Below are 253,885 nucleotides of genomic sequence, written 5' to 3'. Positions count from 1 at the left end.
GCGGCGAGCGGGTGCCACTCTTCATCGCGGTGCGCGGCCCTCTCACTATCGCAGCCTCTCTTGTTGCGGAGCATAGGCTCCAGGCGCGCAGGCTCAGTAGTTGTGGCTCACGGGCCTAGTTGCTCCGCGGCATGTGGGATCCTCCCAGACCAGGGCTCGAACCCGTGTCCCATGCATCAGCAGGCAGATTCTCAACCACTGTGCCACGAGGGAAGCCCGGTGTTATGTATTTCTGTTGCATCCCAAGGAGGCACCTAATGTCTGTCCCACTTCTAGTGTTTTTAAGATTGATCAGTGGGTTCAGCTTTTGTCAGCCTGATCCCCCCAATGAAAAGTTCTCTATCAGCCTTTCACCTAATTATCTTAGTAGCTGTTGATCATTGTCTATACCTACTATTTCATTAAGGATTAATCGCCCATCTCTATCATTTTTTCTGCATTTATTACCCGTGACTCTTCTAAAAAGAACTTTCCCTCATTGACTTTGCCCTAAAATGAGTCTGAATTGGAAAGACAGAATCAGTGCTTGATTCCTTTTATTCATCAATTAGCCTATTAAGAGTTGGTGTCTGAGCAACCTCCAAAGATCGAAGATGACCAGTGACATTATTTTTTTTAAGTATCATTATGAACTCTTTGGCTTTTTGTACATTTGATTGTTTGCATCCATTGTGTTCAAACTTTCGATGGTTGGCTTGTTTGGGGATGCCCCGGCTGTGTTAGGGGCCCCCACTAAGTCGTGGGGTGTTGATGAGGTTTGGGGCTATTAGAGTTGCAAAAAGTGCTTGAATAAACAGAAAAGAGGAAAAGGAGATGAGTGTGCTGTCAGAAACCCACATGAAGAAAGTGTTTCAAGCAGGACGGACTGGTCAGCTGGGTCATTTTTGATGCAACAGGAGGGAAGTTCTCATGAGCAGCCATTGATGTAGCAACTGGAAGATCACCGGTGATCTTGATAAGAGGGATGTCAAGAGTGAAACATTGGAGTGGGTGTGGGAACAACTGGGGGGAAAGAAATTGTAATGAGTATGAATCGTTGTTTCAAAGAATGTTAGTGTAAAGGGAAGGAAAAAGATGGGATGGTAACTGGAAAGGGAAATGGGGTCAAGAGAACTCCATTTTTTAAAACTCATTAAAAAAAAATTTTATTGAAGTATACTTGATTTACAATGTTGTATTAATTTCTGCTGTACAGCAAAGTGATTCAGTTATACATATATGTATTCTTTTTCACATTCTTTTCCATTGTGGCTTATCACAGGATATTGAATATAGTTCCCTGTTCTGTACAGTAGGACCTCGTTGTGGATCCATCCTATATATAATAGTTTGCACCTGCTAACCCCAAACTCCCAATCCATCCCTCCCCCACACCCCCCCTTGGCAACCACAGGTCTGTTCTCTATGTTGTGTTTCTGTTTCGTAGATGTGTTCATTTGTGTAGTATTTTAGATTCCACATATAAATGATATCATACGATATTTGTCTTTTCCTGTCAACTTCACTTAGTATAATAATCTCTAGGTCCATCCATGTTGCTGCAAACAACATTCTTTTTTATGGCTGAGTAGTATTCCATTGTATATATGTACCACATCTTCTTTATCCATTCCTCTGTCGATGGACACTTAGGTTGTTTCCATGTCTTGGCTATTGTGAATAGTGCTGCTATGAATATAGGGGTGCATGTATCTTTTTGAATTATGGTTTTCTCCGGATATATTCCCAGGAGTGGGATTGCTGGATCATATGGTAACTGTTTTTAGTTTTTTGAGGAACCTCCATACTGTTCTTCATAGTGGCTGCACCAATCTACATTCCCACCAACAGAATAATAGGGTTCCCTTTTCTCCACACCCTCTCCAGCATTTATTGTTTGTAGACTTTTTAATGATGGCCATTCTGACCAATGTGACATGGTACCTCATTGTAGTTTTGATTAGCAATGACAAGTGTCTTTTCATGTGTCTATTTGCCATCTGTATGTCTTCTACGGAGAAATGTCTATTTATGTCTTCTGCCCATTTTTCAATTGGATTGTTTGTGTTTTTGTTATTGAAATGTATGAGCTGTTTGTGTAATTTGGAAATTAATCCCTTGTTGGTAGCATCGTTTGCAAATCTTTTCTCCCAGTCTGTAGGTTGTCTTTTTGTTTTCTTTATGGTTTCCTTTGCTGTGCAAAAGCTTTTAAGTTTAATTAGGTCCCATTTGTTTATTTTTGCTTCTATTTCTATTGCCTTGGGAGACTGACCTAAGAAAACATTGGTACGATTTATGTCAGAGAATGTTTTGCTTATGTTCTCCTTCTAGGAGTTTTATGGTGTTATGTCTTACATTTAAGCCATTTTGAGTTTTTGTGTATGGTGTGAAGGTGTGTTCTAACTTCATTGATTTACATGCAGCTGTCCTACCTTCCCAACACCACTTGCTAAAGGGACTGTCTTTTTCCCATTGTATATTGGTGTGTGAGTTTATATCTGGGCTCTCTATTTTGTTCCATTGAGCCATACGTCTGTTTTTGTGCCAATACCATGCAGTTTTGATTACTGTAGCTTTATAGTGTTGTCTGAAATCAGGTTGTGCCTCCTGATTTGTTCTTTATCTTCAGGATTGCTTTGTCAATTCTGGTCTTTAATGGTTCCATATAAGTTTTAGGATTATTTGTCCTAGTTTTGTGAAAAATGTCATGGGTAATTTGATAGGGATCGCATTAAACCTGTACATTGCTTTGGGTAGTATGGCCATTTTAATTTAATTTTAACAATATTAATTCTTCTAATCCAAGAACATTTACTCATTTTTTAATGTTTGTTTTTTAAACTTTATTTTGAAATAAGTTTAGATTTATAGAAGAGTTACAAAGATAGTACAGAGTTCCCATACAACCTTTTCCCAGCTTCCCCGAGTGGCAGCATCTTACATATACATGGTATGTTTATCAAAACTAAGGAATCAAAAGCACAGTTAAATTGGTACAGTACTATTAACTAAACCAAACTCTGAAAGAATCATTTAGTGGGAGTCCAGGTAGCTTTTTCTAGAGGATGCTAAATTAGTTAACTGTTATTTTCTGAGCACCTACTATGTGCAGTCACTGTCTAGAAATTCAAGATAAGAAAGTATAAGACAAAGTCTCTTTTGAGGAGCAAGTTTAATACTTTGGAAAACTTTTTTTATGATTGAAAGTGGAAACGCTTTGGGGAAAAATGTTTTTTTGCAACTCTGCTTGAAAGAGAGGTGTAGAATGTGGCTGCCTGCATGAATCACTGGAGTGATGAGGAGGTGGGAGGGGGCAGTGGGGAAGGTTGTACCCATTCTGGTGACAGTGCTCTGGAGAATTTTTACTACGCGATGCAGAGCTGCAAGTGGGTACATGTGCGTGTGCAGGTACCAGTGTGTGGACACATGCACTGATTGTCAAACAGCATCCAGTCTCACGTGCCTCCGTCTGAGATTTTTTTTAACTTTCTGAATGGAGAACAGCAATTTCCTTCATTCCTGCTTATTGTAGATGATCATATCCTGATAATTCAACCTGAGAGCTGTTATTTCATTTTATTTTAAATGAAACTCAAGGAAGTATACTGCTCTCATCTTAGAGAAGTAGTGAGATGTCTTGTCTTTAATATTACTCTTTCCTAATATGCACATATGCAGCAGCATGGAGATGACATTTAAAGATACCTCCTAACCCACCATCAAATCAAGGCGTGCGTTTTAAAATGCTTTGTGCTTAGGAACCCAGACTGCCCTGGATGTTGAGTAGCTTGATCCAATCTGAGCTCTTACAAACCCTGCAGGGGCCCGTTAGCCTAAGCTGGTCTCTTCCATCTCATCCCCGTGTCTCATTTTGCTGTGCTCGAGTGTACCAAGATTCTGTCCATTTCTTTTTAATCAATATGATTGTGAAAAATCAAATAACACAAAAGCATGTAAAATAAAAAGCTGAAGTCCCCACCACCACCTCCCCGTGCCACTCCCTCACCTAGAACGAACTTCTGTGTAAAAATCTTGCTGGGTATTCTTTTAGACAGTTTACAGTGCATGAACATGGAATACATATGAAATATGTGTGCTTGTGGATTTCATTCTTTTAACACACTTCAAGTTATGGATATATATCAGAATGTACTTTACCATATGTCTATGAATGACATCTAGATTGTTCCCAGTTTGGGGCTGTTACAATTTGCAGTGAACAAACTTGTTCATTTGGTTTTTATGCACATAATCCTGTACAATTGCTAGAATTGTCATTTCTGGATCAAAAGTTGACTGGTATGGTCAAACTGCTTTATAAAATTCCTAATCGATTTATAGTCTAATGGAGTATGAAAGTACCCATTCCCCTACCTTCTGGCTAATACTAGATATTCTAAGTCTTTAAACTGTTTTTCCTAGTCAGTTAGGTGAAAGTTGCTTTTTTTTTAAACTTATTTCCTGATTGCTCTCTAGCATTTTTTTTCTCCTTGAGTGTTTTAGCTACTTCTCTTTCTTCTTTGGAGAATGGTGTGTTCACGTTTTCTGTCCATCTTGATATCTGATTTGTAACTCCTTATAGAATGAATGTTAATCCTTTGTTACGTGTATTGCAGATATTTTTCCCAGTCTATTACTTGTCCCTGAATTCTGTTTTTTATAATTTATACCAGAATTTTAAATTTATATATAATCAAATATGTCAGTCTTTTCCCTTGGTTTTTGTGGATATACTTTCTTCTGATACTTTTGCAGGTCTTTAATCCACTGGGAATTAATTTTGTGCTGGATGAGGGATAGGGGTCTGACTTTTTCCATATGGCTCTCCAGTTGCTCAGCACCGTTCATCACACTTTTCCCCTTGATTTGAAATGCCTCCTTTATCACATACTGAGTCCCCTCACTACTGTTTCCTAAGTCTACTTATTTGTTCCTGCTCTGAAATCACACTGTTTTCATTACTCAAGCTTTTTACTATATTCTGTCATTTCTTTACCACATCTTTTTCATCTTCAGGTTATTTAAACACAAATAGGTTTTATCCATAGCAATATAACTTCAGTTTCACAGGTAAAGTTATAAAGGGGGAGTGACGGGGAGTGGAAGCTCTGGGGTTAACCTGAATTCTATGGTGGTCTGGATTTTGGTGGGCGCTCCAGTATCAACTGAACACTACAGAAGTACTTGGCATTTGACAAGTAGTTTGTTTTGTCTCAGTAAATTACAACATTTCTGTGAAGTAGGCAGTGTGAACAATGCTGTCCCATTTACCTACAGGGGAAGTGAGGGAGAGTGGTTAGATGGCTTGCCCGTGGCTGGGAGTGACAAAGCCAGACGTGTGGGACTCAGCCTCCTTCCTCTCCTCTTGGAGGACTTTCCTCTCCACAGACTCCACCTTGGGCTTTTTCCCAAATCCTCCCTGCCGCTAAAGAGTGGGCTCTCCTCCATCTTTTGAGAGAGACTCAACTAACCAGAACACCCCATCACCAGAGCATTCCAGTTGGTGAGTTTTTTTATTATTATTATTTTTTTTTGCGGTACACAGGCCTCTCACTGTTGTGGCCTCTCCCGTTGCGGAGCACAGGCTCCGGATGCGCAGGCTCAGTGGCCAGGGCTCACAGGCCTAGCCGCTCCGCGGCACCTGGGATCCTCCCGGACCGGGGCACGAACCCGTGTCGCCTGCATCGGCAGACGGACTCTCAACCACTGTGCCACCAGGGAAGCCCCTCAGTTGGTGAGATTTTTAAATCCTGCTAAGCCTCTCTGTTGTAAGGCGCCTAGAGAGAAGAAACACAGGATGAGAGTGTGGTTGGCTGTGTGGTCTAATGGAAAGAACATGGTGCCCGGCATCCGGAGACCTTGCTTCCTGCGTGACTCACCCCACCTTTCTCCGTAACCTGCTCTTGTCTGTCAAGTAGGTAGGAATGTGCAGCTTAAGTCCCTTTCAGCTTTACCATCCTACAATTTCATGATGGAAAAACAGGCCTTAGGGATCAAGGGGCGGTTGAGGTTGGCCATTCTGATGAGCGATGAGCAAGGAGTGTCTTAACTGTCTTCAGATATTTGATTAATTGTTGCAGTGACTATTGTTTGCATCTCCAGTGTTGACAGAAGGAAAAGAAATTGCCTTGGACTGAAGCAAGGGAAAAGTTTGGTTTGATGTAGAGGGCTTTTGCACTCTACCGGTGATTAAATTCTGGAGTTGGGGCTCAAGAGAAATGGTGGAATCACCATTAATAAGAAAGAAAACTGACAACATTTGCCTATTGGGGCTCCAGATGGGCTGGACTGAGACAGGGGGTGAATTGATAGTTCCCTAGCTTCAAGAAAGGGAAGTTTTAGACAGTTAGCAACTTAGGCGTTTTGTGGATCCAGAAACTGGCAAGCTTGCTGGTTGTCTTTCCTTCCAAGATGAGTTTCTTGTTATTTTCGTTGAAAAGTCAACAAGATAGATGGTAGCTAGCACTGAAGGTTCACGGACACAGGTCCATTACAAGAAGCATTTTAATTCTCACTCTGAAAAGTGAAGTCTGTTTCTTACCATCACCGAGCCTTTATGTTACTTAGAGGCAGCAGAAAAATCCAAAGCCATATTGGGTTTGATGACTAGTGAGCAACACAGTTAACTATGGAAGTGTAGATTTGACTGCATTAGTTAGAGGGTGGAATACTTTTCTTCTTTCACCAGTCAGCCAACATGGGGTCTGTGTTTTTAAACCATCTTTGGATTGAATGAATCCCTTTACCCCATTTCTAAGACACAGTTGCCAGCCATGGCTGTAATTGCCAGCATCACCATTAGAATCGTTTCGGGGCAGAACTTAGGCTCTGCCCCCAGACCCAGGATAAATAGTTCCCGTTATGCAACCACACCCCTCACCTGTGACGTCTCCCCAGCCAGCTGCTTCTGGTTCCCAACAACTCCTCTCTCCCCAGATTAAAGATATGTTCTCTGGGTCTTAAGGAAAGGATCAAGATTTACATTTCAATGACTTTGTAGAATAATGTTGAGATTAGTGGTTCAAATCCTGAAAACGAATCCATGAAAGAGGTTCTAGGAAGGTCCTAAACAGGACAGGGCAGGATCCCCGGAGTGTTCATTATTCTTTTTTTGTTTTTAAAGAAGATGTTGGAGGTAGGAGTTTATTAATTAATTAATTTATTTTGGCTGTGTTGGGTCTTCGTTTCTGTGTGAGGGCTTTCTCTAGTTGCGGTGAGCGGGGGCCACTCTTCATCACGGTGCGCGGGCCTCTCACTGTCGTGGCCTCTCGTTGCGGAGCACAGGCTCAGTAGTTGTGGCTCACGGGCCCAGTTGCTCCGCAGCATGTGGGATCCTCCCAGACCAGGGCTCGAACCCGTGTCCCCTGCATTGGCAGGCGGACTTTCAACCACTGCGCCACCAGGGAAGCCCCGGAGTGTTCATTATTCTGAGGAAATGCCTTTGACAATGACAATGCTTGCTTGGTTCCGGTGTGACTGGTAGTTTCAGCCCCTCTTCATTCTCCAGTCCACTGCAGTCTTCAGAGCCCGCCCTCAGACTCCTCCTCCACACTAACATTTATGTAGCATCTACTGTGTGCCAGCCAGTCTCCAAGCACTTTGCATGCATTCGTTTGATTCTCACAGCTATCATCCCCATATTACACAGGGGTAAGTAACTTGCCCAAGGCCTCATGCCTGGGACTGGGGTCAGGCTTCTAGCCAGCAGCATGGCCCCAGCATCCATGCCCTTAGCCACCAGGCACGCTGCCTCCCCGGGGACAGCTCCCCCGACCTTGGCCTTCAGGTCTCAGCCTCAACGCTGACCTCCTCCGCAAAGCCTCCCCAGCCGGCTGCACCCTCCGCCCCACGCCCGCCTTCATGGCCCCCTGAGCTTCTCCACGGCCCATGTTAGTGCAGTTACCACTCCTGCGCAACTGCTGGGCGTCTGCTGTGAGCTCCAAGGGAGCCAGGATTGGCTCCGTCTCCCCAGCACCCAGCACAGTGGATAGGAGCTAAAGCCACAGGTCTGGGGAGTGAGAGATCTGGCCCCTCGTGCCCACGTGAACGCACAGGGGCTGGGGAAGCCAGCGCCTGCCGGGTGCAGGGCCCAGTGGCCTATGGCCCGTGAGCTTTGGTCTGGCTGCAGAAGCGACGCCAGGCAACAGGAACCCGTGGGGAATACCACCTTACTTCCTCTTCTGGGGACAGCTACCTCAGAAACCCAGGCGAAGGTTCGTTGGGTCCTGACCTTGGATCTGACGGGATGCCGTCACTCTGGGGCAGGTACGGGAAACCCGGACTCCCCTGGGAGGCCGTCCCGTGCTGCCCACGTGGTGCCAGCACCTGCAGCAGGGCTGCGGGAAGCAGGAGTCATGCCCAGCTGCCTCCAGCCCGTCCCCTCACCAGCCCTCTCACGTCATCTTTAATCCCATCTGCTGCTCTCGGCCTGCTCAGGGGAGCCCAGTAGGACAGTCCTCAGGGCCAGCACGGCCCTGCACTGGGTGTGGGTGGTGAGCTTTGCGTCAGCGTATTCCTACTATTAATAATAGCCCACTGATTGCTTTGAGAGCTCGTCCTGAACTAGGATGATTTGTGGTTTAGAATGGGCCGTGATTAATACGTTTAGATTACAGATAAAACATGCTTCATAAGAAATGAATTAGAATGTCTCCTTCTCATGTTTTCTTGAAGCCAGTCCCATCAAGCATAACTCTAAAGTAGGATCCAGTTAGAAGTCTGAAAAAATTCAGACAAGGATTGGACTGATGGTCAGTGTTTTGTTACTTACAGGCCACTAACTTTAAGACTCTAAACGTTATTACAATGTTTCTGTTAGGATGGGGTCCGCTATGCTTTATAACAGCCCATTGGGCTGCACAGTGGTGGCCACAGTGCCTAGGGCAGCTACTTGGGTCCCCACCTCCATAACCTAATCACCCTGAAAACGCCCCATTCCTTCCAGACCCACTGTGACAGCTGCAGCCCCAGAGACTAATAACCACATGCACAAGCCTCACGCCAAACCCTGCAAGTCTTTGCAACTTTGGTCACCGGGGCCTTGTCAGTGCCAACGATAGCCTTTTTCCCCATTGGCAACCACAGCAAAGTAAAATTTCCTTCAGGAATCCCCACACTTAAAAGGGACATGCAGGATGTAGGGACTGGGATTTAGGGGCTTATTTATGTTTTGTAACAAGCATCTCATTTCACACGGAACAAGCTGTGATTCGACTCATGGCTGTCCTGCGGCCGTGGGTCTCACCCTTGGCTGCACCGTAGAATTCTGGGGGGTTTTACAAATCCCAAGGCCCAGGCCACTCCCCAGGGAAACCACCCACAGTCTGCTTATTGAAAAATATATCCAGCTCTGGGTGATGCAAGGCATCCACCTGAAGGGTGCAGCTGGGATTCTGTGCTTTTCAGAGTTGAGAGATGGGCGTGGTTCTTGTCCCAGCCTGCTGCTGTGGAGCCTGTTTTTCAAGCGTCATGATCCTTTAAGATATGGGCTAAGAGGTAATATTTGTATTAAATCAAAATACTATATAGATGTTTCTGAGTATAATTGTGGAAAATGTCATTTTAAAATAACTTTAAAAAAACCATCTTCTTTAAAACTATTTTTTAAAAACTGTCTTAAAATACCTAGAAATAAACCTGCCTAAGGAGGCAAAAGACCTGTACTTGGAAAACTATAAGATGCTGATGAAAGAAACTGAAAATGACACAAACAGATGGAAAGATATACTGTGTTCTTAGATTGGAAGAATCAATATTGTCAAAATAACCATACTACTCAAGCCAATCTACAGATTCAACACAATCCCTATCAAATTACAGAACTAGAACAAAATTTTTTTTTAATTTGTATGAAAACATATGTACATATTCCTTTACCTTCTCAAAGCAATCTTGAGAAAGAAAAGCAGAGCTGGAGGAACAAGGCTTTCTGACTTCAGACTATACTACAAAGCTACAGTCATCAAAACAGTGTGGTACTGGCACAAAAACAAATATAGATCAATGGAACAGGACTAAAATAAACCCATTCACCTATGGTCAATTAATCTACCACAAAGGAGGCAAGAATATACAATGGAGAAAAGACAGTCTCTTCGAAAAGTGGTGCTGGGAAAACTGGACAGCTACATGTAAAAGAATGAAATTAGAACATTCTTTAACACCATGCACAAAAATAAACTCAAAATGGATTAAAGACCTAAATAAGACCAGATACTATAAAACTCCTAGCAGAAAACATAGGCAGGACCCCCTTTGACATAAATCGCAGCAATATCTTTTTGGATCCGTCTCCTAGCGTAATGGAAATAAAAACAAAAATAAACAAATGGGACCTAATTAAACTTAAAAGCTTTTACACAGCAAAGGAAACCATAAATAAAATGAAAAGACAACCTACAGAATGGGAGAAAATATTTGCAAATGATGCTACTGACAAGGGATTCATTTCCAAAATAAACAGACAGCTCATACAGCTCAATATCAAAAAAAACAACCAAACAACCCAACTAAAAGTATGAGCAGACCTAAACAGACAGTTCTCCAAAGAAGACATACAGATGGCCAAATGCACATGAAAAGATGCTCAATGTCGCTAATTATTAGAGAAAGCCAAACCCAAACTACAATGAGGTATCACCTCACGCCAGTCAGAATGGCCATCATCAAAAAGTCTACAAATAAATGCTGGAGCGGGTGTGGAGAAGAAGGAACCCTCCTACACTGTTCATGGGAAAGTAAATTGGTACAGCCGCTATGAGGAACAGTATGGAGGTCCCTTAAAAAACTAAAAATAAGGCTACCATATGATCCTGCAATCCCACTCCTGGCATATATCTGGAGAAAACCATAATACGAAAGGATACGTGTACCCCAATGTTCATTGCAGCACTATTTACAATAGCCAGGACATGGAAGCAACCTAAATGTCCACTGACAGATGAATGGATCAAGAAAATATGGTACATATATACAATGGAATACTACTCAACCATAAAAAAGAATAAAATAATGCCATTTGCAGCAACATGGATGGACCTAGAGATTATCATACTAAATGAGGTAGGTCAGATAGAGAAAAACAAATATCATATGATACCGCTTATATGTGGACTCTTTTTAAAAATGATACAAATAAACTTATATACAAAGCAGAAGTAGACCCACGTAGAAAACAAACTTAGGGCTACTGAAGGGGAAGGAGGAAGGGAGGGATCAATTAGGAGTTTGGGATTAACATATACACACTACTATGTATAAAATAGATAACCAACGAGCTCCTACTGTATAGTACAGGGAACTACTCAATATTTTGTAATAATCTATAAGGAAAAAGAATCTGAAAAATACATATACATGTATAACTGGAAAAAAAAAAAAACCCTATCTTCTTTTCGAACAGAGCCTTCAGCCTTTCTGTAAGCTCTGGGGCTTGGGTGTGAAGTTTGCTCAAAAATCAAAAGGAAAACGACTGTACAATGTGGCTGTGTAAGGGTTTTCAATTCTGCCCTATAAAAATATATTAAAATGTGTTTTATTTTAGCAAATTTGCAAGCAGGTAAAAGACTTACCTCATTAAATAATTTACTTAAAAGCTTGGAGACATGCTTAGAAATTGACATGGGGCTTCTTATTTGTTTTAAAAAGGTACTTGTCTCCACCACCCCGGGGTGATGGGAGATGGCCGTGCCCTGACTTACCTGGTGGCACCTGAATCCTGCTTTTTGTCTTCTTTCTACAAATGACGAGAAAGCAGAGCATGCTCAGCTGGCTCTGCTGCTTCCACAGAAGCTTTGATCTCTACTCCAAAGTCATCCAGCTGCTGCCAGGAGTTAGAAACTTAGGAAGCGTGAATAGGGGACACGAGGCTATAGGACTTGTCGCTGCAACATGATAAATACTCAATACTCACAGTGCACTAAACTCATAGATGATTTATTGCTTTAAGTAACTAAACAAGAAAGAGAAGAGACAGGATGTTGGTCAAGACGGTTGACACTCTCTCCAAGGTTTGCCAGCTGCATCTACTTAAAGCCACATTCTGGACGATATAAACACATAATAGCATACATGGGAAGTGACTTGGCTAATGACACATGATTAAAATAGCACGTAACAAGGGCTCGCCGCCAGTCGGTTTGCCTTGAAATGACAGAAAGAACGTGTGTTCATGTGATGTGCTGAATACAAAATCTTTAAAAAAATTTTTGGCATTAACACTAACACAGAATACTTTCTTGGACATTCTGCAAGAGTGGGTACACACACAGAATTACCTCTTCATTTTCAGATTACCAGTATCTATGGGAACACTTGGAGAAAAGCCAGGAGGTGGGGCACCTCCCCTCCCAATGTTATTTTCTTTGCCAAAGCAGCAAGGTCCGGGTGGGGGTTAGATGGAGAAAGGCAGCCCGACTGGGCACCAGGGGTTGTTACAATCACCAAGTAGCTGCAGCAGACAGCACGGGCTGGACACGGCCATCTTGGGGTGTGGGGATGAACAACTCAGCCTTGACTTGTAGACAGGGAGGCCCGGGGATTTGGCCCGAAGGCCCCCTGGAGGCTCTGGGTGGGGGTGGGCACAGGCACTGGATGGCCCAGCCCCTCCCTGGAGGAGTGGTGTGGAGCCGGGGCTGGGCCTCCAGCCCGCATGTCTGGAAGTAACCTGTCCTCTTGTGTTCTAACACCAGGGCCTTATGACACATTTCAAATGGATGTGCAGAAACCAACACTGTCAGGGAGCCAGCTCTTCCTCGGAGGGCTCAGGTAAGCTCGCAAGGAGAGGTCAAGCCAAGCCGAAGGGTAACACGTGACACCAGGGCACATCAGCCCCCAGCTCAGCTGGCACCGTGCCCCAGGTCTGCCAGCTCGTCACGCCTCAGCACCACCTGCTGAGCCTCAGTTGTCCTCTGCTGCTGCGGGCTCTGCAGCCACCTCCTCAGCATCCCCCTCCCCGGCATCCTCTCTAGGATCAGGACTGGGGTGCCCAGTGCAGCCCCCTGCCGGGGCGGGGCTGTGGCCGAAGGGACCGTTCTGCACGGCCCCAGCCTCCACCCAGAGCCGGCCGTCAGGACACAGCTTTTCTCCCGGGACCTCCGCCTGCACAGGGACCTTCACCCCGACGGAGGCCCAGTCCTCCTGCTGCAGCCCCGGCACATGGTTTTCCACGTCTCCGGCTTCGGGGAGCTGGTCTTCTGGATTCCTCTCATTTTCCTCTGCCTGCTGCTTTTCTCTGGCACCGAGTTTACCTCTGGATTTCCTCATCTGCCTGTTGTGCATTTCGTCTCGGGAGAATCGCCACTGAAACTAGAAACCAGAGACGATGGGGATAAATACATGCATCCTCGGTGAATCTAGAGCTTCCCCTGGATGTCTGTTTGCATTCACGCCCACGTCACTTCTGGCAGCAATACGCCATGCCCGGTGTTCCCGGAGCAGGGCATTCCTGGCACCAAACCCAATCACAGCCCAAACGTCACACCCACCCAGAGCCCGCCGATCCTGCCGTGGCCTGTATTTTAGATGTGGATTCCAGGGTTTTGTAGGGGACGAGGGGTATTTCTTTCAGCTGGCCCCATACCAAAAGAAGGTGCTGAAATCCTATCGTTTGGAGGACAAGGATGGGTGAGGGGACACGGGCCTGTTCTTCCTAAGTGCCATGGCTCCGGCCACTCCTTTCCACTCTGAGCAGCTACAGATACCACGCACTGGTCACCGCCTCATCAGATCACCCCAGCCAGAAGGGCACTGAACCCGGGTGCTCAGGTCCCCCTGTAGGATGGGCAGGCTGACAGCCCCCAGCCAAGCTCCTCTCTGAGTCCGGCCACCTCCCCAAAGGTCTCACTCCCTTCTGGGGGCAAGCTACGACCAATGACTGGTCCAGGCATGGACAACGGCCCATCCTCCTGTTTCCAACTCTGGGCAACTCTAAAAGACCATCCCTGCTCCAGAGCTACGATCACAGCCCAACATCTCCCTCTGCCCACTCCTGCGCCCTCCTTCCCCAACAGGTGTTATTCCCAAGGGCACTCCCCCTAAAACCGCATCCAAATCCATCTCAGATGCTGCTTCCCAGGGAGCCCCACCTGCATTTCCCTGTGTGACAGGGAAGTCTATGGAGCTCAGAGAGGATCAAGCGCACAGTCAGCAACAGAGCTGGGCAAGGACGGGGTCACATCAAAGCCGTGGAGGGAGACCGCCCATGTGAAGCGTCCACCGCCCCCGCCCCAGACTGGCCTGTGTTCTCATCTATACAATGGGGGGAGTAACCCTAACTTAAATCAGGGTCGATAACTTTTTCTGTACAGAGGCAGGTAATAACTATTTCAGGCTTTGCAGCCTTATGTTCTCTGTTGCAGCCATTCAACTCTGCCATAGCACAAAAGCAGTCATGGGTAACACGTGAGCAAACGGGCATGACTGTGTTCCAATAAAGCTTTATCTACAAAAACAGGCAGTGGGCCGGATTCGGCCTGAGAGCCGTAGTTTGCCAAACTCTGCCTTAGAGGGTATTTATTTCGATTCAATGATGCAATAATCCACACAGCAGGCTTAGCACTGTGCCCAGCACACAATACACCAGTGTGTCTGCCGTTACCATTACTGACACAAGATGTGAGTCCAGAAGGTCAGGGATGCCATCTGTCCCTCTGCACCCCTGCATCCCTGGGATACAGCATGGAGCCTGGCACAGAGAAGGTGCTCAAAACCTTTTGTGAGATGGATGAATGGAAGGACGGCAGAGCCCGGCCAAGTTGGCCAAGCTCCCTGTTTCAGGGGAGCCAGTCCTGGAATTTTAAGAGTCAAAACACAGCTTGGGGCTCAGTGAGGAGTTACTGGTGCATCCACACATCAGGTCTGGCTGATCTCCAGAAAGAGAAATTAATTTGAGGGAGAAAAGAGGGGGAAAAATTCAAAGTCCTGCTGAGTCTGCTGACAGCAGGAGCTGCTCTGGAGGAAGACAGTTTGGGAGCCTGTGTGCTTGGAATAAATCCGGGCGAATGAGCCGCAGCAGACACAGAAACGTGAAGGGTAGTAAAGGAAGACTCGGAGAAATGGGTCCTTGTGTTTACAAAAGAGGGATGCACTCCTGGGTAACAACGCAGCGAGAACTGTGGCCTTCTTCCACTCCCCAAACGTAAGGGGTCCCCCAGTCTTCCTGAGCAAAGGCCCCTCTGAGCCCTGCCATCCTGGGGCCCCGGTCCCCGGTGCTCAGAGTCAGAGGCCGGGAGCTGCGTGCTGCACACCTGGGGTGACACCAGCCACAGGGTCCTGGGGACGTGCCAGGCCCAGCTGTGAGAGGCACGGAGAACAAGAGCGAAGCCCCGAGAGTGCTGGGTGGGGGAGGACTGGAGTCAGGAGGCCCCGGGGAGAGACGGGTCTTGCTGGGAAGAGAATCGGGGGCCTGGACCCCGGGCAAGAGCCTCGGCCACCCCGCAGGTGCAGCTCCGGGCCCCAGGGACACGTGGTTGCGCTTGAAGTTCCACTTCTTTCTTTCGTTTCATTTCTTTCCACTTGAGTCGCAGCACACTGGTTTCACCAAATATGGACTTAAATCTAAGCCATTCTGTGACTGAAAGCAAGATAAAGGGAGCCGTCCGTTCGAATGACTTCTGGCGAGGCTAGAGAGGGGAGCCCAGGAGGGCAGCTGCACCATCAGTGGAAAACCATTTCCTAAGGCTTTACCATGCATAGATAAATCTGAGTACTTTGCTAGGAAGAAGCAAAAATGTGCTATGTAAATTCTTAAAAATCTGCCAACTCTGTGGCGTTTTCGGTGGTAGAAGCCTACTTCCTCAAATAAGACATCTGCCTAAACACACTCAGGGCTCCGAGGCTGAACACAACCTGGGCTTCATGTGTTGAGCCCCTTTTGGACAAGACTGGTAAATTTGAATATTCCATCAAAGAAGAGGAAAAAGAGTGAAGTGCGTGCTGAGGTTAGGATTTAACATTGATCCTGTCTTCCTCCACCCGCCCTCCCTGCAAATCCCAAATGAGTTCACCTACAGCGTTGGCTGGGTTTCCCCAGGGCACTCCTTTTTGGGGGTTCTCTTGTACGATGGCTGATGGACTTCCCTCTGGGGGTAGTTTGGGTTTCTTCCACCCAAGCCATGAGTTTGCAACAATGGACCCCCTCTGCAGGTGAAGTGGTGCCTCAGACCCCAACCCAAAGGCACCCACTTCAGTAGACACTGACAAGCAGGCATCTTGGGGCCCCCTAACCACCAGTGCAGGACCAGGACCTCTGACCTCAGCACAGATGCTGCAGCCTCCAGTGCCAGCCCTGCATGGCTCTTGGGTACCAGCTCTTGGGTACCACGCAATCATGCTTCATAACTGCTGCCTTGTTGTGTGCAGAAGCTGCTGCATTTTAATCCCAGCCCAAATGGAAGAGCCCTTTTTTTTTTTTTTTTAATGGATGTCTCCAAACAGACCCTCTGCATTTTGCATGTTCTTAGAAAAAGGCCAGTCAAACGGGCCTACATATAGCGATCTGAAAGGCAGTCAACTCTCAGAGAAGCTAGAGGAAGTTTTACTTTTGCCAGAAAACTGGGGAGATTGCTTCGGCCGAAAGGCCCTAAATGCTAAGACACCCAAGCGTTACACGTAGTGTGGTGGCTGAGACCCCGGTTCAAACCTCGGTTCTGGCATTCGTTAGCTGTCTGTCTTTGGGCAAGTTATTCATCTCCAAAAGAGCTGCCCCTGCCCCCAGGTCTGGGTGCACACCCCAGGGGCCAACCCACACCGTAGTGGATGGGCACAGCACCCTCTGCGGGTGGGCGGTGTATAGCTGTGCCCATTCTACCTGTACCAGACTCCATCCTGGACCCTGGCTATTTTCTAATGCAAACCCGATGTCCTCTCAGAGGCTGCTCTTGCTATAAATGAACAACAGACTCATGGTTCCCCGGGTACCTGGCCATATCCAGTTTCCTGTAGAGGACACTGCATTGATCTCCTGATATAATACGACAGAAGGACACAGACTGGAAAGGGCCTGTGGCGGGCACACCAGCCACTTTCTCCAGGACCCTGCCTGGGCTGCTGGGCAGAGAAAGATTTGGGACTGTCCATGCCGAGCTGGATGGGAACTACTCCAGCCCATGTTTTTCTGTCCTTCGGAGTCATCCCAGAAAAACCTGCCAGGCCAAATGTCTTCGAGGACTGCACCGTTTTCTGTGTCCTCAGATGGGGAGTGGTGATGTCACTGACTCCCCAAGCTGCCCGGGGTCCCCAAGCCACCACAGCTGTCCCGGTGCTGCAGCCAGGTCACCCGGAGGCTCTGGCTGGAGCCTTCTCCTTTCCTTCTCTCCTTTTGAAGGGAACATTCTCATGAAGCAGGGAAGTAGCAGTGGCCCAAACTCAGGGTCTATATAATCTAAAAGCTAAATGTTCTGAGTGTCTCACACTGGGACAAGCTTTCCCATTTCCCTGAATCCCCAAAGCGGTACTCTCATTAGGCATTGTTACCACCATTATTATGATAAGCAGGTAGAGGTTCAGAGGGGTTAAGTAACTTGCCCAAAGTCACAGTCACAGTCTTTATGGAACAACCAAAACTACACTTGGCCCTTGGACGATGCAGGTCCACTTACACGCGGATGGTTGGCAAGAGTAAAAACTACAGTGCTGTTCGGTCAGTGGTTGGTTGCATCCTCGGGTCAGTGAACCTTGGATACGGAGGGCCCACTACAAATTACACTCGGATTAACCTCCACGTTGTTCAAGGGTCGACTGTATTTCAGATCCGAGGCGGTAGAGCTTTCCGTGCGCAGGCTCTGAGGGGAGAACTGTAGCATGCACAGCCTGAGCAGTTCCAGGGTGAGTCTCTGAACCCAACCAGCAGCTGCAAGTTGAGCAGGGTGGATGGGCCTTCCTGAGCCGGGTGTGTGTGTGGCACGTGAGTGTACTGCCGGAACCTAAACAGAAAAACCCCGACTAGCGGTCCATGCCAGAAGTGCGTGCAGAAAAGGAAAAATCCTCCGCTTTACAGCAGCGTGTGTGTCCAGAGCTCCACGTCAGCAGGGCTGGTGATTTCATTCACACATTAAGAAACCATCCGTATCTGCCTCCACTTCAAGTAATTTAGTGGGAAGGCAGACTTCTCCCGTGTCGTAGAAATCACCTGTTACCTTCCAAGGAGGTTACTATTTGCTTTGAAAGCCACACTCAGAGGTACACAGAGAGGTTTCTTTCAAACGGTGAAAGGTCTTGACTGGAGGCTTTTGTCCACTTGGCTGATTGAAGAGGGCTAAATACGCTGCAGCCTTGGTGTTTGAATCTTGCAATCTCTTGTCTGAAATTTCAGTGCTAGACATACTGTGCATGTCCCGGGCTCAGAAGTTTGATTATTCACTCATTGATCCAGCAAGTATTTGTTGAGTACTAACTAAAAGCCAGGCACTGGGCATACAACAGTGAGGACCAAAAGGGTCTGTTCTCACAGAATGAACGTCTGATTCTACTGGTGGAGGATTGATCCCAAATAATTAGAAACGGAGAGGAGAGGAACGTGGCTCTTCCCAGTGAATCACAGAGGAGCCTGGCTTGGTCTAAAAGGAGAGAACACCATCCCCAAAAAATACAAAGGAAGAGAACATCTGGGGCAGAGGAACTGCCCAAGCAAAGGCCCTGTGGCAGCGAGGGGGCATGGACGCGCATGAAGGCCAGAGTGGCTGGAATGCAGAAGATGGGGGCCAGATCCCACAGGGCCGTGTGGGAAGCCGTACAGGCTTCCCTCTTTATCTTAAGAAAAACCCAAAGCTTTAGAACCATTTTAAGCAGTGGAGTGACACGATTCAATTTACTTTTTTTGAAAGTTCACTTTGGCTCTGAGTGGAGAACATATCTGAAGGGGACACCTATCATCAGGAGATCGGAGTAGTCCAGGCTGGTGGTGATGGAGAGAAGAGGGGGTTCCAGAGTGTCTAGGACCTAAAACAGATGTGCCTTAAGGACAGACTGAATATGGTGGGAAGGAGATGGAAGCACCGAGGGCGACCTCTAGGTGTGTGGGAGCCTCTGGGCCATGGAAGCGCTGTTCCTCTAAGGTCGGGGGGTGGGGTGACGGCCGGTGCGGGAAAGGGCAAGGTCACAAGTAGCCGCAGGGCAGGTGGAGCTGGGGTCCCAGGGGAGAAGCCAGGGCTGAACATGCAGAGGTAAGACTCGTTGACACAGAGGTGGTGAGTGAGATTTTCTCACTCTGGGGGTGGATGAGATTTTCTAAGGAAGAGGTGAGGGAAAATGGGGAGAAACGGGGCTAGAAATGAGGAACTAGGTGGGAAACCAGGCGAGTGGTGGGACAGCCGAGAGAAAACAGTGCTTCGAGCGATGGAGGGCATGAACGGTGTCAGTGACGCGGGGTCTAGGGCATGGTGAGGATGGAGCCATGGCCACGGGGCGGGGGGCACCGTCTCCTGGGAGCAGGACGATGACCCGTCAGCTGAGCGAGGAGTGGATGATGGGGGTGATGGGATGCTACAGTCCCCCCATCTGGGGCTGTAACAGTGAGGTGGCCTCCCCAGGTCACACAGAGGACAGTGCTTGTCACCCCAAGCCCTGGAATGAGCAGGTCTGCCCGGGTTCGTGCAGCTCACTGGGGGTGGACGTCTCTACCGCCCAGAAAAGGCTGACTCCCACCTCCCTGGATTTCCCCTGAGGCACGCTGTTCTACTTTCTTACAGCAGCCTTAGAGCTCTACCCCTAACGTCCCCCCGGCCTCGGGTTTCCACTGGCTTGTCCCCTGGGTGAGATGCGCAGCCTTCACCAGGATCAAGCCGCCTGTCTGTCCTTTGGGATCTGCTGGCACCGCAACCAGGACGCGCTGGCAGGAAAAGGCAGCACCACGCCCTCCTCGTCAGGGCAAAAGCTGGGCTTTGCCTGGCGTCTGGCGGGAGACCTCGGCGGTGCTGCTAGAATGTCCCTGCGTGAATGCACGCGGCTCCACAGCCCAGGCAAAGCCGTGGCTGGTGGCAGCCCGGGGCCATCCGTCTTCCAGCTGGTGGCTGGCTGCTCCTGGTGGGCAATGGTGGCTTCGGTGGCTGCCTCTGGTCCTCTGCTGCTGTCACCTGTCACACTGGCATCTCCGAGCTTGGAGAGCCCTTCCTCTGCACTGCACCCCAGCTGGCTCCGGAGCTACTTCCTTGGCGTTCCTCCCACCAGTGGCCGCCCCCCCCCTCGGATTTGTTGGCTGCAGAGGGGCTGCTCCAATCTGTTCACTGGCTTGGTGCTGCCGTCCGGGCTCCACGTCCCAAGAACATGAGGAACCGCGGGTGGGGAGCTCGGGGATGGTGCGCGGCGAGGGGACGGGCGGGTCCGGTGGGCTCTGCCCCACAGTGTGGCCTTGCCCGTCACAGGGGGAGCCAGCTGGCTCCAGGGGCTTGGCAGCTTCCCTCGACTCTTCCCGAGTGACCGTGAACACGGGGGTGTGAGGCATCGGAATCACGTCACACAAGGGGAGGACTTGGCCTCAGTCTCAGGAAACATGGGAAAAACTCTGAGAACGGCCACGTCTCTCAGTGCCACTGTGTTTCTGGGACAGTTCACGTGACGTCCAGGGAGAGGGGGAAGGCCCCTGGCCACCCCAGGACAGCCTGGCCTGAGGACTCACTCCACAGGGGAGATGACCTCTGTCTGTACCAGCCACTGCCACTCAGACCTGCAGGGCAGGGCCTGTGGGGAAGGTCGTCTGGCAGGTTCTCTCTGCCAAGCTCCTCAAACTTCTGATGTCCCAAGGGACCCACGGGCAGGGCAGGGCGTCAACCAGCTTGTAACGAGATTAAGAGATACAGAGAAGCTGGGCATGAGCTCAGCCGTCCCAGCCCGAGTCACGCTGCAGCTGCCTTCCCACTCCCCCTTCAGCCTCGTGAATGCTGGTGGCTTGGGCATCCTCGCAGGAGGAGACCAGCGACAAGGCCCTCCGGTGCCCTCCCTGCCCCGGATGTGACTCATGTCGTGAGGGGCTCAGGTGTCCCCAGGCTCTGGTGAGCAAAACAGAGCAAGCAAAACAAAGCAGCCAAGGTCACTCACCTTTGATTCCTTCTTCTTGATTTTCTGAGGTAGACACGGTCTCTGAAGAAAGACAATCTGCTTGGTGGATACGTTCCCCTCCCTGTAACACAGGCAGAGCTGAGAATGAGTCCTTTATACCTAGAGGAGCCCCGCACCTCACACGGAGGCCGCCGTCCTGAACTTCATCCAGGCCGGCTGCCCGTGGGAAGGAAGGTGGCCGCCCGAGAGTGAGAGGTCGGAGGTCAAGAAGCCCCCCACCTTCCCACCCCCAGGCCACCCACCCTTGCTTGCTATCGCAGGGGCCCAACTAAAGCTCTGTGTGCATCCTTGAAAGGCAGCTTCCTGGCTGAAAACCCCCTTTCCCATGATGTGAAATGACAGCTACCATCTTGGCCAAATGATGACAAAGTGGCCTCAGTGAATATCAGAGGGTGGAGGCCTCTTCCAAGTCTGGGAATGAGGCCGAGGAGGGACCTGGTTGGCCTGGAATGGGTGGCCAGTGAGGACCTGAGCGATTACAGGAGCTTGGGCAGAGGGCCTGGCTGTGCACGGGTCCCGGCCACCACCCTGAGTCACCCTGAGTCACCCTTGTGAGCAGCGGGAACTGGCATTAACGAACGGGCTGGGGCACTATTCATTTTTATGGCACAGGGGGTGCGCCTTCCTCCCAGGAAGGCAGGCTCTCAAGGAGCTGCCTTTAAAGGTGCTAGAAATATTGTGATGGAGATCATTGTTTTCTGGCCACCGCGAACCCCGCGCCTCCGGATCACTTTCTTAAACCTCTATTTGGCAAACGTCTTCTCTGCTGAGGTGATGTGTCACTACATGGGGTGCTGGAGGGAAAGGAGGTAGAGGACACTAGCATTTTCTATTTTGTGCTCCGGCCGGGCTGGGCGATTGCACCCGGCGCTCCAAACAATGGGACCCCTACTTCCACCAACGGGACAGGACAGGACAGCTCAGCTTGGTCGAGGAGCAGGCCAGGGGTCACACAGCGGGGATTCTGCCCGGTCCGTGTACTCTCCACTCCACCGCAAGGGTCATTTAAGGCCAGGAAGGTGGAGGATCATGGAGGCTTATTTAGAAGGTGGGACTGCTTGAGACAGAGAGACCGTCCCTACCCTCCGGGCTGCGAGCACAGAGCCAGCGGGGGCTTCACGTTCAAATACATTCTCAGGGGGGCTCTTGTCCTCTGGAACGGAAGGCAGGCAGCATTCTTAGTTGCACGGACTAGGAAACTGGCTCAAAGAAGCTACGTGGACTTGACCAAGGTAGACAGCAATCGGCTGACTCAGGACTTGGGTTCAAGCTCTGGGTCACAAACCCGGAGTTCCTTCCCCTCCACGGCACCACCCTGTGCCCACAGAAATCTTGGCCAAGAAGCAATACGGAAATCTCCCAGTGGCGCAGGGCCCAAGGGCGGCTGCAGACTGGCTCCTGCAGCTGCACAGACCCGGGGCATGGGGGACGTGATGAGGGCCCAGGAGAGGCAGTGATGGGCGCCCACACTCCCGCCTCTGTCTGTGCTCTGGGGCTGCACCGCCTGCTGTCGCCCGGGTCACTAGGCTTGCCTCAGGCCGTCCATCACCTGCGGGCGTGAGTATGCAGCAGGACTCAGGTAGCGTGGGGCTGAGGGCCATGGGAGGGGGCACCCCCAGAGGTCAGCAAAGTGGTGGCCCGTTGTAGACTGAGGGTCTAGTCGCGGGTTCTGCCACTTGCTGGCTGTGTGGCCTTGGGTATGTGATGGAGCCTCTCTGAGCCTCCGTTTCTTCATCTGTAAAATGGGAACCACATCTATGCTCACCACCCCACAGGTAGTTAGAAGGACCAGCTTGATAGCAAACCCAAAAGACAGATGGAAGGGCTTTTAGGGTTGGTAAGACTAGGATAAGCCCACGGGCTCAAGGGACGGCAGGCAGAGCTGAGGGTGGACAAACGACCATGAACGTGAAATCGTAGGGAGGGCCACAGCCGGGGCTGAGACTCCAGGGCCTCATGTCCCCTTGGTGGGGCTACTGACCAGCTCCATGACCTTGGGCTAGCGCTTCAACCTCCCCGGCCACACTTTCCTCAGCTATAAAATCGGTTAAATACAACCAAAAAAATCCCACCTCACCTCACAGGATTTTTTGAGGCCGAGATGAGACTTTGCATGCATGCCAGCAACGTGCCTGCCTAGCCCAGCTCCCCACGTGGGAAGAGGGGTGCTCTGGGTGGGGGAGTAGTTAAGACTCTGAAATCCTGACCCTGCCGTTTCCCAGGTAGAGGACTGATGTAACAGCCCCAGACTCACAGGGATTCAATAAGTTACGCAAGGAAGAGCTTATGGGGAACAGTGCAAGTGTTCAGTAACAGTAATGATGGTTATTGTTACCTCGTTGTCTTGACGACAGGAGTTGGCAGCACACAGGTGAGTTGCCAGCCGTAGGCGGCCAGAGAGTTCAGCAGGGGCACGTAGTCTGTCTGCACCTCGACACCCTGGGGAGAAAGGCCACAGTCAGGGCTGCAGCTGCCTCAAGCCAATGACGTCTGAGGGACGGAGAGGGGACCGTCCAATCCACCAACCCAACAAAGCAGAAAGGGGCGGGATGCCCTGTAGCCTGGGGCTCTACTCCAGCTCCGAAGATGCTTCAAGAGCTTGGAGCCCAACTGCCAACATGGGATTTCTTTCCAGCCCCGACTCAGTCTGTGCAGTTGGCAAAGAGACAGAGCCAAAGGGTTGATCCATTCATTTTGTTTTATTCTTGTCTGGACAAATAGCCTCCTGTGAGTTTCACTGAAGAAACACCATCACTTCTCCTCCAAGACGTACCTAAGCCCATGACAACACCCGCTGCTTGGATGGTTTCAGAGCATCTTGTGGGGATGATCGAGTCATCTGCATGCAGCCACAGCAGCAACACACACACACACACACACACACACACACACACACACACACACCCCCTGCACGTGCACACAAACAGGGCGCTTCACCTGTGTTACACATCCTGCCGTAAAGGAGTAGATGAAAGTTGTTTCATTTGGAATCAGGGAGGAGCGGGGGGAGGGGACTGACGTTTGCCTTTCAATTTAAAAACCCAGTCCTGCCCCCACAGGGAGACAATCCCATTGTGAAGCCGCCAGCCCGGGCCTCACATCCTGCTTTCTAACTTCCGACTCCAGCCCCCGCCCTCCCTGCGTAGACTCTGCACCCACTCTCTGCTCGGTCAGCTCCTGGTAATGGCTTCAAACACTGCTGACACGTGTGTAGAGTCCTTCCAGCGGAGGCCGCCACAGGACTCATTCAGCAAGTAACCTGGAGCCCAGGTGGGCTGGAGGTGAACGAAGGCACAGTCCTGCTGCTGGAGTTCAGTCCAGCAGAGGCCACGGCACAAACACGCATGTGACCGAAATACAAAACAGCCCACTGGCAGGGCCATGAGGCTGGACTGTTAGCAAAAAGATGGTGCGATTGTGGTCAGGGCGGGCTTCCTGGGGCTCAGGGGCTGGGTGGAGATGGACAGGCGGAGCTGGGGAAGAGGCATTCCAGGGGGGGGCCTCAGCACAGACAAATGGCAGACCGCGAGGGGCCTGGAGCGCTGAGAAGAGGATCCCCTGGGGAGCGGCGCTGCTCAGAGGGGACCGCCCACGGTGAGGGGTTATCCCGCTGGAGGCCTTTTGGGGACAGAACCAGGGGCCAGAAGAGAGATGAGGGAACAACCAGCCCTGCTTCTCCCAAAGGCTTTTAAAACTCCTATCACTGGGCATCCATCCCAGCGTGGTTACCGGGCAACCAACGTACTCTCGGGGAGCCTCAACTATATAAAGTCTTGGCCTATGTCAGTGGTTCTCAAAGTGTGGTCCCCGAGCCAGCAGCATCACCTGGGAACTTGTTAGAAATAGAGTCTTGGGACCCCACCCAGACCTGCACAATCAGAAACTCTGGGGGTGGGACCCATGGGTCTGTTTTTTTTTCTTTTCTTAATTGAAGTGCTGTTGAGTTACAATGTTATATTAATTTCAGGCATACCCCATAGTGATTCAATATTTTTATAGATTATACTCCATATAAAGTTATTATAAAATAATATTCCCTGTGCTGTACATTACATCCTTGTATCTTATCTATTTTATACATAGTAGTTTGTACCTCTTAATCCCCTTTACCTATCTTGCCCCTCCCCCCTTCCTTCTCCCCACTGATAACCATTAGTTTGTTCTCTATATCTGTGAGTCTGTTTCTGATTTGTTATATTCATTCATTTTATTTTTTAGATTTCATATATAAGTGGAAACATAAAGTATCTGTCTTTCTCTGTCTGACTTATTTCACTAATAAGCATAATACCCCCCAGGTCCATCCATGTTGCTGCAAATGGCATTATTTCATTCGTTTTATGGCTGCATAGTATTCCATTGTATATATGTACCACATCTTCTTTATCCATTCATCTATTGATGGACACTTGGGTTCCTTCTGTATCTTAGCAATGATAAATAATGCTGCTATGAACACTGGGGTGCATGTATCTTTTCTAATTGGTGTTTTCTTTTCTTCGGATACATACCCAGGAGTGGAACTGCTGGATAATACGGTAGCTCTATATTTTTTAAAGAGTGCTTCCAGTAGTTGAGATGCAGCTAAGTCTGAAAAGTACTGCCTAGATAATCAATTAGATTTCTACGGATGACAGAAAAGAGTCTGCAATTTTGTGGCCAGAAATGATCAGCTGTTAACTTTTGAATTTCCTCGAAAGGAAAGCTGTTACCTTTCCTTTCATCCTCCAGGAGGGGAGAAGTCGGGGGACTTTGAAAGGCTCTGCTCTGTTACTAATACTGGTTCAGCAGAAAGCAATGGAGGGGGGAAGGGGAGAAGGTGGGGGACAAAAGAAGGGGGGTGGGTGGGCAAGGGGCAAGGGAAGGAGGAGAGGAAGGGGAGTTAATGAAGGAGGAGAGCAGGAAGAAAAGGAAAAGAGAGGAGAGACAGGTACAAATACAACCAACTGACGGGAGAGGGACAGGCAACCCCACTCTGGCCCCGTCCCTGAAGCCCCCATTCAGGCCAGAGGCGGCAGCGGATGACCCAGCCACCCCTGTCTCTGCTGGTCCCCGGACACACGGGACCTCCCTTCCACCAGTTACGGCCAGTGTCCCTTGTGCTGGGCAGGGCCCTCACCACCTGCTGTGGCAGCTTTATCCTGAGAACCCGTGCCCCCATCCCTGCATTCCTGATTTAAAGAGAAGAGAGAGAAAATGGTCCATCCACACTCAAGCTCTGCAAGGTTAAGATTACTTGGGTCTGTCAAGAATAACCTTCCCACTTTATCAAGCACTCTGACAAACCAGCCACAGACAGTCGCCATGGCAACCAGGACAAGCGTGGTGCTCACAAAGCCCTGAGTGGCAGGATGGAGTCCTTTTATTGGTGCCTGTGCCCCGGCCGGGTTTTCTCCTCGGGTACCCAGCACGGCGGGACAATGGGCACCCCTGAGGCCGCCTGACCCGCCTGCCCAGACAGGCCTCGAAGGGCTGCTTCTGCTTTGCTCTATTTTATTCCCCTCATTCACCATCTTAAAGAGAAAGACGGCAGGATTTCTCCCCGACAGCTTTTCCCCTCAAGGTAGGGGATGTCAGCCAGAGGGTACAGAATCATAAAGACTAAAAGGAAGAAGCGAAAACACAGCAAAACATGACCCTGCTCGAGAGAGCTGAGAGTTCAATCACAAGTGTTCCCAGCCGGCTGTCACAGGACGGGTTGAAAAGTAAAATACAAATGGTAGGGGGTGAGGTGTTTCATTCTGCCAGACTCTCCCACTCCAACCCTCTGGGCTGGTCTTGATTTAATTAACGGTTAATGTGGTTTTCCACAAGCACCTATCAAAGCCGGTTTGCATATTATCAACACAGTCAGAAGACGACATTTCTAAAATATGACATGAACTCCATGCAGTCAGTGGAAGAGGCTTTCAAGTCCATTAGCTGAGAAAGGTGGTCGGAAACGCATCGGATGGAAGGCTCTCTTTGATCTGCTTTTCTGTGACACTCCAGTGAGGAGAGAAAAGCACAAACAGCACTCCAAAGCCAGCCCGCTTATCAAACGAAAAGACATTTCTTTCTGGGAACAGGTGCAAAAATTTTAATTAACTCTCCACTCTCCTGTGTGGATACGTAATCTCTGATCACACCTGGAGTGTTAAAAAAAAAAAATGAAGCATGTCCTGTGGTTCTTTGACTTGTATAAAAGGGATTCATTTGTATTTATGGCTCTTTTTCCTTTGTTCCCTGTAATTTCTCCGTGGTTGCAAATCCACTAAAGAAACAGGCATCCGACACAACTTTCCCTTACCCTCCCAAAACAGAACAACACGACGTAGAGTTTGCTAAGAAATGCGTGTGTCTTTTGATCCTTTCAAAGATCCTTTGTGCAGGGGAATATTAGGAGGTAACACATTGGTCCAGTGAGAAAGTTTGTATCCTGATGGCAGTGTGCTCTTCTTTTCTTCTCCTTGTTTCCATTCTGGAAGAATCTGGGAGAAAAACAGCTTAAAAGATGATACTTTGCTCCTTATTCATGACTGTGAATGAAGAGAGGAATTCAATTTCCATGTCTGAAAAGTATGCAGGACTTCTGGGCTGGTCTCCACACCTGAAACAATGATTGGAGACAAGCACCAGCTGGGTGCTTCCCTTCCTTTCCCTTCCCTTCGCGGAGAGGGCATGTGAAGCCAGAGGCCTGCAAGAGTCTTTTGTAAAATTGCTACCGAAGCACTAATGCCTAACACTAATTGGCAGGGCCTGTTTATATACGATTTCCTGACTTATCAATTTTAGGTATCTATTGATTTCCTACCATGGGAAATGAAGGCTTAGAGCTCCCATTCACATTTCTTACTTTCTCTTTCCTGATGCCCCAAATGGTTAGAATATAATTTTAATTAAATCAGAAGTCTGTGTTTGTGTTATTGCAAATATTGCTGGGTCAAGTAATGTACTGTGACCACACCTTCTTTTTTTAAAAAAATATATTTATTATTAATTTAAATATTAACATTTATTTAAATATATTTATATTAAATATTAAATATATTTATTATAATAATTAAATATAAAATAAATGTGTAAAATATAATAATTATTATTGTATTATAATTATAATATTATTTATATTAAATATTTAAATATATTTATTATTAAGTCCTTTATTTTTCCTGGAGTTAACTGTGGCCTCAGTTTATTTCATCTGTGTGGTGGTACATGAAACCATCACTAATTCATTCCACATGTTCCAACACTTCTTCCTGCCCATCAATAACTATCCCATGTACCTAAATATATTAGTTCTACTTTTTTCCACTTGGAGACATAATTTCTGGAACTTTCTGTACGCTTGCTTCAATCTGGTGTGGATGCCTCACAGGACTGTGTTCTCCCTCCACTACTGTCTATGGCTGGTGTCTTCTCTGTTTTGATTTCCTCCTCATTTTGCTGGAGCATATCCTCTAGTGGCTCCCTAGGAAACAATGCCCTGGAAGTTATTTGCATCCCCGAACTCCTAAAAATGTCTTTGTCTTCACTTTTAACTAAGTTTGGGTACAGAAGTGTAGGCTGAAATCTGTTTCTCCTTTAACACTTTAGAAGTATTGCTCCACTAGCTTCTAGATGTCAGTATTGCTATTGTGATATCTACTTGGATTACTAATACTTTGAGTGTAATCTGTTGTGCTGCTTTGGAAGATTTTAGGATATTTTTCCCCATGAAGTTCCAGAATTTCACAACATGCCTTCGTGTGTGTGTGTGTGTGTGTGTGTGTGTGTGTTTACTTAAAGGGCTGTACACTCAATGGCTTTGCACTCAAAGGATTCTTGTCCTTTGGCTCTGAAAAGTGTTTTGGTTTTCTTTTATGTTTTGATAATTTTTCTCTCTTCCATTTCTGTCTTCTTTCTTTCTGGACTTCCTATTAGTCGAAACGTAGGACTGATATGTTAATTTTATTACCTTTCTTTCCCCCTGTTTTCTTACTTTTTAAAAATTTTACCTTCTGAAAGATGTCCTTTATTTTGTTTTCCAGTCTTTTTGTATGTTTTAAAATGTTCTGGTGCCCTATTTTCAGACCCCAAAGCTCTTTCTTCTCTTTTGAGCATTTCTTTTTTATACCATCTTGGTTTTGTTTCACGGATACATATATTCTATAAGTCGTTTCGTCTGATCCTTGAATTATCTCCGCAGTCACCAGGTTGCACAAGACAGAGGTTGGAGCCAGGGATCTTACCACACTGTGTAAGGACTTCACCACAATGCCCCAGTTTTCAGCTCTGAAGTTCACCTCCCACCATCCTGCAATGATTTAGGCTTTGAAGACCAGAGCTTTCCTCAGGATCCCTTCTACACCCAGGTGCTGCTTCCTCGACTTTGCTAAATTAATCCGCCTTCCTCCACGCACCTTCCATCTTCTAAAAATCTGTTGAAATCACACATCTTCTACTTTCTCTTCTTCCAATCTTTTTGTTCTTGTGGGTATCTATCCATCCACCTATCTACATACCTATCTGTCTCTATGTCTCTATCTATCTATCATCTATCTTCCTATCCATCCATCCATCCACATACCTACTTACCTACCTACCTATGTCTCTATCCATCTATCTATCTATCATCTAAAGTCATTTTTCATTATTTGTTGGAGTTCTGTTCTATAATGTTGCCACAAACACTGAATTAGCAGATACTGAACCACTGTTCCTGGGGAAATACAGGGTTAGCTTCCTGTTAGCCTCAGGTCAGATTTGTAACTCACGCCTGAACAAAGCTTACCTAACACACATATTTGCCCCATAAGGCACATCTCAGCCTTCCTGTTCTTAGGAACACAGGACAGTACTGCACCACTATGCTTGGGGGCAACTTTATACAGTGAAATCACCAACAAAAAGCACAAGCATGTGAAAAATGTGGCACTAAGTGAAATGCGAACAAGACACTTGTTTACAGCATGACAGCTGAAATGAGAAAGCTTAGCTGGGAACATGCATGTCAGCAACATAATTTTTTTTTGCCACTAAGCATACATCTGCAAGTGACTGTGAAAGCACCAAGAGTACTGATTTGGGGATTACAAATAAATTTACAAATAAATCTATCATTCTTTTAGTATCAGTTCACTGGGATTTTTCAGAAGAGAGAAGAAATAGCTACCTATGTCCAACTCCCCACATTGAACACAGTTTTATTAATTTTTAAAGGGCCTACTGGAAGCCATTTCTAAACATCTTAGAATCCAGAAAACATAAAGAAAAAATCATAAATTTGGTGACATAAAACCCCTACTGCGTGACAAACGACGAGCTATGCAAAGGCAAGAGACAAATGACAAGATGGGAAACTATTTGTAGCTCAAATTACAGTCAAAAAAGTAGCTCCTAAAAATTGATAAGAAAAGAAATCCAGTAATCCAAATTTTAAGATGGGATGAGGCTAGGAAGAGAGTCACAGCAAAGGAAATTCTAATGGCCATAAACCAGAGGAAAACATACTAAATCTCACAATAAGAGAAGTGGAAATCAAAACTACCCTGTGATATCATAGTTTCACCTCTCATATTGGAAAAACCCCAAAGTTTGAGAACTACTTAGCTGACAAGGCTGTGGGGAGGCAAGTATTCTCATACATGGCTGGCAGGAGGACAGATTCAACCTCAGGGAGAACAATTTGACAGTATCTCTCAAAATTACAAATACATTTACCCTCTGACCCAACAACCGCACTTCTGGGAATGGATCCTGTATATAAAAAAATGACAAATGTACAGAGTTATTCACTGGAGAACTGTTCACAATGGCAAAACACTGGACACCACCTGTGTCAATCAGTGTTGGGCTTGTTAAATAAATAATGCTGCCTAACAACATAATGGGTAATGGCTGCTCATGTATTGAACCAAGGCATATGGGACAAGGACCACAATGAGAGGGAATGCTTCCTATGGTAGAAAGGAAAATGCCCACTCACTCCCCCCAAATATGTCTACGTCCTAAATCCTGGGGCCTGGGAAGAGGCTGTCTGCTATGGTAAAAGGGATCCGGCGGATTGATGAAGTTAAGGGTCATGGGATGGGGAGATGAACCAGGTGTGTTCAATGTGATCAAAAGGGTCCTTAGACGGGAGGCGGGAGGCGGGTCAGAGTCAGGTAAGGAGAGGTGAGGATGGGAACAGAGGGCAGGGTGCTTGGCCACCAGCAGGTTGGCCTCTAGAAGTTGAAAGAAAGGAACAGATTCTCCCAGAAAGAATGCAACTCTGCCAACCCCTTGATTATAATCCCTTACGACCCATTTTGGATTTTTGGCCTCCAGAACTGTTAAGAGAATAAATTTGTGCTGTTTTCAGTCACTAAGTTTGTAGTAATTTGTTACAGCAGCAACAGGGCACTCATACACAGTCTAAAGCCAGGGAAAGGTTAGATGAAAATGAAGACTTGGGGGCATTGGCCAATACGGGCGGAGAACAACTCAAGGAGGGGTGAGGCTGGCTGAGGACTGGGTCTCCTGGGGAGGGGAGAGCAGAAGATGATAAAGAGCCCTGAACTGGGAGGAACTGGCTGGAGGGCAGCCCAGGGTAGGAAACACGTTTAAGAAGAAAGATCCACACCATCTGATGTCTTGAGAGGGCAAGCATCACGGAGCCTGAAAAACCATCTCTGGATAGACCGGGAGGTCTCAGGAGACCACAGCCAGGATGCTTCAGGAGGGAAGTGGCTGGCACGTAAACATGTCCTCAGGAAACCTGGGGTCTGCCTTGACGTTGCCATGGCCAGCGGAGACCCTGGCCATGACGGCACACAGGGAAGATAAGAGTCATGCTCTCAGGTGATAGAAAGTAGAGATGCAAGGGCAGGGCAGAAGAGGGGAATGCCAAGCTGGAAAGAAGGAACATTTCATCTTCATTTAGCAACTGGAAAGTAGGGGCTGTAACACTGCGGCGGTCTTGCAGAAAACGCCACTGAGCCCTTCAGTATCGCCAAGGGCACGGCTATACCAGGTACCACTATTCACTTATGACTCTCCACATCCAGCCAACCTGGTTCTGTGCCACACACCTGGGAAGCGAAGATGTGTGAGCCTCTTCTCCTGCTGTAGGAGATCCCGGTCCAGGGGGTGGGGAGAGCAAACATACAGTCCCTCCCCAGGTGCAAGCCACCATGAGGTGTGCTGGAGGGAAGGAGAGAGGAAGGGAGGCTGTGCCACTCGTCCTCTCTGGGGAAAGGGCAAATCCATCTGAGGGCAGTGGCAGCTGCAGCAGCCCTGCCTTCCTGGCCCCCATCCCCCCACAGGCCTCCTGCAGGACCACTGCCTCTGCCAGCAGAGGGAGGGGCAAGGATGCTGGGGCCGGCTGGAGATGTTTTCCTCTTTGTTTTACACACAATGCCCCAGAAAAACATTTTGCTGATATGTAATTAGGCCAACATAATAGAGCCTAAGAAAGCCGTCCGTCTCATTTTAGACAACTTCGGCTTTCATAACGTTCAAAGAGAATACGTTTAAAAAAAAAAAGCTTAGCTCTCAGATATAGAAAAGGGGGCAGAGGAAAATACATGCAGTGTGTGGAAAGCTTCTTTTCTAGGACTATTTACCCACCCCTGCTGGTTAATTCACATCTTTGCCTGATTTTCTCTCCCATGCGAGAAAGGCAACAAACTCTGCAGCCCTATTGAGAGCCCAACAAAATAATAATAATGACTGTTATTATTATTTGAGATACACTGTTCGCAAAAAATGGCCTCAATGATTACTTCCCTGCCTCTAGGCCTCTTTACGGCATTCTGCAGCTCCTCCCATAAAGAGGCAGAGTCCACTTCTCCACCCCTTGAGTTCAGGCTGGGCTTGGGTCTTGCTCTGACCAACAGATATGGTAGATGTGACATCATAGTTCTAAGCCTAGGCCACGAGTGACCTTGCTGCTTCTACCTGCTCTCAGGGAACCAAGGACAAGCCCAGGCTGGCCTGTTGGATGACGAGAGTCATGTGGCCCAAGCAACTAGCAGACATGAGAGACGCCATCTTGGACCAGCGAGACGCCAGTCGACCAGCCAGTGACACAGAAGCAGAGTGAGGTTAGAGGAGCCCCGCTGAGGTTAGAGGAGCTTAGCCCAGATCAGCAGAATCACCCAGCTGACCTGTGCACTCACTACAACCATAAAGGCTGGTTATTTCAATTCGCTAAGCTTCGGGGTGCCTTATTCCACAGCAGAAGCTGATAGATTATGATTCTAGGGAGAGCCAAATAACCCAGCAAACCTCTAGGAGGGAAATCGGAGCGAAAGTCACCTAATCTGATTAGAGAGAAATAGAATGTAATAGCTACTACTGAATGGAGCTCGGGGTTTCTAATTTCTCACCGCTCTCAAAGCTGGCACACCACGCCCTCATCTCCTACATGCCAGATACACTGTGACCCGGCATGGCATCGCCGCCCTGAAGTCTCACTTACGACAAGCTACCGTGAGGCCCAACACTGCCACCAGCATACCCTGGGAGGGAGAGATTAAAAACCCACACAGGGGGAGAGCGTGCTCGCTCGAGATGCTGTCCGGGCTTCTCCCGGAGTACCACGCATGCCCAGCTGGCAGGAAAACCAAACCTGCAGTGCAAGATATCACTCTTCTAGATTCTAGGCCGGGTAGGTGATTTGGTCCTGGGATGTGCAGCTTCGGGAGAGGGGTTAGGGGTTATGGGGCGGAGGGACAGGAGATGCATGCACGCATCAGAGCTGCCTGCTGACAGGCGCCTGCTCGACAGAGAGAACCACGCCAGGTGCATGACAGCCAAGGGCTCCCAGATTACGCTGCAGGCAAAGATGCTGGACGTTTCAAGGTTAAGGGGGCACGGCGGGGGCAGACTCTGACCATTAGTAGGAGAAGATGCTGCTGCCGTGCTGAGCGCAAACAGTTAAGCGACTCAAAGCCGTGACATCCTGTGGGCTGCTCTGCGGGACCTCATAGTGGGAGAGCAGGAGCCTTGCAACCTCCAGAAGCTGACATTTCACACACACACTGAATGCATCGGGGTGAGCGCATCCTCTCCGGCAGGCAGACTTGGAAACAGCTTGGTCTGATAACAATTAAACAAGAAACATTTTCTCCATCCAGGGACTTGCCAAGTCCCTTCCGCTTGCTTTGAGGAGTGAGAGGAAATTAGACTTTCTGGGAATAAATGGGATCTGTCACTTTGTCTTTAGACAACAGGAGATGATCATAGTTTTAGCCTTTCTTATTTTTTCACCGTATCTACAACCTAGAAAAAAGAGGATTTAAAAGGAGCTTTCCCACAGTATATAATTAAAAGGGATTTACTCTGGAGTGGGGAGGGGGTGGGGACGTGTGTCAGCAAAAACTCTCGAACTTAAAACTACATCAAAGTTATCACCTTCCACTACAGTGGATTCCTGACTGCTTACCAATAATCATAAAGCGTTAGCCCAGATGATGTCCCTGAACAAAGGCTGCTTCAAAATCCTAGCAGAAGCGGCAATGGAAGTTAAGGGTTATCCCACTGTCGCTGGCCCAGCAGCACTCGGAGCCGCAAAGCACAGTCACTCAGAAAAGATAGTAACGTTGTAGAACATTCAGCACAACACATTTTCCCTCCCTGACTTTCTCCATCTGGTAAATTCAAGGGGCCACGGTCCCACTTCAGCGTTCGGTCAGTATTCTCTCTGGTCAATATTCTCTCGGTGGTGACCCAATTGTTAGCCTCTTGTTGCCATGGTTACCAGGATGCTAACTGGACCCTCTCCCTCAAGCCAAATTATGTTGCACGAGTCCCTCAGTGTGTCCTCTGAGGACCCTGCTCCTGGTAAGGGGACTTTTACTAGGGCTTCCGAGGTGCTGGGAACCATTAGCGGGAATATCCAGCCTTCAGGACACGTCAGGCCCCTGACTGTCAGCTCCCCTGTCACCAGGGTTCTTCCATTCTCTCTGGTTGCCTGCTCCACTACAGCCTGGAGATAGATGCACCAGAGCCTGTCACAGACGCACTGTTGGGTTTCCATCGGCATCTGGGTTGTGACTCACCAAAGGAGGAGCTGATGAACAGAAAACCAAGGTCAAGAAAATGAAAACGGCCTCAGTGAGATCAGCCAACTCTACGTGGGGTCTTGAAGAAACCCCCCCTATTTCCCCCTGTCCCCTGCACTATCACTTCATCATACTGATCACTTCTTAACACTGATTAGCTTATCTATTTACTACTATCTCCTTCACTGGAATGCATTCTCCACAAAGCAAGGGGTTTGTCTTATTCTCAATGAATCCCAAGCAACTAGGGAAGTGTCTGGCACAAAATGAGTCAATGAATGAATGCACCTTCCCTAGCATTTCTGGGGTAGGTTCTGCCACCGCTGTCTTATATGCTCAAAATCTTATCAAAATTGCTGTAAATCACATCCAACACTAATGAGACGTGAGTTTACCATTAAAAATGGGAGTTAATCTGTCAGGATGTTGTGGTACCATCCTTCTGACCTTTCTGTATGTGGAAGTTGGAAGTATATTCATGAATGAAAATTAAAAGCAGAACCACATTGGTCACCAACCACTAAGGCTACTGGATGCTTTAGCAAAGATTGGTAAAATTATTAAACTGGCCACACACAAATCCATCCCCATCCTGCATTCGTGCCTCTGCACTTTGGTGCAGATGGTCCTACCAGGAGATAATATCTATCTCACCACCTCTTGAATCTGAGCTTGGTTTTGTGACTTTCTTTGGCTATTAACAGGATATTAACAAATCAATAGGATATTAACAAATATGATGCAAACCAAAGCATGAAATAAGTAAGCTGTCACACTGGGGCTCTCAGGCACCCTGTGACTTTCCTCCTGTGAAGAAGTCTGGGCGAGCCTACTAGATGTTAAGATACACAGGCCCTTCTGGCCCCAGCCAACAGCCAGCCAACTGTCAGACACGTGAGCGAGGCCAACCCTGGATCCTCTGGCCGTCACCTGATGTATGAGAGAGCCCAGGAGAGGTCAGCTAAACTGCTTCAGAGCAGAAGAACTGCTTAGCTGACCCAAAGAATCATGAGCTCAATAAATAGTCATTTGAAGCTGTGAAGTTTGGAATGGTTTGTTATACAGCAAGAACTAACTGATACAGACTGGAAAACAAAACATCTATCATTTAATAGAGACAAGTCTACCTGCTTCTTTCAGTGTGACTTTGTCTTCATATGGGAGGGTGACTCTGCACAATTTTGTAGCCTAAATCGTTTTTTTTTTTTTTTTTTTTTTTTTTTGCGGTACATGGGCCTCTCACTATTGTGGCCTCTTCTGTTGCGGAGCACAAGCTCCGGACGCGCAGGCTCAGCGGCCATGGCTCACGGGCCCAGCCGCTCCGCGGCATGTGGGATCTTCCCAGACCGGGGCACGAACCTGTGTCCCCTGCATCGGCAGATGGACTCTCAACCACCGCGTCACCAGGGAAGCCCTAAATCGGTTTTAAATAGGGTGATGTCTTTGTGATGATCCTCACATTCTTGACCCATGTCCCCTTCTGGACAGCATCAAGCATTTTTAAGGTGAAATCAAAAGTAAAACTTGTTTCCATGGGATACAAAATAGCTATCTTTAAAAAGTATGGACTGTTAAGCCAAAATGTGATATGAAGCACAATGATGAAGCTAGAGAATATTCATGATGTACAAGAGCAAAAAATGGAAACCATCTAAAATCTACCAATAGAAAACTAATTAAATAAATTAAAATACGATGGCTCATATACCAATATTCTACAACCATTTAAAATGATGAGATAGAAAGAGTGTGAACAAAATAATCCCATTTTTAAAAAATATATGCAAATATATTTTTCTGTCTATATACAGACAGAATACATACTAGAATACACACCAATATGCGACTATCTTCTCAGTTATGATGAAAGTGGGATGATTTTTGCTTTCTTTTCCTTATTTGTATTTTCTAAACTGTCTTCAATTACATGTATTGTCTTCAATTACATGTATCAATTTTTAAAAACATCTTAAGAATAATTGACATATCTAAAAATTCACCTGTTTATATATAGTACACAATTCAATGGTTTTTAATATATTCACAGAGTTATGCAACCATCACCAAAGTACAAATTTAGAACGTTTTCATCACCTCCCCCCAAATTCTTGTCCCCATTAGCAGTCACTCTTTTTGCCCCCACCCTCACCCCTAGGCAACCACCAATCTACTTTCTATAGATGTGCCTAATCTGGACATTTCATATAAATGGAATCATACAATATGTTGTCTTTTGTACCTGGCTTCTTTCATTTTAACATAATGTTTTCAAGGTTCATCTGTGTTGTAGCATGTATTAGTACTCCATTCCTTTTTATTGCTGAATAATATTCCATTGTACATATTTTATTTATTCAACACTTGATGGGCATTCGGATTGTCTCTACTTTTTGGATATTATGAATAATGCTACTATTATTTCTCTTGGATATGTGCCTTAGAGTAAAATTACTGGGTTGGTCATATGGTACCTATGCTTAACATTTTGAGGAACTGTCCATGCATCACTTTTGCAATAAGAAAAAAAAGTTATAAAAATTTAAGAACAGATGTCTTGGCCTCATTAGACTAGCTTCTGAGCCTTCTTGTCTAATTTGCCAAGTGAATCCCCCCTTCCACCATAGCTGAAGAGGATGTTTAATAATTTTGCCTCAAAGAGGTCACTGACTTAAAAGCAATAGTTGACCCATGCGTCCCAGCTTATTAAAGCTGGAAGCAATCAGGGTGTTTCTCTGTTCAGTGGCTCCTGGTTGGATTTTTAACATGCAGATCCCTAATCTCCACCCCCAGACCTACTGACTGCCAGGGCTGGTGCTGGGGAATGTGTATTCATATCAAATCCCCAGGTGATTCTGAGGATCAACAAGGTTTGGGAAGCACTTTTCTAGTGCTTCCTGCCCAGAACAGGAAGGCCACCTCCATCACCCCTGAGAGATGGTAAACTGAACATGTGAATCACCCTGATACCTGGGAGTTGACAGCCTCATGCCCCACCTACTTCCACTGCCAGATGGTTCCACAAAACTCTCCAAAAGATCCTGGTTTTCCCCTTGCAACTAAGGAAAACAGAGTCTATCCCCTTTATCAGAGGTTTGCCCTTCGAAGATATGGAACCAGCTTCCTGATTGCCCTTGTTTGTTCCTCCTCCAAAATAAACACACCCACTTGTTTTCAACCATTTCCAGGCATGTCCTCCATCGCTGTCCACCCCCCAGTCCGTCTGTGTTTCTCGTCAAATACAGCAGTGTGGTAGACATAAGACTCCCAGTCAACCGGTATCACACTGGAAAACAGAAGATAAGCACCTCCTGTGTGCATTTCATACTATGGCCCGTTATCTTTTACCCATAGCAATAATCTCATGTTGTTTCATATCCACCCAACCAGTGTTTGATGAAACTGGTAACACGAAAGGAATTAATTTGGATCCAGGGAACATGAACATTAGAAACAGCTAGTCCCTGACTCGAGGAGTTCACAGAGCAATTAAAACATTAAATAACTCTAGGCCATAGGATCCAGCAATGCCACTCCTGGGCATACATCCAGACAAAACTATAATTTGAAAAGATATAGGCACCCCACTGTTCACAGCAGCACTATTTACAATAATTGCCAAGACATGGAAGCAACCTAAACGTCCACTGACAGATGAATGGATAAAGAAGAAGTGATATATATATATATATATGTGTATATATATATATATATATACACAATGGAATATTACTCAGCCATAAAAAAGAATGAAATAATGTCATTTGCAGCACCATGGATGGACCTAGAGATTATCATACTAAGTGCGGTAGGCCAGACATAGAAAGACAAGAATCTAAATTATGAAACAAATAAACATCTATGATACAAAAATAGACTCACAGACATAGAGAACAACAGACTTGTGGTTGCCAAGGGGGAGGGGGTAGGAAGGGAGGGATGGATTGGGAGTTTGGGGTTAGCAGATGCAACCTATTATATATAGAATGGATAGACAACAAGGTCCTATCGTATAGCACAGGGAACTATATTCAGTATCCTGTGATAAACCATAATGGAAAAGAATATGAAAAAGAGTAGACATATATATGTATAACTGAATCACTTTGCTGTACAGTAGAAAATCACACAACATTGTAAATCAACTATATTTCGATAAAATAAATTAAAAAAAATTGAATAGCTCTAAGGAAGGTGGAACATGGTGCCAAAAGTGCTGAAAGGAAGGGAGTGCAAATCCAGCCGACAGCATCAAAGATGATGTCACAAAGAGTTGGGCCAGGAAGGGCAAGGACCTCAAATGTCGAGGAGGGACTCAGCAGAGAGCAGGAGAGAACACAAATGGAGGGACAAGTAACCAGGGTGTGATCTGGAAAACCCCACTTGGTCACAGCTCAGAGCATTTGGAGTATTTGGAGAGGAGTAGTCGGTACACTGTTCACCTGAATTAAACTTATTCATTACAATTGCTTTCAAATCAGGTATTCTCCATGCTGTGTTATTGATTTTTTTGCACTTAAATACAATTGATTTTTTTATATTTAAATGTATCCCATTACATTTTATTGGGCTGGTTTTGACCTAACATTGATAAACTAGTAGATAATGAGATTGGAAGGAGTTTAAGAAATCAGGGAAACCTACTCAGAAAAGAAGCTGGATTAGATAAGTAATTTTCAAGGCTTCTTGTTTTGTTTCTTTTCTGTTTTTTAAAAAGTAGTGGGAGGTTTTCCACAAACATCAATGTAATCTGACTTAGAAGCCCAATATGTAAAAGCAGATAGATTCAGAAAAAGCAGCTCTGGTTCCCACTGATGTGGGTGGGTTGTCCAGAATCTTCCCCACTCCCCGCTCTCAACGATTCCCTCAATTCTTCCCTCCCCCACCCACACCATGCCCAACTGAAATGTTTTTGTGGAGCCCAAGAGCATCCCTGTTCTTTGGATCTTGACGGCCATCCAGTATACTCCACGGCCTCCCACAGGTCCCCCATCATCTAGGTCTCTTCACGAGGCACTGAAAATGACATGAAACAGGACAAGGCACAGGATGGCATCACAGGGCCCACGAAGAAAGACCCCCATCCAATTAAAGATGTTCATACTTAGTGTTAAGCAGTTCCAAAGGAACTACTTAAGCAGTTCCAAAGGAAGCAGGCCCTTCCTTTGCATTTCATCTTACTAAAGTTCTTGCCAAGTGAATTTAAAAAGGACAAATTCCAAGGAAGGGTGATGAATGATCACTTAACTACAAGAACATCCTCCAACCCTCCATACTCACTGATTTAATATACTAAGTTCTTGCAGAACCATTTGCCCTGTCCTCACCTGTGGCTCCCAGGCTGTCTATGCATTTAAAAAATTATTATAGGGGTCATGAGAAGGAATGCAGGCAGTTCTCAGGAGCAAAACCAGCCCTTGGCTGGCAGCCAGCAAGGAAGCAAGGACCTCAGTCCTGCAACCACAGGGAGTTGGATTTGGTCAACAACCTGGATGAGCTTGGGAGCAGATTCTTCCCCCAGAGCCTCCAATAAGGAACACAGCCCTGCCAAACCCTGATTTCAGCCTTATGAGACCCAAAGGAGAGGACCCAGTTGAGCTCACCCTGACTTCTGACCTCCAGAAACTGGAAGACAATAAATTGTGTGTGTGTGTTTAAAACTCTTATAGAATCATCCACCACCCTTCTAATCCCAAACACATTGGGAAAACCTAAAGATAAAGCCCTTCTTATCACATTGAGGGTTGCCTCTTTTTTGTCATGCACTGGATGTTTTAAAGCCTACTACTGTTTAAAAAATGCATTTGTCCCATGATTCTGAAAGCGTGATGATTTCCTTCACTCTCTCTTCCTCTGCAGCCAGGCTCTAAATTCGCCTTGCCCCATGGTCTTCACCAGACCACACACTTGCCTCTCCCCTCTCATCAGCCTTAAAAGGTTCCTGGTGATTTAGGGCCTCTCACCACCCCTCAGGAAGCCTGACAAGGAAGAGAAGTTATTTACGGGTGTGGAAAGACCAGGGGGTGAGCATTCATTTTTAATGACTGCACTTCTTCCCCCCAGTTAAAGGAATCCATTCCTTTATGTTTTCCATTCATTCATCATGTTTTCACAGTGGCTGACACACAGTAGGAACTCAATATTTATTTGTTGAATAAATTTTTAAAAGGCTTAACTTACTTGTATGACTAAATTTTGCATAGGAAGTGAAATATGGGAATCTGAGAAAACAGGACCACTGAGTTTATGGAAGAAAAAGAGTGCAGATAGAGAGTAAAAGTCAAATTCTTCCTTTGTCATCCCACTCTCTGAGCTGTCACCAAGTCCAAGTTTAGTCTTCCTTAAAATACTTCTAGGAGCATCCCTGCTTTCTGTTCCACTCAGTGGCCAACTGTTGGTTGCCAAGGCCAATAGCCCAGGTCCGCCTTCCTGGCTGACACCCTCTCCAGCCCAGCTCACCATGATCTTGACAGTGACGTGGGTCTGTGACCCAGCCAATGGGACAGAAGGGAAACTCTGCTTGGGAGTTCCTGGGAAAGGTCTTACTTGCTAATAATAAAGGGCACATGGCAGGAAATGCCCTCTTCTTTCCAACTGTCATTATGTTCCCATGAGATGCTTAGGAACTCTGCAGCCACCTTGGGATTAGGGTCCTGAGGGGAGACCTAGCAGACAAACTGAGGACCGGGATGCGGAAGGTGACAGTCCCCGGGTCCCTGGTGATGTCCTCAAGCCGCTGAAAAAGATGACGCTGCACCCCCCCACCTTCCTCCAGACTTGCTGCCTGGTGAGATGCGATGACAAATCCCTACTGTTCAAGCCACTGCCAGGTGGATACTCTGCCTTGACAGTGAAAAGCATGCTGATTGATACCCATGACCACCACATATGACATCACTTATATGTGGAATCTAAAAAATGATTCAAATGAACTTATTGACAAAACAGAAATAGACCCACAGACGTAGAAAACAAACTTACGGTTACCAAAGGGGAAAGTGGGGAAGGGATAAATGAAGAGTTTGGGATTAGCAGATACACATTACTATATATAAAATGGATAAACATCAAGGGCCTACTGTATAGCACAGGGAACTACATTCAATATCTTGTAATGACCTATGATGGAAAAGACTCTGAAAAAGAATATATATATAACTGAATCACTTTGCTGTACACCTAAAACATTGTAAATGAACTATACTTCAATAAAAAATTATGTTCAAAACAAGAAGTTGTATAAGAAAAAAAAAATGTGGAAGACAACAGAAAGTGGAATTACTCAACTCCTACTTTACTTTCTTTTCCACAAGGAGAAAATAAATACACCTAAAACCTAAGAGAAGAAAGGCTATGGGGAGACAGAACTAGCTATCATCTAAAAACTAACTTTTAATTACCCAAGTAAAATGAATATTTCTCTACATAAAAATGAAAATATTCCAGATAAAGCTGCCTTCCACCCTTCCATGCCAAGTCACATGTAGCCACCATCATCAGCTTGGTGGCCGCTCTTCCAGGCCTTTTTCTACATTTACATATTCCCACACAATATACATCATATTATTCTGTGAAGTTTTTTTCCCCATTAATGGCATCACACTGGTGAGGGTATCTCTGTACTGGTCAGGGTTCTCCTGAGAGAGAGAACCAACAGAATGGATAGAGAACAGAGAGACAGATTTTTAGACAGATAGATAGATAGCGACAAAGAGACAGAGACAGAGAGAGATTGATAGATAGATGGATTGATTTGGAGGAATTGACTCATGCGACTGGGGGGCTGGCAAGTTCAATGTCTGCAGGGCTGGCCCTCTCTTGATGTCTCAGCTGACTGGATGAAGCCCATTCGCATTATGGAGGGTTAGTCATCTGCTTTGCTCAAAGTCTACTGATTTGAATGTTAATCGCAACTAAAAAACACCTTCACTGCAACATCTAGACTGGTGTTTGACCAAACAACTGGGTATCACAGCCTGGCCAGGTTGTCCCATAAAATTAACCATCACGGTTCTTCTGCACCTTGTTTCCCCACTGGACAACATTTCATGGAGTTCCTTCCGTGTCAGTCTGTACAGAATGACTGCATGCATAGTAAGGATGCACCATCCACTATTTAACCCTTCTGCTACTGATGGACGCACACCTTGTTTCCTTTTTCCTGTTACTAATAATGCTGACACCATGTCCTGGCATCAGCATTCTTGTGAACATGCCTCTGTTTCTCCAAAAGAGATGGACGTGAGGTGTGGACTTGCGTAGGGGTGGGTAGGGGTGGGCATTGAACATTTTTCATGGAGGTTGGCAACCTGCCCTCCCAAGCAAACCTCAATTTTTTAAATGACGAATTTAAAATTCGTCGAGAAGAATTCCATTTTAAGGAAAAGGTGCTCAGCACACTGGCATGTCACTATCAAAGGTAGATGCAAGGAGGAACTTGATCAAAGTGAAAGCTGGGAGAATAGACATTCTGTTGTCCCAGCCACTGGCAGACTCATCTGAGCTGCGGTTTGCTCTGGGTCGGAAGGAGTGGCGTTACCACCTGGGAGGGCGGGCCTGGACCTTTCACAGAAGTGACCATCCATGGGAAAATCCTCTGTACCACAGGAACAAGGCAGAGACCTGCTATCTTTGGCACTAAAGGCTATGCTATCAGAACCAAAATAATTATCTTGGAGAAATTGTGGCAATGAAAAAAAATGCCAGATGGTTTAAAAGGAACAAATATTGGCTCCCTTGTAGGAGCAGAAGGTGGTGAATTCTAGTCACTGCAGACATTGACGTTACTCCCTGGCAGATCCCAGTGTGGACCGTTACGTGGATGGTCAGGAGTCCTTGGAAACAGAAGATTGATGCCCAGAAGGCTGCGGATGTCCATGCAGACAAAGAGGGACATACGAGTTGTTAGATAGGGTTGTGGGACAGGTGGGGTGGAGTGTACCCCAGAGTGGGTTCCAATTACAGAGATGCCTCTTACCAAGCCTCTCATAAGTCCTTCAGGGACAAGACGGTGACCGCTGGGTGGAATGACAGGGCCATCTGAAACCTCTGCAGACAGGGCTGGGGCCACATTAGGGCCTGAGGGAGAGATTCCCACAGCATGCCAAAGGACCGTGTCCTCCATCCACCCGTTGGACACTGGATCAGACAGAAGCAACCCTATGTAGGAAATGCTCAGAGAAGCCAGGGCTGGGACGATTCCCCCAGACGCAAGATGATACTGTCATGATCACAAATGTCTCAGCAGGCTGGAAAAATGGGCAGAAACCAATGGGAGGCGATTCAACAGCAGACTGAACACACAGGTGGAGGATGGAGACAACACCTGACAACAGCGCCTCACGGGATGAGAACTGTGGGTGTTCACAGGCTGTAACAGGTGCCCCCAAAGTTCATTCAATCTCCAGCTGCACTAGCAGAAGCCCAGGTCCAGCTGTAGCGAGACCAGGTCCTTGCAGGTAGTGGGCTGCTCTTCACGATGCCCTTCGGATCCCAGGATGCTGTGCAGGTGAGCACTTCCAGGGTAAGTCTTCCGTGCTCCCATACCTGTCCAGGTCAGTTAGACCCATGATCACAGCTACATGTCTTAATTTAAATTATTTAAAATGGATAGGAAGTGCAAAGAAGTTGTTTCTAGGAAAACTAGATAGAATGCTTTGAAGAGACCTGACAAAGGACAGTTGCTTAAAAATAACAACTGTGGCCACTGTCTGGCGGGGTGGAGGGGGCTGGAAAAGACCAGGAAAAAAAAGCATGAAAACAGAAGGATTCTGCAGTCAAATCCCTTTGCTACACTTTACAGACACTAACGCTGGCCATCAGCGACTGCACACTTTGGTTGATAAAAGAAGAATGAAGTGGGATTCTAATCAGCAGATGCCAAACTCAAAAAGATTGGCACATGGAATGTGTAATTACATATTTTATACTAAAATGTGTAAGATGTGAATATGCTTTTTTCTCTTTTTAAAAAATGTAATTGAAGTATAGTTGATGTACAGTGTTGTGTTAATTTCTGCTGTACAGCAAAGTGACTCAGTTATACATATGTATATTCTTTTCCATTATGGTTTATCACAGGATATTGAATATAGTTCCCTGGGTTATAAAGTAGGACCTTGTTGTTTATTCATCCTGTATATAATAGTTTGCATCTGAACTTGTGGTGAGGGATACCTTCAAGATGGTGGAGGAGTGAGACACAGAGATCACCTTCCTCCGCACAAATACATCAGAAATACATCTACACGTGGAACAACTCCTACAGAACACTTACTGAACACTGGCAGAAGAACTCAGACTTCCCAAAAGATATATATATTTTTTTCCTTTTCTCTTTTTGTGAGTGTGCATGTGTATGCTTCTTTGTGTGATTTTGTCTGTATAGCTTTGCTTTTACCATTTGTCTTAGGGTTCTGTCTGTATTTTTTTTTTAATTTTTTTTATTTTTGTATAGTTTTTAGTGCTTGTTATGGGTGGATTTGTTTTTTGGTGTGGTTGCTCTCTTCTTTCTTTTTTTATTACTTTTTAATTATTTTTAATGATTTATTTTTATTTTAATAACTTTATTTTTATTTTATTTCTTTTCTTTTTTTTTTCTTTCCTTCTTTTTTTCTCCCTTTTCTTCTGAGCCATGTGGCTGACAGGGTCTTGGTGCTCCAGCCAGGCGTCAGTCCTGTGCCTCTGAGGTGGGAGAGCCGAGTTCAGGACGTTGGTCCACCAGAGACCTCCCAGCTCCACACAATATCAAACAGTGAAAGCTCTCCCAGAGATCCCCATCTCAATGTTATGACCCAGCTCCACTCAACGACCAGCAAGCTACAGTGCGGGACACCCTATGCCAAACAACCAGCAAGACAGGAACCCAACCCCACCCATTAGCAGAGAGGCTGCCTAAAATCATAATAAGTCCACAGACACCCCAAAACACACCACCAGACGTGGACCTGCCCACCAGAAAGACAAGACCCAGCCTCATCCAGCAGAACACAGGCACCAGTTCCCTCCACCAGGAAGCCTACAAAACCCACTGAACCAACCTTAGCCACTGGGCAGGCACCAAAAACAACGGAAACTACAAACCTTCAGCCTGCAAAAAGGAGACCCCAAACACAGTAAGTTAAGCAAAATGAGAAGACAGAGAAACACACAGCAGACGAAGAAGCAGGGTAAAAACCCACCATACCAAACAAATGAAGAGGAAATAGGCAGTCTACCTGAAAAAGAATTCAGAGTAATGATAGTAAACATAATCCCAAATCTTGGAAACAGAACGGAGAAAATACAAGAAACGTTTAACAAGGACCAAGAAGAACTAAAGAGCAAACAAACAATGATGAACAACACCATAAAGGAAATTAAAAATACTCTAGGAGGAATCAATAGCAGAATAACTGAGGCAGAAGAACAGATAAGTGACCTGGAAGATAAAATAGTGGAAATAACTACCACAGAGCAAAATAAAGAAAAAAGAATGAAAAGAATTGAGGACAGTCTCAGAGACCTCTGGGGCAACATTAAATGCACCAACATTCGAATTATAGGGGTCCCAGAAGAAGAAGAGAAAAAGAAAGGGACTGAGAAAATATTTGAAGAGATTATAGTTGAAAACTTCCCTAATATGGGAAAGGAAATATTCAATCAAGTCCAGGAAGCACAGAGAATCCCATACAGCATAAATCCAAGGTGAAACATGCCAAGACACATATTGATCAAACTATCAAAAATTAAATACAAAGAAAAAATTAAAAGCATCAAGTGAAAAACAACAAATAACATACAAGGGAATCCCCATAAGGTTAACAGCTGATCTTTCCGCAGAAACTCTGCAAGCCAGAAGGGAGTGGCAGGACATATTTAAACTGATGAAAGGGAAAAACCTACAACCAAGATTACTCTACCCAGCAAGGATCTCATTAAGATTTGATGGACAAATTAAAACCTTTACAGAAAAGCAAAAGCTAAGAGAATTCAGCACCACCAAACCAGCTTTACAACAAATGCTAAAGAACTTCTCTAGGCAGGAAACACAAGAGAAGGAAAAGACCTACAATAACAAACCAAAACAATTAAGAAAACGGTAATAGGAACATACATATCCATAACTACCTTAAATGTAAATGGATTAAATGCTCCAACCAAAAGACACAGACTGGCTGAATGGATACAAAAACAAGACCCATATATTTGCTGTCTACAAGAGACCCACTTCAGACCTAGGGACACATACAGACTGAAAGTGAGGGGATGGAAAAAGTTATTCCATGCAAATGGAAATCAAAAGAAAGCTGGAGTGGCAATTCTCATATTAGACAAAATAGACTTTAAAATAAACACTATTAGAAGAGACAAAGAAGGACACTACATAATGATCAAGGGATCAATCCAAGAAGAAGATATAACAATTGTAAATATTTATGCAACCAACATAGGAGCACCTCAATACATAAGGCAAATGCTAACAGCCATAAAATGGGAAATCAACAGTAACACAATCATAGTAGGGGACTTTAACATCCCACTTACACCAAAGAACAGATCATCCAAAATGAAAACAAATAAGGAAACAAAACCTTTAAATGATACTTTATACAAGATGGACTTAATTGATATTTATAGGACATTCCATCCAAAAACAACAGAATACACTTTCTTCTCCAGTGCTAATGGAACATTCTCCAGGATAGATCATATCTTGGGTCACAAATCAAGCCTTGGTAAACTTAAGAAAATTGAAATCGTATCAAATATCTTTTCTGACCACAACGCTATGAGACTAGATATCAATTACAGGAAAAAATCTGTAAAAAATACAAAAACATGGAGGCTAAACAATACACTACTTAATAACCAAGTGATCACTGAAGAAATCAAAAAATGCCTAGAAACAAATGACAATGAAAGCATGATGACCCAAAACCTATGGGATGCAGCAAAAGCAGTTCTAAGAGGGAAGTTTATAGCAATACAATCCTACCTCAAGAAACAAGAAATATCTCAAATAAACAACCTAACCTTACACCTAAAGCAATTAGAGAGAGGAGAACAAAAAAACCCCAAAGTTAGCAGAAGGAAAGAAATCATAAAGATTAGATCAGAAATCAATGAAAAAGAACTGAAGGAAACAAAAGCCAAGATCAATAAAACTAAAACCTGGTTCTTTGAGAAGTTAAACAAAATTGATAATCCATTAGCCAGACTCATCACGAAAAAGAAAGAGAAGACTCAAATCAATAGAATTAGAAATGAAAAAGGAGAAGTAACAACTGACACTGCAGAAATACAAAGGATCATGAGAGGTTACTACAAGCAATTATATGCCAATAAAACAGACAACCTGGAAGAAATGGACAAATCCTTAGAAAAGCACAACCTTCGAGACTGAACCTTGAAGAAATAGAAAATATAAACAGACCAATCACAAGCACTAAAATTGAAACTGTGATTAAAAGTCTTCCAACAAACAAAAGCCCAGGACCAGATGGCTTCACAGGCGAATTCTATAAGACATTTAGAGAAGAGCTAACACCTTTCCTTCTCAAACTCTTCCAAAATATAGCAGACGGAAGAACACTTCCAAAATCATTCTACGAGGCCACCATCACCCTGATACCAAAACCAGACTAAGATGTCACAAAGAAAGAAAACTACAGGCCAATATCATAGATGAACATAGATGCACAAATCCTCAACAAAATACTAGCAAACAGAATCCAACAGCACATTAAAAGGATCATACACCATGATCAAGTGGGGTTTATCCCAGGAACGCAAGGATTCTTCAATATACACAAATCAATCAATGTGATACACCATATTATCAAATTGAAGGATAAAAACCATATGATCACTCAATAGATGCAGAAAAAGCTTTTGACAAAATTCAACACCGATTTATGATAAAAACTCTCCAGAAAGTAGGCATAGTGGGAACTTAGTTCAACATAATAAAGGCCATATATGACAAACCCACAGCCAACATCGTTCTCAATGGTGAAAAACTGAAACCATTCCTTCTAAGATCAGGAACAAGACAAGGTTGCACACTCTCACCACTATTATTCAACATAGTTTTGGAAGTTTTAGCCACAGAAATCAGAGAAGAAAAAGAAATAAAAGGAATCCAAATCAGAAAAGAAGAATTAAAGCTGTCACTGTTTGCAGATGACATGATATTATACATAGAGATTCCTAAAGTTGTTACCAGAAAACTACTAGAGCTAATCAATGAATTTGGTAAAGTAGCAGGATACAAAATGAATGCACAGAAATCTCTTGCATTCCTATACACTAATGATGAAAAATCTGAAAGAGAAATTAAGGAAACACTCCCATTTACCACTGAAACAAAAAGAATAAGATACATAGGCATAAAGCTACCAAAGGAGACAAAAGACCTATATGCAGAAAACTATAAGACACTGATGAAAGAAATTAAAGATGATTCAAACAGATGGAGAGATATACCATGTTCTTGGATTGGAAGAATCAACGTTGTGAAAATGACTATACTACCCAAAGCAATCTACAGATTCAGTGTAATCCCTATCAAACTACCAATGGCATTTTTCACAGAACTAGAACAAAAAAATTTCACAATTTGTATGGAAACACAAAAGACCCGAATAGCCAAAGCAATCTTGAGAAAGAAAAATGGAGCTGGAGGAATCAGGCTCCTGGACTTCAGACTATACTACAAAGCTACAGTAATCAAGACAGTATGGTACTGGCACAAAAACAGAAGTGTAGATCAATGGAACAGGATAGAGAGCCCAGAGATAAACCCACGCACATATGGTCACCTTATTTTTGATAAAGAAGGCAAGAATATACAGTGGAGAAAAGACAGTCTCTTCAACAAGTTGTGCTGGGAAAACTGGACAGCTACATGTAAAAGAATGAACTTAGAACACTCCCTAACACCATACACAAAAATAAACTTAAAATGGATTAAAGACCTAAATGTAAGGCTAGACACTATAAAACTCTTAGAGGAAAACATAGGCAGAACACTCTATGACATCAATCACAGCAAGATCCTTTTTGACCCACCTCCTAGAGAAATGGAAATAAAAACAAAAATAAACATATGGGACCTAGTGAAACTTAAAAGCTTTTGCACAGCAAAGGAAAGCAGAAATAAGACGAAAAGACAACCCTTGGAATGGGAGAAAATATTTGCAAATGAAGCAACTGACAGAGGATTAATCTCCAAAATTTATAAGCAACTCATGCAGCTCAATAACAAAAAAAAACAACCCAATCCAAAAATGGGCAGAAGGCCTAAATAGACATTTCTCCAAAGAAGATACACAGATTGCCAACAAACACATGAAAGGATGCTCAACATCACTAATCATTAGAGAAATGCAAATCAAAACTACAATGAGTTTTCACCTCACATCAGTCAGAATGGCCATCATCAAAAAATCTACAAACAATAAGTGCTGGAGAGGGTGTGGAGAAAAGGGAACACTCTTGTGCTGTTGGTAGGAAGGTAAATTGATACAGCCACTATGGAGAACAGTAGGAGGTTCCTTAAAAAACTAAAACTAGAACTACCATATGACCCAGTGATCCCACTACTGGGTATATACCCTGAGAAAACTATAATTCAAAAAGAGTCATGTACCACAATGTTCACTGCAGCTCTATTTACAAAAGCCAGGACATGGAAGCAACCTAAGTGCCCACTGACAGATGAATGGATAAAGAAGATATAGCACATATATACAATGGAATATTATGCAGCCATAAAAAGAAATGAAATTGAGTTGTAGTGAGGTGGATGGACCTAGAGCCTTTCATACAGAATGAAGTAAGTCAGAAAGAGAAAAACAAATACCATATGCTAACACATATGTATGGAATCTAAAAAAAAACAAAAAACAAAAAAGAAGGTTCTGAGGAACCTAGGGGCAGGACAGGAATAAAGATGCAGACGTAGAGAATGGACTTGAGGACACGGGGAGGGGGAAGGGTAAGCTGGGATGAAGTGAGAGAGTGGCATGGACATATATACACTACCAAATGTAAAATAGATAGCTAGTGGGAAACAGCCACATAGCACAGGGAGATCAGCTCGGTGCTTTGTGACCACCTAGCGGGGTGGGATAGGGAGGGTGGGAAGGAGACGCAAGAGGGAGGAGATATGGGGATATATGTATATGTAGAGCTGATTCACTTTGTTATAGAGCAGAAACTAACAGAAAAAAATATTTGGAGACTTGGAAAAATTATATATGTATTTGAAATTAAAAAAAAAAATAGTTTGCATATGCTAATCCCAAACTCCCAATCCTTCCCTCTGAATATGATTTTCTTTGGTTCTTTTTCACTGACTTTTTCAGTTAACCCACCAGCTCCCAAGACAACTGCATCTACTCAAAGCGCTTTCCCTACTGTCTTATGTTCAGTTCTGGTGGCAAATTTCACAGGAAGCACTTGTGAGCTAGAAGACAGTCCAGGGAGCGGGATGAGGATGGAGAGGCTCTATGGCTCACAAGCTCCTGGTGGCATCCTCCAAGTCCATTGCGCGGTCAGGCTGAGGGACGTGCAGACAGAGAGAAGAGGACGGTCCCTTTCTCTGCCTCTCTCTTCCTCTTCACCTATCCGTCTATGTAGCTTCCCCCTTTCATTTCAAAGAATCACCCTTTCTGGTCACACTCTAGATTGTAAGCTCATAGAGCATAAGCCAAATACCTGTCATAAATGCCCTATGGATGGACTTTCATCCCATTCACAACTGCCTTTAATTTTAGGCCATAGGTTTCCAACTGAGAAAAATGCAATTATTTGCACTTGACTCCACATGTTCCCTAGCCCAGCCTCCTCTGGGCTTTTGGAACAAGATCAATGCAATAGGCAGAGGATCTTTCCAATTGATGATCCTGGGTGACCGATACAAGAAAACAGTATTTACTTACTCTATGCCAAGTACGACATTCACAACTTTTAAATACATTATCTCTTTTCATTCTCATTGACTTCGAGAGGTTGTTACCCGTGTCTCCATTTATACAATTGAAAAATGGAAAAGCAAAGAGGGGGTGGTTTCCTTTTCATACACTCAGCAAGAAACAAGAGAGCAAGATGCCTACCCAGGCCAGATTCGAGAATCCACATTCTCTTTCCAACATACCGCACTGTCTGCCGAGGTGTAAAGAGCCAGGTAGGTTGTGTTGTGAAAGTGTGTGTGTCTGTATGTGTGCGTGTGGTCTGGGGTGTGGGGGGAGAGGAAAGCCAGGAAGATGTGGCCAAATTAGACTGGCACATCTGCACACAGAGCTTGAGGATATTAACGGGCAGAGGAGTAAAGGGGCAGAAAAGGGACAAGTCAGTCCCAACTGTGAGAAAAGACAAAAAGCTGGTCTGAGATACTTGGTGGTCAGAGCCCTGGGAGGCTCCGGGAGGAAAGTGGCTGCTAGAAAAGCAGGATCAACCACAAGCCAAGAGGGAGCTGCCCAGGGCTTGAACAGGAAAGGCCTTCCCCAGAGGCCATAAGGGTGGGGAGGAGAGGAAGGAGATGGTCTCGGGGATAGAGGTGAGGGAGGTAGATACCCCCCCGCACAGCCAGAGGCACGTGCAGAGGAGCAGCTGTCTGTGGGTCGGAGCAGGGGTCGGACAGAGCTCTTCCAATTGCTGGGCCAGGGGCAAGCCCACCCCAGACTGGACCCTGCTGGGCTGTGCTGGTAACAGCTGCATATACATGGCTCCTCTAAGGCAGGGATTGATTCTCACAGTGGGCTGAATAGGAAACTTGGGGGGAAAGCCTGGACGTGTGTCTTTTAAAAAGCTTTCCAGATAGACACAAGCTCGATTTGAACCGAAAGGCTTTCAACCCAATTCAGGAAGCATTTACTGGATGCCTTGGGAAACAAAGATGAACATCCATTGACAGATGAATGGATAAAGAAGACGTGGTGTATATATACAATGGAATATTACTCAGCCATAAAAAAGAATGAAGTAATGCCATTTGCAGCAACATGGATGGACCTAGAGATGATCATAGTAAGTGAGACAGAGAAAGACAAATATCGTATGATATCACTTACATGTAGAATCTTAAAAAAAGATATAAATAACTTTAAATACAAAACTGAAATAGACCCACAGACATAGACAACAAATTTATGGTTATCAAAGGGGAAAGGTGGGGAGGGATAAATTAGGAGTTTGCGATTAACATATACACACTACTATATATAAAATAAGTAACCAACAAGGACCTACTGTAGAGCACAGGGAACTATACGCAGTATTCTGTAGTAGCCTATAAGGGAGAAGAATATGAAAAAGAATATATAAAGTATGTAGAATATATATATATATATGTGTGTGTATATATATATATACATACTTTATATATTCTACATACTTTATATATATATATATATATATATATATAAAACGGAATCACTTTGATGTACACCTGAAACTAACACAACACTGTAAATCAACTATACTTCAATTTAAAAAAATAACAATTTAAAAAATTGACAGGGGCACAAAATGACAACTGTGTCCTTACTTGAGTTTGTAACCATTATCTCCCTCCTGCAGACATTTTATTTTCTAATATATTTATTTGTTTGGCTGTGCCGGGTCTTAGTTGCAGCACGCGGGATCTTTTTAGTTGCGGCATGCATGTGGGATCTAGTTCCCCAACCAGGGATGCAACCGGGGCCCCCTGCACTGGGAGTGCAGGGTCTTAGCCACTGGACCACCGGGGAATTCCCTCCCACAGACTTTTTAGATAGTAGGCGTTCCCTCCAGTTACGCATCAAGGTCACATTTTAAAATTTCAATATTTCAAAGGCTGAAGAAAGATGAATCATTGGGGTGCTTTTCCTATCACCCTTTTCATCAAATGTCACACGACCATAGACATCTGGGGAAAGTGGCATCTGTACCGTTCTTTCAGACACTAGTTCTTAAATCCGAGAAAGCTTCAGAACCACCTAGAGAGCCTGTTAAAACCCAGATGGCTGGGCCCACCCGCAGTGCTTCCCATTCAGTAGGTCCAGGGTGGGGCCCAAGCATCTGCATCTCTAACAACTTCCAGGTGCTGCTGCTACTGGTCCTGGGACCACACTTTGAGAACCACTTTCTCAGGCAATTTTGGATCATTGCCATCAAACCATCTTTATTGAGGAAACCACAAAGCCTGCCTTTCACAGCCACTTTAATGTGCAGACAGCAAGGGATTTTATACACATCCCCACGGCCCGTGGCCGATCGCATGTGCAAAATCACTCAACGTGTTTCTGGTGCAGCCACGCATCGCTTGCTGATACAGCCCTGTATCACAGAGCAAACCGAGTGCTGCAGCTCGTGGGTGCAGGGCAGCCAGCATGAGCTTGTCCGGACGGGGTCCTTGAGATCCTGCATCTACCACACGTGGCAGGCTGGGTGAACGGACCGCCCCATCTTACAGTTGTGGAAGTTTAGGGTCCCCAGGGGGGACATGACCTGCCCACATTGGACTCTGCATTTTCGACAGAGCCTCACTTCCTCTGCACCCCGTTTCCAGTTAGGGGCATGGAGGCTCACTGGGACCGATGGCGGGCGGGACTCACTGGCGGAGCCTGACGGGGAAGCAGGTCATCACCTACCTCCTTACCTTCCTCACTACTTATGCCTGCAGGACCCCTGGCCCCCAACCTAACTGGCCCTGGATGCTGTGATTTTGGAATTCCTGTTTCTGATTATTACAGTTTTTCTGTGGACTCTATTCTGTCACATTTGCAGGCAGCTATTTCCCATCCCTACTCAGATGCGGGCTGTCCCCCGCACCCCTGCTCCCCACCTCAGGCCTCCTCAGAACAGCTGAAGGCTCAGAGGCTAAGCAACGGTGCCCGTGGAGCGCTCCACCCCAGTTCCAGGTGGGGTACTGGCCACAGGCTGCAGTGCCAAAGGGCACAAGGGTGTGGCAGGTCCCAGTGCCCCGCACTCTGCACAAGAGCTGCTTCCTCATCTGTCCTCCTCTGGCACAGAGACCCCCCCTGTCTGGCAGGGCCCCTCAGAGTGACGCCAACCCTGTGTCCTTCTAGGGCCAACTTGAGAGCATTCAGAAATCAGTCCCCTATCTTCAAACATGCCGGATGCTGGGTGGACAAGAGACTGGTCTATAAAGTCCATGTTTCAACAGTTGCAGAAATGCCTTTAAAATACACACCAGCAAACCTCAGAAAGAAATCAGCTCTCCCCTTCCCAAATCCCAGCGCAACACAGCTTGAGGAATTCCTCTGCCCACAGCAATCTGGTGGCCTTGCGGGTCAATGCTTCTCAAAGACCGCCTTCTACACTTAATGGGCCAGGGTTCTAACCTCCCTGTGCCTCAGTTTCTTCATCTGTAAAATGGGAGCAATCACAGTACTCAGACTTATTGTGCAGGTTAAGAGAGCAGATGCATATAAATTTCTTCTGGCATATAAATTTCTATGGCCCCCTGTCAGAGGGGGCCATACAGTCTAGCTCCAATAACGACGATGCTCTAATTATTATGGGGGCCACAAACTATGCGTTTGACTCACTTATGTCACTTAGCGCTTTCAAATTAATGAGAGAAGAATCTTTTCTACCCGGCACACACAATGTGTTTTTTCTACAGAAAGGGAAAAGTGGGGCCCATCCCCCAACTGGGGGTGGCATAGGAGGGGCACCAAAGGACGAAAGGGGTCCTCACAGGGTGTATGGAGGTCCAACTGCCGTTCAGAGGAAAGCGACGTCCAGCAGCAGCCACACTCAGAGGAGCGAGCGGGTAAAACAATCACTGTCCAAACAAGAAAAGCACCACTGCCAATCCCAGCACTTACGTCCAGAACCGTCCATTGTTCCACTACAATAGCATCGTAGCCCTGCATGGTTTTGCTATCTTCTGTGGAAACTGCTTCAAAGATGAATACTCCATCTGTCAAGCCGTGTAAGGAATCTGTGGAAAAAGAAAAGGCGGGGTGGGGTGGAGGGAGGTTGCTGTAAACCGTCTGTGGCAGAAGCCTTACAAGCAGCAAAAATTTTCACTGCATTCATTAATAATCCCAATCAGAACATCTTTTCAGCATGTTAATTAAAGAAGGCATACACAACCACAGAGTCTAGCCCCATCAGAATGAATGAGACTAATTTACCTCGCAGTTTTGAATAATATCCTTGATTTTATGAGCCCAAATTTCATTGTTAGCAATCACCATTTGATTTCATGCGTTTACCTTCCTTTTCATGCTCCAACGTCAGAATGCACTGGGGAGAACTTATTCGGGGGAAATGCAGTCACTTAGAGACAGTTTTTAGAAGAAAACTATATTGAGGTGAGAGAAATTATTTTGAAGTGGGGATAGATGCAACGCAGCGCTCTGGGCTTGCAGACACAGTTCAGATGCGCTGATTCCTCGACATTTGTGTGACATGGGTGCAGTATATGGGACACTTCACGCAGCTCTTGTCAGGAGGTGAAATTTGGGGGAAGGGAGAATTTTTCAAAATGATTTACCATTGAAAATGTTTCCCTGGGCACTGCTATAGTTAATGGTAAAGGTCCGTATAATTCAACAAACCTACATCAAACATAGCATGATTCAGAACTGTCTCAGGCAATGAAGATGTCAAGAAAAACACAACAGGGTCCTTGCCCCTGAAGAAGACTTTCAAGGAGGCACTTTTTAAGTTAATACCCTAGATTCACTTAGATGAGGGACTGTGGAAACAGACGAATGGACTCAGAAGCAGGTGGTTTGGGCCCATGCTCTATCGGAAAAGGGATCTGACCCTTTGAGGGGTTTGGTTTCTTGTCTGTGAAAGGGGGTTGTAGACAGAGAATTCCTCCTGGTCAGTATTCTACAAATCACTGTTCAGTCGCACTGTGCTGGACTGAACTCTGTCCCCACCCCCCACCCCCGATTCATATGTTGAAACTCTAACCTCCAAAGTGAGTACATTTGGAAATAGATCCTTTCCAGGGGTAATTAAGGTTCAATGAGGTCATAAGGGTGGGCCCTAGTCCAACAGGACTGATGTCCTTACAAGAAGAGGAAGAGACACCAGAGCACCACCCACCCTAACCCCCTAACCTTGCACAGAGGAGAGCCCATAGGAGGACACAGAGAAGGTGGCCATCTGCAAGTCAGGAAAGGAGGCCTCACCAGAAACCGAATTTGCCAACTCCCTGATCATGGACGTCCAGCCTCCTGATCTATGAGAAAATAAATGTCTATTGTTCAAGCCAACCAGTCTGTGGTGTTTTGTTATGGCAACAGACATAAAAATATGTTTAGTGATATAAAGGACAATTCACACAATAATGTGATCTTTTCTTCATCAGGAAGGAAAGGGAGAAAAACACAGAAAGCCCCCTGAGTCACACTGGAGTTCAGGAACTGCCAGTGCTTTCCAGAAGTTACAAAAAGACAGACAGATGGAAACATATAGCAACCTTCAGCTTCTGTCTTCCAACAGACCTCACAAGCAAGTCAAAAAGCCGTCAGAATGAGAAAATTATTTGCAACAACAAAAATAAGTAATAAATAAATGGCTACGTTTAACACTCTTTATTGTATGTAAAAAGTTTCCAGGACTTCCCTGGTGGCGCAGTGGTTAAGAATCCGCCTGCCCATGCAGGGGACATGGGTTCGAACCCTGGTCCAGGAAGATCCCACATGCCGCGGAGCAACTAAGCCCATGCGCCACAACTGCTGTGCTCTAGAGCCCGCAAGCCACAACTACTGGGCCCGCATGCCACAACTACTGAAGCCCGCGTGCCTAGAGCCCGTGCTCCACAGCAAGAGAAGCCACCGCAATGAGAAGCCGTGCACCACAACGAAGAGTAGCCCCTGCTCGTCGCAACTAGAGAAAGCCCATGCGCAGCAACGAAGACCCAACATGGCCATAAATAAATAAATAAATAAATAAATAAATAAAAAGCTTCCAGGGCTGAAGGGAATTTTAACTGCACGACCTTTCCAGAGAACAACTTAACAATGTCTCAAAAGACTGAAACACAAAAGTCCATCCTCTTTGACTCAGAAACCCTACCTCTTTCAGTCTATTCTGAGCACCCTGGCACCCATTATGTGCCAGGTACTCTTGTGATCACTGGTGACAAATGAAGACCCCGCCCCCATGGAGCTTCCCCTGCCCTGCGGGGGGAGAAAACATAATGTCCCAGGGTATAAATGCTATGAGAATATAAAGTGGGCTGGGGCGGGGCGGGGTGTTGCATGGAGGTAGAGGCGATGGCATGGCTGTTTCTGAAAGAAGTGCTCAGGGTAGTTCCCCCCACTTTGAGTAGAGATTGAACTAACTGCAAGCCAGGTCTGCGGGGTTTGAGAGTTCAAGGTAGAGGACACAGCTTGAATAGAAATGAAGAGTGAATGAGGGGTCACCAAGGACCAGACAAGCAGCAGAATCATGAGAAGAAATTCAAGACTGACAATGGTGGGGAGATAAGCCAACCAGGGGCTTATCCATGTGACTCGCTTGGCCAGTGGGATCTTAGCGGGTGTGACACAAGCAGGAGCTTGCAAAGCACTGGCGTGGTTGAACTTGATCTCACATCTGCGCCACCACTTTGAGAGCACATGCCCCAGCTAGCCTGTTGGAACAGAGCTGCCCCGGTGGAGCTTAGCCTAGATCAGCTGATCCATAGACCTGAGAGTGGGCCCAGCTGCCTCAAAGAAGTTGCTCCAGGCAACCTACAAATATGAGAGAATAAATTATTACTGTTTTAAGCCAGTGAGCTCTGGAGTGGTTTGTTACACAGCATCATCCTGGCAATATCTGACTGTTACAATGCCCAAATGAAACTTAAGAAATCTGAGACCAGTGTACTTCACTTAGCCTGGGGAATATTCCTGATTATTCCAGAATGATAGAGGGGCCTGACCAGCTCAACAAACCACAGCTCTGAGGGGAATTCCTGGAGCACAGCAGCCTCATCCTGATATTCTTCCTACGGACAAGACAAAACTCCATTTTAAATAAGATCCCTGTGGGTTAATCAATACTATGCTCCTTTTTTGTATTTGTTTCCTATACCGAGAGTCTGTTACCCATCAGCCTTGGCAAAAGTGCTAAGCTTGCCTCTCTCATCCGCTCTGCTAAAAAGTTTCCCCCAAGTGTTTGTTCAATGTCCTCCTAAAAGACATTTTACTAAGGTGACCGAGGAAGGACAGAACTGCTCTCTGGCTGAACCACATTTAAATATTTTGGGCTCCAGGACAAGCACGGACTATAGTCCAGCTCACTTACCAAGTTCTGGGTAACACAGGTCCAGCTGGAGCCCCTGCCACAGTAGGGATGCCCTACGGAACCCCTTTGAATAAAGCTTTCCCAAGTCCTGACCTGGTGATGCTTGGGACCAGAAGATACTCACTGATCCTTCAGTAGCCTATGATCACAGCACACATTTCTTCAAGGCTTCTACAAAAATATGTTATTCCCCATTTCCAAAGTCTCTACCTACAGATCTCCTTACTGGTAAGCCTCTAAGCCCTTTCAACGCGCCTACCACATGCTCTAAGTATTAGAGTGCTCAGCACGATATAGATAGAGTTGAGGTCCACTTGGGGAAGGAGACAGTGCAGCTCATCCAACTTTCTTTCCTACCCCCTGCCTGGCATCCCCTCCTTCGCTCCAAGTCACAAGCTCGGGAGGAGGGCTGTGTGGTCCAGGCTTGGGGGCGTGAAGCAGGAACAAGCCAGGTCCTTATTTACCATCCTCCTAACTCAGTCCTGCCTGCAGCGTCTCAGCCCGCTGCTCAGCTCTTCGGAATCCATACTGCTGATTCACCCACTTCACTACACAGCAAGTTCAGGATGGCTGTCAAAATTTGGTCATCTGTAACAGCAAAAAAGTCAGTGAACCACAGCCAGCAGACAGCTGGGCTTTTAAAGAACCCCTTGTTTTGACGGCCTCATCCACCACCCGTCTCTTCATCACCTTCCTAGCTGAGCCTCGCTGCAGTGTGCTCCGAGCTGGTATAAATAGGTCTCTCTCAGAGTGCAGCTCCCCATGCAAAAAGGTTAAATCATCCTCCATCTATGGAAAACATTCCATTATCACTGCATTTTTTTATTAAAGTAAAGATGCTTCCCTACTGTGCACAGAAAGCTATTTGCCCTGGCATTGTATAAATATTTGATGCCGGTCTTTTGGCAAAAGGACACCTTAACTTTCCAAGTTTATGCTTTACAAGAAGGATGTGAGAAAAGGAGATTTGCCCTATTAGCCCAAGAGTAAATTCTATGCGAAAACTGCTCTTCCCCTGCAGCCTCTGGGACACGAAGACTCCATCTAGCAAGCTACCCTTCAGGCTCACCCTAGGTGCTGCACCTCTCCCAAGTCCAGCGTGAAATGCACACGCCATCGACATAAGGGGTCGATGCATGTGGTCTACTAGAAAATGTTACTGTTCTCCTTCTACAGGCTAGGATGGTTTAAATGCCCACACTGGCGTCACTGGCATAACAGATGTCCTTGGCCCCCTGAAACCCCTTTTCCCCACCAGCATGGCACTCACGGCACCACCTTGGCTCCAGGAGTGGCCTGTACCAACTGCATAGCCATAATCGCCCGTGTTATAGGGACGCGCAGCCGCACGCAACCAATCGGACAATGGTGTGTGCAGCTCCCCCATCACCCCACAGCTAATCTGCTGACATTATCAAGAGTGGAGCAGGCCTGCTGCTTCTCTTGCTTCTGCAGCCCTCACTTCTGCTCTCGGCCTGCCTGCCTTCCTGCAGTCCCTGTTTGAAGCAGTGAATAAGTTACAGTTAGGGGCAGCCTGCAACTTCAGTGTCATTTATCAGACCAGATGACCAGATGGGGAGGAAACGCCCTGATTCTGTGCTCGCCAGCTATGAGGCCCTCTGCCAGGCACATTCATGGCTTCTCATTGAATGCCTCCCCCCGTTGCAAGTTCTGCAAGGTTATCATTCCCTCTAAGTGGTGAGAAGATGGAAGGAAGCTATAGGCGTGAAACCATTTGTCCACATTCAAGCGCATACAAGGGCCTATCTCGACCTGAAATGTAGTTTGTGTGACTCCAAAGCCTATGCTCTTTCAACAGGTGACAGATATTTTATTTTGCTACCACGGGGATGTGCCAGGGGCTGTGCTCCAGCCGGGGGATGAGCAGCCTAGGCGCCCAGCCTCATGGAGCAGGCGTGCTCTGACCACTAGGCCGCTCTCCCTGCCCTCGTGTTTTGTGGCATCTCAGTGGGGTTGCAGTGGGATGGCCTTACAGCTTCTGTTTGGGGCCAAATCCGTGCAGAGGCCACGCCTTCCTGCATGGGGCAAAGAAAGAACAAAAATATGTGTGTCAATGGATAAGCTGTATCTATCAACACAAGGGACAGCACACAGCAGCGAGAAAAAAATGACCTGCAGTGACGTGTAAAAATGTGGACAAATCTAACAAGGAGAAGCCAAATGGAAAGAAGCCAAACAAGGGCAGACTCCACCCTCATAAAGCTCACGCCCCACCTGTGACGCTTCCAGTCAGGACTGTGGTCGCCCTGGGGAAGAGGCATTGTGAGGTCCTGAGTGGGACTCTGATGGGGCTGGGATGCTGTTTCTTGATCTGGCGCCGGTTACGTGGGTGTGCTCGCCTTGTGAAAACCCACTGAGCTGGACCCTTAGGAGCTGTCTTGGTTTCTGTACGTGTGCTATACTGCAGGAAAAAATTTACTTAAAAGACGTGCCACGGATAGAAGAGAAAATGCATTTCACGGTGTGAGTGAAATTTACCCCTTATGCTATTCAGCGGCTCCTCTGAAATAGAAGCTACGCCTGCAACCACTAGGCCAACGTGCCTGGAGCCTGCGGTCGGACAAGGGAGTGGCCGTGAACTTCCTGCAACCTCATCCTCCCTTGCTCCCCCAGTCTGCAGGGGCCTGGTGATGCACACCCCAACACCAGCTCCCCCCAGCACTGCGCATTACTGTGCAGCATCCGGAAACCTTTATTGGTCGCCTCCTGTATACAGTGCACGGTGGACAGACACTGGGACACTAAGAAGCATAGGAAGCAGGCCCTTGCCCAAGGGCCTGCAAACATGTCTGCCTAAAATATGTGTCCCTACGTGTATTTTATTTAAAATACGTACATGTTTTTTACCTATGTATTTTGCAAATACAAGGTAATCTGGTTTATGTCAGGCATCAAAAATGTGGTGTAAATACCAAATGTTATTTGGATGGACGTGAAGCTGGGGCATCAGAGAGAGTCTTCAGGAAAACCTAATCTTTAAAGAGGTAGGAAAGGAGGGACTCCTAGGTACAATGCGTCTCCTGATGTGACACAGCTCGTCAAACACAACAGCATCTGGAATGTATCCTAGACCTAAGGCCTTAGAACTAAATTCCAGTTTATAGGAAACAGAGGCTGGAGAAACAAGATAACATTATGAGGCCCTGGCCGGACAAATCCAGAACACAGGGCATTCTAAGAGGCTAATAGGTTTATTTCAAGCAGTCAGGGTCATGAAGAACGACTCTTCCAGGTACAGGAGCAGTAAGCACGTGGTCACCGTGCAGTGCCTGTTGCTGGACTGGATTCTGGTTTGCGCTACTTGCTGCAAAGGACATTTCGGAAACAGTGGAAGACCTGTGAACGTGGGCTGAATAGAGATCCTGCTGCCGGAGGCGGAAAGACTGCCCGGCTAGGAGAGGGGGAGGGTGGGGCGAGGGGAGGGGGAGGGCCAGGGGGCAGGGAGAGGGAGGGGGAGGGCTAGGACAGAGCCAAGGGCAGAGCAAGGTGGGGAAAGGAGGTGGGGGGCGGCAAAGGGTAGACCAAGAGGGATGGAGAGCAAGGACGGAGCCAGGGGGACAAGGGGGGTGAGAGCAGGGCAAAGACAGCTGGTGGTGGCCAGTGATGGCAGCAGGGACTCTGCAGGCCTGGAAACCCTTGGTGGGAAAACAAGCTTCAGAAGGTGGGCAGCCAGCTCCGCCTCGCCCTTACCCCAGACTCGTGGTACCCACCCGAGTCCTCAGCGGCAGCCGGCTCAGCAGAGGGTCTCCCTGCCCAGCCTTTCCCACCCTTGGGAAGCATAGATTCTGGCTTTCGTCTCACTGGCTGCAGTGTTTCCGTACGTCCATCCATCCTGCTGTCTGAGCATCCCCTGGGCTCTTCCACGCTGCTGGCTGCCACCAGGTCCTGCTACTTCCCTAAGGGTGACTTTCAGCTCTCCCCTCCCCAGGGGTCCAGCGGGAGGCCTAAACCTCCTTTCAAACCTCAAACCTCTTTTCTCTCCTCGAGTCCCTTTTCCCCACCCACACCCTTCTTTCTTCCAACCACTTTCTTGCCACTTAGCAGCTGGGCACCGTGGCAATGACTTCAGTGCTCTGTGTCTCGGTCTCCACAGACGTAACGACAGTACCCACCCCACTCAGCCATGGGGATCAGAGGAGTTGCTGTGTGAGCTGCTTGGCCGAGGACCAGCACACAGGAGCCGCTAGGGGCGTGTTCCCATCATTCTGCTGCCCTTTCACCTATGCCTGAAGTTTACCAGACCCCAAGGCCACAGCCTCCCCAGCCCAGGACACCTGGGCATCCTCAGGAGGGACACCCAGGAGGCCACGAGCAGAAGCCCGACTCGAGGATGGTACAAGCCTTTCCATGTCCTGGGAGGTAAAGACTCAAAACCAGAAGATGGAGTCTTAACTGGATTATTCGGGCTAAACATCACCTTGCTTATGGGACAAAGTTCTCATGCATTTTATGACCCTGTGGAAAATATTCGGAAGCACAAATGTCTAGTTAAGAAGACTGATGCTTTTCCAGATGGCAAACAGCTTAAAGATGTGCTCCTAGCTCTGCCAGGTTTATTTGTAAGGACACTAATTAACCTACTAGAAATAGGTTCTTTTTATAATGATGATTAGCTTGCTTTTTTTTTTTTTTAATTCTGGGAAAAGAACATATGCATGTTTCCTCCCTGCCAACGGAAAGCCTGGGCTTTCCTAGAGCAGAAACACGCTAACCCAGTAAGCCCTTCTCCCAGGTCACACGCTCCCTCCTATCAGAAACGTCAGGGTGGAATCGCATTTGAATTTTGAGTGGGTTCAGATGCATTTTGTTCTGAGGATTTTGCAGCCGTCACCGGGACAGGGATGTGCAGCCACGGGGCAGCCCGACGTGTGGGCAGCCCTGCTGTGGAGCCGTCACAGGCTCAGCGCAGGCTGCTCAGCTGCACTTGCCAGGGAAAATTTCATGTTCTGTCTTCAAGGCAGGAAGGCTGGATTTCATGCAGCTAAAGCCAAGGGAGGATATAACAGCATTTCCAACACTCCAGTCAAATCTGAAGCAAGACTGTACACATTATCTGTGTTTTTGGACTCAAGGTTGGAGAACGGGATTGGGGGAGGAGTGGAGGTGGTAACGGAGCCTTGGTTGCCAAAGGCAGAATGGCTAGACAGACGACGAACGGCAGCGTGAACTTTCAAGTTCAAGGTGTCCCCTCTTGGGGCTCAGCTCGCCTCTGACACGCGCAGGCAAGAGAGAAAACTTCCCCTTTGAAACCCCAGTTCTCCCAAGGTGGTGACATGACCCGTGGCTGCCTCGGTGGCTGCCATGTCCAGCGCCTCCCTACCTATCTTTAAGATGTTAGTGCAACTAACATCAGTTTCCCAGGGAGATATGCAGTCACAGGGAGGCCCTCTGGGCCCAAGAGGAGATAAAAGGAGCTGTTGTTGCCACACCCGAAGACGGGCAACGGGGTGTCCCTGCAGGAAGCAGGGGGTGGAGGGTTCCTCCCTGGCCCCCCTAATGCTAATGATGAGGGCTGTAAACATCTGGCCCTAGCACACACCCTGGTGTTGGACGGTGCATCTTCAATAGGCCGGGACGACCCCTGGCTTCCAAGAACTCTGCAGGCACCCAGGGAAAGCCTCCTGGAGCAGAGGGAGTTTACTGACCTTGCCGCCAGGGAGTGGAACTGACTCTTCCTTAGTTGTATTAATGAAAATATACTCTAGAACTGCACTGTCCAATACACTAGCTATGAGCTGCACGTGGGTATTGATATTTAAATTAATGAAAATTAAATAAAATAAAAATTAAGTTCCTCAGTCATACTTACCACATCTCCAGTGGTCAGTGGCCACCGATGGCTGGTGGCTACCATACCGGACAGCACACATACAGAACAGCCCCGTCGACACAGCGAGTGCTACGAGACCGCCCGTCACCTTTCTTATGTCCTTCACCCATCCACAAATAGTCGTGGCCCACGATACCGTACAATGCCTGCTGCTACTATATGAACATACTAACATTAGATATTGCTACTAAGATAGGGACAAGGGACTCGCACTGTACCATGTTCTAAGGTTTTGGATGATTGCACATATGTACGTTCAGAATTAAGACTGATGTCTCTTCCAAGGATGCTTGTTAGCATCTCAAGGGTCGCAAGTCATATAGCATCCAAACTCTGTTCCTGACGCTGCTAATTTTTAGAGAGAAAACTGCTCCACGACCAAGACGCAGGGCTGTCAGTGCCCCCTGCCACGTTTTGCTGGGATCATCGGATTTGGTGTTACTTTACGTTTCACTTACTTCGGGATCCTGCTGGCTGGCAGCCCTCAGCCTGCACACATGCTGGCAGGTTGGCCCTACTCCCCAAATTGTCTCCCGGTTTCGATGCCCCTAGCAACTCAACTTGCCTTCGTGTTAACTTGAAAACCCTTTCTTTGCCTGTGACACGTCTCCCCACTTTGGGCAAACTTTCTCTCTGCCTTAGAAAAGCTGACACCCATAGCGCTACCCATGCAGCAACCCCCCAGAGGGAATCCATTACTGGCAGGGCCACTGGGTGCCGAGAGACCCAGGAGCAGTGCGTATCCCCATGGAGCTTACAGAAACCAATTCGCTTCTCTGCAGTGAATTCCAAGATGCTGCTATGGTTGCTTCAAACTGTAACGGTGTCTACAAACAATTTGTACTTTGAGAGTGGCATGATCCTGGGGGTAATTAACAAACCCTGGGAAAACCTTTTGAAAAGGTTTTAAAAGCAACCTAGATGGAGGCCACCACATCATCAATGAAACAGAATTGCTCCCCCTTCTCTGTCATGTTAGAATAGACCTGGCTGACTCCTGCAGGGGTCGGCAGAACATGGCTGGTGAGCTTTACGGAAGATTCCTCTAGATGTGTTCATCAGAAATCAGACGCAGCATGCGGACCCGCCACAGAGCTTTCTGAATAGGGCAGGCTCTGAGGAAGAGGAAGCAGCAGAGTTCAGAAGGGCCCCCCGACGGGTAGGCTGTGCCTTCCCTACCGTGGACCAAGCCGAGGGAGAAGACCGAGTTCACCAGGACGCCGCCCTTCCGGAAGTGGTCGCTCATGTGCTCCAGCCAGTTGGCGTCCAAACTGCTCACCGTCTGGCCATTCCTGGAGACCCGGAGGGGAATGGTGACCGGATAGTATTGCCGGCACTTCTGATGGCCCTTCGGTTTGTTGAAAAGGGCGAAAATCTCCATTTCTGTTGGGATTTGTAAAGAGAGTAGGGAGAGAAGAGGTCAGATGGGGACATACTGCCTCACTGGGCCTGACGGGATCTCTCAGGAGCCTGAAGAAGCGATATCAAAGGCCAAAGTTCTGTTAGGCTGCACTGTTACCTAATAATAAAACCTGATTCCGGAGACTTCCCTGGTGGTCCAGTGGTTAAGACTCCGTGCATCCACTGCAGGGGGCGCGGGTTTGACCCCTGGCTGGGGAACTAAGATCCCACGTGCCACGTGGTGTGGCCAAAAAGAATTTCTTTTAATTAACAAAAACAAACAAAAAACCCCCAATTCTAAGCAGTAAGTTAGGGTGCCTTAAAAGTGACATGGACCTCAAAGGTTGAGTCCTAAGGTGACTGCCAACAAAAAAGTGGCACTTGTCATCTGCCTCTACAAGGATGAGGTCACTAGCCACTGCAGCCACCGACCTCAACACACCCTGAAAGGCGTTCAGCGTGGAGATCAGGAAGGAGGCCCTCTGTACTCTGAGAAAAACTGGCAGAGCAAGCCCTTAGATAGTCAGATATTTTCAGGAGAAGACACTATGAGCCCAATTCTTGCATCTCCTCGTATCTAGAAAAGCACTAAAATCATTAACAGTGACACCTGCTCTCGTGACTAGCAGCCAGCCTCTGCCAACATGTGTGCTCCACTGCAGGTCCCCCTTCACTAAAATCATGTCCAACACTGACCTTCTCCCCACCTCTCTGGAGCAGTTTCTCAGAACTATCTGAAACGCTGTCTCCCAGGCTACAGTCCTCATTTTGCCCCAAATAAAACGCACTAGCAACTCTCATGTTGTGCATTTTTTAGTCGACAGGACTTAGGTTTTGAATCTGGCATATAGCTGTTAGCTGGGATTCATTTGTACGGTTAGGTGTTTGAGAGAAGGACACAGTAGACATTTCCAGAAATTCATACAAAGGTGTGTTTTAGAAGAAAAAGCAGACATATTTTGGGGTGAGAGCTGGTCTTAAAAAAAAAAAAGTAAGTGCACAGAGGCACATAAAGACAAAAATACTGCTGTAATTCCTGGAACTTTGTACATCCCTGAACGGACTATTTATAAACCGCAGTGGTGTTTCCTGGGGCCGGACCCATAATACTTAATCAAGTCCATCAAAAATACATCATTGATATGTAAAAATAAATACATTCCAGTAAATGCAGGTTCCTGCCTGGAGTGGTAGGTCGCTCAAACAGCCAGGCAGGCCCTGAGAGTGAGGCTCTGCTTCCCGTGCCTTCATTTATAGCTCAGTTCTTTAAAAATCAATACTCACTACACCCGGCAGCTGACCCTCGCCTCCTGCGACACACGGTGCTGGCCGTGAGCGAGCGGTGTCAGCCTCCGGAAGCAAATACCTGGAATTTCAATCGAAATCTGGAGGTCTATTTTTGCGTTACTCATTTAGTCAAGCAATCAGAGTTCACCCAGTTTAAAAAGCTTTGCTTACACGGGCTAGTCAGGAATATGCTTTGGTTTCCAAAAATATCTATTTGGATAATAAGAAAGTCCCCACCCTTCTTCCGAAGAAATATTTTAAAGGTCATAAACAATGGTTAACATCAGCAAAAAGGACAAAGGACATTCCACGCTCCTTGCAGGAGATACCTCGCCTAGACTCACATTCTGGGACACTGCATCCCATATTTCGGTATTTCACAATTTTTCCAGGATCCGAGTACATTACTTTTTAAAATGGACTCACTCTGTTTTATCTAAATAAGTGCACTTAAACAGGAAACTCTGCTTCACGACCACAAGGGAAAACACTACCGTTTGCCGTAAACAGGAGTGAAAGATGAGGCACGTTCACACCAAGAATGTCCATCCACGTAGCACCTCAAATTATCTCACAGGGCGACTGTATTCTGGGACAAAGGAAGGCTTTTCACAGCCCCAACTGAGCAAGCACCAGCAGAGACCTCTGGGGAGCATTGCGGGGCCACAGACTTTGTCGTCAGCAACGGTGAAGCCGACAGGGAGGCCTTTTCAAGCTATCCATGGGGTAGAGCCAGTTAGGAAGGAGGGGTCCCCATCTTCACAAACGGCCACCTGGATCTTCAACAACCACCGCTGGCCTGTTCATCATCTCCAGCCCAAATTACCTTTCTGGGTCCGCTTACTTGACTCAGGGAGCCATCTACAATCCAGCCAGTAAGTGCTTTCGCAGGAGAAATTAGGTCTTGGTATATGGAGCTAGCAATCCCTAGACTATTTCGTGACTTTCAGATACACACTTTAGGAATGGGGTCATGCAGACAGCACAGAAGGTTTGTAAAGGAGGGAAATCAAGCAATGGATTAGAGCTGGGGGGGTGGGGGTGGGACAGGAAGTGATTGGGTGTTTTCCAGTCCAAGGTGCCAGTGGTTCAAATAAGACCTGCAGCTACTAAAGGCAAAAGAGGGTAAGTCATGCTTTAGCGAGTCCTTGACCGCATTTCAATTGCTTCAAAATCAGACCCTGTAAGCTTTTGGGTGCAAGTCGTTCATTTGGGAAGTAATCCCAGGAAACAGAGCGAGAGAGCAGGGACGAGAAACAGAAGAGCTGAAAGCCAAGGAAGGCTGCATTGATGAGCGGGTTACTGTCACGGCACCTGGGGACCTGATACACCATATACACACACCCCATATTGCTCTATGAGGGGCAAGGAAGTCGGGCATTTGTCCTCAGGGATGGAGGCCACTCCTGAGGTGTTCATTCCCTGGGACATCTGCCCAGGCAGAGGCTAGGAAAGCTGTCCTCAGGTGACCCCAAGATGGGCCAGAGCACCAGTCCCCATGGTCTGCTACGGTCAAGCACAAATGCATATGAATTATCAACAAAGAGAAAAAGAAATCACAGTCTCTGCACGGGAGGATGAGTGGGGAACTGAGAAGTGGCCCAAGTCCAAAACTACATGACAACACTTGATCACACAGAAGGATCCCCAGTCACATGGCAAGACAAAACCACAACTTTCCCACACGCATGATGAAACAGAACAAGGGAAGGCAGAAGGAGAAGAAGCATGCTTGGGGGCGGGGCAGGGCAGGGGGAGACAGAGCGGGGAGACAAAGGTGGATGGTGGGGTGCCGACAGCGCCCCCTGCCTTCCGTCTGGATCCTCCCCAGGGAGGAGGACCAAAGCCAGAGCCAGAAATAAATTTTTCAGGAAGGGAAAGGAAAGGCTGTTGGAATCGAGAGCCTCCAAAGCATGAGCAGCAGTGAAATATTGGAAGAAACCTGCTTCCAGATGCCCAAGCCTTCAGTAAACTCCTCTGTCCCGCTGCCTCCTTGGCCACAATCGTCTTTCTACTCACATGGAAACCAGCCAAGAAAAACTGTCCCCAAACGATGCCCTTTGATGTTTTAATATTCTGACTCTCCAATACATATCCTCACAGGAGCAGTCACCAGGGATTCCAAAAAGAAGACCAAATTTGTTTACATTTTCTTAGCTGCTCTGTGACTCTGCCATGACCCCAGCTGGAAGATTTTTCCAGACATGGGACAGAAAGTCCCAAAGGAGGGGGAAGGCATTGTTTCTGAGAATGGCCGCAGGACTGGCCTGGCAGGGCACCCAAGGAGCTTCGAGACTGTTCTGTCTTGCACTTCTATTTCTGTCTCGTTGTCTTGCTGTGTTCCCCTGACATGGGGTGGGGGTGGGGGCGCGGGGGGCTTGCCTTGTGTCATTTAGATCCTTTGTGTCCAGAAAAGGTGGTAGTCCAGAAGACATGGCAGGTGCCACACCTGTGTCTGCTGGATTGACCTGAGCCAGACAAGGGCAAGGAGCTAGGTGGACAGGGGGAGGAGGGCACGTGGGCCTGGAGGCGGGGCCAGCTGGGCGCTGCCGGCCTGCCAGCCAGGTCCGCTCAGGCCTTGCCAAGCTCCTCGGGAACAAGGAGGAAGAAGGTAGACGCCCGGTTCTGAGGCAGGTGCCAGGAAGTAGGGACTTAGGCACGGGACGGAAGCCTGCAGTCTGTCTGCAGCTGCAGCCCCAGAGCGGTGGTAACTTGCAGGTAGCAGGTGGGTCCTGGCATCCCAGGGGACCTCCAGGCTGCAGGAAAGAAAGGGTTCAGAGTCTGGCTGAAAGCATGGGGCTCCCAGGGCCAGAGTGCGAGAAGGAGGCTGGCAAGTTGGAAGGGACAAGTGGGCATCAGACTTGGCCTGGGAGCCGGGCTGGGTGGGACCTCGGGTCTGCTGAGGTCACGGCAGGGGAGCTAAGGTGAAAGGTGTCATTGCGAAGGCGAGGCTGTGGCTGTCTCTGGAGGAAGAGAGGGCGGAAGGGCCTCAGGCCTGGCCAGATCCCTGCATCTGGGAGGAGGCTGCTTCAGGCACCTCTGGGCCTGGGGGAGGCCTGCTTGCCAGGCCGAGTGTGGGACCCGCTGTCTGCACAGCAATCCACGGGGCCCACTTGTAAGGATGTCAGCGGCCCACAGGACGGGAATGTATTAATGAGGGCCATCACCACCGCCATCATCTCACATGACTCCAGCCTCCACGGGGGAACGGTGTCCCTTCTATGCCCAGAAGCCTTAAGTGGATCCCCAGAATCACAAGCTGGTAAGTGGCAAAGCCAAGACTCTTCCAAACCCCCAATGCTGGGCTGTGTCCCAAATCTAACACGAGGCTAATTTCATCGGCGCATGGAAACCGGGGGCTGACAATGACGGTGCGCATGTGGGGGGCGGGGGCGGGAGGGAGGTGTTCAAGAGCTATTTGTTAATGGACTGAGTGAAAGGCCAGGAAGATGGTGGCAGATTGGGGGTGGGGGACAGAACCACAGGGTAGAACTATTCTGGGGGCTCCGGGACGGGAGGACAAGGGCAGGCTCAGGGGGCATTCCCCCAGAAGAAGCTGCCTGCCAAGGAGGCCTGCTGAATAGAATCCCCCTCCAGAGAAGGTCACTGCAATCCCCGGCTTGGGTTCCTGGCTGCATCTGTAGGCATTTTAAGTGAGCAGGTGCAGGTAGGAAGGGCAACTCTTGGAAGATTTTGCATTATTATTTCGGTGCCAGTGAGAACCAGCTGACTTTGCGTGAACCTGTGTGGCCTCCTTGTTTCTCCTGCTCAAGTTTCAGCGACAGAGACAAGATGGGAATGCTGGAGGCCAGGAGAGAAGCGCCAGGGGTCCGTCCTGCGACACCTCCCTAACCTTGCCGTGCACTGGCCTGTCTGCGGGGAATGAAGGAAGCTGCCCCCCAGCACAGAAATGCATGGAGAACGTGGCATGGGAACGCGGTCCTGTCCTTCCCAGGTGCTCTGCATTTCACCAAGAGGCTGGGGCAAGCTAGATGTGAGAAGGGAAGCAGCTTGCAGCAAGGCTCAGGCGATGTCTGCACGGCCTGACCTCAAACCTACAGGAAATCCCCTAGGAGGAGCAGGAAGAAACCCAGGTGGGCATGGGGAGCAGAACCCCTGGACCAGAGCGGTCCCTGCAGCCCATGGGGAGGGGGAGGGGCGGCCTGCCCTGTTTCCAGATGAGAGCTCCCTGGCAGCCTCCGCCGCAACAGCTCCCCCAGGCTCCTATAAAGGAAACAAATTAAAGGAGGAAAGGGAGGGGGAAGGAGGGAGGCTCCCTCTGGATTTTTTTTTAATTGTCTTGCTGTGATTGCCTATTTAAGCCCACCTGGCAGAGAGAGGAGTAAAAACACTTCACCCTCCTTAGGGGGCCCTGAGAGAAAGGGAGGTGAAAGCTGAGTGAGCAGCGGGGAGGGGGCATTGGGGACAGGGTGGGTGATGGTGCACGGACTTCCCAGGGAAGGAAAGACTTCCCCGGAAAATGATTAGGAGAGAAGCTGGGGTCAGTTGAGGGCTATGAATGGGGACAGGGTCCCTGGACAGCCGGCCGGCCTTCTGGGAGGCTGAAACTATGGTTGCTCAACTAATGCTCCGACTAGGAGATAACATTTAACTCTATGAGGGCACGCCGGCGACTGTCCTTATCTGTGATACGGGGGTAGTAATAGCATCTTCTGTCACAAAGCTGTTGTGAAGCCTAGTCAAGACACACAGGGAGAGCTCAGAACAGTTCACTCAGAGGGCTGTCACCATGATGACTGTCCATCCCCTGCAAGGCCACGCCTGTGCGCTCGTAACCCCTGTGTGTTCACTGACTAATGGAAAAGACCCAAAGATTCATTTATTCCACCAAAAGAGAAATAAAGGGTAACAGTGAGACCTGTGGCCTCCTGCGCAGAGAGATCAGTGCCAGGCTCATGAGCAGACAACGGACACACACAGCTGTCTACCAAGCAAGACTGGGGGTTGGGCGGCACTATAAGCCCCTCACAGCTGGAGTTCTCATGCTCTGTTAGGCTGACCACTTCCAGACACACCCTAACCTGCTCTTCCTCAGCAGGAACTGATTTTCTCATAGAGAACAGGGACTTGAGGAAATGAGAAGCAGGCCAAGACACTTGGGGTATCACAGGGGGCGGGGGTGGTCTCTGTGTGCCCAGCGATGGGGGGAGTGTCTGAGTGATCGAGGGAACAGTCACAGGACAGCAGGAGGGACCTGGGGCGGAGGGTCCCAGGACAAGTCTCCCCAGTTAACTCAACCCCAGGAGGCAGGAAGTCTGGAAGGAATCTTGGAGAAAAGTGGATTCTGGAACAAGGAATATCTGAAAACTCCTGAGGGGACCCTCAGTACCAAGAGCCCCCTTTCTCCAAGGCAGGGTTCTGTGCAGAGGTGGGGGCAATGGTCAGGACGACAGAGCCTGTACCCCAGTCATAAGAACCGCCACTTAGGAGTGCTTTAAATGCATCTCTTCTTTCACCTTTCTACAAGAAACTTTTCTTTTTTTTTCTTTTTTTTTTTTTTACAGTACGCGGGCCTCTCACTGCTGTGGCCTCTCCCATTGTGGAGCACAGGCTCCGGATGCGCAGGCTCAGCGGCCATGGCTCACGGGCCCAGCCGCTCCGCGGCATGTGGGATCTTCCCGGACCGGGGCACGAACCCGTGTCCCCTGCATCGGCAGGCGGACTCTCAACCACTGCACCACCAGGGAAGCCCAAGAAACTTTCTTTTTTTAATCCCTATTGTACAGGGCAAGGAGCTGAGGCACAGGAGGGTATCTTGCTCGAGACGTGTGGTTCTTAAGCCCTCTGCTCCCTGCCCTCTCTCCTGGGGCCTGTGATGCCCTGACCCCTCACCCTCCCAGGGCCTGAGATGGTACAACAGAGGGGCTCCAAGGAGGCCAGTCCTCCTTCTTGGGATTCAGCCCGACAGCCATGCAGAGATGGGGGATTCTGAAATAAGACTGGGCTGTTCCTTGGGAGGCACCCACAGGACCCAAACGTGCTCTCAGCTACTCTGTGGGAGCAGAAGTCCCCCAGATGAGCCTCTACTTCAGCACATATTTAAGAAGGATCAAGGCTTTCATGAAACAGTCCTAATCTCTCTCAGAACTGAGGCTGCTGCCAACCCCCCCTCCAAGGTCAACTTTGCAAACAAGCCCCAGAATTAACCAGCCCACAATTTTCTTTCCAGGAACTACTGACATAACAAGAAAAACTATTTCACCCTCTTCTCTGGCTGCACCGCGCGGCCTGAGGGATCTCAGTTCCCCGACCAGGGATAGAACCTGCATCCCCCTGGAGCGGAAGCGCAGAGTCTTAACCACTGGACCGCCAGGGAAGCCCCTCACCCTCTTTTCTATTCTCAAAGTAGAAACAGTTCCTCGTCATTTCTAAGAGGCTAACTTCAAGAATTAGTACGTAAATAGTAACATTAACCAGGGAGATGATCCAGGAAGGCCTAAAGAGAAAGACTTCGTAAGACCTATGGCCACCTCCTGTCACTTGTCACCTCCCAAAGGCTAGAAGAGGCCACGCAGCTCACACGAGGGCCTGGCTCTCAGGAAATGGCTCGAGGCTAGATTTCCTGGAGAAGGAAGACGAAAGGGAATCACGGGGAAATGAAGAGAAACAGCTCCCTGTAGACTGAGGGCCTCAGTAAACCTTGTTCGTCTGTCTGAGTACCACACAGGAAAGACCAGGCGGAGAGAGGGCCTGGGCTCACACATCAGATCTATTTCCAGCCTGGGCAACAGATGGACTCTCTGAACCTCAGTTTACTCAGCTGTAAAATGGGCCATGATGCAAGAGCTCACCCACATCACAGGAAAAATGAAGAGATAGTCATAGGAAAGCTTGCTGACCCAGCGCCCGGTCCACAGGAAGTATTAATAAACGTTGGCTATCCTCATCCCTGTTGTGTTGCTAGTTGAAATCCCCAACCTAAGGGGCGTGCTCCGACGGCCGCTACAACGTGATTCAGCGGAGTCCCTTACTGGTGGCCTCTCCTTGGCAGTGTTCTTTCCACGGTGCTCATCTGTCAACTGTACAACTCCCTGAGATCTGGCTGTTTACAGCTGGGTGAGCTGAATCACCAGCTTCCTGCACAACTTGTCCTCAGCTGGCTTTCTTGATTTCCTTCTTCAGGCAGATATTCAAAACAAGGGGTCCAAAAATGGAGGCTGCTTTCTGCACTGGTGCCCAGCAAAGTTCACACTTCCTGTGTTCACACGGGGTAATTCAGGGGCAGTGCAAGAGCGTGCGGGAGAAACGACCTCCCGTTCTAGAATCTACTTCACACGTGACCATCTGGAGCAACTACGAGTCAACGTCATGTGGTTCTGCCCCCCTGCCCCGCCCCCCCTTCCCCTCCACACCCCTGGAAGTCACAGCTTCAGGCAGGAGACAGTCAGGAGGCCCAGAAAACAGCTTGACAGTTTCTCCTGTTTGATGGACCGCTCCCTCTACACTCTAGTTCCATTCGTTTTCCTAAAGTGCCAAGGGGATTACTGACAAGCCAGCAGCCTCTCTCTCAGCGGGTCAGAGTCCCAGCACTGACATACTTACTTCCCGAGAGCGGCTCTCCATGCCCTTCCAGTGCGTCCCCATCCGGTCCATCCAGAGTCTCGCTCACCCCGCATGGAGGGGATTCTGTGCCAACCCCGGCTCCCGAGGGCGAGCCGGGCTGCTGGGCGGTGGGCGCCTCCCCTCTCGGGCCCTGGCCGGGCTCTGGGCTTCTGTCCATCCCCACCGGAGCGTCGGCAGCCCCCAGGTTCTCTGTAGCCACACACCTGCCAGGCTCCTCTGTCGCATCCCGCCCATCCGCTGGGGGGCTGCCACCTGCCGAGTGCCCAGGGCAGTGGTACTGAGGTATGACCCCGACGAATTTCAGGCCCCGACTCGCAGCCTCCTGGATCTGTGAGGCAAACAGAACACAGGGAAACAAGTGAATGGGATGTCCTAGCAAAGGGGCAACGAAATACCTTAGGGAGGCCTTGGAGGACATTTCTGTTTGAACATGAAGTCTCTCGAGCTGGCAAAGGTTCCGTGTCTTCAAGGCAGCGCCCACACCCCAACCCTGGCCCAACTGGAGACAGAGAGTATGGGGCTTATTTTTTTTTAAACTATGGAAAAATAATGCATTTGGCTATGAAGGGGTGCGACGGCCTCTCTTTGAAACACTGTGTTAGTCCCGATTGACAATTGTTTTCTAAGAAGCTGGAAGAAGGTTCTAAAAGGATGAGCTGGAACAAAGAGTGGCTGAAAGAGGAAGTTCATTTTGGTAAGAGTTTATTTTCTTGTTATTTTTTTTTTTCTGATGAATCACCTACTTCCTGCTCATCAGGCTACTATATAACTCAATACGTCTATATAACCATACACTAACTACCAGATGACATTTTATGACCCAAAGAGCTTCCTCTCTGAAACAATTGTTTTGGCAGAGAAGGGCAGAGGTGGGGAGAATCACCACCGCGCAATAACTGACGCACGCAGCCCCGCAAGAGGGGACATCTGAGGATATCCGTCCACACCCAGCCCACGGGCATCACTTTGGGCCGACCCATGACTCTGCACCCACCATCCAGTCCAGGTAACAGGTGGCACCTTCTCACCTCCTAAGCCTCAAGATGGGGGACGGATGGCCACACTGAGCTCTGTACCCCGTGAACGCTGCCTTCCCTAAAATATACCCCAGGCAATTGAGTGTAACAGTCATAAGGGAAAAACAAACTGAAAGTAATAGCTGAATAAAATCAAGAAGAGCTGGCCAAAACTAGAAGATGGGCTTTAGGGGACTTTCTGGGCAAGAATGCTGAAGTCACTTTACAAATAAATCAGGAGGTGGAGACCTCAGAGCTCTGTGAGTCTTAGTCACCAACCCCCAAGTGAATGACCTCAGAAAATCTCGAGGCTTCTGCAGTGATCATCTCCTGTCATTTGAGAATTAGTAAGAAATACCAGCACGGAGCTACTCTCTAAAGGAGAAGCAAGCCTTGGCAGCCCTCCCCGGATGACCCACCCTAACTTAAAACAGGAGGTCATTTTAGTTCAACACTGGCCATTCTAGAAAATGGCCTGGAGCAGCTCCACGAATGTACAGCCCAGTCTTTCTGTAAGGTCTAGCCTGTGCTAGATGTAATGATAACAACAGTATTAATCGTCATCTATCACAGACCTACTATGTGTCAAGCCCTACACTATGCGCTTCATATAAATTGTTTTGCTTAACCCTTGAATGACCCTGCATGGTATCACGATCCTCATTTCAGATGAGGACACTGAGGCCCAGAGACATTAAAGTCATAAAGCAAGCTGTGGGTAGCCAGGTTCAAAGCCAGGTCTGGCTTGGGCCCAAGTTCATTCTCTTAAGTACAAGGTCAAGTGGATACATGTCAAAGCATCCAGTTCTTGGATATGTATGTGCCCACACAAATGCCCATGGTTGGCTCAATTCATGCTTCAAAACTTAAAAAAAAAACTTAAAGTCATCCTTTCCATCCTGAAAATTCATTTTTTACCCATTAATCTGTGATATCTATCTACTCTTAGAAATTGTTTTGGAAAGCTTCTAAAACAACACACAGGTCACAAAAGTTTTAAAAGAAAAGACTGAGGAGATAATTATACCAAAGAGCCTTAGGTTGAGGGAAGGTAATATGTACAAAGCATAGCCCTGAGCTTCCTGGCAGCACAAGCGAAAAGAGAAATGCAAGGAATTTCACAGTCCCAAACGAAATAAGGAAAGACTCCTGGTCAAGAAGAGAGAAGCGTAACGAGCTAGTAATTTGTCTGACATATAGGAGGTGATCAGTAAGTATCTGTTGAATGAATGAATGAATGAATACATTACATAATGAGTGGAAATGTGTCTCCTCTCCCAGAAGAGCTCCTAGAAGGTAGGGATGGAGACCAATTGATTTTTCAGCCCTAGACTCCAACAAACATTTATTAAGTCCCTATACTGGCTCAAACCAACATCACACTTAGGTTCTGGGGGATACAAAATAGGAGTCCTGACTCTCAAAAGATTCAGCCAATTATTGTAAACAGACTTTAAGAATATTACACTAACATGGCACAATAATGCTTATATTATAATGTTATGTAAAAAAATCAAGATTCTACACTTTTTAGACACAGTATGACAGCTGTATAATATTTGTGTGTAATTTTTCAAAATTTATCTAATAAGCATGCATATTACCTTTATAATTGAAAAAAGTAAATATTCCAGAAATTTCTCATAGAGGGTGCTAAGCACAATAATGAATAGAAAGGTATAGAAAGGTATAGATTACTTCTGCCTGAAGGGGACACTGAGACGTTTCTCACAGGTCAGGGCTGTAATAAACGAAATGGAGTAAGACTGCAATACAACTAGAAGACGTGAGGGGTGTGGCAGAGCTGGAATGTGCATGCCTCACCGACAACATTCAAATTCAATTTTTTCCCCAAAACATCGTGCTAAACAAATCCTATTAGGGGACCCAATCTGCGGGAGGCTTTGAAGGATGAATAGGAGTTCACCAGATGGGTGAAAAAAAGGGACAGGGCAGTGCAGGTAAAGAGATGGATGGATCATCACGGGCAAAGGCTTGATGGTGTGCAACAGCCTGAGTATTGAAGAAATTTCTAGAAACATTTCTGGAACATGACATGAGAAGCCAGGAGTGCGCAGAAATGAGGCTGGACTGGAAATCACAAGGGCCACACCATCGATGTCACAGAATACCAAGCCAACAAAGGCTCTGACTTCACCCCACAGCAACAGGTCCCTAACTTTCGCACCATAGTAACTCTTTTTTTTTTTTTTTTTTTTTTTTTGCGGTACACGGGCCTCTCACCGTTGTGGCCTCTCCCGCTGCGGGGCACAGGCTCCGGACGCGCAGGCCCAGCGGCCATGGCTCACGGGCCCAGCCGCTCCGCGGCATGTGGGATCCTCCCGGACCGGGGCACGAACCCGTGTCCCCTGCATTGGCAGGCGGACTCTCAACCACTGCGCCACCAGGGAAGCCCCATAGTAACTCTTGAGACAGAGGAGGTGAGGGTCGAGGGTCTGAGGGCAAAGCACAAGATTTCTTTGAATGCTCATCTTTTATCTTAAACATTAATGAAAATGTGGTATCCTGCACCTAGTACTGCACAGTATCAAAACTTAAAAAGATGCTCAAGTTAAATGGTAAAGATGCTCCCCCCTCCCCATTTCAAACCTTCCAGGGAAAGTGTGTCTCAAGAATATGAAACACCTTCATGCACAAATCTTTGTCTGCAGCTCTATTTACTTCCTTGGGGTGGATTCCTGGAAGTGGAATTAATGGGTCAAGGGATATCAGCTTTTCAAAGGCTTGGTACAGGCTGCCAAATTGTTTACGAGAAAGGGTGAGTAGTCTTTTTTAACTAGACGACCCGCATTTAGATTTTATAAAGATCAGTATTTGGCTAGACCCTCGGGGCCCTGACGCCTTTGGTTTTCTACCTTATCCTAGAACGGGGACTTTCTTTTCTTTTTCGTAATGTCACTTGACTGTGTTTGTCAAACTGAATCCTGTTTGTTTCTCGTTCACGCGTGTATTCATTTATTCATTCCTAACCTTCATTAAGCAAGTCTCACACACATCAGAAAGGTGGGCACTAGATGGTGTTCATCAGGGTTCATCCCTGGCCACCAGCTCTCCTCACCCCAAACTCCCCATGGGAACCTCCTCTACTCACCTGGACTTAGCCACTAGTCATATGTTAATAATTCCCAAATTTGGACTTTCCAGTCCTGACTTTCCTCTGGAGCTCAGACCTACATGACCAATGATCACAGCTGATGGGTCTACTGTGGACCTTGTCCCTCACACTGGAGTAAAGGCATCTTCTTCAGTTCCTCCCTTTCTGTAACCCTGTGTAACTGCTCACCACATCCTGCCAGATTTATCCCACGATGTCTCTGGAATCCCTCCCCCGTTCTCCAGACATCTCAGATCCCTTTACTTTCAGGGGCTCATCAGCGGCTGGACACCACCATGACTTCAAGCTACACCAGGTCTTCAAGATGGTGGAATCGAATCCATACAGAAGATCAAATCCTGAATATCCAAGCCACTTTGGGTAAGGAATTCCCCACAGACTGTCACACGCATGCCCAAAGAGTTTCTCTAACATCTGTGATTAGATCATGGCAAAGCCCAGATCTGACTCTGAGTGTCTTAATGCAAACTGGTACGCCCTCAGGACAGCGCTCTTCCACATTACACAATCCAACCTGTGCCAAGATGCCCAGTCGGATACGAGTTTAAACTGAAATACACCCTCATCCACCTTTTCTCATGTTTGCTGCATTTAAAAACCATCCCACCCCCAACACTTAAAGGAGTAACAATTGCTGGTTTAGGCATCAAAAATTAACGTTTTCAACTGACCCAAGACTTCATTCAACTGATCTATGATGAGTAAGAACAAATTCAATGGTAACTGTATTTTCCCAACCTAAAACCAGAGATCATGATGTGAAAAAGATTTATTTTTTCTTTTTGAAAACTTTATTTCTATAAAGGCTCAATGCATTGGCAAATGATGTCATCTTTGGTTATATATTTCAAGAATCATTTTGATTAAAGATAACAGCATGACATTGGGATAGTTCCTGATACTCTAGGACGTCCTGTCTGTTACCCTACTTTCAAAATGAATACCATGCTGCTGCGTCTGAGTGCAAATATATACTTTGTGTGGTCTTATACACATATTTGTTTAGAGTACATTTATCAACTAGGGTAAAACCAGTTAGGGAGAAATGGGACATGGGTTGAGTTTGGGAAAAATGAAAGACATAAGTAACACAGGAAAAGGAGCAGAAAAGACTCCTGCTGACGGGTCAGTAGGAACTGGACTACCCACAGGCCATATGAGATGGCACAGGTGAAGGGTTAGAGGGAGTCCAGGACAATCTGGTTTGAATCTAATGAAGAAGGTGTCATGGTTCATTTTATGTGTCAACCTGGATAAACTACGGTGACCAGTTGTGAACACTGGCCTAGAAATTGCAGTAAAGGTATTTTTAGATGTGATTAACATCTACAGTCCATTGACTTTAAAGCAAATCACCCTCTATAATGTGGGTAGGCCTCACCCAATCAGTTGAAGGCCTTAAGAGCAAAGAGTGAGATCTTCCAAAGAAGAAGGAATTCTGCCTCCAGACAATCTGCCTGAGTTTTCAACCTTCAGACTCAAGGCTGCAACATCACTCTCACCCGAACCTCTAGCCTGCCAAATGGCCCTGCAGATTTGGGACTGGCCAGCTCTCACAATCACATGAGCCAATTCCTTAAAAGAAATCAATCTCAATTCCAGTCTCATGATATAGACAGACAGACAGACAGATAGATAACCCTATGAGTTGTTTCTCTGGAGAAACGTCATAGAGGAGAAAAGCAGGTGAAGGGAGTGAGGGAAAGAAGACCACACAGGGCAGGCTGCTAGAGGTCTCCAAATTCCAAGCGGAGTGGGTGTGAAAGGAAGGCATGGCTAAGAGCTCCCAAAAGGCAGGGAGAGAAATGTGCTCCAAACAGGAACAAAGAAGGACTCAATCTGGTGTTGATTAAAGGTCCCAGGGAGAGGCGGAAGTGTACAAGAAGGTGGAGAGCAGTCACCATTGCCCAGGTGAAAGAAATCTCCCCACCATATTTTGAGGTGAAAGAATTAAATCTGTAACTGTTAGATTTAATTTCTATAAGTTATAAGCAGTTTCTAACTTTAGGATGAACTTACTGGAATCCCTATAAATAATGAGCTAATTAGTGCTAGGAATCAGAAACTTACTGACCTCTTAAAAATATGGAGCTATACTATCCAACGTGGTAGCCACTAGCCAAGTATGACTATTTAAACTTAAATTAATTCAAATAAAATTAAAAATTCAATTCCTCAGTCACACCAGCCACATTTCAAGTATTCGATAGCCTCTGTGGCTGGTGACTACAGTATTGGGTGCAAATATAGAACATTTGGTGCAAATATAGAACATTTCCATCGTCACAGAAAGTTCTACTGGATAGACAGTGCTGTTGTGGGGCATAATAAACCATATGAAATACTGAGCAATGGAAACAGAGCTTTCAGTAATGACTGCAGATGCATATAATATAGGGTCAAGACCAAGACACACACACAAACATCCCAAATGGACCCTAGACCAGACCAATGCCCACTGTGACCCTCCTCATAACTCATGGGCCACCATTTCATGACAGCTGACATTTTAAAGCCTTTGGGGATCCATGACATACACAGGGAACCTACAAACAGAGGCATGGACCGTATGTCAAGGACAGGTGGAAAAATGCTGTTCTGGGTTGCACGGTTACACATGAGTCTTTACGGTGAATATTTTATCACACACACACAACCCTTCTCATCTTCTGTCGCCTAAACTCTTGTACCAGCTTTCTGAAAACAGAGGTTCAAAAATAACATGGGTTTTAGCTCAAGTCTGAAGCTGCCTTTAGTTCTGACGTGTTAACAGTTTGCCTCAGGAATTGAAACTTTGACCAAGTGCTGCTGTGTGTTAGCTCCGTTATGAGGCCACAAGGAAAGATCATGTAGACCTCTGGTGTTGTGGTTTTCTCTTTCAGTGACTGAGAGGTCTCAGAATGAGCCCTAGACAAGAAGTCTGAGACCTAAAGCTTTGGACTCAACCCTGCCATTCACTAGCTATGTTACTGGTCAACTCAGTTGATTTATCTGAGCTTCAGTTTCCTAATCTATAAAATGGGGATAATAATACCTATTTACTCATTCACTAACTACTTACTCAATATTTACTATGTGCTGGGCACTAGGTGCTGGGGAGGCAAATAGGCACTATCCCTGACGCCTTGAGTTTAATATGTGTTGATCTAACTCAAGGGGCAACTCAGAGGCTCTGAAGAGTCCATGTGATCTCTCCTTCTCAACCTGCCTATGCTCAGTTTGAGGGACCACCGTTTGCCCCCTTAAGTCCCTGGCAAGGCTGAGGTTGAAGGAAGAGGTACTATTTTATTCTCCTCTGCTATTAGGAGTGATTTGGTGGGAAGCTTGGGAAATGATGGAAGAACTTGGAAAACTGTAAACTCCCTTAAAAGCAAAAGGAAGAGATGGGGTCCAACACTGGGGTAGGAGCAGAGAACAAATCCATCCTTTGGTGGTTCAGGGAAGGTAGTCCTGACAAAAGGAGTTTTACTGGCCTTCCTTACCTGTGTTAACTGATTCGGTTCTTTCACTCAGATTGTGCCTATAATTTCACTGTTCACTGAAAATGTAGTTCATGGGAAATCAATAGAACTAAGAGGGGGTATGCTGTTAAGCTCCCTCAAAGATCTTCAACTAATTTCTAAAGCCCCGTGAAAACCAACCCACCAGAAGATCCCAACCTAATGTCAAAAGTCTAAATCAGAGATGCAAAAGAGAGGTGAACAAGGAGAGACCTATCTGTGGGGAGCAATCCAATTGTGTCTCAAAGAGCAAGTGCCAGCAGGGTAGGGCCAGAGCAGGATCTTAGGAAGACCTGGGACCAGCATCTCCAGCACTGTCAGGAAACTTGCTCCAGGTTTTGTCCCTACTTTTCTTTATTTGTTAGCATCATTCTTCTTTCTCTTCCAGGACCAATTTTCTCCATGTGGCAGAAACTATGGCCATTGCCAACTTCTAAGTTTTTCTGCTCATAGCTTAGCCACTGGAGATAGAATGTCAAAACTTCCTGGCTACACACAAGTAAAAGATCTCAGGGAAGGGCTCTGATTGGCTCAGCTTAGGTCAGGTGTCCACTTCTGGGCCAATCAGCTCTGGTCATTGTTAGGGTAGCTCCTATGGAATTCACATAGCTGGATTGTGGGAACAAAGAAGCTTCCAGAAGAAAAGGAATTTCAGGGCAGAAGAAATACATATTTAATATCTGTCATGTAGACACATCATCTGATGGGAAATAAAATTTGAAATTTGTTCAGTACCCACGTGTACTAACGTGAAGAAGAGAATATAAGGTAACCGATACTTAAGCTGAGCAAAACTGAGCAAGTAAGGCCATACCGATCACAACAGTGTTGATATGTTTTGGTCAAAGTGGAACCTGTGTCAGTGCTCTAGGTTATTGTGTCTGCAGAGATGCAGCATTCTTCTCCTTTTCTCGGGCTATCTTTATCTCCATTAGGTCTGCTCAAGATTTCTTTTCTCAGCTTTACTGAGGTAAAATTGAAGATTATTTCTTAGGAATATTTTCTGGAGTCAGTGTCCAACCCCCAAGCTTTCCCCTACACAGAGCAGAGGCACCCAGATCAGGAGGACACAACAGAGAGTCATGAGCTGGGGCAGACAGGGGTCACCTCTGGCAGATTTGCACGATCCCTGCAAATCCCTAATCTCCCTCAATGTCTGCCCATCAGCAGAACTTTGCATGGACGTGCTCAGAAGAGGATCTTGGAGCAAAAGCAAAGACCGTGGCATCATCCAGGCAGGAAAACAGAGGGATCTTCAAGTCACAGGACCTCAGAAGGATCTGCATCTCCCACCAAGGCTACAAGATGCCCCCAGGCTTCCGCTAAGGCCAGTGCACACCCACAAAGAAAATGGAGAAATCAACCTCAAAAGCTTATGTCAGCAAAGCATTTAAAGAGACTTTCATCGGAGTCGCATGGGAAAGTCGAAGGCTGTGCAACAGACTTCACGGTTTGTCAGTCTTGTGGCTGCTGAAATCCGTGGTTGGTAAAATAACCTGACCCACAGGTAGCATATGTGCATACGGAATGGTTTGGGGGAAAGAATCCAAGAAGGAACAAGGCTAGCAAAGGCAAAGAGGTAAGAAAGCGTCCTAAGTTACGCAGAGAAGGACAAACGTCCTGCACCAAAAATCCATAATCACAGTAGCTTCCATCTACTGAGAGCTTACCATGTGCCAAAAGCCCTTCTAAGGGCTTTGCATGGATTAACTCATTTCATCCTTTTGTAACAATAACAGTAGATTTTCTTTCTTATCCCCATGTTACAGATCAGAAAACTGAGACACAGAGAGGTTGCACAGCTTGCCCAAGGGCACACAGCTAGCAAACGGCAGGTAGGATTCAAACCTAGTCAGCCTGGCTTCAGAGTCCATAGTCCCACCTGTTATACAGCGTGTATTTACTATAGTATGTCCTACACTCTAAGCTATACTGTGAAATACCAGGGCTTGATCTTGGAGAGTGTTGAATCTTTAGAGTCTGGACTTCTTTTCTGGAGGCAATGAGATGCCATCACGGTTTCTGGCAGCAGTGACATAATCAGCCCTTTTCCAAGCAAAATTAATCTTTCCACAGGATGTGGTATGGATGGGGGAGGAGGGTAAAAGGAGAGAGGCAAAGAGAGTGGCTGGGGGCCTGGGAGTCACCGCAGGGCTCGTGGGAGAGGCCAGAAGAGCTTACACCTGCCATGGGGAAGGATGGGCGAGGTAGACGGGAGACCCAGAGTAGACATGGCAGTCCAGGACTGAAAGGTGATACACCACGAGATTCCGGTGTGTTGAAACATTGGTAAACTGTCGTGCAAACTTTAAACAGTTTGACACTTTTGAAAGCAAAAGGTGAAGCTATCAATAATTAGTCTGTGACGACAGGCATGAGCTAGAACTGTCCAAGCTAACCCAGACACAGGGTCACTTCGTTACACGCGACCAGCAGTGAGGACCGAGAAAGCTGCTTTTAAAAAGTACCAAACACACGGGTGACAGCTCTCCTCACCCCTGCCTGTCCAGCATGGGACCCGCTCCCTCCGCCAGCCAACCTTCCTGCCCTTACATCCTTGGCTTTCTCTGGCTAGCCCCTCCCACAAAGGTCAAGTCCCTCCAGTCCACTCACGGTCACAAAAAGAACAGCTCAGGGTTTTCCATCTAGACCGGCAGTGGACTCGGCTGTCCTGCAGTCCTTCCGCCCCCTCTGCCAGCTCTCCTGTCCTGTCTTTCCCCGTGAGACCTACCCCACGCCTCCTTCACTTCCTCCTCCTTCGCTATTTTACACTCTAAGTCCGTTCCCATCTGAGGCCTCAGCATCTGCAGCTTCCTCTGTTTGGGATGCTGTTTCCCTCCCCTCCCCACAACTGGTTTCTCCTTGTCACCAGGGTGCCCTCTTCCCATATGGCCTTCACTGACATCCCAACCTAAAAAATGGTCACCCGGTCACTCTTCAGCACATCTCTTTGTTTAACTTTCATCGTATCACTCATTTCCACATTTCTAAACTATTGTCTGTCTTTCCCAGTTGAATGAGAGCTCCGTGAGGGCAGGAGTGTTGTCTGTGTTGTCCCCCGCTTTGTCCCCAGCATCTGAAACAGTTCCTGGTCCCTGGTAAGTACTCAGTAAATGTTTATGCAAGGACTGAATAGTCAGGAGATCAAATTTGCAGAATCTGAGGTTACTTCTGAAAGGAAACTTCTATGAGTCTACAGTTTCAGGAAATATCCATCTGGGGCCAATAATGTTTTACAAATACACTCATTTGAGATTGTGAAATGTGCACATTGTTCGCTACTTGTATCATTTTTAACAGTGAAGAAAACTGAGGCTGCAGGTACCTGGCAGTCCTTGGGTTTCCAGTTCATCTCGTAACAAACCAGGTCAATCTTCCCCTCAGGAGAAGGAAAATATGCAGAGGCAAACAATTTGTTAATATCAGTACTTGTCATCACAGTAAAAAAATGCCTCATAACTGGGCATTCCACTGGGCCTTCTTTCAAAAGGCACTGCCTAAGACAGTGCATTTCCAGAAAAGAAAAGAAAAGAAAAGAAAAGAAAAGAAAAGAGGAGGGAAGGGGGGAGGGGAGGGGAGGGGAGGGGAGGGGGGAGGGGGAGGGAGGGGGAGGGGGAGGGAGGGGGAGGGGGAGGAGAGGGGAGGGGGGAGGGGGAGGAGAGGGGAGGGGGGAGGGGGAGGGGAGGGAAGGAAAAGAAAAGGGAAGAAAAGAAAAGGGAAGGAAAGGAGAGGGGAGGGCAGGGGATAGCAGGGGAGGGGAGGGGAGGGGAGGGAAGGGAAGGGAACGGAAGGGAACGGAAGGGAAGGAAAAGAAAAAAGAGAAGAAAAGAAAAGAAAAGAAAAAAAGAACCAGCTAGAATCTAGAATCCTGGAACTGCTGATGCTGACAGCCCCAATTTTATCCTTTGGTAATAGCAGTGACCCTGGAATTATAAGCTTGGGGGCAAAGAACCTCAAGGGCTTATTAAGATTCCTGGTAATGTTCTGGAAAATGTGTTTGAGAGTCTTCATGGAACTCAAATCTCAGCACCACAGTTAAGTGACTGAGGCAAAAGAACCTGAGTTTAGAGAAGTTTAATCAGGAGCAGATGTTTCCCTTCACACCACATTGCTGCGTTAACATCCAGAATCCATGACTTTTTTTTTTCCCCCACCACTGCCTGACTTACACAGGCCTCCAGAACATTAATGAAAGGCACTTTAACAAAATGTTGAGCTGGCGCTGTTGGACCAATGCTGTCCTAGTTTTAACCCTTAGTTAAAAAAAAAAAAAACACCCCTTTTCTGTCCCCATGACTCCAGACCAGCAAAAATATAACACAGTCCTAATGGCATTTGAAACCCTCACAGTAAACAGAGCAGTGAAACTAAGTACTTGGGGATGGTTTCCATTACAGTGTGCTAAAGAAATGAATGTTTTATTGTTCTTTTTGTAAATACCCTGGAGAACCCTGGGATGGTTTTTCTAGAAGATGAAAATGATCTGAGAGTTTCAGATCTCGGGAAGATATGTGATCTCTTTGCGTAACAAATAGGGTGGTTGTTTTTGGGGGGAGAGGACTTTCCATTTACAACTGTTGAGAATTACACTTAAAGATGATTTCCAATACCCAATAACCCTTATATTCAATACTCAACTCCTTATTTCCACTTCTTGCCTTCATTTTTATTTTTTCTGTATTCCATATGAGCGCCAAATGGTCTCAAAGTTCTCCCCTAGTAAATGAACATAGCATGTCTGAATTCATGTCTGTGGCAGGTTGTATTTTCCAGATATCCTTCACCCCACATGACAGGCTGGAACCTTGTCACTCCTCCGACAAGAGGTGGAATCTATATGTGTCTCCTTGGACCAGTATGGCCCTTGACCAATGAGTAAAGTGAAAAGGAGACTATGCAACTTTTGAGGCCTGGTCATAAAATTTCCACGAACTTCCACCTTGTTTTGGGCGAAGAACCCAGCCATGTTTTGAGGAAGCCCAAGCAGTCTGTGGAGAGGCCTGTAGCCAGCAACTACTCGCCAGCAGTGTGGGTGCACCATCTTCTTCTTTTTTTTTTTTTTTTTGCGGTACGCGGGCCTCTCACTGTTGTGGCCTCTCCCGTTGCAGAGCACAGGCTCCGGATGCGCAGGCTCAGCGGCCATGGCTCATGGGCCCAGCCGCTCTGCGGCATGTGGGATCCTCCCAGACCGGGGCATGAACCCGTGTCCCCTGCATCGGCAGGCGGACTCTCAACCACTGAGCCACCAGGGAAGCCCTGGGTGCACCATCTTGCAAGTGGATTCCCCAGCCACTGACCAGAGGATACCATGTAGAGCAAAGATTAGCTGCCTTGCCAAGTCCTGCCCAAGTTGCACATTTGTGAGCAAAATCAATGAATGGTGTCACTGTAAACCACTATGTTTTGGGGTGGTTTGTTACACAGCAATAGACATTCTCTTAAAATACAGTAAGCCTCACTAATTCATACCTATGGGAAGATACCAGACTGCAGTACTTTCTTAAAGTAAAATCCACAATCTTTATAAAGGATGCTGCGAGGAGCGCTCTCTAACATGTGGAAATGTAAACAAGGATAACACAAACACTTCCAGGGAGTGGGCCTCTAGGGACCTGCTTTAATAAAGAGGTAAGAGTAATTTGTAATTAGCCTCTCAGTTTGTGATGATGCCTCTGAACTGGTGGCACAGGCGGGCTCCCAGAGGTGAGCACGGCCCCCGCAGCGTGCCTTACATTATTAACTGGCTGAGCAAAACCGTAGGCACACGGAGGCTCGGTTCTTGTTTATCACATGTTACAAACGCGCAGCACATGCATTAGTGATTATGTCTTACTATTTAGGAACGCCACAGGACGATGCCCACGTTCCCAGGCACCATCAGACTCAGAAAGAGTCACCGAGAAACCCTGTGCTTGAGGCTTCGGGAAAAAATCCATCTGCATTCTTAAGGTGTCATAAAGAGAATCTTCTCTTGCCCTCCAGGGAGTGTCTCAGAGGTCAGAGTGGCAACAGCATCTCTCATTCAAAATGGGAAGTCTTTGAAATAAAGTTTCCACCCCAACTGAACGATGAAGAGTTCCATCAAAAGCTAAATTTATTTCTACCACAAATATATTTAAACACTTTCTTTTAAAGTTTTTCCGTCTCTTCAGGTATACTGCGCTCAATAACGTCCTTATCACACCACCAATAACATCCTGACTATCCCCACCAATGGCATCCCTATCACTGCCAACGATAACGTCCCTACTTAAAGGAAGAGTGGTATGTGTGTGCAATGGAACATTATTCAACCATGAAAAAGAAGCCGATCCTGCCACTTGCAACAACATGGATGGACCTGGAAGGCATTGTGCTAAGTGAAATAAGTCAGACAAAGAAAGGCAAATACTGGATGATGTCACTCATATGTAGAATCTAAAAACGTCAAACTCAAAGACATGTAGAGTAGAATGGTGCTTACCAGGAGCTAGGGGGGCAGGGGAAATAGGGACATGTTGGTCAAAGGGTACGAACTTCCAGTTGTAAGATGAATACATTCTGAGGATGGAATGGACACCATGATGACTGGAGTTAACAATACTGTATGTGTTGTATAATTGAAATTTGCTAAAGGAGTAGATGGTAATATTTTCAGCACACATGGGAAATGGTAACTTTGGATTAACGTGGTAGTCATTTAACAATATCTCAAATCATCACGTTGTACACCTTAAACTTATGCAATGTTATTTGTCAATTATATCTCAATAAAGCTGGAAAAAAGCAAGCTCTCTACTACCGCACCAATAACATCCCTGCTATCCCAAACAATAACATCCCTACTAGCCATCCTCCACAGCGACCATTTCAGTACCCAGGAATGCTGCTATAAGGCTAACAGAATGGACACACAGACTGGGAAGTAATTAATTAGATGGGAAACCTTGGTTTAGCTTATTTTCTCTTATTGCTTAGGCTAGGTTTATAATAGTTATTAGACTATGTGGGCCATTGGTCCAAACATACCTCTATAGATTACAGCACCACTCACAAAATGGTCATCTATCTTATTTTTCAGTCTTTTAAACACTTAAGAAGTCATAAGTGAATCATTTAGATTTTCCTTACAACAGATTTTTCTTTCCATTGGAGTGTTAAAAGGCAATATTTACTTTTAGCTTTAAAAAAAGAAAATAATAGCTCTTGTACCGAACTCCAATCACAGTTATTAGTTAAGGGGGAAGACAAAAATCATTGTCAGTCAACAAACATTGATTTACTAGATGAAGAACACAGGGAATATTAAGATGTGCCCAGCAAGATTCACAAAATGAGGGCACGTGGCACTGAAATTCAGCACGCCACCATTAAAAACCAGAATTAATCAATCATTTTTTTTGATAATGAGGGAGAAATAATTTAAAAGTCAGGTTGACCACACAATCACAGAATATTCAAGATGACGGATGTGCAAAAACTCATTTGACACATAAGAGAACCAAAAATTTGAGAAATGATGTGTCCCTCCTAAATGCCGGCCCATGATTCGTTAAGCAGCAGGTTTCCTTTAGTGGAATCAGGGGACAATTCTGGAACTGGGCTTTTTTTTTTTTTTTTTTTTTTTTTTTTTTGCGGTACGCGGGCCTCTCACTGTTGTGGCCTCTCCCGTTGCGGAGCACAGGCTCCGGACGCACAGGCTCAGCGGCCACGGCTCACGGGTCCAGCCGCTCCGCGGCATGTGGGATCTTCGCGGACCGGGGCACGAACCCGCATCCCCTGCATCGGCAGGCGGACTCGCAACCACTGCGCCACCAGGGAATCCCTGGAACTAGGCTTTTAAAGTTCCAGATTTCTCCTGGAAGAGGCAAGTTGGTTTCAGGAATTGAGTACTTGGTAAGCAGCCCCTCCCTACCCCCTCCCCAAGCCATCCTCAACACTGCTAACTGGTCCTAATGGGATCGGGCTCTTTGAACGGGAATTCTCCCAAAAGCAGAAGAGGGGAAAACCTTACATGGGTTGTAACCCTGTCACACCGGCTCTCAAAACCCTCCGAAAAGATTCCACATAATCTCCAGCAATAAAATTGAAACCTTCCAGTTTGGGGGAAAGAGCCACCCGCCAGGATAAACTCCATCTCTCAGACGAGACGCTCCACCCTCCACGTGCCAAGAGGTCAGGCCCAATTCCCACACTCGCTATCTGCTAGATCCCAGACATAGCAGCAGACAGGAGGTCTCACTGAGCAGGGATGCTCAGAACCTCCGAACAACCCAGATGGGAAAGTTCAACCGGGCTGTAAACCCGTCAGCTACCACATGTGTTCACTGACAGCACATAATTAGCGCTCACAACATGTTCCCCTCCCATAAAAGATATATATTTTTTGCATGCCATACATGCCACTTTGGAAACTTCCCTGGTGAGAACAGCAAATTCCATATTTGTAAACACGTCTGGTGGGAAGAATGAAGGGGAATCGGGTGACATTATAACCCTCCCAAGTCACTTCCAGGGAGGGCTGACTCAACAAGTTTCGACCACCCCCCAAGCACAGACAAAAGCGACCGCAAGTGACAGGAAGGAGAAAACACGTGAGTGTCCGTCACCTTGGTGTTCCCTGCCTCACCTCCAAAAACCTCTGTCCCTATACAGTTCTGACACCTTTCAAGCCTTGGGAATCCACGGGGTCTCGCTCCGTCATTGCCTAAATATTCATTGCGCATCTACTATATCAGCGGTCCCCAACCTTTCTGGCACCAGGGGCCGGTTTCGTGGTGGGGGCGGGGGGAGGGATGGCTCAGGCGGTAATGCGAGCAATGGGGAGCAATGGGGAGCGGCAGATGAGGCTTCGCTCACTCGCCCAGGCGCTCACCTCCTTCTGTGCGGCACGGTTCCTAACCAGCTGCTGCCCCGGGGGTTGGGGACCCCTGTAATATATGACCCCCGCTCTTCCCGGCACGGAAAAAAAGACATGGAAAATAATAAACATAATAATTAAGTAAAAATAGTAAAGTATCTTCAGAGGCAAAAGAGGTACAGATACAAGAGAGAGAGAGTGAAGGGAATAACTAGGGTGGGGAGGGCAGGGGCTAAGGTGCTCTTTAAACAGATACACACTGCTATATATAAAATAGATAACCAACAAGGACCTACTGAACAGCACAGGGAACTATACTCAATATTTTATAATAACCTATATGGGAAAAGAATCTGAAAAAGAATATACATATATCTACATATATATATAACTGAATATATATAGTATATATTATATTCAGTTATATATATAACTGAATCACTTTGTTGTACACCTGAAACTAACACAATGTTGTAAATCAACTATACTTCAATAATAAATAAAATGATGGGCAGGGTGCTGAGAAAGCAAACTCGAGCGAAGATGTGAAGGAAGGGAGGGAGTAGGCACGCAAGTATCTCGGGGGGAAGATAGGTCATAAAAGTGATGTCCCCTGCCAAGGGTTAGACCAAATTCAATAACCACAACTTGGTGACCCGATTCACAGTGAACTGAAAGGGGAAATACACAGTGCATACAAAATCCCACGCTGCATCTCCAGGATGTAACCTGGATATCCCCTGGGTTTTACCCACCCCCCCCCCCCAAATATTATTTCTCAGGAAAGAGGGAGTTAGTTCACACATTTACAGACTTTTACAAAGTCTCTCACAAGGCAAGGACTCTCTGTCACTTTATTTTGAACAACAAATACCGACTGGGGAAAGCACACCAGTCAAAGTTTATTTGGGACGTTTACTGAAGTCATCTGATGCATTTGAGTTTTTAAAAGGAGGTAAATACATTCAGCAAAAGCTTAAAATAATTCCTATAGCGTGAAACAAAATTTGGGGGGAGCTGTAGTAAGCATGCTTCTTAAAGATCGCTTTTCAAAACACTGCAAGGAATTCTATGCACGAATGCAAATGTGCTACTGGGACCTGGATGAATCTCACAGACAGAGTGTTGAGCAAAAGACGCCATTTACAAAGATTACATTTACATAAAGTTCAAAACCCGGCTAAGCTAACCTTTGGTGTTAGAAACTAGACAGAGGCTACCTTTGGGGAGGAGAAGGAGGCGGGGTAATGGGAGTGGCCATTGGTGGTTCCCTGAGCTGTTCTGTTTCTTGACCTGGGTGCTGGTACCCAGGTGAGTACATTTTGTGCAAACTCACTTACGATTTATGCACTCACCTGTATTTATGTTATTTTTAATAAAGAGATTTTAAAAGAGCTACGCAGAGTAAGTGGTTGCATTATGGTGATTTCTCATTCACGTATGAGCTGGATAAGAAAAAACTATCCTAATGTCAAATGAATGGGCACTTAGGACTTAGGATAGAGTTTCCAGTGATAGCATCATTCATGAATTTTAAGAGTGCCAAATTCCACACAATTTGGATGAAAGTAAACACGATGATCTTGAAACCTGTGTTAGAAACTCCCAGAAGTCCCTCTGGTGATGACAGAGACACTAAGGGCAAAGATGCATGAAAAGGGTTGGAACAAAATTGTTTCACGAAATGTAAACATGGGGCGGGGAAAGCACTATTTCCAAATTTATGTGTTTTTAGATAATTTAAAGTATGCATGAAGAACTAAATTAATAATTAATATTCTAAAGGAGATGTATTTCAAATATATTCCTCAAAGGTTATATAGTAAAGTTGACCCCAACGTATTTTTTGGATCTTTCCATGAGGAAAATTTTCTTTCAGTTGTCTAATAAATGCTTCTTCTTGTGGCTGACAAGACTCAAAATCACACATATTTTCTGTCAATTTAGAAAACACGGAGAACTGAAAATTGTTTAAATAAATGAATCCTACAGAACTATGCTGTCCCAGACAGTAGCCACCAGCCACACATGGCCATCAAGCATGGGCAATGTGGGTGGTGCAACTAAGGAGCTGAATTCTTAATTGTATTGAATTTTAATGAATTTAAACTAAATTTAAAAACCGAAGCTGCATAAACTAGTTTTCTGTTAAACACAACTTTATTTTGTAGGCCACTTCACTTTACTGAAAATTTGGCATCCAAATGGAGACGTGATACAAGTATAAAATAGATACCACATTTCCAAGATTTTGTTGGTAAAGAAATAAAATAAAATATCTCATTACACATTGAAAACATAATATTTTGGATCCATTAGGTTAAACGAAGTATATTACTAAAATTAATTTCACCTTTGCTTTTATTTTTTTAACAGGGCTACTAGCGAATTTGAAATGACACAGGGGCTCAAATTATATTTTTATTGGACAGCGCAACTAAGGAATAAAATGCCACTTTTTAAAAGATTTTATTGAAGAATAGTTGATTTACAATGTTGTGCTAATTTCTGCTGTATAGCAGAGTGATTCAGTTATATAGACATATACATTCTTTTTATGTTCTTTTCCATTATGGTTTATCACAGGATATTGAACATAGTTCCCTATGCTCTACAGTAGGACCTTGTTGTTTATCCATTCTATATATAATAGTTTGAAAACGCCACTTTTGATTAGGGACCAAAGGGAAGAGATAAAAGAATGAGAATCAAAGCTGGAAAAGCCAATATATTTGAAGATCTGATTAACAACTATGGTAGAAGTCCAGGGCCAGGTTGGGGGAATGGGGAAAAGTAGAAAAGGGGAGTAAAAGTCCAAGAAACCAAGGTCAGATAAGCTGGAACTGACCCAGACAGCAGAGCAAACGCTATCGACGATTCCACAGCTGTCACCAGACCCAAGGACGTAGTTTTTGCTGACGATGTGTTAGGAGATTGCTATGTCTGTTATTAAAGGAGCAGAGGGATGACAGAGGTGCCAAGCACGTATCTTTCTGGGGTGACAAAAGAGAGGAGGGAGCTTTAATCGCCCTCCATTGGAGGTCTGGGTGAGGATTAGGAAACACAGTTACCCCAAGAGTCGGGACCGAAAGACTTGTTTTAGCGGAACCAAGAAAATACAGTCAAGTACTCCACTCATGTGGGCTTATGGCAATTCTGTGTGGTGGGGAGGCAATCAGTATTAGGGACCCACTGTAAAAAGGGAGAAGACGGCCCTGCCACCTGCTGACCACCTGTGATTGTCCATGGTTTGTAAGTGTTCCATGAGTTCCTCCTTGACTTGGTGCATTTTCCCCAGTATGCTCCACGATATAAACAGGTGTTTGGGGAGGAGAAGAGACAAGGGGAAAGTTCTTAAATGACCTTTGAGAAACGCTGAGCTAAGCTAAGTAAGCAGGCTTCTTACTGCAGACCTTGTCAGAGTCTTGACTCTTCTAAGGAGCATCATGACCGTCAAGAGGGCTTGCACCCTGCCTGTTTCCCAAACATTCTGGACTGCAGAACCTATTTTTATTTATTTATTTATGGCTGTGTTGGGTCTTCATTGCTAAATGCAGCCTTTCTCTAGTTGTGGCGAGTGGCAGCTACTCTTTGTTTCAGTGCACGGGCTTCTCATTGCAGTGGCTTCTCTTGTTTCAGAGCATGGGCTCTAGGCGCACAAGCTTCAGTAGTTGTGGCACGTAGGCTCAGTAGTTGTGGCTCGCGGGCTCTAGAGCACAGGCTCAGTAGTTGTGGCACACAGGCTTAGTTGCTCCGTGGCATGTGGGACCTTCCCAGACCAGGGATTGAACCCGTGTCCTCTGCATTGGCAGGCGGATTCTTAATCAAGTCCCCAGAACCTCTTTTTCCAAGGAACATTGCAGGAAGAGCACACATCAAGAAGTGCTGGCTTAGCAGGAAATCACTCAGATCTTCAGCCCTTTTGGCTTCACCCTCAGCCCAAAAGGAACACTGTCTGTTGTAAGCACAGTTCAGAGGCAACGGGAGCCAGAACCTGCTTTATCCCACCTTGTCTGTCGCAGACTCCCTCTGGGGCCTATTTCAGCAGCTATGGAAGCCAAGTACATCTCAGGTGCCCCCAGGCCACAGTGCTGTCCTGGAGAAGCAGACATCTGTCCCTCACCTACAGGAGCTCCCAGGCTGGCCTACAGCCCACCCAAACACCTGGCCTCAGGTGAAGTCACGTGAGCCCTGGCACCTCCAACCTCCCACCAACAAGTGGGGATGGAGGAGAGAGTAGCCTTCCCAAGGTGCCAAAAGCAACCCAGGAGGGTTGTCCTCCTGAGAGGACAGCCTGATGCCCAGGCCTAATTTCTCTCTAGAACATAGTGTTCTTGGGCACAGACCTGCCACCTCGCTCCGGTTTACTTTCTGTTTCCCCTCCAGTGTTTTGTCTTCTCCACCAGCCTCCAGAAGAGTTTCTGATTCCTTGGATTTGGGGCAATTTCTCTGCAGAGACCACAAAGGAAGGCAGGCTGACGGCCACAGGCTGCCCACAGACTCAGCAACAGGCCACTCTGTTCTGTGCGCATCTAAATGCCACTTTTAAAAATCCCAAGTTGATTTTTTGATAACAAGTTCTGTTATTTTATTTTATGTGACATGTGATCCAAATGCTAAAAATTACATAAAATCACAATGCTTTACATGGTCAAGTTCTAATCCTCAAGTCAGATATTAAAATTCAGTTGCTTAATAAAAAATTACATTAAGGAGAACAATGAAGATAATTCAGCAAGCCCGTGGAAAGAAAGAAAGAACAGCTTAAATTTAAAAGTAAAACAAACAAACGAAACAACAGTCTCAGAACCATCCTGGGCATAACACAGGAACACACGTGAGTTCTACAGGGTATAGGGCAGTGGTTTTTTTGTTTGTTTGTTTGTTTGTTTTGCGGTACGTGGGCCTCTCACTGCTGTGGCCTATCCCGTTGCGGAGCACAGGCTCCGGACGCGCAGGCTCAGCGGCCATGGCTCACGGGCACAGCCGCTCCGCGGCATGTGGGATCTTCCCGGACCGGGGCACAAACCCGTGTCCCCTGAATCGGCAGGCGGACTCTCAACCACTGCACCACCAGGGAGCTCAGGGCAGTGGTCTGGGCTGGAGATACCAGCTGGTAGATGGTGAACGATGCCATGGCCCTGATGAAATCACTTAGGAAGGAAGGGAGGGTGTGAAGGAAGAGGGCCTCCATCGGAACCCAGAGGAATTCCAGCATTCACTGCTGGGCAGAGAAAAGAGGCAGAAAGTGAGTGGCTGGAGAGGTCCAGGGGAAACTCGGGGAGGGCGGGTGACGGAAGCTGAGGGTGCTTCAGCAGGGGAGGGCTTGTCAACACTGTTGGTGCTTCTAAGACTAAAAATAAGAAATAGCCATTGGTGGGATGGCCATGAGGTCATTGGTGATCTCCATGGAAGCTATTGCTGTGGCCCCTCCCCTCCCGGTACATACTTTACAAGGCCTGATCCAAAAAGCCTTTGGGTTATAATTAAAAACCACTGCCCGGGGCTTCCCTGGTGGCGCAGTGGTTGAGAGTTTGCCTGCTGATGCAGGGGACACGGGTTTGTGCCCCGGTCCGGGAAGATCCCACATGCCGCGGAGCGGCTGTGCCCGTGAGCCATGGCCGCTGAGCCTGCGCGTCCGGAGCCTGTGCTCTGCAACGGGAGAGGCCACAGCAGTGAGAGGCCCCTGTGCCGCAAAAAAAAAAAAAAAAAAAAAAAAACAGCCTCCGTCCCGTTCCTCTGACGAAACATGCCCCCCCCCCACCTCCTGGCCTTTTTCCAAGTCCTTCCAGGTCCCACTACCTCCACTCTCTCTCACCTGTTTAACCCTCAGATCTCAGTGCAAACCCCACTTCTTAGTGCACCACCCTCTCCTCCCACTGCCTGCCTGGGTCAGGGCCCCTCACCATGTTCCACTCCGGAGCACATACCCTTTGTGATGAGACCTCCACCCTGTGACTACCTGCTCTCAGCTGGGCTGTAAGCCTCCTGTGACCAGGGACGGTACCTGGACTGGCTAAGCCCTCCCCAGACAACACCTCAAAGGTCTGGTCACAGAAACATGGGTGAACCTTGGCCACCAGTACTGGGTCTTAAGTTCACACACACGGCAAAAAACGAAGCATAAGAGTGTGTCTCGTTTTGGGCGGAGTGATCAAGACAAGCACACAACGCCCTCCCTCCCCTCAGGATCAAATTAACTTCAGCTAGCCTCTCAGGACAGAACAGGGAGCTCACAGGCCAGGGAAAAGAGCAGAAAAGGAACTTTATAAGCAAACAGGCCTCCAGGCAGCAGCTCCTGCATTGTTCCCTCCACTGTGAGCGTCTAAGCCTGTGAGGCCCTCCTGCCTCCTACCCCGGCCTCAAGGGAGAGGGTGTCCCATCCCACATGTGCAGATCACCCCACCCTGGACCTGCCTCTGCTTTTTTTTTTTTTTTTTTTTCCTGTACGCGGCCTCTCACTGTTGTGGTCTCTCCCGTTGCGAAGCACAGGCTCCGGACACGCAGGCTCAGCGGCCATGGCTCACGCGCCCAGCCGCTCCGCGGCATGTGGGATCTTCCCGGACCGGGGCACGAACCCGTGTCCCCTGCATCGGCAGGCGGACTCTCAACTATTGCACCACCAGGGAAGCCCCTGCCTCTGCTTTTTATCACCTCTAACTTCCGTTAACTTTTCCTTCTCTATCAGTACCTTTCAGCTTTTAAAGATGCTCAATTCTCCTATTCAAAACAAACTAACAAGAATTCCTTCGACCTGTACCCTGTCTTAGCCTCTATCTATACTTACGTATTCTCAAACCCAGAATGTGAGGGGTCTCTGCCTGCCCCATCCCTTAAAAATTGCTCTTGTGAGATTTATCAGTGGCCTCCAGTGGTCAAACCCAGTGGGCGACCTCCCACCCGCAGTGGGTTCCAACTTGACCTCTTTCCTGCTGTTACGGTATTCCCTGGTCTCTTCCCGCAGATTCTGGAACATCACGCTCTTCCCTTTCTCCCCGTGCTTCTTTTAAAAGCCATTTCTTTTTCTCCTTCTCTGGATCCTCCTCAGAGCTCTCTCCTCTCTCCCTCTGCAGGAATGAGTGAGCTCTCCCATCATGAGTTCATCCTGTCCACGTCTCCGCCATCTTAGCCAGGGGCTACTCAAAATGTGGTCCTCGGCCCACTGCTGGTCCACCAACTTTCTGTTACCAGTTTGTGACAAGATAGGTACACAAAACAAGAGAAAGCATTTATATACTTTTCTAGCTCTTCGACGTTGCCACCATGTTTCACTGTATTTTACAAAAGCATCCCTCCTTAATGAACTGGAAAAGAACAAAACAAACAAAATCTGGTCCTTCACCACAGAGAATCTGAGAATAAGAGAATCTGGTCTAGATCTTGCAGTTCTCTGATGGATCTATCTGCTTACATTGAGAAACCAAGACTTCCCAATAAGAAAGTAAAAAACGTTATCCACTTCTCTAGAACAAAGTCAGCCCACGAGCCAGCCAAGCAACAGAAGACCTTAGGATCCTGGGTCTGTATTTTCCACGAGGCAGCAATGGGCTGAGGCCCTTGAGATGGGCATGTGCCCCTCAGACAACCCCCTGAATCACTTCCGCACCATCTCACCTGCCCCTCAACTACGTCCCCATTCCCCGCCTCCTCCCAAGCTCCAGTGTAACCATACCTGCCTTCTGGAATGTTTCCCAGAGGGTCCCAGTGGCCCCTCGGTCCCAAACATGCCCGTCACCAGCCTCATCACCTCTTGCCCCCAAACGGCCCCTCGGGCTGTGTGTTTCTCCCCATCCTTGCAAATGACCCCGCCTGACACTTCAGTCCCCTGAGTGTCACGTTAGGCTCCCCTCCCTCCTCTGTGACACAAAGTCTTAATGATTCTTCCTCTGCATTTCTCTTTTAATTTGTTCAGTCACTCGACAAATATGTATTAAGTTCCGGAGACATAGCAGGGAACAGGACACCCCATCCCCCGGCAGTGCCTCAGCCCCTTCTCCGTCCAGCCCCAGCCCTGAGCCACTTCCCTCCACAACGAGGCTACCCTCACTGCTAGAACCACACTCCACTTTCCCTTAACCTCTCCCCCAGCCCTACCAGGGCAGCCTTTTAAAAAATGTCACGATTCCCTTGGTTTGAGAGTAGATGAGGGTGCAGTGAGGAAAGGGAAGCCTTTTTAACATAATTTCCCTTTCACTCTCAGTCGGCATCTCGCACTAATTAAAATTAGACCCTGCACAGCACTTGGAGAAATGAAGCCCCGAATACTCAACAATTAGCCGGAATAAACGATGAGTCATTTAGATACCACAGGCAAAGTTTCAGAATCCTGGGGATTTGAGATATTCTGTTTCATTAAAAGGAGCCATTGAGATTTGAAATACCTGTCGGGTTCTCTTCTTTAGGACAAGATGGAAGCAGCATCGTTTGGTTTTCTGAAGGGCAATGCCTGTAGTTTAATCCAGGCCACTGAGTTTCCGAGCTTCCCCACACAGAACCTCGCAGGGGTCTGCCTCGATGTCTTCATTCCCAAGGCTCCGTGGTCCAGTGAAAACCAAAACCTAGTGCTATGTAGGTCCTTCAGGTCCATCATAAAAGGAGTTAATCTGAGAAAGTGAGAGCCCAGAGCTGAGGGTCTGAAGGTGAGGCCCTGCAGTCTCGCCCAGACAATGGCAGGGGGGTGCGTGGCTTTCTCCCCTGGGCAGCCAGGCCTGGAGCCCCAGACTCCACTCAGGGGAGGCCTTGGACTTGCTCTGAAATCTGTCCCCACGTACCAGACACGGTTACACCCAACTGCCTCCCATGCCCAACCCGGCCTTCTGGCTTGGACGGCTCCCTCCCAGCTCCTGAGGGCTCCGCAGAAGTGGTGGCAGGGCCCAGTGGTCAGGAGTGCGGCCCCTGGACCAGACAGGCTGGGTTCCAACCCCAGTCCTCCCTGTCCCAGGTGTAACTTTGGGCAAACTGCATAGCTTCTCTGTGCCTCAGGTTCTTCACCTGTAAAATGGGGATAAGGCTTCAGAAGGCAGAGATGAGGGTTAAGAGTATAGTGCTTGTAACAGCCCTTCAGCACAGGGTCTGCCTGGCATCTAGAGGGATTCCCTCTGTGGAGTAAAATCCCATTTAAAATTCAAATTAACCTATATATGCATAAATAGGCGCCAACAGCACGTAATACAGACAGAGACCAAATCATCTTTTTTTTTTTTTTCTTGTATTCCTGCCCCAGGGGAATTCTTGCTCCTGGAGCTCCTGGAGCCTGAGACTCCAGGCCATTTCCTGCACCTTTAGAGGAAGGAACCTCACCCTCGATTCACCTGAGCTGGCTTGAGTAGGGCTCCCTTTCACGTAACCAAAAGAACGGTGCCCAGAACAGCCTTCCTCCTCCCACTGTCCATCCTAAACTCCAGCCAATCAGGACATGGCTCTTTCTCAGCCTTGAGCCTTTCCTCCATGCTCCTGTCCACACCAGAAACAGCACTGTCCACCAGGCCCCTCCACCTCCTCCAGCGCCCATCGCTCGCTGCTCAGAGCCCCCATCCTATAGCTCACGTCTCCACAGCCTTCCCAGGCCACAGACCCTCCCCAGACCCTCCACCCCAGCTCCACGGGCACCCGCTGGGGCCATCCCGCCCCCCCCGCACCCCATGGCAGGCCAGGCCAGGCCCCATCGCTCTGCAGTCGCAGCCCCTGGCAAAGCCCCCGTCCTCTCTGAGCTGTCTCCTCCGGTCTAGAAGGGAGACATCACTGCCAGCGTGGCCCCCGGAACGGAAATTCTGTGCGGCACCAACCAGAAAATGTGTGCCGTGACAGGGCAAACTTTAAAGTGCTTTCGAAACATCCAGACACTTTCCCAAGAAGCTCCAAAGAATGTAAAGTCATTCGAAGACGCACGTGTAGACTCTTCATTCTATATCACCCTGTCTTCTTTACAATCCTCTGGGAGCTCTGGAGAACAGAAATTCCAAAGGGTCCCACAAACACACCAGCCACGCGAAACAGGCTCTGGGAGTCACATGGCAGGCTGAACCTTTGTCTCAAAGGAACAGAGGCAGCACCGAAGTGCTCCCAGCCTTGCAACTGTCTCTCGAGCGTTCGGTTCTAGGGCTTGGAAAATGTATTCTCTCCAAGTCTGCCCATAAAACTGTATCTTAAATGTTCTGTGGGCCCTAATAAATAATTTCCATAAAGGGTCAGTTGGATGGAGCACAGCAGGATACCAGGGGGAAAAACACAGTGCAGTAGCCCAGGTTTAATTTGATCAGCCAGAGTGCTCAGAACATCATTAGGCCACACGGAAAGGAAGAGAGTCATCTTTTTTATACAGCTCCCTTCACCCTCCGTGTGAAATCGTGATGGAGGGGGGCTGTGAATTATGGCATAATTTTACATGACACAGATACAGATGATTTTATTTTTCCTCATTGTGGAAAATAATGAAATCTCCTTTCCCTCCCTCCAACCATGTCCTCTAACCAAAGGTTCTGCTAATTTAAAACATTTGGTGGCAAAACAACACTGAGGCATTGTTCTGAAGAAAAGAAAAATTCTAATCACTTTGAGTTTAATGCTACTGTGCAGAGAAGAATATGAGCTTATCCTGGATGTGACAAAATGAGTTAATTACCGTCTCACCGTAAGATGGATCTACTTGTCATAGGGACGGGAGCCATTATTTCACACAAAATAATGACCCAGATAAAAAAGGAATGGCTGTAGGCAGTAGCTGCAGTGACACAGCTTCATCTTGGTCTAAGTGAATGGCAATTAACAGGTGTCACCACTTGTTATACACACACACACACACACACACACACATATACACACATATATATAGGGACCAAGCTATTCATTAAATATTTACTAAAAATACACAAAATAATTTTTCCTGTCTTTCTTCCCAGCGAACTCCTGTAGTCTTCGACTCGTGGGATGACAGGAAAATGTACACACGTGTGCAATTCAGCCATCAGCTGCAACAGCTGTTGACCTTGCAGAGAGGCCCCCATTCCTCTCCTCTTTGCACCAGAGGTGGTATTTTCTCCAGAAATCATGTCCAACAACAGAAAAGGGGAGCAAAGGGAAGGGGGCCCGGTCCCAGCATTTTGTACCTCTTCTCCTGGTTGTCATGGCCACTGGCCTAGAACTAGAGCCACAGCCAGCAGTGACAGCCAGAAACACTAGATCCTCCCAGGTGGAGCCCCCGGCCACGGACCGACAGGGCAGGGCCACATGGCCAGGCCACCTCAACACCTGGGTTCTCCAGAGTGGGGAGCTTCCCTTCCGCTCTGCTGACCACAACCATGAACTATGTCTCTACTGAGAGAAAAAGAGGTGAGAGACTCCAAGATACACATCTGGAGACCAATTCTGGCTCAGAAATCTCAGTGCTACCTGAGTGTGCAAGTTATCTAGTCTGCCTGAACCCAGTCATTTGTATTTGAAAACCAGGGGGGCAGAGGCACCCTGTGCCTGCTTGCACAGGCAGAGGCAGGATGGTACAGTGGGCTTTAAACTGTATCCTCTTCAAAATGTTAAAAACAGAATCGCATGGAGACTATCATACTAAGTGAAGTCAGCCAGACAGAGAAAGATAAATATCATATGTCACTTATATGTTGAATCTAACCAAAAGATACAGGTGAACTTATTTCCAAAACAGAAATAGACCCACAGACACAGAAAACAAACTTATGGATACCAAAGGCAAAGAGAGGTTGGGAGAGGGATAAATTAAGAGTTTGGGAATAACATAAATACACTACTATACATGAAACAGATAAACAACAAGGACCAACTGTATAGCACAGGGAACTATCTCAATATTTTGTAATAATGTATAAAGGAAAAGCATATGAAAAAGAATACATGTGTGTGTGCATATATATGTATGCATGTATATATACATATACATATTTATAACTGAATTGCTGTGCTGTACACCTGAAACTAACACGACATTGTAAATCAACTATACCTCAATAAAAAAAATAATTTTTTTAATGTTAAAAACAGAATTCTTATACACACATAGAATGAGCAGGTGTCAATGATCGATTTAACCAATTATTGAATAAATCATGAGATACTGCCATGTGTACATACACACACACAATCAGTGGGGGGAAAAGAATGTTGGGATAAAAGTAAAAGTTAACACAAAAGTGGCTGATGTCCTTCAGGGCATATAAACCATAACTCTGAGGTTCTGTCCTCTGTGGGACAGACGCCCACCTGCACTGCAGGCACTGCAGACACATGGCATCTGAGTGTCCACTCAGCAGGCTGTTTACGACCTGATATGGCCACAAGGCAATGGGTCAGTCCCGCAGTGATCTGGTTTGGTTAAGACAAAAGCGCCAAATCACATGTTTTTAAAAGAGCCTGTTTGATAGTATGGCCAGAGCCATGCCCTCATCTTACCAACCCGCCCCTCAAATATTCCAAGCATCTGAGTCTAATTACAAAACCATTTCTACAACTATTTTCCCCCAGTGCTCAGATCACGGGGTAAATTCCACCTCTAGAATGCCCCTACCAAGTTTATGAGAACATTTTATTTGCAGCAATCCAAAGAAGATGGCCCTATTTATACAGACGTCCCTCTGAGTTATGAAAGCACCCATGTTCTCAGGCTTAGGCATGTGTGAACTGAAACTGCTTTTCCTCCCACTTCTTAAAAATGATCTGAATTCTACCATAGCAGAAAGAGTCTCCATGCCCACGTAAAATTACCCAAATGTCTGACCTAACAGGTCACCCGACTCCTGGGCTACGGGTCTCGGCTCCCATCATACCCGAGTGGTTATTCCCAGGGCCTTGTAGAGCCTGAACGCTCCACAAATGTTGAAGAGAGGGAGGCAGAGAGTGAACCAAAAAAAAAAAAAAATAGAATCACTGGTTGTTTAAAGGGACCATTCAATTCCACTTTTCTGCAGAACTTCTCTCCACGGCCTCCTGTTGCTTTCACAGCCGAGTCCTGGCCCTTCCTTCCACCCCTCATGGCCCCTTTCTTGCCAAAGGTCCTCTGACCTTCTTTTCATTCCCCTCAGGCCCTCACACATGCTGCTCCCTCTGTTCGGAGGGACCCCAACCCGCCCACTGCAGCCCCATCAGGCCTAATCCTCCTGTCTCAGCCCGAGGCGCCTCCCCGATTCCCACACCACACCCTGTCTGTCTGCTGCTTCCCTCCCAGTCATGCTCATGACTCGGGTTCAGAAGAGCCTTCACTGTGAGGACACGAGGGCAGGGACCACGGCTATTTTGTTCTCTGCGTGCCAGCACCTAGTACTATTTCTGGCCTGACAACAGCCAACAATATTTATTAAAGAATTCACTGATTGACTGGATTTCAGACAAACCACAATCACCTCTACATGATGGGGCGGGGGGAACTGCCAATTATTTTGGGAGACTGGGAAGGGGAGGACAAGGCAAGCATTAAGCGATGAACTTAGCCCCAGTTTGGGCAAGGACATTCCTCCGGCAGTAAACGTCAGCGTATTGAAACTCAGCTCACCCTGCAATTAGGCAGGAAACCTCATATGGCTCAAAGAGAAGTTCAAAACCAGACATATTTCAGGGCAGAAAATGAACCCCCTGCAACAAGGCAATTTTCCCTGCTATGATCGCATGCCAGTGGTCACCGGACTGTGGCACGCTCCCGCTCTAGGAAAGAAAGGGGGCTCGTGACAATGAAGACCCGCAGGGGGAGTGGAAGGTGGGATCTGAGGGGCTCACACCACCCTGAGGATTTGAAAGGGGTGCTGGCAGTGGGCCGGCAGGCCTGTCAGCTGTTAACACCACTCCAGCCCTAAAAACACAGGGTCTGCCATCCTGGGAGGAGGGGAAGCCACCTTGTTCCAGAGCCAAGGCCAGCCTGAGTGGGAATGGACTGCCCCCCACGAGGCCACCCAAAGTCCCAGGTCAGAACAGGCCTGGGGAGTGCAGCCCACCTGCCCCCAGCCAGCCCCCAGCCATTCACTCAGGCAAGCGCTCAGCGAGCCCGTTCAATTGCATCCTGACTGCAGCACTCACCTTCTTAATGAACTCTGGGATGATTTTTTGGTCTGTCAGGTGGTCTGGGGAAGAATAGCAATCTAATTCCAAAATGTAGCCTTCATTGTGAAGATCAGTGTTCTGAGATCTGAAAAGAGAAACACACACACACACAAGTTAAGATTTTGCACTATACACATATTAAAAAAAAAAAGAATCACTGGGTGTTGAACGAAATCCTAATTCCTTTCCTGAAAGTAACTGTCAAAAAGGCAGTTCTGAAAAAAATAATTTATGGTTAACAACTCAAATAATATAGAGGGACCTATTAATACTTCATGGAAAGACCTCCAAGACATATCATCAAGGAAAACACATCATCATAGAATGATGGGCTTAGTACAATAAGGTTTATACCTTAAACAACACACACACACACACACACACACACACACACACACTCCAGTAATGTATATTTCCCACTGGCAAACCAATAATAGCAGTGGCCTCTGGGGGGATGGTGAGGGCCAGTGTGGGAATCCGGCGGGGATGGTGCTGGTGATCAAAAGTGACTTTGGCTGTATCTCTAATTTTTTCACTTTTTTGGAAGAGAATATATTCATGTATCACTTAGAAAATTAAAAATTAATTTTTAAAAGACTTTTTTTTTTTTTTTTTTTTTTTTTTGGTCGGTACGCGGGCCTCTCACTGTTGCGGCCTCTCCCGTTGCGGAGCACAGGCCCCAGACGCGCAGGCTCAGCGGCCATGGCTCACGGGCCCAGCTGCTCCGCGGCATGTGGGATCTTCCCGGACCCATGAACCCGTGTCCCCTGCATCGGCAGGCGGACTCTCAACCTCTGCGCCACCAGGGAAGCCCTTAAAAGACTTTTAAAGGGTTCAACCCCTACAGAGGGCAATCCGGCAAAATCTATCAAAACTAAAGATGCATGAAGAAAAGAATATAAGGCAACTGAAGTAGAAATCCTGGGACGAGAGCGGACGTGAAGGGCTGTCTGAAGCAAACACCGAACACCTTGCGGTCGAGACGGAGGCGTCCAGCGTGCCCTGCCCCCCATCACTGCCCCCCGACCAGGGGGTGGAGCTGCTTCCCCATCCCCCTCATATAGATGTGCATGTGACTCAATGCTGGGTGCACTTGGGACAACCAGCAGCAAGTGGTCACCAGAAGGAAATCCCACCACTCCGTGTCACTCCTTTGAGGGACCCCTGGGTGACACTATGGGGCTGAGGGACTCCTGGGAGCCACATGGTTGTCAGAAATCGAAGGTGACTGGCTGACCCTGCCGGACGTCAGACAACAGGAAGTGGACATCAGTCAAGGGCCGGCAGACCGTGCCCTTTCCTCGTGGGAAGGGGGACTTGGAGACCAGGGTCGGGCTCTCCAGGGCTCACACCACGTGTACAGCAACTCTCCACTGCCGAGGGCAGAGCAGGGCCCTCCCAGCCAACTTAGGAGGGTCCCCACCGAGGAGGGGCCCCTGCAGCCCCTGTGAGAGCAGGTGTAGCCAGGACGGGTGCCTTCATACTGAATTCCTGAGACACGTATATCCCACCAAATAAATAGCTTCTGAATGCCTATTTGCTATAATATTTTAAAGATGAATTTCTAGGAGTCATATATCATTCAAAGCAATTTATGCTGCCATTAACCATCTGAGTATGATTCACACGAAATTCAAAAGTGGAAAAATTAAAGAGGATTTGGCTTTCCCCAGGTGTGCAACTGTGATTGGGTGAGCAAATGTCAATAATTTATTTTATTTTTCTCTCTAACATATCCTTTCAGGGGTAGGGACTGAGGTGCATACTTCTGAAATGTAAAAGAATCAACTGATTCCAAACTGGCCAAACTGGAATAAACTAATTCCAAAAGAATCAACCAATTCTGAACCTCAGCCTTCTCGCCTAAAAACTTCCTCAGAGATTAGACTCATGTTCTCCCTTTTTCCCCCATGTTCTTACTCTCTCCCCACCCTAAACAAAAGACATGCTAAGAGGAACTAAAGCAGAAGATTCCAGACTTTTGAAAGAGAAGACTTAGTCGAGATACTGTCATATGCATCGTGTGGCATCTCAAACAACAAAGACAGGAATAGAAAGAGGAAAATAGGATGTGAAATCCCCACTGCTCTCACACAGGGACTAACACCAGACTGTACAAGGTTATTTATAAATACCCACTGACATTTTATTTTATTTTTTTGTTTTGTTTTTTTATAAATGTATTTATTTATATTTGGCTGTGTTGGGTCTTCGTTGCTGCACACAGGCTTTCTGTATTTGTAGTGAGCGGGGGCTACTCTTTGTTGTGGTGCGCGGGCTCTAGGTATGCGGGCTTCAGTAGTTGTGGCTCGCGGGCTCAGTAGTTGTGGCTTGCTGGCTCTAGAGCGCAGGCTCAGTAGTTGTGGTGCATGGGCTTAGTTGCTCCGGGGCACAACATTATAAATCAACTGTACTTCAATTAAAAAAAAGAATCCTTCAATAAGAAACCACAACAATAAAATAAAATAAGTCAACACTGTATCCACTCTGTAAAACACCCATAAAATGAATGGAGGGAAGACGGGTCTGTCTTTAAACAACTCACAGGCCAAACTCGCTAGACGCACAAGGGATAATTGTTAGTACAGGATCTAATGACTCTCAGCTTTGCTTCTAGAACAAGAAGTACTCTGAGGAGGAAAGCAAGCTCTGGTTCATTTCATCAGATAATTAACTCAGTTAAATCTGAACTGAAAGAAGCACAAACGGTGGACAAAAATAGGCATTATTACAAATTTTCTAGATGAAACATGAACACTCACATCTTGGCCTATGGTCACTTGAAAGCAAAGCCATGCATATTGGAGGAACAGGTGAGTACCTAAAGGTCTCCCCTGCCTTACAGGAATTACCTCCACAGTTTAAAATGAAAGGGTTGGATCACTGAAGAGCGGCTGCAGGGGAGGGGTATGGCAAGGACCCCTGACTACTCCGAGGACAGATGCCCAAGCCCTCAAGTCAGCACTCTGTGAGGGGTGAGGCCAGAGCTGGGTGGGTGGCACAGTCACACAGAAAGTCCCTCCCTGCCAGCAGCCCTGTGAAAAACAGTATCAGATCCACAAAAGCTTGACGCTTGCCTACAGGGCTGCCAGGGGGAGCATCTGGGCTTCTCAGCACTGGGGGGAGGTTGGGTGGAGGGAGGGCAGTGACTGTGGTTGCTCTAAGGTGACCCCCAGTGACCTTCCTTTTCTGGTGTTCATGCCTTTGTAGAGTCTCTCCCCCTGAGTGGGGGCAGGGCCTGTGACGTGCTTCTAATCAAAAGAACCAGGCAAAGGGACAGGAGAGCCCTCTCGTGATGACGTGACACCATAAGACTCCACCTTAGCAGATGAGAGCTAGACCCTGCCCTTGTTGGCTGCCAGGCTGCCAGGGCACCGTGTGGGCAGTCCCTGGATGACAGCCATCAAGAAACAGAGATCTCAGCCCCAGGAGATGAATTCTGCCCACCACCAAATGGAGCTTGGGAGCAGACCTTTCCCCAGTCAAGCCCCTGATGAGACTGCAGCCCCAGCCAATACTTCCACCGCAGCCTGATGAGACCTGAAGCAGAGAGCCCAGAAAAGCTACAGAAACTGAGATCGTAAATGTATGTTGTTGGAACCAGTAAACTTGTGGTCATTTATTACAGAGAGTAGAAAACTCATGCAGTTACCGAGCAGGAAGACACGGCAGCTTCATGCTCAGACCAGGCCTCCTACTGGTGGCTGGGTCTAGGCTCAGGCCCCAAGATCCAGCCAGACACCTGAGAAGAGCCTCTGACGGATGATGAGTGTTTCATGTCCCAGAGGGCAAGGACCACCCTGGCATCAAGAAGCAGACATGCCATAGAAGTGAGTCCAGGAGCCATGGCCTGGCCCCCGAGGGACCACAGCACAGGGGAGTAGATGTCCTGCAGTCAGTCAAGTTCCTAAGAATCCTTAAGATGCGTCACCGGCTGAGCAGGGATCTGCACCCTCCTGTGGGATAGAGGAAACACCACTTATGTTTCCCCAAAGGACATGTCCTTGTGTTGTCCTGGAAAGGGATACTGGAAACCACCAAACATCCACCTGGACTGAAGCCCACTGGCTTCCACTTCCAGAAGGGACAGAAAGATCTGGGTCTAAACAATAAAAAAAAAGAGGGACACAGAATGCACTTCTGGAGATGTAGGATTAACTACCTGCCAAAGCCTCCCTTATCTAAAAATTAACAGTAAATACACTGAGATTAAATACAGACACTCTGAGAAGAGCATTGCTAACAATGAAATATGCTTCCCTGTCTCCCTGCATACCTCCCCTCCATAATTTCCTCTAGATTTATTAGTTAGAGGCTGCAGGTCCTAAACCTAACTAGAGGTGGATCATTTCCCAGCTGTGTGCCTTTGGACAATTTATTTAAACATTCTATGCCTCAGTTTCTTTCACGGTCAAATGGGAATGTTATGAGTAGCTATCCCTTGGCATCCTTGTAAGGATTAAATAAGACAAAAGCATAAAGCCCTTAGCATAGGGCATGGCAAGAAGTCCGGGCTCAACGAGTATTAGCAGCTGCTGATCTACTTCTATCGTCTGTATGTGCATTCCTAGCCCTTTTCATAGTTCCTAATTACTCATGCATTCAACGAATATTGATCACACTACTACCTTGTGCCAGACACTCTTCTTTAGCATCAAAAGAGACAAAATCTCTGCTCTCACGGAGCTCACAACCTGGTGGAGGGAGACAGGCAATAAACAAGAAATACTCAGCACAGAGAGTATGTTCAACGGTGGTAAGCGTTAAAGAAAAAAGAAACAGCAAGGTGTAGAGAATCACGAGTGGTGGGAAGCTGCAGTTTTTATGAGGGTGGTCAGGGCAGCCTCACTGAGAAGGTGACACTTGTAATAAAGATCTACGGGAGGTGACCGTGCTCACAGCCAGGAAAGAAGCTTCCAGGCAGAGGAACGGCCAGGGCAAAGGTCCTAAGGTAAGATGGTACAAAACAGCCCCGTGGCTGGAGCTCAGTGAACCAGGGGCAGGAGATGAGGTCGGAGAGCCAAAGGGGAGCCAGACAGTGTAGAACTTACAGGCCACGGTGAAGACAGTGGCTCTTACTCAGAACGATAGGGGAAGCCCTTGTTGAACAGAGAAGTGACACCATCTGATTTATTTTATTTTTATAGAAGTATAGTTGATTTACAATATTGTGTTAGTTTCAGGTGTATAGCACAGTGATTCAGTTATAATTATATATATATATATATAAATAACTTTTTCAGATTCTTTTCTCTTATAGGTTACTACAAAATATTGAGTAGAGTTCCCTGTGGTCCACAGTAGGTCCTTGTTGGTTATCCGTTTTATATATAGAAGTGGGTACATGTTTATTTTAAAAGGAGCCTTTTGGCTGTAGGGGGAAGCTAAGAGACTAACCCAGTGGTCCAGGCGGGAGGTGATGGTGACCCCAAGGGGGCTGGTAGCAGCGTAGCAGCGCTGGGAAGTGGTGGATTCTGGATACTTTCAAGGTAGAACCTTCAAGACTTCCTTATGAACAGAACAGGTTGTGAGGTGTGAAAGGAAGAAAGCAGATGAGGATGGCTCCAAGGATTTTTGCTCCAGCCACCGAGAGAGTGGATGATGTTGCCACAACTATGATGGGGAAGGCTGGGGCGGGAGTGGTCACAGGCTTGGGGAGAAGATCAGTAATTCGGCTTCCCAGGTACTGAGTTTGACATTATCCAGCAGATGGCCAAGGAGAGATATCTGGTAGAGAGCTGAATGTATATTCGGGTCTGGACTTCAGGAGAGAGGGCTGGAGATGTGAATCTGGGAGTCATCAGCTGCCACATGGTATTCAAAGCATGAGACTGAATGAGATCTCAATCAATATATAGAGAGAAGAGTCAAGGACTGAGCTTGGGGACCCTCCACCATGAAGACGGTGGGGAGAAAAGAGGAGAAAGCAGCCAAGGAGACAAAGAAAGAGCAACCATGGGGGAAGAGAGAAAACCAAGGGAACGTGCAGTCCTGGATCAAATCAAGGAAGCATGTCTAGGGGAGGGTAGGAGCCACCCTGTCCATTGCTTCAATTAACATATTTACAATCTTCCCCTCAATTTACTTATCCTCTTGAAATTCCAAGAGAGAAACTGGATTTAATCCACCCTACAGAAAAAGGTACGAAGAAATCAGTTCACATTTAATATTATATATGACTATCCTGTTACATGGGCTGACTGTCAAATCAATCTGCTGATTTGGGTTCCGAGTAGCTTGGCTCCTTGGAAAAAAACCATCTCCGTGCTGCTGGGTCATTTCTCAGAAATGGCCTGGAGGGAGCATTAACTAAAAAGATCTCTGATGTGTATGTTTTTTGGGTTTTTTTTTGTTTTTTTTGCGGTACGCGGGCCTCTCACTGCTGTGGCCTCTCTCATTGCGGAGCACAGGCTCCGGACGCGCAGGCTCAGCGGCCATGGCTCACGGGCCCAGCCGCCCCGCGGCATGTGGGATCCTCCCAGACCGGGGCACGAATCCGCGTCCCCTGCATCGGCAGGTGGACTCTCAACCACTGCGCCACCAGGGAAGCCCTGTTTGTTTGTTTTGATTCTGTAATATTTATTCTCAGAGTAAGTGTTTCTAGTCCTAAGCTACACCAACACCCCTGCCTGACTATACTGTTTATGTAAGAGACCCCTCAAATCACATGAAGGCAATGACTGAAATAATTGGGTTTGGGGGACAAAAGAATAATCTCCCTTGATGTGCCCTAACTTTAGGCACTAGACCAAGCCAACAAGCAAACCCTGGGCTCTGTGCATCAGACCGGGTGTCCCGTCAGGCATTCTCCACCCTGGCTGCATTCAACCTTGGAATCACTCGGTGAGCTCCCACAAATTTTGATTTAATTGGTCTGTGGTACGGCCTGGGCCAAGGGGCTCTAGAAACTCCCCAGTGATTCTAATGGGCAACCAGAGTGGAGAACGACAGTCTAGGTGGGCTGTGTTGCAGCGGCTGCTCTCCTGGAGATTTTCCTTGGCCGTAACTGAGCACGTCCAAGGAAAAGAGGAAACACGGAAAGAAGGACTTGCAGAGACCAACAATGTAGACTCCTAGCCCCTCAGAAGAAGACAAACCTCCCAGAAAAAGGACCAGACCTTAAGGAAATATAAGAATGGACAACTCTATCTGTGCCTCTTTTAGTTAGAAAAACTCAAAAATACTTCCCGCTTCTTGGTTTCCTCACTCTTCTTATGTTTTATTGTGCTAAGATATACATAACATACCATTGACCATTTTAGCCATTTCTAAGCATACACTCAGTGTCATTAAGTACATTCACAATGTTGTGCAAGCGTCACCACCAACCATCTCCGGAACTTCTTCATCATCCCAAACAGTCCTTGCTCCTGTGACACCATAGAAATGGGACTTGGGCCAAAACTGAACATGAACATGCAGGAAAATTTAGATAAAGCTTCTCAAACAAACACACGAGAGCCGATTCAGACGCTGAGCATTTGTGCACAAACCTTTCCTAACCGTAGGGCAGGGCAGCAAAGAGCCCACATGCCGAAGCACCTCAGCGGTCAACACGATTGGCCCCAGACATCAGAGCTGTTTAAGACCATAATAAAACACCACCTATTCCGTGTCACGTCGCCCTCATTACTCAGACACAAACACCAGCTGTCATAAAAACTGAGCACAAACTCCTCATGTCACCACTGCCACAGCTGCCAAGGGTTGCGTGGTCATTCCCCAGGCAGCTGGAGAGTCAGAAGGTCAAACCAAGGGAAGCAAACTCAAAGGTCCACAAACGCTGCGAGAAAGAGGGTATTTTTTGACCAAAAGACATAACCCGATCACTTTGTTCTCATATAAAAGATACAGAAATGGTCTTCATGTCCACCAAGAAATATGCTCTCTCCTATTTTTCTCCAAACACAGAGTCCTGTCTGACTCCCTTCCACATTCCCATGTCTGAGAGTGACGTGGCTACGGAGAAACTTGACCCACCAGGGGAAAAGTCCCAGTGCACAGGTGATGTCAAGTGGCATGGCCGAGTCACCCCCGTACTGGGGAGCCAATGGGAGCAGTGGAAACCATGGTGAGCTGGGCAGTTTCTATCCCAACCATTACTAGAAACTCCAGGCCGGGGTTGCCAAATCTTCTAACTTTTTTAAAGGAGTCATTACACCATGTTTTTTGGTGGCCGCAAATGTCTAATTTTGGCTCCAAACACTGTTTATTACTATTATGTAATCCAACATCTTTGGGACTGAATCTGACCTCTGGGCCATCAGTCCCTGGCCTCTGGGTTCCATACACAAGGCTCCAATGTGAGTCACAGAGGCTGGACGCCAGGCAAGAGATAAGAGCGAACAGATTATCCAACTGTATCATCATCAGAATAACTAACCCTAAACCCAAGTCCGATATTTCACCCATTGTAATGACCTGGCAGATTCTTCCCCTCCTCACTCCCCATGACCGTGGTCAGGACATCGACACTGACCCTGCCTGATCTCACAGTGGCTGGGACAGAACCCTTTTCTAAGCCATTAAAAAAACATGTTTGCAAGCAAACACTGTAATGCTTTATGAGTTACAGTCATGAAGGGTTAATCCTCAAATTATTCAGATGAAATGTCAAGCAGTAAGCTGAATACCTATTTTGGTCTCATGGACAGAGCTGAAATCAGGCCACTAAAAAGCAGATGCCTGTTTAGAGTCTACTATAAACTATCCTTTTAAACAATAAACATGTTAATAAAAACTATCATACACACTTCTTTTAAATAATAAACATGTAACAGATCTCACTCCAACTCATTAATCCCTTAGATAGCTTCAAAGATCATGAGTTGAAGCAACATCTTCTTTTTCCCAGGACACAAAGCACAGTCTGAACTTGAGTTATGAAAAGAAACGAGAGAGAATGTGCAGTTCATCAGTAGGGCTATTTTTGCTTCATTGAGGAACAATTAGAAAGAAATGGTGACAAACACAAACTTAGATTACTAGGCATTTCTCCAACAAGAGAAAAAAAATCACTAAATGTCAGTTGACAGAGCAAATCCTGTATCTCTGGGAAACAGGACGGAATTTTCAGATTTTTCCCTCAAGGCAACGCCAGGTTCAAGTAGAATGATCAGAATGGTGTGTTGTTGTTGTTGTTGTTTTAAAGGAGTAATAGGGAGGAAAATGAACTACACATCTGAGAAAGATCTGTCCATGAAAGGAAAAGAAGGCTTTTTCTAGTTTCATGAGCTTATCACTTGCTTGACCACTGACCACAGGAAGGGCTGGAGTTACATCCTCTCGAGAAACTTACAGTCTCATATTTTCCTTAGTGAAATGTCAAAGAAAAATACTGCATGTTATCGCTTAAATGTGGACTCTAAAAAATAAAACAAATTGGTGAATATAACAAAAAAGAAACAGACCCCCAGATATGGAGAACCAACTAGTGGTTACCAGTGGGGAGAGGGAAAGGGGGAGGGGCAACATAGGCAGAGGGGCTTCAGAGGTACAAACTGTTGGGTACAAAATAAGCTACAAGGAGTTATGGTACAACACAGGGAATATGGCCAATATTTTATAATAATTATAAATGGAGCATAACCTTTAATTAAAAATTGTGAATCACTACACTGTACACCCAAAACATATAATTTTGTAAATCAACTACACTTCAATAATAAAAAAAAAAAAGAAACTTAGAGTCTATGGGCATGTAACTACCCAACACTGCTATTTATTCTAACCATAGAGAAGAGCTATGAAAGTTCAGTTGCTTCCACAGTCAGGGATCAGGGAGTTTTAAAAAGCAAAGAGCATGTAAGCAGAGTCTTTGAAGCTGTGTGGAAATTAGTCATGGGACAATGGATAAAATGACATTCCAGGCACTGAGAACAGAAATTAGGAAGGATCTAGATGGAAAAAAAGCATGAGTTACATGGTGGAAATAATGAATAGGTCAGTTTGGTAAAAGATAGGTGAAGGCGAGGTTTGTTTATGCTAATTCAGCTGGATCAGTAAACACGAGCCTGGCGAATGTACGGGTGAATTTGCTGTTGGAATAGATCTGTGATGTGGGCCCTGCAGTGCTGCCTGGAGCAGAAAGTGAGAAATGGGGTTGGAAAGAAAGGACAGGGGTGTGTCGCTACAGGACGGGACTGGCCTTCTTTCTGAGGTAAAGGGGAGTCATGAATGGTCTTAGATAAAAGAAGATATGGAAGTACAGATTTTAGGAAGATTAAGCAAGCAGCATTGCGTATGATGGAGGAAGAGTTGGAAGAACATTTTAGGAGAGCAGAAATGAGAGCTAAGATTTCTGTAGAGGAAGTGGATGGATGGGAGAGAGAGTTGAGGTGTGTATTGTCCCTGCAGGTGCTGGTGGTTGGGTTGGGGGAGGGGCATAAACTGCTGCTCCCCAAAGATGCTCTCAGATCAACGGGGAAAAGGTTCCAATAATCTCTGTGACCTCCTCTTTGCAAAGTGAACCAAATCTACAAAACCAAAATGAGGCTGCTGGAGTCAAAAGTTTCCCCTAATAATGAAGCTTGAGAAATGCTGGAAGAAGAAAAAAGCCAAGTAAACAAATCCTAGTGAATCTTTCAATAAAGCACCTAATTACAGCGTTTATCAGGGGAGTGCTGAAGTAGGAAGCAGAGAGAAGGAAACAACTCGTAGATGGGTCACTGGTCTTTCTTCTCCCTTCTTTTTTCACCAACAGACATGCATCCCATCTGTGGATAAGGGTTTGGTATCCCCTGGAACATTCCAGAGATGATGGGGGAGATGTGCACATGATACTCTAACCACACTCTCTCCCAGGGAGCTGTGCACTGCCAAGCGGGTGCAAGGCATCATGGGCCCCTAACGAGCCACGGCTGCTATTTATGCTAGAGAAATCTTGCCACATCCTGCCTCACTCTTTACTGCTGGAGCCGGCTCTCTGGTAGATAAGCCATCAGTGACTTGCACAACACAAGAAGTTCACCTTTAACCTTAAAAGGCAAGAAAAACAAGTTTTACCCCCAGTGGTCCCTGTATAATGTAGCTGTGAGAGAAATTCAATCCCCACCACACCGGACTACAGCAAAGGGGACCACCGCCACATGAAATCGGACTTGGGGCAGTGTCCTGCTTTCTCATGAACCCTGCGAGGCTCCTCGCGGACTCTGAAACATGTGGAAATGACGACTAGTAGTACTGATGCATAAATATTATTTTTTCACAAAGATAACACTGAATAAAGGCAGTACTTACTGCCTGGTACTTACTGGTTCAGAAAAGTCACATTATCTGCAAACAAAAGTAACAGCAGTAGCCACACACGTGAATGCCCTTCCTAAGACTCTCACCAGCCACGTCCAGCAGAGTGACAGGAAGTCTCTTCTTTATTTACGGCTAACGCACACATCCCAATTCAAGTTTGCTCACCGTTTCCTTCTTTTCTGGGTCTTCCTATCCGCATCCTCCAACCTGCTGAGTTAGACGATGGACATGTTCCATCTCTGCTCTGCCCAACGCAGTAGCCACTACCCAGATGTTGCTACTGAGCACCTAAAATGTGGCGAGTGCCACTGAGGGAATGAATGCTTAATATTATTTAATTTTAATTAATTTTCATTGATAATATATGCCTAGTGTCTCCCTAATAGAAAAGCGCAGCTCAGTTCTGTTCTGAAACTTTGATGTGCACATAGATCCCCTGGGATCCTGTTAAAATGCAAATTCGGAGTCAGCAGATGTGGGTGGGGCCTGGGATCTGCATTTCTAAGAGGCTGCCAGGTGATGCTGAGGCTGCCAGTGCACAGACCAAGGTAAAGACTGGAACTGCTTCGGGAACCACCAGTGTGACCTGGAAGCCTCGTGAATGGGTGGTCTCCAAAGCTTCTGATCATAAAACCCTCAAGTAAAAGTCTCCTGAGTACTACTGTACCAACATCTTACCTATGTTAGAAAACAATGCATTCAGAAGACGAGAAACAGATTAAATAAGCAATATTTAAAAAGTGTAGTCGCAATAGGTCCCTATTATTAGTAATTAATATTCCAAGGCATAATATACACTTGAAATGAGATTCACTGTTAACAATCGTGGAAGTAAATCCACATTGCAAAATGCCTTCTTGATGAGTCTAAAATTCTTTGGCCATCTTTTTTCAGATTGGAACAGGTAGGCATCGATTTTTTTATGTCACCAAGAAAGCTCTTACACACAGTGAGAGAAGGATCGATGTGGCCAGTTGTGTGTGTGTGTGTGTGTGAGAGAGAGAGAGAGAGAGAGAGAGAAAGAGAGAGAGACATGGTGCTCCAAGGACAAAGAACAAGATAAGGGAGGGGTGAGGGAGGAGAGTTTCACATTTATATTACTGGTATTCTGTGTTCTCTTCAATCTGCAATGAATTTACAGGAATTTTTTTAAGCCATGTGTATATTTCATCAGGGCTAAACTTAGTTAAAATTACAAAAAATAATCCACTTCCCTGGGTTCTCAGCTGCAAAAGTTTCCTCTGACCTCAGTCTCCTCCAGGATTCCCGCCGTCACACCCCGCTTCATACAGACAGGGGCCCTCAGACATCTACACCCAGACAGGGCATCACCTTCAACCTGAATGCTAAATATTGGTAATGCATAATTTCTCTCCTAAGTTTTCAGTATAAATAAACATACACAGAAGCTTCAATTCTCTTTCAACCTAGGTATGTGGTATGTCTACCACCTTTGGTAACCACTGGTCTAGACGGTGCATAGAATTTTCAGAATAATCACAAAGCTCTAGAATAAAACATGTACTTCCAACAATAATATTGAACTCTATGATCTTAAAAACACCTGGTAGAAATTCTTCTCAGATTAGTATGTAAATGAAATTACACTTTCAACAGGGTTTACTGGGAACTGAAGAAAGTAACTTTAGACGATAGACTATATATGGAAAAATCAATATGCCAAAGTTGCCAAGATCCTGAAAAGCACAGTGCTTGGCTAGATATTAATATACACTACAAATTCATTGTAATTTATTGTAATCAAACTAGCATGGGATTAGCACAAAAATCAATCAATAGATCAAAGGAACAATAAAGAATCGGGAATAAATTAGGGTGTATGCAGAAATCCAACCTATGAGAAAGGTGGCATTTCATTCACCAAGTTAGGTTAATACAATACATGCTGTTGACAAAGGCAGAAGAAAATACAGTTAGACCCCTTACCTCACACCCTAACGCTAATCCAGCGGTTCTCAACTAGGGGCAGCAGTTTTGCCTGTTCAGGGGCATTTCATAACATCTGGAAACATTTCTGATTGCCACAACTGCAAGGGCGGGAAGGGGGGCGGTGTTTGCTATTGGCATCAAGTGGGCAGAGGCCAGAAATGCTGCCAAATATGCTACAACTCACAGGACGGTCCCTGGCCCAAAATGTCAACAGTTGAGAAACTACGTAGGCTGAGAAATCCTACCCAAACCCTAACCCTAATGATTACAAAGTTAAAGAGGAACAGTGTTAGAAGTAGAAGGATCCTGATGAGAAACCTGGCTCCTCCATGCCATCAGAAGGGTGACTCTGAAGGAAGTACCGTTTTCTTCATCTTGGCTTTCAAGAGGAAAGACAAGGCACACCATGAAGCAAAGAGCAGGGACTCTGGCCGCAGCAATAAATAAATGGTAGCTATTATGGCCAATAACATAAATGGTAAATCATATTAAGAAGTGCCTGTGAGTCTAAAATGTCAATATGACACTAATGAACTTATCTACAAAACAGAGCAGACTCACAGACATAGAGAACAGACTTGTGGTTGCCAAGGGGGAGGGGGGTGGGGGAGGGATGGAGTGGGAGTTTGGGATTAACAGATGTAAACTATTATATATAGGATGGATAAACAACAAGGCCCTACTGTATAGCACAGGGAACTATATTCAATATCCTGGGATAAACCATAATGGAAAAGAATATGAAAAACAGAATGGAGAAAGGAGGGGAAGATGGCGGAAGAGTAAGGCACGGAGATCACCTTCCTCACCACAGATGCACCAGATATACATCTACACGTGGAACAACTCCTACAGAACACCTACTGAACGCTGGCAGAAGACCTCAGACCTCCCAAAAGGCAAGAAAGGCCCCACGTACCTGGGTAGGGCAAAAGAAAAAAGAATAAACAGAGACAAAAGGATAGGGACAGGACCTGCACCAGTGGGAGGGAGCTGTGAAGGAGGACAGGTTTCCACACACTAGGAAGTCCCTTCGCGGGCGGAGACTGTGGGTGGCGGAGGGGGAAGCTTCGGAGCAGCGGGGGAGAGCACAGCAACCAGGATGCGGAGGGCAAAGCGGAGAGATTCCCGCACAGAGGATCGGTGCCGACCGGAACTCACCAGCCCAAGAGGCTTGTCTGCTCACCGTCACAGCAGGCGGGGCTGGGAGCTGACACTCGGGTTTTGGTCAGAACGCAGGGAAAGAACTGGGGTTGGCGGCATGAACACAGCCTGAAGGGGGCTAGTGTGCCACAGCTAGCCGGGAGGGAGTCTGGGGAAAAGTCTGGACCTGCCAAAGAGGCAAGAGACTTTTTCTTGCCTCTTTGTTTCCTGGTGCGCGAGGAGAGGGGATTAAGAGCGCTGCTTAAAGGAGCTCCAGAGACGGGCGTGAGCCGCGGCTAAAAGCGCGGACCCCAGAGACGGGCCTGAGACTCTAAGGCTGCTGCTGCCACCACCAAAAAGCCTGTGTGCGAGCACAGGTCACTATCCACACACCCCCTTCCGGGGAGCCTGTGCAGCCTGCCACTGCCAGGTTCCCAGGATCCAGGGACAACTTCCCCGGGAGAACGCACGTCACGCCTCAGGCTGGTGCAACGTCCCGCCGGCCTCTGCCGCCACAGGCTCGCCCCGCACTCCGTGCCCCTCCCTCCCCCCGGCCTGAGAGAGCCAGAGGCCCCGAATCAGCGGCTCCTTTAACCCCGTCCTGTCTGAGCGAAGAACACACGCCCTCCGGAGACCTGCACACAGAGGCGGGGCCAAATCCAAAGCCGAGCCCCGGGAACTGTGAGAACAAAGAAGAGAATGGGAAATCTCTCCCAGCAGCCTTAGAATCAGCTCCACAATCAACTTGATGCACCCTGCATCTGTGGAATACATGAACAGACAACGAATCATCCCAAATTGAGGAGGTGGACTTTGAGAGCAAGATTATTTTTTCCTCTTTTCCTCTTTTTGTGAGTGTGTATGTGTATGCTTCTCTGTGAGATTTTGTCTGTATAGCATTGCTTCCACCATTTGTCCCAGGGTTCTGTCCGTCTTTTTTTTTTTTTTTAATTTTTTTCTTAATAATTATTTTTTATTTTAATAACTTTATTTTATCTTGCTTTATTTTCTTTCTTCCCTCCCTCCCTCCCTCCCTCCCTCCCTCCCTCCCTCCCTCCCTTCCTTTCTTTCTTTCTTTCTTTTTCTCACTTTTATTCTGAGCAGTGTGGATGAAAGGCTCTCGGTGCTGCAGCCAGGAGTCAGTGCTGTGCCTCTGAGGTGAGACAGCCAACTTCAGGACACTGGTCCACAAGAGACCTCCCAGCTCAACATACTATCAAACTGCAAAAATCTCCCAGAGATCTCCATCTCAACACCAGCACCCAGCTTCACTCAACGACCAGCAAGCTACAGTGCGGGACACCCTATGCCAAACAACTAGGAAGACAGGAACACAACCCCACCCATTAGCAGAGAGGCTGCCTAAAATCATAATAAGTCCACAGACACCCCAAAACACACCACCAGACGAGGACCTGCCCACCAGAAAGACAACATCCAGCCTCATCCACCAGAACACAGGCACTAGTCCCCTTCACCAGGAAGCATACACAACCCACTGAACCAACTTTAGCCACAGGGGACAGACATCAAAAACAACGGGAACTACAAACCTGAAGCCTGCAAAAAGGAGACCCCAAACACAGTAAGATAAGCAGAATGAGAAGACAGAGAAACACACAGCAGATGAAGGAGCAAGATAAAAACCCACCAGACCTAACAAATGAAGAGGAAATAGGCAGTCTACCTGAAAAAGAATTCAGAATAATGATAGTAAAGATGATCCAAAATCTTGGAAATAGAATAGAAAAAATGCAAGAAACATTTAACAAGGAACTAGAAGAACTAAAGATGAAACAAGCAACGAGGAACAACACAATATATGAAATTAAAAATACTCTAGATGGGATCAATAGCAGAATAACTGAGGCAGAAGAACAGATAAGTGACCTGGAAGATAAAATAGTGGAAATAACTACTGCAGAGCAGAAAAAAGAGAAAAGAATGAAAAGAACTGAGGACAGTCTCAGAGACCTCTGGGACAACGTTAAACGCACTAACATTCGAATTATAGGGGTTCCAGAAAAAGAAGAGAAAAAGAAAGGGACTGAGAAAATATTTGAAGAGATTATAGTTGAAACTTCCCTAATATGGGAAAGGAAATAGTTAATCAAGTCCAGGAAGCACAGAGAGTCCCAAACATGATAAATCCAAGGAGAAATACACCAAGACACATATTAATCAAACTGTCAAAAATTAAATACAAAGAAAATATATTAAAAGCAGCAAGGGAAAAACAACAAATAACACTCAAGAGAATCCCCATAAGGTTAACAGCTGATCTTTCAGCAGAAACTCTGCAAGCCAGAAGGGACTGGCAGGACATATTTAAAGTGATAAAGAAGAAAAACCTGCAACCAAGATTATTCTATCCAGCAAGGATCTCATTCAGATTTGATGGAGAAATTAAAGCCTTTAGAGACAAGCAAAAGCTGAGAGAGTTCAGCACCACCAAACCAGCTTTACAACAAATGCTAAAGGAACTTCTCTAGACAAGAAACACAATAGAAGGAAAAGACCTACAATAACGAACCAAAAACAATTTAGAAAATGGGAATAGGAACATACATATCGATAATTACATTAAATGTAAATGGACTAAATGCTCCAACCAAAAGACACAGATTGGCTGAATGGATACAAAAACAAGACCCATATATATGCTGTCTACAAGAGACGCACTTCAGACCTAGAGACACATACAGACTGAAAGTAAGGGGATGGAAAAAGATATTCCATGCAAATGGAAACCAAAAGCAAGCTGGAGTAGCAATTCTCATATCAGACAAAATAGACTTTAAAATAAAGACTATTAGAAGAGACAAAGAAGGACACTACATAATGATCAAGGGATCGATCCAAGAAGAAGATATAACAATTGTAAATATTTATGCACCCAACATAGGAGCACCTCAATACATAAGGCAAATACTAACAGCCATAAAAGGGGAAATCAACAGTAACACATTCATAGTAGGGGACTTTAACACCCCACTTTCACCAATGGACAGATCATCCAAAATGAAAATAAATAAGGAAACACAAGCTTTAAATGATACTTTAAACGAGATGGACTTAATTGATATTTATACGACATTCCATCCAACAACAACAGAATACACATTTTTCTCAAGTGCTCATGGGACATTCTCCAGGATAAATCATATCTTGGGTCACAAATCAAGCCTTGGTAAATTGAAGAAAATTGAAATTGTATCAAGTATCTTTTCCGACAACAACACTATGGGACTAGATATCAATTACATGAAAAGATCTGTAAAAAATACAAAGACATGGAGACGAAACAATACACTACTTAATAACGAAGTGATCACTGAAGAAATCAAAGAGAAAATTAAAAAATACCTAGAAACAAATGACAATGGAGACACAACGACCCAAAACTTATGAGGTGCAGCAAAAGCCGTTCTAAGAGGGAAGTTTTTAGCAATGCAATCCTACCGTAAGAAACAGGAAACATCTCGAATAAACAACCTAACCTTGAACCTAAAGCAATTAGAGAAAGAAGAATAAAAAACCCCCAAAGTTAGCAAAAGGAAAGAAATCATAAAGATCAGATCAGAAATAAATGAAAAAGAAATGAAGGAAACGATAGCAAAGATCAATAAAACTAAAAGCTGGTTCTTTGAGAAGATAAACAAAACTGATAAACCATTAGCCAGACTCATCAAGAAAACAAGGGAGAAGACTGAAATCAATAGAATTAGAAATGAAAAAGGAGAAGTAACAACTGACACTGCAGAAATACAAAAGATCATGAGAGATTACTACAAGCAACTCTATGCCATTAAAATGGACAACCTGGAAGAAATGGACAAATTCTTAGAAAAGCACAGCCTGCCAAGACTGATCAGGAAGAAATACAAAATATGAACAGACCAATAACAAGCACTGAAATTGAAACTGTGATTAAAACTCTTCCAACAAACCAAAGCCCAGGACCAGATGCCTTCACAGGCGAATTCTATCAAACATTTAGAGAAGAGCTAACACCTATCCTTCTCAAACTCTTCCAAAATATAGCAGAGGGAGGAACACTCCCGAACTCATTCTACAAGGCCACCATCACCCTGATACCAAAACCAGACGAGGATGTCACAAAGAAAGAAAACTACAGGCCAATATCACTGATGAACATAGATGCAAAAATCCTCAACAAAATACTAGCAAACAGAATCCAACAGCACATTAAAAGGATCATACACCATGATCAAGTGGGGTTTATTCCAGGAATGCAAGGATTCTTGAATATATGCAAATCAATCAACGTGATACAGCATATTACCAAATTAAAGGAGAAAAACCACATGATCATCTCAATAGATGCAGAAAAAGCTTTTGACAAAATTCAACACCCATTTATGATAAAAACCCTGCAGAAAGTAGGCATAGAGGGAACTTTCCTCAACATGATAAAGGCCATATATGACAAACCCACAGCCAACATCATCCTCAGTGGTGAAAAACTGAAAGCATTTCCACTAAGATCAGGAACAAGACAAGGTTGCCCACTCTCACCTCTCTTATTCAACATAGTTTTGGAAGTTTTAGCCACAGTAATCAGAGAAGAAAAGGAAATAAAAGGAATCCAAATCAGAAAAGAAGAAGTAAAGCTGTCACTTTTTGCAGATGACATGATATTATACATAGAGAATCCTAAAGATGCTACCAGAAAACTACTAGAGCTAATCAATGAATTTGGTAAAGTAGCAGGATACAAAATTAATGCACAGAAATCTGGCATTCCTATACACTAATGATGGAAAATCTGAAAGTGAAATCAAGAAAACACTCCCATTTACCACTGCAACAAAAAGAATAAACTATCTAGGAATAAACCTACCTAAGGAGACAAAAGACCTGTATGCAGAAAATTATAAGACATTGATGAAAGAAATTAAAGATGATACAAGTAGATGGAGAGATATACCATGTTCTTGGATTGGCAGAATCAACATTGTGAAAATGACTCTACTACCGAAAGCAATCTACAGATTCAATGCAATCCCTATCAAACTACCACTGGCATTTTTCACAGAACTAGAACAAAAAATTTCACAATTTGTATGGAAACACAAAAGACCCTGAATAGCCAAAGCAATCTTGAGAACGAAAAACGGAGCTGGAGGAATCAGGATCCCTGACTTCAGACTATACTACAAAGCTAAAGTAATCAAGACAGTATGGTACTGGCACAAAAACAGAAAGACAGATCAATGGAACAGGATAGAAAGCCCAGGGATAAACCCACGCACATATGGTCACCTTATCTTTGATAAAGGAGGCAGGAATGTACAGTGGAGAAAGGATAGCCTCTTCAATAAGTGGTGCTGGGAAAACTGGACAGGTACATATAAAAGTATGAGATTAGATCACTCCCTAACACCATACACAAAAATAAGCTCAAAATGGATTAAAGACCTAAATGTAAGGCCAGAAAGTATCAAACTCTTAGAGGAAAACATAGGCAGAACACTCCATGACATAAATCACAGCAAGATACTTTTTGACCCACCTCCTAGAGAAATGGAAATAAAAACAAAAATAAACAAATGGGACCTAATGAAACTTCAAAGCTTTTGCACAGCAAAGGAAAGCAGAAACAAGACCAAAAGACAACCCTCAGAATGGGAGAAAATATTTGCAAATGAAGCAACTGACAAAGGATTTATCTCCAAAATTTATAAGCAGCTCATGCAGCTCAATAACAAAAAAACAAACAACCCAATCCAAAAATGGGCAGAAGACCTAAATAGACATTTCTCCAAAGAAGATATACAGACTGCCAACAGACATATGAAAGAATGCTGAACATCATTAATCATTAGAGAAATGCAAATCAAAACTACAATGATATATCATCTCACACCAGTCAGAATGGCCATCATCAAAAAATCTAGAACCAATAAATGCTGGAGAGGGTGTGGAGAAAAGGGAACACTCTTGCACTGCTGGTGGGAATGTGAATTGGTACAGCCACTATGGAGAATAGTATGGAGGTTCCTTAAAAAACTACAAATAGAACTACCATATAACCCAGCAATCCCACGACTGGGCATATACCCTTAGAAAACCATAATTCAAAAACAGTCATGTACCGAAGTGTTCATTGCAGCTCTATTTACAGTAGCCCAGAGATGGAAACAACCTAAGTGTCCATCATCGGATGAATGGATAAAGAAGATGTGGCACATATATACAATGGAATATTACTCAGCTATATAAAGAAACGGAATTGAGCTATTTGTAATGAGGTGGATGGACCTAGAGTCTGTCATACAGAGTGAAGTAAGTCAGAAAGAGAAAGATAAATACCATATACTAACACATATATAGGGAATTTAAGAAAGTAAAAAATGTGATGAAGAACCTAGGGTTAAGACAGGAATAAAGACACAGGCCTACTAGAAAATGGACTTGAGGATATGGGGAGGGGGAAGGGTAAGCTGTGACAAAGCGAGAGAGTGGCATGGACATATATACACTACCAAACCTAAGGTAGATAGCTAGTGGGAAGCAGCCACATAGCATAGGGAGATCAGCTCGGTGCTTTGTGACCATCTAGAGGGGTGGGATAGGGAGGGTGGGAGGGAGGGAGACGCAAGAGGGAAGAGATATGGGAACATATGTATATGTATAACTGATTCACTTTGTTATAAAGCAGAAACTAACACACCATTGTAAAGCAATTATACTCCAATAAAGATGTAAAAAAAAAGAATACACAAAGAAGACCTAATACACATAGTATTTGAAAGTGATCAAAAATGATAATATATGGGACCTATATTCAGCTCATGTGCCTTATTATAGCTATTTTACTTGTTTATGGTCTGTGTTCTTTTTAATTAGTGTCTATCCTATGTCAGTTGTTAACAATTCTGCATGTCACCTGGCAATGAGAGATACCTTTTGTTTTCAAAACTGACAACTTGAACATTTGTTTAATGGAAAAAATACAGTGAACAATCAATATTATATATTTTTTACAAATCAGACAATAAGTGTATTTGATTTGCAGTGTTGTGTTAGTTTCGGGTGTGCGGCAAAGTGATTCAGTTATTTCAGATTCTTTTCCATTACAGACTATTACAAGATTTTGAATATAGTTCCCTGTGCCATAAAAATATATATATATATATATATATATATATATATATATATATATATATATATATATATATATGAAGGAGAGAAGTGGATGGGGGCTCAAATGAAGCAAGACTGGCCATGAACTGACAGTTGTTGAAGCTGGGTGATAGGTAGGGGGGTTTCATTATATTATTCTGTCTGCTTATTTTTATGTTTGAAATTCTCATAATAAAATAAATACTAAAACATAAAAACAGAATGTATATCTATGTATAACTGAATCACTTTGCTGTACAGCAGAAATAAAATATAATAAATTAACTATACTTCAATAAAATAATTGTTTTTCAAAAAAGAAGTGCCTGCAAACATATAAATGTTCTTCACAAGAAAAATGGGCTTTTTGTTCCCTTTTTGTTAAGATCCAGGTTGCCTGACAGAGCAATTTCGGGGACTTAAACTATAGAAGTCGAGGATGAAAATTTCAAGTTGTTATAAATCCCCCCAGAGCACAGATTGTGCTCACCTCATTCTCTCTTACAAGGGTCACTACCTTAGAAGACACAGACACCTAGTACATTTTGCTTTTGATTTTAGGGAACAGAGGGAAATAGTACACAAATGGCCTTAGAACCATCATTTGCATACAACTGTTCAGTGCAGAAACTGACAAGGCCCAGCTAGCCTGCTGAATGGAGCCATTTGGGGGGCTCTAGCTGGTTTGCAGTGGCAGCCCTATGTCCTGAAACCAGCTTAGGGGTAACCAGGCCTGTGGTCCCATAGCCTTGCTATGGGGACCCTTGATACTGCGAAGCCCAGAGGATTGTGGGAATTCTCTGAGGACCCTTCCATAAGCTCCGGGCCCCTGAGCTGAAAGATGGTGTATTTCTGAGCCATGAGCCTTAAGATGGAACGTAAGTCCCATCCCCACCACACCCTCCCACTCACCTGCCCCACACTTCAGTACTGAGAGGTCATTAGTAACTACTTCAGTCTAATTTTCTTAGGAAATAAAATGGAAGCAAGGAATAACAGAAGATAATAGTACCTTTTAGCTATAAAATAGAGGAAGTCTAAACCCTCGGCTGAACGCATAATAATGTTTTCAACAAATATTAACGGCAAAAATCAACCATCATGAGGACATAGTGAGACAAATTTATAACACTTAACACACACAGAAATGAAGGAAAAGTGCTCTCAGGCCCTCAGGTGTTGTATGAATAGGAGTTACTAATTTGGTTTTTAAAGTCTTTGTAGCCATTTTAAGTTCCATCCTGTGGTCGCCGAATAGGAAGCAAATGAAATGATGTACTCCACTAAATCACATTACAGCATTTACCTCTTTGTAAAATGGTTCCATCTTTCAACCATTTAAAAAATTATAGAAAACAGCTAGATAGATCATAGAGATAATCATTACATCAAGATCTCAAGAATGCTGCAATCACTCACAATGTACTTATATGGATCTGGAAGTTATTTCTCACCTGCCGCTGCATTCATAGCTAAAAATGCAAAATTGAATGAGTACTAGTCATTTCCAGGCCCCAACACTGGTCATGCCCACTGCATCTTTCTTAGCTTGAGAAACAGACACAATCTAAGTTACCTCTGATTGACAAAGAAGAGTAAAGACAAAAAAGACTTTGCCAGGAAGACAATGTGAGTTCCTAAATCCAATACGGAATAGGCGTGCAAATACAAAAATCTAACAAATAAAATTGTGTGCAACCAAATGACCTATATTGTGTGCACATGGCCCTCCTAACAGTAAGTGTCCCTATAACACACCTGCAATGTCACATAATAAACCTTTCTAGAGTCCATTTTAATTTGAAGAGTGTGGGAGGAGAGGGCTATTATTTACTTTATTTTAAAACAAATACAGACATGTCATGGTACCGTAGTATTTGCGCAGGTTTTAAGATCAAGAGGAAATTTCAAAGAACTGTAGTGTTTGTGCTGCTGCGTTTTGGATATGTGCTTGCTGTTCTCTGCCATTCCAAATGACTTCTGAGAAAGACTGAAAATCACTACTATGTTAATTCTCTCTCTCAGAGGAGGCAAAAAAATAAATAAAGTATAAAATGTGGGGAAAGACACAGGCAATCGAGGACAGCTATCAAACAGGGGAGGGAAATGAGGTCTCACACGAACCACGTACGGCTTTCCTGTTCTCTCCACTGGGATAAAGACCGACACTTGGAGAGACAGAAGAATAGGTAGGCAAGCCATTTAGGGGTGTGGATGGGAAAAAACTCTCTTTCCCCAAGAGAATGTGGCTTTACACCGGCATATTAGATTAGAAAGTGCAAACACAATAATTAACAGTGAATCCTGAAACTTCAACACGCCAGAAAAGAGTGTCACTCAGGAGTGAGACCTGGAAAATAGGGATACATTAAGGTAATCTTCAGTGAGGCTGGACAGCTCTGCAGGGGGTGGGCGGCAGCCCTGGAGAGCTAATCAAGTTCTCCCGACACCCCGGGAAGCTTGAGAAACCTGAAGAAGGATGCTCCCACGCCAGCAGCTAGGGGCAGCCGTGGGCAAAGAGCGGGGCCCTTCCCAAATCCGAACCCCAAACAACAAGCTCCTCGCTAAACAAACACCTTTATTCCCCGCCTGATTTAAGAAAAGCACTTTGAGTCCCCCTTCCTCAGTTTCTGCTCTCTGGGAATAAACCAGCTGCTGTGGTTTTTCCACCACAGTAACACGTGTCAATCACCGCTAGGCCCGCGTTACTTTTCCTCCCAACGTGTGATTCCAACAATCAGATGCCCCAGGCTGAAGCCCAGCCTCGCGTGTGAGCGTTTTCTAGGGCACATCCCAGAAGGTGCCCCCAGCCCCTGTGTATTTCATTTAATTATGAAACCTCTTTCTAGAAGCCCCATAATTCTCCCAAGAGTCAAAGTAATTGGTAGAAATTAGACATGAAGAGACACAAGGCCTCTTAAAGAGGACACTTTCAACTATAATTTTTAAAAGAATTTTCTGTTCAGTTCCAATATAATTTTGTACTTTCCCAATTCTGCCCTTTTCAAATGCCAGAGAAAAGGTTCATGTTATCTCATGGGCTATAAAAAAAAAACCCAATAGTTGGGCTGCATCCTGCAGGCCTACAAGGCCTGCACTTGCCCGGCTTTAAGATCTTAAGACCGAAGAAAGAGCCCTGAGTCACCAACAGAGACATCAGTGGTTTCATGGATGGGGAGCTTACACGTCTGAAGCAAGGTCTTGGAGGGACACTCTACCTTGCGTGGCCAAAGGCAGACATAACCTGAAGGCAGGCTTCATGCCCAGCGAGAGAGGAGGTTACCAGTTACAGGGGGATTACATCAGGCTGCCTCATCAGTTACCAGGGAAACCAGCAGAGGGGCACCCCCTTATTGTCCCTTGATAAGAACCACCACTAGCTGGGGTCTGGGGCAAGTACTTAAGAAGGTCACTCCTGTGAGTAGGGTATAGGTGAAGCAGGTACTGGTCAAGCAGGTACTGGTCAAGCAGGGGATGTACAGAGAGCGAGAGAACAGCCATCTTTATTGGCCTGACCATACAGCAAGGTAATGCATTTGTACTCCACTTAAGGTCCACAAAGATTTCCCTTCCTTTGAAGGCCATCCTTTGGATGGTTTTTAAAAAGGAAAAAAGAAAAAAAAAAAAAAAAGAGTGAAAAATAATGTATGTTACTCTTGTGGCAAATCACTGCTATTTGGCAATGAAAGGATCTTGTGTGTGTGTGTGTGTGTGTGTGTGTGTTCCATTACTTGGGGTCCATGCTGCTGTGTGGCTACATTAACAAGATGCACTTTGGGTACTGGTTAGATATGTAAACCAAAGACAAATCCATCTTTCAATGGATTTATGGTCGTTTAGTGGAAGATGGTAGCAAAATTCCACGGCACGGTTTTATTCCACTCAATTCAGGAAAATTCTATTGATCCACTACTCAGCACCTGGCACTCTAAGTAATGGGAATGGCACTCTAAGAATGGGAATCCAAGGACGAAAGAAGATTTAGCAAGGGGGAGGGGAGGTGGGCAGACATACGGAAAACAGTAACAAGAGAGTCAGAAGTCTGATGATTGCTGTGTGTGAAAGGAGAACAGGGTGGGTGACGAACTCCCCCGAAGCAAGCACCACACAGAAATCTTAAAGGTTACAAGATGGCAGCCAGTAGGGTGGGTCAGGGATACACAATGTTATTTTGAAAAAGCGAGGCAACGGTTAAAAAAAGAGAAGTTTTCACATAAAAATCCAGATTTCTGGCTTTTCTTAAAAAAAGTACAAGATCTGGCAACACTTGGCAACAACGGAGCAGAGATAGGTAGGCATGGGCTCTCCAGGACCCGAGAGTCCTCACTCAAGGGGCCTGGCCCCTGTAGGCATCTGCGTTGTAAGCCCCTGTCTTAGGACAAAGGTAGAGTCGTCAAGGTTTCCGAATCCTACCCTAAGAAGGGAAACACGGGGGAAAGCTGAACACTCTGAGATTTGCTTTCCTAGAAATAAAACAGCAAAAAGCCAACAGAATTGTCTGTCTCTGCATCACTTGACACTGATCAGCCAGTTGACTCAGTTAAGCCTCTGTGCTGCTCGTAAGCACTTGTGAGAACAGCTTGCTGGTGCAGTCAGAGAGGAAAACCTTCTCAGGCTCCAAGCATATGGTCCATTTGGAAGACAGCAACTCAGCACAGCTCTCAGCAGGCCACTGCATCCCTCCTAAGGATCACTGGAAGCATCTGGTACAGAAAAAGGACCACAGCAGCTGGGGTTCGGTCAGCAGCACAGAAGCGTGCTGGTCCTCATGGGCTCACCCCGGCCTCACATGGCTTTCCACAGCCTCCCCCAGCTCGGCCTTCTCTCCTGGCTCCCAGCGCCCCGGGGGACACCTCCCAGGGGCACGTGCCACCAGCAACAGCCGAAACACGATGTGACCAAACTGATGCCATTCATCTCCTCCTGCGGTGGATGCTTTCCATTTTCCACCCAGGTCCCTCCCATCCCCCCTCCCGGTTCTGTGTGTCCCCCCAGCTTCTGCGTGATTTGCAGTCATCTTTGGCTATTGGAGCTGCTTCACCTGGATGTGCCCCAGACCTGGAAGTGTGTGGGGAAGCTCACGGCCAACAGCTCCTGGATGCAGGGGTGTGAGAACCAGATCCCCAGCCTCAGGGTGGACTCACTGCTCCCCAGAGGACCAGCCACACTTGCTGGCTACCTCCCCTTCCCTGCCCCACGACCCTGATCCTGATTCCTCCTGGGAGCACTTCCTTAATAATCACTTGCATGTGAAGCCTCCTCTGGGGTCTGCGCCTGGGAAAACCCCACCCAGACACATCCCCTCCCCTCCCCACTCCTGTCCCCTCCAGTTACCCCTCCCAGGCCCTGGGAGTCCAAAGCTCACTTAGACTTCGATTCTCCCTCTTCCTCCATGCTGTCTTTCTAGCTACACATTAAATCCAATACTTCCTCCTATGGGACACATACCCTCACCTTCTCACTACAACCGACTTTAGCTACCCATCACCTCCCACCATGACAGGTGCCATGTTTTCTCAGCTTCCGTTTTCTTCCCCTCTTAGGCTTTTGGAAACTCAGCACTTCCAGTGGTTTTTCCTCTAAAACAAAACAAAAATATTGCAGTGGTTCCCCACTGACTTCAGGATAAAGTTCAAACTCCTTAGCCCATCCATCAGAGGCCTCGTGACCCAGGCCCTCACCCTTCTCATGCCTTTTCTCCCCGTTTCCCTCTGGGCCTCACGCTCCAGTCACCCCACATCATCCGTGGTCTGCTTTTCCAGGTTCCAGGCTCCCCTGGGCTGGTCCCCCTGCCTGGGAGGCCCTTCCCACCCCTGGTGCCCCTGTTCAAATCTACCCATCAGTCCAGACCCAGAGCACATGAGAGTCACAGAGGCTCCTTTTCTGAAGCCCCCATTAACACATTCCAGGTGAGAGACAAAAACCAAGATCCACAGATGAAGCTGGGCATTCACATAATTTGCATACAGACTTTACATCTTCCTAGCAGATAAGTTTCCTGAGAGCTGGGAGCTCTTTAAGTGATCTTTGCTCATTTACCTTAGAAAAATCTAACTGAAAGGGCGGAAACGTTTACCACTTAAAACGGTGCTAGTTATTCTAGTCTCAGGCAGATGTGTTCCAGAATGGATGTGAGACAGCGGCGGGCGGGGCGGGGGGAGGGGGGAGATCCTCTTCTCTCTATCTTAGTTCCCACAGATGCCTCTCTGGATGCAAGCATCTCACCACCATAGGTGTGATTCCAATGAACACTCACACTAAACCCAAACCGACTTATTCCCCACGGGGCTCATTGTTGGAAACACCAATCTGATCTAGTCCTGAAGGAAAGCCTGCATCATAGGGTAGAGAGATGCTACAGGATTACATTTCACGGGCAATTAAAGAGATTTTCAAGGGCAGCTTTGATTATACGCGTTTTTCACCCTCCACCAGGGTTTCAGAATCCCACCCCCTGCATTAGCTGCAGGTCCTCTGTGTGCCCCACTCCCTGACCCTAAGCCAAAAGGCACCTGATGAATGTCGACAGAGGGCACAAATGTCCTGGTTCCCTGTTCCATATAAGGCATTATTCCAGAGGACCTGGACCCTAATGGCTTCAACCCATTAGTGATGAAAAAACACATCAATGACACCCTGAACTAGCTCTGTGTGTGAACAACGACAGTTTGTAACAGCTGAAAAATAGAGCAGCACAATGCATTTCTGTACTTACGGCTACAACCATAAAGCGACCTAGAATTAAATCCACACTCATGAAACATCAGAGTGACATTTTAATAACTGACTTCTCTTAGCCATCAAGTTTTAAGATCTTTGGCAACTCGTTCTAAGGAAAACTGCCCGAAGAAAATGAAGCACAACTTAAATGTACTTAGAAATCAGGGTGAATGCAACGACATTGTCTGTTGCAAATCACTCTGTGTTCCTAAGAAAGACCTGAGAGAAGGAAGTACAATCGCCCTTTTACTTACCAAATATCTCATATTCGGCTATTCATTCTTGAGTCAGTTTTCAAAGTCACTGACTGACTCAACTGAACACACTTAGGATCAAGAAAAACTGACTCAGATGTGTGGTTTGGCCTGCCATCTTAAAACGGAATGGCAGTTATCAAAATTTTCAGAAGAAAGGATCGGGCAATTTTTCATGGATTGAAGTGAAATTTATCCAACTGGCAGAGGCCTCAGAGGAACATTACTGCACTGTGCTTTGGGAATAACTGATGATACAGTTAGACTGTCCATGATGCTCTCAAATTACTCAAAATTCACTAGAAAACATTTCATTGTGAGACTTGAATAAACTCTTCTCACTTCAGACATATTACTCCTACGCCTAGCCGAAAGAAATATTTCCTCCTGAAACATTTCCCTAGTTTTTCTTTCCAGCAGGAGGTGACTTCTCCTTCTTCCAAACTCCCATGGCGTGAGGGATGTCTTATTTTCTCAGGTAAACTGCAGGTACCTGGAAGGCAGGTTCCACGGGCAGTTGAATCTTGCACCTGCACCCTCTCCCTTCCCACCAAGTAGAGTCCCTAGCACGATACCTTACGAAGAGCACAAGCTTAATGTCTGCAAATGACTCAATGAGTCAGTGAGTGAATGCAAGCTTGTATGGTTCTGGGGTTTTTTTTTTCTGCTCTTACTGCAGACCCCAAAGGCTAATTATTTGCTACAAACTTTACGTTCACCTTTCAAACACATTAAGGTTGATATCCAAGTTTCAAGTAGTCATTCCATGATGATTATTGCTAATGAACTTGATTTAAACTGATAGTAATCTAAACAGTTTATGTACAGGTCTTTCAATATTGTCTACTTGGACAGTATTAACCAAGGCATTTACCTCCTCTTTGAGAGCTAATCATTTCATTTATCAGCATCTATAGCTGTCAGAACTTTGGCAGACTTGGTAAAAAATACCATCAACTGCTCATATTAAAAATTAATCACACAAGATTTCCTTTGTTTCATTTTTTACTACTTAAACCCTACTGGACTTCCCTGGTGGTGCAGTGGTTAAGAATTCACCTGCCAATGCAGGGGACATGGGTTCAAGCCCTGGTCCAGGAAGATCCCACATGCCGTGGAGCAACTAAGCCTGTGCGCCACAACTAATGAGCCTGCGCTCTAGAGCCCACGATCCACAACTCCTGAAGGCCGGGTGCGTAGAGCCGGTGCTCCGCAACAAAGAGAAGCCACTGCAATGGAAAGCCCGTGCACCACAACGAAGAGTAGTCCCCGCTCGCTGCAACTAGAGAAAGCCTGCGTGCAGCAACGAAGACCCAACGCAGCCAAAAATAAATTAAAAGACCAGGTAGTGAGCTTCTAAAGGCTGCTTTATGAACATTAGATTAAAATCAATACTTAAAAAAAAAAACAAACACACAACTCCCTACTGATACAGAAAATGTTCTGCTGGGTTTTGTTTGTTTATTTTTCATAGCATGGGGTCTTTTCCTCATGATGCAAAAACATACAGTTATTGCATTTGCTAGGGGAGAAAATGCCTGAACTTTAAAATTGTATAATGCAATACTAAACAGAAGTGGGGGAAATTCTGTTGGTCATTTTTGTCACGAGAATGGCAAATTACCATTCTCATTACCATACTTGGCAAATTACCAAGCTTTTGCAACTTCCTTTAAAAGGGTGGGGGCCAGTTTCAAAGGTCTGGCACCAAGTTATCCAAGCAATTCTTCCTCTGTATCTGCTTATTAAGGAGTTGGAATGTTCATTAAAGTCATCCAGGCAGGTGGTCCAGGCACTCTGGATAGAGGGAACTCAAACTCAAGGGCAATGTCATCTTCCCTTTCTTGAAAACCCTCCATGCTTCCTTCTTTTTTTTTTTTTTTTTTTTTTGCAGTACGCGGGCCTCTCACTGTTGTGGCCTCTCCCGTTGCTGAGCAGAGGCTCCGGACGCGCAGGCTCAGCGGCCATGGCTCACGGGCCCAGCCGCTCTACGGCATGTGGGATCTTCCCGGACCGGGGCACGAACCCGTGTCCCCTGCATCGACAGGCGGACTCTCAACCACTGCGCCACCAGGGAAGCCCCTCTACTCTCTTTTTAAAATATAGCACATGTTGTCATTTCTCCCACGATAACTGGCCAAAAGATAGATCTGATTTCCTTTGCCAGGCTTTCAATTTTTATTTTTACAAGAGCAGCAGAAACATAATGTGCTTTCTATCCCACCTTCATTGTTATTTATTTATTCATTCATTCATTCATTCATTTTTATTGTATAGTTGATTTACAATGTTGTATTAGTTTCAGGTGTACAGCAAAGTGATTCAGATATATATACATACATATATATATATATTCTCTTACAGATTCTTTTCCCTTATAGGTTATTACAAAATATTTAGTTCCCTGTGCTATACGGTAAGTAGGTCCTTGTTGGTTATCCATTTTATACTGATATATAGTAGTATGTATATGTTAATCCCAAGGTCCTAGTTTATCCCTCTGTGCCCCTTCATCATTTTTTTAAAAAGCATTTAAAATTAATATTGCTCTTTTCGAAAAACCAATCTCTACCTCTTTTCCTAATTAGGCCCAATAAAAATATAAGAGTAAGCATTCTTGGGAAAGCCATATTGAAAAACACCATCCAAGCCTTGAAAATCAAAATCAAGACCAAATCAATGACAGGACTTGATTCAAGTGAATTTTGTTTTTCCTCCCAAGTGATTGACAGAAAGTATGATGGGTTCAAAATATTCAAGTATTTCTGGAGTTTGGGGGAAGATATGAAGTTTGTATACAGCCTCTAACCAAAATTAGTGTGTCTCCCAGCCATGCTTTGCAGATTAATAGTAGTATACTTTCACTAGCTGCTCTCTTCTGGGAGTACAGCTCCTCAAGGAGACAGTTTTCTAGCTGAGTGTAATGCAGTAAATTGAAGGAGGAAAGGATATAACGTGGATTCTCTACTTATGCCGTCTGGTGTGGACAGTTGCAAGACGCTATGAAACTCTTTAGTTGTCTAATGTTTGGCCTTACCTGTCAGAGGGCAGAGGCCCTGGGAACAGATGTAAACTCCACACACACACATCCACAAACCCTATTCCTCTCCCCTCCCTTCTTCATTCAACACACATGAGGCACCTCATGATGCTAAGGTAACCGCCCACCCTCAGAGGCCTTACCTGTCAGCTTTCTTGATCAGGATGGCCCTGAAGATGTTCTCGAGGGGCGTCTTCTCCCGCTCATGGGTTGGCTGCACGAAGGGGTGCAGGGCCACCAGCGAGAAGCCCTGCTGGTACAGCTCCAGCAGCTGGGCGGGCAGGTCACGGAGGGAGGTCAGCCTCACGGCCGAGGCCCGTGGGAGCTCGGCTGGGAGTGGAGAGAGGGGAGGCTCATCAGAGACCCACCCAGACCGGCCACCCCACGCATCCACATCCCTCTCCCCTCAGCTCAGCAGAAAATCTCCAGGTCGCCTCTCGGTCACATGAGTCTATTCCCATCTGAACTACTGTCTTCAAGGGTACCGACAAAACTGCTGGTTAATTTCCAACTCCTCCGTAAGTACTGGTGACTGGATGGCTTAAAATTAGAGCCAGGGCTTTCCTGGTGGCACAGTGGTTGAAAGTCCACCTGCCGATGCAGAGGACTCGGGTTCGTGCCCCAGTCCGGGAGGATCCCACATGCCACGGAGCGGCTGGGCCCGTGAGCCATGGCCACTGAGCCTGCACGTCCGGAGCCTGTGCTCCGCAATGGGAGAGGCCACAACAGTGAGAGGCCCGCGTACCACAGGAAAAAAAAAAAATTAGAGCAAGTTTCTCAGAGATCACACTGGAAAAGTCACTTCCACCCCCTCAGAAAATAAAAAGAAAGAAATGAAGAAGGAGGATCACAAGACGATGACAACTGCACACAAACGTAAAACTGCCGGGTGGCAAAAAGCAGCAGCAAAACAAAGTCCAAAGACAGACTGGAACAACATTTCTGTGCCACTTAAGACAAAAGGGTAATTTCCTTAACAGGCAAAAAACAGAAGCAAGAACAAAAACAAGAAAAATGGGCAGAATATAGGAACAGGCAATTTCCTGAAAAGCATAAAAGGGTAATCAATACTTGAAAGGACACTCAAATTAACTCAACATTAGAACTATGCAAAACAAAACAAGTGTTTTCTCCCTATTGAAGTATTTTAAAATTGGGGTTTAAAAAAACCTTTTTGAGAAGGGCAGACAAGATATCAGAAGTCAACGGGTTCAAGTGACAAGTCTTCCAGCCCAATCCCCCGCCCCTCAGGCTCTTTCCCTAGAGGCAACCAGTATTATCCATTTTCTTTTGTATATATGTTAATAATCGCTGAATCTGTGCACAAATAAGTTTATATATCTATCTCACTTTTTTTACACAAATGGTAGGATAATGTTACAACCCAGCTTTTTATCCATTTTTATCAATGAACAGTATCCTTTTCTTGGAGATCATTCCATGGCAGTACACAGAGCTCTTCCTCATTCTTTTTACAGCTGCACAAGTGTTCCACTGTGTGAGGTACCACAGATTATCCAAACTTTTGCTTTCATAAGTAATACTGCAATGGAAAACATCACTCCTACATGATTTCACATGCATTCATGTACGGTATACCTAAAAAAGTTAATTCCTAGGTGTGGAATTGCTGGGCTCAAGATAAATGCATTGTAATTTTTTTAGAGACTGCCAAATCTCCTCCACAGTGCAGTAAGGGCTTTCCTTTATCAGTGAGGTACAAAGGTTATTTCTTTTCCCACGCCCTGGCTAATCTCACAACAAAAAATATGATCCCTGTGAGGCGGTAATTTATACTTCTCATTATGTAATTTGTACTTTTTCTTATTAAACATCTCATGTTTAAATGCTATTTATGTTGCCTTTTCTGTTAACTGTTCAAAATCTTTGCCTAGTTTCCTACTGGGTTATTGGTCTTTTGTCTATTGATTTGTAGGAGCTCTTTATACATTAGGAAATTCATTTCTTATTTGTAATAACAGTTGCAAATATCTTTCCCAAATTATTGTCTTTTGACTTTGCATGACACGGGTTTTGCCATGAAGAATTTTTTTTAATAAAGTTGAATTTATCAATCTTGCCTTCAATGGCTTCTGAGTTTTATGTCATAGCAGAGAGACCCGGAATATAAAACAATTCTCTTGTGATTTCCTGTAGTAATATTTCAGTTTTTGCATGTAAATCTTTGCTCCATTTGGAATTTATGCAATATGAATTCAACTTTTCCCATCCACCCCCAGTTTATCCATTTTTCCGCATTGATTTGAGATGTCACCTTTATCATATATTATATTCTTAAGTATATTTAAGTCTATGACTATGATCTATTAAACTATTCTAACAATTTTAGTTTCATATTATGTTTTAAAATCTGGTCAGGTTATTTCCTGAATCTTCCTATCTTCCTGTTTATTTTCTGAATCTTTCTGTTTCTTCTCAATTATTTGTTTTTCCAAATGGTCTTTAAAATCAGGTCATCAAATTGTCCCTCAAAAAAAAAAATCTTGTTGATACTTTTATCGGATCATGTTCAAATTACAGCTGGTGAGAGAGAATGGATTTTTTTCTTTTTAACCATTTTTTAAATTGAAGTATAGTTAATTTACGATGTTGTGTTAGTTTTAGGTGTACAGCAAAGTGATTCAGTTATACATATCTATATATATCTGTTTTTCTTCAGATTCTTTTCCATTATAGGTTATTACAAGATACTGAATATAGTTCCCTATGTTGTACAGTAGGTCCTTGTTGGTTATCTATTTTATATATAGTAGTGTGGATATGTTAATCCCAAACTCCTCATTTATTGCTCCCCCTCACACTATTTGATTATATTTTTAATCCACAGGAATTGGAAATTGAAGCCAAACAATATTTTACAGAAAGTTAACAACATCAACCTCCAGAGAATGGATATTTTCATCACGCTGCAAGTTTCCATCCAAGAACATTGCATGATTTTTGTTTATTCAAGACTCTTTAGGGGTCCCTTGGGTGCATATTAAAATTTTCTTCACATAGATACTGCACACTTGTGAAGTTTATTCCTAGTTATTTTATATTTTATTGCTATTTGAATTGGTTTTTTTCTCCTTTTACTTCTGTGATCTCCATTGTGGGCAAGAATGTTGGAGAAATAGTCAGTCATGCTCATGGCGGCTGTCAGTGGTGAACCTTTCTGGAGGGCCGTGTGGTATTTTCCGTCAATCCTAAAAATGCATTTGCACTTTGTCCAGCAACCTCGCCACTGAGTTTTATGCCTGTGGCTGGACTCCTAAATGTTTCTCAAGATATATGGGCAAAGTTATTCACTACAGGGTCATCACAACAGCAAAAACCTAGAACCAAGGAGTTCTTCTTTGGAGGGCTAGCTCAACATTGGGACACCCCAATGATGAATCCTCTGAACCATTAATATGTGTTACATGAGGATGAAAATATGCCCAAGACCCATGACTAAGTTAAGAGACAAGGTGTCTAACGGTGTTTATCGTAGGATACTTTAGTATAAAAAAATTTGAAGGATAGATAGACATGAATAAAATTTTTTTCTGGAAGAAATAACAAAAACATCAATATTGGAGAGACTGGAGTAGAGAGGTGAGGATGAGAAGGTAGTTTTTACTGTATTTTGTACTTTCAATACTATTACCGTCAATACAGCAATCATTTGGGTGGAGGGTTCATGAGACATTTTAATTTTCTTCTTTACATGTGAAAAATATTTTAAATTTTAATGTATTTTTAAAAACACTGTGTTACTTTAAAACAAACTTAAAAACAAAATCTAGGGGTACTTAAGAATACTCTTAACATCAGCCACTGTAGCCCTCACTTCCATACATCAGGCAAGAAATTTACAAGGAAGAAAAATCTACAGCAATGATTCATTCTAAAGCAAGTGTCCAGCATCCTGGAGAAATCGCATGAATAACAGTGACAGAGATAGGGCTGGTCAGGAAAGCTAGAGAGCATGCAATCTCTGCCTTGAAGAGTGCGTTCTACATATGCCGCCAGATAGAAAAAAATCTTGAAGGTAAGTCTGGAAAGATCGCTGAGCCCGTCCACACTCCTAGGCACAGCAACCCGGTGGGCCAGAGGGGCAGCCTCTCCAAGCCTGCCCCACCGTCCAGCAGCAGAGGCAACACCCAAAATCCTTGGAAATGGAGACCCTTGGGCGCCACCCCAGACCTACTGAATCGGAATCAGAGCCATCTATGGCTTCACAAGCCCTCGAGGAGATTAAGAGGCTGAGAACTACCTTCTAGAGGGTTTCCTCTAGAGGATCTAAGGCCACACACCCACCTGTGACCTGCACCCCAACTCCACACAGCCAGGACCCTGGCCGTCCCTGCCATGGCAGCCCCAGGCCCACTGCGGGGGTCTGCACAGGCTTCTCCCCCAGTCTGTGTGCACCCCCAGGCCCAAGGCGGCACAGAGACTAGGGAGAGGCGAGTGGGGAGACACTGCTGCGGGGGCAACATTTAAGGAGCATCAAAAACTCAGTAACCAGTACGAATCAACATTAAATGAAATAGGTTAAAAAGTGAACATGAATGCCGAAAGTCCATAATGAACAAACTATCAAAAATTTTACTAAGGACAGCATCTGTATTATTGATTTTTCTATTGCCTCAAGCTTGGCACAGCCCTGTTACTGATCTCCTCTTTTTAAAGATGTTGCCTCACTTGCCTCACCCCAGTGCCGGTCCAGCCCAACATCTCTTGCCCTCTTGTCCAGGGCCCTGCGAATGACAGGAGTGGGCCTGTATGTAGGCTGCTCCAGGGGAACCAGGGACAGGTCTCCTGCGCTGTCAGATGACGAAGCAACAGAAGCGTGTGTGTCACAGACGCTGTTTTATTTAAAAAACTGCATGAACTTTTGGTAGGAGCGTAAGCCCTTCTGGAGGGTAATTTTATAATATCCATCAGACCTAAAAATACCACGCGGCACAAAGATCCCCTCTTCTTTGATAAAACTGTACATTAAGAGCATCTGTGACCTCAAAGTCAGTCTCTACGGGTAGGTATTTTGTAAATGTTTCTAGTATTTCAGACTCTTTCTGCTATGCTAAAATAAACCTGTGCCAAGATTTTGATAATTTGTATGTTTCTTTCCTCTTATGCGTGATCCTATAATTTAAAAAATGAATAAAAGCAATTAACGTGTTTAGAAGACTTGGGATTCTAGGATCAGCTCTGTGCTCCTCCCTGGCATCAATCCTGAGCCTGTGAATGGTCAGTTTCCGCGTATAAAATGGAGATGACAACGTGGGCCTGTCTTCCATCAGAGAGTGGTTGTGAGGATCACACGGGATCCTTACATGTGTAAGGAGGCATGCGTAATCGATGAAGCTCCGAACAGCGGAGTTCAGTGGTGCTGGGAGTGGCGGACAGACTGGTCCGCTGCAGCCGCTGATGACAATTCGGTGCTGGGACATTAAACCCTCCCCATCCCCGTCCACAGCCCTTCACCTCCATGCTCCAAATCAGTGCACTAAAGATATTAATCAACCACTTTATAGCTAAATGCTTCCTGAATGAAACAGAATACCTTTAAAATTTTTATCTTGAAATCTAAAGATGTATCTCCTGTCAAAACTCAGCAATTTTATAGCTTTAATTTTTAGTATGCATGCTATCAAAGTTGAGCTTCATTGGTTAAAAAACAAATAAAAATGAATCTCAACGATCCTATAATAAAAAAAAAAAAACAGCGCCAACTGTAAACACGATTAAAGGCCTAATTTCACGTTTCTTTTTGAACCTTAACGTTAAAAAGAAACCCTGGTTCTTGCAAAGTGACCAATCCCCCAGTATTACTACTAGGAACACAAACAAGGGAATGACTTATCTGTTTGGATGAACATACCAATCGTGGGCTCTTGGTCTATTTCTCACCCCACCCATCAGAATGACCTCTCCACTATTTTTGTTTTGTAATATTTGCCTGATTTCGTTTACAAATTACATAATCTTGGGCAAGTCGCATAATTCCCACCCCATCTCTTGGGTCCCTCATTTTTAAAATGAAGACCCCGGACAGGCAATTCCAAAAGGAGCTTCCAACTTTAAAATGCAATGACGTTATCATTTTCCATTTGGAGACTAAGGTACAAGTCTCTAACTAAAAAGTGACATTGGAAGAGAATGCAATAAATGTTTCCAACGTGAACTGAAAGAGTCCTCCCAAACCAGAGCCAAAATGAGAAAAAGGCACAACCACATGTTCGGGTGGGTAGAGAGATGGAAACGGAGGCAGAAAAAGAATCTGCTGTTGGTGCAGCAGGATAAAAGTCACCGCTGAAGATGAGGGCACTGATGGGGCTGTCTTGGCCAGTGTCACCCTCCAGTCTGAGGAAGTGTCACCATTAGGGCCCAACCCCCATTTGAAGGTCACACTTTTCTCTCCACTTTCTAAACTGCTTGTTCCATACACTTGGTTAACAGCAATCAGTCTGCAAGCCGGGGTCCAGGCTGGACGTCCCCGTGCTCCCGCCCAGGGAGCTGTCTTCTTCCCATACGGGCACTCATGCTGCTGCTGTGCAAAGCCCAGTCCTCCAGCCTGGCAGGGGCTGGGTCTCATCCTATGACCTGTAGCAGGTCTGGGACAGATCCCAAGGCCAGGAACTGGGGCCCCAGGGCCCAGATGGATGAAGTAAGCAAGAGACAGAGCCAGGGGATGAGCAGTGAACACGGAGGGCCCACCTCCCCAAAGGGGTGGCATCTTGTCCTTCTAGCCTGGTTACTGCCAATGGGCACGTGGGTGCCCTGGTTACTGCCAAGGGGCACCATTTGTGCCAGAACGTCTAATTCTTACCTTCAAGAAGTCAGAAATCTTGATCCTCATAGAAACTCTCTTGATCTTTAGATTTGGCAAGTAAGTCCTATTTTATTTTCAACCCCATGTGGCCCAAAGCCAAGACCTGGTAGGTCACAGTGTCTGGCTGGGGCATTTGAGAAACATGGGAGGATGGATGCCCCACACCCTTCCCATCCCTGATGGTGGCACTGCCAAGGGATGGTGTGACTGCCAGTCTGGCAATGACCAGCTTACCAGTGTGCTCATTCCCACATCATCACGACTTAGCCAAGGCTTCAAGGACATGTCCGCAGGTATCTGACACACGCCTCTATTTCCTTCCTACTTTCTGTCTCTATGAATTTGACTACTGGAGGTACCTCATACCAGGGAAATCATATATTTGTCCTTTTGTGACTGGTTTATTTCACTTAGCATAATTTCTTCAAAGTTCATCTATGTTGCAGCATGCGTCAGGATTTCTTTCTTTTTTAAGGCTGAATAATATTGCATTGTATCTATATATCACATTCTTTTAAAACTGAAGTCAGTTGATTTACAATGTGTTAGTTTCAGGTGTACAGCAAAGTGATGCAGTTATACATACATACATATATGTATAATCTTTTTCAGATTCTTTTCCCTTATAGGTCATTACAAAATATTAAGTATAGTTCCCTGTGCCATACAGTAGGTCCTTGCTGGTTATCTCTTTTATAGATAGTAGTGTGTATATGTTAATCCCAAATCCCTCCCTCTTCTATACTGATGTAGACATGAACAAAGAGGTTAGAACCACATAACTATATTTCAAATCCCTTGGAAATCTTTTTTCTCTCATTCAATTACCAATAAGAGGCTTTTTAAAAAATCAAAACACAGAAAGTGGGCTTCCCTGGTGGCTCAGTGGTTGGGAGTCCGCCTGCCGATGCAGGGGACACGGGTTCGTGCCCCAGTCCGGGAGGATCCCACATGCGGCGGAGCAGCTGGGCCCGTGAGCCATGGCCGCTGGGCCTGCACGTCCGGAGCCTGTGCTCCACAGCGGGAGAGGCCACGACAGTGAGAGGCCTGCATACCGCAAAACAAAAAACAAAAACACAGAAAGTACTGCTAGAAAGGTATTTTGGGTAACATGAGAGTCCAAAGGTTTTGTTTTGAAATAAGTGGGGTTTTTTTTCTTTCAGAAAATAACTCCATATAAATAAATAAACCATTATTCCAGGAGTTTAAAAAGAAAGGAAGGAAAACAGGGGAAAAAGCATAATCCACAAAAACACATATTTCTTAACACTCCTGGGATAAAGGAGATTGTGTTTTTGCTATGACTATGTTTGTTTAGCAGAAACATTCTGCAGCCCTGTTTATTCCCTGGAAACGAAGCCCTTCAGACATCTGCAGAAGAGCCAAAGCAATGTTTCTGCTACTTCAAACTTCATTATAGGGAAAGTACCAGCTTCCAACACAAGAAAGAAAGCACTGTGCACGATGACCTCACATCTCACTCAAGTCTCTACAGCAGGCAACACACGCTGACCCTCAACAGTTCCTATGATTTTGCCCAGCACATTTGTGACTTTAACCTAATTATTCAAAGTCCAACTTTGCTTTTCTAATTACAACCACTAATGGATCTGTCAATACCAGGGAGCCCAACAGGACAGAGAGACACTATCTCCCCCGGGTCACTTCCTTCTCAGGTGAAGCTGATAATGACACTGTTCAACCAAATCTTTTTTTCTCTAATTTCCTTGAAGGCCACCATTTCTGTAACAACAATCTGGCTGGACTTTGCAGTAGATCCAATTTAGCAAAAAGCTAAAAGCAATCACTTTTCGATGTGGGGTTTTTCACTGTATAAGTAAAAAATAGGAATTCAATTTTTTTTTTTTTTTTGGCCACGCCACACGGCATACGGGATCTTAGTTCCCTGATCAGGGATCGAACCTGCGGCCCCTGAAGTGGAAATGCGGAGTCTTAACCATTAGGCCGCCAGGGAAGTCTCAGGAATTCGATTTTTTAAATCAGGTTTGCAGCCCATGTCTTCGGCGTTATTTCTAAATCTGTGGCATAAAACTTTCATTTTAGGATTTTCAAATTCAGACTTCCGCCACCTTGTTATCAAATAAACCCATGTTTCTGAAACTTAAAAAAAAAACACACATCCAGACTCAGGAGACCGCACCATTAAAACACTATTTATTCTTTCATAGTTTGTTAATTGGAGTGAAATTCACCTAACAAAAAAATCAGTCATTTAAAAGTGAACTATTGGGCTTCCCTGGTGGCGCAGTGGTTGAGAGTCCGCCTGCCGATGCAGGGGACACGGGATCGTGCCCCGGTCCGGGAGGATCCCACATGCCGCGGAGCGGCTGGGCCCGTGAGCCATGGCCGCTGAGCCTGCGCGTCCGGAGCCTGTGCTCCGCAACGGGAGAGGCCACAACAGTGAGAGGCCCGCGTACCGCAAAAAAAAAAAAAAAGTGAACTATTCAGTGGCATTTAATATATTTGCAATGTTATACAACCATCACCTCTGTCTAGTTCTAAAATGAGGAAACTGCATATTCATTAAGCAGTTATTCCCCATTCCTCTCTCCCCCAGCCCCTGGCAACCACCAATCTGCTTTCATAAAACACAATTCTTAACACCTTAACTAAATCATGGATAAACTCAAGAGGGAAATCTCAGTAGAAGTAAAAGCACTTTTTGAAGCTTCCATAAACCTAGGCTCCTACAGGTCAATCAGGCAGTAATTGACAAAGCAACAGATGCTCATCAAATGAGTTCCTAAGATGCAGGCCACTGGTCCACAGATGCTTGTTAAACATCAGACTATCAGACTCTGTGACAAAAAGGGGGGTTGTAAAGGGGAGCAGAGAGTCAAGTTGTTATTGGTTTGCTTGTCATTCCAAAGAGTCACACACAGTCATTGAATTACACACACACAAAATTGTACTATAAAAAATTCAATGTCTAGGTGTTTGTAAGGAGAGGGCCTGAATAATTCCTGTTGACGATACCCATTGATCAAACTCCGAAGATGGCATGATTGCTCATCCCGCCTCACCAGTCCATTTTGTCAGAGAAGACACAGGCTAAGATTCATCAGGAAAGCTTTTCAAGAAACACCAGGCACCGCACTGCTTAGATCTCACAGTGGGAGTATTCCGATATTAAAAGCAACCAGCTAGAAACTGAACCCAGAGTATTAATAAAATATTTCACACACTTAAAAGTACTTTTTATAGAGAAGAGACGACATGAAGGATTACCAAGTCTTCAGAATTTCTAACCAAACTCATCCACACCAGATCCAAGAAGAGCTTAGCATGAGTCAGAAGGGAAGCTAGTTATCAGTATTTTATGCCATTTTCCTAACTGAGCACGATAGCACTATAGCTGACACTCCTGAAGTTCTCTTTTGATTTTGAGAATACAATAAACTGATTGCATCAAAGACCAGCCACTAATGACTATGTACAAACAATATGGAAATGAAACTATTTAGAATGTAAATGAGACCCTATATGGATTTCCATGATAAAGTCTCAAGGCTTTGCATAAAAGTAATCAGCACTGAAAATCTTCAGCGCTGGAAATGTGGCTAGTCCAAACTGAATGTGTCATACGTGTAAAATGTACATGAGATTTCAAAGACTTAGCACGAAAACAAGAATGTAAAATACCTAAGTAAAGAAGTTATTTTATATTGGTAACACACTGAAATGACAACATTTGGGATAGTTGAGGATTAAATAAAATATACTAAAATGAATTTCTACCTGTTTTAAATGTGGCTACAGGAAAATTTAAACTCACATATGGGGCTCACATATATTTCCACTGGACAGCACTGCTCTTACGATTACTTACCAATCACCTGTTGTAACATTTATCACTATTTTTAATTATACAAATTATTCATTTAATTTTTTTTTCTGTCCTTCCCAATAAACAAGTTCTGCCAGGCCAGAGCCCAGGCCAGGTTTATTCGCCAACAAGTTGGCCAACCCAGAGTGCCTGGAGAAACCTCATTAACAATCATCGTTAAATGAAGCAATTCTCCATTGATTGGTACAGCCACACGACACGACCGCACCAGTACTTTTTCCATCAAAGAAAGGCCAATGCAAACTGCCTCCTGCAGTTACTCAGGGTCGGGGTGTGGGGGGTAGTTAACTCTGAGGTCCCCGCTCTGGGCTCCAAAGTAACTTAGCCACCATACCAAGATGAAAGAAACCATAAATAGTCCTAGAAAACCATCACCCAGTGATGAACTTTTTTTCTTAACCATGGTAAAATATACATAAAAATGTACCATTTTAACCACAGTTAAGTGTACAATTCAATGGCCTGAAGTACATTTACACTGTTGTGCAACCACCGCCACCAGGCACCTCCAGGAAACCTTCTTTTAACCAACAGTGTCACCTGCACTTGCCACCCAACCCTTCACCTCAGCCACCCAAGGAGAAAGGACACCTCACCTCCATCCTTCCTTCCTCTCTCCCCTCTGGTACGAGCAGGAGATACAAGAGCAGCAAGGAGAAAAAAAAAAGCTGCTATGAGTCATAATAATTCCCAAATGTGAAAATCTGCCACTGGAAAAAAATCAAATTTGATATGACAACAGACGCGAAGGAAGAATGTAAAAAATTTCACTTTGCAGAGGCGGCCAAATGACAGCACAAAGATTATGCATCTTAACCCCAAACAGCATAAAATGGAAAAAAGAAGGAATTTCCCCCAAAGTCTGGTGCCCCAATGGCATAAGTGCACTTCAGTTTGGCATTTACACAGGACACAAGAGAATATTACTACTGCTTTTTATCCTGAGTCATTATCATAAGGGTCTCCACTCTATAACAGAGTTTTACATTGGTATGTCAATAAAGTCTTTACTTAAGAGAGTATTTTTTATTTCAGAATATAATACGATAAAATAATACACTGTGGAAACTGTTGGAAAGCATAAAAATTCACCATGCACAAGACTAGTTTTAAGTGCTTATGACAGAATAAATCCCACTCTCTCCAGGCTTAGTACAACTTCTACCCACAAAGGAAGCCCACTCGTAGGTTCAAAGGCATGATCCCCAGACACACCAACAAATGCACATCAGTGGATTCTCCTTTCCTTGCTGGAGTGGAGACACACCACGTATTCTGTGGCTGTCAATAAACCATTCACGAACTTACCAAAAGTTCCATATATGCAAATGCATGTTAATAAATAAAATTCTTTTGTGTATGACATCACAAAAGATTCAACAGAACTCAAATGAGGACAGGACCAGCCAGGTCTCATGCTCTAAAAAAGGCTTCAAGCACCTGCATTTTCAGCTTTGCGTGAACAATGACTACATTCATGCGCAAACTCCCAAATTGGTGCATGGAAATAGAAAATCGTACACACGGGCTCTACTAAATAATTTGCATGCAAAATTGTCATCGGCACTCTCCAGTTTATTTTTTGCCACATAAGATATGGGGGTCTGTGACGCCTCGGGAGACTGATTTTAAGAGACATTTTGGTTCCCACTATTAAAAGGGGGGCCCCTGATGGTGTCTGGGGTCTATGCATGAATATAAGTCCCTCCCAGGTGCTTTCTCATGTAGTTCACTGGAAGAGCGGAAAAGCTTGAGAATGAGATTAAGTAGAATAATGGGCAACAGATATTCTTCAGAATAATAAAACAGAGAGGAAACATGGTAAAAAAAAATAATTTGTATTGACACCCAGAAAAATTCCATCTATCAATGACAGTTTGTACAAGAAGGGAAAGATGGATATTACCCAGGCAGTAAAAAGGACTTCCCTGATTCGGCCAGTGATACATACTGAAATGGACCACCCGGAAGCTTCGCCTTGGAGATTGCCAGTGAGGATCTGATAGGGATCTATGTGCTCATAAGGCATCTTAAGTTTTCTCTAACAGTTCCTCCCTCCCTTGTTCTTTCCTCTCTTCCACTTGAAATGCAGTTAGTGTGAACTGAGATACGCTGGAAGTGTGAAAAACACACAAGATTTCAAAGACTCCGTAGAAAGAAAAGAATGTGAAATATCTCAGAGTGTTTTACAGATCACATGTTGAAATGATAGTATTCTGAATATACTGGGTTACATAAAATATATCGTTAAAATTAATTTACCTATTTGAATTTTTTTAATGTGGCTACTAGAATATTTTAAATTAGATTCATGCCTCACGTTATATTTCTATTGGACAAGGTCTGTTCTAGAAACTCTTGTTTTAAATTTATTTATTTACTTACTTAAATTTTTTATTTTAAACTAATTTCAGTCCAAAAAACATGATCCCTCCTCTAATTTTATTTTAAATTAGATCTATGGCTCACATTATATTTCAACTGGATAGGCTTGATCTAGAACCTTTTATTTTAAATTAATTAATTATTTTATTTATTTATTTATTTTAAACTTATTTCAGTCCAAAAAAACATGATCCCTGCTCTACTTTTATTAAACTGCCAATTTAACTCCTTACTAAGCATCCGTTAGCCACAGCCATCAGTAAGGTCACTTCTCTTCCCAAAATAAACCTGTTAACACCAAGGAACGGGGCAAAGCTGCCAGAATATTTACAGTGTGGGATCAGTGAGTCACCTGCCTTCAAGCACATTAAATCTTTTCTTCTTACTCATTGTCACTACTCCAAATTGGAGGGAAAAAAGCAAAGCTTCCTACAATCTTCGCGTTCGATGTTTTGGTCCCTGAGCCCTTGAATATTTGCTCTTGGAGACTTCCTAGTATCACAATCACACCACCAGCTCCTAAAGTGTTCACTGCTCTGGAGCAAGTGGGTTTGCAGCCTCTTTCTGTCCCTACTCCATCAGCAGCTCCAAACACCCTCCCGAATCTCACCTCTCTTCCCACGCAGGGAATCTCAAACTGAGCATCTCACCTGCAAATCACTGCGCTGGCAACACCGGAAACAGCTGCAGAGGCCACCAGCCAGCCAGCATCATGGCCGAGATTATTCATATCAGAAATATCATTAGACCTGCCAGTCTATTTTAAGTCCTTGGAAGTGCTTTGGAGTGGATTTTCTGGATGATTTATGTTACATTCCAGAAATGCAAATTCTCCCTCATGCACTTAATAAACATCCCTGTGGTCACGTTTCTAGTTAACAGAGCCATCTCCCTTCCTGGGATTCCCTGCCTGGTTCCTTTGAGGGTAGGATGAAGGCTTCATGATATTCTCAATTCCCACATATTAGTAAGAAGTGAGTATTATTATTACTTTGTTACCATTGCAGTTCAGTCTGTCCTAATTCTAAACAACGTACGCAAACAGAGAATAGAAACCTGGAATTGAATTATAGGGTAGAAAGTTGGTGATGTCTCAAAGCTGGCTAAGGCAGAGATGGGTGGTGTAGTGGCCAAGGTTGCACTTCTGTGGTGTAGTGGAAAGAGCGCTGGGTTGGGGTCCAGGAGTCTTTTAGAGTCCTGATTCTGCTGCTAGCTCTGTGTCCATAGCCAGTCGTTTAATCCCTGGGGACATCATGTTATGATCTGTAAAATGAGGGGACTGGCTTAGATAATGAGAGAGACTTCACAGTGTTGAGGTTAAAGGCATAGGCTCTGAATGCCTGGGTTTGAATCTTGGGTCCACCACTTACCAGCTGTGCAACCTTGGGAAAGTTACTGAACCTCTCTGATCCAGAGGTTCCTCATTTTTAAAATGGAGATAATAATAATACATAGCTCAGGGGTTACCTGAGTTGAAATCTCAGTGCCACCCCTCACTAGCTGTATGACCTGAAGTCTGCCAGCAGCCTGGTCAGGTATGAATGTCTCTCATACCTTTGCCGCATCCAGGGACTTCCGTAGGCAATTAGTTTCATCAAACAACACCACGTAGACATCAACCTGCCTCTGACTGCTCCTGAGACAGGACAGGTACTCTGAACCCAGGATTAATAAACACTAAAAAAACTAACCTAGTATCTGTTCCCCTTCTTAGGAGACCCTATTTTCAAGTCTCTTTCTTTCTTCTTTTTTTTCCCCCGTAAGAAAACAAAACCAAAGAAATGGCTGGGAGATGAGGGAGAGCGAAATGGCGAACACAGCTCCTGGAGCTCCAGTCTGCAGGGACTGAATGGATGGCGGTGATAAGCACTGCTGGGTGTTGGTCATGGTGGCTGCAATGAGCTCTGTGGCATCTGAAAGGAAACGGTAAGTAGGCCACTGGCTATGAGGTCTGCAGCTCAGAAGAAGGTGAACTCTGAGTTGAGGATACAAGTCCAAGAATCATCTAATAAGCATAAATGCTCACTGCGGGCCTGGGCTCAGATAAGCTCTCGTGACGAGAGACCACGCAGAGGTAACAGCTGGCCTACAGCTGAGACGGCCAAACCCTCCACATTCAGTGGCCAAGCGAAGATGGACAGATCTGCAAAGGGGGCAGAGGAGCAGCCACAGAGGTAGGGAGAAAACCAGGAGAGCGTGGGAGAGAAGCCAAGAAGGAGGGAAGAAGAAGCAAGAGAAAGCTTCATAAGCGATCACCCTCTGACCCAGGGCCCCGGGTCAGCCAAAGCCCTCCTGCCTTCTAGGACGCCCGGCCTGGCAGACTGTACCATACACCTGCGACCTTCCTCTGCAACAGCTGGGCCCAGTCCCAAGCCTGCCGATGCCACTTATACTGGCTATAAAGGGGAAATTTAATCAATCATTACACAAACCGAAATAGAGTGAACGAGAGTTGTTTCTTAGGATTCCATAAGAGAGAGCTACTAAGAGAAATGGCTGTCAAAGTGGATGAGAGAGAGAAAATAATAAGAGAGGAAGGGAGAAGTAACTTTTCAGTGTACAATGTTATACTCTGATTGCTTTGTGTGCATCGAAGGTCTCCCTCTATCTTAAAAAAAATTTTAATTGAAAAGTTTAGATGGTATATTGAGGGTTAACACAAAAAGATAATGTAGATCTTTAATCAGAAACATGGTCAAAGAACACATCCCCACATCTAAGAGACAGGCACATGAATGTACATTTTTGTGTTTGATGCTAAATTAAATGTTTAAGGCATATTACATATATATATATATATATACACATATATGTGTGTATATATATATATATATATATGAATGATTCTCTGTACAAACCGACTTTTTTGATTTACTAACCAATATTGGTCTCAGCTGTGACAATGAGGGAGTGGCCAGCATTGCCAAGCCCTTCAGTAAGACAAGGAATAGGAAACATCCATCCCGGAGTTTAGAGACAGCTGTGAGTGGAGAAACGTAGCTAAAGTCAGGCTGGGGACAAGTCAACTGTCATCTGACGACCCTGCAGCCTGTTCTTCCCCAGCTATCATATTCTTTTCCACTTAGTGTTTTAGTGCTTTCTAACCTGCCTTCCTGAGAACCATGGTTTCCAAGGATTTTATAGCTAAAGGAGCCCTTAAAGACGATGATGACGATGATGATGGTTGTGACAATGATAGAAGTATTTCAGAAGTAATACTAACAACAGTGATAACAATGATAGCTAACTTCCATTGAACATATATCTTATGCCAGACATTGTTTTATTTGCTTTACATGCATCCTCATTTAATTATCAAACCACCCTTGAGCTATGTATTATTATTATCTCCATTTTAAAAATGAGGAAACTCTGGATCAGAGAGGTTGAGTAACTTTCCCAACGTTGCACAGCTGGTAAGTGGTGGACCTAAGATTCAAACCCAGGCATTCAGAGCCTATTCCTTTAACCTTGACACTATGAAGTCTCCCTAATTGCCCAAGCCAGTCAGTCCCCTCATTTTACAGATCATAACTTGATGTCCCCTGGGATTAAACAACTGGCCATAGACACATACCTAGCAGCAGAATCAGGACTCTGAAAGACCCCTGGACTACACATCATGCTCTTTTCACTGTACCACAGAACTGTAACGGGTGTGGCAGGCTCAGAACAAAAGGATTCCTAGAAACCAACGGGCACCGTCTCCTTGCTTCTGCACAACTGTGGCCTCCAGGGTGCTCCTTCCAAGGTTCTGCGTTTTGTTTCTGTTCCATCAAGAGTCAGCTGCTTGGATCAGTGTTTTCCTTGAAAGGCTGATCACAGCAAAGCCTTTCTTTGAAATGCAGCGTTTATTTCTTCAATGAATTTGGCAGTGTAATCACGATGGAAAAGAGAAGTACAGCATGGATGTGTGCACCATGTTCACAGGCAGGAAATCTACAATGCGGGAACCAGAAGAATAAGAAGGGCTACCTAGTGATTATAAATCACCATCAGAAACCAAACTTGCTTCATTTCAGGGTATGGCACACGAAAGTAAAGCAACTGTTTAAAAGCAAATCCAATATTAAAATTTAAATTTGCAGTGATATTCAAAGATGTTTATAAAGTGGGCACTGACGTAATTCAGGTGAGCAAAGGCAAATAACATGTTGCTGATCTTCTCCATGTCCCTGGACTCCTGCCCACAGTGCAGAGGGGCAGGCAGAAGACAAAGGTCAAGGCCAGGAGGTCACCAGGTGCCTTGGCAGACCTCTACAAAGAGTTTGAGCAATACCTGGTTTGAGCATCCCCTGGTATGGGGCGGGAGGTGCCACTGTAACGAGGTTTCCCCATTCACCTCTGTTCTCCTCGTGTCATTACTGTTAATGCTTTTCCAAAAGCCCATGTTCATATATCTTTACGGGCTCAAGATTTGATAGGAATTCCCGAAGTGCCCTACGAAACGGTCTGACCAATTCACAGTCCAATCTATGCCTATTTCCCCACATTACGAATCCAGTAGGTGGAAAATGATTTTGTTATTTTATTCTGAATTTCTATAACTGGTAACGAGGTGAGACTCTTTTTATATACAATTATATATGTCATACTCTTCAGTTAAGATTCCTGCTGCCCATTTTCACATAACCCGGCTTATCTTTTTCTTACTGATTTGCATAAGATTTTTCTCGAAGATGGGTACTAGTCCTTTATCTGTTATGCATACGGGCATACCTCATTTTACTGTCCTTCACAGGTACTACATTTTTGACAAATTGAAGGTTTGTGGCAACCCTTTATGGCCACATGATGGTTAACACTTTTTTGACAATAAAGTTTTGTTTTGTTTTTTTTGCCACACCGTGCAGCTTACGGGATCTTAGTTCCCCAACCAGGGATTGAACCCGGGCCCACGGCAGTGAAAACCCCCAGTCTTAACCACTGGACCACCAAGGAATTCCGAGCAATAAAGTATTTTTTAATTAAGGGATGTACACAGTGTCTAGATATAATGCTTCCGCACACTTAACAGACTATAGTATAAACATAATTTTTATATACACTGGGAAAACAAAATATTTCTGTGACTTGCTTTATTGTGATATTCACTTTATTGTAGCGTCTGGAACTGAGCCCGCAGTACCTCTGAGATGTGCCTGTATTGCAATTTTGTTTGTCTTTTCCTGACATAAAAGTTTTAAAAGTGTACATGATCAAAACCTCTAAAACTTCAAGGCTTCTGGGTTACATAGCATCCTTTCTAAATGAAAGGATTGGGTTAATATTTTAAAACCCCATTTATAGTTGAAGGTGATGCCACTAACCCCTAAGATAAATGAGTGCCTAGAACTGGGTTTCCGCTACGGTGCTAGGCAGTGCTTGGCCCCCAGAACAGTCCTGTACACATGTGCTGAGGTCCAGGAATAGAGGGTTTGAGCAGGGCCAACAGCCCCGTAAGAGAATGAGTTAAATATCCAGGACCCTCTTTCTTCTGAAGCTACTGAGATGCCTTTCTTCTCCGCCCACTCAATACTATTCAAATTTAGATTGCAGATTCCTCGTGTTCATGCCTAGTAACATATTTTTCTCGACAATTCAAAACACACACACACACTGTTGGAACTTTAGAGTCGGAAAAGACTCTCATTTTGCAAAAGGGGAAACTGAGGCTTCTCCCCCACTCCCACCCCCGGACCCACACTATTTGGGGACTGCTGGAGAGAGTCACAACACAGAGTCGTGGTCTCCAATACCAGCAGGACCGTCGCTGCCCATGTCCCTGTGACCCCCTTTCCTAACTGGCCGGGAGGAATTACACACCTGAACCACACCTCATGCACTCCTTGGCTCCAACCACTATTTCCTTCCTGACGATTCCATGTGGCCCACACTCCTAAGTCTCCGTCTCCTGAGCTCCAGACCCACATCTGCAGTTGGTCCAGAAAAATCTCTATCAGCAAATCCCACAAGGCATCAAAATTCAACATGTTCAAAACAAAGCCCGTTCATGTTCCCAGCACTTGCCCTGCCTCCTGCATTTTCTCATTTGGTTTACAGCATCACAGCCGAGGGTGACAGAGACCGAAATCTGAAACAACACAGATGCCTCCATCTACCTCTCGCTCCTCTCTACATCCAATCGGTCGCTGCATCCTATCAAGCCTCTCTTGAACTCTCCTTTATGAGGCCCCCTCCTCTGCACTGCCGCCGCCTCAGCCTTCCTGATCTCCACGATGCCTCCAGGCTGCTCTCCATACACTGTCTACACCAGCTACCTGAGTAAAAAAACACAGGCTGGCACACCTTCCCCCCACAAAAACCCCATGGCCCCAGTGTTTGGTCCAGTGGTCCTCACAGGGGATGGCTGTCTCTGCTCATCACCACTTTGGGTAAAGGCCAAGCAAGCTGGACAGCTACGGTGCACAGGGCCGCCCCACTAAGAACTGTCCTGATTCCCACACGTTTTTTGAAAATCCCACTGGATATTCTTTGTAGATGAAAAGCCTGGCTCTAATTACCAAAGCCTGGAATTTCACTTTGCTTTACCTATCAACAAAAATAAGTTTGCACGGTTTACTATACACTGAATCTTTTAGGCATGTACTCCTGTGTAAACCCAGGGAGATCAAGGGCCTATTTCTCAACACAGCTGCTGAGCACACCTGCATCACGATCACCTGAGGGCGGGGCGAGGGAGGCTTGCTTACGCGTGCAGACTCCCGGGCCATTTCCCGATCTACTGAGTCGGATCTGCATCTGGACAACCAGGGCCATTTGCTTCCTTTGCTCCCTCACGTTTGAGAAGGACTGTGTGACAGGCTTCAGGAGCCATGTTCTGGAAAAGACCGTGGGCAAAGGGTGAGCTCGCCAGGAGATAGTTCCCAATGGATCAGTGATGCCTGCGTGGTGGCGGAAGTGGGAATCCACGCAGACCGACGAGATCCCAGCCTACCTTCTCTCCTCTCCCTGTCTGTCCCTGTCTGCCTAGAGAACCCCTATCATCTTTCACAGCTCTTTCCAGAAGAAGCTTCCTCAGCCTACCCCTCAGCCTTCCTCCAGACACCCCGGAGCTCTCACAGTTTCTAAGCACCTCCCCCAGAGAGGCTGGAACTTTGTCTTGCCCATTGAGTCCCCTCACAACTGGCCTCCTCTTTGCCTAGCTGATAACCAGAATTCAATACATACTCAGCAAACGAATAAACAACTAACTAGGAGAGAACGAATACAGAGTCAGTTACTGGGAAGGACAGATGGGTAAAGCTGCCTCTTCCTCTGCACCATGTCGCCTCCCCCAAGATCCCTGGTCCTCCAAAGAGGTGGCAAGACAGGCTGACACATGAGGGCTGGCAGCCAGCGAAGTCCCCGCTCCGGTACCCGGCCTTGTCTGGGCGAGTGATGGAGGCTCCAGGCGGGTGGTCGGGCACCAGTGGGGTTAAGGGAGCAGCTGCAGAAGCATTTGCAGAGCCACCCCGGTTTGTTCAGGTGGTGTGTGGTTGTGAGAAAAACTTGCTCTGTGATGACTTTCTGGAACTGTTGCTTGGAGGAATGATGTTATTTTTAGGGGGCAGGGGACACCAAGGACGTTTATTTGGCCAATGAACACAATGTGTTCGCCTGAGCTTTGCGTGTGGGTGTGAAAATCCTCACGCTAGAAACTGGGCGTTTTCAAACCCACAGGGAAGATGCTCCATAAACAGGTCAGGGGCGGGAAAATAAAAACCTCGGGATGACAAGCGCACACATTAACCCTGGAACCAGGCGAGGGGCCAGGGATGACAGGCAGGAAACTAGGAAGCTGGCCGTATGTAGAGCTGAGGAAAATCCTGAAGAAGGGACATTCTGCCCAGAAGTTTTATGAGGAGAGGACATTCACGCCAGGCATTTATGGTCCCCAAAGCCCAATCTATTAGCACTGGGGGAGAAGGTGTCCGCTATAGTCAAAGGACCCGTGACACTGAAAATTCAGGGCCCAGAGAGGTCCACTCTCCTCTGAGCTCATTCCCCCAGCTCTCAGATAATCAACTAATAGAGTCCAAATAATCTAATCACGAAATAATAAATGCACATGGCAAAAACACAACGGATATCCTACTCAACAGAATTAGACATCAGCTGTTCTGTCAAGATGATAATGAAACATCAGACAATCTGCGAGAATACCATGCCAAGAAGGAGAAAGACAAATTGGGCCCCTCCACTCCTCATGGAAATTAGAAGGTTCTAAACTAATCAATTAGCTCGACATCCCCACGCTCTCCACCCCATCTCTGCATTTTCATTCCTCTCCATGAAACTTCCTGGGAATCCACTTACTATTCTGTGGTCGCAAATATCAAATGAAAATCAAGTTCTCTGCTGAACAGGAGAGAAACTTCACATTGTAATGTAAGATGAACTGATTAAGGGCACTTAAGCTACGAACCGCTAATTCTCAAAACCTCCAAGTGGAGTGGAGGAAAGGTCAGGAAGGAGGGATGCAGCTTAGTTTTGATCACACAGAAAAATGGGCTCTGCCACTCAGCAGGCTGCCTTATTAACAATTACAGTAACGAGGGCTGTGCGCTCTGTAGGTTAGAATGAAGACCCAATCTTTGGAGACCGAAGATAGAAAGAATACCCTTCCTTTCAGGAGATAAGTTACTCAGGGCTTTGAGGATATTCTAAAAGATGTGAGGTAGCTCAAAGAGAAGAATAGCTTGTCTTTCTCAGGCAAATTTCATTTTGCCCAACTGCTTACACATTGCAAAGGGATTGCAAACTCAGGTATATTTGGAATAAATTTATTACTAAATAAATTATATTTATTGACCAAACTCTAAGAAAAAAAAAAAGAATCTTTCTTTCAGTCTTAAAAGTTCTGGGGGCTTCCCTGGTGGCGCAGTGGTTGAGAGTCCACCTGCCGATGCAGGGGACACGGGTTCGTGTCCCGGTCCGGGAAGATCCCACATGCCGCGGAGCGGCTGGGCCCGTGAGCCATGGCCACTGAGCCTGTGCATCCGGAGCCTGTGTTCCGCAACGGGAGAGGCCACAACAGTGAGAGGCCTGCGTACCGCAAAAAAAAAAAAAAAAAAAGAAAACAATTCTGGGAAACTCCCTAAGAGCTTCTGTTTATGTGGATTATATCTAGTGAAATTTATTATATTAGAAAATTTTAAACTAAGATTTTTTTTTTTTTTTTTGCGGTACGCGGGCCTCTCACTGTTGTGGCCTGTCCCGTCGCGGAGCACAGGCTCTGGACGCGCAGGCTCAGCGGCCATGGCTCACGGGCCCAGCCACTCCGCGGCATGTGGGATCTTCCTGGACCGGGGCACGAACCCGTGTCCCCTGCATCGGCAGGTGGACTCTCAACCACTGCGCCACTAGGGAAGCCCTAAACTACGATTTTTTTAAACAATAATATCCAAGCACATGTTAATTAGCGATGATGCTAATTATTTCATGTAGCCTCTAGAATATTCTACCGTGGACTCGTGACAGAATAAAAGTGACATGACAGAATAAGAGCGAAAAAAGGCAAATAAAGATCTCACTATTATTTTGTCCTTAAGAACTCCCAGGGGTTTCCAGACCACACTCTGAGAACTGCTGGCCTCTGGCTGACACAGAGATGTCAACTGTTTCAAGAATCATTTCTGTCATAAAATCTAAACGTTCCTTGTGTCCAGCACGTCCATAAAAAGTTTACAGAATGACGGATGCCAGCTCTAGGAGAACTTCAACAAGTAAATGTGCAACTTTCTGTGACAAGAAAACTGGCTGTTTAAAATTTTATAGTTCAGCACATGTGTTTTATGGCCTCTGCTGGTACAGATGACTTACTGCTTCTACACAGGCTGTGCAATGTCTCCACTAAGGGACAGGCCTGCCTGGGTAAATGAAGTTCCTTCAACAAATGGCACATTCAGGCCAGTCACTCCCCAGAGGCAGGTTCCCTTAGTGGTTAGGAGTGCAGCCTCCACAGTGAGATCTCCTGGGTTCAAATCCTGGCTTGGACACTTGCTGGGTGGCATTGGGTGAGTTATTTAATCTCTTGGTGCATTTGCCTCCCCAAGCACAAAAAAGGACAGCAACAGTATCTGTGTGTCAGGATCTTTATAGAAATCAAAAGGGTTAGCTACCTAAGACATAGTAAGTACACACCAAACACCACTTATTAGTAAACCTTCTTTGACAATATACAAGGTACCCCAAAAGTCTCAAGGCAGTTTTAAGCTCAAACTTCAGAAGTATAAGCATTACAAACTTACCAAAGAAGTTACTGAATTCTATGAATTTTAACTAATAAAATTCTCATTTTTTGTTTCAGTTCCTCTGATTGAAAATGGTAAATGCTACGTGAAGCAAAAATTAAACTACGACTCATCATAGGATAGGGAATAAGATGAATACATAAATTATTCCTACCAAAGGAAGATTTTTTGCCATCAAGACATATTAATTCAATAGACATTTACTGAGCACCTGCTACGTGCCAGGCTTGTACTAGGTGCCAGGGAGATAAAAAGAAACCAGATGAGGTGTCTGGCCAATGGGGACTTTTACTTACACAGTCTAGTGGGCAGGGATGGAAACAGATCCACAGAGCACCTGTCTGCTGTACTATTAGGGTCCAGTTAGGCTCAGGGTGGGTCCTGGGGCCTCAGGTAGTAGAGCCTTTAGCCCAGGTGAGGGCAGAGGAAAGGAGAGAGTACTGTTCTTGCTGACATTTGGAAAACGTCTTTCTACCAGAGAAGTCCATTTTTCCTCTCAATTGTCATTAATTCTGTTCATCCGCAAGAAGCCCATCTATCTACAGCTTTCCTATTGCACCAGCTCTTCAATACGGATCTTTATTGAGCTTTTCGGTCTTTGTAAATCGTAAATTGCCCTTTCAATATTCATAATGACAAGTATCTCAACCCATTCTATTTACATATCATAGTAACAGCCTTTTATTTAGATGTCAAATTCCAGCAACTAAAAACTCAGAGGCGTACAAAACAAACCCAAAGCACAAAGAAGCCAAAAGAATTCTCAAAACCATGGCAACTTTCCATAAACTTTAGTCCCTTTTGAAGAGTGTCTCAGGCTACAGTTACTTTTATTTTACACACATAGAGAGTTTGTTCATCTTTTTTTTTTCTAGCAGATTGCAAGTACAAAAATCTGTAGAGTAAATTGAAAATATAATGCTCGGCTTCATGGATTCTGTAAAGTTACAAACCAGTACACCTCGATTTTTACTGAATGAACAGAACCAAAAAGGACTGAGTAATGCCCAAAAAGTATTTCAGACATCTAAACTCTTACATGAAGAGTCTTTTGCCCTAGTGAAAGACCATTTTTCATTTCCCATATGTCAAAAGACTGAAAACTCAAACTCAAATCTACACTCAAAATTTTCTTAAAAATTCTAGTTTTTCTAGAATTCACTTGCCTGACTAGCTATCACTTCTATCTATAATGACCTAGTCAGTATCATGATATAGAAAAAAGATGAAAAAGAACATCTTATTACAGAAATGTTGACCACTATTACTTGTTTAAATGCTAGAAAAAAGTAAACTCTAATATTCATATACATTCAGTTCATCTCTTTTTTTTCCTATAACTTTGAGCTATTTGACATTTGCAGACTAAAACAGAAAACTAAGAAAATTAAATGTGATGTTTTCTTCTCAGATAACTAAAACCAAGAGGTTTTTAAAAGCTTGAATTTTCCACATGATTGGCTGATTTCAACATTGTATGTGGACATAGCTTTGGTTTGAATTTTTCTGAGTTTTAGTGGTGATCTATATCTACACGAACATTACCTACAATCAGATAATGTAGTACAGTATGTAACATATACACTGCAGAAGAAGTAAATCACATGGAATTTTCTGGCCCTGTAAAACACCGAAATTGTCTCAATTTCTCTTTTGCATTATTTTCTTCTGTTGTGTGTTATTTTGATATTTGTACGTTTATTGGAGGCTGGTGGTGAGTTGCACGTGGGGAGGTTTATAGTAACTGTATTTGGTTTTCATTTTGGGAGACTCCCCCTCTCCTCCCTTCTCCTTCCCCCAAGGCCCATCAAGTTATAAATAAACTCACACCCACAGGGAAGACCTCAGGAAGCCCAGGTGGACATTTCATCTGAATGTACTGAGCCCAGTTTTGTCTGAACAGCCCTCTGAACTCTTTGGACCACATCTGGGCAAGCAAAGTGAGGCAGGGAATGGAACACTCGGATCAATGGTGTCAATCACCAACACCATCGGCCAAGACCCAAGCTGCCCATTTCAGTCAAAGGCTGGGTGGTGAATATTTCATTTTAACTGACATTTTCCTCCCAGTTTTCTCTTTTTTTTGACTTAGGTAGAAGTATCATATCAGAGGCCTGTTATGCAAATGAGAGACGTGAACAGACATCACGTGAGCCTCATTTTCCAAGTCAAAATTCAGGAGGAAAGGTCTGAAACCAGGAAGAATCTTCTAGAACCAGATGACTTCAGAATATCTGAGACAGGTGGCCTCCACGGCTGTGACATGGCCCACTCCCTCCCACCTCCAACCCCCCCGCAAAGAATTTTACCCTTCAGAAGGCAGCCCCTACCCTTGAACGACCAGACTTCCTCAACAAAATGATAGGCAAAGCAGGCTCAGCCCCAATATAAAATGAAGCCGGGCTTCCCAGGTGGCGCAGTGGTTGAGAGTCCGCCTGCCAATTCAGGGGACACGGGTTCGTGCCCCGGTCCGGGAAGATCCCACGTGCCGCGGAGTGGCTGGGCCCGTGAGCCATGGCCGCTGAGCCTGCGTGTCCAGAGCCTGTGCTCCGCAACGGGAGAGGCCACAACAGTGAGAGGCCCACGTACCGCAAAAAAAAAAAATGAAGCCATCTCAGAAGACACCAGTCATTCTGGAAAGGGAGATATATAAAGGCCCACGGAGGCTCCCGAGGCAGCCCAGCTGCTGTGACAACAGGGGCCAGCACCAGGCCTAGGAAGGATGGAGAAAAATGTCTGTGACCCAACAGCAAAACCACAACACAGACCCCACTGGGCAAAGATTAGGTAGCAGCTAACAAACCGAAGGTCATTTTCCTTTGACCATCTTTGACAAGGCCTAATCTCTGCTACATTCAAATACAGACGTTCTGGTAGGGAGTCAAAGAAAAAACCTCTTATAAAGCGGGGCCAATCTCCTCACATAGACTCGAAGGCCGTTTGCCTTGGAAGCAAATATTTCTTTAAAATTCTTACATGAATTATCAGCAATAATCAAACTTCAAAATACCCCATATTCTCATTTTTAATTTAAAAATATACATATACATGCACACACGTATATAAACACATACACATATATGTATGTATTTCTCATTAGGAAAGCCAAGCTAAATACCGGGGTTTGTCAGTAGTAATCTAACACGCTGTAACCCAAGGGCCAGGCCACAGACAATAGCAGACGCTTCAAGAGAAAGAATAGAGCCCTTTCAGCCAATTATGCAATTACACACTAGGACCATGTTTACATTATCAAAGGAGGCAGGCCCAATTGCCTAGCTACTTCAAATTAATAAGCCCATTTCCCTCCATTATCTGGAAGGCAGGGTCTAAATAATCTGAGTAATTACCTCAATTTACTCAGATGGTATAGATTTGGCCGGTGACTCCAGAACGCCCCCGCCATCAGCAAATATCAAAACGTGCAACAGTAAATTCACATCAGCTTCGTTTGTAAGCAGCGTAAGCAAATTCTTCTCCATTACCTGGCAGATTAAAATGTGTTTTATTCTTAATAATCCAGGCTTGGAGTTTTTTGTTTTTGTTTTTTCTGATAAGATCTCATAGGATCATAGAATTTTAGAGCTAAAAAGTAGCACCCGGGGCCCAAGCTCTAAAAGCCAGCTGCCACCAACAGTCCAACCAGAAATCCAGCTTACCGGGAAGGCTAGGGAAGGAGTTCCAAAGCCTAAATGCTTGGGTTCAAATCCTGCCTCTACCACTCACTAGCTGCAAGGTGACCTTAGCAAGTACTTACCTCTCTGAGCTTGAGAGTTTTCACCTGTACAAAGGTGGTAATGATGGCCCCTATCTTAGACAGGTGGTTCAAGAACTAAAGAAGATGATGCCTGTAATGCACTTAGTACAGTTCTAGACACATATTACCTTTCTAAGCAATTACTATTATTAGTACAACATCATCACCTTTAATGGGCTCAATGGTAGCCCCCAAAAGAGATGTCCACCACCTAGTCCCCAGGACCTGTAAATATTACCTTAGATGGCAAAAGAGGCGATTAAGTTAAGGACTCTGACAGGAGGAGTTTATTTTTCCTGGATGGTCCAGGTGGACCTTAAATGCCATCACGTGCAACCTTAGAAAAGGAGGCAGAGGGAGTTTCAAGACAGATACACAGAAAAGGACACAGACACACAGAGCAGATGGCAACGTGAAGACAGAGCCCAGAGAGGTACAGCTACAGGCCAAGGGTTGCCGTCAGCCCCCAGAAGCTGAAAGTAGTATGAAACAGATGCCCCCCCCCCCCACCAGAGACTCCAGAGGGAGTATGGCCCTGCTCCACCTTGATTTCAGACTTCCGGCCTCTAGAACTGTGAGAGAATAAATTTCTGTTGATTTCAGCCTCCATGTTTGGGGTAGTTTGTTACAGCAGCCTTAGGAACCCAATACAGCACCTTAATGGATACAGCTATCACTTGACCTTACACGTGCCTTGAGGACGTTAACTGTGACAACGATAAGGCCAGAGGTAAGGGTGCCTGGAAATGGGAGGTGCCAAGGGCTGGTGTTACGGGTTGAGCTTGACAAAAGCAGAGAGCAGGAAAATGCAAGGGACTGTGAGTAGACGGGTTCGGTTGGAGGAGGAGAGGGGTCAGGGAGGTAAAGACATAAGCCTGAGGCTGGCGTCTCATCCTCTGATGGGTCTCACCCACCAGTAACAGAAACCTAAAATGCCAGGGTGTTGTGTGTTTCTAATAACATCTTTATCCATTCAGCACTCTATTTTTTTCTTTATATTTATTATGCTCGGAGTTTGCACAGGTTCTTGAATCTGTGGGTTGATATCTCTCACAAGTTTGGGGAAATTCTTAGCCATGAGCTCTTCAAATACTGCTTCTGTCCCATTCTGTCCTTGCCTTCTCCTTCTGAGACTCCAATTATACATATCTTAGATTGTTTTCATTGTGGCCCACTTGTCTCTCAAGTTCTTTTCTGTATGCTCCATTTTTAACTCCCTGTACTTCAGTCTGAATAACTTCCAACTTACTCTTTGTCTTTGGCCATATGTGATCTTCTGTTCTTAAGTTCAGATATTTTTACCAGGAATAGATTCTTTATAGATTTGACTGATTCTTTGATTCCATTTGATTCTTTATCAATTCCAATTCTCTGATGAAATTTTCCATCTTTTCATCTGATTTCTCCACTAAAAAGGTTTTTATATAATTTTATTTATTTTTTAAAATTGATTGATTGATTTCTGGCTGCATTGGGTCTTCATTGCTGCGTGAGGGCTTTCTCTAGTTGCTGTGAGTGGGGGCTACTCTTCATTGCGGTGCATGGGCTTCTCATTGTGGTGGCTTCTCTTGTTGCAGAGCACGGGCTCTAGGCGCATGCGTTTCAGTAGTTGCACTGCACGGGCTCAGTAGTTGTGGTGCGTGGGCTCAGTAGTTGTGGTGCGTGGGCTCAGTAGTTGTGGTGCATGGGCTCAGTAGTTGTGGTGCGCAGCCTCAGTAGTTGTAGCACAAGGGTTTAGTTGCTCCACAGCACGTGGGATCTTTCCAGACCAGGGCTCGCACCCGTGTCCCCTGCATTGGCAGGTGGATTCTTAACCACTGCACCACCAGGGAAGTCCCCCAATTTTTTTTTCTTGAACATATCAATCATAGTTATTTAAATTTTTTTTTAAATTCTGGATCACCTATGATGAGTCTGTTTCTATTATCTGCTTCTCTCTTGGCTTTTTCAGTGACAATGGCATGACTAATAACTTCTGCTTACTATCAGACATCACGTATAAAAAAATTAAAGAGCCTTCTGATGAATCTTCCTCAGGGGATGGCTCTCCCTTTCTTCCGCTAGGCAGACGGAGCTGGGGTGGGGTGGGGCTGATCCCCTGAACCAGTGAGCGGCTGGTTTACCTCTCTCCCTAGGACTTGGCTCTCAGCTGAGGGTCTCGTGCGTTCACTGTGCCCTCACTCCTCCCAACCTCCCCAAACCGGTCCTGAACTCTAATCTTTATCTTCTCAGCACCAAGACTCAGCACCCTTCCCCCACCTCCGCCAGGTCCTCATTGTTTCAACACCTCTCAGATGCCTTCAAACACAATGATTTTTTTTTTTTTTTGCAGTACGCAGGCCTCTCACTCTTGTGGCCTCTCCCACTGCGGAGCACAGGCTCCGGACGCGAAGGCTCAGCAGCCATGGCTCACGGGCCCAGCCGCTCCGCGGCATGTGGGATCTTCCCGGACCGGGGCACGAACCCGTGTCCCCTGCATCGGCAGGCAGACTCTCAGCCACTGCGCCACCAGGGAAGCCCCACAATGATTTTTTAAAATACATTTTATATGGCTCTTCTTGTTGTTCTTGGGATCATTAGTTTGCCTCAAACTACTCAATCTTACCCAGAAACAGAAATCCCTCCTTTAAATTTTTCAAAGTGCTTTCATTACATTTAATCTTCCCCCTTGTAAACCTATAAGAAAAAATAGAGCAATGTTCATTCCTCTAATCTTTGAAACCAGAGGTTGGCAAACTATGGCCCACAGGCCAAGTCCAGCCCATTGCCAGGTTTTGTGCATTTTTATTGGAATACTGCCACACCTATCGTCTACGTATTGTATAGGGCTGCTTTTGCATGTTGTAACTCTACAAGGGCAGAGTTGAACAGCTGTGAGAGAGACCATATTGCCCTCAAAAACCAAAATATTTAGTATCTTTTCCTTTCCAGAAAAAGTTTGCCAGCCTGTTTTATATGGGTTCAGGAAACTGGAGCTCAGTTTAGTGACTTACCAGTCAACTTTAAGAGAAGATTGCATCCATCCATCCCCTGGTTTTTAGTCCAGCTGCCTCCCCATTTTTCTAAGTTGCTTCCTATCACAATGATTTATTATAATCATTTTTAAAGATTAACACAAGAAGGAGAGAGGGATGATTTTAAACCAGACAGTCCCAATATGGAAAAAGGAGTCCCAGCAAACACAATGAAAGGCCCTTTTATCTTTGGAAGATTCAGGGAATTTCAGCAGTCACCTTGGAAATCTGCTGAAACAAATGAAAGAAGGCAAGTAGTCAAGGATGCCACTCTGAGGTAAGAAAGTCTTAATATTTCACAGGACTTTTTTATTGTGTTGTTCACAAAATAAACATATAAGGCAGAACAATGAAAAGAATCCCTTACGAATGTGTTCAATTTTTATCCATTTGATTGCTGAAAGCTTTCATCAAGGCAGTTCCTGAGCCAGCAGGAAAAATGTCCCCAGCAGAAGATGGCAACTAAGAAGGACAAGGACACACACACACACACACACACACAGAGTGTGTGATTAAACAAAACAAAACAGAAAAAATTCTGATACAGTTCCAAACTTAATAATGACTTAAAAGAAAGGCCATCTTCCTTTTCCCCTGCTCTGCTTAATACAAATACAAGGTAATTTGCTTCTTTTTAATAAAACCGTACAATCTAATGAGTGGTGCAACTTAGCACCCCATGTCAATTATGGATGCTAAAAATTTCAGAATCATAGGATTGCCAAAATTATCTCACACACACATACACACGTACACACACACACACATACACACACACCTATACATACACACACACACCTACACATACATACACCTACACACATACACATAAACACCTACACATACACACATCTACATACATACACACACACTTACACGTACACACATACACACCTACGCATACACACACCTACATACATGCACACACATACACACATCTACACACATACGCACACACGCACATACCTGTCGGGGACAGCTAGCCTTTTTCGTTTCACTGCATCTTATGCAGAAGGCTGATCTGAGCGTGTCTGCCTCTTGCCAACTAGAGAGCCCCATTTTCCCAGGAGAAATGCACTTATGGCTGGAGAGTGCAAAGTAAGGTGTAAGAGAGGAAAAAGATTAATCTATAAAAGTAATGAAATCACGTCCTTATAAAGAAACACGAACTCCTCTAAGATGTGAGAAAAGCAGAGTCGGGAGAAAGGAAGGGTCCTCAAGGCCACCCTGACAGGATCCCAAAGTTGGTTCTCCCAGTGCTTAGAATGCTCTGGAGACAGAAAGGCAAAAGCGGAACTTAGCTCGCGTGTCCATGGGTGAGCCCAGCATTCCGTGACACTCACGCTCAGAATTCTTCAATGGCTCCCCTACGCCCAGTTCTGGAGCCCCAGCCCCTGAGCACAGCATACACGGGGCTCCACATTCCTGTGTCTCTCCCCAAACTTACTTTCCAGCCTCTCTGCCTTGTCTGTTCTGCTCTTGCAGCGAGGAACCCCTTCAAAGCACATCATCCCGCCATCCGAACCAGCAAAGGAATAAAGCTCTACTCGAGGGCCACATTCTTACTTCAGAATTTGTCATGAAAAAAGTTAGAGTATTTCACTCTATTTTAAAGACGTACTATCTATAAAAATCTCTATAGTCAATTACTTATGATAGTAAAAGTACCGCCAAAATGACTGAATCACAAAGCTTGTAGAGACCCCTGACAGCATCGACTCTCATTTTCCCCACTGGTGGTTCAGAAAGAATGTAGTGGATTCTTCCTTTCTGTTCACTGATCATCACCATCAAGAAGGCAGTTTCTAGGGGACCAGCCGTCCCCTCCTCTCCTTCTGAGCTGGACCTCAAGCCCATTCCTGATTTTCAAATAAAATACCAACCACCTTCAGAACCCAGGAGGATGAGAGCTGTTCACAGCAAACAGAGCAGGGACTGACCCACAGGAAAGCGCTGTAAACATCTCGCCCCTCAGCCCTCTTCCTGCCCGCACGTCAGCAACACTTTGGGGCAAGAGGCTGGGAGAAGCAGGCTCACTCTTACCAACCCCCAATTAATTCTTCAGCAAACCTTTTCCATTCATGATCGTCATCATTTCTTCATAAATCAAGCCCGCCAGACTTACAGACTGGAACATTCAGGAAGTGCTTACTTGAAACACAGAAACATCAATATGGAGACTCCAGCCCCCGGAATGGTAATGGGGTGAGATGTACTTTATGCCACAGCGGGTGACGCCTCAGCACACTTTTCGCTTTCTAGACACTCTGTCAGCTGAATGTATGTGGCTCATACCTCATTCCCTTTCAGGCGACAAGCTTTTTATCTTTTTCATTGGGAAACTTATCTTCAGGATTTTCCAAAGCCTCGCTGTTGTTAATTTCTGATGTATGGAGTTCTCATGGACAAGCAGGGCTCCTTTAGGTGCTGTCTGTCTACACCCCATGGCTGTTGAATGTATTCCCCACGCCCCGTCACAGCGTTTTCTTTTCCAATCCACAGAAACCTTTTCAGATGTTTTTTTGTATCTTTACTATCTTTCGATTAGATGCTCAATGCCAGGGTCAGCCCAAGTAGAGTGATGGGGCGGAGAAAAAGGCTGAAACATTGCTTCAAGTACAACCCAGCATTTGAGGTTTAAAAACAAAACAAAACTTGACTCACAAAAAAGATAAGGCTAAAATAAGATCTCGGATTCAAAATGGTAAGGAAATTGCGACTAGCTGAAGCCAATTCCAGCTGAGCCAATTTTCACCAATCGTCAAAGATGACTTAAAAGAGGCCCCGAAGCCCCAGTACAATGGAGCAATTATATCTTTATAAGGGAGACAGAAAATGCCACATAATCAGACGCAGCCAGAAAAGGGTACACGTGCTTCCCTTTCCTGTGGCTGACCTGCGAGGCTGGCGTGCAGCCGCTTCTCCCCTGGCAGGAGGCCGGCCCATCCTCCCACCCCGCAGCCTGCCTGAACCACATCCAACGGCAGGCCGCTGAGGGGGGGTTCCTTTGGCAACAGGCCCCCGCAGAATCCTTGAGTTCCTTGCCTACTCCAGGTCCGAGTAAGTAAAAGATTAATAGGGTCCCTACCCACCAGCTACCCGCCCAGCTACATGTTAAAAAAACACATCTGTTTAGCAAAGCGGCCGAGGGCACAGCTTCTAGAGCTGGGTACCTGAGTTCAAATCCCAGCTGTGCTACTCTCTGGCAGTTTTCTCATCTGTAAAATGGGTATAACCACAGTACAAGGCTGATGGAGTGTTATGAGGCTTAAACGAGCTAATATATGCGAAGGGTTCCAATCAGTGCCTGGCCTGTAGTAAATGCCATCCAAGCAGGCGGTCGCTGTTGTGATGCTGTTGTTAAGACTCCACGACAGTATCATTATTACTAAGCATTTCACAATAGCAGGGGCTGCCAGCAGCAGCCAGTTGCAAGGCTGTTACACTTATCCAAGCGGGACAAACACGGGGCACTGGTCATAGGAAGAGCGAAGCAAGCCAACGCTGAGAGGCCCTGCAAAGGCACATGTACAGCCTTCAACACGAGCCCAGCCCAGGGACTGAGGGATGGAAGCGTGCCTCCAGGGAGAGTGGGGGATCGGGGTCCATGGAGGGGAGCTCAGGACAGACCCCTGAGCCTGAGACCACCCCCCCCCAGACTTCCAACGAGGATGGCCTTGGGCCTGGCAGGTGCTTGCTCACCTTGAACATGAAGCTTTTCCTTCTTCCCCCCTCTCACATCACCAATGCGTGGACTGCAGAGTCAAGGCCAGCCCCATGGGGAGAAGGGACGATGAATCACAGAAAATACAGCCCAAGGACTCTTTCTGTCAACACAGAGACATTTCCTGAAGGTCTACTCTGTACCAGGCCCTCCAGATACGGCATCTCATTTCCCCCTGACAGTGACCCCACGTTGCTGTGCGCTCAGAGAGGTGAGCTAACCTGCTCGAGATCATGGGGCTAGCAAGCAGCAGAGTGAAATATGAACCTGGATCCATCAGAGACCCTAAAACACACCTTGTCCACCACACACCACAGTGCCTGCCCTCCACGAATGATCAGTTTATCAGAATCAACAGGAGGGCCTCTGGTACCTTTCCAATGGCACTGAAGTAGGAAACTTCAGTGGACAACTGCTAAGCCAATCCTCATGAGGAGAGAAGTAGATGGGAGGTGACAGAAGAGAAGAAAGACGACCAGGCTACAGACCCAAGAACTTGTATTCAGTCCTTATTAACAAGCTTGGAGATGGAACCCCTCAGTGCTTTCATCTGTCCATCTTAAAATGGGGATGTTGGGCTTCCCCGGTGGCGCAGTGGTTGAGAGTCCACCTGCCGATGCAGGGGACACGGGATCGTGCCCCGGTCCGGGAAGATCCCACATGCCGTGGAGCGGCTGGGCCCGTGAGCCATGGCCGCTGAGCCTGCGCGTCCAGAGCCTGCGCTCCGCAGTGGGAGAGGCCACAACAGTGGGAGGCCCGCGTACCACGAAAAAGAAAAAAAATATCCAATTAAAATGGGGATGTTGACATTTGACCTTCCAGCTCCTCTTCTGTTTGACTGAGGAAGCTCCTATCAGATTGACTCTCCTGCAGATGACAACCAAAAGCACTGGATAAAACCCCCAAACCAAAAAACCCCATCTGAGGGCACTGGAGAGTGAGCTAAGGCAGGTAGGTACTGAAGGGGAGTCGGTATTTGGAAGAAAGGTAGTGCACCAAGTTTTTGTTACTTACGGCTCTTAGCCCAAGGTCAAGTCCTGGTCTATACCACAGGGGCAACTAAAACTCAGGAACCCACAGTCTTACTGGCTCGGAGAAACAGAAGACAGAATCCAGGGGTACTTCTGCTGCTGGAATATGAAGGGGGAATGCCAGAAAAGAGAGAGCCAAACAGAGGAAGTCTCAAATTCTGAGCATAAACTGTGTCCATGTCTCTGGCTGACCCCTGGACCACGCACATATCAGGTACTCTCCAACCAGCCCAATTAAGGCTGAAAGAACAAACTGAGACTTGAAGCCACCACCCAAGAAACAGAGTTCACAGTTGAAGTCCAATCAAGTAAACTGCCTGCTAAAACAAACAAACAGAAAAATCAATACTCATCAGACGAATATAACAGCATCTAGAGTCTCCATGACATAACAGTTACAATGTCCAGGATACAATCCACAGTTATTTCAAAATCAATTGAGTATGCGCCTCATGCTCAAGAAAGAAGACAATCAATGAAAACTGATCCCATACTGACCTGGAAGTTAGACAAGAATTTTAAAGCAGCTTTGTAAATACACTCAATATTTGCTGAACCTACGTCACAGCTGACAGTAAAGTCAGGCAAGAAAAAGAGCTCTGAAAAGTTTCGCATATGCTACACCTAACATTACGAATTCAGGTGGCCCCCAATTTTCACATCTGTTCCCAGAAACCATACATTAAAGCAAACCATTTTCATACGCACAGCCTTTCTCCAAGGAACAAGTTATACTCAAGGACTGCATTTATGATCAAAACTCTGTTTTTAAATAAATCACAAAGACAAATAATAATGTGTTATAAATCAAAGCCTGTAATGCCCGTATACCACCACAAATCCTTTTAAAAAGCAAAACTGAGCCACGTGTCATACGTAGCCTATTTTATGCAGGAGGCGGGGACAGTGTGCAGTGGTTTACCATTGTCGGCTCAGAAGTCATACAGCCTGGGCTCAAATGTCAGCCTCATGACATAAAAGCTGTGTCTCCTTGCACGGCTTACGTAGCCTCTTTGCACCTCACTTTCCAACTGGAAAATGTTTTTTTTGTTTTGTTTTAACTTTTTATTTTACATTGGAGTATAGTTGATTATCAGTGTTGTGATAGTTTCAGATGTACAGCAAAGTGATTCCGCTGTGCATTTTCCCATTTAGGTTGTTACACAATATTGAGCAGAGTCCCCTGTGCTATACAGTAGGTCCTTCTCGGTTATCCATTTTAAATACAGCAGTGGGTACATGTCGATCCCAAACTCCCTACTATCCCTTCCTCCGAGCCTTCCCCGCCGGTAACCATAACTTAGTTCTGTAAGTCTGTGAGTCTGTTTCTGTTTTGTAAATAAATTCATTTGTATCATTTCTTTTGAGTGGAAACTGTTGATCATAAGAGTACCTGCCTCACAGGATTAGTGTGATAATTCACATTCAGGGACTTACGTGGCACAGAGTCAAGTGCTCAATAAACAGGAGGTAAGAGAAGGGAGGTGCCTTGACCAGCATTGCCCAGGAGCAGATTACAGACCTGGGAGTAGACCTGGATCCATGCTTCCATTTTAAATCACTTCTCATAAAAGTTCTTCAGACAGGCACAAATGCACAGTAAATTGGTTATTCCAAGTTCCTTCAGAATTCTAAAATGTGCAAAACACATAAAAAGCACAACTCTGCCATGTCACAAATTCAATCCAAAAACTATATCTAAAAAGTAGAATATTTGACTTTTAAACATTTTCTTCCTTTCAATTTGAAAGGTCTTAAGATGTGAGCCTAGGAAATTTACATGAATGCCTTTAAAAATTTGTTTCTTTAAATTTTTTTTTAATTTATTTATTTAATTCATTTATTTTTGGCTGCATTGGGTCTTTGTTGTTGCACGCGGACTTTCTCTAGTTGCGGCGAGCGGGGGCTACTCTTCGTTGTGGTGCATGGGCTTCTCATTGTGGTGGCTTCTCTTATTGCAGCACGTGGGTTCTAGGAGCACGGGCTTCAGTAGCTGTGGCTTGCGGGCTCTAGAGCACAGGCTCAGCAGTTGTGGCCCAAGGGCTTAGTTGCTCTGCGGCATGTGGGATCCCCCGGACCAGGGCTTGAACCCGTATCCCCTGCATTGGCAGGCAGACTCTTCACCACTGCTCCACCAGGGAAGCCCTCTTTAAATTTTAAAAATTTTTTTATTGAAGTATAGTTGATTTACAATGTTGTGTTAGTTTCTGTTATACAGCAAAGTGATTCAGTTATACATATATATATATTCTTTTTCATATTCTTTTCCATTATGGCTTACTACAGGATATTGTGTGGAGTTCCCTGTGCCATACAGTAGGACCTTATTGCTTATCTATTTTATATATAGTAGTTCATAAGTGCCCTTTTTTTCAATTATTTCCATCAGCGCCCACACGGAGCCTCAGAATTCGCCTCACACATGATCACCGACAACATCTTTTTCAAGGATCTCATTGCAGACTCTGGTGTGGGAAGAACGAGCACCCCGTGCTTATGGTTCTTGCACTCACTGTTTTTCTTTTCTTTTCCTTCCCATTTTCCCAACAGCTGACACAGCACGAAGAAGTTTAAGCTGTAAAAAAACAACTGTCTAGGAGTTGAGGAAGGAAAGTCACTTTTTTTTTTTTTGCCTCACATGAGGAGTGTTATAATTCTTTATGAAACTTGGGATTTTGCCTTTTAGAAAAAACCAAACAGGTGTTGGAACAGGGAGCCAAGGAGAGAGGCGACACCCTTCCCCACATAGCCCTCCGCCTCCCTGTGAGATGAAACCCAAGAATTCATGACACACTGACTATATGGAAGCAGCGGGCAGCATCTACACGGGCGGTAACAGCCCAGAGCCAGGAGCCTCCATGCCGTCCTCATTTTGTGAGAAGAAATTAGATCCTTACAAAGCTCTCAGAACAAGACCCAAAACAACTGAGGCCAGAAAGGAGAGGGAGAACTTGGAGAAGCCCAAAGGGTTCCAGGAATTTCTGACAAGGGTATGGCGGGAGGCATGGATGAGACTCGGCTGGAACGTTCTGGAATTGCAAGGACACCCGGCCCGACTCGGTGAGGAAGCTCGGCAAGGCAGAGGCAAATTGTGTCGTGTCCAACTCCAGGTGAATGTGACTTCCTGTCTGAATCAGAGGTGGGCTTTGTCCCAACACATGATGACCTTCGCAGGCCCATGGTCTGCTCTCCTAATTACACGGGAGGGGCCATCTGAAGCCAAAGTAATGAACACAATGTTCAGTGACCGAAAGCTGAGGAATGCGGCCAACGTGGGCCATGGTGAGACTAGGAGTTGCCAAGAAACCTGGCGCCACCAGCTTGACTGGCCCTGGGCGAGCTCTCTCCACCAACAGCCTCAGTTTCCTTATCCGCACAGGGTCACCCTTGGGCGGGGTGACCTCGGAGGCTGCTCTCCGTCCTAAATATTCCCGGGAAATCACTGTTGGCCATGAATGTCCTCGTCGATAACACCCATTTCCCATCACCTGTGTGCACACATGCACACACACACGCACACACGTTATAACTTCAGATGCAGTCCCCCGGTCTGTTCCTTCAGCAGAGCTAGTTCAACACCACTGGCCAGAGTAAAAGGCCTCAGCTCCCCAAACTGGGCAAGATGCCATGACACTGGGTCAACGTGGGGTGTTGCAAGGCACCAGATCTCTAAAAATTGATCATCTGCTTATCACACCTATTAATAAACCCAGCTGCTAATTATCAAACAACTAAATAAGATAAGGTCCACAGAGGCACTCTGTATTCCTGCAAGCACTCTACTAATATCAAACATCACCAGTTTCTCCCACCCAGAGGCTCCTACCTCAGAGGGGGAGCTTCTCTTCGGAAGCCTGTGGTCCTCGTGGCCTGGGCTACACCACATCCAAGCTGTTTTGTCTTGCAGTTTCCCACCCAAGGTGGTGAACCACCACCTGCCATCATCCTAAAGGTGGATCAACAAGGACAACCTCATTTTGCAGGTAAGGGAAGGAAGGCCCCAAAAAATCATTTTATCCTTCCCGTCTTGGGCAGTAAATCCTGTCAGGTTCTCCTGGACACTATTCTTAATGGACTCTTCTTTGCACTGATGTGATAAAAAATGGCTGTCATTTCCTGAGCCTTATCTATGGGGCTACCCAGTGCTGTATCTGATGACTCTAACCAATTCTAACAGCCCCGGGGAATATATCACCATTTTACAGATAAGAAAGTAAGACCCTGAGGGGCTTAAGGAACCCACTCCGGGCACAGGGCGAATGAGAGAGCCGGCTCTCCCACTAGGTCTGCAGCCTCAGGCTCAGATCTGTGCTCCACCAAAGCCCACGCTTTTAATCACTCCACCAGCGCTATTCCCCAACGTGCAGGGTGACGGACTGATAAACAGTGTCTGATTAATTAGTTAATGCTGCTGCTACTTGCCCCCTTCCTCCAAGATAAACACAGGCTGATCCTGGGGCCATGAGAAAGATGCCAGCACACCCCCAGGAAGGCAGCCAACCCTGCAGTGATGAGTGATGCTGGACTGGACATCTATAGGCGTCTGATGGCCACTTTAAAGCACTCAAGGAGAAGTGAGGAAAAAAAATAGGCTTCCATCCAATGCAATTTTTAAACCACTGATTCACCATGCGATGCAGTGTTATCCAAAGAGCCTCAGCCACCACTGTGTATGCAAAATGCTGTACATCGTTAAAAAACAACAACCACGTATTGGTCCAACATTCCCTGTGGAGCCAGGTGGGAGACATCCAGACAAGTTGGAATTCACTCCTGCAGGATGAGGAATATAAATTGAATCAGTTCTACTTCCAGCAATCAAGGCTGGGAGTAGGGATGCCTCATCTCCTCTTAAACCTAATAGATGGGGACTTCCCTGGCGGCCCAGTGGTTGAGACTTCGCCTTCCAATGCAGGGGGTTCGGGTTCGATCCCTGGTCAGGGAGATCCCACATGCATCGCTGCCAAAAAAAGCAAAACATAAAACAGAAGCAATATTGTAACAAAGTCAACAGAGACTTTAAAAAAAATGGTCCACATCAAAAAACAAAAAATCTTAAAGAAAAGAAAACCTAATGGATGTAGGACTTTTGCTTCCTGGTCCCACAACTTTGGATCTGCTGGTTTGGAGGTCTTGGTTCCCAACGGAAAGCTGACCAGACAACACAGCAATGGTTTCATTGAGCTGGAAGTTAAGACCGTCCCTAGGCCATTTTGGATGACCAATGCCACAGAACCCAGAGCCTAAGAAGAGAGTTACTGCACCGACTGGGGTGAGTGATCCCGATTTCCAAGGGGAAATTGGACGTTGCCCAAAAATGGAACCCAGGGAAGTCTCTGGAGTTTCTCTTGGTACTTTCATGTCCGAGAGTAAATATTAATGGAAAACTAAAGCAACTGGGGGGGGGGGAGGGGGGAGGGGAGAACCAGTAAGGATTTCGATTTCTAGATCATTCCACCAGGCAATGAACCCCAGCCAGGTGAGGTGTTGGCTGAGGGCAAAAGCCAAGTCCCCACAGTCACGGTATCCATATCTGAGCAATGCTGAATGTCAGCAATGCTGACATTCCGTACCCGGCAGACCGCACGAGAAAAATAATGCCCATCACCCAGAGAAGGACACTGTGCCCCTGGGGCTTTGTGTCTCCTCTTTATGATGAAACAGGGAGATCACTTATGTGAAGAGCCGTGGCATCTCGTTACATAGAAACAGAGTTGTTTCGTCATTACGTGGAGTTAAAAATGTGCAGAAGGGTGCATGGATGCCGAGAATGAGAATGGGTGGACCGTGCTGGTCATTTCGTTGCTATCTCTCAGGTCCAAATCCCCCTTCTAGACCCCGATCTTTGCTGTGAACTAGAAGTCTGAAAACAGCATTTCTCCTTTGCCGGCCGACTTCCTATCAGGGTCAGTCGCCAGTGCAGGCTCTAGATGGAGCCTGGACGGCAGGCGAGGGGAGAAGGGACCTCCCTCTTCAGTTTGCACCACTTCACCTGGAAGCGGCAGCTGGTTCCAACCCCTCCCCACCCCCCACCCCCTCCCGTCGTCTCTCACTACTTCCCGAGGCAGCCTCAGGGAGCTCAGTGGTGGTGCTGAAGACAGAGCAGTTAATGAGGTGGAAATGGCCCCGATCCTCCAGGCACTTAAAACCCAGCAAGGAGAAGCCATTGAACAAATAAGGAACTGTGATCACTGCCATGAAGATGTACAGGTTCCTCTGAGAACACGTCCCAGAAGGTCTTGGGAATGATGTCAGTGGCATGGTTACATTCTGGGACTTCCGGCTATTGGCAGAGATATACAAGAATAATTGGCACCAAACCACATTCACAGGATCAGCTCAGACTGTGTTACCTTCCTGGAGATGATACACCTTTAAGGAAGGCTGCTGTGCACAGTCAAGAGTTTTAAAATTATTCTGCATTCCTGGAATTTTTACATTAATCGGTCATTCAGTCATTCAGTCATTCAACAAGTGCCCTCAGCAGGAAAGCTCCGAGGCCTAGCAATGAACAAGGCAATGCCATGCCGCTCGGGGAGCCTACATTAGGGCTGGGGGACCCCATAAATAACAACAAACAATACAAGAGTATGACTTCAGATGGTGACAAGTTCCTCAAAGGAGATAAAGCAGGTGGTGGAGCAGGTGAAAGTGAATGGGGCAAGGGGAAGGGCCGTTTTAGGCAGGACAGTAAGAGAAGGTCCCTCGGAGAAGGTGGCATTTAGCAGAGAGTTGGATGAGGGAAGGAATTAGCCCTAAGAAGATGTGGGAGCCAGCCCCCCAGGCAGAAATCTCCAGAACACCATCAGCGGTACGGGAGCTGTGGATGGAGATGGTCCATCACGGGGGAAGCTGTCCTCTTTGCTCTGCCGAACCCTACAAGTTGGACCTTGTTCAGTGGCTGAGTTCACATCCCCACTCCGGCGGGTGGTTATTTTTCCTTACTTTCAATTTACATCGCAAGCCAGAGAGAAATGAATTACATCCCCCTGGGTTTCTCTGTTCCGTACAATTAAGAAAAGCTATTTCTTAGTCACAAGGCGGATGACGACACCAAGATTTCCCATTTTCTCTCTGCAGGAAGGCTGTCATCACTCAATATTAATTGATCCTACTTTTCATCCATAAAGCAGGGGTTGAAACAAATTTCTGGTCACAAAAATGGCAACTATTACATTATAAAAGAAAATTATTAATGGCATCTCCATTAAAGCACACTCATCTTCCCAAGGCATCAGCTGCTTCAACTCTTTGAAGCAGTGTTTCTTTAATGGGGAAAATAATGAGTAAATTATAGTCCTTCCTGATACTGGATGAACCGCCAGCGCCTATCTCGTCTAAGGTTGCCAGAGATTTCCCACCGTTTCATCACAACCAGGAGGACACAGAAATGGTGTAATAGATCTTGGGTTCCCAGCAGGACAGCATGTCAATCGAATGCAATTTTATTTTCCTGCTAGAGAGCAGAGAAAGTGAAAACAGCAAGAAAACATGAGAGGGCCTTCCCTGGTGGCGCAGTGGTTGAGAGTCCGCCTGCCAATGCAGGGGACAGGGGTTCCAGCCCTGGTCCGGGAGGATCCCACATGCCGCAGAGCAACTAAACCCGTGCGCCACAACTGCTGAGCCTGCGCTCTGGAGCCCACGAGCCACAGCTACTGAGGCCCGTACGCCTAGAGCACGTGCTTCACAACGGGAGAGACCACCACAGTGGGAAGCCCCCGCACTGCAACGAAGAGTAGCCCCCGCTCGCCACAACTAGAGAAAGTCTGTGCGCAGCAACGAAGACCCAACACAGCCAAAAATAAAATAAACAAATAAATTTATTTTAAAAAAAAAGAAGACATGAGAAACTCAAAAACTGAGGAGAGCTAGTCTCATTTACATATATATTTTTCTTTCCCTAGACAAAAAATTGATGCTTATTTTTAGGGTAGGGATGAAGGAAGGAGGGAAGGAAGGAAAAGAGAAAGAAACAAAGAAAAAAGGGAGAAAAAATCCAGTTGTATCTACAAGTAAACAGCCTACAGTGAACTGGGGCCCTTTGGGAAGAGTGAACCTCATTACTACTGAACAGTAGTCATGGTCACTGGGGTGACCAGATGCCAGCAGTAGTGAGGAACAATTCTCAAGTTCATGGTTTTGGATACCCATGTCTTCCAACTCCTTCTCAGTCATTAATTTCTCTAAGTGCTAGGGCCTTGAAGGGTAACCACAGGGCATTTGCATTTCATCAACAGGCTCAACTGTCACAAATCTTGACTTTCACAGCTGGAAGCTAGGCTTAACGACTGATTTACATCTAGACTGATGAATAACTGTGGGCAAAGCAGAAGGCTTTTCTTAAACACAGAATTTAGTCTTGAGAAAAGATGCACTCTGCTCAACAAGAATACAGCATGAAATTAGAGATGCTATGGACACAGCTCATGGCATCAAAGAAAAGACAAGGATGGAAAAATGAACAGTGGTCCTTTGCTTCCAGCCTAGCAGGTCACTCACTGTAGGGCATTACTCCTGTTGATGGCCTTATTTTTTTTAATATTTATTTATTTACTTGGCTGCACCAGGCTCTTAGTTGTGGCAGGTGGGATCTAGCTCTCTGGCCAGGGATTGAACCCGAGCCCACTGCCCTGGGAGTGCGGAATCTTAACCGATGGACCACCAGGGAAGTCCTGATGGTCATTATTTAAGGAACCCGTGCACCCATCCCCCAGTGCTGTGTGTTAGCTGCCCCTTCCTCTGGAAAACTGCTCTCAGCCCAATGGGAGCCACCCAAGAGGCTTGAGAGAGTCGCAAAAGCTATTAACGTGGTCCCTTCTTTCTACTCATTGTGGCAGAAAGTGTGGACTGTGTCAGTTAAAACTCATCCACCCGCTTCAAGCTAGTCTTCCTAGAATACAGAGGCTAGAAGGCAAAAACTACATTTCCCTTTTCCGATGAGGAAACCGTAACAGAGGGGTTAAGTGACTTTCCCAAAGTCACACAGCTCACCAGTGGCAGAACCAGAATTTGAAGTCTGGCTCAAGAGTCTGTGCTCTCAACCACTCACAAGGCTGCCTCTCATACAGTAGCAAGACATTTAACATAAACTTCCTGTGTTAGTTTACAGTAAGTCCCCTACATACGAACCTTCAAGTTGCACGCTTTCAAAGATGCGAACATAAGCTCACCAGGCTATAAAGCAGCAAAGGACAGGCTAACTCTGTTGTTTGGTGGCAATGCTTCCGGCGATATGAAGCTGAAGCCAAGAGCCCTTAAAAACACAGCCAAGGGCTTTCTTCCTGTTTTGTGGAAGAGTAACCGAAAAGCCTGGGTTACAAAGGCCATTTCCAGGACTGGTTTTTCCACCACTTTATCCCGGAGGTGGAGAAATATTGCTTGGAGAGGGACGTCCCATTCAACATTCTTTTGCTGCTCTACAGTGCTGTGGGCCACCCCCCAATCATGGACAACTTTCATCCCAACGTCAAAGTCGTGCATCTGCCACCAGGTACTATGTTGCTCATCCATCCTATGGACCAGGGAGTTACAGTGACTTTCAAGAAATATTATTTACATCACACTTTTCATCAGGCAGTAAAGGCGAGTAACGAATCAGTAACAGCCTTGCGACAATTTTGGCAGGAATAGAACATGAACAAGATCATAAAAAAACACAGACTTTGCTTGGCGTGAGGTTACAGCCGTCACCGTGAATGGGGTTTGGAAGAACCATGGCCCGCAGTTTGTTCACGATTTTTTGAGATTTGATGTGAGAAGGTGAATGAGGAGTCCAAAGAGGTCTCCAGCAACGTAGTGACCCTCAGCGAGAAGCTGGAGCTAGATCTGCAAGAGCACGGCTTCATTGAACTCCTTGCTGTGCCACACGAGGAGCTTACTAATGAAGACCTGATGGAATTGGGGGCCCAGAGAAAGGACGAAGAGAGACAAGAGGAAGGAGAAGTAACTGAAGAACCGAAGGGATTCACGACACAGGAACTGGTAGGGGATTTTCTTTATCTGAGGCAGCGCTGTTAGTTTTTGAGGCACAGGATCCAAACGTAGAACGGTACACGAAGGTTGCAGCAGCTGCTCAGAATGCAATCCAGTGCTACCGTGTCATCCATGATGAGAAAAAAAGAGCTACTACCCAGACATCACTGGATTGTTTTTTCAAGAGGGTAGATAGAATTGAATCCAGCAAGGAACCAGAACCTGTACCATCAACGTCAGGCATGAGTGACACTGCAGCTTGCCCTCCGTCCCCTATTGCTGACGATCCTTCAGCTCTACCATTTCCCACCTCCTCCAACCAGCAACTCTTCTTGCCTGTTCGCTCGATGCCAGCCCCTGTATGCCAGCTGTCGTACTGTACACTGTACTTTTCAAGGTACCACACTGTAAGATTAAAAATGTTTTATTTTTTTATGTATTATTTGTGTGAAAAGTATTATAAACCTATTACAGTACAGTGCTATATAGCCAATTGTGTTAGCTGGGTACCTAGGCTAACTTTGTTGTACTTAACGAACACGCTCTCGGAACGGAACTCGTTCGTATGTAGGGGACTTAACTGTATTTAATGACGTGCAGCAAATTACCCCAAAACATAGCAGCCTAAAACAACAGACATTTATCACCTCAGTTTCTGCGAGTCAGGAATCCAGGTGCAGCTTAGCTGGGTGCCTCTGGCTCAAGGACTCTCATGAGGTGGCATGAGGGCATCAGCTCAGGCGGAAGGGACCTCGAGGTCTGTTGGGGGACCAACCCCCAAGCTCATGTACATGGGTGTTGGTGGGACTCAGGTCCTCCAGGGCTGCTGGACAAGGTTCAGCAGGAGGCCTCCCTATGTCCCCTGCCACATAGGCCTCTGCACTGGGCAGCCTACAACATGGCAGCTGGCTTCCTCAGAAGGAGTGGGCAAGGGAACAAGAGGAATCAAGGTGCAAGCCACCATCTTGTTATAACCTAATCTCGGAAGTACCAGCCCATCACTTCCACTAGAAGCAAGTCACTCGGTCCTCCCACACCCAAGGGGCGGGGGTTATACAAGGGCATGAACGCCAGGAGGCAGGGGTCACTGGGGGCCACCTTGGAGGGTACCTACCATGCTGCCCAACATCACACAACCAGTAATCAGAAAAGTTGAGTTTAAAGCTGTTTTTACCTCCATTAACTTGTCTCCCAGCTCCAAGCTCTGTCCAGGACTCTAAGATTCTGCCCTGTTCAAGAACACAACCATGTTTGGCTCACCTCTCTGGGGCACTAGCCCCCATCACCTGCCTTTTAAGCCACCTCTGGCTTCTCATTTACAGCAAAGAAAATCAAGGGTATTACGAGAAAACATGTCTTAGATTTTAGCTATTTTGGTCTAATCCATTTATGTGAAGTCCACAGTGAGAAACCACCGGGTAGAAAGAGGAATAAGTTTTGTTCGAATTTACAGTCTCCAGATGGGCAAGAAACAGTGGTTAGACAAGGAGAGTTGGGCCACCCGTCTGGGGGATAAAGCAAAGGCCATCCAGAAAACCCTCGGTGCCCTTCTCCCTGCGCCTAGTCATGTTTCCGGCATTATCTCAGCCCAGGCTATTGGAAGAAGCAGCAGTAATTCTTCTTTCACAAGGTTCATCTCACTCTAGACCAACATACCATTTCTTACCAAGAAAGCATCACGGACTGAAAGCCTGGTGCAAACACCCAGGGCATCCTGGATGCACCTGTTCAGTCTCCCAAAGCTCAGCCTGAAGGCACAAGCTGCCCAGACGAGACCCTCCGCCCTGGGAAGCTGGTCTGATTGAGGCACTAACCCAGGGGTTTTCCAAGCTTCAGGTTGGTGGGCCCAGGGATCAGACCCGGTCTAAGACGTCCAGGGCTTTCCTGCGCCCACCAAACAGCAGACGAAGCTCCAGCCATGCAGGGCCTGCCAGGTCAAAGATAAATCCTGGTGAGTCAAGGAAAATGCTTTTCCAAGATAACACACAGACACTGTTAAGGCTACGGCCACGCTGGACTGGTTTCCAGATAAGGGAAAGCAGACACTGGGCGAGGACATGAATGACATAGCATTGGATGGGGATGATTTAGACACTGGTTCCTACGTTGAGAGGTCTCGCCACCTTGCTCACCGTTGCATGCCCAGCCTGGAGCCGGAGAAAGAGCAGCTAGGTAGTCAATAAATATCCAATGAATTGATGTCGTTGCATAACTCTGTCAGAAGGGACTGCTTTCTGCATTAAAGAAAGTCCACCCATCAAGCATGCCAGATCCCTTAGGAATATATTACCGATCCTGCACCAACAGGAACACACGCTCCATATGGCGTCATATTGTGTTCATGCTTACCAAGCAACTCTGAATTTACACCCAAGATGCCCAACTGAAATCATCCCCTTCCTCTTTTAAGAGGGCCCAATAAGGCTGTTCAAATGAATGTATCCTCCTCCTAATGAATCATATATATGCACCAGACAAGCATGTTTAGGCAACAAAATGGGGAAAAATCTCAGCTGCTGATGACTCCAGCAAGTACCAACTGCTGGGCTCACTTCTATTTATCAGGAGATTCGACCCGTAAACAAGGAACAGCTTAAGGCACGTCTGAAACGCAGAACTGAGGAAAAGACTCTCTAGAATTAATGACAGTGACAAGCAACCTGAAGGCGGAATCACCTACCTTTTTACACTATTTGAAAATATTTCACAGAAAAAATTCGACAGGCCTCCTTTCTTCTGAAGCATCAGTGAAAGCTAGTCCAAACATTGGCTACAGCCTCTTTATATAAAATTTCTTTGAAGCCATATCACTAATAACCATAATTAGTAGGGTGCATAGAACATTAACTTGTTTTCTGTTCTGTTTAAACCAAATTAGATAAAAATTATTACCATGACCACAGCGCTGCTTTTCTGAATCCCTATAGAAAAAGAATTTGGTTTTGCTTTGACAGATAACAGTCATCACCAAGGAATTTCATTTTACTGAAGGAAGGCTTGAGTGGCTGAAATTTACTGCTTGCGCACATACACACACACCCCTGAGCCCATTTTCACACAAGACTGAGTGTTGTTTCTTGGTCTGGATTTGGAGTCGCTGGGAAAAGAGCACGAAGAGTTTTTACATTCAGGAAGGAATGCAAAGAATGCCTTCCTTCCTCTTAAATCTAATCTTATTACCTCCATTAGTGAATATTTAACAATAACATAAATACTAATAGCAGACTTGGCTGCGTTCTCAAAAGCAACAATACGGAAGACGAATTTGGTAGTTATGCTCAGGAAAACTTAAAGCCATGTCACACATATTATCTCATTTATCTTTAAAAAAACCCCGCAGACTCTGTAAAAGTGTACTTATCTGCGATAAGACATGTTTAATGGGAACCGATTTCCTTACCACTCCTTGTATCTCCTGTTTAAAAACAGAAGGATCTGTTTTTAGCGCACCTCCCAACCAGAACCTCAACCCCTAACTCATGCAGCTGACTTCCTTTCATGAGTCTCAGAAACAAACGAAAAAAAGCAACCAACTCTTAGCAATTACAGAAACTAAAAACAAAAATGAAACATGGGCAGGAAACTAAATAAATTCACAGGGCCCAACAACCGCTACTGCCCAAACTGAAATTAAATAAACATACACACACCCTGTCCATGAAAACTCCACCACACAATTTATTAATGAACAGCAAAAGGAAACAGAAGCTGAACGTGGGGCAGGAGAAACTGTTTAATCTAATAGTCTGGAAATTACATCGGAAGGAACAGACGGTTTCACAGAAGTCAGTGCAGCCTAGAGGCACAGGCAGCGATTTTCTAGGAAAGAAAAATGTTCCCCTACCTACGGCCCATACTATTTTCAGCAAAGGAGGCGCCTATATTCAACACAGGAGAAGCTCTGAGCCCGGCACACTGACAAAACCAGGACTGCATGGCAGCCATCCACAGCCACTTGGCCTCCAAACCTAAGCCAGAGGTCAAACAGCCCGATTTTAAACCCAGCAACAAATGGAAGGCAACGCTCCACTCCAGCGGGTTATTACCCCGCGTTCGCGATCGTGGCAAATGAGAACAGTGGTGATTCTAATAGGTTACGGGCAGCGTGATCTTAACGTGGTTTCTGACCCCCAGATCCTGAGGGCCCCGGGCAGCAGGGAGACCAACATTCTGGCACAGGACCGCCCTGTGACTGAGTCTCCCCGTCTATACACAGGACTGAAAGTCACCTCCAGAGCTGCGTTACTTGAGCCGAGGTCGACTAACCTGTCTGTACAGCAACTAATACAGCATCACCCTCAGTTGCTATTTTCATCCCCACCAGCTATGAGTCACCAAACCATATGCGTAAGTTCTCCCTGGAGCAGGGCTCAGTCAAAGGAAGGGCCATGGCAGCTGGGGTCTTTTAATGACAGATCAGAGCCTACGGAGCCTCAAAGCTGTACCGGAGAGGCCTGTGGTACAGCCAACACCGCTTAAGAGCAAAGGATTTGAAGAAGGAAAGTCTGAGTTCTGATTCTAGCCCCATCACATATTTGCTGTGTGACCGTGGGCATGTTGGGTAACCTCTCTGGGCCTCATTTCCTCATCTCGAAAATCAGGATCCCCTGAGGATTAACTTACACCAAGCATGGTGCGTGTCTCATTAGCTGTCATTACTGTCGTTACTGTTACCAATAATAATAATATCATCATCATCATCATACGAGGCGCCTGGCACACCTCGTCATCAGCAGGCATCCTCAGCAAACCAAGAGAGGGCACAGAAGCAGAAAGCCTTTCTGCCACTAAGATTAAGGGCTGCAGCAGGAGGACCCTCCCTCAGGGATGAGCTTAATGTTTGGGTGTAAAAAATCATCCCCCCAACTCAGACGGGGGACCCCTCCCTGCTTTATGCTGTACCATCAGGGCTGCCTTGGGCCTTCCTTCTATCCATCCACCTCCCCCCCTTCCTGGCTTCTGACATTTTGCTTCAAGGTTTGTTTGTTTGTTTTCCCTGCAGAAATGTGCCATCAACGTCAATGATTTTATGTTTGATTCTGCTGAAGAGCTGCAAATGTTATAGATGAACTTGTTATGTTCTAAAGCTGCAGTTACCATATTTAGTGCGGTAATAAATACCTCATTCCGGATGGCAAAACAAACACTTCAGGGCACTCGAGGCTCCACTAAAGGAACCCCATGGTGAAACCCACTTTAAACCAAGACTCCTCCTGTAATGCAAATAACTACCCATCCCCCAATCCACTTCCTTCCTTTCCAGAGCTTCCTACCAAGGGCTTCTCCCCGAAAAGGGGGACGCACACCTGCAGGCACCTGCAGCCAGGTGTCACTCCTCCCCAACGCCCTGGCCCTGATCCCTCACAGTCTCAAGCTCAGCCCATCAACACTCGTTCTAGGTTGTCAACTCTAAGTCATTTCTTTTTTTTTTTTATTGAGGTATAGTTGATTTACAATGTCATGTTAGTTTCAGGTATACAGCACAGTGATTCAGTTATATATATGTACATATATTCTTTTTCAGATTCTTTTCCCTTATTGGTTATTACAAAATATTGAGTATAGTTCCCTGTGCTATACAAGTATGTCCTTATTGGTTATTCATTTTATATATAATAGTGTGTATATGTTAATCCCAAATTACCAATTTATCCTTCCCCCACGCTCTTTCCCCTTTGGTAACCATAAGTTTGTTTTCTACATCTGTGAGTCTCTTTCTGTTTTGTAAATAAGTTCATTTGTGTCTTTTTTTAAGATTCCACATACAAGTGATATCATATGATATTTGTCTTTCTCTGTCTGACTTACTTCACCTTAGTATGATAATCTCCAGGTCCATTCACGTTGCTGCAAATGGCATTATTTCATTCTTTTTAATGGCTGAGTAGTATTCCATTGTATATATGTACCACATCTTCTTTATCCATTCCTCTGTCAATGGACATTTAGGGTGTTTCCATGTCTTGGCTATCGTGAATAGTGCTGCAATGAACACAGGGGTGCAAGTATCTTTTCGAATTATAGTTTTCTCTGGATATATGCCCAGGATCTAGGTCATTTCTATGGGACCTGGTCAGACAGGCAAGGGCAGCAAAGGAGTAGAAAAGGGGTGCAGGGAATAGAAGTGGTAGAGACCTAATCAAGGCAAAGCCTTCCAGAAAAGTGCCAAGGAGGAGGCTGTACCACGCGGCCACTGGGGCCCAAGAGCAGCCTACAGACCTGCTTCTAAGGTGCAGTGTTTCAAGCTAGACGTGATGAGCCGTGTAAATGAAAACAAAGGCCTATCCAGATGTTGGAGGTGTAACAGGCCCCTAATATGCCCAGCAGGGGCTGGTCAAACCACAGTATACCGACGGTCCCCCAGGTGGGCTACACCTCCCCCTTGGACGAGAGGAAAGGATACGGACACCCAGTAGTCAAGGTCCCTGGGCCAAGAAGGGGCTGTCCGCAGACCCCAGACCACTGGGAGCACACCTGTTAGCCAGCACAAAACCGTTCCCTAAACCCACCTCTCACTCCTCTTCCTTCAGCTGAGCCCAGCATCCTCCCTGCAAACACTCATTTCCAACTACACAGCCTCTCACCCCCAAACCTATCCACCTCCTGCCCCCCTCCACAGTGGCTGGTAACCCGCAAGGGCTGGGCTCTCGGGGAAGAGAGCCTGGAGGAGATGAAGCTTTTCTAGGACCTTGAAGAAGAGAGAGGACCCCAGTTAGCCTCGGGGCTCTGGGGGGGAGGGCAGCGCTCCACATAAGACGCGGTTCACACAGGGCAAGAGGGAGGGCCGTGTGGTCCCACATCAGGACCAGCGGGTAGGTTCCCAGGGTGACTGATTGGGGAAGAAGGAGCCAGTTTAGAAAGACTGGCTTTTCTGACGGACAACCATTTAAGGGTTTAGGGCACCCTGGGGAGGCAGGGTATCCACAGGGGACAGCTGGGATGCAGTTACAGCGGAGATGTGGAGTACTCAGCTCAGGAGAATGACTGTGGCTGCGGGTGGGAATCTATCGCCCACGGTCTAGCCCATTGGTTTTCAGTGTGGTCCCCTGTAGGAGCAACAGCAAACAGCAGCATCACCTGGGAACCTGCTAGAAGTGCAAAATCTTGAGCCCCACCTTAGACATCCAAATGACAAATTCCACAGGTAGGGGCTCAGCAATCCGGTGTAATGAGCCCACCAGGTGATTCTGGTGTTGCTACAGTTTGAGAACAACTGTTTGTACCTGGGCTTCCCAACTACACCATGTCACATGCTTCTCAGTGCTCTGGAGAAAGAAACCAGGCTGCAGGGAACTGGAATTGACCTGCAGGAGATTCAAACAGCTCCAAGGGCTGAAGGGAAACAAAGTCTCAGTACATGTGACCCACCTGAGGGTAACCAGCTGGGGTACCCAGGCTTGTACTGACCACCTGGCCCTTCACAAATGCCCACGGGTGCACCACAGCTGCACAGGGCATCACCTATAAGTTTCAAAAAACCCTGAGGTCTGGCTCACTTTCCCAAGAGGGACTTCACTGGTCTGGGGTGCAGCCTGGCCATGGGAATCTTTTAAGCAAAAAGTTTGAGAATCATTGTGTCCAACTGGTAGTATTTTTGTTTTAGGAGTATGGGCTGTCCTTCTAAACATACTGCAAGCTACTCCAAGGAAATAAAATATGAGTGGTCATTATGTACGTGTATATTTATTGAATTTATTTTATACTTAAAAATCACACCAGTACCATTTCTCTCTGCCGTCTCCACTCAGATCAAAGAAATCTGCAGTCCATCTGGTTCTGGAAGGTTCTCAGTGTGGTCCCCAGACCAGCAGTATCAGCATCACCTGGGAACTTGCCACAAATGCATTCCCAGGCCTTGCCCCAGACCTAATGAATCAGAAATTCTGGAGCTTAGGATTCTGGGTTTCAAAGAGCTCTTCAGGTGCTTGTGACCCACCATCAAGTTGGAGAACCACCGCTTTAAGGAAAGGATTAGTTCTAAGGGCCTACAGTCTTTCTCTGGAGGTTAACATTATTTTGGATGGTATTTCAGAATTTGCTTATCACCTCCCTTGACCATGAAATCAGACAGGCTAACAGTACCAGGATTTATAATGAGCCATTAGGCACCCAAGCTCTTAGCCCCAAAACACTTTAATCTGTTGGTTTTTAGACCTTAAATTGTGATCCATCTTTTTAGCGGAGTCTTTCTCCCAGTTGGGAAGAGAGATTAAAAGCACAACTTAAAGAGACAAAGATTATCAGCTGCTTCTGCAGTCGCGTTTAGGGATAAGGTTACCCAGACTGGAAGTGAAGTAAAACCTGGACCTTTAAATGATTCATTGCACAATACACATGTTTTGAATAATTAATGTCACCCTGTATTATTCTCATAACCACCCAAAATTTATATACAGGGCTTAAGGCTAAAATGCTCGCAGCCAAAATCCAAGTATGAGCCTGGTCAGCATAATGGCGAAGAAAAAAATCCCAAAGGTCCGCTCTCAAAGACCTCTTAGACAGGAAAACCACATAGACGGGAATTTTAAAAATGTGGCAGTGTGAACTGGTGCTAGATATTTTAATGTGTGTCATGGGAATGTTTCACAAGCAAGAATTTAAGAGGAGACACAGAAGACGAGCTTGAAGAAGACACGCGATGGATCATGAGGTACTTTTCAGTTTTTTCATGTTGAAGCCCTTCAATTTAGTTGAAACCCACCACAACTTGCAGGCGATTCAGGAATCAAGACAGCCTAAAGTGAACGCTCTACTGTTCAGTTCGATGATGGAGTTTGCTACACACACCCAGCAGCTTGGTGGCCTAGGGCAAGTCACTTGTGTGACCTCTCCGAACTCAAGATCTCCATTATCCTTCCATACCACCCACCTCATCAGACTGTCCTTAGTTTGTTTAAAATTGATTAACACAACACGAGGTGCTTAATAAATAGCAGCTGTAATGATCACATGTAAAATAATGACGCTCCCAACCCTCATCTGCTGCCGCTGGAAATGTAAAATGGCACAACCACTTTGGAAAACAGCTGGGCAGTTTCTTATAACGGTAAACATACACTTACCCAACAACCCAGAAATTCCACTCCTGCGTATTTACCCAATAGAAATGAAAACATATGTCCACACAAGACTTGTTTACAAATGTTCATAGCACCTTTTCTGATAATAGCCCCAAACTGGAAACAGCCCAAGTGTTCAACAGGAAAATGATTGAAAAATTGTGGCACATCCAGACAGTGGAATATTACTCAGAAACACAAAGGAATGAGCTCTTGATCTATACAATGGCATGGATGAATCCCAAAAGCATTATGCTGAGTTAAAGAAGTCAGACACAGGGCTTGCCTGGTGGCGCAGTGGTTGAGAGTCCGCCTGCCGATGCAGGGGACATGGGTTCGTGCCCCGGTCCGGGAAGATCCCACGTGCCGCGGAGCAGCTGGGCCCGTGAGCCATGGCCGTTGAGCCTGCGCGTCTGGAGCCTGTGCTCCGCAACGGGAGAGGCCACAGCAGTCAGAGGCCCGCGTACCGCAAAAAAAAAGAAGTCAGACACAAAAGTATATACCCTGTATGACTACATTGCTATGTTACTCGAGAAGAAGCAGGATGAACCTAGAGTGACAGAAGGCAAATCAGCAGTTGTCTGGGGCGGGTGTTGGGGGCAGGGAATCTTCTAGGGTGATGGAAAAGTTCCACATCTTGAATGTGGTGGTGATTACACGGGTGTTTACATTTACCAAAACTCATCAAGCCATACACTTCATATGGGTGTATTTTATGGTACATAAGTTATACCCCAATAAAGTTATTTTTTATACTGCTATGCCATTCGGGAGGCCTGAGCTCTCCTTCACGTGCAGAAGAAAAATGCTGTGTGAAGGCAGTACAAGCACTGGATTCTGGTCCCACTTACTACCTACTACATATCAAGGAAATTTCCTCATCTGAAAAAAGAAAGAGAAAAAAATTGCTTTTGCTTTGGCTCTCAGGGCCACCTGGATGATCGAGTGAGATCATTATTTGAAAATGCTTTTTGGACTTCCCTGGTGGCGCAGGGGTTAAGAATCCGCCTGCCAATGCAGGGGACATGGGTTTGAGCCCTGGCCCAGGAAGATCCCACATTCCGCGGAGCAACTAAGCCCGTGCGCCACAACTACTGAGCCTGCTCTCTACAGCACGCGAGCCACAACTACTGAGCTCGCGTGCCACAACTACTGAAGCCCATGCACCTAGAGCCCGTGCTCTGCAGCAAGAGAAGCCACTGTAATGAGAAGCCCGTGCACCGCAACGAAGAGTAGCCCCAGCTTGCCACAACTAGAGAAAGCCCGCAAGCAGCACTGAAGACCCAACACAGCCAAAATAAATAAATAAATAAATTTATTTTTTTAAAAAAGAAACTGCTTTAAAACAGAATCAGAGCATCCAGCCGTGTGGCCCCCATGCCAGCCATCCAGGTGCCCAGTGAACTACCTCCTCCTCTACGCCCCACTCCCTCACCTGCCAGTCAGTCCCTGGGATCACCTCCTGATCTCTCTTGACTCCCCCCACCCCCGCTCACTTCCCTCGTCCCTACTGCCACCCCTTCAGCTGAGGCCACCTTCACCCCTTGCCTGATGATTGCAATGGTTTCCAAATGCTCTCCTCTCCCCCAGTTTTATCCCTGCCATCCTCTTTCACTCTAAACCCAGAGCGAGCTTTCCAGAACATAAATTTGATCACGTCACCTACCCTCGCCCCACCTTAAAATCCTTCAGGGCTCTTGAGAGAGCCTAGTCTCCTCAGTCCAAGGCCTAAGACCTTTAGTCACCTGGCCCCTGAAAAGCCACACTCCAACCGACCTGAACCACCTACAGCTTCCCGTACATGCAATGCTGTCTCCACGTTCTGGCCCCTCCCATAGGTTGTCCCCTTTGCCTGAAAAGATCACCTGCTCCCAGCTTCATTCTCCTGCCTGGCTAACTCCAAATCCACCTGCGGATCTCAAACCTTCCTTGACATACACATCTTCCAACAAGGGAACCTTCCACCACAGCCCCTCTATCACCAGCACTCTAGCCTCAGGTACTACAGTCACTTGGTTCTTCATCTGTAAGATGCTGAAGCCATGTAGACCAGTGGGCTAGACCAGTGCTATGGACTGAATTGTCCCTTCAATATTCAACTGCTGAAGCCCCAACCCACAATGTGACTGTATTTAGAGTGAGGAAGCAACTACGGTGAAATGATGTCATAAGGGTGCAGCTCTACTCCAATAAGACTAATGTCCTTATAAGAAATGAGACATGAGAAGGGACTCTCTCTGTCTCTCTCAGACGTGAAGACACAGCAAGAAGGCGGCCGTCTGCAAGCCAGGAAGAGAGCTCTCACCAGAACCCAACCCTGCTGGCCCCCTGATCTTGGACTTTCAGCCTCCAGATCCATGAGAAAATAAAAACCTGTGGTTTAAGCCCACCAGTCTGGAGCGTTTTGTTACAGCAGCCCAGCTGACTAAGACAAGGGAGCACCTCCTGTCTGGTTCACTCTTATGTGCTCAGGACACAACATCTGCCTCTGGTCAACATTCAATAAATATCTGTGAAATCAATGAGCTGTCATCCTACAGTCCGTGATGAACCCAAGGGCAAACTTTCATAATAACATGGTACATTAATGTGCATTAGGGATACAGAGTCAGACCTGCCACAGAGTTATCCTCCCTTGAAAACCAACTAGAACAGCACTGCCCGACAGACCCTTCTGCAATGGTGGGCGTGTCCTCCATCTGCGATGTCCAGTATGGTAGCCACCAGCCACATGTGCGTGCTGAGCGCTTGAAGTGTGGCCAGGGTGACAGAGGCACTGAATTTTTCATTTTATTCAGTGGTAATCAATTATTATATTTCAGTAACCATGTGGCTGGTGAATTCTGTACTAGACAGTGCAGGGCTAGACAGTTCAAGCAAGGATCACGCCCTGGGCACTAACTTCATCCTACAGGTCTCTGACTGCCAACTGTCCCCACACCAAGCATGTTATAAACACAGTGGATTCTCACAGAGCTGACACAGGTAGCTTCTGAGTGGCCTGGCACAGAGAAGCTGGCAAAACACACACAGAAGAGGGATAATGAAGCACCGTTTTGCAGAAATTGTGATGCTTTTGGGCCTCCGTCTGCGATGAAACCCATCAAAGGGCAGGTTCATCCCTCGGCGACCAGAGTTAATTGAAAATTTAAGATCCAATCGAATCACCCAGAATGGAGATTTTTGCCAGCTTACATGCTTCACTTGTGAGTCTCCCGCTGCTTTTTGCCTCCGCCAGCCCTACAAGCAAGGCTGCGTGTCCCAGTATCATCCACAAAAGCACCGAGCTCTAAGCAAGGGACAGATAGAACAATGTTGGCTCCGACCTCGATTGTTTTAAAGGGCACGTGGTCCCCTTCCTGCCTAGGCCAGCAGGTGGAAGTGGACAACACCCTTTCCCCAACCTGAAATTCATTAACGTGTCAGATGACCACCTTCGCTATGAAAAATAAGCATGTCAAGTGCTCCTCAAAAATCCCCTATGGCCAAAACCCTATAGAAGAGTACTCCTATGCGTCTCTACACTAGAACACAAGTTTTCTAGCAAGAATGTTCTGACTGGTGTCAATGCCTATTTCTCTGGCACCTTGCGGTTTACAAGGCACAAGAGCTCAGATGCCCAAGAGATCCATATGCAAATTCCACCCTAATCACTTCCTAGCACTGCATCTTTAGAAAGGTTACTTAACCTCTCTGAGGGTCCATTTCCTCTTCTGCAAAAAAGGAACGAGTGTCCCCATACACCTCACTGGGTTACTGTGGCGATAAGATGACATAAGAAACCACAAAAAGACGAATGGTCATAGCAACTTGATTTGTAATCGCCCCAAACTGGAAATGACCCCAAAGTCCATCAGCAGGTGAATGGAAAAACACACTGTGGTAAATCCATTCAATAGAATATTACTCAGTGACGAAATAGGAATGAGCCACTGACGCACCAAACAACATACATGAATCTCAAAATAAGTAAGCTGAGTGGAAGAAGCCAGACCAAATGACTACACACCATGACTCCATTTATAGAAAATTCTAGAAAATAAAATCAGTGATAGAAGGCAGATTACTGGCTGTCTGGAAACAGAGGGTTGGAAAAAAGGAGGGACTCCAAAGGAGCATGAGGACACTTTGGGGGCAGTGGAAACGTTCTACATCTTGATGAGGTGACGGCTTCATGGGTTTGAACATTTTAAAGATGTGCAGTGTGGTACGCTTAAATAATACTTTGGCAAAGTTGAAAAGTTTAAAAAAATGAGATCAGGGATCTAATGCCCCATCACGGGACCTGGCACACAGTAGGCTCTTAACAAATGTTGGCTCCACTCTAGAGCAATAATGAATGATCCCATTAGAACTTCTGGAAAAGAAACTTGACAGGCTGCCAGAGAACCGCATCAGCAGGTGTAACAGTGACTTTGAAGGTGTACTAGAACCCAACTATTTAGGACACGCTGTTCTCGGCCAGAAAGCATAAACAAGAAAGATGAACAGAAAGATGGGAAAGGCTTGGTCTCTGCCCTCAAGGAAACACAAATGAGTTTAATATATCATGGAATAAAAGTGTCAGAAAGGGCTTCCCTGGTGGCGCAGTGGTTGAGAGTCCGCCTGCCGATGCAGGGGACATGGGTTCATGCCCCGGTCCGGGAAGATCCCACATGCCGCGGAGCGGCTGGGCCCGTGAGCCACGGCCGCTGAGCCTGTGCGTCCAGAGCCTGTGCTCCGCAACGGGAGAGGCCACAACAGTGAGAGGCCCGCGTACCGCAAAAATAAAACAAAACATAAAACAATAAAAGGGGACCCTAAATAAATTACAGCACCCTGAGTAATTCAAGCATATAGGGGCCATTAAATCATATTTTCTGAACATATGGAACCACGAGGTGTGTGCCTCATGGTACAATGTTAAGATGCAAAAAAGCAGGATACAAAAATATACATTGAGGATTCATTCAACAAACATTATTGATTATCTATTATGTGCCAGGCACTGTTCTTTTTTTTTCTTTTTTTTAAAGCACCGACAATACAGCAAAGGATAAAATAAGCACAATCCTGCTCTCATGAGAAGGGATTCCACCTTCTGAAGGAAGGCAAACAACAAACAAGGAAATGAATAACAACAAGCGAAATATAAAGCATGTTGACAGCAGCATACGCTATGAGGAGAATCAAGAGGGGAAAGGGATGGGGTGTCAGGGGAGGTGAAATTTTAAATAGGCAGTCAGAGAGGTTTCCCAGAGAAGGGGGTTAAGGGTTTGAACCCAGGGTATATCTGAGAAAACTTCCAGGCAGAGGGAACAGGCAGTGCAAAGGCCCTGAGGAGGCCTGGGAGATTTGAGAAACAGCAAGGCCGCAGTGACAGAACACGCAGGACAGTGGGAGATTGAGGCAGAGGGAAGCTGGTGTCTCAGGGTCTGGGAGTCATGGCAGGGTTTTGAGCAGAGGAGTGATGTGATCTGGGGGTGGTGGGAACAAGGGGAGAGAAGCAGGGAGACCAGCTAGAATTTTTCCAGTGTTTTCCTAACTTTTTTTTAAGTCTTTATTGAATTTGTTACAATATTGCTTTTTTTTTTATTTTTTATGTTTTGGTTTTTTGGCTGCGAGGCATGTGGGATCTTAGCTCCCTGACCAGGGATGGAACCCTCACCCCCGGCATTGGAGGGTGAAGTCCTAACCCCTGGACCACCAGGGAAGCCCCTCCTAACTTTTTATGATGAACATATATCCACTTTATAATTGGAAAACAAAAGGTAATTCAATCCAAACAAGCCATGTAGGTGCTGTGACTGGAGCACAAGGAAGCAGAGAAACAAACAAGGTCAGGGAAATAGCTCAGGGAATGAGCGATGAATCAGTGGGGGCCAGGGGGCGGGACATATTCCTGGAAATTATTACTAAGAAAAGCAAAAGGCACAAATCACTCCTCTTAGTAATAAAAGAAATGTAACCACAATGCACAAAAATATGAAAAAGAGAAAAAGAATTCCCCCACCATCTCAGCACCCTAACAATCAATATCGACCATCTTGTTATATACTTCCTTCGGATCTTTTCTCCTACACATGCTCTGGTTTTCTCCTTGACCATCCTACGAGGCCCAGCACACTGAAAGCGCTCAAATACTCATTGAGCAAATACTGGATGACGAAATACTCCAAATGATCTAGTTTCAGATTTGTCCATGTTACATCAGCTACCTCATTAGCATTTCTGGAAGTAGTTTTAAGAGGCCTGGGTGACAGAATGGAAATTGTGGGTGAGGGGGAGACATGGTCACAACGACTAAGGTGTCAAGTCTGGCCGTTTAGGACAACGGTGACATTATATTCATCAACGGCGCCAGCAGGAAGCAGCCTGCTGAGGAAGAGGCCGGGTTCAGTTTGGGGGACGTGAGGGGTGCCCAGGCCCACCCCTGCAGAGACGCCCAGCTGCCCATCCCTCTCGGGGCTCAGAAAGCATCTGGAGCTTCAGCACGAAGGTGGTCGGGCAGAAGCGGTGGAGGAGGGAGCTGGGGTAGTGATGCGAGCAACCCAACTGGAGCTGGACGTGCTAAGAGCTTCAGAACACGTGTCGCCTCTCCTGATTCTCAGTGCTGCCCTGCAAGCTGGTCTGTGTGTGCCCACTTCACAGATGAGGACACTGCAGGCCCAGCTGCTCCACGGCAGAGCCAGGGCTCAAACCCACGACTCGGAGGGCTTTTCCCATGAATTCTCTTCTCTTACTAGAAGATTAACATATTCACAGAAGCCCAGGGAGAAAGTTAGTCTTAAGATGTCTCTGTTAGGAAGATCCTGGGTTGGACTTACGGCTTCCAGGGGTCTCCCACAAGGAAGAATGTTCTCTTCCTCTTCCGAAAACATAGTTTACATGTTTCCGACTTACAGTTATAGCCTGCTGAGATTTTCCATGTGTACGAGTCTTGGAAACCAGGACGGGCCGCGTGCTTTTCCCACAGCACCACCTCAACTCTCTGTATACAGTCGGTGCTCAGCAAATGCTCGGGATGAAAACACTGACCCTCACTCGCCAGTCACCCGGGGGCCACTGGGACACCGGGGTGAGGCAGGGCCAAGCCCGCTGGACGAGCAGTCTCGAAAGACGCCAGCGGACAAGGGGCAGGGAGACCTGGGTGGACGGGCAGACGACCACGCGGACAGATGGCGACTGTCCTCTTCCGCGCGTCTTGTCGTGAAACAGTCTGTAAACAAGCGGGCCCAGGGCCAAATGCAGCCCACCCAAGTGTACTCTTTGGCTCACACCTGGTTTTAATTTGTTACAATTTAAATTAGTTGCTAGCTTTCAAAACAATGAAAGATTTCACCTAAAAATCTGGATTTCTGAGCGCAGGCCCTTCTCAACAGGCCCACCCTTTGCAGTTCACCTCCCAACGCCCCCCCCCGCCCCCAGCCCCCCACCCCCCAGCGTGTCCTGGGCAGCCCCTCCAGCGCTGATTGGGCCGAAGCCCTGTCAAGCCCCCCACCCCTGGGTTGGGCTGAACCCCGTCCTCACCGGCGGTCAGGGTGGTGAACTCCAGGAAGCGGTACTCATAGGACACGTCTATCTTGGTTTCCACCTGGGGCCTCTTCAACGTCGAATAGATATTCCCAGGCCGTTTGTCTTCAGGTTTCTCTAACTTGTTCAATCCGCAACCCATTTCAGCAGCTGCCAGCAAAAGGAGAAAAACGGGGGAATGATTTTCTTCTTCCTGAGATGTTGTTTTTACACACCGCAGTATAAACGACCCCATTATTTCCCTGAAGAACCCGTAAAGGACTTGAGCCTGGCTGAAATCTAGAGCACAGTTCAACCCGTGACCTGAACACTGGAGGCTCTACGCTCAGGCTGCTTTCTCTCGCTCATAAGATACCATTACCAGCCAGCCTGTGATTCTGAAACGACACCAAAAACATACTGTTTTACAGAACGAAAAGACAACCCTCAGAATGGGAGAAAATATTTGCAAACGAAGCAACTGACAAAGGATTAATCTCCAAAATATACAAGCAGCTCATGCAGCTCAATATCAAAAAAAGCAAACAACCCAATCCAAAAATGGGCAGAAGACCTAAACAGACATTTCTCCAAAGAAGATATACAGACTGCCAACAAACACATGAAAGAATGCTCAACATCATTAATCATTAGAGAAATGCAAATCAAAACTACAATGAGATAGCATCTCACACCAGTCAGAATGGCCATCATCAAAAAATCTAGAAACAATAAATGCTGGAGAGGGTGTGGAGAAAAGGGAACCCTCTTGCACTGTTGGTGGGAATGTGAATTGATGGAGAACAGCATGGAGGTTCCTTAAAAAACTAAAAATAGAACTACCATGTGACCCAACAATCCCACTACTGGGCATATACCCTGAGAAAACCATAATTCAAAAAGAGTCATGTACCACAATGTTCACTGCAGCACTATTTACAATAACCAGGACATGGAAGCAACCTAAGTGTCCACTGACAGATGAATGGAGAAAGAAGATGTGGCACATATATACAATGGAATACTACTCAGCCATAAAAAGAAACAAAATTGAGTTATTTGTAGTGAGGTGGATGGACCTAGAGACTGTCATACAGAGTGACGTAAGTCAGAAAGAGAAAAATAAATACCGTATGCTAACACATATATATGGAATCAAAAAAAGAAGGTTCTGAAGAACCTAGAGGTAGGACAGGAATAAAGACGCAGACGTAGAGAATGAACTTAAGGACACGTGGAGGGGGAAGGGTAAGCTGGGACGAAGTGAGAGAGTGGCATGGACATATATACACTACCAAATGTAAAATAGCTAGCTAGTGGGAAGCAGCCGCATAGCAGAGGGAGATCAGCTCGGTGCTTTGTGAGCACCTAGAGGGGTGGGATAGGGAGGGTGGGAGGAAGGGAGATGCAAGAGGGAGGAGATATGGGGATATATGTATACGTATAGCTGATTCACTTTGTTGTAAAGCAGAAACTAACACACCATTGTAAAGCAATTATACTCCAATAAGGATGTTTTAAAAAAAATACTGTTTTATATCATTTTTCTCCCCATCTGAGGAAAATAACACCTCAGAGTGTCTCAGTTCCCCTATACTCTGTATACATGATTAAAAAATGGGATGTGAAAAGCAATACAAGTGCATCATGGTGTCAGCCCATCTGAAAAAAAAATAAGAGAGATGTCGCTCCGCCGTGGTTTCTAAGAGGGGATAATAAATTGTTACGATTTCCAAAGTCCTTTCTACCCTCAACAGTAATTATTTAGACAGGATTTTACATTCAAAAAACACCTCTCAAAGTAGACGGTGGTACTTTTACAGGCCTCGTCTAAAAAGTCCCTGTTTATTCCGTTTTAGACCAAACCACAGGAACAGAGCGGTTCTTCCAGACTCAGAGTCATTTGAGACCAAAATGAAAACTGGCTGAACACTAAGAGCAGGGCCGCAGAAATTGGAAGCAGAATCCACGTGTATCGGAGCAAAGATCCGTGGCTGCGGTTTGGAAAGAAAACGGAGAAATGTTAATACGATGTGCATACGAGGGTGGGCTGAGCTTCCAGGGGATTAAAAACAATGAATGTTCTCTGTTTATTTAGGCAGAATGACATTCATGAAATGACTTTTTATCCACTCCCCAGACTACAGCGGGAGATAGTTTCCCTTTTGTGACTGAGCCTGGCTAAGTTCCCTCCTCTCTGGGGCACCGGTGCTGCCATCAGAACATATTTCACAAATATATTAACTGGTCAAGAATATCACAAACAGAAACGTGGTGGCCACTTCCTTTTTGAGATAAGAATTTCCGTTGGTTCAATCCATTCACAAGGTACCCAGCTTCCTACGGCAACTTGGCCAGCTCCAAAACAACAAGATGAACCGCACAAAAGCAACGAGGCCGGGGAGGGAGGGAACAGGCTGATGAAGCGACAACCAGGCTATATTGGCAGTAATTAAAAAAAGTCTGGAAGGATGGATGAGAACAGGAAGGCTTACTTATGCCTTAATAAGAGAACATTAGTGTCCAAAGGGCCAGAGCAGACATGATTTATGTGCAATCTGCATGAACTGATTACTTGTAAAATACTCTGCAGTTCTGCAGATATAATAGCTGATACGCACAGAGGCTGCATATTTAACTGCTAGAAAGCAAACCGCCTGGCATCCGCTGGGGCAAAGCAGAAGCAGACAGGGAGGCCCCTAAGTACTGGGGAACAGGTAACCTAGTGAGATAAATACTATCACTGCCAGAACAGAACTGGAAATAACCCAAAGGCTTACCAGTCACTCACTCGTCTTCCTCCCTACAAAGGACCGAGCATTTGGGGACCTCCAAGAAAAAAAACCCTTCCTCAAAAATCTTCCCATTCTTGCTATCCTATTAGGTAAATTCGAGCATTAGAGAGTCATTCCTTTGAGAACACCCTACCTCAGCATTGCCTTTGAAACCACAAATATCTCCCTGGGACGGGCAACAAGCCAAGCTCCTGGTAGCCACTAACACTTTAGTATGATTTAATTTCTTCTCTCAAGGACAGGATCCTGCACAGCATAAAAAAAGGAGGAGAGGATTATCAAGATGAGTAAGATAGTCTCAGACAAATTTGGGGTTGCAGGGAGGCATGTCAGGAAGTATTAGAAAAACTCCCAATTCATAACTTTGAATTTAAGGTTTTAATCAGACTATCCCAAACCTGAGTTCCAAGTTCACTCCAAAGGGCACTGTGCTTGTCTCACAGGACACAATGAGACCCTGGGAAATCATCTATGTGATCAGACACTGTACCAGCCAGGTGCAAAACTGTAATACCAGTGAATCCTTGAGGTCTCAAATTTTAGGGCATACAACCCTGGTTAAGCAACTGCTTCTAAAGCACAGTTCTCTCTGGGAAGGGAATCATGGTGAAGCCGTTGCCAGTCACCAAAAGCTTAGTGTGAATTTGTTCCTCTTACTCGTTCGTGTTAGGGCCCTACCTTGCTTGCTACTGGCACATTTGCTTTCCTCCTAGTTCCTTCCTGCATTCTTCCACCAACCCCACCCCTGTCAAAATAGGAAAGACTTTTACATCACTCCAAAAATGTCTGTTACAGTCCCTACTATGCTCAAACAAGTCACAAAATCTAGCTTACGAAAAGAAGGAAAACTGGGGCTTCCCTGGTGGCGCAGTGGTTGAGAGTCCGCCTGCCGATGCAGGGGACACGGGTTCGTGTCCCGGTCCGGGAAGATCCCACATGCCACGGAGCGGCTGGGCCCGTGAGCCATGGCCGCCGAGCCTGCGCGTCCGCAACGGGAGAGGCCACAACAGTGAGAGACCCGCGTACCGCAAAAAAAAAAAAAAAAAGAAGAAGGAAAACTAAGATATAATAGTGCCTTACATCTACATTTTGTAAACTTCCCTGTTTCCAGTGCAAGGTTCCCAAACCCTGGTTGTATTAGAATCCCACAAGAAGCTGGGGCAGAGGCTGCATATGGGCCTTGGAGGGCAGTGAGAGGTGGAGGAGGAGGAAGGAGTGAAGGGCACAGCCTCACCGGATGCCAGCAGATGGGGCTGGCGTAGCTGTACGTGCCCCGCACAGACATTCAGGGAGGGTCTCGGGGGTCAAGGTAGGGCAGAAGGTAAACGGTAAGTGTGATGGTTTTTTAATATGGCCCCCAAATCCTTTGACACTCCTGCCATCGAGAGGCGGGGCCTATGTCACCTCCCCTGAATCCGGGCTCCGTGACTGCTTTGCTATAGAAAGCGTCAGATGATGCAGTGCCAGCTTCTGGACCTGAGCCTTAAGAAACTGGGAGCATCCACTGCCTGACTCTCGGGACACCTGCTCTTGGAACCCAGCCACCATGCCATGAGGGAGCTCAAGCAGCCCCGAAGAGAGGCCCTCCCTGAGCAAAACACACCGCTGTTGCTGCTTTAGGCCTCTAAGTTTTGGCGTGATTCATCATACGACAGGTAACCTCTACATCAAGTTTGCTCCAAATGACCACAGCCAGCTGCCTCCTCGGCCAAGCCTGCAGTCAGGGGCCTGCTTCAGCCACTCATGCTGGAAGGACATCTGGGGAGTTTCCAGTTTGGGGCGATTCTAAAAAAAGTGGCTGTAAACATTCACGTTAGAAGTTCTGACGTGGACCTAAGTTTTCATTTCTCTAGGGCAATACCTCGGGGCGGGATCGCTGGGTTACACGGTAAGTACAGGATCCTGTTAATGAATAACACACTCAGGGTGGCCAGATGCTGACCCGCGAGAGGCACCGTGGAAGGTGAGACCCGCTGAGATTCCGCGGATTTAGCTCGGCCACCCCTGCTCACCCTGGGGCATCAGCTCACTGGGAGGGAATCATGACCAGCAGTGCTATTCATGGCTATTTCTCCTTTCGTTATTGTCTGTTTTTGTAAAGGACACTTGCTAAAAATCACCTGTGTGTGATGACATTTTTCCAGTACTTTCGTATGGTCCATCCAACCCCCATAGCTCTGCCCTTCCAAATTCCTATAGTCACTTCACTTTGACACCTATGGAAACCAGGTTACTTGTTTTATGTGTGAGGTGATGGTTGGATCAGCTCTGATTATTCGACAGTCACACAGGAGGGTTTTTTCTTCTTTTTACGTCTTTATCTTCCCAAAAGACATCCCTGCACCCACGTGCATGGGTCTCTCTATAATCAAGGCACCAAGAAAAACCATCCAAGGGGTCTTCACAGGTCTTTCCCCGCTCCTATGGTGAGACAGTGGGAAAAGAGCCAAAGTATCCTTACAGCTCTTCAGCAGAAACTGGCTAAACATTAGTAGGACTGGAGACAGACTAGGGAAGAAAATAAGGTCATCACTGGGGGTCTCTGAGACCCACTACAAGGAGAGGTCATTTGCAAATGACCCAGAAGCAAAGATCCCTCAACTGGTGACACTCTGGAAAAATCAATTCTTTCTGAATCAAGCCTAGAAGGAGGTGTGTCTTTGGTATATGTGGGCCCAGTTTCATGCAGGAACTGTCAGCTCCATGAGGGAGAGAATTCATGTTCCGAGTTCGTGCATTCATTCATCTAATGAACATTTATTATGGCCTCTTTTGAGTCACACCCTCAATTAGGAAATACAAAAATGGAAAGACCAGGTCCTACCCTCTAGGAGATCACAGGTGAAGGAGAAGAAAGACAATGAAGAAATACACGTGGTACGGTGAGGCTGGTTGTTCTAGAAGTCTGGGCGGGGTGCAGGGCATTTGGAGAAAACCGCTGTGATATAAAACAGAGGGCACACCCCCATAGACTTGGTTCCAGAAAGAGCTGATCAGCCATGGGGCACGATGTTCTGTGTCATTTTAAATGTTGAAATGTTTGAATTTTTATTTTAAAGTAGTTCTAATCTGGTTTTGAAATACTTCCCCAGATGCACGTAAAACACTGGAAAACCACTTCAAAAAGGATCACCTCCGGGCTTCCCTGGTGGCGCAGTGGTTGAGAGTCCGCCTGCCGATGCAGGGGACGCGGGTTCGTGCCCCGGTCCGGGAAGATCCCACATGCCGCGGAGCGGCTGGGCCCGTGAGTCATGGCCGCTGAGCCGGCGCGTCCGGAGCCTGTGCTCCGCAACGGGAGAGGCCACAACAGTGAGAGGCCCGTGTACCGCAAAAAAAAAAAAAAAAAAAAAGATCACCTCCTTAAACAATTATTTTTCAGCTGGGGTTTAAAAAAAAATCCCTGAGTTTAAAGGTTTATTTTTACTATCAACTAGCATGCACACATTTAAATAATGGGGAATAAATGTAGTTATATTTTCAAATACAAATTAGTTTCATTAAGAGTGAGCCCTCATTTACCACACTTGCTGCTAATCTGAGGCAGACCGTAAAGCTAATTTTAACAACTGCCAACAGCTCATGACAAGCAACCAGAGATGGGGCAATTATACGCAATGATGCTGGATCAGCTGGCAAACTCATTCTTTATTTCTCCACTCAAATCCTATATTTAAAGACTCGAGTGTGTTTATTACATCATTCAGGCACCCAAAGTAGGAACTGATGATCCAAATTAAGAAGTTTTTACATGATAAGAACATCTCTCTCCACCCAGAAATGTAAATGAAAACTTGAAAATCCAATCAGCTGTACGGATGGCATCAAATCTTGATATCCTACAAACTAAGACAGAAACCCAAGGAAAACTAAAACTGACCCATGTAAAGTATTCCTGATTCAATGCCAAGGAAAAGAACAATCTGTATGAAACGGGGTTATATTATGGTGCTACTGTTTTTTAAGTGTCTATGTGTGTATCTGTATATGAAAATCCACATATTTTTTTTAACTGGCAGGTTAAATAAAGTTATTCACAGAACTTTCCTCTGGGTCACGAGTGATGAGAGACATTCTCTTTATGGTTTTCTATATTTTCAAGTTTTCTGTGTTGCATATGCATTACATTTCCTAGTTGAAGACAACAAGATGTATCACAGACAGCCTGCAAGATATCCCTCAATAATCCTCCCGTCCACCAGTGGTCCCCTCCTCTACTGAGCAGGGCTGACCTGTGTAATCAGTAGGATATGTCCCTGGGGGAAGCCCGCTGCCATATTGTTAGAACACTCTGTTAACCCCGTGGAGAAGCCCCCAGGGCAGGGAACTGAGGCCTCCAACCAACAGCCACGATGAACTCAACACTCAAGTGGGAGCATCCCTCAGCTCCAGAACAGCCTTCAGCCTAGCCAGCATCTTGACCACAATCTCGTGAGAGATCCTGAGTCAGAACCACCCAGCTCAGCTGCCTCTGGATTTCTAACTCACAGAAGCCCTGCGAGATAATAAACATTCATTACTATTTTCAGTTGCCAAGTTTGGGGGTAATATGTTACACAACAAGAGATAAGGCATTACGAGGGGTATTTACATTATCAAAGGAAAACACTCGGTGGAGACTGATCCAGACCACCTTTCTTTCTGCTCTCCCACTAGCCTCCATCACAACCACCCTTAAATAAAACAGCCTCCCCTCAGAAGAACTTGCTACTCAAAGTGTGGTCCTCAGACCAGGAGCTATGGCACTCCTGGGATCAGCCCATCCGGACCTACTTAATCAGAATCCACCTTTTCACACACGATTCATCAAAGTCTGAATCACAGTAAAGCTTGAGAAAGCCATGGCGGTGGTTCTCAATGTTGGCTGCCACTGGAATCACCTGGACACCCCCAGGCATTTGGGGTGGGGCCCAAGCATCATTTTTAAGACACCCCCACAAGTGATTCTAACTGACATCCAGGATTGAGAATCAACACGCTCAGAGCAAACCCTGTCTGTTCCCACTCCTGACCCTCTCCAATCTCCTAACACCCAGGCCGCAGGGGCCCAGGGTCTCTCTTAGGCTGCTTAGCTAGGGCTGAGAACCACAATCTAGAAGAACGTGGTCTTGCTGACCCCCTTGGTTCCACCCCTGCATCACCTGAATCTCGCTGGACCTCATACCCTCCCTTCCCAGGCTCTCTGTTGTCGTCCCTAACACAAGTGCACCCCCAAATTTCTATCTCCAGTCTCCTTCTGCCTCTCTCTTCAAATTACTTTCACTACCAACCACCGCAAGCATATGGATAAGGATTTAAAAAATGAGACATCTCTGTACCCACTACCCTGAATCAACAAATGCTTATATTTGCTCACATCTTCTGTTTTTGTAGAAATACAACTTTTGGTGTGCAGCCCTCATTCCTGTCCCTTTGTCCCCCGTCTTTCTGTCCCTGGTCCTTATCCTGTACACACTACATATAATACCCAGAACCATACAGGGCAAAGGCTCTGACACTTTTCAGGTCACGGCACCCCCAGTGTCCCTATACGTTTGTTCACAGCACCCCCAGGCTAAAAGCAATACCCACAGCTCGATTTATTAAGTAGTCAGGTCCAAACAAATTGATAATTATGTATAAACAACTTAGCATCCTTTTGAAAGAACAGACTACACAAACTGAAAAAAAAAATTTTCCTGCATCCTTAAATTACCGTAATTACTTACTACTGGGATGTGTGCATCCATTTGGCACCGGGAAACTTCTCAAACCTCAGAATCACACTGGACACCACCACCCTCATCTCCTGTTCAACAATGATCTTCTTAGCAACCACCCCAAATCCAGCTTTGCAAAGATATGACATCATCAAAAGGAAGTGGTAGCCTTTGATGTTGATCCTGTGAACTACCTCGGGCTAGTAATGAGGGTGGCATCCAACATGCAAGTACCACTTGCTGCGGTGCCTTGGGGTGCCTTAGTACAGAATTTGGGAACCTCCAATACAAGGAGGCACGTAGGCTCAAAAAAGTTCCTTAACTGCATCATCTCCCCGTTAGCTGTCAGATTCACCTCCCAGCCTGACCGTTCTCCAACTCCAACAGACACACCCACGGACCCGTTCCAACATCTTCACCTGGAACTTTCCCAGCACTTCCAGATGAATATGCCCCAAAGAGAACTCAACACCCTGCCCCAAAAGCCTGTTCTTCCTCCTGGGTTTCTTGTGCATATATGTGTCCTTATGTAGATATCTACAGAGAGAGAAGTTGGGGCAGATTTGTTTTAAAGGTCTTGTCTTTGGACTTGGAGGCTGGCAAGTCCAAAATCTATAGCACAGGCCAGGAGGCCAAAGGCCCAGGGAAAACATGATGGTGCAGAGCTGAGCCCCAGGCCCATCTGGAGGCAGAACTCCTTCCTCCTCAGGAGACCTCAGTCTTCTAAGTCCTCGGACTAGTTGGATGAGGCCCGCCCATATTAGGGAGGGTGATTCAAATGTTAATCACATCTTTAAAAATACCCCATGGCAACACCTAGACTGCTGTTTGACCAAAAACTGGGTACCCCTGTGGTAGCCAATCTGATACATAAAATTAACCATCACGCCCTCCTTCACTGAGCGCTTAGTAGGTGCAAAGCACTGTTCCAAGTGCTGGGGATACCGAAGTGAAACAGAGACAAAGACCAAAACAAAACAAGAACAACCCCGCCCTCGTGGACCTTACTTCCAGGAGCAGACACATAAGAATAATGAATGAAGTTCAAGTTTAAAAGTATGTCACATAGGGCTTCCCTGGTGGCGCAGTGGTTGAGAGTCCGCCTGCCGATGCGGGGGACGCGGGTTCGTGCCCCGGTCCGGGAGGATCCCACATGCCGCGGAGCGGCTGGGCCCGTGAGCCATGGCCACTGGGCCTGCACGTCCGGAGCCTGTGCTCCGCAACGGGAGAGGCCACAACAGTGAGAGGCCCGCGTACCGCAAAAAAAAAAAAAAAAAAAAAAAGTATGTCATGTAAAGACAAGTAAGGCAGAGAGGGGCATTAGCAAGTACAGGGGAGGGCACAATTTAAAAAAAAACAGCGTGATCAGGGAAGGCCTCCCCCAGAAGGTGACAGGGCGAGCGCTGGGATGAGGGAGCAGGTGGCCACGAGTGCAAACAGGCCGGGAGGTCCTGGACCTGCCCAGGGAGGTGGGGTAGCCTGGGCGGCCGTGGTCAGGATGCTGGCTTTGTCCCCAGTGAGATGGGAGACCTCAGAGGGTTTCGAGCCCCGAGGGAGACATGATCACTCTGACCCTGGGAACAGGGAGACCAGGTGGTGATGAGGTGTGAGCAGAGGTCAAATTCTGGATACGTTTTGAAGGTAGGAAGTGAGATTTCTTAGTGGTTTGGAGACAGGGCATGAGAAAAAGAGGGCATCCGAGACCCCTCTCAGGTTTGTGACCTGAGCACCTGTAAAGCTGCAGCGACCACCTCCCAAGACAGGCACACCGTGAAAGGAGCAGTTGGGCCAGAGCAGACCGGAGTTTGTCCTGGATGCGTTAACTCCAACCAAGGGGAGGTGGGGTGGGCAGCCGGATGGACCAGTCCACAGCTCAAGGGAGAGAGCTCTGGAGCTTTGGGTACCGCCCCATCTTCCCATGGGACAGCAAACTCCTCGAAGGCAGTTACATCTTCATCCTCAACAACAACTACCCCAATGCCCTGCCCCAAGAGATGCACAGTAACACCTACTCCGTCAACAGACTCCCGGAGAAGGAAAGGTGCCTATTATCTGGAAAAGGATGGGAAGGGCCTTTGGAGTATTTGCCTGTTGCTCTCAAGTTCGCCTTTTTAAAAGCACAGCACAGGGGCTGGTGACGCTCTGGAGTCAGAGTGCCTGGTTAAAGTTCGAGGGTCCCTACTTCCTAGCCGAGTGACGTCAAGGGAGCCACTTAACCTCAGGGTTCTCCACTATAAAATCGGGATGACCGCAGAATCCACTTGCAGGGTGAGGACTAAGTAAGTTAATTTAACAGGACTTAGAAGAGCTCAGGCACCTAGAAATGGCTGTCTAAATGTTAACCATTATTAGTACTATTACTAGTACTACTTGTTGTCCATGACAAAGATCCCTGTTAACCTGCTATAATTACACCACACCGAAAGGGTGCTTATAAAGTGTCCCAAGACACTGGAAAAATCCCCAAAGACCTCTCTAAATTAAAGAAGTGTTTAAATGAACAGTCTGATTTCTTGTACTCTGCATTTCCAAAATCTTGTAATACACGATATGGTCACGTTCCATTAACCAGAGTCTGTGATTAACCTAATCTCTTCTCATCTGACTTTAATGGATAAGGTCTATTACAAAAATTTCTCCAAATCTGAGTAATTTGGGAGTTATTCCATAAAACTTGAAGGTTCCTCAGAAGTATTTCCTCGGGGTGAAATACTAATCTGGGACTTCCAACACACACACACACACACACACACAACACAAACACACACACACACATGGAAGCTGATAATCCTTTGCAAAGAATAAATGCTGCCCATCCAGGGGCTCTGCCTATGGAACAACACAATGGGACAGTTTCGTTTTAAAAGCCAAAGAACGCTGTCAGTGAAGTGCAGCTGGCTTCCTGGTTGAAAAAGTGTGGAAACATCCAATACAGCTTCATGAAGTAGCACGAGAGTTGGGGAGCATCAAACAAGCTGAGCAAACATAGCTGATGTTGACTTCCCAGCTCTGGGGGCTCTGGGTTCCCCACTGACCCCCGTGGGCTGGCGCCCCTCTCCTTTGAACCGAGCCTGAGTGTGGACACCCCGTAAAGGGGACGTCCCTCCATCACCATCCTGCACCATCAGACACGACGCTGCGGCCCCTCCGCTGCTCCCGACACCACAGGGGCAGGCCCGACCCAGGAAAACCCCCTAACGAAGCCCCCAGGTACCCCAAAGGATGCCTGCTCCACCTCAGTCTTGGCAGGTAGCCATCACACATAGAATGTGACCTGATTTTCTAGCTCTTTGGTTCTGGCCCCGCTGAGAGCACTTTTTCTTCCTGAATTCAGCCCAGGTAGGGAGTAAGTCGCACAAATGCATATTTAAACGCTGAACTGAATTCTTTGGAGAGCGAGGAAATTAACAGGGCCTCAAGCAGTGGCCATCGCTTGCCCGCTGTACCGATCTTTTCAGAGAACGCATCTTGGTGAAATACACAACGATAATAACGAGAGCCCCTTTGGGGGACCAGGAGAAAAGGGAAACTCAAATTTATGTCAAAAACTGAATGTGAATGGGAGGAAGGATCACACACACACACAAACCTTTTTATAAACATAAAAGAAATGTCTGGCTAAATTTATCTCTTTGTCAGTGAAAAACAGCCTAAGCTTTAGCCAAGAGTGTGGCCAATTCTTAAACTGAAGGACAAAAGAGAAATGCTTAGTACAGAGTAGCCCCATCAAACAGAACTTTCAACCAGGATGAAAATACATCTGCTCTGTCCAATTCGCTCGCCAATAACCACATGTGGCTCTAGGGCTCTTGAAAGGTGGCCGGTGAGACTGGAACTGCATTTTAAATTTTATTTCCTTTTAATTCATTGACATTTAAATGTAAATAGCCACATGTAGCCAGTGGCTACTGTAGTGGACAGCCCAGCCACAAGTGAGCTGACAGACAGACGCTCAAACCAAACAGCTGGCCACGTCTTCCTTTCCCTACGATAAAATTACAATCATCACAACCAATAATATCTTAAATTGTCACCAAAATTAGCACCTCTACCCAGGCTCCAGGTGCCCCAAATCTCAGAAAGCCTGAAACAAAAAGAAACAGGCAAAAGACTTAAGAAAGTGATTCCAGTGTGTCATTTGTTCCAACTTCCATCCCCCATCCAGCTTACATTTCTCTTCTACGACGGCTTCGTGTATTTGGAAATCTATGCTTGCAGATGGAATCTGCATTTGCGAAACCAGAAGGTCACAGCCTCTTCCCTTAATGTCCAGGAAACATGAAAATGTGAACTTGGGGCAAGTTCCCTAACTCCCTAAGCTTCAGTTTCCTCAAGGCCAAAGTGCAGATAATAATAGTATTTGCCTCTCACGAGGATTAGATTCAGAGCACGCACGTGACGAGCCTAACTGTGGCTGGCAAAGAATGGGCGCCTGGCAAGGGGTAGCTATAATGATAATTTTGTCAACAGCGATAGTAAAATCTGTAATAAAATAAAAACGGTGCTACTAGAATGGAAGTTTACAGTTGGCAAAGTTTTCCTAACACTTTGAACCTGTTTCACGGGCTATAGTAAAGTGGCCTCTAGTAAAATACGTCTTGGGGTCCTGACATCTGGGACAACGTCCAGACAGGCAGTCACCCAGATGGGCACCATGAGAATTATTCTGTGCCTCTACCCTGCGGCAGGCAATGTACTAGGCTGGCGCATGAAGGGAACAGTCCCCAAACATAGGCCAATGTCTTAAGACTCTGTACCACTTGTCAGCTGACCTCAGTGAGACACCTCAGCGAGATGTCAAAGCTTCATCCTGGGTCTCACATAGGCAGGGAGCTCCGTTCCTACTTCCTATATCAGCCAAGACCAGGTTTGGCTACAGGCCCACAGACGGGGACGAAGGTGCAAGGGGACCTGAGAGGGAACGGCCCATTTTCTCAGCCAGGACAATAAGAGGGGTGTTGACAGGCCATGTTTCTCACTGACAGGCCACATCACTTTAACAGGAAAGCTGTTCTCGCAGCCTTCAAAAAGCCAAATCTGACCTGTCTCACAAAGCAAACACAACCGCTTTCAACAGCCAGCTGCCTCAGCCGGTGAAATCCAACGGGAATCTCCACCAGATTCACAGCAACCAGACCACTATGCCAGAAATCCCCCAGGAGTTTCGAAGCAGAAGTTTAGTGGAATTCTTTGGGGTTTGGGGTTTATTTTTCTTTATATAGAAAGCAGTCGATCTTCTTTCACAAGCAAGGGGACGTTCCCCTATGGAATTCCCTTCTCTGAAGATCTTTAAAAATAAAATATTTGTCTGACTGTCTGCAATAATTTAAGAGTAAACCCATTTACTGGCAGAGTCAGGGATTTCTCTCAGCTCCTCCAGCTATGAACAGCATGGTCCAGACTGTCTCAGATGTTCCAATTACTGGCTCCCTCGGGCCCCAGAAGAACACTGGTCTACCACGCTCTTGACTTTGGGCTAGGAAGATGAGTTGTTGTATCTGGAATCTCACATTTGTATTCTTCGCTGGCGGGAGTGTAACATGGTATAACCATGTTGGGAGAAGGTCGGGCAGCCTCTCATAAGGTTCACATACATCTCTTTTATGACCCAGCAATCCCACTCCATTTACCCACAAGACATGACAACGTATGTCCCTAGGAAGACTTGTATACAAATATTCACAGCAGCTCCATTCATAATACCCCCCAAACCTGGAAATAACTCATGTGTCCATCAACAGGGGAATACATAAACAAACTGCATTACAAACAGATACCGGACTATAACTCAGCAATAAAATAGACCGAATTACTGGTACATAAAACATGGGTGAACCTCAAAAACATGCTGACTGAAAGAAGCTTTACACAATACTGTAAAGTGGAATAAATACTGTAAGTGGAATTCCACTTACATGAAGTTCAGGACCAGGCTAAACTAACTTTGAGTGAGAAACAAAGGGTGAGGGCAGGGACTGACTGGGAATGGGGATGAAGGAACTTTCTGGGGGTGATGGCGACATTACTTGATAGAGATGAGGGTTACACAGGTGTAGGTGTCTGTCGAAACATTATGCAAATGTTACCCTCAAGGTCTGTGCATTTCACTATATGGAGATATGTATGTATGTAAAAATTCACCATATGTATAAATTTTACCTTAAGAAAATCATGAACATATATTGAACTCTAAATAATGAAATGTGTGCTGAAACGTTTAGAGGTGACCTGTACCAATGTCTGTCATTTAATTTAAAATGCATAAAACAATAAGTTGCTGATGGATGGATAGAGGGATGACTAGATGGACGGATGTGTAATAAAGCCAATATTGTAAAATTATAGACTCTAGATACGGGTATTTGGGTGGTCACTGTTTTTGCAACTTTTATATATATATATATATAGTTTTGTTTTGTTCTGCGGTATGCGGGCCTCTCACTGTTGTGGCCTCTCCCGTTGCAGAGCACAGGCTCTGGACGCGCAGGTTCAGCGGCCATGGCTCACGGGTCCAGCCGCTCCGCAGCATGTGGGATCTTCCCGGACCGGGGCACGAACCCGCGTCCCCTGCATCGGCAGGCGGACTCTCAACCACTGCGTCACCAGGGAAGCCCCAACTTTTCTATATTTTTTAAAAGGAGGTGGGTGGGGGAAAGAGTCACAGGGCCCTCTCCCTAGCCCACCAACTTAGAAATTTAGCAAGACACCCATGCCCACCAAGCCATGGGCCCACATAATTTCGATTCTGCTGAAAAGTTAAGACTGGAAGAACACAAGTAGCTTTACAGGAACTCACATCACTCATGCCAAAGATTTTCTGCCTGTTTCCCTACAGACAAAGCAATTATTTGAATGGAGGCCAAAAATTCCTGCTCAAGAGGGAGAAAAAGAACTCACTGACTCGTATTCCCAATTAATTCTCTTTCAGTTCCTGCACCAAATCTATTAGCTAACGGTACAACACCTCTCTTCCATTTGTCCCACGTCCATGCAGCCAAAAGACAAACAAAGAAAAAGCAACCCAGCGACTTGCTATACAAATGCAGCCAGAGGGGTGTCCTCACAGCTGTCAGGCCAGAAACCCCACTTAAGGCAAAAGAGGATGCAGAGCTCTCTCTGAGGTTAAAGTGATTTCACTGAGGTTAGCACGCACACGCACCAAAGAGCCCCAAACAGCTTGTTGCTTAACCCCTCTGTGGGGTTTGGTGACATCTGGGGTCACTTGAACTTGGTAGGGAATTCAGCTGTTCAGAGGTACAAATTAGGAATCCCTGTGGCCAGGGACACGTGGGGTGCAGGGCAAGCCCTACGCATGGGCCCAGAGGTGGCTCACATTACGCCTGCCTTCCTTCCTGGCAGGGCCTCACTTATCCTGAGATGACACACGATGGCAGGGGCTGGAAGACGCCTCGCCTGACTGCGCCCACCATCTGAAAACAGCTGTACCAATTACAAGAAGGAAACCAGGTTGCTGGAGACCAGGGCAGTCACTCAAACATAGGAACTGGTGCCAGACTTTTTTTTTTTTTTTAATACTTTTTTGTTCTTAAACCCCCTAACAAACTCACTGACACCACCCAGCGTCCCTGGGGACCACCCACAACGACACAGGGCAGCCAGGTGCAAGCACCAGGGAGGCAGGGCGCCTGGGTTACTGCACCTTGGCCTCCACGCGGTTCCCGCTGCCAAAGACAGCGGCAGTCTAGGTGAAGGGCATGAGCCCTGGCGCAGGAGGGGGGGTGTGCATGCCTGACAACGGGGCTTCCTGAAATAAACGCCGCCACCACCCCGCCCTCACCCAGGTCCACCCTGGCGTCCCTTGGGCCTCGGAAAGTGGTGAGGACGAGGGAAGAAACCCCCTTTACAGAAGGGGAGATGCCCGTTTTCAGTGACGGGGACTTCCCGCGCCCCGAGGCTCTGAGCCTCCCTTGGCCGCGGCGCTTCCTCTGAACGCGCGGCACGTCTGCTCCCGCCCGTCCAACACCGCTGCCCCGGGAACAAACGCACCTCCCGGGGCGCACGCAGAAGGGCAGCGGGAGTCGCCTCCACCCCAGCCCACCCCGGCCTCGTGCCTTCCTGAACCTGGATTCCTGGGCCAGCTCCCGCCTGATCTTTGCCGAGGACCCCCTGCAGCAGTGTCCTACACCCACCTGTAGCCTCGAAGCTTCCCCTCTGCTTCCTTCCTAGGCGCCTGGAGCATGCGGAGCCCACGACCCTCAACAGACTGCTCTGGGGTGCCTCTCCCCATGGCTCGCCAGGGATGATTTTTTACCCCCCAAAAAAAGTTGGCCCAAGACCGCTGCGTCCCATGGATCCTGTCCCCGACCCCATCCAATCCGGGCCGGGGTGCAGGGGACGGGGATGGCCCTCTGGCAGCCCCGGCGCCTGGGAAGCACGCCCAGCCTCGGCAACCTGCAGGGAGGCGCCCCGCCAGGCTCCCCCTGCCCGCCGGGTTCCCGCCCCGCCTGCGCCCGCCTCCATCCCGAATCCTTCAGGCGCCCACCTACCGTTCTGGACTAAGCCGAGGAGAAGGCGCGGGCGCGGGCTCCCGGAGACAGCGTGTTCCGTCCCGGGAGGAAAGTTTGTGCCATACAGAGGAGGCGGCGCGGGGAAGGCGTGGGCGCCAGGGGGTGGGGACGGGGCAGGCGGCGCGGCGTGCTCGTGTGTCCGTCCCTCCTGCGATCCGTGCGTCTGTCCCTCAGCGGAGCCCGCGGCCGCCGCGCTCCCGCTAGCTGCGCCCTGAGCCCGGCGCGCTCCGGCTCCAGCCCCGACGCGCCCCCGTCGCCGCCGCGCGTCCGCCGGCTACACTTCCTCTTCCTCTGAACTCATGTGCAAAATATGCTGCGCTGCGTCTTCGGGGGAGCCGCCGCGGGAGCAGCTGGCCCGCCCCGCGCCCCCTCCGCGCCCCGCGCCCCGCGCCGCCGCCTCAGGCGGCCGGCAACCTGCGCGCTGCACACGGCTTCCCCCAGCCAGTGACCCTCGCCGCTCCACGGCTCAGAGGTCCGTGGCTCCCCCGCCCACCCTCTCGACCCCTTGTAACCAAGGTTGCGTGCGTCAGGAGCGCGCGTGGGGGACTCGGAGCCCTCAAAATTTGGGCTTGGGTGCTGGAGGGCGACTGCCTCTAAGGCGCTGATGGCTGGGAGTGGGCGGGGGAGGACCAGTAACAGTGGACCATTCATCCTCCCCATTCCACAGGTGGGGCCATCCCCAGGCTCTACGTTATTGCTTGGGAGACAGTGCTTAAGGAGCGGGACAATGCCACAGTCCTCATGCCACACCCTAGCCCACCTACTACAGGCGCCCAGAAGGTTTGAGAACATCTGGGGAACCATCTTGGCCTGCAGCTTCAGGCCGGCCAAGGAGACAATTCTATAAATGAAAAGCCAAGCCAGGGCTTTGTTAGTGACGGGAAAATGGGAGGCAGTGAGCCCATTGTAAAAGTCTTTCTTCCTGGAGCTTTTTAAACAAAGCACAATCACAGCGTAAGGGTTAATAGCGGGAACCCTAGAGCCAAGTCATCAGGGTGGGCCTCAGGCCCTCATCCATATCTACCTTCTGTGTGATCTTAACGGCTCTGTTCCTATTTCCTTCTCTGTTAAGTAGCACTTTTTACTGGTGGGTTTTATAAGTAAAGTGTTTAGGAAAGCACTCTATAACTGAGCTATTATCCTCTTGTTGTTGATATTATCATTATCATTACTATTATTATTAGGGGACTGCAGTAAGACAACTGACATAATCTAATCATCTACATTTTCTGGTTGGCCAAAGAGGGGGCCTTAAGCATGGGAGCCCACAGGATGGAGGGCTGGTGTAGGCCCCAGCAGTGTTTTAATGATGTCCTTCCGGTACTAATAACCGCCCCCAGGGGGTAAGGAGGCACTATTTTGTTTGCAGGAATTCCTGTAACCACAGTTTCTCAGAGATTTTCTTCCTTGTTTGCTTGTTCCTAGCCATCCCAGTTCTGTGTTCCTCCCCCCTCCCCCCACTACCATTTTGTTTTTGTTTTTGTTTTTTGCCCCTTTCCCTTTCCACCCCACCACTCGCTGGTATCACTCACCACCACCGCCTCCAATCTCCCCCACTCTCTCCTCTGCTTGGCTTCCCATCTGGGAGAAAATAACAAGATCAGGTGACAGCCCAAGTCCAGATGCAAACAGTATTATGTGGAGACAAGTGGGGGGGGGCGGGGGGGGGGGGCCCAGTGATGGTTTTGAACACCCACCTATGAGGCCAAAAGGAGGGATCTTTGTTATTTATATGCCCAAGGCCTTGAGTGATCCCAAGCTAGGGCCCATCTGAAATCTTTCCCATCCTTACCTGAGAGAAAGAAAGTAACATTTATAGGTATTAACCAGTAGTTCAAAAGTAAACACGGAGTATTTAAAAGAAGATAAAGGGAAAGGGGGGGAATGCAGCATAACATGGTGTGTTTGGAGGAGGAGGTTGCCTTCTTTTAAGCAGATAATTTGCGCTCTATACAATTTTTGCCCATGTTTTTTTTTAACACCAGGTCCTTGGGGTTAATAAGTTATTCTGATTGTTTTTATTTTCTTCCACTCAACCTTTTCCTGAGTAGTAATGATGTGTAAATGTCTTAAATGTCTTTTTTCCCTGCTTGGACCTGCATTCTCTTAGGTTTTCTAGAACTCCCGACCTTCCGCCTAGATATTCCGACACCATATTCTGGCCAGCTTCCTATCTGGTACATAGTAGGTGTTTGATCAACATATATGGAATGAATGGGTGAGTCATTCATATCCGGACCTTTTTCGGCTCTGCATAACCTACATTGAACAATTACCTGGAGTATTCTGATTCTCTTTCACCTGGAATAGCCAATGAGGAGACAAGGTTGGGTTCATTCGTGTTGTGTAAAGGTCAGCCTTGATTTTCCACTTGACTGCCATGGACTGGCCAGCCAGGGGACACACCCTGAGCAGCTGGGCCTCACCTCTGACTGACCTCGCCTACCCAGCATCAATCCCAAAGATGCTGGAACTGTATCCTGGTGGGTTACCTTGGCAACCTCACAATGTCATCTGTTAGAATGTCCTAGGGCAGCAGCTTTTAATTCTATCACAGCGGTCTCATCGGGGGTCATGTAATAGTGCTGTTTTTCCTCTGCTCACACTTCCTCCCCCTATGATTTAACACTAAGTACTCGGGGAGGGAGCTGAACACGGGGAAAACCAAGCTATTACAGCACGACAGGTCACAGATGGCCCCAGAACTGGGATCCCGAGGGTTCGCAATCAATAAAACGCAAGCCCCAAGTTAATGGGGAAGCTGGTTCCCCTCACAGCCCCTGTAGAAAGGAGAGCAGTGAAGCCGGCCCAGGCAAGCGTAAGAAGCAGCCGTGGCCAGACTGTACAATTCCTAGAAGAGCTGGGTTCGAGGGCCCCCTTGCTGGAGCAATTCTCTCCCTTGGCCTCAGCAGCATCATCCCACCCTGGAGATGATTAAGGCCATGGGTACCAGCAGCCGGGGCAGTTGTGCCGCATCCCAGCTTCGCTGAGGCTTGGAGAGAGGGAGAACCCCAGCTAACCTTCTATTCTGCCCACCTCTTTCCCACCCTCACCACCACCCCACCTCACTCAACCCCTCTCTCCCAGCTTAGCTCAGAAACGCTCAGTGCCTGTTATTCTGCAGAGAGCAGTAACAACTTCTGCAGAAAACAGACCCATCAAAAGCTGCAGAACCTGGGAGCTACTGACCTTATTGTTTATTTGCAGGACCACGAAAACCAGATCATCTCCCGGGCAGCTGAACAGCAACATTTCAGGGCTGACAGGAGAGATAAGCAAACTCATATATGCCCTGGAGGTACAGGAATTATTCATCTTTATCATCACTGTTAATATTTTAAGTGGATTTGCAGCCACAGTGAGATCACAGTTTGGCCAGCTGCTCTGTAATAAACGGCTGCAGAAAGCTGGCCCCATGTAGGGTAACATTCATTCCCATAAGAGTTCCTATAAGGTGCCCCAGAGCCAGTGGTTTCAAAGGAGCCCCCTGCCCTGCGTGCACTGTGACGGTCACAGCCTCACAGACACGCCACTGGCAAGTCCAGAATGGAGCAGGGCACCTTCATGCCAGTGTCCAAACATGCCCTGTGACCCCCTCAGCCGTGTGGGATTGTGAATTGGGGTGGAGCAGGGAGCTTGTCAGGATATTTTGTATGTTTGCATTGATGGGCCAAGGCCAGGGAATTTTGTCCAAAGTGTAGTCAAACTAATACTTTGCATATGCCACCCAGAGGCATCACCAATTTGAGGAAATGTTCGGATGATTGCCAAATGTTCCATTCACCCCAATACAAAAAAAAAAAAAATTTTTATTCTGTTCCTGAATCCACTCTTCATTTTACCTCTGAATTCCCAATCTGTCTGACAGGCAGTTCAGGGGAGCAGGGGCCCTCCTGTGGCTGAGACAGAATTTGCTCTCTGGAGCAAAGAGCCGCGAGACTAAATTGCAGGAATATGGTATGAAGCACACTGCCGTTGGCAGCCTGAGGAAACCGCTGGCTTTACCAAAAGCCATCCACATCCATACCCCTTCACTGGTTATTCCATTCATGGGACACACCTATCAACTCGCATTTGTGAACAAACTTTATTACCAGAGATAGAAAAAAAAAATATATATATATATATAAGAATATGTAGGAATCCTGTATATTCCACAGATGTAAAAAATAAAGGGACTTCCCTGGTGGCGCAGTGGTTGAGAGTCCGCCTGCCGATGCAGGGGACAATGGTTTGTGCCCCTGTCCGGGAGGATCCCACATGCCGCGGAGCAGCTGGGCCTGTGGGCCGTGGCCACTGGGCCTGCGCGTCCAGAGCCTGTGCTCCACAACGGGAGAGGCCACAACAGTGAGAGGCCCGCCTACCACAAAAAAATAAAAAAATAAAAAATAAATAAAGGAGATTGTGGAAATAACTCACTAAATAAATGATGGGATAATATTTTGGTATATGAACTGATCTGATTTCCCTTCCCCCTCTGTATTTTTTTTTCTTTTTCTTTTAAACTTTTTTTTTAATTGACTTATAGTTGATTTACAATGTCACGTTAGTTTCAGGTATACAGCACAGTGATTCAGTTATATACATATTCTTTTTCAGTTTCTTTTCCCTTATAGATTATTACAAGATGTTGAGTATAGCTCCCTGTGCTATTCAGTAGGTCCTTGTTGTTTATGTATTTTATATATAGTAGTGTGTATATGTTAATTCCAACCTCCTAATTTATCCCTCCCCCACCCCCTTTCCCCTTTGGTAACCATAAGTTTGTTTTCTATGTCTATGAATCTGTTTCTGTTTGTAAATAAATTCATTTGTATCATTTTTTTTGATCCCACCTATAAGCAATAACATATGATATTTGTCTTTCTCTGTCTGACTTACTTCACTTAGTATGATAATCTCTAGGTTGATCCATGTTGCCGCAAATGGTATTATTTCATTCTTTTTTATGGCTGAGTACTATTCTATTGGGCCCCATTGTATTTCTTGTTACGCTGTAACAACCCTCTTCCCACCAATTTAGACAGCTAGAGAAGGCATCATTTGCCACCAGGGAGAGTTACCATGACAATACCAGAAAAAAAAAGCCAAATTCTTCGTTTGGGGATTTCCATAGTCAAGGTCCAAATATGAAATGAAAAAGATATGGAAAAATATGAAATCAAGTAGAAGCATTGTCTCCTATCATATCTCCTTTCCTTCCTCTACCCACTGCCATCCCCCCCCCCCCCACACACACACACACATGCACACACACACCTCTCAGGAATAGATCGAAGTTGCCAGACTGGATCAGGGGAAGGAGGGAGAGACAGAGGGGCTGTGTCAATAGGGTGCAATTCACAGGACTCAGGGACTGATCAGAGTCAGAATTCAGAAACCCAGATCCCTCTACTCAGATGAGAATCATCCATCCGTAACAACTTGGGAACCTTGTATACAACCAGACAACAGCTCTTGGAGCTTGACATTTGGAAATGAACTCCCATCAGGAGCAGCCAGAGCACCACCTGTGGGTCATCCAGAAAGACTAACCCTTATTCCTTGAGTTCAATCCTCATTTGATAGCCTAGGATGCTGTGAAGCACCTGAGACAGAGTAAGGCCCTGCCACCCTGAGGGAAGTGAGAAGACCCAGGAGTATGAGAGATACTCCCACTTATTTCCCATCAGACCTGTCCTTAGATGAGCCTGAGTGGACCAGCTCAGGATCTTCCTTGCAAGGCAGGACTGTGGTGATCGTCAGTGCTGTTCCTCCAATATTTCTGGTCCTCTCCTTCTGGCCCCATGGTAGAATTGCTCTTCCTGGATCCTTGTGGTTGGGAGAGGCTATATGGCTAGTTCTGGCCCACGAATTGTGAGCAGAAGTGATGTATATCAATCCACAGCACTTATTGAATTGTTAGGACAAGACCTTCCAGAGCTCTCTCTTCTCTCTAGCAAGGCCACTGCGCAACATTCTATATGGTGGCTGCTCCCCAGTCTAGGTCCATGAATGGTTGTGAGAAGCTGAGCCCTCTGTCAAACCTGTAATGATCACGGAACATGAACAAGAAATGACCTGTTGTAAGCCACTGAGACTACAAGTCGTTTGTTTCTGCAGCACAATATCCTAATTGATTATTACCTATTAGAATCCATCAGATGTTCTGGAAGGCATCACAAGCATATCTGGGAGCTGGAAGAACAAAGGAGGAACCCGATTAGAGGAGCATTTCCCATGTTAACCTGGAATCCTGGTAGTTCTCAAGATGTCCTGCTAGAAAAGTCCATATTGAAAAAGGAATAAGAGTTATTATTTACTTGCTCATTTCATGTTGAAGTATTTATTGAGAAACTAATGTGTGCCAACACTATGCTAGGATACAGCGGAGAAGGAAAAGGTACTGTTGGGAGAAAGCTTTCAGTCTAGCAACATTCAGCAGTTAATAATGATTGAAAATGAATGTAGGGCCCAGAGAAATTGAGAGATTGACCCAAAGTAATACAATTAATAAATGGTAAACTGGGACTTAAACTTGAGTTTTTTGAATCCAAATTTTGTGCTATCTTCACTATCCCAAATGACTTTAAAGTAACAGCATCTGTATTGCTTCAAGTCTGCTCGATAGAGCCGGCGAGATTTTATTCTAGGCTGCCTTATGCCTTTCTCCGTAATGTTTGCTGATGCCTGAAATGTCTTTAACAAATACAACTTTTTATTCCATAATTAGTACCTAGCACAAGGCCTAACAAATAATAGGCACTCTCTAAATGTTTTTTCAATGAGTGAAGCATGTCTGAATGAATAAATGAACGAAATAAGAAGGCTTAAATACTTACAACTATTGATCTAAATATCAGACACACTCAGTCTCACTTGTACTAAACCACAGTCAAATAATCACTCAACATAGGTGTCATTCCTGATATGGAGGAATAATTTTTTTTGAAATATTGATGTACTTTCCAATCCCAGTACTTCCTGTTATCTTATCCCTTTTCTTTGATATGGGAACCAAACATACATATGGCATCTATAGCCCAAGGAATGGTAGTTTCAGCAAAAGGGCAAAGAAGGGCTTCCCTGGTGGCGCAGTGGTTGAGAGCCTGCCTGCCGATGCAGGGGACACGGGTTCGTGCCCCGGTCCGGGAAGATCCCACATGCCGTAGAGCGGCTGGGCCTGTGAGCCATGGCCACTGAGCCTGCGCGTCCGGAGCCTGTGCTCCACATCGGGAGAGGCCACAACAATAAGGCAAAGAAAAGCTTTTTAGGTTTTGAAAGCTTGGACTTTTGAGTTTCAAATATCCAAGGGGACTCAAAATTTAGAAAGAAAAAAAAAGAGGCAGAAAAAAATCTCCCCAACTTCTCAGAGTGCATAACATAACCCTAGGCTGCAGGCAGGGAGAAGAATGTGAGGAGAAGAGGAACTGAATGGACATTGTAGGTCCCTGAGAAAGGGAGACACAATATCCTGCCCCTACAGTTTAACCGGAAGGAAGGGCAGCAAATTCCACTCCACATGGTACAGTAGCTTGTATTGAACCAACTCTCCTACAGATAAACTCTAGACAAACTCTAAAAAATAACTCTCTGAAGGCAGTGGAAAGCAACTAAAACTAGGCATAAGCTGGAAGGGAGTCCACATTTGAAAAATGGAAACATCATGGTGGGTTTTCCATTCTTTTATGGCTTTTCACCTGAGGCCAGGCCCCTTTAGTCCCTGAGAGGGCAGCCAAAACTTTGACAGAAACCCACAGTCATACCAGCTAAGGAATCAGAGGACAGAGTTCAGAGTGATCACAGCAGCTGGAGAGAGAGAGGCAGAATCCCCAAAATGAGAGAGCCACAGATGGGAAGCACCAGACCGTATAACCACTGGCTGACCCCTGAAGTAGACTCCAAGCAGTGCCCATTGCAAAGGTGACCAAGTTTGGAATTTTAGTTCAGCAAAGTTAACTGCCTGCTAACATTAAAAAAAAATAATGTTCTTGACAGTAACATAGCAGAATCCAGAGTGTTGACAATATATCATTCACAAACGTCCACAATACAATCCAAAATTACTAGACATTTTAAAAAAGGAAAATGTAACCCATATCCAAGAGAAAAATTAATTAATGGAGGCCAACCTGAAGATGAGCCAAGTGTTGAAATAAGATTAGGATGTTAAAGCAGCTGTTATAACTATACTCAGGGATATAAAGGAAAATGTGTTTGTAATGAAGGAACAGATAGGAAATTGCAGCAGAGAGCTAGAAACTACCAAGAAAAGGAACCAAATGGAAATTCTAAAACTGAATACCTGAAATAAAAGTGAATAATATTGGTGGGTGGTATAATAGAAACCTGAGATGTGTTTGGAAGAACCAAAGTACAGAAGGGACTCATGGCTCCTTCCCCAAGTAGAGCTCAGGGTGGCACCCAGCATGGTATGTCTGGACAGATGGATCTGAAGAAGACCGTGGCCATACCATACTGTGGAAGAAATAAAATGACTCCTGAGGACCTGAGGGAAGCACGGAATTCATAAAATAGTCCCACAAAGATTCCTGTAGTGAGTGAAGGCACAAAAGCAGCAAAAATGCTCCCATGTACTGAAAGAAGCTGAGAGATCTGAACCAACAGGAGCCTTGTGACAAATCTTAGGGATACTACAGCAGAGAGCAGTACAAAACAATAGGCAACCAGAGGATGCGAAGATGTCCCAACAGAAGCCATCCTGGATGTAGATGACACCGATTGGTTTTGCTAATCCTTCTAAGGGTTTGGCACAATACGAGCCCCCCAGAACTTATACGCAAGTCTAGGGGAGCTGGGGCCAATACTGAAACTGACTGGGAATTAGTTTCCACCACGTCTGCCCCCCTGAAATGTTGTTATAGGAACATAAGTTTTATTCTTAGTATATCTTAGTACCTACTATGCTAATAGATATGAGAGGGGAGATTAGACACTTGAAGGATGACATTGACGATTAGCAAACAAACATAAGGTCCTCCTCCCACCCCTCCCCGTGCCGTATAGAGGAAAACTCTTAACAGCATATAGCTCAGGCTTTACACTGTGAGCACAGCTTCTCAAGGTATCTGCTTTTTAAAAACATGATTCCAAACATGATTTCTTATAAAAGGGGTTTCCTTCAAGAGGTTTTGTTAACTGAGATTTAACTGCCTTGCCTGCTACGTAGCCATTTACTCCTCTCCTATTTCCCCACCTGCAGGAGGAATCTCATGGTTCTGATCTAGTTATTTCTCCATTTCCTGGGATGCTCTGGCTTATAAACTCATATGATGAATGAATGAATAAACAAGGGAAGGAATAAGTGAATAAATAGGATAAACAGGTGAATATCATTTGTCTTAGTCAGTCTAGGCTCCTATAATTAAAAACCATAGACCAGGTAGATTATAAACAACAAATATTGATTTCTTATAGTTCAGGAAGCTTGAGAAGTCCGTGATCATTCCCTGCCCCCCACCAGATTCATTGTCTGATGAGGGCCCACTTCCTAGATAACCAACCATCTTTTGATATATCATCACATGATGGAAAGGACCAGGGGCCTCTGGGTCCTCTTTCTTTTTTCTACCTTTTGGCTGCATGGCATGCGGGATCTTAGTTCCCCAGCTAGGAATCGAACCCATGCCCCTGCAGTGGAAGCGTGATGTCTTAACCACTAGATCGCCAGAGAAGTCCCTGGGGCCTCTTTTATAAGGGCACTAATACCATTGATGAAGGCTCCACCCTCATGACCTAATCACCTCCCTAAGGCCCTACCTTCTACTACCATCACCTTGGGGATTAGGGTTTCAAATATGAATTTTGAGGGGATGCAGACATTAAGACCATAGCACCATTCATACCAGGAGCTAATACAGAACTTATATGTTGGATTAATAATGTCTCTTGAAAAGCCCACGCTTTCCCTCCTCCTAACTCATTCTGTTCTACCTGTCCCTTTGTGAAACACATTTAGAGGGTTTAAATGCCAGTGGCTCCAGGCCCACTTTCCTCCCTCCCAATGTCTGTTGTCTCTCTACTCAGTTGAAATGGGAATTTTGGAATAGAGCTCTCCATTAGTCACCACTGAGGCCTTTTCTCTCAGCCCTAGTGTTCCCAGGCCCAAGTATCAAGAGTCAGGCTGACAGCCCTGGCAGCTTGGGGAAAGAGCATGAGAGACTTTTTAACAGGCCTAAGGCCTGGTTTTGGCATGCAGCCTCTGCTAAGCAACAGCTGGACCACAATAGGCCAGCTTCAGACATCTGCCTTCTTCTCCAAGCATTAGTATAAGCTTCTTTGCTAATGCTATTATTAAGGAATTACCAATATTTTTCAAGTGTTATCAATTCCTGAAAAGACAGCTAGTAAAGTCATGCAGGACAAGACCTTGGTGGTCAAGACACCACAAGGCAAGGTCTTATTCTCACCTCTCCTCTCTTAAGGTCATTATACTGATCTGATTATCTTAAGGAGGGAAACTCTGGCTCCAAAAGCCACCTCGCTTTGCTCTAATTCCAGTTAGAGGTTCTAACCAAGAATCTATAAGTAAACTCCATTTTAAATAATTGAGAGGGTGACAGGAAGGGTTCTTGTTGCACACCAGAGACCTGGGCTCTGATTACCTTAAAGTGTAAAGAAAATCAGAAAAAGGCTTTTGGGCAGCTCACAGAATCGATGGGAACACTGAGGAACCAGGCTTGGGCAGTGTAGCTAATTGTATCTTCCAAAGATGGCCTGCAACAATATCACCCGCCCTGTGTTCTCTTCCAGAACCTTGCCATTCCCCCATCAAAAGGGGGGGGGGGTGTCTAATTTCCCTCTCCCTAATCTGAGCAGTTTGTGATGCACTTGTAACCAGTAGAATGTGGTATAAGTGAAGCTGTGTGACTTCTGTAGCTAGAAGGTAATGAAGCCTCCACTTAGATAGCTGGAATTCACTCATGAAACGTATTAATAGCTACTGTGCAAGCAGTCCAACAGCTTTGAGGTTGCCATGTTGTGGGGAAGCCCAAACTAGCCCGCACAGAGACCACATGGAGAGGACCTGAGAGCAGTGACATGAGGAAGAGATGCCCAGTCAGTCCCAGGCCACTACGGCCCCTCACTGACACACCGCCTGAACCACATAGCCTTGACTTCCACAAATCCTGATTCACAAAAATCATGATAAAAACTAAATGGCTGTTGTTTTAGTCACTAGGTTTGGGTGTTATTTGTTATGCAGCAATAGCTAACCGGAACAGTCAGGAACAAAGGACTGTAAGAATAAGATCAGAAACAGTTTGTTCAAGCAGGACACTCTCACCAGGTTGATTTCCTCTACCTGCCCCAGACTTTATATTGCTGAGTTCCTGGTGTTAGAGAGCTATATGAGAAAATGAGCAATGAATGAATGGAAACCTTGAAATTTCAGTGGCATACAGATTGTTTTCTTTAGTGTACAGCTAATAACCTGAAGCAACCCCCCCAACAGTCTCCTCATTGCCCCCATGCCTTTCCTCCTCATTCCTACTACAAAACAAACCTAAGCCAAAGATATCAGGTGGTGTTTTGTCTGCAGAGGCACCTGTTTTTGTGACTCTATCTTCTTTTTAAAAATAGGGTTCTATTTTTTAGATGCTCATTTTCCTATTTAAAAACACTGGTTAGAATATGCAAGAAAAATTCCGCTAAGCTTTTTAAAACACACACATACATGCACACCTTGTGTGGACTCATCCAATCTTCAGATCATTTGGATAGAGAGCCCTTTGGCTCACAAGGGGACAATGAAAATAAGCGTTCCTGTTACTTTTAGAGAACGCCACGTTTACCTCACCTTTGAGTTCCTATTTTTGATTCTCCTTTTAACACTCAGGAGAAACTTTCATTAGCATTTTTACTTAAGCAAAACCGAGACACAATGAACTGCTGCTTCAGGATTTTCAAACCTCGCCGTCTGGGAATTTCCCAGAAAGCATTATTAATATTACAAGTGAAATGTGTTCAGGAGGGAAAGTACAGCCCCTGACTCATCTGCCTGACCACACGACAAGTAGCGCATCATCTATTCCTGTTACGTAAACCCTCCTGGGTGTTGGAATGACAACGATATCCCACAAATGACAGCATTGTCTCCCAGATGGTGGTATCCTGGAAAGCCACAGCTTTTCCAGGCGTGTTCGCCAGGAGGACTACCAGCAGCTGGTTCCAGAACTTGGCTTGTCTGGGTTGCCAAACAGGACCAGGAAAGATGAGGCCATCATGCACACTTGCATAAACGCTAAGGATTCATGATGTCTTAGGGCTCCAGACTCTGTCACTGAACAACGAATCACACCAGAACACCAGAGCTCCACCGCCTGTTATGACCTAAACTGGGAATCACAGAGTAACATTTCCACCATACTCTTTTATTCAGAACAGTCACATCCACCCAGATTCAAGGGGAGGGACATAGATGCCTTCCTCCAATGAGAGAAGTTGAGTTGTAAGAAGAGTTCGTGGAGTGAGAGACATTGTGGCCGCCATCTTTGGAAATTACAAGTTGCCACAGGTCAGGTTCTCTAGAAGCAGTACTTGAAATAGGGATTCTCGTGTAGTCCCTTATGAAGGAACAGGGAAGGAGGAGAAGCTAAGTGAGATGTGGTTTCAACTGAGCTCTAGCCTCAGCCCCATCTCGGGAGGAGCTCTGGAGCATATATTGTTATGTAGCATCTGTCCTGCATTGAGGCAAAGAAGTAGGGCTCTTGTACACTGACATTAGTCAACCACTAGCTCAAAGAAGCCCCAGGTGAGGGGTTGTAACTCCCAGGTGCGTCAGAGAGAGTCAACTCCAGTTTCCTAAGGGCACTTCTCAGGTAAGGATTGCCATGGGAGCCATTAGCAGCAGCCAGAAGAAGAACCACTGGGAATCCGGGTGAGGTGCAAGGGCCTCTGAGGGCATATTCAGGGACTAATTTCTATAGGGACCAGCAGGTAAGGACCTGAGTCTCAGGTAAGTCCAGGAGGTCCATCCTTAGGATGGGAGATGCTAAAGTGTTGAGTGGGAGGTGCATTCATGGCACATCAAATGGGATTTGGGGACCCACTCAGAAGACATGTAGGGTTCAGGGCAGAAAATCTACTTAAATTAGTTTAAGCTAAAAAGGAAATGTTTTGGATCATGAAATGAGAAAGTCAACAGAAAGTGCTGACCCAGGCTGGATCCAGAGCTCAAAGAGTAACCTCAAGATCTGGTTTTCGGACTTCCCTCGTGGCACAGTGGTTAAGAATCCACCGGCCAATGCAGGGGACACGGGTTCGATCCCTAGTCCGGGAAGATCCCACATGCTGCGGAGCAACCAACCTCGTGCGCCACAACTACTGAGCCTGCGTTCTAGAGCCTGCAAGCCACAACTACTGAGCCCACGTGCCACAACTGCTGAATCCCACGTGCCTAGAGCTCATGTTCCACAAGAGAAGCCACCACAATGAGAAGCCCGCACACCGCAATGAAGAGCAGCCCCTGCTCACCGCAACTAGAGAAAGCCCGCGTGCAGCAACGAAGACCCAACGCAGCCAAAAGTAAGTAAATAAATAAATAAATAAATAAATTTATATTAAAAAATAAAGATCTAGTTTTTTCTCTCTCTTTCAGCTCTTCCTGCCTTTTTGTGGGCTCTCTTCTTGGAGGCCTCTCCTTTTAGGGGGCAAGATGGCTGCCAGGCTCATAATCTCTCCTCTCAGCAACCCCAGCAGGGAAAGGGCTTTCCTTTCTCAATCATTCTTCTAAAAAAGTCCCATCAATGAGTATCACTGGCTTTGAGCAGCCAGACTTGGTCACATGACAATCACTGAACTGATTACTGTGACCAAGATGATGTGATGCTCTGATTGGCCAGCCTGAGTCACATGCTCACCCTTGAGCTGGAGTTGGAGTTAATTTCACTAGAACCACGAAGATCAGGAGTAAAGAAGGGGCAATGCTGCAGGAAGACTAGTGAACAGGTGCCAGAAGAAGAGAGATAAGACCAGACAGGGAAAATACCCATAACAGAGGAAATTAAAGAGCATGTGGAGAATCCAGTCACCGGTGAGCTAGGACAACAAGGTTAAATGCTCATGAAAGGCCCATAGACCCCATTCAGAGTCAGGGGTCCTTCAGCCTAGGTTGCATCTGATTCCTCTACCCAGGGACAATTTTGATTCCAGAATTTGGAGCCAGAGTCACGAACATGAAGATTTAATCACGCAGGAGAGGCTATGTGGCTCCAGCATTGGGGCTGGAGGGATTAGAAAGCAGGAGGCCAAAAAGTCTTTACAATTTTATTCTCCAGATAAACCGGAGATCCTAAGTGACCACACAAATGTTTAAAAACTCTAACCCTACATTTTGTTTGATCAAATTTCACATAAAGATTAGAGGTTTGAAAAATAAGACCTATGAAGAAAGTCAAAGAAACCAAGGAAGACAAACTGAAACACGCACGTGTGCATGCATGCACACACACGCACATCACAGAGAGGGGAGTGTATTTTTAATTAAGTCATCTTCCTTATTTAAAAATATGGTAACTAGCCATTCTTGAGCTCTACTGAGGATGAAATAAAAAGCAAATGGGCTTAATTGCAGCATTGGGGAATTAAACATGAGAAGGAATTCTTTGTTCAACACTGGCCTAAATTTTAAGCTCTATTTAATTGTAAGCTTCCTCTGGGTAAAAGGACTGTGTCTTCTTCATCTTCCCCAAAGTTTGAAACTGAAAACTCAGAGTGAAACAAAGAGAGACATAGACCTGTACCAGATTCTATAACTTCTAAGATTTTATGTATGGCTACAAAGGAATCTCATTTATCCGTCTTATCAGTTAGGAATATTTTGGCTGTAAGTATCTGACAAACTGACTTGAGCGATTTAAACAAACAGGGGATTGTTTTCCTTATACAATAAAAAGTCTCAAGGCAACAGCTTGCTGGCCCTCGTTTGCAGCTTATGATTCTTTTGGCCTTTCCCTCATGTTTGCAAGATGGTTGCTGCAACTCCAGGTATCACACCCATCTTCCATGAGAAGAAAGAAGGACGAAGGAAGAAACAAAACCTATTTGGGGGAAGTGTTTGCTTTTCCAAAAACCACAAAGAAAACACAAACTTGTGTCTTATTGGTCAGAAGTACATAACTTGGCCACCTCCAGCTAAAAAGTAGCTATAGATAAAGGGTTGAGAATGGGAGTTAGATCAGCCAGATCCATGGTGTTGCATTATTTTTACAAATACATACCTGTGAACATGGTGTGGACAAGTAAATATTTGCTCCAGGCAAGGACTTCATTCCTGGAATGTAGGCAGACTATTTGTCTCTCGTGTACGATCTCAGCTTCCTAAGTCAACTAACCATTCGCATTTGGCTCTTTATCTTGGTGTGGGGAATGCACCTCCTAGATTTAATCATCAGATTCTAGTGGGACTGTTGTTCCAAGGATAAGGATGTCCTGGCCACAGGTGTGTAGGCACGTGACCTGAGCCCAGCCATTCATCATAACCCAACCACTTGGTCCCAGTGATTGGTCTACAAGTGTTCATGTGACCCTAGCAGGACCAATCAGACTTATCCCCCAGGATTGTTTATTTAGAGGTACAGAAGAAAAAAAATCATCATTTTTGGTGGTAGAACTGGAAATGGGCTGCTGGCAAACATCTTCCCCACGTGGAGAAAGCATGTCTTTAGAAGGAGAAAAGGAGGCCACAACCACACAGGGACGTGCAGAATTTAGAATGCATGTGAGAGCAAGGGAAAAAGAGCTAACTACAATCTCGTTTAAGTCTCTGAATTTCATTGTGAGTGGACTTCCACTTATGTGAGCCATAAATCTGTCTTTTTATCAAACTGATTTAGTTGAATTTCTATCGTACCTGAGATTCTTGATTAATCAAGGGCTTAGACAAACACACCCAATAAGGTAAATGCCATTTATTTGTAATTAAGGAAGAAGTTTGCCAAGGGGAAATGGGAGAAATGATTCATGAACTTATATTGAGTTTAGGAGACTTTTAAAAGCACTTAGACCTATCATAGTATGCAAATACTGCGGTTAAACAATGACGGTTTCTATAATTGTTTCTTGGGGTTCTTTTTAGAGGCCATTTAAAAATCTCTCAGATGAGCTGTGTGCCATCTGCCCCTCTACTATGATTACTTTATATATTGGAAAATACTTGGAAGGGGCCTTAGGATGACAGGCTGGTCAGATGGGAATGGACTGAAATAGGAGCCAGACATCTGAGTTGCCACCTGTGCTGTGTGGGCTAGTAAACGATACTTGGCCTCTCTCGGCTTCAGTTTCTTCATCTGTTCAACCAAAAACATGAACTGAAGCCTTCTGAGGCCCACTTTGCCTCTACTGTTCCGTGTCAGTGCGATCACTGAGACTGACACCTGATTTTACCCATAAGGCCCAGGGGCTTGCCTAGGCTCCACAGCAAGGACATAAGCTAGAACTGAGACCTCCCCCAGACTGTCCTCAAAGTCAGACTAACCTCCTTGCCAATTATAGGAGAGCAGCGGGGGCCGGTGGGCTGGTAGAACCTACTTTCATTTGTTGGAAAGCACCTGACTATCTTAACTCCGTATCGCCAAGCATGGGGAATGAGGCCCAGGTCACAGCTCAGCCCTCATGTGGACCACTTAACTTCCCTCTCTTCATGGCCCAGGGGTTACCCCAGTGACAGGCCACCGTCGTGCAGATGCATGCACTTGGCACAGAAGAGTGCAAGTGTATCCTGGGGGCCTATGGGGAATAATGGGAAAAGCCATTTCATGTCCACCACCCCTGAGCGGGTCTCTGAGTGTATGAAGAAGCTGCATACAAAATTATCATCCGAGTGGGAGGTCAGATGCCAAAGGGTGAGGGTCAGCCCCTGGTCCTACTAACAAGGACAGCGTGGTGAGGAATCCATGCAGCAGGGCATGAGCTGGGCCAGCGTCTCTCCACGGTCGCATCTAGGGAGAGAGACATAGATGCTCCAGCGTGATTCAGAATAAAAGAGGGAGGAGGCACGCGGAGCTCCAACACGTTTGAAAAGTTCTACGTTCAATAGATTTGATGATGCAGACGCAGTCTTTAACATCCTTAACTCCTGTGAACCTGCAAGCAGGCTGAGGTCGCTTGAGGAGATTTTCTCTCTGAGTCAGCGGTTTGCTCCCAGTCGCCCTACCAATTTGCCTAGGAAATCCCTTTCGAAAGGATCACTTGGGTTGATAAATGTGTCCTGGAGCAATGCTGAACTAGACGATGCTAGTAGGTCAGCGTTTTCTAAACATTTTTGACCATGACTCACCACCATTAAGAAATACATTTCAGCCCAGGGCCTGTTACAAACACACCTATCTGTAAAAACTGAAAGCATTCAGGACACAAAACTGGCCCCTTCTTTCTGTGACAGATCCTGATACTTACACCTTGCTCTGTTCTACTCTGTTTCAGTTTCCTTTTTTTTTTTTCTTTTTAAATGGTGGTTGAGATTCACTCAATTGACCCAGTAATGGGTCACAGGCTACAATTTGGAAAATGGTGCTTCTAACCCTTTGAATGGCTATTTGTTGAGAGCCTAGGACTTTGCTTCCTCTGTGTACAAGGCGCCTTGGGGCTGCTTTCCTGTTCTGGAAAAGGCAGAAACTACACGAAGCACACCGGCCATTCCTTCCCCCTTCAGCAAGCTAACGGTGGAGGCAAGGCACTGAGGAAACTGCAACACAGAGCAACGTAAAAGTCAGCAGCTAGGAGGTGCCGTCATCATGAAGCCTTCAGGGCGTGAGTGGGGGCTGAGCCAGGGCTGGGTCCCTTCCTCACTCCTTCATTCCCTCCCTCTCTGTGAGTCTGGATCTTCTGAGAAGCGGATGCCAAGACGGGATGCACCTTGCAAGGCTTCTATCAGAGGAGATTCCTGCTGGGGATGCAGGTCTGGCCCAGGTGGAGGAGTGAGGGAAGGAGGACTGGGGGGGAGCATTCTAGACTGCTGTGAGGTCTGGCCGGTTCTGTTAGGGAGGCCTCGAGCCAAAGCTGGCCGTCCAGGGGTCCCGTGTCTCCCAGGAACAGGACTGCCTCAGGGTTCTGCTGTGTTTGGTCCCTGGTTGTGGTGTGGCCTCCACCTCTGAGCACAGTCACAGGGCCCTGATCACCTGTGCTCCCCGTGCCTGGAGGTCAGCTGGGTGGGTCCTCATGGCTGCCACCCCCTCCTTCTCCTCTTTCATCCAATGCACATTGTCTCTGCCCTAAGCCAGCTACTGTGCTAGGGGCTGGGGAGATGGTGGTGAGCCAAACCTCATCCCTGCCTCCTGGGACCCACAGTCTGATGGGGCCACAGATGGGAGGACAGAATTCCACCAGATGGGCAGAATGACCACTGTAAGAAATGCTCCCATGTGGAGGACCCTGGAACATTCCAGAACGTTCCCTCAAATCCCTTCTCAGTCACTCCCAGCCGCCACCCTCCAGAGGCAACCACTATTCTGTTTTTATTTCCACCGCAGATTAATTTTGCCACAAAGATGTGGAATCGTGTATTAGGCACTCTTCCGTAGCTGGCTTCTTTTCACTCAGCACAATGGTTTGGGACTCATCCCAAGTGGCTGTGGAGAGTTGCTCTTTCCTTTTGTTTGCTGAGCAGTGTGCCTTTGTAAGAACAGGCAAACTTTGTTTATCCGCTCTTATGTTGATGCACTGGGCTGTTTCCAGTTTGGGGCTACTGTGAATAAATCTGCTATAAACAATCTTGTTGAGTACTTGCTTTTTATTATAACAAAAGCTAAAATGTCATGAACTTGAAGCCTCAGGAAAAATCTCCAACTAAGCCTGATAGTCTTTCGAATAGAAAAATAAGCAAGTAAGAGTTATCCTTTGTGGTGGGCGTACGATGTGCCAGGTGTCTGTGGAGAGCTTTTCTCCCATCAATCCTTCCATTTCATTCCCACAGTCTTGTCTTCCAGATCAGCAAACTGAGGCTTAGAGCAGGAACTGACTTGCCCAAGTACTAATAGCTTATATGTGGCAGACCTTATTCGCCTTTTGGAAAGTGGCATGAATATCAATAATGATCTCAAGGCCAAGAAAAGATGAGTATGGTGCTTTACTTTTTCAGTTATCACACTTTATTATGACACTGACATCAGTTTTATTTGCCTTCTGTGATGGGCCTTAATTACAATAGGGAAAGTAGAGAGCCAAGGATTACAGCATTAGAAGAAAAAAAAAGAGCTTTCCTTTACTAAGAAATCTTCAAGAACAGCAAGGAACTTAAAAAATTAATGGTGCATTACAAAAAAAACTTTCCTATAACAAAATTAGAAAAGAATAAAAGCTCCAAAAGACAAATGTTTGATCGGTTTTTTGTTCATACTAAAAGCAGATATGACCAAATTGGAATGGTTTGCAGGAATGTTTTATAGGAAACCTGTAAAGGAAGGAAAGAAAGATTCAAAACTAGTGTTTATCTAGTATACCCTAAGTGCCAGGAAGGTCCTCTGCTGGATAACTTACCTACATTTAACTCATTTCATCCTCCCAGCAACCTCAGTATCCATTCCCCCCCTTCTTAGTAATGGAACTCCTGATTTGTAGCTAGACAAGCGGCCTCACAGCTTCCTTTGCAGCTAGATTTAGCATTTGCTGAGTTCTGACCAATGGGATGTAAGCAGAAGGGGCATGTGCATCTTCCAGGAAGAGAGTGACCTTAAAGAGAAGTGCTCTCCTTTGCCCCTTCCTCCTTCCCAATGAATGGAAACAGATGTGATGGTTGGAGCTAGAGCAGCCATTTAGGATTATGAAGTAGAAGAAATGCAGTGCGAATGGCAGAACAAATATATAGAAAGCCTGGGTATTTGATTACCATGGAGCCACCATGTGAGTTCTGGACTGTACATCTCCAGAATTTGTTTAGGCGAGAGAAAAATACACTTCTCTTGTTTAAGCTACTGTTAGTCTGTATTTTCTGTCATTCTAACTGAAGCTAATCCTGAGATAGGAGGTATTGTCATCCGCATTTTACAGATGGTGAGACTGAGCCTCAGCTGGGGTACACTCTGGTTCCTTGAGAATAATGCCTCACCCTTGCGGTTGGTTGATACCCTGACTCCTAGAGCTGATAACATTGAGGTGCAAAATATCCTCTTTGGGTTTCACTCACTGGAGCCAGGCTGTGTGCCCACAAATTCGGGGAACAGGCCACACCTTCCTTAAAGGTTAGCCCTGCAGAGGCTTCCAATCACTGTGGGAGTGAGGCCAGGGCTCCAAGAGCAACAGACCTGGGTATGTGACTCTGAGAAAGTTACTTAACATCCCAAATCTGTTTCTTCTCTCTAAGATGAGATGATAGTAATTGTTTCCACGACAGAGTCATTGTGGGGATTAAATGAGGGATACACTGTGCCTGCCACTGACTAAGGAATCAATAAATGCTGGCTTTTATTATGAGTCCCTGGGGCTGAGCTGGAGTCACACCCTAATTATTTCTTTTTCCGTGTCTCCCTCTCTTCCATTTTGTGGCTGTCAACCTAAGTACTATAATAGCCAGAGTAATTGCAATTCAGGATGGAGAAAAACGGTGGACCATCAAATCCAGGGAACCAGGAAGGCGAACTTGCCTTTTTTTAAAAATTTATTTATTTTTGGCTGCGTTGGGTCTTCGTTGCTGCACGCAGGCTTTCTCTAGTTCCGGCGAGCGGGGGCTACTCTTCGTTGCGCTGCGCTGGCTTCTTATTGTGGTGGCTTTTCTTGTTGCGGAGCACGGGCTCCGGGAAGATCCCACATGCCAGGGAGCAACTAAGCCCGTGCACCACAACTACTGAGCCAGCGTGCCACAACTACTGAAGCCCGCGCGCCTAGAGCCCACGCTCCGCAACAAAGAGAAGCCACCACAATGAGAAGCCCGAGCACCGCAACGAAGAGAAGCCCCTGCTCGCCGCAACTAGAGAAAGCCTTCATGCAGCAGTGAAGACCCAGTGCAGCCAAAAGTAAAATTAATTAATTAATTAATTTAAAAAAGAAAAAAGGGGGAGTTGGCAGGGCTGTGATAACCAAAGGAGTCCATTGAAAGAGCTAGTGTTCCAAAGCATGGAGGCTTCTCACTGGTTGAGCTGCTACAGTCTCTGATTGGCTGGGCTGCCCTGTGCAGAGGGCAGTTTTCTTCCTGCTGGAGAGTAAGTAGAGGTACCTTCTGATAGAGTCCTAGACCAAAGTCTCTTCCTGTTCAGAGTAATTGATGATGCATGGTGGGGCATGAAAGCTTCCCCTCTGGGCCTGGCTCCAACTTTAGCTGAGGTTTCTTTAATCAGTTCCACAGGGTCTATCCTCAAACAAGATTAAACAAACATCCCTTTTCCCCTTGCAGACTGGGCTCCCCACCCTCCCATAACCCCTGCCCACACAAATCCCTCATACAGTCAACAGCACCTTAGACTCAGCTGGAAAACACGCAGGGTATGGTTGCCAAACCCCAGCTGCGGGCCCAGGTTTTCAAGCACAAGGCAATTTTAGCAAGAATTTTGGTGTTCCTAAAATCAGGACTTGTACTTACTACATTTCCACCACTCATTCTCAAAGAGAGTTGGCTCAAAGAAACCCAAACAAGCCACAAAGCAGCAAAAATTGTCTTTAAAGCCACCCCTGCCCCCCGTCAAGTCAAACACACTCTCCAAGTTTCCTGCAGAACCCATGACCTCTACAGGTCTGTCTCGGTGCTGTTCCCTGTGACCCCTGCTCTCTGATGAATGAATCCTTCTGATGTGATAGCAAATACTGCAGGGATTATTGGGCTGGTTCCCCACCTACAGGACATGAGGCTTTGGGGGATGGGGGCACACAGTTTGTGCAAGGAGACCCCCAAATCCACCTGCATGATTTACTGTCCATGAACTCAATTTCTTATGTGTCTTGCATAGGGTTATACCACTATTATTCAGATGTATACACGAGATATTGTGATGGATAATATTTCATCCAAAATCATTATCTAAGCATTAGATAATCAGTAGATACTGAATACACATCTACTATCATGTGAGAGTTAAACCCCTACTTAATGCTATTCAACAAGAACTTTCAGAAACAGTCCCACAGCTCGTGGTTCTCATGGTGGAGTTTCAGACACAGATGCAGTTTGGGGATGGATATGTGGAGGCCACCAGCCTATTCGACCACCTTCAAATCACACTGAGGAGGGAGCTCAGCTTGTATACAGTGCAGCTGTACTGAGAAACACAAACCCACGGCCTTGAACTGGGGCAGCTGTGCGCAGGGAGCAGAGTACGCACCACCTCCTTCACTCTCCTAGTGTGGAAGAGAGGGTCAGGCCCACATGCATCATGCACCCAGTGCACGGAAATCATAACCACAGGCAGTAAGGAGAGGAAGCAGAAAGACTGAGGCAACAAGAAGTAGGAACGTGTGCAGGCAAGCGACTGACACGTTTCAGCCAAGACTGTCTGATGGCAAGCAACAGAAACCGACTCTGGACAACTTAGGCCAGAAAGGAAGTAATAGAGGAAAAGCTGAAGAACCAGGCTTTAGAAAGGCTGGAAGGGAGACCATGGGAGCAGATACTTTAGGAGAGCTCCAACCATTTTCCATCCATGGTACTTTACCAAGGCTGGGATTCTTTGGGAAGAGCATAAGATTGGCTAGAAGAGAGCAGGATACCATGGGTGGTAGCCTCCCCTCAACTCCCACCAAGACTGGGGGAGCCCTGTCCCTCAAAGAAAACCAGAAACAAAAGGGAAGGATGCTGAGCATGGAGGAAACAGCAGGTGTCTATTCTCTTTCTAAGACTCCATCTCTCCATCTTTAAAGTGGGAATAACCTTAACTACATTATGAAATTCAGACCATCGTGTGGTTCATGGGAAGTGCCTAAAAAGTAATAGTCTCCAAATGTTTCCTCCAGAAAATAAAGGTGTTGTCATTGGCTTTCTAAAGAATGTATCCCCAGCACAGATGGAAGATTTTTCATGGCCACCCCTGCCATTTTATAGATCTCCTAAACCTTCACCTACCGCAAGCAGTGGACCTCTGCAAGTTGATCCATCACTTCTCGCCAGGGGAATAAAAACTAGAGTTTTGCATGAGTCCTTTCTCGCAGGCAGGCTGGGGCTGCCACTGAGGAAGCCACCCAATGGCCGACCCACCTGAAGTCAGGGGCTATGAGAGCTGTTCCTTTCTGGCATTAAATATCTCCCTCTGGCTCCCTGCATTCTTATGATACATGCGCACTGAGGAAGTTGTTGCAGCCTGAACAATTTCATTGTAAAATCTTATCATATTGTTTTATTTCCCACTGATACACACACACACACACACACACACACACACACACACACACCCATTTCCCTTAAAGAAAAGTAACACTAGGTCAAAGGTACATTGTGTCCACATATTTTTCAACTTTGGGGATTGCCTGTTCCAGCCTGGATGTGGCCGCTTCCCAGGCACTGCCTGATGGATGGGCTCGCCTGTTTTCTCCACTTTTTCTTGGCTCTAATTTTTGCCAACTTAAACATTTTTGCTTAGTTTCAACATCTTCTTTCCATTGAACCAGGCATTTCTGTTGCTTCACCATTTCAGGGTTTTTTTTTTTTCCTTGTCAAAAGTATGAAATTTGACACATTTAATTTACTGATAAAGGGTTATTGAAAGAAGAGGCCATTGCAAGTTACGAATTTTTTAAAATCCAGCTCTGGTGAATTTGTTTGCAAATTATGAACTATAAGACCCTTTCATCTTTTGGGGTTTTTTAAAAATTTATTTACTTTTTAACTTATTTATTTTTGGCTGCACTGGGTCTTTGTTGCTGCACACAGGTTTTCTCTAGCTGCGGCGAGCAGGGGCTACTTTTTGTTGTGGTGCGCGGGCTTCTCGTTGCGGTGGCTTCCCTTGTTGTGGAGCACGGGCTCTAGTTGCGCGGGCTTCAGTAGTTGTGGCACGTGGGCTCAGTAGTTGTGGCTCGCAGGCTCTAGAGCACAGGCTCTGTATTTGTGCCACACAGGCTTAGTTGTTCCACAGCACATGGGATCTTCCCGGCCCAGGGCTTGAACTTTTGTCCCCTGCGTTGGCAGGAGGATTCTTAACCACTGCACCACCAAGGAAGCCCTCAGCGTTGTTTTTCTTAATGCTAAAAATACAGTGATACTGTTGGCCTTCTCAGTCTGTTAAGGATTTTGTTTTTCATACTAAGAACAATGAGGAGACATTGAATGATATTTGACAGAGGATAAAATGACCAGATTTGTGTGTTTAGCAGATTTCTCTAGCTCTTGAAAATGGAATGGGGATTGGAAGTTGGAGGTGAGAATAGAGGCAATGAAGGCAGATAAAAGGCGTTAATATAGGTGGAAGGTGGCAGCAACCTGGGCCAAGATGGTGGCCGTGGAATTGGAGAGAAGTAGATAAAGAGGGAAGTGATTGAATTGGGTGATCAGGACAGACAGAGCTGAATCAAAAATGAAGAAGGTAAGGTAAATAATTCCACACACAAAAAGGCAGACTTGCATTCCTAATTAGAGTCTCTTCTTCGGAGCAAATATCTCAGCCAAAACATAGCTATTGATGTTATATCCATTTCCTTTGAATGTAACACCAACATCAAGAAAGTCAACCTCCAAACACCTAAATTCTTAATAATTTCAGATAATAAATGTTATTTAAAATAGACAATGTTGAATAACTAGCTTCTCAAAAGTTTCAGGAAAAATCCATCCTCCCCCTTCTCCACTATATACACACTTTAATTGAACAGTAAACATATTTAGAAAGAAACATTCTCTTTTTTTCTCCTAAGGTGGATGGTGTTCTTATTCAGAGTCATAAGTGTCAGAATAAAGAATGCCCATGAGGTTTTAGTAAAGTGAGATAAACATTCTCAGAAGTATGGTTGTGGCTTTAAAAAAAAAAAAAAGTTTTCCATAGAGGAATTCTCCTTTGGGAAGAGAAACTTTTCTTTATAATTTTTGCAGCCACACAGAGAGGAAGAATATGAAAAAGGTATAATATATCAATTATGGAAACATGGCTACGTTTTAAGAGCACACAGACTTCTTCCAGATACATCTTAAATCTTCAGCTCAGGAATTCTCGATCAAAACAGGATTGAGCGCTCTTGTTTCTGAAATCACTCTGATTTCCTTCCTGTTAAACACTTAGCACCAATAACACCCTAAGTCAGCTCAAAAAGTGTTTGCGGATGAAAAACTGTTCAGAAAAAGACATTGTAGTAGTTAGGCTATCTGTATTTATCTGTATTTATTTACAAATAAAAAAACTGATTCTGGCTCTCTTGGACAGAGCGGGGTGTAATTGGAAGGACATTTGGGGTTCACTGACTTGACGGTAGGTTAGGATCCCAGAACCAAGGGGGTTGTGAAAAGGACCACGTCCAAGGAATGACCTGCACATCCCTCCTTAGCCTGCGAAGAACCGGGACCACCACTGCCCCATGGTTTTCAGATTTTCAGAGCCTGGAAGGGAGGCTGAGCCCAAATGGCAAAGCCAAATCCCCTGACTATATTCCTATTTCTAAGGTTCCACACGATGGAAAACCCCTCAAGAGGGGACAAGAGGGGACAGTCACAGAGGGGAGTGGATGCCAGACAGCCTGGCACCCCTTCCCTTCCAGGGCCACCTCTCAAATCGTTCTTTCCTGGGTTCCTTGGATCTGACTGATTTATCCCAAACTGTTATAAAATCAGGTCCTACTAATTTGATATTATAAGAACTCATACAGGGGGTGGAGTGCGGCTTAACAATGACATTGACAAAGACAAGAAAGATTTTTAATAAATGGAAGGTATCAATAAAACAGAAGATTGCTTAACTACTTAAGAGAATTAAATGTTTTGGGACCCTGATGAATTTATTGGTAGTCATACCACATAAATAGGTAAGCTACTGGGGCTGGAATTTTACTTTCAAGAGATAAACGATTCTTTACCTGTTAAAACTTAGCCTCTAAATGGCAGCGCTTAACTGCTTTTGAGCAAATAAAGTTTGATTTAAAAAAAGAAGAAGAAACTCTATTATTTAGACTCTCCACTAATTCAGGCTTTCCTTCTTATGGACAAGCCCGTTTGAAGATAATCCTTGAGTCATTAGTATTTTCGTAAATGTTACAATAATTAAGACTACTTCTATTTGTATAATACTCCTCAAAATATTTTCATGATTATTATCTTATCCAGTTTCCACTACCGTAAGTTATACAAGGTAGATAAATTATTCCCACTTTGCAGATGAGGGGTCTGACATTCAAGGAACTTACTCAAATGACCAGTGAGTATCCAATCTTCTTTCCTTTATACTTCCCATGGCCCCTTGCTGTTTTATATATATATATTTTTTTTCATAACCCACTTCTTATTACTGTTCCATAAGCAAATCCAGAATATGAAACTATAGAGGAAATCAATGGCAAGGCTATTCACCAACAAATATCTACTGAGCATTACTGTATCAGCGAGGAAACAAGCTAAGCTGCTGTAACAAAGAGCCCCCAAGTACAATGGCTCAAATAAAATAGAGTTTGTTTCTCTCTCATAAGACCATCTAGGGTAGTGGGCAATGCAGGGTGGTTCATCCAGGGACCCAGGTTCATTTTAGCTTGCCCACCTCCTAGGGCAGAAATGCCCCAGTTTTCTTGGTTCGCAGCTCCCTTAGCATCTCAGGAATTTTTCATGGCACCTATAAGTCAAAAGAAATACCCCAAAGATTTGTTTATTATTTAGTTTCAAATAATTTAATAATTATGTCTGTCTTAATGGCTTAGTACCTATGTGAGAAAAATAGATCAAAATAAGCAATAATATTTTAATTTCATTTTTAATACCACAATTTCTTTTCTTTTCTTTTTTTTTTTGCGGTACGTGGGCTTCTCACTGTTGTGGCCTCTCCCGTTGCGGAGCACAGGCTCCGGACACGCAGGCTCAGCGGCCATGGCTCACGGGCCCAGCCGCTCCGCAGCATGTGGGATCCTCCCGGACTGGGGCACGAACCTATGTCCCCTGCATCGGCAGGCAGACTCTCAACCACTGTGCCACCAGGGAAGCCCAGTGCATGCTTTTTATCAAAGCAACCATCTGAAACCCAGCTTCACAAAGACATGATGTCATGACCTAACGTTCAAACCTAAGCTATCTTGAGCTAGTAGTTTTATTCAGTATCTGAGAAGTTAACGCGTTTCTTTCAGAAATCTAAACTATCCTGCAGTGCTCCTATGTGTTCAGTGAGGCACCTCAGGGTGCCTCGACACACAATTTGAGAACCACTGCCCTAGAAAGTTGTCCTTGTCCCCCTGGCTCTATGAGTCACTGCACTACACCAAGATATGGCTTCTTGTGGAGGGGCAACGCCTCCCGACCTCTCTGGCAATCACTTCCTCAGCTCTTCCAAGACTCCTCACATTACATATCACACTAAGTGTCACACAAGTGTCACACCAGGAGGAGTGAGTGCTGATGAGTTTCCCAGAAATGTCCTTACTACCAGTCCTCAGCCAGTGGGGACTAAGCTTCCCCACCAGGCCTGCCTTACCCCAGTAAGAAGCCTACAGCAAAACTCACCCCATTGACAAAGTCGCGGTGAGGATTTGTAGGCGCCTGTTTGTTCTCTGAAATGACCTACATCTCTCTAACCCTGTACTCACATGCGACACAGGGAAGACTTTGAACTGGATTGAATCGTAAGGAGAGAACGAGTTCTCCCTGCTTCGTGCATCGTCCATCAAAATACAGGAAATGGCGTGTAGGTCTGAAATGGCAGGTTGTGGAGCAGAATCCATTCTAATCAGAGCCGAATGTCTTGGAAGCGTCCCAGGCGCCCCCCGGAGAAGGAGATCTGAACCACTGGGCATTCCAAGAACTGCTTGGTGTCAGTGTGTGAGCAGTGTGGCCCCCAAGCAGGGGGCAGGAAATCCAAGTGTCTGTTCGACTGCCACTGAATTTGATTTCCATTTCAAACTCCCGTTCTGCTGGGCGATAGAAACTAAATTGCAGCCAGTTCTGGGGTTCCTATGACATTACGCTGAACAATATGAAATGGCTGCGGTTTGATCATTTCTAAGCAAAAATTGGCAACTGTGTATGGTTCCGGTATATTTCAGCTCCATGGCTCCCAGGGCTGTGCCTACACTTCAGGGGCTGACGTGGCGATGGGGCATGCGGGGAAGAGCAGTCATGTGCGGGAGCCACCTGGTCCCTGGTCACTGCACACTCTGCCATGCCCCTTAGGTGTCCTCGCTGTCCTAGGCTTTCGTCCCTGGTCCATAAAGCACTCCTCCTGTCTCCTTGCTCCATCTCCAAGGCTGCTGTGAGGCATGCAATCCCCACATCCCCCTTGAGTGCCTGTGAAATGTATTGCCACGCCCCCTTTCTCAGTGAGGTGTGTGAACACCCAGACACTCCTGGTCCCCTAAGTCTCGCTCTTTTCCGCTCTCTATAGTTTCTGGCATAAACGTAGGGCTTTAATTCCTTTAGAGCTCCGATTTGTAAGCTCTTGCGTCTCTAAAGCCCTGGTGTAGAAGACAGAACACATTTGCTTCCACTTTTATCTCTGAGCATCCGTCCTCTGAGCCAGCAGGTGCCTCCATTGTACTCTGAGTGGGAGAATGACCTTGCGATGAAATAATCATAAAAGTTAGTAGCGATGTATTTATCCTGCTCCGTGGTGGGGTGCCTGGCCCCCTCCTGCCCTGCCTTATCCAGGTGCGCAGAAAGACACCCGCTGAGGGCTCAGGACACTGGGCGAGAGTCGCGGCTTCAATTTCCAAGCTGCGCAGCCCTGCGCAAGTCACTCAGCCTCTCTCTGAACATCAATTTCCTCAGGCCCTCAGAGTCAGGAAACCTACCGCCAACAGACCCAAACGTCACATTATGTGGTCAAAGATATTTAGTCAGAGGGAGAAAAATTCTTTCCAGATTCATTGAAAATGGAAGTACTTCCTGGTGCACTAGGAGTATCAAGACTGGATATATATATATTTTTTAACCCAGAGCTATTATATTTGAAGCAATCTGTACATACTTTATTCCCCCTCATTTAACCCCACTGGCCAACCCGAATGAAGAGAGATACAAAGCGTGGCTTGACTATTGCCTGCTTAGTTACAAGGTGTGGTGAAACGCCCACTTTCCCAGTCTGCTGTATTCCTGTTTATTCCTGTGAACACATGATCTCTAAAATTGGCAATGACTTTCTCTTTGTTACGTTTACCTTCCTTTCGGGGGCCAGCCCAGACTCCTGGGTGGATTCATTTCCCATTGAATTACCAGAATAGGGCAAAATCTGATAGGAAGATCAGCGTGGAAGAAAGCTCGGTTCCCAGGCCCTCACACAAGGGGATTTGTCCTCCCACCAGCCAGGGCCTGGGGGCTGCGGGGGATTGAGGCGGATATCCTGTCCCCTCCCCGGCATTCTTTCCCCACCAAGCAGTGGCATTGTCCTTTGTGCTTGCACAATCCGGGCTAGGTGGAGTGGCCAGGTTGGCATGGCTGGAAAGACCCCCATGGAGCAGAAATACCCCCTCCTCCCACACTGAGGGCCGCCCTGACAGCCCCCTTCTTAGGGTGACTCTGCCCGTGGTGCTTTTAAAGAGGAAATACCCCAGGAATGGGCTGAAACACCGAGCAAGTTCAAACCCTGGGCTTCACAAACTCCACTTCTGAGGAGACGGGAAGCTCCACACTACAGTAACCGACAGAGTCCATAAGAGGCCCTGAGGACACACAGCTTCGCTGAGGACCAGCCTGAGGGCGTAGGAGAAAGGGATGGTCCGGACCAGATATGTCTCTGGGCCTCAGCGTGGCTGCCCAAAGTCGATGCTCCAGTGATGGGCCGGCCTCAGGCCAACCCCTTGGCCTGAGAGTGGCCATCTCTCTGACCCCGATGTCCTAAGACCATCCGCTTCCCAAAAGTGTGAGTCTGGAAAAATTGCTTAACCTCTGTTTGAACCTTGATTTCTCCATCTGTAAAATGAAAGTAATAAGCCCACCCACGTGACAGAGTTGTTTTGAAGCTTAAATGAGATAAAACATGTATCTAAGGGCTTTATGATTTGTAAAGCACCATATGAAGATAGAGTTTTTTCTGACTCATCTTAGAATCCTTTGGAAGAGATCTTAAATAAATTCTTTACGTTCAACCTCTCCAAATTCAAGAATCCTGGACAAAAGGTCAACTACCCTCTGCTTGAATCCTTCCTGTGATGGGAAACTCCCTACATTTCTCTAAGAAGAAATTAACTCCCACAAGCTTTCCCACTTGAGTTGGCTTTTTGTGACATCTCAGCCACCTTGCAGAAGCTCCAGAGTAATTGCAGAAGGACCATCATGTAGATTCAGCGACCAGATGCTTACAGATGTTTGTCTCAGATTCTGAAGTGACTGGCATTCATTTGCCTCTTTGAAGGTTAAGTGTGTTTGTTTTTGTTTTCATTATCAGAAATACATTAAATTTGGCCTGGGGCAGGGTGCAGAAAAATAAAAGGAAAAGGTAAATTCACAGATGTTCCAGGCAGTGTATCCATCGTATGAACATGGAGTAAAATGATTTGTCCCAGGATTACTTCACTTTGGTCATTTGGAGAGGTAGCCTGTGACCCTTGTACACGTGGAAGAAAGCTTCGTCCATTTCTCTTTAGCCAGAGCAGTTCAATGACACTTAAAATATCAGGGAGACCCCTAACTTAAATCCCTGCTATGAGGTGTTGCCCAGGACACCAGTGTGTGTCCCCAAAGCCAAGAGCTTTGCTTAGCTTTAGTTTCAGCACGAAGGTAAATCAGCTTTTGCTTCTGCATTTAGGATTTGGCAAGCAAGTGAAATTAAGCACTACTTCGGGGAATTTTTACATAGGGAAGCTAGGATTTTATGAGTGTTGGTGCTTGCAGTTTAAAACGTGTAATCAGCGTGAACTCACAAAGGTCAGCCTAAGGGAGCCCCTGTGGTCCACAGAGGGAAACAGAGGCAGGAAAGAAGTTGGCAAACGGGGTTTTGCAAATAGTTGTGTGACAGAATTTCAAATTCTCCTGCATGCGCTGCATCCATGGCCTACAAGGAATCAGAGAGAGGACTTAGGAGAAATCAAGGGTGAGGAATCACCAGCCCATGGAGGAAACATCACTGACCTTGAGCTTTGCAGAGGCAAATGGCAATGTGGCAGAAGTTGTCGCTCACCAACCCAGTAGCCATGCCCTAGTCCTTGGTTAACAGAAAAGCGATTCTGTTCAGGAGTTCAGCAGCAGGTGGTTCTGGGAGGATGGACCCCACTGGAGTGTCAGAGTGCAAATCTTGATTTATCTCTGTCCCAAACTGTAGTTCTGCTTCCCCTTGTCAGTGGCTGGTTGAACGTGGGGCATGTGACACAACTCTGGCCAATGAGAAGTGGGCCAGAAAGACTTCTAGGAAAGTTTTCCTCATTCTTAAAGAAGAAGAAACCAAAGAGACCTTCTGCTTCAGGCATTTGGGTGTTGCTGGGAAAGAATGTGATGCTTAGAGCCGTTTTGTGACCATGAGGGAACAATCTCGAGGCCAAAGCAGCATGCTTAGGATGAACTTTTTCATGTTAGGAAGACAGAAAAATCCTGATTCATGAATTATATTTCACTCCTACCCAATCAATGCTGGTAATGCCTCCCTAAGTACTTATTATTATGTAAGAAAATAAATCTTTCTTATTTACTGAGTAACCCAGAGATGAGTCAGATATCCCAGGTTCAAATTCTTTTTTTTTACAATTTTACTGAATTATAGTTGATTTACAATGTTGTGTTAATTTCTGCTGTATAGCAAAGTGATTCAGTTATACATACATATATATGTATATATACACACATATATATGTATACACACATATATATACAGTTATACACACATATATATGTATATATATATACACATTCTTTTTCATATTCTTTTCCACTATGGTTTATCACAGGATATTGAATATAGTTCCCAGGTTCAAATTCTAATTTTACCAGTTATGTGAATTTGAACTTCTCTGTGCCTCTTGTTTATGATTTGTGAAGTGGAGATACTGATTAGAGTACCTACCCTGTAGTGTTGTGAAATTTAAATAAATTAATACGTGGAAAATGCTAGAACACTACCTGGCATATAGTAACCACTCAAACATTTTAAAAAAATGTATCATTTAAGTCATTTTGTATTGCCTCTAGTTTTTGCTTTTGAAAGTATTCTATATGAAATGGCAACTTTCAATTAGCTGTTTTTTCCTGTCAAAAAGTTAGGAAATCAACAACAAAAAGATAAACAATTCGTTAAAAAATGGACAAAGGAATTCAATAGACATTTCTCCAAAGGAGATATAGAATAGACCATAAACACATGAAAAGATGCTCAGCGTCATTAGTCATTAAAGAAATGCAAGTTAAAACCACAATGAGATACCACTTCAATACCCACTAAGATGGCAATTAAAAAAAAAATAACCAGCATTGGTGAGGGTGTAGAGAAATTGAAACTTGTACACTGCTGGTGGGAAGGCAAAATGGTTCAGTTGCTGTGGAAAACAGTTTGGAGTTCCTCAAAAAGTAAACATAGAATTACCATATGACCCTGCAATTCCACTCCCCAGGTACACACCCAAAAGAACTGAAGGCAGGGAGTCACACGAGCACAGGTACACACATGTTCACAGTAGCACGATTCACAAAAGGTGGAAACAGCCCAAATGTCCATCAACAACCAATGGATAAATAAATGGTGGTACATACATACAATGGAATAATGTTCAGTCCTAAAAATTGGAAAACAGAATGAGAAAAATATCCCATTCACAGAAGCAACAAAAATGATCCTATACTTAGGACCAAATACAGCAGAAATATACAACCTGGACAGAAGGAAGACTGAATAGTGCAGAGAAACATCATGCATCTGAATGAGAAGGCTAGGGCTGCCAACTTTACTCTTTTTAACTTACCAAATTGATTTTTAAATTCCACTGGAAGAATATATTTGTGAGTAACTAAGATAATATTTTAAAATTAAAGGGGACAGGCTCTACCAGATGGTAAGACATATTTCCAAATACTCTAATTTAGGAAGTTTGTTACCAATGTAGGAATGAAAAGATAGATTCCTGGACCAGAAATCCAGAGATCAGAGTTTATCATATATTAGATTGGCAATTGCAGTAGGTGGGGAAAAGAAAGACTAATTACATAGTCTGTGAACAACTGGTTAAAAACTAATATACCAAAATAAATTCCAAGGGGATTAAATGTTCAAATGGAAAGATGAGACCACAAAACAACTAGGAGAAAATATGAGCATATATTTATGTCATATTAGGATGGGGAAGACCTGGCTAAGCATGACTCCAGAGCAGAAATTACACGAAAAGAAAAAAAGATTGCTAGGTACGTTTGATGTTATAAAATATAAGATGTCTGTATGTAAAAAATTAAAAAGCAAATGAAAAATTGGGGAAATATTTGCAATATACATGATAAGAAGGAATTAATCTCCAAAATATGTAAAAGTTGTTACAAATCAACAACAAAACAGTAATACCTTAACAGAAAAATAGAACAAACATATGAACAAAAAATTATTAGAATAAACATATGAAAAAAAGCTTTACTAGTAATTTAAAAATACAAACTATTATTGTAATTTGGTAAAACAATGAGTTTTACCAAGTTGGAAATATTTTAAGATACAATACTCGGCAGAGAAATGGGCACTTATGTTCTCTAATTTGGCAGAAACTTTCTGGAAGGCAATTTGGCACTATGTATCAAAAGTCTTTAAAGATGTGTCTTTTCATTGACCCAGAAATTCCATGTTTGGGGATTTATCTTAAGAAAATAACAAAGGAGGGACTTCCCTGGTGGTCCAGCAGTTAAGACTCCGTGCTCCAAATGCAGGGGGCCCGGGTTCGATCCCTGGTCAGGGAACTAAATCTCACATGCTGCAACGAAAAATCTCGCATGCGGCAACGAAGATCCCGTGTGCCGTAACTGAGACCCGGAGCAGCCAAAAAAAAATTAAAAAAAAGAAATTAACAAAGGATACAATTCAGACAAAGATCTGGTAGATGTTTATGATATTTAACATGTATAGAAAAAATGTTTAAATGATCAAATAGTCACAGAATGAACTATTGTGTAGCCATTGAAATAGTGTTATAGAAATATGTTTACCAAAATGAAAAGAGGTACTTCAATGAAAAAAATCTGATTTTAATATATATATAATGTGATACAATTTTGTAAAAATCATACTATCTTTATAGCCACACAGTAAGGTATGAACCATGTTTTTCTCTGGGCATGGGGATTGTAGGCACTTTATTCCCTCTTTGGCCCATATGTATTTTCTGATTATTCTTTAATAAGTACATCATGCTTTTGAAATAAGAAAGCCATTATTAAACTTGAAGACATTTTCCTGAATAAAAGAAACAAAAATTAAATACTTACATGTATTTCATTTGTACATTTTTACCAATTCGTATAAGACAAGAGAAGAAAAATTTGAAAAGAAGAGTTATTTATCAGAAAAAAGAAGAGTGATTCCAGAACAGGAGAGAGAAATGACTTGTTATGCAGACGTCTTAGTTGAAAATGGCAAGCCCCAACTCAAACTAACTGATCAGAAAGGAGAGTTTATTCATGGATACTGAAGTATTTCAAATAATCGAAGGGAAGACTGTCCAAATGAGTCGTGTTCAACAAGCATTTCTTTCCCTCGACTCCTTACCGAGGGCTCAAGGCTCCAGTGATCAAAGGCACAGCCCTACCTTCTAGGATGGGACAGGTTATGCTGAAATAACAAATTAAGCTTAAATCTCAATGGTTTAACACACCAAAAAAGTATTTCACTTATTACATGGGTATTACAAATACCCTGTTCCACAATTGTAATATTTGGTTTTATAGGCAAGGCCTTGCTTTCTCATTTGTTGGTCTTAGGATATCTTCAAAAGGCCAGATTGTTAACTGATACTGAAGCTGCATATTGGAGTTATGTCTGCTCTCATTCTCTTTTTAATAATGAAGCTTGAATAATAGATAGGAAGCGCTAACTTTGGAGGGATTGATTCCAGATTCCTTGCTAGTGTGAAATACAAAAGAACAAATGTCTATCGGTTTAAGAATAGATTTCACCATAAAATATGCTGATGGTTAAAACTGACCTGGCTGCTCTGAAATTCCTCACACTTTCTTACGCTTTGCAAAAAAAGGAGCAGGTGAGGAGGGGGAGGCCTTCTGGGCAGAAGCAGGTCATCCCTGCTGTGCGGGCAGATTTGCCGGAAGGCAGGTGCTAACCTCCCTCGGAGCCCAGGTCCATCGCCCTCCGTCTTTTTCCTCATTGGGGCTTTCAGCGGGGCATGCTGGGGAAGAAAAGGTGCTTGTTTTATTTCTAATTGTACAGACCAGCTGAGCAGTGTCTGCACAATTTCTTGAACAAAGAATGTGTTTCAGACCTTCTTATTGCTTGCTTACTTCATTTTAAAATTTAACAGATGTCAATTGTGACACATAAACACTTTCTCCCTAGGCGATGGATTAAAGCAAACTTCATTTTACGCCTGGCACGAAAGCCATGCTCTATTTTGTGCTGAAAGACCTTGCTTTTTTCCTTTTTTTTTTTTTCTTAGAGAAAGTGGAAAAACCATTCTGGCTTAAAATTCAGTAATAATGGAAGAAAGCCAATTTACACAAAGGCATTGTCCCGAAAAGCTTTGTTGGCTTAGGGCGCCACCTAATGGGCACGCGGAAGATTACACAGGGCTGTTCCGTCAGGTTGCACCCACTGTCCTACAGTGGACACAAAGGCAGCGTGTGGCCGCAAAGGCAATTTATGCAGATTTCCGTGCCGGGTGAGATGTTGTCTTCAAGTTTTATGTCTGCTTCCAATTAGTTATAAAGCCTTGGGTAAGCCCCTCAACCTCTGAACCCCAGGATCCTCTCCTAAACGGTCATTCTCCAAGCCTTCTTTGTGGGATTGTTGAGAGGGTGTATTTAAAAGCAGATGTAAATCAAGGCGCTCAGACTCAGATGACTACCTGTCATGATGTAATAAAATCATGAGGTCCTACATGTTTTGTGTTCCTCCCTTTGTTAGCGGTATGGGTTCCGAGGTATGTTTCTCAACAATAAGAATAAACAGTGTGAGGGTGAAAGTAAACAGCAGGTGATGGCTGTCCTCGAGGTTGGAGAAGTGCTAGGAAATGGTGGGGACTGTGGTGACCTGGATAACACTTATCTGGTCTCAGGGGGCATCCAGAAGGGATTGTGGGCCTGGGTGGCCAGATTTCCCTCTTTGCCAAAAGAAATCAACTACCCACGTGGACTCTCCCGCTCTGTAAATTGGCCCACATTTTAAAACCCTGCAGGGACTAAATAAGTCATACATGGGGACTGAATTCAGCTTGTGGGTCTCTAGCTTTCAGTCTCTGCTGTTCATTTTTATAGACATGTAAGAAGACGCGGATGCTAGGAGTGAGCCTGCTCTCTGGGGGAAGCTGGGTCTGGGGGAGGAGGCCGTGAACATCCAGCAACAGGAATGGGGTGGGGGGTCTGATGTCACTACTGTTTTGGCCCTGAGGTGAGAGTCACAGCCTGGTAGCGGCCCAGGTAGGCCTTCCCCTGGTATCATCTGCCCCTTCCCACTCTCCATCTGTTGCCTTCCTATTCCTTGGGACAACTCTCCCTGAAGCCGCCAGCCTTCCCTGCTGAGATCCCCCCAGAGCCAGGTGGTCATGGGCAGCCTTGGGGAAGAGCCCCAAACCTGGAGTCAGACCCCGCAGATTATGTCATTTGTGATGTGACTGGGGGTGGGCACCTCCACCTTTCTGGGTCTTTGTTTCCTCATCTGTGAAGTGGGGAGGGGAACACCTTGTCTGGCTGCTTCTCAGGATGGTGCCCAGGTTGTATGAGACGACATGTGAGGTAGTGCTTTGCAAACTTCAAAGTGCTAAACAGTATTTGGTTATTTTAAAACTATGTCATTTTCGCACACAGATGTTCATAGCAGCATTATTTACAATAGCCAAGATATAGAAACAACCTAAATAATCCATTGACAGATGAATGGATAAAGAAGATGTGGTGGGGCTTTCCTGGTGGCGCAGTGGTTGAGAGTCCGCCTGCCGATGCAGGGGACACGGGTTTGTGTCCCGGTCCGGGAAGATCCCACATGCCGCGGAGTGGCTGGGCCCGTGAGCCATGGCCGCTGAGCCTGCACGTCCGGAGCCTGTGCTCCACAGCGGGAGAGGCCACAGTGGTGAGAGGCCCGCGTACCACAAAAAAAAAAAAAAAAAAAAAGATGTGGTATATATATGCAATGGAATATTAGTCATAAAAGAGAATGAAATTTTGCCATTTGCAGCAACATGGATGGACCTGGAGGGCATTATGCTAAGTGAAACAAATCAGACAGAGAAAGACAAATACTGTATAACATCACTTATATGTGGAATCTAAAAAATACAACAGACTAGTGAATACAACAAAAAAGAAGCAGACTCATAGAGAACAAACTAGTCATTACCAAGGGAGGAGGGGCAATATAGGGGTCGGGGAGTGGGAGGTACAAACTATTGGGTGTAAGATAAGCTTAAGGATGTATTGTACAACACGGGAAATATAACCAATATTTGGTAATCACTGTAAATGGAAAGTAACATTTAAAAATTGTATAACAATTCTTTTAAAAATTAAAAAAGATATGCCATCTACTTTGAACGGTTATTAAATGCTGGAAGTACAGCATTAAAAATGGGTCATTCATTCATTCAACAAATATTTACTGAGCATCTATTGTGTGTCTGACACTTCTAAGCAACGACTAAGACAAACATTTGGATCTTTCTGTCATGGAATGCAAATTCTGGAGAAGGAAGGGGGCAGAGAATAAGAAAAGGGAGGGAGGAAAAAATAAAAGAAGGAGGGAGAGGAAAAAAGGAATTAAAGAGGGATGGGGAAAGAGTGCAAGGAAGGAAGGAGAGAAGGAAGGAGGAAAGAAAGAAGCTTGAAATCAGCCACCATGAGAGTATTTACACCACTGATAAACTACAAACAGGGTCCCTTCCGAGGGCTGATTGTTGAACA

General features: G+C 45.9%; 1 protein-coding gene across 1 annotated transcript; it reads right to left on the bottom strand.

Moving 5' to 3' along the window:
- Positions 1 to 11,897: 11,897 nt before the first annotated feature.
- RFTN1 (raftlin, lipid raft linker 1) lies at positions 11,898 to 215,977 on the bottom strand. The gene is made up of 10 exons (XM_082654829.1): positions 215,812 to 215,977; positions 198,832 to 198,984; positions 137,598 to 137,784; positions 105,928 to 106,036; positions 75,385 to 75,733; positions 66,313 to 66,516; positions 55,856 to 55,971; positions 23,366 to 23,469; positions 21,010 to 21,091; positions 11,898 to 13,284 (listed from the first exon to the last, which is right to left on the bottom strand). The coding sequence occupies exons 2-10, from the start codon at positions 198,974 to 198,976 to the stop codon at positions 12,877 to 12,879; spliced, it is 1,704 nt and encodes a 567-aa protein (XP_082510955.1). The 5' UTR covers positions 198,977 to 198,984; positions 215,812 to 215,977; the 3' UTR covers positions 11,898 to 12,876.
- Positions 215,978 to 253,885: the final 37,908 nt, after the last annotated feature.

The sequence above is a fragment of the Grampus griseus genome, assembly GCF_964374135.1.
Source record: "Grampus griseus genome assembly, chromosome: 5".
NCBI lineage: Eukaryota > Metazoa > Chordata > Mammalia > Artiodactyla > Delphinidae > Grampus > Grampus griseus.
Note: the sequence above shows the minus strand (reverse complement) of the source record. Positions and strands in the feature narration are given on the sequence as shown.

Coding starts and splice junctions, on each gene's coding strand:
- RFTN1 (XM_082654829.1), bottom strand. CDS start 198,976: ATGGGTTGCGGATTGAACAAGTTAGAGAAACCTGAAGACAAACGGCCT. Junction 137,785..198,831: donor GTTCACCACCCTGACCGCCG/GTGAGGACGGGG, acceptor CTCCACTCCCAG/CCGAGCTCCCACGGGCCTCG. Junction 106,037..137,597: donor CTGATCAAGAAAGCTGACAG/GTAAGGCCTCTG, acceptor TTCTCTTTTCAG/ATCTCAGAACACTGATCTTC.